At 40.9% G+C, this 214,154-nt stretch overlaps 8 protein-coding genes across 23 annotated transcripts; 3 read left to right on the forward strand and 5 right to left on the reverse strand.

Moving 5' to 3' along the window:
- Window positions 1-157: 157 nt before the first annotated feature.
- On the reverse strand, window positions 158-15,569 carry lonrf2 (LON peptidase N-terminal domain and ring finger 2). 2 transcript variants are annotated; one of them, XM_037109634.1, is made up of 12 exons: window positions 13,843-15,569; window positions 10,300-10,418; window positions 9,265-9,387; window positions 8,643-8,804; window positions 7,666-7,891; window positions 6,723-6,822; window positions 6,484-6,598; window positions 6,126-6,247; window positions 4,819-5,005; window positions 4,568-4,706; window positions 4,099-4,244; window positions 158-3,044 (listed from the first exon to the last, which is right to left on the reverse strand). In XM_037109634.1, the coding sequence occupies exons 1-12, from the start codon at window positions 14,585-14,587 to the stop codon at window positions 2,886-2,888; spliced, it is 2,343 nt and encodes a 780-aa protein (XP_036965529.1). In that variant the 5' UTR covers window positions 14,588-15,569; the 3' UTR covers window positions 158-2,885. The 2 variants fall into 2 exon arrangements, with proteins under 2 accessions (XP_036965529.1, XP_036965528.1); XM_037109633.1 differs by having other exon boundaries at window positions 4,099-4,248; window positions 4,572-4,706; window positions 13,843-15,568.
- Window positions 15,570-26,303: 10,734 nt separating this feature from the next.
- On the forward strand, window positions 26,304-33,693 carry LOC119026464 (homeodomain-interacting protein kinase 2-like). Of its 9 annotated transcripts, none has more exons than XM_037110891.1 (16): window positions 26,304-26,756; window positions 28,389-28,599; window positions 28,695-28,886; window positions 28,983-29,164; window positions 29,282-29,405; window positions 29,671-29,781; window positions 29,919-29,996; window positions 30,078-30,226; window positions 30,354-30,385; window positions 30,485-30,557; window positions 30,688-30,852; window positions 31,067-31,161; window positions 31,247-31,411; window positions 31,548-31,685; window positions 31,840-31,949; window positions 32,353-33,693. In XM_037110891.1, the coding sequence occupies exons 2-13, from the start codon at window positions 28,405-28,407 to the stop codon at window positions 31,369-31,371; spliced, it is 1,521 nt and encodes a 506-aa protein (XP_036966786.1). In that variant the 5' UTR covers window positions 26,304-26,756; window positions 28,389-28,404; the 3' UTR covers window positions 31,372-31,411; window positions 31,548-31,685; window positions 31,840-31,949; window positions 32,353-33,693. The 9 variants fall into 9 exon arrangements, with proteins under 9 accessions (XP_036966786.1, XP_036966787.1, XP_036966788.1 ...); XM_037110892.1 differs by having other exon boundaries at window positions 30,488-30,557; XM_037110893.1 differs by having other exon boundaries at window positions 30,357-30,385.
- A 15,027-nt stretch (window positions 33,694-48,720) lies between these two features.
- nms (neuromedin S) lies at window positions 48,721-56,376 on the forward strand. 2 transcript variants are annotated; one of them, XM_037110547.1, is made up of 7 exons: window positions 48,721-48,845; window positions 51,197-51,243; window positions 51,440-51,496; window positions 52,886-52,912; window positions 53,018-53,071; window positions 54,265-54,342; window positions 55,578-56,376. In XM_037110547.1, exons 1-7 carry the CDS (start codon window positions 48,773-48,775, stop codon window positions 55,608-55,610), a joined length of 369 nt encoding a protein of 122 aa, XP_036966442.1. In that variant the 5' UTR covers window positions 48,721-48,772; the 3' UTR covers window positions 55,611-56,376. The 2 variants fall into 2 exon arrangements, with proteins under 2 accessions (XP_036966442.1, XP_036966443.1); XM_037110548.1 differs by having other exon boundaries at window positions 54,268-54,342.
- On the reverse strand, window positions 55,928-60,175 carry pdcl3 (phosducin-like 3). Its single transcript, XM_037110545.1, has 6 exons — window positions 60,032-60,175; window positions 59,241-59,358; window positions 58,997-59,087; window positions 58,655-58,798; window positions 57,963-58,171; window positions 55,928-56,527 (listed from the first exon to the last, which is right to left on the reverse strand). Exons 1-6 carry the CDS (start codon window positions 60,146-60,148, stop codon window positions 56,379-56,381), a joined length of 828 nt encoding a protein of 275 aa, XP_036966440.1. The 5' UTR covers window positions 60,149-60,175; the 3' UTR covers window positions 55,928-56,378.
- A 5,039-nt stretch (window positions 60,176-65,214) lies between these two features.
- On the forward strand, window positions 65,215-93,400 carry LOC119026289 (TBC1 domain family member 8). 3 transcript variants are annotated; one of them, XR_005077097.1, is made up of 20 exons: window positions 65,215-65,793; window positions 72,754-72,864; window positions 72,981-73,099; window positions 73,323-73,551; window positions 74,008-74,248; window positions 77,195-77,402; window positions 80,189-80,386; window positions 80,793-80,969; window positions 81,107-81,257; window positions 83,047-83,261; window positions 84,433-84,550; window positions 86,513-86,798; window positions 87,050-87,191; window positions 87,317-87,415; window positions 87,504-87,572; window positions 87,667-87,937; window positions 88,023-88,120; window positions 88,455-88,520; window positions 88,621-88,707; window positions 88,892-88,946. XR_005077097.1 is itself a non-coding variant. In XM_037110542.1 (20 exons), exons 1-20 carry the CDS (start codon window positions 65,667-65,669, stop codon window positions 91,877-91,879), a joined length of 3,438 nt encoding a protein of 1,145 aa, XP_036966437.1. In that variant the 5' UTR covers window positions 65,221-65,666; the 3' UTR covers window positions 91,880-93,400. The 3 variants fall into 3 exon arrangements, 2 of the variants coding, with proteins under 2 accessions (XP_036966437.1, XP_036966438.1); XM_037110542.1 differs by lacking the exon at window positions 88,023-88,120 and adding an exon at window positions 91,466-93,400 and having other exon boundaries at window positions 65,221-65,793; window positions 88,892-89,001; XM_037110543.1 differs by lacking the exon at window positions 88,023-88,120 and adding an exon at window positions 91,466-93,400 and having other exon boundaries at window positions 65,223-65,793; window positions 80,793-80,942; window positions 88,892-89,001.
- A 152-nt stretch (window positions 93,401-93,552) lies between these two features.
- Window positions 93,553-162,007, reverse strand: neb (nebulin). The gene is made up of 145 exons (XM_037110541.1): window positions 161,920-162,007; window positions 158,474-158,651; window positions 158,114-158,152; window positions 157,815-157,899; window positions 156,556-156,656; window positions 156,203-156,283; window positions 153,273-153,329; window positions 152,343-152,450; window positions 151,309-151,416; window positions 150,936-151,040; window positions 150,747-150,851; window positions 150,548-150,652; window positions 149,891-149,995; window positions 148,981-149,085; window positions 148,786-148,893; window positions 148,212-148,328; window positions 147,326-147,427; window positions 147,119-147,226; window positions 146,904-147,008; window positions 146,695-146,793; window positions 146,006-146,110; window positions 145,791-145,898; window positions 145,582-145,695; window positions 145,273-145,470; window positions 145,023-145,130; window positions 144,820-144,918; window positions 144,590-144,694; window positions 144,310-144,417; window positions 143,868-144,179; window positions 143,558-143,764; window positions 143,340-143,444; window positions 143,123-143,230; window positions 142,722-143,033; window positions 142,396-142,602; window positions 142,177-142,281; window positions 141,934-142,041; window positions 141,499-141,810; window positions 141,095-141,301; window positions 140,893-140,997; window positions 140,687-140,794; window positions 140,164-140,475; window positions 139,843-140,049; window positions 139,628-139,732; window positions 139,406-139,513; window positions 138,999-139,310; window positions 138,671-138,877; window positions 138,472-138,576; window positions 137,857-137,964; window positions 137,434-137,745; window positions 137,121-137,324; window positions 136,577-136,681; window positions 136,340-136,447; window positions 134,647-134,958; window positions 134,334-134,537; window positions 134,065-134,169; window positions 133,762-133,869; window positions 133,356-133,667; window positions 133,043-133,246; window positions 132,820-132,924; window positions 132,619-132,726; window positions 131,993-132,304; window positions 131,702-131,905; window positions 131,248-131,352; window positions 130,961-131,068; window positions 130,530-130,841; window positions 130,228-130,431; window positions 130,026-130,130; window positions 129,832-129,939; window positions 129,420-129,731; window positions 129,122-129,325; window positions 128,867-128,971; window positions 128,069-128,176; window positions 127,626-127,937; window positions 127,093-127,296; window positions 126,864-126,968; window positions 126,613-126,720; window positions 126,213-126,524; window positions 126,017-126,121; window positions 125,816-125,914; window positions 125,594-125,695; window positions 125,028-125,135; window positions 124,603-124,914; window positions 124,388-124,492; window positions 124,176-124,280; window positions 123,977-124,081; window positions 123,756-123,863; window positions 123,527-123,637; window positions 123,004-123,201; window positions 122,526-122,630; window positions 122,258-122,362; window positions 122,061-122,165; window positions 121,846-121,953; window positions 121,644-121,757; window positions 120,681-120,878; window positions 120,407-120,511; window positions 120,065-120,169; window positions 119,847-119,954; window positions 119,147-119,254; window positions 118,927-119,034; window positions 118,715-118,819; window positions 118,506-118,610; window positions 118,315-118,413; window positions 118,120-118,224; window positions 117,802-117,906; window positions 117,601-117,705; window positions 117,340-117,444; window positions 116,744-116,848; window positions 116,541-116,645; window positions 116,304-116,408; window positions 115,982-116,086; window positions 115,461-115,562; window positions 113,384-113,485; window positions 113,174-113,281; window positions 112,958-113,062; window positions 112,764-112,868; window positions 112,568-112,672; window positions 112,344-112,448; window positions 111,820-111,930; window positions 111,607-111,717; window positions 111,344-111,445; window positions 110,867-110,971; window positions 110,300-110,389; window positions 108,500-108,613; window positions 108,050-108,154; window positions 107,506-107,610; window positions 106,052-106,156; window positions 105,247-105,357; window positions 104,382-104,492; window positions 102,991-103,104; window positions 102,770-102,874; window positions 102,507-102,611; window positions 102,006-102,110; window positions 101,482-101,574; window positions 100,935-101,027; window positions 100,478-100,570; window positions 99,282-99,374; window positions 98,844-98,936; window positions 98,405-98,497; window positions 97,594-97,686; window positions 97,011-97,118; window positions 96,697-96,883; window positions 96,174-96,266; window positions 95,936-96,076; window positions 95,707-95,810; window positions 93,553-95,436 (listed from the first exon to the last, which is right to left on the reverse strand). Exons 6-145 carry the CDS (start codon window positions 156,260-156,262, stop codon window positions 95,263-95,265), a joined length of 19,182 nt encoding a protein of 6,393 aa, XP_036966436.1. The 5' UTR covers window positions 156,263-156,283; window positions 156,556-156,656; window positions 157,815-157,899; window positions 158,114-158,152; window positions 158,474-158,651; window positions 161,920-162,007; the 3' UTR covers window positions 93,553-95,262.
- Window positions 162,008-162,279: 272 nt separating this feature from the next.
- Window positions 162,280-171,738, reverse strand: arl5a (ADP-ribosylation factor-like 5A). The gene is made up of 6 exons (XM_037110546.1): window positions 171,384-171,738; window positions 165,133-165,193; window positions 164,826-164,973; window positions 164,366-164,449; window positions 163,409-163,560; window positions 162,280-162,886 (listed from the first exon to the last, which is right to left on the reverse strand). The coding sequence occupies exons 1-6, from the start codon at window positions 171,427-171,429 to the stop codon at window positions 162,838-162,840; spliced, it is 540 nt and encodes a 179-aa protein (XP_036966441.1). The 5' UTR covers window positions 171,430-171,738; the 3' UTR covers window positions 162,280-162,837.
- Window positions 171,739-172,163: 425 nt separating this feature from the next.
- On the reverse strand, window positions 172,164-211,652 carry cacnb4a (calcium channel, voltage-dependent, beta 4a subunit). 4 transcript variants are annotated; one of them, XM_037110706.1, is made up of 14 exons: window positions 211,362-211,652; window positions 208,538-208,621; window positions 183,347-183,466; window positions 182,413-182,535; window positions 180,859-180,986; window positions 180,368-180,444; window positions 180,013-180,032; window positions 179,155-179,235; window positions 176,097-176,155; window positions 175,900-176,009; window positions 175,615-175,766; window positions 175,217-175,312; window positions 174,918-175,094; window positions 172,164-174,244 (listed from the first exon to the last, which is right to left on the reverse strand). In XM_037110706.1, exons 1-14 carry the CDS (start codon window positions 211,422-211,424, stop codon window positions 173,981-173,983), a joined length of 1,554 nt encoding a protein of 517 aa, XP_036966601.1. In that variant the 5' UTR covers window positions 211,425-211,652; the 3' UTR covers window positions 172,164-173,980. The 4 variants fall into 4 exon arrangements, with proteins under 4 accessions (XP_036966601.1, XP_036966600.1, XP_036966602.1 ...); XM_037110705.1 differs by having other exon boundaries at window positions 180,368-180,447; XM_037110707.1 differs by lacking the exon at window positions 180,368-180,444 and having other exon boundaries at window positions 180,013-180,031.
- Window positions 211,653-214,154: the final 2,502 nt, after the last annotated feature.

The following is a 214,154-nucleotide window of genomic DNA, read 5'->3' on the forward strand; positions in this document are numbered from 1 at the left end:
AAAGTGTGAGGAGGGCTGTCAGAGAGGTAAACGAGGATGCTGCTGCTGTTCGGGATGTTCTCGTGCCTCACCTCCAGAGGACATTGCATTAAACATTATACTATTCCTTCTCCCTGGTGTGAAGCAGCTGATAGGAGACAACATGCAGAGACGGAACTGAATGTGTTTTTCTTTATTTGAAATAAAAAATAGGTACAAGAACTCCCTTTACAAATATACCAGGGAATTGCAGCATGTTGTAAACCCCTCCCCCTTACAGAGAGCAAGAAACTGCAGTGGAGTCACACACATTTGGAAGGACAGAATTATACAGAGAAATGGTGCATTAACATGCATGCCAAGAATGCAATTACAGCAACAACTTTACCAAGACTAAAACTGAGACTGCTCTTTGCTCTTCAGACTGTAGCTCTCAAAAACTTGATTTGAAGACTTCGAGAGATCAACACTTCCTCCACTGCTCATCCTTCCCATCACTGTACAATGTTAAAAGTTAGTGTGAATTTCCACTCAGTGTTTCTCAGCATATCAAACTGAACCCTCATAACAGCATTCGCAGAGTTGATCAGCTAGCCATCATCTTCTGCTTCACTACATGTTTCTTTCGTTCTTTTAACATGTTGCCTCTACTGGCTGTGTATCGGTGGAACAGTTTGAAAAAGTCAGAAAGAACCAGTGGTCAAAAACTCTACACACACCCCAATACAAGGAACCACGAAAGTCTGGGTTATTATTGTGCAGCATTTAACCAATTTTTTGAATACCTTGTAAAGTTTTTGACCACTAGTAGCTATATGAGACAGCACATCTCTGTTTAAAGCTTTCAAAGTAATCAACTGTTGGTGATGCGTCGTGCCAAGAGATGTGGCATTATGCCAGTAAAGACGGGGAAGACAGAAATCAGTTGGCATATGCTTTATGAGGATGGAACCTTTCTCAACACGTTTGTCAGGCCACACGTATACATACAATGTGTTTTATTGAGAATATTGACTAGATGTATATTCATCTTTTACAAAACTCCAATGGGCCACCTGAAGCATTGTAATTGCATTAGTGTGCATGTAAATGTACTGAGAGAAAATGCAACGGAGATAGAAAGAGAGAGATAGAGAGGTGAAACGTCCTTAAATAAATCAATACAAAGGCCTCCGAGTTACATTGATATACATATAAATCACCCAACTTAAGATTTCACCATACACATACACTTGAGGGCATAGCAGAGAGAGAAACAAAAAACAAGAAATTACGCAATCAACCCCTAAAACTAAGTCTGTATTTTGAAGTCCCAGAGATATGCTACAACAGGACACAATGTTCCAGATTGACTGTATCTGGGAGGATGCATTTGTATCTGCAATTTCCTATATGCAACTAAAACTTAGCCTGACAATTAAATCTTACTTAGGGTGCACTCACACTTGGCCCAGTTGCCTTGCCAAAGCATGACTGACCCTCCTCCCCAGTCCCCCGCTGTGCTGCATTGCTCTGGTCGCGGTTACTTCTTGTACATACGTCACCATATTGTAGTGCTGTCGCAGCACAATGGAAAGAAACACAGAGAACATGACTGACTTTACTGACTTTTTTGTGGCTTATTTGTATAGTTTTGGTCATAGATGGCCCACTCACATTCCTGGATTTCTTCATCATGTGAGGTGGTGTAATACGTATGATTATACTTCATGTCCACGTTGAGCAGCTGTGCTCGTGCATGAGCCTTCATTCTGTGCTGGTGGAACACACCTTCTTCCAACCATGCCAGGGCCAAGAAAGCGCTCCGTACTGTGCTCACACGGTACGGAGCGCTCACACTTGTCAAACAAACTGGATTTTGGGGGTCAAACGTGCTTGGGCGCAGTAAGGATTGCCTAATGTGAGTGCGCCCTTAAATCTCTTATCAAAACAGGTGGAGCATGTTATGTGGATTTGTTCTCATACACTGTCTGGATTTTTTAGCACTAGCATGGGCACAATCACAATCCTATCTTGATGCAAGGACTCACATAGTGCCCATGACTTCCTATCAGACGGCTGAGGTACACACTCACCAGTGGGTGAGGCATTGTAAGCTCCAGGTTTTTGCACATGAATTTCAGCTCAGTCAGTAAGACTTGAGCAAAGCAGCTGTTGCGCGTGCCACATGCAGGAATCTGACCTCATGTGCAACTCGCCAAACGGATTCTGTAAATGTAGTAGAGAGTAAAAACAAAAACATCCACATACTACAGCCAGACCAGTACATTCACTTTGTGTTGCCACCACGCGTTTCTGTTTCAGCTTCATATTTCAGAGAGTGAGTTTGTGTTTTGACTGAACCTGTACAAACTGTCACGGTCATGGATGTGCGGGGTCACATGGCTCTGTGGCAGGCCAAGTTCTGTTTCTGCTTGTAGTTCCTTCATGACAGACAGTTGGGTAAATTACCCAGAAGTGACCTAAACCAAGTAAAACAGCTTGGCCTGTCTGCTTTTACCTCCGTCTCAACAGAGAACAAGAGGTGAGAGGTCATTCGTTTAGAGGTCACTCGTTTAGAGATGTGTTGTAGTTCATCCAAGATGAATTGATTATAGAGGGCTGTTGGTTGGGGGGAGGGGACAAGGAAAGCCTTCGTGGCTGCCCTCCCACCCACCTGCCACTCTCAACAGAACAGACAGGTGCTCAGAGAGGCTGCATGATGCGTGAAGGCATACATGAGCCTCTAAGAGAATGAACTGATGCAAGAGTGGGCAAGTAAATGAATGAGCAAACATGTGTTATTGAATCAGTCAGTCTATGAGTGACCAGATGAACAAATGAATGGCCAAACAAATGAATAAATGAATCGCTGAACTGCATAGAAGCCCAAGAGGTTCCAGTCTGTACCCCGAGTGGCCGGCCAGTCACCGCGGCCTCTTGCGTGTAACGAAGATGAGAACTCTGCGGATGGCAATGAGGCGGTCCTTGAGGGAGGTCATGGCCAGGATGGTGAGCTGAGCTCGATTCTCCAATGGAAGGACAGCAAGCAGCCACCAACACCAGGCGGGACCACAGGGACTGGCCTGCAGGAGATAAAATATACATACGGTGTTAGAAAACAGGGCTTTAAGAGGGCTGGATGTCCTTCAGGAATCTTTTTAGAGCATCTTCATATTTTTGGTTTTACAGTGTTTATGGCAAGATGTTTCTTTTGTAGCATTAGAGTAATTTTAGAGACTGTCTGGAACTGCTGACTGCAAAGACCATGTCCACGCTGAATCAGATGACGTTGGGTCACGAAAACCAAATTGGTCATAGATTATTCTCAGAAATTTGTGGAAACAAAACCAGAGCAATAAGGACTGCGGAAAGTCACACGTTCAAATAATGTTTAAAAAAAAAAAATCACGATTGCAATTGATCACAATTAAGCTCTGGGACCTCTCATTTCTCCCTCTTTCACATTGGCTCTTATTTTTAAACACAAATATGACACACACTCCTTCTGTGTGGGTGTGACTGATAAATTTCCAAACTTAAGAAGGTACTCAAATATTTTCCTGAAGAGGTTTTTGTTTCAGTCATATCCAAAGCATCCATGGAGCATCCAACTCTGAATAACTGCACATTCAAACACAAAATTAGTGTCAGCTTCAGGACCAATATGTGTCTGCTCACCTCACCACTGCATTTGCTACCTACAGCTGATTTTCTCTTGGGGTGAGCAGAGAATAACAAAGTAGAAAACCAGGAGCAGCTGACAGATCGTCTTACCTTTCCTCACTGCTCTATCAAAATACCTATCCTGTTTAGGCCTCTGATTGCCAAGCAGGACATTGGCTGGACACAAAATGTTCCAACTAATATCTTAGGCATATGGTGTTTATATTCATACTGTTTAATCAAAGTAAAGTCTTTTTCTTTTCTTTCTAAAAATTCTCCCAACTCTGTTGAGAATGATCTCATTAAACAATCAAGTATATTGTTCCACAGATGCAACCTTAACCAACCTAAAATTAATCTGAATCTTGTGGATTGTTATCGTATCGTAACGTAATCTGGCATCTGATTTCTTAATGTATTTCTCTTTACATCTATATTGAACATGGTGTAAGCAGTCAAAGTATGTCTGCTGACCTGTGGGTCGGGGTCTTTGCTGGGGAAGTGTCCGAAGTGACTGAGGATCTGGCTCTTCATGTTGTCTTTCAGGGAGGTGAACCAGCTGTCGGCCTGCTCGTACACGGAGTCGTGCAGCTTCAGAAGCTCCACCAGCTCCTCTGCCTCCACCTGATTAGACAGAGAGACTGTTTTTTCAAAAGCACCACTGACCAGAGGAAAGATGACAGAAGCTCTTTGTCTCATTACAAAACCTTCCACCTGACTGACCAAGAATAATTTAAGTACATAATTATATACATCAGCAAATCCATCTGTTTATTGTGGCAGAAAGAATGAATTTCCCTCCTGTGACACAGTGACGGGAGTTGATTCAGGCCCCCTTCTGCTCACTTGTCAGCATTCTACCTTGTGTGACAGCAGCATGATGGAAAGTGTCTAAAATGACATGCTCGAACAGGCAACACACTCACACGGACTTCCTCTGAACCCACCTTCTTATCTACCAGATACTCTATCTTGGCGGTGTTGTAGCCATCCCTCTGGCCGTGACTGAGGACCTTAAACCGCGATACACCGATGGTGTCAACCACTGAACGACCGTCAGGAAAAAACTTCACGTCTCGCACCTGAAAGACAGATTATGTTGTCCTTAACTGATAGTCTCTGTTAATTAGAGTGAGGTGAGAAAGTGTATTAGATGAAAATAATCCTGTTACAGCTCTAGGTCCACACACTCACCTGCAGCATGCAGCCGTAGTCAGCAAAACCTTTGAGATCATCGGCTATGCACATGCCGAACTGCTTGGTGCCCGTCTCCATGGAGCGGCGGATCATGAGGCGGTAGCGTGGCTCGAACACATGCAGTGGGCAGGGGATGGTGGGGAAGGCCATGGTGCACACAAAGATGGGCACTTCCTGGTTCAGGCTACAACAGACACAATGAAGACTTTATTGAGACGTTGGCATTTGTGTGTTTGTGGAAGAATAAAAAACAAAACAAAACAAATATTCAAATACTTGTAATGCTTTTCAAGGGCAACAAGCAAATTAAACTTAATGGTCAGGGTTTTTTGTCAATGAAAGAAATCCTGTTTAATCTATCTTACAATGTAAAGCTTAACTGATTTCATTATTTTTATTTTAAATAGTACTTTTTCACTATCATAAAAATTTCGTGCAAGGGTTTGACCAACATGGCTTTTTCAGGGCTGATTATAAAAAAAATCAAGTAGACCGATAACCAATATTTGGAATCTGTTAGATTTTAGAGCAACCAGTGATGAAATGAACCTTAGAACAACGTACTCAAGTACTGTTCTTCAGTACACGGAAATATGTAAGGTACATGTTTGCTCAAATTTTACTTTTTTCCAATGTATATAATTTTGTTGCTAGTTATTGTGCCGATTCATATTACTTTATTTATAAGTTCACATTCGGTTCTGATACCTGAAATCCGTACCAGTACTCAATGCTACCTTTTTATGGTACTTTACTCCCCCTATAATAATTAAGAAAATATAAATAAAAAAACTTAACCCCTTGAGATTGCTGTATTATGCTGTGCACAATGTTGAAGATACATCAGCAGACTGAGTTAATTATGTGATGTCAGCAATTACAGATTAATTCCCAAAGCATATTAGATACTGTAAATATGACCACAGTTATCATTTTTATGTTCAGTATTTAAATTGAAACGTATCGCTTGTATATAAACTTTACAAGTTTACAAAAAGCAATGTTACCCCCGTTAGTGTTTTCACTGGAATTCCCATTATGTGTTTGCACTGAGCTAACGGGCTGAGTGCTTCTTATATTAGATCTTTTTGGGGATCAAAGACTGCATGCTATAATAGTTACTCGTATACAGTATGCAGCTGACATAATATTGGTTTTATACAAGGTTTGAGTCATAATAATATAATAGAATAAAAGGTTGTATAATGCAGGATGTATGGTTTAGGGCTTTACTGTTACTATAAACCCATCTGAACATTTATTTTTGAACCAGTGACATGTTGATTCAGACGTAAATAACTCACTTTGACAGCTCCTTCATCTCCTCTTCATGGATTTTCTTCCTCTCTGCCAGCTCATCTCCTAGGTAACGCTGCAGCACTTCTTCCATCAGCAGGGTCTTGTTGTAGCCCCTGGTGGCCAGATACTGCAAAGACAACACACCCAAACACAATAAATTAGCCATTTGTTACATACCAAGTCTATAAAAAAACATTGTTTTCATAATCATTTAATCAGTCACGATTTACATGATTAATCTACTCATCCTTTGACCTATCAAATGAAGAATAAGGAGAACATTAACTTTTAAATTAAGTTGTAAAGCCCTGTTTTGATCAAAGTGTATTTGGATATTTGACAGTGCATGAAGTATGCGTGTACCTCAGACAGATTCTCCTTGCACAGAGGACAGTTGGGGTTGTGGTCCAGGCAGCGCTCCAGACATTTGAGGCAGAAGGTGTGACCGCAGGGAGTGGCCACCGGCTCATAGAACAATCTGGAGGACAAAAAAAAAGCACACAAATTTTACATTACATTACATTACATTACATTACATTAGCTACTGATACTAGCATACTGTTGCTGTGTGCACTCTGGAACTTTTGTCTGTGTGCAGTCACCTCATGCAAAGAGAACACTCCATGTCTCCACTGTCCAATAAATCAGCATGAACTGTCCTCCCTCCACACAATGTAGTGGCCTGGAAGCTGCTCAGCTTATCTGTTAAAAAAAAAAAAAAAAAAAAAGACACCTTCAGCATACATATTTTCATGTGTTTAGGTTATCAATATTATTATCTAATTCACTGTTAAAAAAACAAAACAAAAAACATATTATAATATTACAGCAGAGAGGGCAGACTTCTTTATGCTGTGAAGTCAAAAAACAAAAATGAAAACCCGACCACACTGATGGGGAGTGTTTTGTTTTTTCCATCTCTGGCTCGTGACAAAAAAAAACACACACACTTACAGGAAACAATAAAGTTGTATCACATGGCAAGTGTTCTGCTTTGTTTTGTTGGAGAGAAGATAGACTCTGTGATACAAGTATCACTCCATTACATTACATTTAATAACTAACAAAGTAGTCACTGTAGTTTTAATATGGGACAAAGTTCTTTGAACAGTAATTTGATCCTGTGATATGTTGTAAACAACAGTGAACCATAAACACTGGCACAACAATCTCTTCTCTGACGGGAAAAGTGTTTTTGTTTTCTATTGCTGCTGGTCTCTGAGGGTTTACCAAACATAATTTCATTGTATGCCTATCTTATCTTGTCTAAGTAGCTTAACTGGCTCAGAGCAGAGATGCAGACAGCAGGATGATGCAGCATTGACAGAATCAGGGCAACTCCATTAACTTTATAACAGAAGAAAGCAATTACTTGTGCTGTACTTCCTTGGTTTTACTTGGTTATCAGTAAATGCTTTTGAACGATGAGAAAATTTTTAAATTGGAAAGAAAATACAGAGCTCAATATTAAGTAATAATTGTTGTGGTACTTTCATGTGAATCAGTGAAAAATCGAATTTTGGAATAAAAATCAGATTCTCCTACCAGGTCTGAGCTGTTTGGATGGAGGGTTGAAGACTGCTGAGGGTCCGTCTCCGCTGTGTTTCCTCTTGAGGCCACCAGGGGGGGCTGGCAGTGTAGCTAGAACACTGGCCAGGCTGTTAGCGCTGTCCTTCACAGCAGCGGAGTCCGATTTACAAGGACATGGACCAGACAGTCTGGAGGACGAGTCGTCTGCTGGAGCACTTTTACTCACACTAAACTCTGAGTCCTGGACAGACAGACCGACAGACAGATTAGTGAGCTGGATGATTGTGAAGAAATCATTTACAGACAGATTTCGCTCCAGTGCGCATTCATCCAAAATGTCAACACAAAATGGTGTGAAGGTGCAGTCCAGATGACTGCTCCTGAACCTAAAACAGACTATGTGTATATTTGGATCTACTTAGTAAAGGAACGTAGGGTTATGACTGTTGGCCTTACTCTGGGAGACAAATGCATTTATTTTTTTTTCCTGCATCTGTTGTGGTCGTTTCTATGTTGGCTGATCCAAAATTTGAAAAATAAGACTGCAACTCAACATAGTTATCTTTCAAGACCTAGTGTGTGTCCATGTGTCAATAAAAAATAATCCATCTCCCTGACATTAACCTGCTTACAAACCCACAATCAGTGGAAGGAAAACAAAGTGCTTTCAGATCCCTGGACATACAGGATTTGAAATAATGTTTTTATACAGGTAAAGAACTGGCATCAGCAGTGTAAATACACTGTATAGGACTGTGCTCATATAAGTTAATGTATCTGACAGATATTCCAAAAATGTTTTAAATTAAGTAAAACTACAAATAAACCAATGAGGTTGGAGAAGAACAAGACATACAGTCGTGTAGGGATGGGCAATATTTCAAGATATAATACAATCCATAATATTTTGGATTTATCTTGATAAAGATTAAATTTCCTTATTACACATATTTCCTTTGGTCTGTTTGGTCTGTTTGTTTGTGTGCATTAACCTGTGAGGAGGATCCGGGTCTCTGGGTCTGTGTGAGTGGCCTCAGGGACCTAAGCAAGGCGGGGGGTTTGATGTGCCGGGTGGTCAGCCCCCCCTGCAGTGGGTGCAGCGGCGTTGGCATGTCCTCATTTTCAAACACAGAGGAGAACACCTCGCTAAGGACCTGCAGGAGGAAACAAAACAAGGCACTTGATCAACGTTCACATCATATTTGAAGAGATGAGCAGAAGTAGGTGAGGACACTTGTTTTTCCCTGTATTCTACTTTAACGAGATGTTTCTCATTCACACTTGTCTACCCCACATTGGGTGGGATCTGTTCTCCAAATCAGAAATAGCAATAGTCACATTTTGCATTATTAAAATATACCTGAACATCCGCATTCACTACTTGCACAACAGAGACTGGAGAATGTTACTCATGAGGGCACAATGACCTTAGTTTGACTGAAATAAATACATGCAGTTTTCCCCCCAAGAATGTGTTTCGCTATTTTTTTCCTTCAAAATGTATCAGAAAAACTGAGTTTAGGTGAATGACATTTCATAGGCATATCATACATTTTATGAAAAAAAAAAAAGAAGTTAGAAGCATTTTTTAATTCTAAGGGGGGCTTTGCTTACCTTCTGAGCCTCCAGTTTGACTTTGGTCCAGTCAGGCTTTAGCGCTATACACATGAAGTATTCCTGCAAGGCCTCATCATTTTGACCTGCTTCACTCAGGGCCGTGGCTTTCAAACAGTGAGCCTGCAAAAACAAAGAAGGATTATACAGTTTTGACAGGACATGCATTGTGTTTCCCAGTGAGTGTCTCGCAACTACTGCAAGACTTTTGTTGACAGCATGTCAGTGTGAAATATTACAGGGAATAGTTTTATACAGTCTGGGAGACCAAGAAGGAGCAGCATCACAGAGCTACAGGCGACAGGCTGCACACCTTCAAACTTTCAGTGAGGTCACCAACTCCCTTTCCATCACTAATGTTAGCACTGTTTTGAAATCTGAAATATTGCAATTAAGGAGCTTTTGCTTTAGCTACATGTTTTCCATCATCCCTTTCAGGGTCAACTCTATTTAAGTTAAATCTGCCGCAGACTACTCTGTCCTGCTGCAGTTGTTCAGACACCTTCAGTTTACAATTGTGCCATTCATCCGAATGTTAAATAAGTAAATCAATTACGTAGTAATGTAATGTACTCGAAGTATGCCCTGACACTGTATAACACATAAAACCACAGCAAGCCTATTCCACTGACACCAAATATTCAATATTTTTAAATATTCAAAAGCACTATCACGTTTAATATCACAACTATTAAATGAAAACTATAAGCAGATACTGGAGTTTTGGAGCCAATACAGATATTAAGGTATAAAAAAATTATCATCATTATTATTATGCTGGCTACAAACACAGAACATATACATACATAACAGGTCAACAGGTGTCAGGTGTGCAAATGTTGTCTGGCAGAAACAACAATTTCTGACGCTTATGATCATGAGATCTGAGTGAATACTTGTTTCTGTTTCTTAAAAAAAGACTCACGATGATGCAGTTTTAACTTTTGATTTCTTTCGCTGTGCCAGGTTGGGCATTATCATTATTCAGACATATTTCATTTTGCCCTTCAGATCCTTTTCAAACTTGTGTCTCACCTTTTCCCAGAGAGGTTTTATCCTACAGAGGCTGTCGGCGTCCTGCACTGCCTGACTGAAGTTCCTCATCTCCATGTGCAACTCAGCCCGCTGGCACAGCAGTCTGCCTGAAGAGGGCACTGTACACCACAGGGAAACACACACACACACACACACACACACACACAGCATGAGGTCAGTGGACAGGCCTTCAGGGGATGGACAGTTTTTTCTAGGTCTAGCAGAAGTAGGGCAACAATGTAACGTGACTGCAGACCTATTTCCTGCATAAGAATGCTATGTAACTTATGTGGTGATAAAAAAAAAAGTAGAGTCGGAGGCCAATTCACAGCCTGCTTTTGTTTGTCAGCAGTCACTTCATGGCCACATTATTATACAGGTTTTCTCCAAATCACACACCTTACTAATTTTTATTGATACGAGTACTTTTTACACCCGAGGCTGACTTTTAGCGCCTTTTTTTCATATTTACAATTTAAATGCGTGCAACCACCATAAACAGATGCGCATATGATTGTTGAACACTAAGGCTGCACAGAAGCAGGAGGGTTCTGAGGAGGTTAACATGACTGTTATTGCAATAGACATATGTAAATATCAGGGTGACAGGGTGATTACACATCATTGACAATGTTTCAGACCCAATCCAGTACAGTGTTACTATGGTTTCTGTTCCAGCTTGCCAAGCTGGTGACGCTTGGCAAGCTGATTACCCACAAAAAACGTCACTGGCCATTGCCTTTGGCAAATTTTGAGTGGAACTTTGGCTTCTGAGACCATTTGGCAAGTTATCTGAGAGACCAAATCATCTCTTATCTTCACAAAAACTGAACAGAGGGTAAAAAGGCTGACTGAGCTGAGTCAGCTGAGACTCAGGCATAAAACACCGACAGCTCAATTAACAGACAATATTTACATGGGCCAGAAATAGTGGGCTAGTATCAGGCCCCTCTAGACGTGTACAGCAGATTTCCTATAACAAAGCAGCACTTTACAATCATAAATAACACCTATAGATAATTATGATTTCCTGTAGCATTGTGTGAGATAGACAACTGAAAAACCATCACCTGGACGGACACCTGAAATGTAAGAGTGAATGTGCTGCTAAGTATTTCAGGGCAGGGTTAGCTGATGATGAAGTTCACAGTGAAATGTTGTGATGGATGCTGATGTTATTGTTGAGTGGGGGTTTGGGGTTTGTGTGTATCTGAGGTACTGTGTCCACTCAGAGTTGCCAGAGCTCCTGGGAAAGTGCTATTTGAAAGTGTAACAAAAAGTCTGTCCCACAACAGAAATGACAACTTGCTGAGGTGAGTAGGGAGATTGCTCACCATCTAACCAATGTAGTCCCCACCACTTCCTACTGTCACTGAGGTTAACCTCAAACTGTCTTTTGACTTTCAGCAGCAGCTTTTGATTTTCCCTCTCACATGTCACAAAGACCAACAACTGTTGCCTTATGTTAACACTGAGGGAACGCACTACCATAAAATATACTTGTGTAGCCTCCCCATGCCTGGCTTACATGTCTGGTAATGCTTTGAATTGTGGGCTGACATTAGCCTGATAATACTTATGTTGGAGGCATGTCAGAGGGTGGCAGAGGTCATCTGCAAGTGATAAAATAAACACTCTACAAATATTATTTTAAATGGACATCTCAGCGCAGATGTTCAATTATATGAACTTGCTGTGAAGCATGAGCTGGACGACGCTTCTGCCTCACAACAATTACTAATCACGTTAGCTATTTTCACCTGAAGCTAATGTCTGCAGTCATAAATAATAACTGTTAGAGCAAGCCCAGCTAAGCAGCCAAGATCTGAGGAGGCGTCGTCAGAGCGGTGTGTGCAGAAAAGTCAGTAAATGCCTCATTTAAAAGCTGTTATGTGAGAACAATATGAGTGTAGCTAACAACAAATGTGACCTAACATGACAATGTCAGAGACCTTGGATTTATTCTCCATTTCAGAGAATTTCAGAGATTTGTTTGGGAAGAGGGTTAAATGAATTTTTTTGAAAAAATCAAATCAGCTGATGACCCTAAAATCTAAAGTCAAATCAAATCGTGAATTTAAAATAAATAGTGACATCTCTTAATTGTGTTATCCTGTAATTTCTTCATATCTTCAAATAAAAGGAATGATCAACAATCAGCTGTGGCATTGCCTCAGATGTGTCACAGTGCAAAACATACTACAATCTCTACCTCAGTACACACTACTGCAAGTGTCCATTTTGCGCTCTCTCACAAACACAGCTTGCACATCATCATATAAATGTCATTGTGCAAATTTAATGTATTAAAACATGCAGCACAGACAACCACCAAGTGGAGAAAAAAATGCCTACAAGACACAAGATGGGCAACAGCTGTACTTCCGCTGACATCATGAGCTCATTATGCTCATCCTGCATCACTGATACCAGATGGCCTCCTGCTGCATTTGTTGGGGAAACACTGAATGGCAGTGTGAAAGCTGTGAAGGCACTCTGTCCTCCTATCAACCCAGAGTCCTTCACAAGACAGAAGGCATGAATCAATATTGATCTGGGGAGAGAAATGTCGGAAAAATGCCATCTGATGGCTAAAATGACAAAAAGAGACATAATACATTCCCTCTGCTCCACAATTTCATGTCTGATCAATTTCTTACACCAACTTGAGTGTGAACATCTGAGATACCCAGCAGTTCCGGCGCCTTGTTTCACCAATAAAGCTACTCCAGGAAGACAGGAAATGGATTTTTAATGTGCTTCTAATATGTAGGACAGAGGTGGAGAGAGGGTGTTTCAGCCTTCTGTGAGGATCCAACCTTTGCAACATGAGACTTGCCCTTGCCCACAATTAATGAATCTACACTGGCACTCTCTATGTAACAAGCCAAAGGAAAAGAACATTCAGTTTGTTGGCTCAGATGGTTCAGGAAGACAGCTGCTTAACTTGACAACAATCCCAAATATGAGGCATAGGAAAGAGTAGCTTTGAGTAGTTGAGTAAGTTGTTATTTCTCTTATGTAGTATAGCAACAGTTAGTTTATCACTGCGACTCTTCCCTAAATGTTACCAAACAGCATAACCTGCCAACTTATGAAACACCAGCAGCAGTGGGAGGGGTTAGGGCCTTAGTCCAACTCAGTCTGAACCACTGAACCATGTATTCATACAGTATGTGAGTATTATGCAAAGATACACAATATCTAAGATATAAAACGAAGTGGGCTGTCGTGTACAAACCGCTACTCTGGGGATTCAGTGCAGAGAAAAAATAGAAAACGGTATAAATGTGTCACTGGGAAGCATCAGATCAGTATGTGTGCTACTTAGGTAACGAGGAACCGTGCATCATATAACGCCTGACCTCAGTGCTGTCTGGATGGGTAGAAGTGGCGCCCCTTATCGGTGACACTGTGTAGCTATGCTGAAAAAGTAGGTCACCTACACAAAACTCTAATTTTGATGAGAATGTACCACATTTAGCACAAAAGGGGGTAAATGAATAACACTGCATTACACAAATGAAGGCTGTGCGCTCTTACCCAGATCCACTGCTTCGTTGTACTTCTCCAAGGCCTCAGACAGCTCCTGGTTTTTCCACAGGACCTCTCCTTCTTTCCAGATTTTCCTGGCTTTGCTCTCAGTTGCAAACAGTTTGTCCAGCAGGCCACTGAGTACAACATTTAATCTCCTGCCGTTTGGCAGTCCGTCTTTTTTGTTCAACTTTTGTTTGCAATGTACACAGTCTTTGACACAGTCGTCCTCTATGCAGCGTTTGCAGAAAGTGTGTCCACAATCCACGGTTGTAGGCTCGTGAAGCAGACACTTGCACAGGCGACAAGAAAACATGTCCAGTGCTTCATCCTCTGCACACTCCCCGTCACTTTCAACCCCGTCTTCCCCGTTACTGCTTTTGCCATGTCCGTTTACCGTCCCGGGGAGGCCCAGCTCCTTCTCACGGAGAGTCCGGGCGATGGTTTCCACCAGGAGGCTGAGCTCCTCCGTCCGCAGTTTGCCCAGGCTGGCAGCCGTGCAGTACGAGTCCAGCGCCTCAGATATCCGCCCGGCGCGGGCCAGAGAGTCAGCCTTCCTCAGACACAAGCCCCTGTCCGGCTGCTGGAGGTCAGCGAGCTGGGAGCTGTAGATCTCCACGGCCAGGTTAAAGTCCCCAGCTCGGCTGGCCTCCTCTGCCACCTCCAGCATTTCAGGGCAGATGCCCGCAGCCCCTGGGTTGGAGAGCTGGTGGACGAACATCTCGCCCTGGTGAGGCCGTACTCCCGTCTCCATCTTCGACTTCCAAAGGGAAAGTCAGATACTTGAACAGCGAAGAGGTTCACGGACAGTCTGGCAAACGCAGACCTGTCTCCCCACGCTGATCAGAAATCATACCCCAAACTTAAACTATCATTTAACGTCTTGCTGTCAAACCAAACCCACGACCGTCTATTATTGTTCGCCATTGGAAGTAGTTAAGGACTCATTCAGCCTCATAAGCCATCAACATATGATGAATTATTACTAGTCCTGTCTAAGTTCCACAAACAGTAAACAATGGCCTCTACGCCAATGAAGCCACCACGGGACGCAGCTTCCTTGTAAACACTGGCTCAGGCTGAGGTAGGGTAACGGTGTGACTTACTAAGCTTCACAGCACTGACGCTGTCTCAAACTGACAATAAAGGAAACTTCACAAACACTGTCGCTTCGAAGATAACACGGATATGGCTTTACACTACGTTTCTATAAACTGAGAGCCACTGGTTAAAGTCCTCCGTGCTTAGCAAGTAAGAAGCTTAATTTTCTGACTCGTCGTTAAGATAACGTTACTGTACAAACCCAACAAAGGCCAAATGAAGGTTTTAGAGTTGACAGTACATTGAAGTTGAGAATGAATTGAATAGGTCTAAGCTACATACCGACGAGCCCGTCTTTGCTCCAGTGGACCGCAACTGATCGGACGTTGTTTTTATGCACTTCGAGCCCAGGGCTAACGTTAGCTAACGTTAACAGCGGGTTAAATAACAGCTAATGCAGATAGCTCCTTCGCCGCTCGTCGGAGTCCACAAACGAACTCTTTTCAACCCAATGTCCCAGAACCCATGCATTTGGACGAATCCGGGTGTCATGTCCTCTTCTTTAAAACGAGAATAACCTGATAAAAATAAAGCTGACAGTGGGATAGTCCAACCTGGTCGCTTGCCAGCTAGCCTCGGCAGCTAGAGGTTGTTGCTTCTCCGGATTTCATGAACAGTTCGCCGTAGCGAGCGGAGGGCGTCACGTGACGCACGAGGAGCGCTGCTATTGGCACTCTATGTGGCTCACTTATATAACGCAATGATATTGTATAACTTCTCAGACAGCAGTGGGTAACTGAGATCCTCCAAAACAAGCGCACATTTGTTGGTTTTATCGAGTTTTCACACGTGATATCACAATAAGATCCCTTCAGGTGAAATTAAGATAACAATCGTCTTCTGTTTGATTTGAATTATCACTTTGTCGCTGCTCAACTCTTAGTTCTGGCTGTGGGATTGATTCATTGTTTTATGTAATGCTTTATATAAGCAGTGGATCGCGTCTGTGTTTGGCGTTGCTGAATAAATGCTGAGCAGCCTACATATTGTGGTTCAGCCTTATGATAAGGAGCCAAAGTATGCAGGGAAAAGCAGAAAAGAAGCAGGTTCTACGCTGTTGTACATGAACCAAGTATGTGATTGTGGAGCCATTCGAAAACTGCATATGACCCAATTCTGGGATTTGGATCTCCACAGGACCAGACCCAAAAACTGGATGACTTTTAGAGGAACTGGAGAGGTTGGGCTGATCCTGCACCCAGGGGCGGACTCAATCATCTAACTGCATGGGGCACAGGACATACTTTGATGTCCGACATAGTCAACAGAATTGTGTCCCTTTTCTTATTTATGTACTGCATACCTTGGAGTATATGATGTGACCATGAAAAAAACACATGAAAACCACAAAGTAATATCATCCATGGCAATCAAAATCATCCTCGGCTTAGCAGCATTCTCAGGTAGGAAAAGGATGAGAATACAAAGGACAAAAGAGGACTGGGTGTTTCTCAAGGCCTGCATTCAAATCCGCCTTCCAAAAGTAGGCAGTCCAGTAGTCGTAGGCCCTGTACCCTGCTTAGATGACATGTCACTTTTCTGAATGCGGTTAACTCAATTTGCTTGCTTATGAGTTTGCTGTTGAATGACACAGCAGAGCCTGTCACAGCTGGAAACAAATTCAACAAAATGTCCAGGAACATAAAAGAGTACCAAAAATGTTTAAAAAACTGGATTTTCTCTGTTTGTCGTTTGGTTTACATGTTGAGTAAGTGACATTCTGATTGAGTCCTAAGTGAAGTTTGAGTGACTCCTGAGTAGGGTGTAAGATTGAAGGAATGTTTAAGATGGCCACTTTTTATGGGAAATAACAGGAATCAAATGAAAATATAGGGGCTGTGCTACATTGGATGCAGATAAGAACAAACATTTTATATGCAGATATGATTGTAAACCCTTCTATTAAAAAAAGAAATCATCCATTTTGTTGAGTTGAACTTTAAAAAATGAAATGATTCATTTAATTTTGTATTGACCTTTCATTGACAACATAAAAACATTCCCCATCAGATCCACAAAGTCTTCCCCCAGGTGGCAGACGAGGTACATGCATTCTGTGAAGCACTTTTAACCTGCCAGTGTTCTTAATCTCAGTTTCATTCTCATGTATTCTGTGAAGTTTATTTTCACCTGTATTTTATATGAAGCACCTTGTAACCTTGCATAGAGAAGTACTATATAAATCATTTTATAATTATTATTTTATTTGTTATGGGGCGGCTGTAGCTCAGCGGGTAGAGCAGGTCGACTAGTGATCAGAAGGTCACTGGTTCAAATCCCAGCTCCGGGCAGGGCTGAGCTGCATGTCGAAGTGTCCTTGAGCGAGACACTGAACCCCACATTGCTCACTAGTGAGGGCCCTGTGATGAGCTGGCGACCCATCCAGGGAGTACCCTGCCCTCGCCCTGACACAAGGCTGGGATTGGCTCCAGCAGCAACACCCTGCAACCCCATGGAAAGGGATAAGCGGTTCGGACAATGACATGACATTTTATTTGTTAGATTTGTATGTCGAAATTGCGCTACAAAGTTCCATTTAAAAATATACGGGAAATAAATAACCCTGTCCAGCCCTAATTCTATGAATGTCTTGTTTGATCTTTTGTTGGAATTAGGTGAACAAGGACACGTTTCGAAACGGAAATTGGCAACTTCACAACTGAGGACGAACACTCCATTTAACAGCTTTTTCGACTGACTGTGGATGATCAATTCGTAGATAATCCAATCAGAGTTCTCTCCAAAAACCACTATAGGGAAAATGTTCCCTCAAATTGAAAAGTTAGAATCCCCTTTATGGTGCAATAGAGGATTCAGGATAAAGATTGCTGACCAGGTCGTCAATTATCAACAACATTGATGCTTGATGACTTGAGAATGAGGCTCAACAATCAACAGTTTTACACAATGAGCCTTCGAATTCCTTCACCAACATTTTTTTTTTCTTTGTTGAAATATCAACATGGCATCTTCAGTGACTGAGGACACGTCGGCACATCTTAGAAGAATGAATTAATTGCTGCTCTGGGTCATCCTGCATGGATTTTGTAGACAAAGTACTGAGTCTTGCAAGAGTTGTAAACGCTAATCAGTTAAGACCCTTTACACAAAACCAGAGTGAGTAGAAGTCCTGACATCTTCTTGAGGTCAACATATGGTGTCATGTGGTCTCATATTTATCATTCTTTCAGCCTCTGGTTGAGTTAACAACATTTCAATTCCTTTAGGATTTAATCAATCCAATCAATCTCTTTTTAATTACATTTGACCTCAGTACAACACTTGTGTACCATATTGCATTTTTTCCAGAAACAGTTTCTACTTAGTTTGCATAATCTGCAGTAATCTGTTCATTTTTATAGTATTTTATGGTAAGTAGGTGGTAACAAGAAAGCAACACATTTAACATTCCAAATTACTGACATAAAAAAAAAGATTCCAACATGATTTGATAATAATATTGCTATGCTATTTTCCAACAAGCAGCTAATAATAGCTGGTCATTTCATGTTTCCACCTTCTAAATGGATTCTTCTTCTGCTGATTGAACCATTTTAACTTCCAGCTTCTGTCTAACTTACACTCAGCAGGCCGCTAAACTAACGTGAGTTGTTGTAGCGTAATTTCCAACTAGTGTCTGCCCAACTTATGTTTTCACCAATTTAACAGTCAACAATCAACACCAATTGCAGAGTTGCTAACTATAAAAATAAATCAGTGAACATCTTTGAAATACATTTTAAACATATCACTTGGTGATACACACCTACTTATGTGCAGACTTGTAAAATGTAGAGTGAAAATCCAGAGTAACTGAGACACTCTTTCTGGAAATGTGTCTTTCAATTGTGATTTTTATTATTATTATTATTATTATTATTATCATTATTATTATTATTATTATTATTATTATTATTATTATTATTATTATTATTATTATGTTGTGAGCAGCACAAACTGGATCCCATTCTTCTTGGTTGTATTTGAGGGCAGGCTGAGTCATACATGTTTCTACTAAGATTTCACAACTGACACTAAAATGCGTTCATCTTTATCACTCGATAAATCTGCAGCGATGAACCATTTTGGTGCCTTAGGTGAGATGATGATTTATTACTTCATATAAAGTAGGCGCTGTACAAATAAGCTTTATTCAATTTGATTAAGACCTGCATTTCAGTAGTAACAAGGTTAAACTGTAACATTCAGTAAAAATAAAAATAATAATAACAACATTACAAATAATAACAACACAGCAGTGTATCAACACACATGACCAACAACTTGGGAAATTATTTGTCCACATTGGTCAGAGAATTTCAGCACCATGTCAAACGCTGTAGGTAGCAGTTAGCCAAATAAGCTAATAGACTTGACATTCTCACGATTCATAAACATCTTCAGCAGCTAACATAGCTTCATTATCTAGCATTACTAGCAAGTTTTGCTCTATTTTGATGTAATAATAGAGACCTGTAAGCTTCCTCATGACATCGGTCAGTCAGGCCTGCTGCCACCTCCCCACTTTCAGCTCAGTCAGTGCATGTGACACAGCCACCCTAAATGCAGGCAGGGTCAAATGATGAGGAACAACAGGGAGGCAGAGTTTGTTATTCTTTCTTTCTTTTTGTTCATTTATTATAATTATTTTAATTTGCACTGCCCCTCCAGCATGTGCCAAAAGCCGGCCCTGCGTTCCTCTTAGGTATATTCATAGTTGTGAAGTTGTATAAGGATGACACAGGCCTCTGTAAGTCAGTTCCCGGAAGCAGGCGATTGTGAAACCACTGCTGTCCTATCTGTTCAACACGCCCTGCAGGAAGTGTGCGTGTGATAGGGAGGGTCATCTCTAACAAGATGAATCTCTTGATAAGGTTTGGTGGAGGAGTACAACCTGTGCTCTAACACATGTTAAGACATGTGCAGACAGATGTAGGCCACCCGTGCACACTCCTGCATTATTATATATTAATACACACCTCATGGAATGACAGTGAGCGTGTGGTGGTGAGTGTTACAGTCCATTTTAACAGACAGAACTTGCATTGATCTCTACCTCAGCTCATTAGCTGGCCTGAGTGACCCACATTCTGAACATTTATTCAGGTGTTTTTTTTTTAATTCACTGACACAGATGTGACATTTGAAATAGAAATGTGACGCTTCATTCCAAAGCCTGTCAGTTATATCAGTAAAGTGTGTCAGCATATGATGCGACGAGAATGAATCACTCTCTGTCTGACACGCAATCATGCTTGAGACGAAATTACACCCACAGATTATGACTTCAATTAGACATCAACTTTTCAGGGTGAATGTAGAAGGATGCGATGAAGGATGCCTTCTCAGTGCATAAAAATGCGGAGGTGCTAGTTACACCAGCCGCAGCTATATATATATATATATATATATATATATATATATATATATATATATATATATATATATATATATATATATATATATATATATATATATATATATATATATATATATATATCTTGTTGTTTGTTTTGTTGATTTTATTGGCTTCACAATTCATACAGAAACAAACATTTGCAGATTATTTTTCCGTCTCCGACATGACATTTTTCGGAGACGGTTTCTTTTTAATGTTTAGTTGTAGCGTGTTCAGTGATGATCAGATGCCATGCACTGCCTTGCAGCCAACGCCTCATGTCTTAATCCCTGTGGTAATCCTGAAATTCACCTTCCTCTGTTGGATTGTAATTCATTAGGATTACCCTAACAGTTCCCAACTCACGGCAAAACAAAAAAACAAAAAAAAAACAGCATATCACTTTGATACAGCTGACTGATGAGCTACTCTATATGTGAGCATGACGCAGTATGAAAACATCCTGACATGCACAGTCATGACGCTCAAGCTGTTTTCATTTCCTTATATTTAGAGTGACCAGCGTCTGTGGTGTTTCACTGAGTCACGGTGTTCACAGAGGAAATGTTTTGCTAATTTATAAGATCACATGACCTGGTTCCTTTAAGAAGGAGTCAAAGGCCAGATGGATTGATGGTTAAACACATCGGAGTGGACTTTACTCCCAAAGTCTGACCTAAATCTTAAGTCATAAGGCACCTTATGGAAGACAGGCCCATATTAATATCATTCAGATGAGGACTATTGAGAGTGTGAAAATAGAATTTGTATTTTGTCACTACAGGTGGTTATTTGGTTTGTCTCGTGTGGGTCTCACAAGCAGGAAGCAAAAGGACAGACCTAGATTTATGTACACTTTTGAAAATAGATGAACTACCTCCTCTGTACAAAGGCTTTGCCTAATAATTTGCTCAGGTGTTTGGAGAAAAGCTGCTTCAATAAAAGAGGTAGTTATATCTAAAAAAAAAAAAAAGAAGAAGGGGGGGGGTCAGGGTGCTTGGTCACCAAACTGAAGCAAAAGCACCTCCCTCCAACCTCACTAATGAGGAAAGGAAAGCATCTTGCAGAGGAACAAAGGGTGATGAACTGTAGTGCTAAAAACAGCGGACTGTAACACCAAAGTCACTGATCTGCTTAGTGATACTAACACCTAAGAGACAGTAAGTCGAGATCCTACCGGTAGCTACAAAAAGGTTATAGAGAATCTGCAAAAGCTGGAAAAGGACAAAGACAGGGGAAGCCATCCCGTTTATGTATGGACTCCCTAAGATACACAAGAAATGGGCACCGCTCAGTCACATCAGCAGCAGCATCAACTCAGTTACCTACAACATATCCAAGCACTTAGCCAGTGTCCCGGCCCCTTTGGTCTGTAACTCTCTTCACCACATAAAAAAGCTCACAGGATTTAACTATCCAAGTGAGAGAAATAACACTGCACTGAGATGAAACAATGGTTTCTTATGATGTCGCCTTACTTTTTACATGCATTCCCACTCAAGAAGCGATTATGGTGGTGAGGAAACGCCTGCTTACAGGACAGCACTTCGCCGGGAACTGCTCCTAGCCACTGGTTCAGGTATGTGGACGACACCCGGGTCTCATCTGGATGCCTGAGAATCTTCAATACAGATAAATTGTTTTGATATTGATAACTTTATTTATCTAACTCTGCACTAGATGTTAATAACAAAGGACAGATTGTGAATAAGCGTGATGGAACAAACCAGTAGATCACTGGATAAGGAATGACATGTCACCGTCTGAATATTTTCCTGCTTTCTTATCTGTCGATCACACACCTGTGTGAGTGTTACGCAGTGTCCCCCTCAAATCATACATCATTTTGTAACAGAAGTTTAATAATGGTCGTCACTGAAGTAGCTTTGTTCAGCAGTTTGATTAAAAGGAAAAGGGTTTTCTGGTTGTTTCTGGAGAACAGAATAACACCCTCTGTGTTTTAGCAAGTCCTCACATTTAAGAAGCTGAAAACAACAAATGTTTGTTATTATGTCATATTCACAAAGTGACCCCAATTTTTATGAAACTAAGAAAGGTTTTCCATTTAGTTCAAAGTGCAAAATGTTTCTTTTAGCTGCGGGGAAGGTGTATCACTACTTCAGAGAATCTGATTGATTTGGATTTCTGAATATCTATGGATAAACATGAATTCATTCAAAGAACAGACAGTATGCAAAGTTTTTCCACAATAAAACTTTTCAGCCATATGGTTCCAAAAAACAAATGGATTTTTTTTTGTTTTTTTTTTGCTGATTTTCTAAATGTCTGTGTTTAGAGGCTGTAAATAGTTCCACCACCACAGTAAGTGTAATGTTTCATGAAACAAGTCTTGCACTTGTTTGTCATCCCTTTCCATCTGCTGACACAATTTGAAACCACTTCTAGCCAAACACAGCTGAAACTCAAACAAGTCGTCTTTTCATGTCACATAGGGAACAATCACTATAGGACATTTGTACGAAATTATTATCAGCGACTTCTTCATCGATTTGTTTGGTTTGTTTGAAAAAGAAGAAGAACACAGAGTTTTACACTAGTTGGTCAGGTTATCTATCTTGTGATTGTCCAGACAGCAACACGTGAGAGCTTGCTCTACTGTCCTTGTTGATGGCCAGATGGTCTGCTGTCACTTGCAAGGTTGTGCTGAGTCTCAATAGTTACTTTAAGGCCACTGTGTCCCAGCGTTTTCAGTGCTTTATTGTCCTGCATGTGTGCTTTTGCCTGACACGCACAATTCAGTCAGAGCCACTCCAACAGACACAAAAGCAATTCTCTTGATAGCGATTTCCAGTTCCAATGGCAATTCAAGTTGCTTTAAAAATCATGAAAAAGATGTAAAACAGATTAAATGTGATAAAAAAAAAAAAATCATACCAGTTCTTTTTAAAAAAAAAAAAAAATGAAAGAAATACAAAGAAAACATGACTTTTTACAAGATTTCAACAGAATTTCGGAAAAGACTTCTAACTGGAGGGCCAGCGAGTACTCAGTTAAAACCTGTGTGAGTGTAAGCACATCTATCAAATATACAGATCATTCAATTATCATATAGTTTGATAAGTAATATGATCAGATATTATTATTTATTTATCATTATACAATCATATTAATCACACAGCTTTGTTTGTGGATGAACACACCTTGAGCTCAGTGCAAGGAAACCTATTTGTTAACAGATGGAGAGCAGTGATTGGAGCGTTATCGTGACAATCGCAGGACCAGTAGTGCCTGGCAACTGCTTGGTGAGAAAGTTGCCTTCCAGGTTATTTGCCAGTTTGTTTGTTAAAGACACATGGACCGCTAGCAGCTAGCATGCAAATAAAGTTAGCTTTATAAAAACGGCCTCATCTTTTCACTTGAATAGAGCTTTATAACTTTCATCAGTATGTTAGCTATTTGGTTTACGCTAACTTCCTGTGGACTTGTGGTTGACTAAACGGATGTGACTTCAGGTAATGGTGTTCTGCTTTATCCATACTTTTCACAAAACATACAGTGTTACATGTCATGTAACAAACTGATGTTTATCAAGCACACACACACACGCACTGACAGATGTGATGTGAATGTGCGTAACAAGCCCCGCCATGCTGCTGTTAAAAACAAACAAATGAACAAATGAAAATCTCTTTCCTGTCTTCACAGAGTGGATCCTTGTTTTATCAGTTCATTTCTGGGTTTTCACTCAGTGCTCCTTCTCTGCAATTAATATCGAATAACAAATGGTTGTGTAACTGAAACTCGTGCACAGTGTTCCCATCACCTGCACGTGGCTCCAAAGCCATTCAGTAAAAACACGTTCGCCTCGGCTGCAGACAGACACATGCACACACACACACACACACACACACACACACACACACACACACACACACACACACACACACACACACACACACACTTACTCACACACAGCAGCAGCACCTGTACTCCAGCTCCAGCCTGTAACATTGAGCGTGTGTGGAGTCAGTGGGAGTGAACAATGAGAGCGGTCAGCAGCGACATGTGAACACCACTCCTGCTGGCTCTCACACATGCAGCAGGGAGGGGGGCCAGAGGAGGGGGTGCCATGGTTGCCACACACACGCACTTCCTCTACAGAGGCAAAGTGAAATAAAATAACTGTTTTGACAACATCCTTGAACAGTTTGAAGTAACACACTGAAATGCTCCAGCCTACACTGATGATGTTCCCCATCTTACTTGGGCTCACTAAGGGCTGTCAGTCTTCTTATCAGCCCCAGGGCCCCTAACACTGGTTCTGCCGCCTAGGTGAAGCCTTTAGCAGGCTCCCCATGCCGGACCAGCTCTTAACTGTTCCTTAACAATAACTTCTAATTAGAAAGCCTGGCTAGCTCACGTACAGTTAGTTACTGTCAGTGTTGGGGAGACTTAAACTACATGTAGTTGAACTACATAGCTTAATTTACAATTTGCTGTAACTTGCTGGTACTACATTCATATCTTGTGCTGCGTCAAGTATTTCAACTACTTTTTGGGTAATTTTTTTTGTAGTTTAACTGCTCAATTTGCAAACTACAATTTTGGCCAATGACATGAAATGTTAAAAAAGACCTAAATAATATACATTTTATTTTATTTTTCTTTGAAAAAAGGCATGAAAGATGTCATGACATGCTAAGCCAACACTGCCTCTGATTAGCTTGCCCTGGCAGCTCTCAAATGCCTCACAGATTAGGTGGGTCTTTGTGCCAAGGAGGGCAGAGCTCATATAGCACGAGCACATCATGGACAACCTTCCTGCTACCCCTGATGTGCCAGCTCAATCATGGCCATATGTGAGCATGCACATGTTGGATATAGATGCATCTACAGACATGACCTACATGTTCACGTGTTTGTGCCTAAGTGCCTCTGAAGTTCCTGTGATGTTGACCAAAAATGTCAGCTTTTGTTCTTTAAAAAATAAAGCTTGAGTTGAGAGGCATATTTCTGCTGTCATGTGAAGTTTCTGTAGGCTATTATATATATTTTTTCATATATACCATATATTGATTTATTTAATGCTGAGTTAAATGAGTATAATGAGTATAAGTAGTTGCTAAAGCTACTTTTGTAGCAGTAGTTTTACAAACTACATTTCTACATTTTCTACCCTTGCAAAGTAGCTATCCCAACACGGGCAGTAACAGAGCACAAGTGGTTTCTGCTGTCTGGATATTTCAAAATATTTTAAATCAGATTTTATGTATATGTGACAGTCACATCTGATGTCAGGATAGACTAGTATATCACCATGTGTCATATATCAACAGGATCAACTGGTCTGTTAACAACAGAGACTATATAATAGGAAATGAACAGAAATGACAAGAAAACCACTAGAGTGCATATTAGCCACTTTTATTATACTGATTAAAGGCACAAAACTGAAAACTTGCCTTCATGCTGTTTCTCTACAGGGCATTTTGGCAAGTGAACATGTGGCTAGTTAGCAGTGTTGGGCTCCACTTCTGGATGCAAACCTGTACACAATAATTATTCATTTTAATACAACACAAACAGTATAATGTTTAGGTGCTCTGTTCTCTAGAGGGTGGATAGGTATTTAATTTGACATGTCTACGACGTGATTCTTAATCTCATTATTTAAATACTTTCATCTCAATTTTTTTGCCTCATTTTCTGGTTTTCATCTTCTCTTCAACTGGTGGAAACGGAAAAGCCTCTCTCCCTCCTTCTCTCTCCTTTATAATTTATCACCTGATCTCTGCCACTAACGTTAATTATTTTAGACCCCCACAAAGTAGTGAAGATTAGAAGTCCCACAGTTTACATCAATCAATTCAAATCAACTTTATTGGCATGAATGAAGTTACACTTCTGACACATTTAAATGGCATATTATTGAGGGACGACATTTTACACAAGAAAACGAAAAACATTAATTTGCGGCGCAGAACCTGCACGATCACGCACATGCACGTACGTACGCAGGCACGCACGCGCGTCACTGAAGGCCATGGAAACAGAACGTTGACCAAAGCTATAAAAGCTGCAGGCCTCATTTATTTCTCATTCGCACATTAAACTTTGACAAGTTGACCTACTGCGGATTTATTGTTGGAAAGTTGCAATCTGGGAAACCCGATCGACTGGAAAACTTTTACTCAACACACATTTTGGATTATACCTGTTCACCTGGAAGACTTCATCTCAGACAAACCTTTTTTGGATTAAATCTGATCACTTGAAGACTTCATCTCTGACAAACCTCTTTTGGATTATACCTGACCACCTGTAAAATTCTTTGGAAACAAACCTTTTGGATTACTTTGCTCCAGGACAGCTACTGCCAGAAGTAGACCATCTCTAACTGCTGGAGAAGTGGCCTCCAGTTGACCCCCTCTGGCGAGGCACTTGCTGTCCTGACTCTCTGCAGGTAGGACATCTTTTATTATCACACCAAATGTATTTATTCATCTTCTTAAACGTGTAGAGGTGTGTTTCGGTTGGCAATGTGCGTATACTCTTGGGAAATTATTGAATTTACAGATAAGCTATTAATAGCATTTTAGCTAGCCTCTCATGGAAAGTCAGTTTTGGGTCATACTCCACATTTTCACGGTGTAAAATTATTTTTAGAGGTTAAGAATGTGCCGAAAGTCCCGCGAAAGGTGAGGAATGTGTTAATGGTTGTGTAGTGGTTTTTAAAAACTGATATTTTTGTTTGGGGCATTACATGTTTAGATATTTAAGGTGGAACATTTAAGGGGAAAGGTGGCGACCAGGCTTCTTTGTTGTTGTTGTTTTTTTTGAAAAACAACAGTTTTGTCTCGTGCACCATGGAGACGATGGAACGTTAGGAGATGAGAACGTGCAGGTGTAACTTAAACGCACCAGGGCCCGTCTATCTGTGTACAGCTGAGATAGCTGCTGTAATTGTTGAAACTGAATTTCAAGTGTAACTGGTTATGTTGTAGGAGAGAGAGAGAGCGCTCAGAACTTCTACTTGACGTGTTGGTATTGTAAAGTTTGGGCAGAGATGACAGTGGCATCCTGCGTCCACCCCACCGTCTCCTCCATGACGCATGACTTGCGACTAATAGAAAACATATTGGCTTTATCAGTTTTCGCTGCCGTGAAGAACAGATTATTGTGTGTGCTTATATTGGAGAAGTCCACTGCGTGCTTTGTAATGAAGGTACGGACGTGTTCTGTGCACAGCAATATATATTTGGCGGATAGACAGTATATAAATAGGACAGTGGGCAAATGGTTGTGCTCTTGCAGGATAAGCCTACTTACTTTACTTGAGAGACTGTTATAATAAACAAATCAACTGGTATCCATAACTGTAACACTGCATCACATTTTATGAGCTAAGGACAGGTTTTAGATGTAAAATCCTCGTCTGTAATGTAACTTGTAAGGAGTATCTGAATGAACTATTTCTGTCCATTCAAGGATTGTTGGAGAGTCTTTACTTCACCATTTCCTAGTTGTTGTTTTTTTTTACTAGCTGCTAGTAGTATTTGTAGTAAATATCAGGCCATTTTTTTTGTTTGTTTGTTTTTTCATCTTAGTTGGTACATTTCCCACATAAATTACAGTGACATCAAAATCAAGATCTGATCTCTGTTACTACACTCCCTTTCTGCCTCTGAAGACCCTGGTGTAGTTTAGGCTTTGTTTTTTGAGTTTATAAGCTTGAATTTGGACATTTATCACTGCATTACCCTCCTCTGAGGTTTTATCTGTTTATATATAAATCTCATATTTGTAGATACCTGTAGAAATGATCAACATTTAGTGGGAATTCCCCTGATTTTGCTCAGACCTCAGACGATCAGATGATCACTGAAATGTGGAATTTGAAAGGAATACACAATTGTCTTTGTAACGACCTGAAGCGGCAGTTCAACAAGTTTTGTGTCATCTAATCGTTGACGGGGTTGAAACCATAGAATGGTAGCAAGATTATATATACTCAATATCTGAAACATTGTCATGGTCCTTCAAAGGGAATGAAAGTAACGTCTCATTTTTCTTGTTTTCACCTGTTTTGTTTCAGTATTCTGAGAGACAGCATGGGATCCAGTGTTTCTAAGGCATCAACCTCATCTTCCGAGATGAACCCCGTCCAACTCCCCAGAGGATATGAGGTCCTGAAAGTTCTGGGAGAGGGCTACTTTGGAACGGTGTTGAAATGTTGGAAAAAGGACATCAAGCAGATGGTGGCTGTGAAGATACCTAAATGCTTCGAGAATGACACCGTCAATGAGGTGAGAGCTGTTGATTTTAAGCTGTTGACTTCACATGTTAACACATTAACTGACTGTAAAAAACTAATCGTGTCAAACTTGCCGTGTGTCTCCAGGTTTCCATGCTGAGACGGTTCAAGCGTCTGAAACTCCACCAACACAACATCGTTGAGTTCATCGACTCCTTTCGAACCAAACATGGAAAGGCAATCGTGCTGGAGCTGTTGGATATCACCCTAGGCGACTACCTTGGTTTGACAAGTTTTGCGCCTATGCTTCTGAGTGACATCAGAAGCATCATCCAGCAGGTATGACCTCCATCAGCACCACAGATGGAAAGCAAAGCACTGAGCACTCTGTCACTTGTAGGCTTTGGTACATTCCTGCTGACCTTGTACTTTCAGATGGGGACAGCATTGGAGGCGCTGAAGGGGATCGGGGTGATCCATGCTGACCTGCACCTCCACAATGTCATGATAGAGAATCACCAAACACGACCCTTCAGAGTGAAGCTCATTGACTTTGGTGTTGCCATGTCCAGATCAGAAGCCAGCCAGGGCAAGCACCTGCAACCAATGGCATTCAGGTAGGCTTCATTATTTTTATTATTACACTGGAGTGAGTTAGAAGTTTACCATTTATTGCTCCCTTCCCAAGTCTGACAGTGTAAACATCCTGTGTAATGTTTCTCCTCCACATTCAGGTCTCCAGAAATCCTGTTGGGCTGTCCATTTTCTGAGGCCATTGACATGTGGTCTCTGGGCTGTCTGATGTTCGTAATGATCTGTGGCAAACTACCGTTCAGTGGACGCTCCGAGTATGAAATTGTAAGTCCCTTAATTTATTCAGTTTGTCAGTCACTCATACTTGTGTGTCCTCACTTGTGCTTGCAGTTTTGCTCTTCTTAGTGCTCCATGTACAATAATGAGTTGTCTAAAGCTGGGAATCGATTGGAAATTTAGATAAAAGAAAGGATGACCTGCCCTACTTTGCCTCTGATTGGCCAACTCAATCCTCGTGCTTAAACCGAACCCACCGATGATAACTGGCTATTCAGAACAATACTGAAGTAATGCTGTGTTTAATCTCCAGCTGCGGAGCATCATTGATCTCCTGGGTCAGCCAGAAGACCTTGTTCTCAGTAGTGGTCTACAGACAAAGAAGTACTTTAACTGCACTGAGTCCAACAGCTGGGAGTTCAAGGTACCACAGTGAACCTTCTTTGGCATTTAATCTTATTTAATCTTTTATTTCTTATTAACATTTCCCAACATTTCACAGTCGATCATTGAAAACGATTCTGAGGATCATTGATACAAACCCTTTGAACCTTCTTTCAGACATCTCTTGAGTATTTCAGATGTCACCTCAGCAGTGTCAAGAACCACAAGCTCCAGTCTCTGGACGATCTCAAAAAAGTAAGTGTGAAGTAACTTTCCTTGTCACTATGACCGATTGACTTTCATGATGGTGGAAATGACCGTTGTTTCCTCAACTAGGTGCGTCTTGAGGAAAATAATGAAGCCGAGGCCGCAGAGCGAGAGCAGTGCATCGAGCTCCTGAAAGCCATACTGAAGACGAGTGAGGATGAGAGGATCACTCCCCGTGAAGTCCTCACTCATCCATTTACCACCAAAGACTACCCAAAGTAAGTGTGCGTGTGACATGTGAGTCCTGTAGATGGTGCTTTGTTACTTAGGGATGATTTGTCATTTGATCAGTGTCCTGTTGTGTTTCCGGGACATCAGTGTAACAGCGAGTATGTCTTTTTGTAGCAGTGGGGCAGAGAAGTCTGAGACGAGCCGTGGTAAGATGATGAGACCAAAGGCGGATGTCATGAGTAAAAGACGCCCTGCTTGTTCTGCGACAGCGCCACCTTCCACTCTTACATCTCACATTCCACCAGCAGGTGTGATCCTGGTTCGGCCTGCGACGGCTGAGAACACACTGCTGCTGGAAGGTCAGGGGAGCAAAGTCAGGTGAGATGTCTTCCTCTAGTCACGACACCCATGTGTCAGATGAGAAAATGGTTCAGATCGCCAGAAATAATAGCAGAGACATAATTCTTGAAGATGTCATGACAATAACAGGATAATTGTGCGTGTTCAGTGGCAGGTCTTACATTGACAAGACCTCAGGATGTTCAGCCTTCACTTCCCCGTTCTCAAGTGAGGACTGCACTCCATCTTCCACATATCTACCATCAGGTGTGATCCTGGTTCGGCCTGCGACAGCCCAGCGCACGGTGCTGGGAGATCAGGAGAGTGCAGTCAGGTGAGATGATGAAAAATAGTATCAGAACCTTTTGCCTTTGTTTTTCAGTCACTTCCACATCAAATCCACAAAAAGCAAGATCAAGATCTTTACCTCAGGAGGTTTGGTCCGCAGGAGCTTCAGAAACAACAAAAATTAAAAGTTCCTCATTGCAGCATTACGATGTGATGACAATAACAGGAATGACAGTCTAACGTTTTTGTTGTGTTTTCAGCTCTCAGTCTGGCCGATACGAGGCGTCAGTGTCCTTAGAGACAGACATTGAAAGTGGCATGGAGTCATCGATATGTGAGGACTCGGGCTCATGTGGTAAGTAACAGTCACCTCTACTTGTGTCTGAACTGTTGTGCATTTTGGAGTACGGCTGAGGACTTTAATGTACTTTTATTTTCAGAGAACACAGGGGCAAAGAACGAGCCAGGGAAGAAGAAGAAATTCCTCCGACGTGTCCTCTCCTGGATGAGAAAGACACTCAGGCCATGTGTTCCCTCTGTTGATGGTCCGGCCTGCGACAGCTGAGAACATGCTGCTGCTGGAAGGTGGAGGGGGACAAACTCAGGTGAGATGTCTTCCTCTGGTCACAGCACCTATTTCTCAGACGAAAAAAGTAGTTCATCTCACCAAAACTAATAACAGATACATGATTCATGACAATAACAGGACAATTGTGTGTGTGTTTGTGGTTTCATGTTCAGTGGCAGGACTTACATTAACAAGACCTCAGGAAGTTCAGATTTCACTTCATCCAATAAGGACTGTGACTGTGAGCCTGATCCCGGGTCAGTCTGCGGCGGCTGAGAGCATGCCACTGTTGGAAGGTCCTGGGACAGAGAGTAAGTGTGACAGTCAGTGTTATCAACTTGATCAGTGCTTGGAAAAAAATGTTTACAGTGATTGATACCATCAATTATTATTTGTGTCTGTAGGCAGTGTGTCTGCGTGTGTGTGCTAACAAACAGTGTGTTGTCCATCTGTCCACATTGGAAGTCACTGTCAGCAGAGGAGCAGGCCATATATTACCAATAGGCCGGCAGAGAGAGAGAGAGAGAGAGAGAGAGCCCCAGAGACACTCCGACTGCTCTGTCAGCCAAAACTATGTAAGTACACTCTGCTCACACACAACTCGTACATGTTTATGTCACCACATACATCACTGGAGAAGAGTAGAGAAGTGTTTGTTTTTGTGTAGGGCAAAAGCTCCTAAAGATGAGGACTGTCATGTGAAATGCTATAAACTACAAGATGTTTGATTGTTAAATTACATACATTTTTCAAACAAGAAAATGTAGTAGATTTAACTTTAATGACGTTGATCAACTTCACCACTGTGAACAATAACGCTAAGGTACAATGGTTCCTGGTACAAGATCTTTAAAAGGACACTATTTTTAATCAGAAGAGAAAGATCTTCACCAACTGATTTTTTTTTATGCTTACAAACTAAATAAACAAACAAAGTTTTGGAAGATTGATCTGTGTTTTCGTTTGTTGGTGTAGCAGCATCAGTGGTGGCTTCCTCCTCACGGGCAGCTGTGATGGAGGCCTCGACCTCACAGAGAGCTGTAGAGGAACCTCGTCCCCCGCAGACAGTCCCGGTCCTGTCACAGCACACATCAGCAGACAGCCGTGGTGCAGCTGTCACACACACAAACTCCTCTGCATGTTCTTGAAACAGCCGTCACATCTCTGTCCTCCTCTGCAGAGTCCAGCCAATCAGAGGATGTGGAGCTTCACCTGGTGATGGAGCAGCTTGATCCTCCACCAAGTCCATCCAGTGCAGAGCATCAGCTGCCCTCCTTTCCTCATGGTGGACTTCTGTGATGTCATGCAAATGGATCAGTGGATGTGTAAATAGATGTACAGATAGATGTTTAGATAAATATATAGATTGATGTTCAGATAGATGTATAGATAGACACATAGATAGATTTAGAGATATATGTTTAGATTGATTTTTAGATAGATGTAAAAAAAATATGTCTAGAGCGATGTAGAGATATATGTACATATTGATGTATAGATATATATATATAGATTGATGTTTAGATTGATGTATAGATGTATGTTTAGATATATTTATAGATTGATGTTTCGGTTGATGTATAAATTCATGTTTAGATAAATGTATACACATATGTTTAGATTGATGTATGGATATTTGTATGGATTGATGTTTAGATATATGTAGAGATAGATGTAGAGATATATGTATAGATAAGATTTTTTTACAGTAAAACTTTTTAAACTGTATTATCCAGCTCAATATGATTCAGTTTGTGCAATTACATGATAAATACACCTAAACCTTTGAGCATCACACTGACTTATTTTATAGTTTTTTTCAAAATTCTTATTTTTTCACAGTAGATTTCAATTAATGGGTAACTAGAAGATACATAAAGCTGTGTTTAACATAATTGCTGTAATGAATAACTTGATACATGAGACAGACATAAGAGCCAAAGCTCAATACACATCAAGTGTCAGAAACGACAGCAGGCTTTTAAGCCAATAACTGCAGTGGTTCACCAGTGGGAAATGTTCCTTATACAAGGTAAACAAACAAAACAACAACACAAGCAAACAACATGTCAGGGTGCTACTTCTAGTAAATATGAATAGGGTGTGGTAGCCACAACTCCGCAAAAAGCTGTTTTTCAGGTTTTAGTGCTTCGTCTACACTCATTTGTATTTCTAGGCAGCCAGACACGCTCGGGTTGTGTCGTTGCCTCCTGCTGTCCTCAGTTTGAACAAAAGCAAGTGTCTCTGAAGTTCCTGTGATGTTGACCAAAATGTCAGCTTTTGTTCTTTAAAAAAATACAATTTTAGTTGAGAGGCTTATTTCTGCTGTCATGTGAAGTTTTTGTAGGCTATTATATTTTGTTTCATTTATACCATATGTTGATTTATTTCATGCCGAGTTAAATGAGTATAATGAGTATAAGTAGCTGCTAAAGCTACCGCGCAATGTTATGTGTTCTTACTGACATCCACCTGGATGGTCATAAAGCCTGCTACTTTCACAGAGTGACTGTAATGAATGCAACCATCTATCACTGCAGTATTTTAAAGACGCCAATACTGTCAATGTGAATTTCTTGAAACAGTTTCATTCTCACCGTTCTCTTGACCCACCTGGCCTCTCTCTCTCTCCCCTTTCCCTGATGTGGAGTTTACATGTGTTCTTTTTCTTTCATTGTGAGTTTACTAAATACTCTTATTTTAATTCTAGAAGAGGAAGTATCAGATGAATCTAGCATATCTGACCTCACCTCTGCTTTCTGTCTCTCAGAGCACCAAGGTCCATACAGCCTTTTGTCTCAGCTTATGCGAGTACAAAATAAGCCATTATCTCTCCGTTCACCTAAACACTATTTAAACTATACCTTAACTAATCCCTGCTCTCTTTCTTTCCTTTGTCTGCCTGTCTCTGCATCTCTCTCTCTATCTTTCTTTCTCTCATTCTCTCTCTGTTTTTCATACTTTAAGGTGCCACTTTGGTGAGGAGCTCTGTATTTTACATGGATATGTGGTCTTACAGTGGTCATAATTGTGTATTTTTATACACAGTGTATTTCAATAAACACTGAAAAGACATCTCTAGCAGTGTTTATTTGACATCCACTTTCACTTCATGATGGGGATTGTGACACTGTGGCCATCTCTCCCAAGATGAAAGTCTCTGTGAGTAGTGAAAGAGCGCATCATTTTTTTAAACATGGTTTTAAACATGCTGTCTTCCATGTAGGCTACTGCGCTTTATTTTAAGCGGCTGCTGCTGCTAGTGATGGGCAGCGACTGCTGGTGGTCATTTGGTTCTTCATGGTTGCAGTATCATGGATCACCTGCCCCTGGTTTTTGTTTGTCTTGTTCACACACACGCATACACTCACACACACACACACACACACACACACACACACACACACACACACACACACTCTTGTTGTCTGTCATTGTTCAATAAAAAATACTTTCTTCATTTTTAGATATTACAATCAAAGTTTCATGTTGTGTTAAGCTTTCTTAGTCCTTTAGAAATAGTGATTTTGATGCTATGGTAAAAGTGCCTGTAGCGTAACACTCCCACTGAAAGTGAATTTGACCCAAAAACGAAAATACTGTAAATCTTAAAAGTGCCTCTTTCATCATAATTATGCTTTTACACAATGGTTTGACTCGGGTGCTTCAGTCATGGTGCAACCTCCTTGTATTAACAGTTCGAATGGATGTTTTTCACCCCAACTGTCATTTATTCTGAAGCAGAACTCTGCAGTTTTGTTGAAGAAAAATAATAATGAAAAGAGAAAGAGCTTTCTCTTCGTTGATTTTTCAGCCTAAACAAGCTTAATAAACAAACTGACTACATCCTGTTTTTACTTTGTTGGTATATATGATGGACCCTGCCACCTTTCTAGCTTCAAACAGTTCTGGGATCTTATATTCCTCTGATAACAGCTTGTTTATTAACCTATGGAAAATGCATCTGGGGGCTGCTGCTCAGCCCTTCCACCAAAAAGGCTTGTCATCTATGATGCTCGGTGGACGAGCAGTAGTACACACCCACACACACATGCACAAAATTACCCAGCCACCACAGTTAAGGGGCTGTAGATTTTGGTTCATACAAACATGATAAGGTGTCAAGAGGCTGCATTGTTATCTTGGCAGTGACCACTGGGTGGTGTTAGACACTTCACATAACTTGTGCTTCCTTGCTCCAGCCTGAGGGGATGATGGAAATTTGCATGGCAAATAAAAGAACACAGAGTGTGAGTAGGTTTCAAACATTATACAGCTTGATTTCAGCAGTACCAGCACAGCCAAGTGTCACAGAGGACTTACTTTCAAAGTAGGATTTATTTTGCTTCAGAGGGAGAACAAGGCCAACACAACAAACAAAAGAATCTGTTACCCTACCTTCCAGCCTCTGATTTTAAAATCCTAGAATCAGAATAAACAGGAGAAAAGTGTTATCAAAGAAAAAGGCTTCTCCCTCCGACTATGCTACTAATCTCTGTCTATTTACAAATTGTCACAGATAATCAGATTTTACTTCACCTGAGCTGTTCACAACTAGTTTCTCTATCACTAACAAAACACTAGTCAGACTAGACACGGGTCCCTGTTGAACTGGAAGATCGGTGGAGAGGGAGATTGCAGTCGGTCAGTGGTTCAAAAATGGCTTGTCTCCTCCTCTGACCAATCCCGTATGCACTGTAGAGTAAAATACACATCATTGTCACTTTCCACAATGCAAAGTGGGTTAGGGTCTCAGTCAGAACATTTTACAACAGCATCTACATTATCCTGGATAATGGTTTGCTGAGACATTTTTAGATTTACAGGAGGACACACTCTACAAAACCCCAGAGATCTAAACATTGTGATGTGTACCGTCACGCCACTTTTGGCTACTTGGGTTAAGTTCAGGAGGACCTGGCTCGGCGTTTGCTCTGACCCTGTGAGGCTTAGACGCAGGACCCTTAGGAGTGTCTGGCACAGTTACACCAGGACGTGCCAGGGCGGGTCTTTGGATATCAAAACGGTTTGATCCGTGGAGGCCTAACTATCTCAAATTGAATTAATAAATCTAATGAATAAAGATTTATGTTCACAGATAAAAATTTCATTAACTGAAGTGACACCTTGGTGGATTCATCAGTTCAGGTGATCAGTTACAGAACAGGCATATTTTCAACCCTTCCAGCGAAATCATTGAATTAATCCCAACAATTTTGTTGGGATTAATTTAATTAAAAGTCATTTTTTAATTAAAAGTCATTTTTTTCCCTTTTAATATGATATGATATGAGAGGAATTATACCACTAGTCCTTATCATTTCATTAAAGTAACGGCTATAACACTTTACACATCATGCAAGCAGGTGAGTGCACCACAAGATGGCAGTCTGAAGTCTGGAGACGCCTCTGGATTATAGACGCAGCTGTTAGAGGCCAAGTCCTGTCAGATTCATGTGGTTTGTCAGATGAACTTAGGGGAAAAAAATATTAAGGAGAGATAGGAAGAAACCAGTAAAAGCTACTTTTCTATTGAAATTATTTGTGTTATATGCTTTATAATATGAAGTTATCCCAGTCTGTGTACTGTCATTTCCCCGTGTGGGATCAATACATTTAATCTGTAATGTATATTGACTTGTAAAAGAATCTGCCTGTAAAAGAACCTCTGCAGCTTCCACTGACGTGTATGGATCAGCAGTGGATAGTATCATCCCACTGCCAATAAGCTCCTGCAGACAAATCAATTCTGAGCAGAGATATACTCACAACACAGCTGGGCCTTATTCTGGGAAAGTGTTGCTACAAATGAGGTTGTAAACACAGGTTTGATCAGTCCTGCCGTGAGTCACTGAATGACTGTGTACATCGGCAGAACTCAAACATACAGCGTGTGACATAGCATGCCCAGTGTGCAGGCGATAAAAGAAGATGAAGCAGCGTAGACGATCAGGAGTGACTGAGGTGGAGGTGTGGGGGGACCCGTGGGCCATGATGGTGTTGGTGACGTTTGTAGTCCACTGAGCCATTTCACACAAAACTAGATGATATTTCACCTCAATTACAACAAACTGAGACTTTGTTGGAGTGGAAAATGATCTTTTTTTCTTTTTTTTTAATTGACAAACATCATATCTGTGATTCATGGCACAATTCAAACACAGATCAATGAATTATTTGTCTTTCATCATTTGTCAAATGAGGTCCCATGGGGGCCACTTTTTTTTTTTTTTTTAAACAGACACTGTTATATTGTCATAGAGGAAACAGCCAGTAGTAGAGGGAACCTTATCTTTGTCTTTGTTGTGGACAATGAATGGGGCCTGGATCAGAGCGACCCATTAAAGCTAAAGTAGTTGAGTGTGAACAGGCGGGCGAGTTTTCTGAATGACCTTTGCATCAAGACAGCGCGCGGCGGTGACACACCACAGTTAATGCTCCTACGTGTCACCAATCAACACTCCCAAATGATGTATGTCAGCGCCCAGATTCTCTATTCCTTCACCTGACTCGCCTCTGACTCACCTGACAGTGAGCTCAATTAGGCTCCGTGTGACACCAGGTGGTGAAATGAACTTTACAACAGGTCGAACCCAGAACAGAGTGGATGTGTCAACAGTGCTGCCCACTCTGCTTGTTCATGCACATTTACGGATGCCCAAGTGTTCTAGTGATGCACTTTCATTAAAGGTGCGGGGATTGTGAGGGCTGGGTTGAAACTGTCCGCTGACGTATCCAGTATTTCAATCATTCACATCCCGCACCGCAACTTTGTGGTGTCTATTGTACAATTTCAAATGTCAGCCCAGCTCGTCAGTAGCTAAACACAAACTGATCTTCGGACAGATGTCACAGAGAAACATAGAATTTTTTCCTCCAGTATTTCTTTTACGGATTATCCTCCACCACTCAGGTTTGCTTTGACACCAATGATAAAACTGCGTTTACTGAAACTGTGGGCTAGATGAAACATTTAATCAGGCAGGGGCCGATATTGCGTTTGTGTGTTGTTAACGTTTACTGCTCGACTAAGCGGGCTCCAAAGATTTGTTTATTGAAAGTGCAAATCACACAGCGGGTTGATGAAGATTTTATGATCGCTTGCATCTAACGAGTCTGTCACACTGAAAACAAACGTCCTCCCTCGTGCCCTGAAACAAAGCTGTCCGTTTCAGGGATGACGTTGCCACGGGAACGCATGTGCAGATCCAAATTAGGTATATGAAAATGGGCAGGATATGGGAAAATGAAGAAAAGATGCAAATACATCACACTGCTACACTACAATTTAAAGCTCCTTTTTTTGGAAGGAGATAAGCGCATTAAACCATCTTGATGTTGTTGTTAACTTCCTGTTGGTTGACTGTGACATTTGGATGTTGGACAGAAGACATTCAGAGGTAGAAACTGAGAACATGTTGGTCCATTGCTGTTGAGAGCTGACTCTCTGAGGGGGCGGTGGTAAGAATGGTGGTAAGAATGAAAAAAAATAGCATCTGTATTATGTGAAGTAGTAGGGCTCATATAAGACTGATGGATGCACTTTTGATGTGTGAAATGAAAATCAGAAAAAGCCAAATGTGACTTTGAAATACGTATAAAAACATTTCAGCTTTGAAAATATGCAAGAAATTCAGCGTTAAAATGTCTAAAAGGTTGTCTGACGCCTCCTCGGGGATAGGGAAGTCTCCCCTGAACGAGACGATGCTTATCGCAAATAAACCTTTAAAACATGACCGCATTTGTGAACATTTGTGCCAGAATCACATCAGAGGTGTTCATCAGCAGTGCCGGTTGTTTAATGGAGTACACATCAACAGTCAACAAAGTCTGACGGCAGGAACATTTGTGTTTTAGTCATGCATCAGTTCACTTTGCTGCACACTGGCTGTTAGTTAATGTTATTAGGCAACGGAACACAGCTAGAACGTGTGTGTCTGTGTGAGTAAACACCTCCAGGTGAAATAAATAAGTATGTGCTCCATGGCTGCTGGACCCTCTGCCCTGCTACTTCACAATCAACAACAACACTGTTTGACTGTATATTAAATAATAAACTGATATTTTACTGAGAAGCAGGAGCACTGCTGTTTCCCTTTGTGTGCGCTGATCTCAGTCCCTGGATCAGACGGGACGGGTCATCAAAATTACCATCCTGATCAATAACAGGTGGGATGAGAGGGGGGAAATACATCTTTAATGAGGAAAATATTGATGACATCACCTGCAGTGGAAACCACATATGTATCTGTACTTTAACATGCACATTAGTGCACAAGGAACAGATGATAAACTTCATTGATTATTTAAAACTCCTGACTCACCGACAGGGTCGGTTAGTGTTTCATGTTAATTAATGTTCTGTGGTTCTACAGCCTTTATTTTAGATTAAATGTGCCCCAGTATTTGTTACAGTGACAGTACAGGGTTCATGAGTGTATGAACAGTGTGAACCCACCTGTGTAGACACATCTTACTGTCTGAATAATGCACTTTAAACATGAGGAGACTGTGCCTTTGACTTCATACCATTTTTTTGTTGGTCTTCTGCAGCCTCAAGATATCAATCCTCCATCAATGCACCTTACCTCACTTTAAGACCAATGCACCTGGGGACACACAGGTGCGCACCGGGTCATTTGCTATTTACACAATGAGGGTGCCGGGCATGAAAATGACATCTTTGTCAGTCTGAAACTAACTGTGTGACAAGCTTAACATAGAGCCCCAGGTGTTTTTTTTCTCCAGAGGATCTGGCTCTTACCCTGAATCTGTGTATCTATGGCTGTAACCAGCTGCTGTGAGCCAGTTAGCTCAGCTCTTGTGATCCTACAAAGTGGTGTTAAGCGTGAGGAAGTATTAGGGCATACGTGGAATTCCGTGGGGGACTTAAGGTCTGGAACCCCCAATCTCGAAAAAAAACAGACAATTGCAATTGCTCTTGTGAAAATGTCCTGTTTGTTGTACCCCCAAATAGTCAAGTGAGGTATCTGCCCCTGGGCTGGGGCTAGCTCATTAGCATGCTAACTTCAGCAGACATCTGTGCGACACAGCACATAGACGTCTGTGACAGATCATCAACACTGTTGTTCATAATGTCAGTTCATTCTATAACTATATTGTTTTATATATTGCCCCTTTGAAAAGAATTATTGGTTAACTTTGATTACAAATCCTATGAAAAGACCAACAAAACACATATTATGACAGACTAGAAATGGAAAGTGTTTATTAGATTATTCAGTGTGAAAACTAGGTTGCATCAGAACAAAGGGTTTCTGTGGAGCAGGGTCTGTGATTCACAGATTGACCTCTGAACTTGGCAAATGCTCACACATGCAGGAGTATGATAATGAATACAGAATTAAAGCTGTAGTCTGTAACTTTTTTTACTATATTTGCTAAAATTGTCATCATGATCTGACAGTAGAATAAGCTACAGGTCCGCTGTGTAAAAATCAACTGTCTGTGGCTCCAGCCAGTGGCTGTAATTTGATTGGCAAGAATCCACCGCTCCCAGCTTAATACAACCAATCAGAGCCAAGGAGAGTGTGTGATAAGTATCGATCACTCTCCTGCATATGCTGCTGGCAGCCCCCACTTCCGCTTGCAGTGCAAACTGGGTAGTCTGCCGTGGTCTTAGTTATCTGGCATCCTCTGTTACCATGGTTACAAGCCTGCTGGTGCTTTGGGGGGGCTCTGAAGGCAGGGCTGCAGGCAGCAGAGAGGAAGGAGGGACCTGGGAGCTATATCATTCAAATTTTCTGACTAAGTCCACTTGATTTTTTCTCAAAACTGCAGCTTTAAATCATCATAGCATCTTCACAAACAGTTGGCTTGATTTTATCAAACCAAACCTTTTTTTTTTAATCATTCCTCAAGAAAAAAAAAAAAAAAAAGTTCGAAAGGATGATCAGTTTACTTTCATTAACTGTGTGTTTCCGGATATTTTGTCTTTTTGTGTTCCAGCCCACATATACGATGACATCATACAGTGTTGGCACATGGGAGATGATCGGAAAACGTCTCATCTTCTTTCATGTTGCTTTGTTCTTTCATCCACCTGCAGCGTATGAGCCACGGTCCTCTGTGCTCACTTGTTTACGCCTTCCCACTGTAGAGGAGGCTGCTGCTGTCCTCTGACTCACGCTGACTGAGCCACGCTGGTCACTGTGTGTTCATTGAAGGCATCTGTCCCTCGCAGTATGTTCGACCTACTGCTGAACAATACGCTCCAACTGTGACCGGCTCCACCATGACGGTTATGAGAGACACAACAGCAAACATGTTGTGCGATCCAATGCGCCTACACTCACAGTCTCCTGGTAAAGGAGGTTCATTCGTTTTGTTTTGTTTTAATGAGGTACTGACATTAATTAAACACATCTGATGCCTTGTAGCACGAGAGCATGTGTGTGAGGCGCTGGGCCTCCTGACGTGTTTGTTGTTTTCAGCCTTATATCTTTTTTACCCTGTACAGTGACCTCACATTTTTATCAGAGGGATTGGTAGAATTGTGCCCCAACCAATGTCTTCTCCTCTGCATTAACAAGCAGAATAAGGTAGAGGAAAAGGGAAAATTTGAAATTGCCACTCCTGAGTGAACTCAGCAGTTGTGCACTTTCTTCAGTGAAGACATTATTTGATCACAAATCACGCCCATCGAAAAGTGTTGAGCAATGCCCTTTGAATTGTGTGTGCTTTAACGGTCCCTGTGCTGCAGTTGAGCTGCATCGACCCTGTGAGAGGCGACAGTCTGGGTCATTTTAAAGGTGAGGTCTGCTGGCAGGTGGACCTGAGTTATGGGGTTAATAAGGGGAAGAGCATTGATGTGCCTCAACCACAAAGTGATACGGACTCGCTCATTAACGCTAGAGCGTGATAAACACTCTGACAAAAGAAGCAATGAAGAAACTGGAAGGGAGAGGGAGAGCGCAGACCTCTACCAGGGCCAGCAGCCTACTCTTCTATGATATGCAGATCTCCCAGCACAACCACTCTGTGTGTGTGGATATATTCCTTTAAGTATTCGAAAAACAGTATGACTTAATATGGTTGTGCACAGCTGGAGCCTCTTCATCTTAGCTGAGCATTTACTGTGTGCCTTTGAAATTGGAATTGACATATTTAACATCTGTGAAAAAACAGAAAAAACGAATGAACATGTTTCAAACAGTGTTAAGTTGGTTACACTTTACCACATTTTGCTGAATGAACAAGTTGGCCTACATAGTTAAGGAGGCGTTGGAGACAGAGTTTCACAAAGTTCATACAGTTCAGCACGTCTCAAAATAGAGCATTTTTTTAGGGGAGTCTGGTGACTGTCTCTACTTTCTTCTGTCTCTGAAGAAGTGACAGGCTTTTACAGCGATGTGTCGCCAAAGTTACATCTGACAAGAAAAGAGGTATCTTAATGTGTTATTGTAATGTATTATGTATTTGTACCAAATGCCAAAGGGGGCACCGACGAGGTGGGGCAGCTGTAGCTGAGCAGGTAAAGCATGATGACTAGCCATTGGAAGGTTGCTGGTTCAAATCCCAGCTCTCCCGGGCTGAGCTAAGCTGCATGTCGAAGTGTCCTTGAGCAAGATACTGAACCCCAAATCGCTCCTGGTGTGCAGTTGGCACCTTGCATGGCACTTTGCAGCCTCTGCCATCAGTGAAGGGCCCTGCGATGAGTAAAGGAGTCTAGGATATAGCTGTTACTAGCAACTAGGTGGTCCAAGTCCACAACTTTCACACACACACACACACACACACACACACACACACACACACACACACACACACACACACACACACACACACACACACCAACAACAATAATTTACAACAGCCCAGAGAGAGAGACTTAATGTATGTGATCACTGTCAGTCTCGTTCAGAGAGACCATGGTGCGTATTTCCTCTGGAAGACATGTTTCTTTTAACATTATTATTTATATCATTAATGTTACAATACTCATTACATTAAGTTACATTTGTCAGAATAACAGCTGTTGGTAATGTATTGGTGACCCCACAGATCTATGATTTTATGGCTTTCATGGTAGCTGAGCTCCCGTTGGCTCCCACCCAACTGGAACCTTAAATATTAAATGTTTAGACAGAAATAATATTATTCCTGGCAGCTTGTTATGAGAAGCAGTTGTTAGAAAGTTGTTTTTCACTTGGAAAATGTCATCTAAATTTGCATACAGAAAATGAAGCTCATTAGTGTAGAGGCCCCTGTACCCATAATGTTTCTTTCTAGCAGAAATTCACTGGCAGAGCACTTGCGAGTGCTGGGTTGAAACACATGTAAGCTTTATTTTTTGATTAGCTAATTAGCTAATGCTATGGTAACAGACAGGTGACTGCAAAGCTAACAACAGGCTTATATTGTGTAGGCTGATAAAAGCACAACACTAATCTGCAACATTTGGTGTATTGACGATCTGCTTCTAAAAATTGAATTTACTCAGTTGTAATTGTTCTGTTAAGTCATGAATAGGTTCTGTCAGAATGAGCCAGTTAACAGTTGTTATATGGACTTGCTAGTCTGATGTGTTTGTATTTACCTTTCATAGCCACACTTTGAGAAAAAATAATGTGTTTAAAATGTTCCAATTTTACTGGTTCCACAATGTCCCGCTGTCCCCGAGTGCTTCAAAACGACCACGTTCTACACTAAATTTAAGCAGCTACATGTTATTTGTTAATATTGTTAGATGTTAAAAACAAATGGCCAGTGGTGCAGCTGATGCAGCGACCTGAGCTGAAATTACCCCAGTAAGCACAAAACCACGACTGGCTGTCACAGCTTTCCCTGTTTGTGGTACTCCAGCCCATCGATTCCTTAAGAATGTGTATATTTTTGTTAATGGCCTCTAGATATATGGTAAGAGGTAAAGTCATTTTTACAAATAATCTGGACACCCTAATACATATTTGGCCCTTGCTGCGAAGTGTGTGTGTCTTGCAGCAGTGTGACAGTGTGTGTGGAATAGAGCCAAGATCAAGTGCAGTGTGTGTATGTTCATGGTAAAGAAGGAACCTGTGCGACACTGTGGCTCAAAACAGCTGATCTCTGTGGCACATTAGCCAGTCTTATCCTTTAACCAGTCCAACATACTGGACACAGATGCAGAGGATGTGTCTGTGCTCTTCTTGCTTGTTTTAAGTCTGTGGCACAATGAAGGAGAACATTGTGTTTATTTGCACAATCATATGCAATCAGACAGCAACACTTTCACACTTTAGGAGGATGCAGCCGCAAATCAAACACACTTACAGAGGCAGCAATCAGGGAATATCCAGCATCAGAACATCCGAAAAACCACAAAACATTCACAGTGATGAAGCAGCTGCTTCAACAAACCAATCAACCGAAAAGGCTGTGCTGGAAGCCACCAGACTGCAGGACGTTTTACCATAATGCTCTATTGCTTGTGAGTGCATCCCACAGCTAGCAGCTGCAAAGTTACACATCTGTCTGAATAGAAAACATAAGAGCTGATTTGTTCAATTCTCACCTAGAGTTGGAAAAAAAACAAGATCCCTAACGAACATCAGCTAACCACTAGCTAACGTAAGAGAAGCCTGTAATTCAGCGCAGCGGAAATGAAGACTGTTCATGATCATATATTTGTTTTTACTGTGTTGTGTGGTATGTCTTGACACCACATCCAACCCATGCTGATGTCCCCTCTCCCCCTCAGACGAGCCTGTGTTGCAATAACTCAGCTCATGTCTGTGCAGGAAAACTTGACAGACAGGCGTTTTGTAGCGTGCTCACAACAACTGAATCTCTGTAGTTTGAGATTTAGTCCCTCTCCAGTGTCCATGTTTGTACTTTCAGACATCTGCTCTTTTTAGCTGTGTTCAGCTGTTTCAGTAGTAGATCAAAATTTAAAAGATAAGTATGATCTGAGCAAGGGGTGAAACAATGGGAGGTGGCCCCTTCACACTTCAGGCCCGTGGCCCACATTCAAGTTACAAAACTTGACAGCCATGTACCTGACTTGGGTGTGGTCCGTCCCGAGAGTACTGAATACTCCTCTACATGTAATAATGTAGAAACCACTACAGAGTACTCATGCCTCCAAACGTCAACATGTTCAGTGATCCCATTTCAAAATGGTCCCTAGTTTACTTATTTTTTTTTTTATTTCTTAATGTTTTTGATTTTGCCATTCTCAGGTCTTGCTTCTCAGAGGCAGATTAAATGCTTCTATATATTTATTATTTAGGGCTGAATTTATGAAAATGTAACTTAGTCTTGGCTGCTCTTCATTACTGAACAACCTTCTTAACTCTGACAAAAGGAACATGTTGGACACCTGGAGAAATAAAGCTCAAACTCACTCGCCATCACCGTCACTGACCGCCTGACTCAACATGTTATTTGCCACGTGGTGTTTCTCCAGTGCAGCACAAGAAACACATGAATGTGTAAATGCATGTGACAGTATATAGACAAACAAAACTGACGGTAAAACTGCTGTTTTAGTTATTTCAATGTACAATATGTTTCTCAGATCGGGGCCATCACTGTCCATCTTTCAAAATGAGAAAGTGAATAAGAGGCTATTTTACTTCTTCTTCTTCTCTGTGACTCGAGTGTTCTATTTCCTTTGTTTTTGTGTGCCGGCCAATCATACAAGATGGCTTGTGATTACCAGATCATCAAATGTGCTGCACACTGGGAAGATTCAAGAGTCAACATGTTTGAGTTTATTGCTCTTTCTTTTTTTTTTGTTATCTCTGCCACAAGACAGGGAAAGTGCCTCAATCAGCCTGAGTAGGTCTGTTTAGGTTACAGATGTGATTTACGTTATGTAGATTCAAAATCCATTTGATTTGTTTACAGAAAAGTGTACAAGGTACAAGCTTTTATTCAGAATATCTTTTTGTTGCCTCAAATGAGTTAGCAATCAGTTATTTACACATCCAGAGGGCACGGAGCAGCATTAACATTTATGTTAAATGTCCCATCTTCTTCACCAGCATGTCGTACTGTGTTGTAAAAATCTCTCTCTCTCTCAAACAGTGAAAGTGCATTTATGGTATTTACTGCTTTTAAACCTGCTTTATAGATTATAAAAAAACACAAAGTCTGATAATGGACAGACACAGGAGAAGAAGTGCTACATGTTCTAAGCAAAACAACAGTCGAAATGGTGGGAAAAGGAAAATAAGGCCAAAGATCAGACATACCTACCCTAGAATATAAATCAAAATCTTTTACAAAACCTTGTTAGTCACTCTTATATTCCCTGCAGTTAGCAGCCTGTCATAAAGCCAAGCTGGGTGACCTTTACTCTTCATAGGAAGTTCAGACTTTGGTGTCAGTGGTACCCTGGTTTAATGCATCAAGGTGAATAAATGCATCTCAGAGTCCAGTCCACCTGATCTGAGCAGTTAATCCCTGAACAGCAGCATACAGAACAGTGTCCACAGTGTCAGTGCACAGCCTGACATCAGGTCTGTCACCTGCTCAGTTCAGTACAACAGCACCACTGGATCAGGCTGTCTGACTCACTCATATATTTATTAATGTATCAGAGGCAATGCACACTCATTAATATTGTTATAATGGAAATGTAACACATTTTGTCAAATTGCTCATTTAGCCTGGGCAGGTAATGCTAGAAGTTAGAATAAATTGCATGAGGCAACAAAAAGCGCTGTCGAATCGTCAGTTTCACTCCAATCAATCCACATGAAATTCCATGGCTGTGGTGGCTGCTCAGAGCTGTGTCCAGAAGTTCATCTCGAGGCTCAATAAAGAGTCATCTGGAGGAGAGAGGTAGAAGCTGGTCAGCAGCTTAGAGGGTCAGAAGAGAAAAAAATAAGTTCTAGTTTGCCTCAGACATGTTCTGGAAAACCATCAGATGACTCAGGAAGTGGAGCCGGGAGCCTGACAAGGCTGTCCAGCAGTGAAGAGCCCATCTTGACTGGAAATAAAATGTAGCTGCAGATGGAGCGCTCCAGGAAAACCATACCAATCTCCCTCCCAGAAATAAGTGAGGGTAAGCATGGCGCCAGGTGTAGATGAGATACTCAGTGAGATGCTATGAGCACTGGGTTGTCGCACAGGTGAGAACAAGTGAAGGACCCAGACACAGATTGTCTAGGCAGACAGGAAGGGTTCAGTGAGCATTTCCAAACAGGTTTAACTGAGAGTACACGTATTCAGTGTTCTGGTGGCTGGATAGCAAGTGTATAAGTGACACTGTAAGTTTGACAGTCTGGCAGGAAACTAGTGGTCTGGCTCACCAGATGTAGACTGGTGGTACGAGCCTATTCAGCTGGCGTTCACCATCATTGTAATCCCTTGACCGTCAAGACATTGGGGTAGACCTAAAGTTCCCTGTGTTCTCATGTTTGGTTCAGGAGATATGGTGCAAAATACACAGTTCAGTTATGGCGGAAAGTAAAATGGCTGCCATGGCGTTTTCTTTTTTTTTTTTTTTTGTGAAGGCTCCATCTCTGAAAATGTGAACAACTGACCTCATATTTGTCGCATATCTTCCGGCCTATGTGGAGAGCTGATGGTCATCTACTGCAGGTAACACGCTGACTTGGGCAAAGTTCTTCATACAACCCCGCGTCAAAAGACGCAAGCAACCTATTTGAGTAAACTGTGGTGCTCAAAGCTGGGAATCATCCTTGCTTCGCTCTTACTCCCACTGCATTACTATAAACCAGTCACATCATGGCAGTCAGTCTGCATACAATTCCTATAAAACCTGGCCACGTCACTGTGACTCACTGTTTGCTTTATTATTTATGTGTTTATTTTTATTTATTTTTTATTTATGTACAACTGCCCTGACCACATGTATAAGACATGAGGAATACCTTTACAGTGTTGTCTTCTTCATAAATAATTCACACAGAACTTTCTCTCTCCTGCCCTCTGCTGATAAAATCCTCAAAGTGTTTTTTGATAGCCATACACCAGAAGGCCAGTGGAAATGAGGGACGCTTCACTGTGAATATCTGCAGCCCTTAAATCATCATATAATGTGCAGTAAAACACAAACAGCACCTCATTTCTTCACCTCACAACAAAGCATGTTCTCTTCTTCAGATTCCTAAAAACAAAGATTTTACAGCAAGAGTCTCTATAAAACCGTTCCCTCCCTGACAGTTAATGTAGTTCATTAGCTGCTTCTCATCAGGGGTATCATCCATTTCCTTTCCAGAGTGAGTAAGAGATAGAGAGACGGAGAGAGGGAGAGAGGTGGGGGTGGAGGGTGCGGCTCTGTCGGCGACCGGGTCGGCGTGATTGGTCATCAGAGGATGCCTGTCAGCCCACAAGGTTGTGAGCTTTTAAACTGCTGCGTGCAGAGGGCACGGCGTTCAGACCACACAGCAGCCTGGAGAGGAATTAAGGGAGGAAACAAGGAGACATGACTCTGCCAACGGTGCAACAACTTTTTCTTTTATGTTTGTTCGGGTTTCTTGGACCTTGGAGCACAACAGGTGGGTGATCTTATTGAAACTGATGGGAAGGTTGTTTTTTTTTGTTTTGTTTTGTTTTTTGACTTGAAACTGAATATTGGTTTGTTTGTAAATGCAACTTATAAACAGATTTATTTATTTATTTATTTTTATTAGTTTTTTGAGGAAATTGTCAGGTCGTATATGAATGTGGTCTACCTGGAAATGATGTTGTCACAAATTACATATTGGCCCTTTAATGTGGGTTTTGTCTCCTTGTTTCTGGCTTGAGTTCACTCTGTGTTAGAAAACAGAAAACAACAAACATGCGGGAAATTACAGCTCGTCGTGGACAAACATTATTTAATCTATCATCTAGTTTAAATGAAGTACGGTCAAGTTGAGTCTAAGTAAAAACCTTACACTGAGACTCTGTATAGCAAGAAAAGCTTAGAAATATCTTTAGAATCTCTCAAATCACACATATGTTTAAAGTATATTTTAAGATTCAGGGGTTGTATGAATGTAGAACCATGGGCATGAGTCCTAGACTGTTGTTGGATACATCAGGATCTCCTCTCTTTGTCTCCTCCCTTCATTTTCCGCCTACATTAAGATGAACATTTAACAGTGTTAAAAGGACTGATGTGTTTACAGTCTAACAAGGCACACAGCACTGTTACTGATGTCTTCATTAGTTACTATTAGATCAATTATTATTATTTCATGGATCAGTAATAAGCAGTTAATAAGGAGAACACTTGGGTTGCCAGGTTGTGAGAGCCTGGTTGGTGTAAATGGTCTTTGGGGACACGGTGTGTTTGCTTTGGCAGTCGACTGGAAATGAGCTGCAGAGAATCTGTGAAATCAATTACAGCGTGTTAACATTGTTACAACCGAACACTCAATGGGTCATTTAAAGGAGGAACGTCTTATGAATGCATTATCATATTATGCTGAACAACTGAAGTTGCCTCTGTGGTTGAAAAATGCTGTTGAACTACGCCACACCATGTCTGCCATAAAGTACAGCAGATTCAGGGAAGATTACAAATGATAAACTGAAAACAAATGATTTTCTAATATGCCACCAAGTCAGCTGTTACATGGTATTTAGGAAGTGATTCATCTTACAGAAAGCCACCCTGTCTGGAGATGTCTATTTTAGTGACAGTTACTGTAATTTACTTTTCATCTGGATGGTCTGCTGTTGGTTTTCAGAGAGTGAACGGTACAGCTGTACTGCTCCTTGGACGAATTAAAGGAAATGTAATGTTACGCCAGGAGAGGATTTACATTTACTATAAGATATCCTTGTTAGTTTATTACTGGCATGTAAAGCACTGAAAAGTATTTGATAATCATTACAATATATAAACCTTTTATAATATAGGCCTAGTTAGAGAGGAAAGCAGTGGCAGAAGATGTATTCTGGATGCTTCTGTTATTGTACTACATCATTATATACAGTATGATGTCTAAACAGCATTTTCATGTAGTAGTAAATGCAAGTGGAGATAATGTCAATGACTTCATATACTCACTTTCAGTAACTGTTACAGCAGCATTGTATTTTTTAGGTTAATCACTGTTTTGTGTAGTTAGTAGCTTTATTCATCAAGTGGGGGAAACAACACACTTCACACAAAAATGAAATTCAACAAATATTGAAATTCTGAAATTCAAATCTCTGAAAATGAGATTCTATTATTAGACCGCTCTGACAGCAACAGTGATGTCAGGAACACTGAACACATCTGGGCTGCACATCAGCATCACTGCATCTAGATGAGAAACAACCACTGGAGGTCACCAAGAACAACACTTTCAGCTGGTCACACTCTTTAGGTCTGAATATTACCTGCGAGTGCACATCAACACGCTTTAAAGACAGTAAATCAATCATACACTATCATGTTGATCAAAATTCACTTTGCTATGGCCAGTTGTTACATATTGACCTAGCTGCTTATATAGGCTGATTCTTAAAGTCAGTATATATATTTTGTATTGAACCAATTCTATACTGTCAGTTCTAAAGAGACTGAAAAAAAAAAAAAACGTATTACACTATATGAGGTTATGAGTTGCTATGTCACTATTGTGGACACCTCCTGTCCTTAACAGCTGTTATAGTGTTATTGTAGTCCAAATATATATATATATATATATATATATATATATATATATATATATATATATATATATATATATATATATATATATATATAGAGAGAGAGAGAGAGAGAGAGAGAGAGAGAGAGAGAGATATAGATATATAGATATAGATATATTTATATAGATATTATCATGATGTTTGTATAGAATAAAAGAGATATAGCACACATTTTCAGTATGTCTGATTATATTCCTCACTTGTGCTCCTCACTCAGATGCCAGTCCTTTGGATCAGTGGGAAGATGGGATAGTGTTAAGAAAGGTAAGGAAGTTATGTTTATAGTCTCCCTTGTCGGGACACATGTCCATATGTGATGTTTGAGCCAATGAATAATGTACTATTTTTATTTTGTGAGTAAAAACAGATTTGTTCAAATAGAGCTGGAAAGAAAAAAGTGCTGTCAGTAGAGGTGTGGCACCATTATCAATTCATAATGAGGAGTGTTGTTCGTCTACAGGTGCGAGGCGTCCAAAGTGAGGATTTTAATGATGTTTCGTGGAGAGACCAGAATGAGGTGGGTGGAGAACAAACACCAAAAACACTGAAACAGTCACTTTAATATATATATATATATATATATATATATATATATATATATATATATATATATATATATATATATATATATATATATATATATATATATATATATATATATATATATATATATATATATATATATAATATTATATTAAGCATACAGAATTACTTAACATTCGCACACCATTTCACTGCCTAAATAAACAGCGCCATCTTAATAATGCAATGACTGTAAACACAAGGCAATTGTGCCACTATCATTCGAGTTCCAGAGGACTGATGTACATTTCCCATCAGCCCTGTGCTTGTTCAGTGATGGTCTGGTTGTTTACAGTGATTAATGTGCAGATTATCTGCAGTGTTGTTAATCAGAGTGATTAGAAGCAATTCCATGTTTTTAAAAGAAATGCAGATTTTTATTTATTTTTTTTTTTTTAAGAAATCTGTGTCTTGATTCTACTATTCAAGGCAGAGGTTGGACTTGTCCATCCATCCAGGTGGAACTATAGGAGGCTGGGTACAACAGGCTGAGTTTTGTGATTGGTATAGCAAACTAAATAAATATGAAATATGTGTTGTTTTTCACATATGGAGAGGGAGCGAGCAGGTGAGAAAACAGCTGAGAGAGCGAGCGCAGAGGCCTCTCCTTTCACAGCAGTGTGGCACAGTGATTTATAACGAGAGAGAGAGAGCAGATAATGATTTGTCCCAGTTTGACTTGGACCTATGAAATTTTATTTCTCAACTGAGAGAAAAAAACAAAAAACATTAAATATCTAACAAATCAACTACGTATTGAACTGTTTTCAATGTTAAAAGCATTTGCAATGACAGCGAGGATAAAGTTGTTTTTAAAAGCATAACAGTTTGAAAAAAAGGAAGAAATATAAACAGCGAAAGCTACACGAAGTAGAAACTGTGATGAGGAGAGTAACGTGTGTGCTGTGTGTGTCAATGGGAAAGGACAGAGAAGAATGAAGAGTGTGTGGGTAGAATCGTTCTGTACGTCTCATTTTGAAAGTTCAGGCAGAACTTAGTGCAGGTGACAGACCAAACAACAGCAACACACTATAACACAGCACCTCTGTTAGCTGTGACTTCAGAGAGTTCAATCAACATGTCCATAACAAAGCAATTGGTTTCCAATTTTCTTCTCTGAGAGAATAATTCTTGATGTTACGCAGGAGTTGCTGTTGTGTCCACGTCGTGACAATAATGAATGTTAATTATAACAGTTCTGCAGTGAGAGGGACTGTAAATAGAAACTGCTGTGGTGCAGCCATCAGGAATATCCACACCAGAAAAACCAACCATGAGATATTAAAATGTGATCTACTTAAACTGAATTTATGTTTCCCCACAGGAGCAAGTCCAGAATGTTTTCAAAAGAGTAAGTACTTGAATCTAGTTCTGTCTATTTGTGTTTCCGCTTCTAATATTTCCCCCAGCAGCTCAATGACATCCTGACTTTCTGACTTTTCTTTCTTTTTTTCAGTTCCTGTTTCATTACTCTAAAGCACGCAACTCTGTTGGAGCTGTACAGCATGAGGTGAGCAGAGGGACAGACACGCCACCGCTGGTGTCATCGTCCTAATTCATTCAGCCTTTTTCTAGAGGTTTTAAGTTGATGTCACTGATCTCACCAAGTTTTTGCTTCATTTATGTTGACTTGATCCGAGGAGATCAACTCTCTGAAAAATGGAAAAAACTAACCTAGACTAAATATCTTTGTTTAAACAACAACAACAACAACAACAACAACAACACTTCTTGAGTGTTATAAAAAGTATTGAAAAATTCAATATTTTAAATGATCTCTCTTCTATTGCATCGCGGAGCCAGAAACTGAATAATCACATCAGAATACTTTAATCCCTTGGCTTTGGAACAGGTGTGACTCTGTTCATTTCATGTGTAAAATTTGTGATTAAAATGACAATAAAATAAGTTTTAAATTGCTAATGATATATAAGGATGTGCGCCCTGGTTGGGGAGCAATCTGTTGTTTCAAGTCATTAAGCTTATTGTAAAAAAATTGAAATATCTCACATTTCTCTTGCGAGGCATTGATAAAAGGACCAAGGCAGGGAGCGGTGACTGAGTCTAAAACTTTAAATAAATCTCCAGGGTTAGAATGGTTTGATAAAAATTAATTAGAATAAAAACATGCTCTTGCTCCTTTCACTGCCTTTTGATAATTCTGCATTGCGTCTCTCCAGATCGCATAAAATAATATAATCCAGTCTTTTTCATTCTTGTGTAGCTTGGCTTAGCCGGGGCTGTTTGACCCTGTAGGCGGCAGCAGAGTCTCAGCTAGTCTGACAGGCGTGATGAAAAAGTGAGACCGGCTCCTCAGTGTTGAAGTAGGAATTTAAAGAGATGAAAGAAATGTCTTGCTAGCAGATGTACATTTAAAAAACCCAGTGGTGGACTGGTGATCTGTGTAAAAGTGGTACAACCACACTGAAAAGAAACAGTTTGTGATCAGACACACAGATGTTCTTAAGACAAGGGTGTGTGGCCCTTTGATTGTGTGGGCACTTTTAAAGCCTGAGAGGTTAAAAGAATCTATAACCTCCATTAGATCTGTGACAAGAGACTGACAAGGGCAGCAGACCTCTGTGTTAAATGGCCTAAAAGAAGAATCTTGTACTTGGACATAAAATGACACACTGAATAAAAAAGGTGGGTCATCACTTCTGCTTTAATTCCTCTCTAAGTTATTTCTCCCCTTTACTCCAGCAGACTCACTCAGTTCATCCTCTGATGCGACTTCTCCCCAAGCTCTCCCAGAGGAGGAATAAGAAGGTGCTACTACTGGTGAGAACACTTCAGCTGTCAGCTATGTGTTTAAATGTTTCAGAGATATTGTGAGTGTATACGCAGAGGATGAGACAGGGCAGAGAGCAGCCTGGGTAACGCAGAAATCACGCAAAAACATGTCGGCCCACAAATAGATGTGTGTCGAAACCGTAAGCACTAGAAGAAAATAAGGGCCACATCTCAAACCAAGCACACCTGCCACTAAAACCAGAACTTTGTTGTCTGCTTTTCTACTGAACTCTTAAGACTCGTGAAGGAAGACAAATCAGTAACGGCTGTTTTTCAGCCATCATCATCATCACGCATCATCGTCAGCCCAACTGTCGTAGCCATTCTTCTGTAGCTCCATGTTGATGTGCCAAAGGACAATGAACAGAAAACAAACTGGTTTACTCAGCTACTCCTAAAGTTCCTGTACTTCTGGAAAGTTCTACCCTGGAGCAGGGACTTTTTCAGGGGTTAACATTAATGTCCGTGTGCTTCATGCAGAGCCAGGCGCCTGCAGTGGAAACACAACTTAAGGCAACATTTCATACTCGAGATTTACAAGCCTGTCTCATTTATTGACGACACAAAGAAAATTTCCTTCTGAGATGTCCTGTTTTTCTTTTGGTTTTGTGTTAGGCACAGGATAAATACATCAATATGCCAAGAGGAAGTTATCTCTAAATGGCAATAAAAATGTAAGCTACGCAGCAACTTGTATGTATGTATGTATGGGGTGTCTATCAAAGGAAACTCAACATGATTTTAAGAACTATAATCACGGAAATCACACAAAGCAATTTCATGAAACCAATTATAACACACACCTTTTTGTAACCGTGTTGTGTCCTTGTGAAACTAAGCGTACAGCCCTGCATGTGAATGACTGTTAGAGGCTTAAAAAGGTCAAATGATCCTGTTTTTAAATAACAAATATCACAGATTAGCGATAACTTGCCTCCATTTGCATAGCAGACCATTATCTTTCAGCCTCATCTTAAAACCTATTAGACATGTCCCAACCAAAGGTCACTTGGTAGGAAATTCAGGATGATGTTGAAACACCTCAGGGAGGAACAACAGACAAACTCAAAGAAACTTCCACTCCTTCTCTGCAACCTTTGCGGGAGGAAAAGAAGTAGTGAACCAGTAATTAGGGGAGACGGTGCAAATCACATTAGATGGCATCGCTGTTCATGGGGGGATTTACTGCTGACACTGACCTCTCTTTCTCTCTAATGAAACAGAAGATTCGAGGGCTGCCGGAGGGGATGCTGTAGAAGAAAGATGTACAAGAACACAACAGGAAATCAGAATCAACAGAAGAGCAGCAGCCGGCACCCGACCGGCCCAGCGGCACACAGCATCTCTGACATGTCTCCCTACCCAGAAACATGGTATTTTGTGAACAGAAAATAAATTATTGTACAGATGAAAAAAGATATTGAAATGCACTGCCATGGCTGCTGTGTGTCTTCCTGCTTCCGAATATCAATCAGTGTATAGTCTGTGAACTGATCCAGAGCACTTATCTGGCACGTTGCGCTGTTACATCAGACACGAGTGTCACAAAATACAAACACAACATACAATTATCTTTTATGAAAGTTCTTTATAATCAACAGTGACACGGATTCCAAAAAAATGAGAATATGAGAAAAAAACAACAGGCACCAATCACTGGAGCAAAAGATTTAAATGTACATGTACATTTTGTGACATAATTATCATTAAACGTGATAAAAAAAAGTTTGTCGTTGATGTTTCTGTATAGACTCAGTCGGATGTTCAGAGATGTAAAGGACGCTGGGTGATTCAACAACAGGGCCAAAGGTTAGATTCTCTGCAGCCAAGTGTCCCGTCCAAGAGCCCCTAAACTGGACTGAGCCCTGTATGAAAGCACAGAACATGATGCCTGTATATTGATAGAGATGCCGTTCCCTTTTCCCTGCTCAAATCATTGTCAGATACATCAAGGTCCTTTGAGTGTTTCTCATGTGGCGCCATCACAGCCTTTCTGGTTGGCAGTGACATACGTTTTTTTTTCTCTAATAGTCCTCATCTTCAGAGTCACTGTCCTTTCCTGCAGGAAGCGAACATCTGATCGATGACATTAGCTTGTCTTCGATTTGTTTCTTGGGGTTTTCTTCCAGGTCCGTCTTCACCGCCCCACTCTCTGATAACCTCCACTCCAGCTCTGGATGGGACAGACAGGACAAATACAAAAAACACTCAGCTTACAAAATATGAGCAAATGAACAGGATGCGACTGCTATGCTGTTGGTGGTGTACAGATAATCAATACACCTCAAACTACAGCTTGAAGATGAGTCAACACCTCACTACAACACTGAATTTTAACCCTGAAAGGTAGAAAATTAATGCCACACATATCAACATTTCTACAATACGTGTCACATCACATTACATGTAAATGAGTTCACTTCCATGTAGGGTGGTGGAGCTGATGATGTTTCTGCATTTGTAAGTGCGAATCCACTGGATATTTTTAATGAGACACTGGGACATCTTACAGTCATGTGAGTGCAACAAAAGCAGATGTTTCTAAAGAGACATCAGGAGATTTCTACTGTGTCTGTGACAACAGAACCAGATATTTTAGAAGAGACACTGGGAGATTTTCCAGCTGTGTCTGTGAACAGAACTAGGTAAGACAAAAAATGATCTTTCCCCAATCCTAACCAAGTCGTTTTTATGCCTAAACCAAACCAGACCATAAGCACAGCATTGTCACAACATAAAATTGAAAACTGAACCTAAAAGAAAAAGTTGCAACATATCTGTGATTTTCAGAAACTACATTGTCAATATTATTCTGACCATTGGGTTGAAGGTAGAATGATATTCAGGGCTGTTTTATTAGACTGCATTCATTTGAGCTAAGTGTGTCTGATAATCTGTCAACTGAGCATGAAATGATACAATATACTGACACCATTGAGACCGTGTTGATACAGTCACTGGTTTAAGGATCTGTTCATTTGGTTCTGATTTATAAGAATATTCACTGAATTATTTCCATCTTTCTGAATATTACTATGTTAACAAATGCATTGTTAAACCTGCAGTGCAGGAGTTTTAGGGAATAAACAAACATCTCTTACATTAAAGCCAAATTAGGGCACACCATGTTGACTAAGCTTATTACCACCAGATGAATCCCTTGTATCTCACAGGAGAACAGGGTTTCTAAATCTGGAGACTGAGGTGATTGTTCCACCCTGGTGCAACGGCAGTGATGCGTTTTACATCGACCAGTAAAGTCTAAAGCACAAATGTGTTTGTCTTAAGCTCACAGATAATATTTATGAAATGGTATAACTTGCAAAAAGACTTTGACTTAATTGTCTGACTAAAATGTGCCACTTAAATTGCAAATCAAACACCAAACGTAACACTTTAATACGTATATACATCTTCATCTGCTGAGACAACAATTTTAAGAAACCATAAATGTCCATTATTTCAGTCACACTTGGATTAAACAACTCCTTAAAAAAACATAACTTTTGTTATCAGAGCAGCATTACTGTCTTTCAATAGACTATGATGGCGCTGAAGACTTCAAGTGCATGTCCAAAGTCTTTTTCTGAATAAAAGCCACAACTTACCATCAACTTTGAGGTTCATTCCTCCGAATACCAGTGGGCCAATGAACTGCGCCTTCATCTCTCCCTCAAAGTAGACGAAGATGGTGGGCAGGTTTCGGTCTGGGTAGTTTGGGATGCAGGTGGTGGAGATGGACTTGAGGAACTTGGTCTGAGGGAACTTCTTGGCCAGTACAGTCAGGTGTTGGTTGATGAGGGCACACAGAGGGATGCTGGGAAAAGAGATGAAGAGAAGTAAACAATGAACATTAGACAGACCAGTCACTGCTGCACTTTGTGCTTGGAATGAATCAGCAGGGTAAAGATGCTGTGATGTCTTCAAATTGCCTATTTTGTCCGAACAACAGATTTGTGAATAACTGATAATGAAAGTTGTTGCTTTTTGTTATTAAACTAAACCATTAATTGACTGATATTTTTCAGAGGACAAATAGGTGAATTCATCCTGCCAGGGTTTGGCTTTTTAAGGTCAGAAAGGGCAATAAAAAATCATGGATGGCTGGATGGATGGATAACTTTCTTAATCCCTGAGGGGAAATTAGGTTATCATAGCAGCGGGTATGGTACAGATCTATGCAAACTTAACTTATTTACATAAATGGTCCATCTGACACAAAAACTCAACTCAAACATTTCCTGTTCTTTTAGATATTAGCTTCTTTTTCCCAACTACTCCATTTGTTTGGACGACCTACCCCTGTTTGTAGAGGGACAGCACCACCCAGATGCCGTCTCCAGCCTTGTTGACCTCTTTGATGTAGTCCTGCCCCGAGATTTCAGCAACCTCCCCGAACACATTCTTCAGCTGAGTCGCCTTCCACTCAGCAATACGCTGCTTTCTGCAAGGAGATGCATCACACATCAGTTTACAGTCAGTGTGAAGGAGTTTCAGTTAGACTTGAACTACTGAAATCTTGATTGTCTGTCAGAGCTTCACAGATTCCAATTCACTTGGAGAACTTTTGTAACCAGAAAAGTACACATGACTGGGAATTGCTCATTTGCACCACACTCATCGATAGATCCCCTTCACTGACCTGTACATCTCAATTGCAGCCTCATCTTCTTCACCAAACTCATCTTCATTCTCATCCAGTTCTTCCAGTGTCATGTCCTCATATGTTTTAACTTTTCAGAGACACAGTCATATCAAATGATTTGCGTGTTCTGCAAATCAGTCTAAACTTTCAGAAATATCATATTAGATATTTGATTTATTTTATGTCAGGTACATTGATTCGAGTGTCACAAGGAATATTATTCTGAAACTGTCTCTCTTACCAACAGACTGCTGTTGGAGGGCCAGCTCCTCCTCCTCATCATCTTTAGGTTCCTCTTTGGGAGGAAGAATACCTTTCTTCCTCAGGATGTCATTCCACTCAGTGTCTTCATTTGGGTCCTGGAGAGAACACAAAGCAGACATACTGTACTGTCACTGTGGGTATCGTTTAGCTCTTCTATGCAATGTTTACCATTTTGTAAATGGAAGACTGAAAAAACATTTCACATCTGATGTTTAGATTTGATTATTTGTATAACATGTAAATCTACACGTGAAGTTTAAGTTTAAAGTTCAGAGCCCCCCCCGAGCATCTGCCTTAACCACTATGTGGCTAATATAAAGAAGGCATTAATCCAGCTAAATGAGTTTTGGTATAAACGTCTGACAGGACGTGACGTTACGGAGTTCTGTTTCTTTTCTTTTTTTCTTTTAATCATGTGGGGCTTATTAAAAAGCTGTACAGCATTACGAACCGTTTCTAATTAGCAAACGTTTGACATATTGTCAACACTTACATTTCTAAATTCAAACTGTTTCAGCTCTGGTATGGGGTAGTCTCATGTCAACGTTGTCTCTTTGACACGTTTCTGGGGCTGAACACTTGGCTAGCTAACAGCAGAGCTACATTTAACTTCTCTGTTGATACGCCCAGCTCCGCACTGTTAGCTTCGTCTCACAGCTCCCCTCTGAAATTATCTCAACACACAAGACCGACATCAACTGATTGTAAGTCGACTCATTCATCATGGCTAATTCACAGCGATTAAAAGTATAATAAAGCTTTACCGACCTGCATTTTGATAGATGAAAAGCTTCCTCGAAAATCACACCACTGCTCTCCTCCCAGACACGGAAACAGAAGGACCGCAGGCGGATCGACTCCGACAGAAACAAATAGCCGGAACATTCTAAAAATAAGCACACAATGCGACCAGGGTTAAAATAAAATCCTTTTAAAGAGGCATATCGTAAGTCGGGTATTTTTGTATTTTTATATGGTGCCACAGCTCGGTAAATCATTGTAAAAAGATGAGGCATATGAGTGTTTCGAGTGGGACAATAATAAAAGTGACACCAACTTCCCATTGAGGCGCAATATGACCGTAATAGGAGCGTGAGCGGAGCGTTCCATTTGAGGCTGACCAAACAGGTGCTGCTGCTCAGTCACACACACACACACACACACACACACACACACACACACACACACACACACACACACACACACACACGAAAACATGTATGTATTGAAAACATTTGTTGGAAACGATGTGGACTAAAAAGTTTTAACGTATTGTAAAATAGACCGCATTTTATCATTATTGTATTAACAGACTTTATGTTAACTACTATCTGAAATTTCTGCAACTTGGCATATTTACTGTGTATCATTACTTCGTATCATTAGTTTGTCTAAGCAAGCCCATTGTTGAAAAAAACATCCGTATACTAAATGGCAGAGGATTTTACAAAAATATATCATTAACAGCCTGAGATATGTGATTAACATTAACGGTAATTACATTGCATTATTATTTTTTTGTGCAGTGTCAGATTTTCAAACTCGACTGAGTATATTAAAGTTCCTTTTTCCTAAAACAGCTCTGGAAATATTATATCTTCCAATTATTTTTCACTTTCACTGAGTTACAGTTTTTAACCAATATAAGTTCTGGTCGTAAGGATAATAATTTTAACACTTTGAATATGAGTTTTTGATATGATGCTACTTAGGTCGATATATGTATGATTATTTTTTAATGCAATGTCAGATTAAAGTAAAGAATCTTAACAAACGTTTAACATTCTTAACTTCTTATATCTATCAAATAATATTTGTTTTGAGATATAAAGCAATACAAGTTCACTTTGAACGAAATGTATTTGCATTTAAAAGAACAGTCAGAACCAAAACAGTTTATGTGAATATTCATGTAGAGTCAGAGAAATAGAGAGAGGGAGGGATTGAGTTAGTGTGTGTGTGTGTGTGTGTGTGTGTGTGTGTGTGTGTGTGTGTGTGTGTGTGTGTGTGCCCACGTGAAAGAGAGGGTTTAGCACCAGGAGTTGCAGATGAGGCGTGCTGCTTGCACAGATCCTTGCTACACTTGGCACACAGCAGGTTGTGGTTGTTAGCTTTAGCCTTTTTCACCCAGTGACTGTCGCAAAGACGGCTTGCCTTTATATGCCTTTGTTTGTTCACACTGAAACAAGTGTGAGTTTTCATATAACATGCCAGAGCTGCAGAACCAACAGAGGTGTGATGGTACACATCAATACATTGAGAACTGTGTGTGTGTGTTTTAAATGTGTTTCCCCTCAGTTTCTCACCTGTAAACCTAAAAGTGTCTCTGCAACTGTTTATAATAATATGGATTCTGTTATGAAGTGTTGTGGTAGAGATGATTACCCACCATGCATCGTGGAAAGTGACAAAGAGAAGTTTTTTGCTCTACATGACATCACGTAGTCGCCATCAGTAAATAGCAGACCCTGTCCGGCTCTCACTCCGGGAGAGGGATGCTGTTGTCTGGGGCAGAAGTTCACTGAAGACTCATTAGATTTTGCATTTTCTTTTTATATAATTTGCCAGCGATAGTTACTACAACAACACAATAGTGTAGAGTTTAAGTTTTTTACTTGTTAACACCAGTAAACAGCAGCGAGAGCCAGGAAGCTGCCGGGACAGATGTTGTTTTCCAGCCAGAAATATGACAAAGAGACAGCAGGACAGACAGAATGGACGTTTTCACATATGCATTTGTTGTTCTGTTTTTTGAAAACACCACCTGCTACCACATTGCTGTTGTTTGGTCTTGTAACTCTGCTATGTGGGTTGACGGGTGGGAGATGTTCTATCTTATCTAATGAGTGAAGGATCTGTTTAGTCAGACTGTGAATATCATCAGGCTGACAAACCCCTGATCCACTCTGCTGCTGGCGTCTCCATTCACACAGCTGACTCTCCACTGGCAGATAAGGAGCTCAATTAAACCATCCCACCATTCTACCTCTGCATTAAATCTGAAGTCATCAGAACCTTAAAAAACTACCTCAGCATTTAGCTCTATGTGCAGTTACATGTTAAATTTTTCAGTAGTGGAAACTTTAAGCAACTCATAATTTACTCAAATACTATCCTAACAAGTTACTTTTCAGTTACTTGTATTTTACACAAGTATTTTATTTACTAGTTTACTTTGCAGATTCTGTGCCAGTACCACTGTCTACGAGAAAATAACTCTAATGGTGTCACCATCTCAGGGAAACTAGATCAATAAAGCATTGAAACTGAAAATGTTGTTTAAATGTTTTGTTGTAACCACTGACTGTAAAGTCTAAGTGAATAAATGCTAAATAAATGTACGTTCTTCCTATAATGATTATTATCACCATCTAATTATGATCATCATTGATAACAATAACAATTCTCTGTCATTTGCTGATTGGTTAGGCGGGCTGTGAACTAAACCACAGTCATTCAAGCCGGAGCTGCCATCACATCAGTTGATTTTTGTCTGCTGGGAACATCAGCCATCAGCCTGTTCGATCATTTCGTAGCTCTTCAGTATCACACCTGATACAGTGAGGAGGAGCACGTTTCTCCCCGCTGGGGAGGTGTGCCGGTGTACAACCTGCTCTGGTCAACAGCAGGGGGGGCGATGACACAGGACAGGCGAGCCTCGCCGAGGACAAGTATGTAAAGATGAAATCTACTTCATTTGTTCACAACTTAAGTGATTCTCCTCAACGAGCCTGAACAATGTGGCCTGATGACCACGCCAGCTGGAAAGTTAGGGGATCAAAAAATGACAACAGGTCGCGAAAAGCAACTCATTTATGATAATAATAATTATTAATATTATTTAATTTTAAAAATTATTTAATTTGATTTTAATTATTTTCCACAATAAAGTACTGGATCAGTACAGCTGTATATATCAGTCACCAAAATCATTTTGCTCAAATTCAATCTTTGCTATTTTAAACGGACCTAATGTGACGTGATCTGGAAGAGATCATTTAAATAAAACCCACGTTGAGCACACTGTCCTCATCTGTGAAACGGTGTGAACAGAGCAGCAGCCGGATGTGCCGCCTCAGTACAGAAAGGTGTGACTCTTATTTATTTATTTAGCTACGACAGCACGATGCATGCAGAGACACAACAGTTGCACGTTTCACTGAGCAATGTGTGCACAATCAACTTGTCCCTGGGTGGATTCGAACCTACAACCTTATTCATCCGTACTGCAGTTTTTGCCCTTCCCTTCCTCAAGAGTATTTATGTCAGGAATTCCACGGTTAGCCCATCCCTAAAGACGACTGTTAGAAATGACCATAAGTTGTTTTTAGTTGCCTTCTTTACTGGAATTTAGTTTTAACAGTAATTATAAGGTCACTAATTTAAAAAAACAATCTTTGCAGTGTCAGAAGTAATAGACTTGGTGGAAAATGAACCGGCAGTCTATATTTGGAGCCACCAAGCAGTGTCTTTTTGTTAAGATGAATGGACTGAGTTCATACAAAAAGCCTTTGTGTGACAATATCATACTGAGCACCTGAACACTGTGTCAGCTGGACAGCCAATCACAGGAGGGCCAGCGGCTCTCTACCGGAACTTGCGGAAGGGAAAGTTGGTGAAATGCGGAAGAGGAGTAAAACAAAACGAAGAGGTTCCACTCTGTGCCGTGTTTCAGGACCCACAAACCTCATCGGTGAGATTTATTTTTGCGAGAGAGAAGATTTGCTCCATAATGTTGTGGTTGATATGTAATTAGTATTTATTAAATTTGAGTTTACAGTTATTTACAAAATGAAATAGCTGTCCTGTGCTAACGCCTGCATAAGCTGCTTCTGTATTTGATAAAGAGGTTAGTTTTGTTAGTTACTTTGTTGGCTTATCATTTTTGCACTTCAGTTTTTTAACATTGACTTTATATTTAGCCTATAGCTTGTTCAATACTACTACCATCCCCATCGCCATTATATTAACAACAATAATAATAATAATAATAATAATAATAATAATAATAATAATACATCGTTATTATTATTATTATTATTATTATTATTATTGTTTTGTTGTTGTTTTGTTATTATTAGTATTATTATTAGTAGTATTATTATTAGTAGTATTATTATTAATGTTATAATTGTTGTTGTTATATTAATAGTCATATGGAAGATGCTTTGAAAATGTGATGAATAATTTTCTTCGACACGGGCTGTTGTTCTTTCATAAGTGTGTTCATGCAAAATCTTCATGAGACTGATCAAAAAGTTAAGAAAACTGAATCATGGCAGGTTGTTGCAGATATTTCTATCTAAAATTAAACAGAATTGTGTTTTTTGTTTGTCTGTTTTTTGTTTGACAGGGACAGTTGGTGAATTTATTATGACTGATTTAAAGCTTCTGTCTCTATACTTCTCATTTGAGTGTAGCATCTTTTAAATTGTTTTATTTTTTTTTCTTTACTTATAGTTACATAATGATGAATGAGGGGCTTTAGTTATGCTGCATTACTTTCAATGTATCTTCCTTATTCATGGTAAGAGTGAATGAGGGTAAAACTTTAGAAAACCATAATCATTAAATGGTCTGTTTTTAATTAAATAAACTTTACTAAAAAAATATCGCTAACAATAGTAAAATGCTTCATAAACTGTTTATTAAGTAAAAGTTGATCGTAAAGTTTGAAACTGATGTTTGTGATTCTTTACAGTTGCTTAATAAATGTTTTTTTTTTTAAAGCATTCCATTGTTTGTTAACAGTGAAATGACTATTAATTACAGTTTAATGATACGTTTATCAATTATTAATGATGGTTAATATAACATTTGGCCTGTACAGAATGTTTGAAGCAGCTCATGGTCAGCTTTTTTGTGCGGATATTTTATTCCTCAAATTGATCATTACTGCACATATTTATCATCATCAGATCATTACTGAAAGCCTTTTGTGCCAAAATAGATACCGATAAAAAAATTTTTAAAAAAATTAAAAAAAAAAAAAAAAAAAAAAAGCCTGTGATATTTCGTGATTCCAGGACCGAAAACTAAGTTGCTGTGTGACTGAAACATTTTTGTTTATCATGGTCCTCGGAGGTTTTTCTTTACTCATGGAAAATAAATCCTCTCCACTCAGAAAAACTCCCGGAACCCGATGCGACTGCAGAGTGAGTCATCCTCCCAACTAGACGATCTTGTACAGTGTGTACAGCTGCTGTAAATCGGGCGTGAGGGAGCAGACGAGAGGCGAGGAAGCCCGAGCCCTGCAGCTGTCGGGAGCGCAGGATAAGCATGGACAGACCCGAGAACCCGCCGCTGTAGGAGCGAGCACGGGCAGAGGAAACTTTACACACCCCCGCTGAACGGACCGAGGCGACGGAGGGCTTCCTCCGGTCCCTCCCCCTGCTGGAAGATAATGTGGCTAAACCCAGAGGAAGTTCTGCTGAAAAACGCCCTGAAGCTCTGGGTGACCGAGAGGAGCAACGACTTCTTCCTCCTGCAGAGGAGAAGAGGCCACGGAGAGCCCACAGGAAGGATCACAGGTAAAGAGACAAAGTACTTAAAACACGAGCAGAGCAGAGGCCACACAGCCAGCACAGGTAAACACTGACGACACGGGAGGAGCCACCGTCAGTCAGCTGGGAGGAAATAACACACACGAGAAAGGCACAAACAACAGGAACAGAGACCACGAAGGGCAGCGAGGGTCCGTGTCCGTGTTCCCCAGAAGAGTTAAAGAGTTAACTCGGTCAGGAAAGCCCCTGCTCCTCCACATACCGACCTTAACTACGGCCTCTGTGTGTTACTATGGCAACTGATGCCCTGAAATAAACCTCATAATTACATGTCAGGTTAACTCGATCTTAACCACTGGCCTTAAGACAGGGTTCAGGCTCCAGGCTCAAGTATGGTTCTGGACTGTGGTGGAAGTTCTGTGACCGGACCAGAGACAACATCAGTGGTTATGTGTCAACAGAGTGGTCTCACTTTCTATACAGACACACGGGTCTCAGAGCCAAGACGGCAGGCTGAGAGGGGCTTTCTGAGCCTGGGGAAGGAAGAGCGATACTGAGGGGTCAAACATTAGCGGTGTGGGAGACAGCAAAGGCTGAAAGAAAACAGGAAGACTTATCTTGACTTGACTTCATACTGATTTAATTAATTGCACACTTGACTTCTCTACAGTTTGAGTGGATGTGATGTGTGTTTTGCGTCCAGTCAGTGAATTAATGTTGCACTTTTAGATTTATTGTTACTGCTTAAACAAGGCCAGAGTTGGCCGACTGTGTCAGCTTCAGGATTTATGGACTCACTTAAATCTGAATCGACTTTTCGGTTGAGTGAAGTAGGTCCGGGCACTCTCTGATTTTGGATGTTGTTATGTGGCGGTGTTGTCTTCTCTTGGTTTTAAAGGCTGCCTTACTGTAAAGTGATGTCATTCTCTGAACTTACCAGGCATAGTCATTATATCCACATTACTGATGATCATTGATCATACATCTCATTGTGTTTGCATTCTGTGAAAGCACCAGTGGTCATATTTACAATGTTGTTCAGAAGTATTGTGGTCTCTGATCTTATCATTCTGTTGTCGCATTTATGAAGCACTTTAAGGAGATTTCAAATCTGTGATCCAGCCTCAAAATGTAGCAACATTAGTTTAAAGACCATATCACACTGCTGTAAAAGTCAGACTTGTGACGAGATGCTTCAGCTTTTCTTAGCTTCCTTTTTGAAACCCCTTTCTGTTGATATCTCTGTTTTTTTACTCTGTAAATTGAGTATATTTGAGTCTTGGACTGTTAACCATATAAAATGAACAATTTCCAGTGTTAAAGGTGCAGTATGTAAGAAGTTTTTAGTTTAAAACGTTCAAAAACAACAACAAATATGAGCAGAAGTTACTCAAGATTTTTTTGACGCTATGTCGAAAACATTCATGTATTGTGTTGCATGGACATCTAGTCGTGTTACTGAAAACCTTTTTTGTCCCAGCGGTCCAAAGGACCTGTGCCAGTGGTGTAAACACTAATACTGTTGCTAGTTGCACAGCTAACTGAGCTAACAAGCTAACAGTCATAAACAGAGCAAGAAAAACAGCAGGTAGCAACTCTGATGATACCTTCTTAAATATGCATATTTCTGTGGTTCATAATATTATTCCTGCTGATATGTTTTATAGTGGATACATAACTTGGTTAAAATCTTTAACAGAGCACTGTTTAGGTACTCCTTCCCCCTTCATTTCTCATACAATAATCATCATGTTCGATAGATATGATAAGATCACTGTTGGCCTGAAGAATCCACCCACAGCAGTCAGTTTAATATGCTCTGTCCATATCAAACTGATCTCAGTGTGACTTCCTGTGGGAGGACAAAGGGTTGTCATTCTGTGGCGTTCTGTTGTATTAGATGTTGAAGGTGGCAAAAAACGCTTTAAATAGTTCACCCTGCAGAGCAGGTTCTGTCCTTGTATAGTGATTATTATCCAAATTCGTGACCTCATGCTTGTTGCAGCTGTAGCCTGTCCGAACGCTTCCCACTGCTGTGAGTTATAGCTTGCTCCATGTTTGCCGCTTCCTCTGTCTCGCTTCCTCTCTGTGTTTTGTATCTGTGCAACAGGCTCAAACTACAGGCCGCCAGTCGTCTGTACAGCAGAGTTACGTGATGAGTGACACCTCATACCATTAAACCAGACAACCAGTTCATATAGTGTCGTCTTTATGCTCTTCCCTCTTCCCCGCGCAGGAACCCGGCCACCTCTCTTCTCATTAAACAAAATAGCGGGAACTTCCAGGCCAGCGTATGTGTGTGTGTGTTTGTTCCTGCTGTTCCCATAGCAAGCGGGGGTGAAGGGTCAAGTCCTGTTGTCACATCGTTCAACATTAACTAATTAAACGACCTTCGCTTTGGCATGACTGCCACACGGGCTGGGGGGGGGCGGGCAGCACAGCACAGTTGTGTGTTTTATGGCTCTGAGTGGATGGACTGTGTTTCCAGTTATAAACATGAGAACAGAAACTGAAAATCAGTGTGGTCTCCAAAACACTCTTCAGCTGCTATCACACCGGTGATGACGCAGGATTTATGAGAAGGGCTTGGCAGCTGAACATCTGCAGCTCATCATTCCCTTCATACCAGTATGGGTTATTTTTTTAATATTTCTAACCAAATACTTTCCTTTACGGAGCCAGTGCACACCCCAAAAAACTTTCACATGTGTTTAAAGGATAAGTTCACCCAAAACTGACAATTCAGCCCCATGCTGATGGAAAGTCAGGTGTAGTTTCATACAGCTGATGTGGCTGGGGACTCATTAAAAAAAAAAAGTACAAATGACCAAAAAACAATTAAAATGGCTCCATACAGCTCATTTGGTGAGTTCCGATTTCTGGTGGTACTGAGATCCCAAATTTATATGAAAGGATCTGATTCCCATCATTTTTAAAACCAAAATCTTCACTGTGGCCGCGTAGCTACAAACTGTCGCTGTGCACAAGCTTAACAGTGCGTGTCAAGGTAGTAAATAACATCTTTTCAAATCAAATCGGGATCTCAGGAATGTTTTGTGGACTACGAATCTTTCACTTGACCGTCCATCAGCGTGGGGCCGAATTGTCAATTTTTGCTGAACTGTGCCTTTAATGTTTCAGTATTTGACCAGTCGGCCTTGATTTAACCACTTACACGAAGCATAAACACAAGAAAAAGAAAGTTCGATGCATTCAAGAGCAAACAGACATCATAGTCTTGTAAAAGGCAGATCTCTGTTTGGCTCCTCTCCCAGACTCATAAAGGTTGTCTGTAGCCATCATGTCTCCACAGCAGTATTCCCTCACAATGTGACCATTAGCAGAGAAAGGCTGATGATTCATGTTGTTTCCCTTTTCGGGAGAGTTTACCAGCATAAATCCGTTGTCTGCTTTGTGGTGACAGACGGATGGTTTTGTGTTGCCAGGATGCAGGGTTCACAGCTACAGGCAGGTTGACTTTGACTCTAAGATGTGGTTTACATCTGGCCGCAAGCCAGAGCTGTCTACTCGAGCAGGCTTTATATACTCTTCCACCTGCTTTGGGCTCCACAAACATATGGTTTTTGAAGGCTATAATACGTCTGGATTAAGGCTTGTGACAGAGGATACTATACATTGATGTTTCCTTTGATACATACCCAGACTTTAATGACTCTAAAATTAACAAAAGGCATACATTCCAAGAATGGGGAACAGCATTTTGACCCTCAAGAGACTCCAAAAGACTCCAATAAATGTCATTCTGATGAATTAGTTTAGTTTTCGAAGCTCTTCTTGGCAGAGCGAGGTAGTTTCACCACCATGAAGCTGTCAAGTTAAGACTTGGGAGACAGTGACAGTGAACCAGATTTGCACCCAATGTCAGAATAGGCCCTGGGAAAGTGATTTAGATGAGAGATTGGTATGATTACCTTTTTGTTGTACAGTTCAACAGTTTCAGGTTCCAAGTGAAAACCTGTAAATTGGAGAATGTTTATGTAGATACTTGGGCAACGATATTTTAGCTAATCATTAATTGATAACATTTTTATTGAATTATTAAGTCAGTTATCATGTTATTCACAAATATACTGTGTTGGTACTTTGTGTCAAAAGGAGGGGAATATGGGAATTGAACAGTCAATCCCCACAGAAGTTGTGGGGAAGTCAGATCAGAGTCAGCTGACAGTCACCCTCTTAGGTGCCATTAAAGAGCCATTGTACTGAGGAAGACATGGGCAGCACTTGAATGTGTGACTGAAGGGCTGAAACTGCTGTTCTCTTTTACCTGATGGTATATTTGTCAAGAGAACACCATGCATAAGACTTCTCTCCATGCCGCGTGTCTTAAAGAGATCGGATTCATCACCAGTGAGAGTTGATTAATTCTACACTTGCTTTGGCCTGCTAGATTTCTTAGGGAACTGTCCAAATAGGATCCCTAATTATTCATAATTATTTGGGAAATCAGTCAGTTAGGGGAAAGTTGTGTTACTAGTCTTATTTTACACGGTATTATACAATATGTTACGATAAGTGTTCGCAGTTAAGTTTTGGTTTTGGCCCCCCCCACGCCCACCCCCCCGGTATGAATGCACATCTTTTTCCCTTGTGTACCAGATCAGAGAGGACGGTGCTGAACAAAGAGATAGAGATCTGTCTGCCCTCATCTTGTTCAGTCATGAGTTTGAAATGCAGGGTTGTACTTTGCTGTTGCAGGTTGGGTTGATCCAGCTGATAATGCTGCTTTTAGAAAGCCAAAAATCTTCAGCAGTTCAAAGAAAAAGCTGGAGTAAAGACCGTAAAGGACCAGAGGAATCAGCGGTTAAGTAAGAGAGTGTTTAGGTTTTATCAACTTGTCATCACACATTTCAAACGAACACGAAGGCACTTATTATACATGTATCATATGTTTATTTTACACAGAGCAGCTTCATGCATATTGACCCAAGTCTGTATGTGGGGTGAAAGTATTCCTGGGTGCATTTGAGAGCAGGAACATAATGGTGAGCTGTGCCAGAAAACAACAACCAAAAACCTGCCCCGCCCAGTCATGTGCCACCACATTGTCATGAATTCCTTCTATATTCATTCAAAACAAGGTTGTGTGAAACATGATGAGCAATTTTAAACATGGCCCCTCAGTTCCCATCTCCTAAGGCAGAATACTGGCCGCCTCGGCATGTGTTTTTTCACACAGGAAATAGAGAATTAAAGCACTAGAAAGAGAGCTGTTATTGGGGGAGCATGATGCAGATTAGTCATGCTTTACATAGATGCAGACATGATCCTCAGACACAGCTTCAGCCTGATCACAAAGTGGTCTGTGTGGTTTCGCTCTGTCTATATTTGACTACTGGTTCAAGTGAAAGAAGTCACTCAACATGGTTGGTTCTTTGGATCAGTTCTATTCTTCTGAACATCTGTGGACTGATTGCAGCTGTAGAGATGACTGATCTGATTAAACTCATCAGTGAGTTTAATCACATCGACAGTGAGTTTAATCAGAGCAGTAATTACATCAGGTCACATTTTGTTGGACTTTGGAGATGAACTTTGAAACAGATATCAAATAAGGAAACAAGAAGAGCAACATAAAACACATATAAATGCAATTTGAACACAGTCATGAAAAAGCACCATAACAACTTCAAATGCTGCAGTAAAAGGATAAGTAACAACAGACTGACTCTGGGTCCTCCTCCTGGGCCTCCAGTCAACATGTCTCTGCCTTCTTCAGACCTGTTGGTGTATTTCTGTCATGTAGCTGTGAAATATGTATGAACGCCTCCCCTCTGAGCCAAACAGAGAGAGCGCCCAAAAAATGACATTAGTGGTGTGAGGGTTCAGTATTTGTTTAGGAGGTGACAATTTCACAAAATGCTATCATGTTATAGTGAATTAGTAAAAAGTGCAGGCAGCATGTATGGATGCTGTTTTTTTTTTTTTTTGTTTTTGTTTTGTTTTTTTACCTCTGCTGACATCTTTTCACGTGACTTGCTGTGTTGATGTTTTAAATGTTAATGTTACCTTGTAAAACCTGTGCGGAGACCAGTGTTGGTGGGGGGACCCAAAAAGGGGTGTAGTGCTCAGAGACTGGTTCAAAGGGGACGAAGCTCTGCTCTGCAATAAAGTTGGACCATGCTCAACTGTAGAAAACATGAAAATAAATGCTTCAATTAGCACAACACACTTCTCAAAACAGTGTTAGAGGTGGAGCTCTGTTCATCCCTATGAAAGCTGCTCAGTGGCACGTGAAGCGACTTCACGTATATAAAAATAGCCAGATCTTCCGTGTTGTGGGGCCCATAGAGCGGGTGCACGAGAGACTTCTTAGCGCTCATCTAACTTGAATGTGGATTAATGATTAAGTTGTGCAGCTTTCCAAATTTTGTAGGATTGAATGGCTCAAATTATGACAGTCAATCGACTCATTTGGCGTGGTTTGTCGCACTCAAAAAAATGTATCCTGCATTTAACAGATGCTTCTTTCGCAGTGTTAGCTAATGGGAAAAAAGTCTTGATGGACTGCAGTGCATCGCATGACGATGTAATTAAAAAGTTTGGCCACTACAATGTTGACTTCAAAGTCTGGCTCTCCTCTGGCAGGCTTGGTGCTAACATATTGGTTCTTGTGGCTCTGCTCACACAGGTTTTTACAAATTCAGTCTATGGCTGCATTGTTTACTCTCTCTCTCTCTGCAGTGGGGATTTAAGAGGCCCAATAAATGTATTCATATCTGAAAAGTTAGACATTCCTTTTTTCAGGATCTTGTTCACTGGTTTTCTGTTGCATTGTTGTCTAGCTTGAGGTCACTGTCCCTGGGGTAAGATGTAATAGGCCCAATTCTCTTTAAAGAATCCAGACAGCACTACAAGCAGTGGATACCTCACGATGAGTTTGGACACCAATAAAATGATCACTGTTGCTTCAGGTCCGTCTCTAGAATATGTTCCCATCTGATTCTGTGTCATGTTGCTTCGCAGGTCTCCTGGTGGGGGCTCTGGACACTGTGCTGGACTCCAATGCCAGGGTCACACCCTTCCGCATCCTCCTCCAGGTTCCCAGCTCCCAGATCAGCTGGGTGATCGCCAGCGGTGAGCACAACCATCAAGTCTCCTTCCTCTATATGTTTTTCTGTATCCTCAACTGACTCATTAGACCGGCCGCAGCTGTTAAACTCCCTCCTGGGTTTTGTCTTGTTGTGTGATAGGAGCTGCCATAGAGGAGGTGAACAAGCACTGGGACTGGCTGGTCCACAACCTGCTTCACTCACTGTCTGTGTTTGAGAATAAGGAGGATGTTGCCAGCTTCGTCAAAGGAAAAGTCAAGGTGTGAAACCTGCTGAGCGGCATGAACCCAGAAGGAGGATCATTTTCAGTTTAGAGATGTGTTGACAAAGCTTTTTCTGTGGATTTAAAAGGATTTACGGCATTTGTTGAATCAATGTACAGTATCCGCCTTGGATTGTAGGATGATGATGGAAACATAAATCCTTGTACCGAGTCAGTGTAGAGGGCTCTGAGGTAATGGGTGTAACCTTCCTCCTGTGTAGGGCCTTATTGCAGAGGAGCTTCGGGGTCGACAGGCCGCCCAGGAGGAGGACCCGGAAAAGTTCAGGGAGGCGCTGCTGAAGTTCGAGCTGCACTTTGGCCTCCCCTCGTCAGAGAAACTGGTGACGTACTACTCCTGCTGCTGCTGGAAGGGCCGGGTGCCTCGACAGGGATTCCTCTACCTCAGCATCAACCATATGTCCTTCTACTCCTTCCTGCTGGGGAAGGAAGGTCTGTACACCAAAGTGAGGCCTCTGATAATCAGGGAGTCACTCCCCACTATTTATTGATCCATGCTGTCAATGTAAATGTCTTGAAAAAGATTTTCAACACTTTTTTTTTTAATCTGGCAAATACTCAAAAATGCAAACCCACCCACACGCTTTTACTCTATTTCAGGAAGCTATGAAATTATGAAAATAGATAAAGAAAGGGAGCATTGCAAGAAATATGTGATTTAAAGTTTGCAAGCTGGAGGCTCATCGCTGCTCAGTTTTGTTTCTTGTAGCCTCTTGACTTGACTTGACTTTTCATTTTCCACAAAATTGGCTGCACTTGACTACAGAATAGAAGCACGACTGCTTTGCTTTGTGAAGTTGTGAGGTTGTGAAGTTGTGAATTTGCTTCACATGTCTAATACTCACTGTGACATGCAGTCAACTATTACCTGTCTGTTTTCTCCCACAGTCAAGTTTGTGATTCCCTGGGCGGAGATGACACGGTTGGAGCGGGTCTCCACCGGTCTGATGACGGAGGCGATCCGGGTCAGCACGCGGCAGCGGCAGAGGGAATTCTCCATGTTCCTCAACCGGGACGAGGCCTTCGGGGTCATAGGTCAGCTGGCTGACATTGCCCTGAGGAAGCTGCTGGACAATGAGGGCCTGGAGCTGGACCGAGTCCTGCAGCAGCCCACACGCATCACCAAGAGGTCAGTCAAATCGTGTCGTGGATGTGGAGAATTGTGACACCCCCAGCAAACAGCGCGTCTAATTTACTGATGCATCAGTAGCAAGAGAGAGCTGCAGAGAGCAGTTTGAGCCCTGGCTGCTTTCTCTTTACAGCACAGCAGGCCAGTGATGGTGTGAGCTGGGTGTGACTGTGAGATTGTCGGTTTCAACGGGACACAGCTCCCCTTAATCTGGTGTCGGAAAGACGTGTGGGGCATGGAATCTCCGAAGCTGTCAGACAATTTGACAAGCAATTCTGACGAAACGTACCAGCAGCGGAAGCGTGGGCTAACTTAGAACTAACCCAAGATGTATTTGATGAATGTCAAGTTGTAGTAATGACAGCATAACCCATGTGAAGAGAGACAAAAACATCATACTCAGCTGTCAACATAACATAACATAGTCTTAAGACATTATTGTAGTCCTGAACAGATGAGTGATAAGATTCACACGTTTGATACACTGAAGTGTCTTTAACTTTATTATTTTCATCATGTGTTTTTCTACATGTATCGTGCACTCTGTGTCTGTAAAGCACTGTACAACAAACCGCACCTTGACTGCACAAACAACATTTTGTGCCACTCAGATGCCTGCTGTGATGTACCCATCACTTATTTCTATCTAAATGTAAAAACCTCACTGCCGCAAAAGGAAGTCGAATTAAAACCGAAACTGCCCGAGATGCAGTACAGATGTCTGACTGCGTGGCAGTACCTGTGAATAGCACACATATTTTTGTCTTTACAGTTGATGGGCATGCATACATCAAAGGATGTAGAAGTGAAAAAAGGAAGAAGAAATAGAAAGGACACAGACCGGACACAGGAACTACAGAGACTCCAGAGTGGAGAGAAAAAGAAAAAGTGGGAAAACACCATGCATGTAAAACTGGCTGCTGGGGAAATCACAAGAGGTAGCACTTTTAAAAAGGCAATAAAACACAGAAGTAAAGAAATGGCAGTTCCCTCAGTAACAATCAATAAAGCCATTTACTTATTCACTGAAAGTTTCAATCCTCAAAATGGTCCTGAAATGGTGTATAGTCGGCAGTGGAATGGTGCAGTTGCACTCTTCTTTCCTGATGTAAAAACGTAGCATGTCACATTCTGCTGTCACTTTCCATGCAGCACATGACAAGATGACATCCAACTGTAAATACAGCATATGTTTAATCAACATCAGATGCTTATTGCACTTCATTGAGGAACAGGTGATGCGATTGGGTTGATTCTGGTGATGAATGAATATCATGTGATGGATAAAAATGGAGAGGCTTGTGTTGATTTAATAACCTGAAGTCATGGTCGGCCAAGAGAAGTTCATATCTGTATTTATGCAACCTCCCACAAAATGTTCAAGGACATTGCACAATTTCCATAACTGAAAAGTGAGCCCACCTCCTCAAGGCTCAAACCAGACTTTGGCTTCAAGCCAACTAGGGCAGTAGGCTGCCTCTCATGTCAGCCTGAAGGCAGAGCTTCTGCTCCAAACCCGCCCCATATCCATCCACACATACACAGTTGGCTGGTGTGTTGTAATTTACACTAACTACAATAAAATTGAAGACCTCTCATCGTAATGTTGGCAAGGAACTACCTCAAACAGTCCGTGCATTTCTTTGCAGAACAGCAGAACAACTCAAAAGTGGATTGTTTGTTTCAGCAAAGGCTCATGCAGTGCGAGCTTCCTTGACTGCAGCACTGAGGTCTGTTTAACTGAGAGTTAGAGGGGCGACTGTATGTGAAGGGAAGTGAAAAGTGTAAGTGTAAGAGGTCTAGACTGGAAACACATGTTGTGAAGATGGCCGGTACAAATTAAAAGATCAGCTGCACATGGTGATACTGTGTAAGAACAGAGGGTTTGCATCGGCAGAGACAGCTGGGCCACTCTGTCGCTCTCTATGAGGAGTCACGTGATTTTGTCAAGTGAACCAGACCATTGTGTTCAAGATGAAATTATAGAGGGGAAGTACTATCCTTTACTGTTGCCTCCTGGCCTTCATGTGACATTGCCACAGTCTTCAATGCTGGATTTTGTTTCAGACATCAACATTTCCTAAATGGAGTTTAACATTTGTTCAGTTCATGTTTGCATTAGCTGATGAGCATCAACTGCTTCATTCATGCTTCACCACCAGCTGCTCATTCTAGTCAGCTGGTAGGTTCTTGGCTACCAGTGGACTAATAACATCCAGTCATGATGATATAGATGCCCACTGCTGATTTGCTGCCACAGCCCCCTCCGACACACCCACATCCTCCTCATGTGCAAAGGTTTTGGTATTGTTTTATTTAAAGGAGATCTATTCTTCTGTGTTCATTTTTTCTTCTCTTCAGAGTGTTACATGATCTTGAGCATGTAAATGATCTTGAAAGTTAAAAAGGTCAAAGTCCACACCCACAGGAGCTCCTCTGTCCCACAGAAAACACTGTTCCTGAAACGCCTCATCAGCAGTCCCGCCTTTAATTCTGTGACTTTGTGACATCACACTAAGTCACCATGTCACACGTATGCAAGATTTATGGCTAGCGGCTAGTTTTGCACATAAGAATTAGTTTAGCACAGCTGTTTCCATCGGCAGTGCTGGGTCAGGCATGTGTGTACCGACCAATCTGAGTGACGGCGTATTTGATGGATGGGGATCTTAAAGAGACAGAAGCTAAAACAGCATTTCACACTGAGGGGGAATACAGAGCTGCAGCCTTTGACGGTTTGAGAACACTGATGTGTTTCTGAGCATTAAAGCATGTAAACCTGTTCTAGTAGTAACCCAAAATAAAATGATGAACCTGAAAATGAGCATAACATGTCTCCTTTAACTAAGATTTAATGTTTATGTTTTTATTAATAAGTTTCTTCAGCTAAGTCTGAAAGTGTTTAACCTTGTTTTGACTAACTTCCCCTCATCGTCTCTTTCCCAGGATCCTGGAGGAACAGGCAATAAGGGAGTACGTCCTGGCTCTGTTTCGGCTCCCTCGTGCCGAAAAGCTCCATGAGGTGGCCTCTTGTTCTTTATGGACACCCCATTCACGCAGCCACACAGCCGGGACTCTCTACACCACTGACAGCTACCTGTGTTTCTCCAGCCGAGAGGAAGGCAGCTGCATCCTGATCATACCGCTGTCAGAGGTACAGTACCTGCATCACAGCCTCACTGAGGTTACCTGTTCATCAGGAAAACAGTGCAGTGTTTGTGTTGTTTATATATGTTTTTTTTTTTTTTACCATTTTACGACATCCATGTGTCATAAAAATATGAGGCTGTGTACACTATGGTGGTATGCTATTTCTGACCTTATGAAACAAAAGCCTTGTTGGCTCTACCTGCCTATCCCCCAATATGTTTAAAAGCAGAAGTAAACAAGGACAGGTTCCATAAGGCGTGACTTTATGCACAATGAACCAGGTTAACTGTAAGTTCAGCCCTAAAAATGTTATTTCCCCCATAGTAATGTGAATAAATTACTGTGAAGGGCAGTAGTCAGTGAGAAACAAAAGTCTAAGAAAATAAGTTTATCGATCTACTAATAGTGATAGTGATACGCAATTACAAATGGATGGGTCCTGCAGCTTGCATTTTGATTGCCTCCATAACCTGTTTTTTTTCTTTTACGCATTTTTCTACCATGATGTGGTTAAATTTTATTTCTAGCCGACACAATTCAACTTGAGAACCCTTGTGGGCTGGGTGGATTGTGGGTTTGGGCAGCCCTCAAGTCCTGTGGACTCGCAAAAGTGTCTGCAAAGTCTGTGAGTGCTGTGAAGCCATTTGGATGCAGCCAGATGGGCTTTTCATGAGGAGAGCTTTAAAGAGACAGAAGCTGAAATGTCTCAGTTTTTGGGGATTTTTTACATTAAAGCATGTAAACATTGTCTAGTATACATCCAGAACAAAAATATAAACTTGGAAATAATCATGATATGGGTCCTTTTGAGAGTGTGTGATATGGATGTTGGGATGCTGAAAACCGGTGAAAGATAAACCACCATCTCCCCAAAATTCAGCAGAAGATGTCAAGAGTCTTATTTTACCAAAGCCCCTCCACCAGAGTGCAACTTTCTCCTCAATGTTTTCACCTGACTTTTTTAAGCCTGGTGAATGAAACTAGTGACTAAACAGTTACAAGACTCTTTGTACTGAGTGATGTTGTTCCAGGCCCTTTATCTGAGAGTCTCTGTGGCAGGCTCTCGGTGACGGTCACACATTTTTAGTCGAGTTTGTTAAACAGTGTGTGTTGACTCTGCCAGCTGCTGGTTAAAGAGTAACACATGGACTGGTTCCATGTGGCTGATCGTGTTTACACACTAACACATTATAATGCAGAGGGGAATGTCATTTAAAGGACAAGTTCTGCATTTTTGAAATTCCGAAGAGGAAATGACCACTGAGGGATTTGTCATCTCAGTTATATAATATGAAGCTCCAACATCACATCAAAAACAGTACACGTTCCTTCTGCATTTGACGTTTCCCTTTCTTTTTGAATGACTTGATTGTGACATAGTTGCTTATGCGGTTGTTAAAGTTGCAGATTTAGTGCTGATCCTGTTCAGTTCAGTAATGCACTGTCAGTGTGAGCGTGTAGGTGTATATAATGACAGAAACACAGGGTTATTACATGTTTTCAGCTTCTAGATGGGAATAAATTATTTCCAGATGTATTTGCATGTGTAAATTAAACTGCATATGTGAAGCTCTTTTTTTTTTTTTACACAATTGTACAAATTATTGTGGCCTGTTTGAGTTTGGTTCAGCTCTTCGTGTGAAAAGCAGAGATTAGCAGGCAGAAGCCCGGTCTGTTCATGAACAATGTGAGGAGTCATGCCTTCTGTCTTCCCCCCACGGCTGCTGCTTTTAATCTTCTGTTATTTCCTCTGTTTTCTGTTGAGGCATTGTCTTTAGAAAAGTATGATTGCTTTCACCCACCTAATCCGTTACTGTGAATAATCCCCCTTCTGTTCCTCCAGATTCCCTTTAACCTCTGTGGTCTCTCTCTAAGTCATGCACATGTCCTGTTGAGCTTGGCTTTAACGTTTTTGTTTTTCTCGTCGTGAAGACTGTGTTACAGTTAGCACGAGTGGTACACTTGTTTGTTTGAGCTACAGCGAGAGACATTAACTGTGGATGCATCTGCTCCTCGCTGATTGAAAACATCATGTCAGGAAGAGACGGTTAAATTATTAATACTGCGGTGTTAAGTCAAATAATTTGGATAACAGAAGTTGGCATTATTACACAAATTCAGTAGTAAGTTGTTTACTTTTACTTTTTCTAAAATAATAATACATATTCTTTATATATGTTCATGAAATAAGTAGTAAATAAGTACTAAAATGTAAATTCATAGTATGATTATTTATTTCAGACCTTCTTATATACATCATTTAACACAAAAAAATTAATTAAGTATTTCAGAACACCCTTTAAAGGTGCAATATGTAAGAAGCTGCCTGTTGGTCATCGGATTACCAGTTAACTGCCTTATCTTTTTATGTCCATGACTGTCGCTGTCATTAGCTAGTTAGCTCAGTTAGCTGTGCAGTTAGCTGGACCACCAAGGAAATGTTGTTGTTTACGGTGGTGGCACAGAAGCTTTAGACCACCAGGAAGAAGAGGTTTTTGGATTATTCTGAGACGTGACATGCTGGGGCACGCTGGTTAAGCATGCTAACTTCAGTGGGTGTATGATGTTGAACCTGTTATTTCCTTACACTCTGTTGATCATTTTTAATCGGTTTTGAATGTTCTCAACTAAAATTCTTACATTGCACCCCCAATTCCAGTTGTTCCCAGTTTCTCCTCCACAGATTCCAACACAATTACATGGGACCCAGCCTCTCTACGTTCATCCCCATGACACATAAGGAAACAATGATTGTCTTCTGATGCCCCATTTCCTCTATTTCCTCATCAGGTGTTGTCCATAGAAAAAGCGGAGAGCACCAGCCTGCTTCCCAACCCCGTCATAGTGAGTGTTCGGACTAAGAAGGCCTTCCAGCTGATCGAGCTGCAGGACAGAAACGAGCTGGTGGAGAGCCTGAACTCCAGACTGCGATCTATACAGTGGAAACAGTCCATGTTCCGCAGCAGGAAAGACGGCAAGAGGAGTATGGTGCGTGTGATGCGAGAGCGCTGTTTTTATTTGATTTATTTGATAGGCCGCTTCATGATCATTTTACGGGTTTATGGGAGTTTTTTTATGGAAGTTCAGAAAAAGTTTACTCATGACTCATACCAGCACACTGATTGAGCAAAGAAGTGGGTTGGACCTCTTATGGTATGTAAAGACATCGAAATCACCATCAAAATTTAAAGCTGACCAGTCACAAAAATGAACAACAAGGTGAACTGCTGCTGTACTGTTTCAGACTTCATTTAGGAAATATCGGTAGATCGACATACTGTAGTGCAATTTGAACATGAGCTGCTTCAATGAGAGAATATTGAAAATATGAGATATATAATAATTCCTGCAAGAATCATATGATGTTTCTGTTCGTATCTTCTATTTTCCCCAGAGCGCCCCGACACCCTACTACACCTTTTACTATGACACTGGATTCTCTGATGAAGAGGAGAAAGAGGAGCAGGTGCTGCGTAACACCGTGAACAGCGAGGCTCTGATGACAGCCTTCCACCAAAGCCAGCCGGGAGCCAATGGCAACAAGGTGGAGGAGTCTGACAGTTCAGCTCAAGTAAAACTCCCATTTGAGGAAAAAGTCGCCGCAAACATAAACTTCAACTAGTTTACAGTGCACAAATCTGAGCTAGTGTCTGAATACCTCATCACACTCAACAAGCATGTTAATCTGTGTGTGTGTGTGTGTGTCAGAGCATGGAGCAGGTGAAGGAGCAGCTGTGGGAGGATCACTTCTTGGAGTTTGGCCGTGGCGTCCACATGTTCCGCACAGAGAAGATTCAGAGACTGGTTGCCATGGGGATACCAGAGTCGCTGCGAGGAGAGCTGTGGATGACACTCTCAGGTAAAATTAGGACAAAAGGTGTGAACGTGCATCAAGAACAGACATTTGATAAAGAACTGTCACAGGTCAGGATTTAGATTTAGTTTTAAGGGCTAGGAATGGAACGATCTCTGATGAAACGCCCTGCAGATTGAGTACAAAATAAATTCTAAATGAGTAGGGACTTGAGATTGTAAGTGAACAGTTTCAATTAGACTTATGTTCATTTCTTTGGATGTTTCATTGAGATCAATGTTCAAATGACTTTGTTATACTGTCCATCTCAGAGTGAACTGTGTCAGTGAGAACAACTGTAGGAGGTTACACAAGCTGGTGATGGTGATATGGCGGACAGACACAGGGACATGTGGGTTTGGACACATCTCAGGCTTCACATCCTCTTTTCTTCGTCCACTGCACCTCCACATGTTCCAGACGACACATTTTCAGTCAAAATCAAACTGCCAGCTTGTTTTGGCTTGCTGTCGGTTCCTCCGTGCAGCCACCCTGAGAAAGAATCAGTTTCTGAACTGAAACAGTTGAACGGAACTGAAACCACACCTGGAATAAAAAAAGAACAACAAAACTCCTGAGCACCAAGACAAACTGAAACTATTGATATTTCTTTACAGTATCTTCCTATTATTTTATTATGCCTGTATCCAGCTTGTGCTTTCTGTCTATTCTATGTCGTTATCACATTTATCTGTGAGCACATTACCACATCAGAAAAGAAGAAGGGTCATCTCTGTTTACCCCAGAATAAGAATAGAAGACAAAGAAAATTCCTGACACGACAGCTTGTATTCAATTATGAGAAGCAGTTTCATTCCCACATATATTTTCCCACGGCTAAATGCAAAGTATTCACCCTCGGGGGCGGTGTGTGTGTGTGTGTGTGTGTGTGTGTGTGTTACTGTATGTATGATCTGTATGATGATACAGAATGTTCTGTCCTTTATGTCCTAAGTTCCAACTTCCTCTATTTTTTTTTGTCACGGAGAGTCACTTTGGAGGAAACAGGGGGCTGTGGTTGGAGCGTTATCTTGGTCTTAATAAAAAAGCTTGTCTACTGTGCAGGGTTCAGTTGACTCAGTTTATAAAGGTTGATGTAGACTGAATTTATTCATTCGATTAATCAACTAGAGATTCTTCCGTTCAGAATAATCAGACCCTAAGGAAACAGTCACGTTCTGTATGCTTGCTGAAACCTAACCAATGAAATATAAAGTACCTGTTTTTGTCAGAGCACTCAGAGGATGAGAATTGAGAGAAGGGGCTGTTTTGAAGATGTTTGTGAGAAGGAAGTCTTTTCATGCTTTACTCATCCATCTATCCATCCATCCATCCATCCATCTATTTATTCATTAATTTATTCATTCATTCATTTACCATCCATCCGCTTATCCAAGGTCGGGTTCCAGAGGCAGCAGGCTTAGATCGGTATTCCAGACCTCCTTCTCTGCAGCAACACTTTCCAGCTCCTCCTGGGGGATCCTGAAGCGTTCCCAGGCCAGATGGCATATATGATCCCTGCAGTAGGATCTGGGTCTGGCCCCAGGTCCCACCCAGTTTGTCATGCCTGGTAAACCTCCAAGGGGAGGCATTCTAACCAGATGCCCAAACCAGCTCAGCTGGCTCCTTTTGACGCAAAGGGGCAGCAGCTCTAGTCCGAGCTCGCCACAGTCTGAACTACTAAACCTGTCTCTAAGACTGAGCCCAGACACCCTACGGCGGAACCTCATTTCGTCCACTTGTATCCACTCACTTGTTTACTTATTTAAAGCATCTCTATCTCTGTTTTGTGCAGATGCGTCCTCCGAGCTGGAGTCTCATCAGGGCTATTACACCAGCCTGGTGCAGAAGTCGATGGGTCAGAGCAGCCTGGCCACAGAGGAGATTGAGCGAGACCTTCACCGCTCTCTGCCGGACCATCCCGCCTTTCAAAACCCCACCGGCATCGCTGCACTGAGACGTGTCCTCACTGCGTACGCTCACCGCAACCCCAAGATCGGATACTGTCAGGTAAGGACCTGTTGATGTAATGGTGACATCAGTGCAGAGTTGATGCGAATATGTGCGAATATTACAGCAATGAAGTGTGAAGTGTATGAATGTTTCCTGCATTGAAATATTTAATCCACTCCACCTGCTAATAGGAACCTTTCACTGTTGTCTGTGATAGATAAATGTTGGATTTGTGCGTGTACTGAAATGAACACTCACCTTGTGACATCTGCATGTCAAGAGTACATAGTTTAAACCGTTTAAAGATAATTCAGTGAGTAAATCAAACTGTGAAGTTTAATAAAAAGAAGCTGTTTAAAAATGATTTAGAAATTTTATTTTGACATTTTTTATTTTATTTTTTTATTATAATTAAATCATCACTCAAAGACAGCATATAGAAATAAAAATAATTTTTTGCTAATTTAATAATCCTGATCTTTTTTAGCGTATTCCTTTTTTAATGCACAGTTTAATTTTTTAGGTTTTCGCCTATTTCGTTTCAGCTTCTTTCAGGCTAGTGGAAGGAAAACCTCCAAAATACACATTTTATTTTAGGTCAGCTATTCTGGGAACTTATGCAAATCTCCACTTCAGTAGAACTTACATACACTTATACATACACTTTCCATTGTTATTCCTCTTTACATTCTGAGGGCTTTTCAGAAAGCGTTAATCTAATATGTCATCATTCACATATTCAAACATAACATTTCTGAAAATTGGTTACACAAAAATAGCTGTCATGGTGTCTGTTTGTTATTATTATTATTCTGTGTTTGCCCTGTGCACCTGTGGCGTCTCACCAAAGGAAATTTAAGGTTTTTCTTTGTGCTACCGATTTTAACTCCAAGCTGCATCCACCAGGATCCATATTGTACGTCTTTCATAAAAACAAACATAGATTGCCAATTATTTAAAAGTGCCCTTTTGTAAGAAAAGTTTATGTTTGAGTCTCATTCCCAACTTGTACCAGTGCTTTGTGATTGTAGGCCATAGATTTGTAGATTATAGGTTAGACTGGCCGCCATCCCAAAGCTTCAGTGTTTGACGAGTTTGGAATGAGTCTCAAAAATCACCTTTTGTTGCAAATAGCACCGGGAACATAATTGTAATCTGGCATAATAAATTGGCTGTAATTAAAAGACTGTTCCTGCATCTTCCTCCTCTCTGATCTCCCTCTGTTCAGTCTATGAACATCTTGGCATCGGTGCTGCTGCTCTATGCTAAAGAAGAAGAAGCTTTCTGGCTGCTGGTGGCTGTGTGTGAGAGGATGCTGCCTGACTACTTCAACCGCAGAGTCATAGGTAAGATCTGAAAGGTCGAAGACAAAGAGACGGTTTTAATTAAAGCCCCTCACTAGTGTATTTTATATATTTGTGTGAGTCCTTTCCTGACTATGCTGATGAGCCACGCTGCCAAATATATATATATTTTCTCATCTGGTATAATGATGTATGACTCGGGTCGTGTGTCATCCTCCTACCTTGGTTTATAGATGCAATCACCTGAAAGACAACCTGTCACTTCCGGATAGAAAACTGACCGTTGGTGTGCAGTGTGGGGATAAGTGAAATCGTCTTCAAACTTGTATATTTGTTTTGCCATTTTTAGCCATAACTGTATCATTTACAGATTTCTAGTATAACTCAGTGCTGCAATCTATTTTATGTTTCTGCAGTGCTTACTTTATGTACGATGTTGCTTTGTTAGCGTCTTTGATATCTTCTCAACAGCACATCTCTGACTAACTGCTAGTTTTGTTAAACTTAAACTGTCATTTTCTTTAGTATGTGGCTCAGCAGGTAAAGTCAAACAAACTGGAACTCAAAGCAACAAAGTACATAAATTAGTTACTTTTATCAACCACTCAAAACAAGTCAGGGATATATCAGCACTTGATATTTTAAACTTGATTTTTATTCTGTGACATATCTGCATTTTTATTTTGTGTTTTGTGAATGTTTTTGGTCCTTAAAAGTAATGTGACACATTTAATTTCACTCTAATTACATATCCTGTATTCAACACTCGACACATGGCACACTCTTGATAATAAGCACAAAGTCAATGTGCATCGATGACAGCTTAACTTCTTTGGCTCATGCTCCTCACGAGACGTTGGAGACTGTTTTGCGTTATTGCCTGGGCCCCTACACACGACCATGACTCTTTTAAATGGCCATAATGCACACTCACTCCAGTGCCTTTTACAGTTCCCAAGCAGAAAAATGTCCTTGATAACAACTCATTTGTGTGAGTTTCGAGTTTGAGCCGTCATCAACAAACAAACAAAACCATTTCCATAACTCAGATACACCTGATTACATGAGTAAAACATCTGCAGCAACAAATATACTGTTGGGCAAAATATATGCATCCATATCCTGATTTATTGTTTATTATTAGTGTAGTATTATTATAATAATGCATCATTAATGAATTATTATGAAAGCTAAAATATTTTAATATAAATCAGTTTTTATCAGGAAGCAAAAAGTGTGTGGAGGACTGTGAGCATCTCTGAAGCCGCCGCTCGTTTTAAAGCACATACGCTTTAATCATTCACATACAAGCTGCATGTGTTGGACCACCGAGGGGCTTATACCTTCAAACTGTCTCACATTGTGTCTTGTTTTGTCTGCGCTGCTGCTTGTCAGACACAAACAACCCAAAGACTTATTTTTGTCCTCTACATGGGGCTTATTTCCTGTGTTTATCAGGCTGTTTGTTTTTGACATGCAAGGTGCATTTGAAGCAATTTCCTCTCTCTGTGAATGTCCAGATGTTTGTGGGTGCAGCAGTAAGTGTCTTCTAAGAATGTGTATGGGGAACATAGACCTCACTTAAAAGATGATGCTGTATCTTTGATGTAATATATTTGTATTAGTGTTAACAATGTTCCTAACCCAGGAAAACAAAAACACCAATTCATTCAGCCTGGGAACAGCGTTAGTCTGTTGGGTCACTTTTGTCTTAACAGGACATGTTTATCACTCTTTGAATAAAAGCGAAATCATTCATCATCATCAGCGCAGTTCTAAAATAATAGTTGAATTAAATTTTTCCTGCAGCACGCTGTAGCGAGTTGAACAACAAAGAAAAATACATTGTGTACATAAGGGGGAGTAACAGCACATTTGCTGCCATCTAGTGGTGGAAATCATGAACAACAGCCCAAACGTACACACGAGAACAAGGATATGAGTCAGACACACACACACACACACACACACACGAACCCACTTCTCCATGTTTGACTCCCGCAGGAGCTCAGGTGGACCAGTCTGTGTTTGAGGAGCTGATCAGGGAGCGTCTGCCTGAGCTGGCTGAACATGTTCCAGACCTGTCCTCCCTGTCCTCCGTCTCCCTCTCTTGGTTCCTCACCCTCTTCCTCAGCGTGCTGCCCTTCCACAGCGCCGTCTGCGTGGTCGACTGTTTCTTCTTCCACGGCATCAAAGCCATCTTCCAGCTGGGTCTGGCTGCGCTGGAGGCCAACGCTGCACAGCTCTCTGCCAGCACTGATGACGGACAGGCCCTGATGATTCTCACAAGGTACTTCTGTGATTCAGATTTTTTGTTTTTGATATTGATTGACTGCGTCGTTTAAAAGAAATCTAAATCTTTCTCAGTAGTTGTACATTGGAAACAGGGACTGCCAGTCAGAGAGGCGCCTGTTTCACACTTTCAACAAAACCCCAATCAGCACTTTGATGCCAAACTCAACATTTGCGAATGGAGGGTTTAGGGGTTGCTTTTGTATTTTGAGAGCACATGAAATGACTCCTCTGATCTGTGCTTTGGAGTTTTCTGGACCAGGTTGGAAGTGAAGAGTCGTCTTGTGTTCCATCCTCGCCGCCCGCTGCACCGGAGACGAGCAGCAGCGACGCTGATGTTCCCGCTGTGGGCCACACAAACATCACCGACCTCATCAACCAGTCCTACGAGGTGAGACGCGCACACATCTCATCGCTGAGACTGATTTTGATTTTGAACGTGTTGATTTTTTGCACATTTTATGCAATGATTTTATGTTCCGCTGACCCTGCATACGATCCGTGTGTCTTTGTCAGAAATTCGGAGACCTGAGTGTGAGGCATATTGAGAGGCTTCGCTGTCGACACAGAATCCAAGTGCTGCAGGCTCATGAAGACACCGCCAAAGAAAACGCTGTGAGCAGACAGAGAATGTACATGTGGTGCTGTCATACAGTCCGACTGTGAAAACAAGTTAAACGCCTCCCTCTGTGTGTCTGTGCAGCTGAGAGTGGTGACTCCGGATGTTTCCATGTCTCCAGAGAACTTGGCTGACGTCTACGACCTCTTCAAGGTATCTTCTTATCCATCTTTCCACTAGCTTGTTTCCTTCATCAGTAAAATGATCATCTTCACTTCCCACCCTGTCGCTCCTCACCACCCCCCAGACGGAGCACTTCATCAGTCTGTACTGGGGTGACAGCAGCTCTGTGGCAGCGGCGGAGGCGGCGGCGTGGCATCACGGCGACTCTGGTTGCTCCTACATTGAGAGGCAGTACCGACTGGACCGGCCCCAGTTCAAGAGCCTGTACGGGCTGCTGGTTCCGTGGCCCGGGGGCTCAAACCAGCACGCTGACACACTGGCAAACCGCACCTTCGCGCTTTTAGACCAGGACCGCAAGAACCTGGTCACCTTCAGAGAGTTTGCTGGTTGGCTGGGTAGGTAAAGACAGTCAGGAAGAATGAAGGCACATTTAGACCGTCCTCTGTGATCATCCTGCTTCTTTGTGTATTGTTTCCACAGACATTCAGCTTGCACTGGATTCAAAATTGAAACAGTCAGACAGCCTGTCAGACTCCAGAAAAGTCACACACAGTAGGAAATTCCCAAAGAGTAGACAGGTAAAATCTGGTTCTTTAGAAAACCATAAAAATGCATCCATAAGCACAGGAAGGTAAAGTAAGGTGTAAGTTGGCAGGTTTTGGAGACAGGAAGCCCATCTGCTCATGAGAGAGAGGCTAACTAAGCTAGTTAAGCTGGTTTATGTGAGGGCTCGGGACTCCCCCACAACTTTTTGTGTGAGTGTTTTGTGCCTGATGTGTTTTCTCGTCAACTTGCAATGGGTGTCTCATCAAACACACTCTTGTCCCATGCAAAACCAAAAAATGAACACTGGCTTATTAATTTAAATCCATCTCTCCCTCTCTCCCTCCCTCCTTCCTTCCCTCTCTTCAGACACTTTGTACTGTGAAGAGCTGAATGAGAAGATCAGGTTGCTGTACCGTCTGCACATCCCACCAGGTGACTCATTCTGCTCACACCTTAACAGCCTCGAGGGCTTTCAGGCTGCAGTCAGGACTGGAGGTGTCTGACCGACTTCACTGTGTGTTTGTGTCTGCAGCTCTGACAGAAAGTGAAGACGACCCCTCTCTGATGAAAAGCCCCCTGATGTCCACAAACAGACCCCTCTACGTCAATCTGCCCTCTGGTTCGTCCAAACTCACTGCGATCATCATCAGCTGTTGATTTTCTTAGCTCAAGAGGAAAACTCACTACAGCTAAAGCAAACACAGAAAAAAAACAGGCAATCTGCAATATTAAGATGTGTAACTCAGAGGTTTCAGGGGTCTGACTGAAGAATATCTGCCTCTGTGTGCTGACCGTTGTTCCAGATGTTGAAGGCGAGGTGAAAGACTACCAGGAGCAGCTGAAGCAGATGCTGCAGGATCTGGCCAAAGAGAAGGAGAAAGATGTGGAGAAGCCTCTGCCGCTCATGAACCAGGTACTGAGAACCTGCTGTACTGCTGTCTCACTCCACAGTACAGTTCACTGGCCCTCAGTCAAATCTTGTCTTCTAGTGGCTCCTACCTGATTTAATCTATAAAATCACATTTACCAAAGGCCACTATATATTGAATTTGAATATTTCTAACTCATAACATTCTACAAAAAAATATGCCTGTTAAACTAGTGCAGCTAGACCAGTTAGAAAGTCATCTGTTTTGTGTCAGTCGCACTAAGAAGGTGAAAAGAGACTGTTCAGTTGTCTCTGTCACAGTTCTTCTATCTTCTTCTTCTATGGAATATATATCTGAAATTCATTCCTGTGATCTCAAACATGCATTCAATCCGTCACTCTCCGTATGTTGTGCTGCTGCAGCCTCGACGTTCAGCACACAGCGTTCAGTTCAGATCTGTGCCGTGTTGAAAGAGGTGCGAAAATGCACGACAGCATTTTGCTGCCACACTAGAAAAAGACAGACACAACATGAAATGTATGTAGTAACAACGTACAAACATATCGCGTTATTACAAGTCATTTGTATTTTTATTTTTAGTCTGAGCAGAATCTGAGATTTGTACAGACAACTAATGACTCATCTCCTGATGGATTATGACCATGTGAGCTGAGCTCATCATGTGCAGTGAAGGAGCTCTGCCTGAGCAGTGCTCCAGCAATGATGGAATCAAAGAAATATAAGACAGAATTGGACCCGCTGTCCCTTAAATGGCTTAAATCTGAGTTCACGGAACACAGCAGAGCCTCCAGGATAAACGTAGAGTCCAGCACAGAGCGGCTGCGTGAATGTGGCCTGGACTGTGTGGAGGAGAGTCACATGGTCAGAGACGCTGTAGAAGGACAGAAAACCTGACCTGTGATCCAGGTACACGCCAACTCTAGAGGACCATGGAACAGAGACAGGAGTACGGACACTGTTGGAATAAAAGTTGCAACTGTTGTGTAAAAACTGGTTGTGATCCTCTCTGTGTGAGAGCTTCTTCAGCTCAGTGATCTCCTGCTCCAGCCTCTCCTGAAGCTCTTTGACTCTACTCACTTCACATCAGAGCGTCCTTTCTCCATGAGACGGATCAGCTGGGTGAAGATCTTCTCACTGTCCTCCACTGATTTATCAGCAGAGACCTCCACCTCCTGTTGAAGCAGCTTCACATCTTCCTCTCTGTCTCCCAGATTCTCTGCTGGACGTTGTGTCGACTCCCCTCCAGCTCTCTCTGCCTCTCAGTCCTCTCTGCTGCAGCTGACACTGTGTCATGGCCTTTATGTTCATCTTCAGATCAGAGAGTACAGATCCACAGCTGATCAGTACGGCAGAACATCTTCATCACCTCATCATGATGAGAGCAGATGTTCTCCTGGAGCTTCTCAGGCTGCTCCACCAGCCTGTGCTTCTTTAAAGGGGCCACATCTAAATGAGGCTGGAGGTGTTTCTCACAGTAAGAGACACATCTTCAGGTCCAGCATAGCAGAGATCAGCAGTAGCATCTTGGAGTCCAGCCTTCTGCAGCTCCTCCACTAAACCTGCTAACATGGTGCTTTTCAGAAGCTCAGGCCTCGGTATGAAGCTCTTCCTGCACTGAGGGCAGCTGTGGATGCCCTTCTCATCCCAGTGGGTTTCAGTGCAGTTCATGCAGTAGCTGCATCCACAGGGAGCAGTCACCAGATCCTTCAGTAGATCCAAACAGATCGAACAAGAGAAAGCTTCCTGGTCCAGCTGAACTCCTTCCTGCGCCATTTCACCTGCTGATACTTCTCCTGCTCTTCCTCAGATTCTGTTCAGATTTCTTTTCCTGGTTAAAAAACAGTTTACTGACAGTCAAGAGTTTTTAAACTAGACTCTCATAAAAGATTCAAATTGATGTTTCCCCACACAGTTAATGATCTACTTGGAAGCAACAGTTCAGTGTCAGAAATATCATCCCGAGTCAAACCAGTGCAACACACAAATATCACACAAGTTATTAGTTAACAGTGAATCCAGAAAGATGAGAACGAACCAGATCAGCTGCTTCTGCTGCCAGTTTGGGGATTAGAATCAGTGTGTAGAATTGATCCACTGTGGTTGTTTTTTTGAATTTGAATAGTTTTTCCACAACTTCTCAAAGCTTATCCAAAAGCGAGGGAGTGGGTCGGCTCACTTTCTCTTTTGGCTCAGTTCTTTTCTTTTCACTGTTGATTCATTTGTCATTGATATACAGTGTCAGGAAAAGCTGAAAGAGAGAGACAATCCAAAGTTTCTGAAGTTCTTGTTTTGTTTCTGACCAGAATAGAACATTTACATAGATAGTGAATGATTAAACAGAGTTGCTGTTTTTGATATTTTTACTTAAAAAAATGACTATTTTGATGAAAACTGCCCATCAGTCTACTAATCACTGCTGGCTCACTGATCAGAAGAAGTCTCATGTGACGAAACACTGATACAACCGCCTCTCTCTTTATCACACAGCGGGAGTTCATCCAGTTCTGTAAAACACTCTATGGCATGTTTCACGGCGACCCAGAGGAGAACGAGCTCTTCCAGGCCATCGCTACGGTAACCAGTCTTGTGCTGCAGATCGGCGAGGTCGGTCATCGTGGACACAGCTCGGGGTCAGAGGTCACCAGCCAAGAGGAGGAGGCGAGAGAAGCCGACCTCGTGCAGGTGGCCGCTGACGACGGCAGCGGAGGCGGCGCGAGTTCGGCGGCAGAGAGCGAGTGGACGGTCAGCTACGCTCAGATCCTGGCGTCCCTGCTCACTGAACAGGCGCTGGTGCAGTTCTTTGAGAAGCCGCTGGATCTGTCCGCAAAGATCGCAGAGGCCAAAGAGAAGCAGTATCACCAGCGGGCGGGTTTGCTCACACTGCAGCAAAGGACCAGCTGACTCCAATGTGAACAGAGCACTGTGGGCCATGACACAAGACAAGCATCTTTATGAAGAAAACCACAGTATCAGTATCATGCAACACAATGTGACAGAATGCAGCGGCTTCAAATCCAGAAGCTAGCCAGGAAACTAAAGAGCCTTAAAGTAGTCTGTGACATTTATACTTCAGTAGTACGACTGTAGGAACTGCAACCACACTGACACCACTCCCTGACCTGCTGTGTCCTGTAGCTGGAGGGAGGTTTTTGTTTTGAGCCAAAAAGACAGTTTACAAGCTCCAGATCACAGCAGCAGGCCTTGTGATGGTGATGGTGGACTCACCGGTATCAGCCACTAACATCAGTAATGACATGGTCGTTTTGTGCTACAGGCCTGCACCAATTCTAACTCTTGCCTTCTTCTGTCACCATTAAGATGCCTACAGTTCAACTGTTTAGTGGACATATAATCTAATAAGGCACCCTCTATAGAATATTTGTAAGTTGTGACTGATTATTTTACTCATGGTTAAAGGTGCAATATGTAAGAACGTTTCCGTGTCAGTGCTGCTCTCCACATGCATTCCCCACCTGCCCCCCCCGTCCATCCTCCTTCTGGGGGTCCGGACCACTAGCTGCACGGCTAACTGAGGCTTAGCCAATGGGCCACAGTCAGCAGAAGTTAGTGGTTTCTCTGATGATATGCTGCCTCCTCTTTGTTTGGTGGATGAGTTTACAAAAGACAGTTGTTACATATTGCACCTTTTTAATTAATTATTCATTTACTATTTTTTGCAGATCAGTTCTAAGCAGTTGATTACATTAACTTCTGGCTTGTCAAGTAATGAAACATCATTTATAGCCAAGTCATTGAACAATGGAATTAATAGTGTCTCTCTTTCTAATAAGCCATTACTGGATGTCAGTAAAGCATTAATAATGTTGCACACATTTTTACTTTACACTTAGCCAACAAGCCAAAGTTAGCAGTTAGTATGTTAGCTTTATTCTCCTGAAGTGTAAAAGTTGCTATAAATGAATTATGATCCAGACTCTCACATTTCCAGGATGTCAGAGGTCAAACAGTCCATCTAAGTGAGTGTGATGACGGTAACAAGTGTCCTGCTGGAGGAGGATGAATTATCAGAGATGTGTTTAAAACCCGGCATCCCAAAACCTGTCCCTATTAATACTTATGACTGATCTGTAAAGCACTTGTAAATGATGAAGCACTAATAAGCCATTCAGTTGTTGTATGAAACCCTTTCTAAAGACTGCTCGATTAGAAAGGTGTACCGATGATCTTTAATAATGCAGCACTAAGGACAAATCTAGCATTCAGTGTTCTTTTTATTGATTTTATAACTTCTGTTTCTTCAATATGAAGTGTTTTCACCTGCACGCACCTGGAAATAAATATATTTTTTAAACTTTTCCAAATTGCTGGAAAATAATCTACCGTGATCTGAAACAGTTGCAGAAAGCAGAAAAAAAACACACTGTTGGTCTCGTCCTTTGAATAAAAGACACTGTATAAAGACGTCACTTCTCTCTTCTCTTCGACCCTTTTTAATAATAAACCAGAGATAACCTCCCACTTGGCAGCTATATGCATTTTATAGCAATAAAATATTTGCCTTCTTTTGAAGGTTTCCAGTCTCCCTACAACAGAGATGATGATAGCAAATAGTGCCTCTAGATTATGACAGTATCAGATAACATGGCTTAGTTGAAATTAAACACGCCAAGTTCCTAAGCCAAAGTTGTCTCAATAGAAACGGACCATCTTTCCTACATTGATTTTAAGGTCCTCTGTTTTCTAGAGAAAAGCAATCAAAATTCAAAATCTAAATTTTACACCATAAAAATAACTATGTTGCGAGACTGTGTGTAAGACTCCTCAAAATGAAGACTGGACTACAGTCTACAGGGTGGAAGAGGATGAGTAAGTGTGACAGGGTGCAAATGTCTTGGAATGATGATTGACACATGAGTGACACATGTCAGGCACTTGCAGGGTCGTTTGGTTTGGTTGCCAGATACCAAGACACACATCCAACACTCCCAGTTACAGTCGTGGTTAAAAGTTTACATCCAGATTGTGTAATAAATCTAGATTATATGATTATATGTTTCACTTTTTGAATTAATTCACAGAAAAAGATGAACTTTTCCATGATATTCAACATGTTTGAGATGCACATTTGATTGCACATGTTCTTTTCAAGTGGATGTAAACTTTTGACCACGACTGTATGTATATTCTCCTGTCTCCTGTTCATTTATGGTGGGCCCGCAGTACAAGTGGGCGGGCCCAGGCCTGTGTGGGCCACCCACAATGCTGTGCCTGCTGTAGGTGTTAACATAAATACTGTGAAGTATCAAAACACTCCAAGTGGAAATGCAAGCAGCCTGTATTGCGACCTGTAAAAGCTCACCGATCATAACAGACTGGGCTTTTATGGATGGGGCCCTTAAAGAGACAGACACAAAAACAGAGCGTTCAGACAGAGGGTGAAAACAGGCGCTGCAGCAATGGACAATATGAGAAAAGTAATGTGTTTTTTGAACATTAAAGCATGTAAACCTGAATGATAACACAAAAGCGTAATGTGGGAGCTTTAAAGGCTCTGAGATGGGAGATGATGTTGAGAAGTGGAGAATGAAAAGAATGAGGCAGAGAGTTGCAGGAGCTGGGTGTGCTTTATTAGCTACTGATTAAAGGACGCGCCTTACTCTTTAATAATCGGAAGAAACAAAACACACAATCTACTAGTGGCCAGCCGTCAGTATAAAGGAGGGAAGACTGAGGCTCGTCTCATACAACTCTTCAGGAGTGGTTTATTCTTTGAGGAGGTAGATGGTATCTTGACTCCTTCTAAGTTTCATTATTTTAATCACTTCTTTTTCTCTCCTAAGTATTTCCATTAAAGGCATAATTGGAACTATTTGAGCCCACTGTTTTCATGAGAAAATCTCTGTCAGTGGGACTCAGACAAAAAGTGTTTTATATATTAAATATTTTTGAAATTTACAATATAATGGGCCAGGACGTATGTGATGTCATGTAATCTCTAGCTTTTTCCAACACAGTGTCGGAGAACACTTTCAGCAATCTAATACAGTCTGTCATTCATAGTATAGTATTTATAATCAGAAATATTTATATGTGTCATATCATGATGCTTATGTCACATCCACAGGCAACGGGGGCAGCAGCATATGAATGAAAACAGACTCATTAATGAGAATTACAACACAATCAAAATACAGTGACAGACCTACGAGAAACTCAAAGCTACACATTGCACTAAGCCACGGTCGTGATCACAGGAAGACCAATCAGTTTGCCCTGTGGATGTGTCTCGCCCACTCTGGAGGGATGGTGGGCGGGCTTTGTCTTTAAACTGCCTCAACGTAGTTGGCTGGCAGCATGCCGGTCTTGCCGGTGCGCTGCACGGTGCCGTACATCCACCCCTCGTCGATGGACTGCACGTTAACGATCACATCACCATCCTTGAAGGACACCTCGTCGTTGTCAGCTGCGCTGTAATCATACATGGCGCGCACAGTTTTCTGCAGAGAGTGAAGAAAAAGAAGGCGATGAGAGTCGGTGTGTGAAGTATGTGAGCTGGTGTGACTGCTTGTTGCTGAAAAAGAGTGACAAAGGATAAATAGGTCTGTAACACAAAGCAGTTACAATGACTTGATAAGAATCTGAGTGGAGAGAGGAGGAGGTTTAGTAGGGTGTGTGTCTAATGTATGTTTGTGCATGTTTGTCCTGTCATGTTACACTTTAAGCTTCCCATGCTGTCAGTGTGTGTCAAGTGACTGTGTGTTACTGACCCCAGTGGTAGAGGGGTGTGAGGGGACAGAGGAGACTGTGGTCTGCTGGGTGGCCACTGATGAGGACCTCTGCTGCACCTCCACAGTCTTAGCATGCTGGTAACCTGCAGGAGTTAAAAACATACAGGAAACCACACATGAGGCACAGTCTGGCACATCACCTGTTGTGTCTGGTAAAATACACTGACATGTCTATATAACACATGATACAGTGATTGTGGATCATTACCGATAGAGGAGGCCATGAAGCCGTTGCTGTAGAGGGACATGTGGTGGTCGGCGTCCTGGGACACCTCAGACTTCTCATCAGCCAGGCCGCTCAGGGCGCTGGTGGAGCGGGAGTGCTCCTTGCTGCGACGCTGAGCTTGCACTGCAAGTGTTAGACAGTGTTAGATCATGAAATTTGATTAACTAAATCATACTTATACTCTCCCTATGTAGTGATCCTTTCAAATGTCTCATCTCACCTGACATCATGTGCAGACTCCTGGACTGGATGTTGTCCTCAGCGGGGTCGTAGTCAAACACAGAGCCGGGGTTTGTGCGCCACACACGCAGATCTGAGGCCAAATACAGGATCAGGCAAACAAGTCCAACAAACAACTAGTCTCAGTCTGTGTTTAACATTTCAGCAGGGTGTGCCTCTCATGTAGTACCATTACATTTGAGTTTTAGAGTAGAGTATCCAACAGACAATTTGTTGAGGATCTTTGAAAAACAGTTACAAAGGTATTTCTAGGATCCTCAAAAGCTCCTCCTTTTATCCAGTGAAATATATTTTGTCCACTGCACAATTAAGATTTTGACAATTTCTTAAATCAAGCCAAAATGGCACCATAAAAGAATCCTTTCATTTTCTTACAGATGGTTTGAAAAGTCTTTGAATGATCTGTAAATATCTTTAAGAAACCCACGTAAGCATGAAATTCTGGTAAAATGACCAGGATCTTTCAGAGAGATAACTGACGGCTGTGTGCAATCTAACTGTACCGGTGATGGTCTCCTGGTCGTGCTCGATGGCACGCCTCCTCTCCATCTCCACCACGCGCCTCTGGATGCCACGGTAGTTGATGTCGCTGAAGTCCTGGGTGTTCCTCTTCACGCGCTCTGTCACCAGGTCAGAGGTGGTAGGAGTGAAGCTGCCCTTGCTCTTCTCGAAGTCCTCATGGTATCTCACCTGGAAAGTGAGCGCAGTTTATACATATATCTATGGATCAATCTACACATGTAGGAAAAGATAACTAGCTGGAGTAGAAATAAAACTTCAGCTGCATTCATTAAAACCAATCATCACAATGTCTTACTCCAGAGATGATGCGCTGGGTCTCCCTGACGCGCCTCATCTCAGGTGTGTCCAGAACGAAGGCGGCCTTGCCCTGCACCTGCTTGCGGAAACTGTCGGAGTACAGCACCTGATGGAAGGTGGGGTCAGGATGGTAGAGAACAGAAGACACGCAGTGAGCGTCTGAAATGTGGCAGACCTGAATCAATCATACAGCAGCTGTTAGCATCCACAGCACAAAGGGCTCGGCAAAGAGGAAACACACAGCTTCTGACAGAAGGAGCTGGGGCATTACTGGGATTTGAGACAAATGAATTAGCAGACGCTGAAGTATTATAGGAAACAAGATTACGTCCCACTCTTCAGTTGGAGAACAACAGGGGAACAAGATGAAGTGGAGTAGTTTGAACAACAGGAGAGGTTAGCAGTGATAATGGGAACAGACACACCTCAGCTGGTGGTATTAACACAGTGAAAAAAGAGAGCGCAGTGGGGAGAATTAATACAATTAACTTGAGCCGGGACACAAGTCAGTTAGAAAAGGGTTAACGTGGGGAAGAACATTTCTCCAGTGGAACATGTTCTTGCGTCGGTTCTGAAGGTACCGAGCTAATGTTTTCTTGGTTCCTTTTGACACGCTCCATCTCTGGAGTGAACACCACCGGAGTTCCCTTGGCTGAACCGTCTTTATACAACACCTACAGGACAGAAGCACAGTCAGACACTGAACCATACACGGGCCACACACCTATAGGACTGCTTTCATAGACGCGGATTGGCCTCAAACTCTTAGAAGACACTGATAAAGTTCAGGAAATTTCCAAGATTAATAATATCAGAGAAGACACTCCTCTGAATTGAAGAAACATTTGTTGCTTTGGGGAATGTATTTAAGCGATGTCTGAGAAATTGGTCCTATAGAGTGACTCATCCTGACGGCTGCTGTCAAACAGCCAGGATCTCTGTTGTAGAAAGAAACAAACTCCTAACGCTTCAACAGGACATTTAGCTCATTTGCTGTGAAGTGGACATTAATTTAGGAGCAAAAAAAAAAAGCTGGACTGCAGGTTAGAATAGTGTCTACGGGAGAGGGATCACAGGCCAAAGAGTAGGGTTTCACTCAGCTGAAAGGGGTTTGATGGTTGAAGATTAAAGATGACTGGATGGAGCAAGAGGAGAAAAGAACAAGAAGGAAATGAAAACTAAGGCTACATGAGGGTCAGAGGGGTGGTAATGGCAGGGCTGGAGCTCAGGAAACTGCAGTCTGTGCCTTGATGATGAGGATGGATGAGACGAGCAGGAGGTGATGAGAGTGTGAGATGATGACAGGAGGGAGGGAAAGTAGCATTACTGATGGACACTACCATCCACTCTCAACAGTTAGGAGCACACGTGCTTCGGCTTTTGTTCCACTACCGAGCTGATGTGCTTCTGGGTTTCTCTGACCCGCTTCACCTCAGGGAGGTCCGGTATAGCTGTGCCACGACCCACAGAGTCCTTGTATTTTATCTACCCAAGACACAGTATTGGTTTCATACAAAGAGAAGTAAAGAGCAGGTCAGTCTGAGACAGTAACAGGAAGACAGAGACACAGCACAGCACCAAAACGCACAGCAGACATTAAACATGGAATTAAACACACATTTTTCCTGCGAAATGAAGAAGCAGGTTATGTTAGAGACACAGTGGCTCATCATTGGTGTTATATCTGCACGGTGGGTTTTGATGTTGCAAGCATCTAAAACGAGCGGTGATGACTCAGGAGGGCTGTTATGACGTTGTGTTTGAAAGAGATGAAGAGTGAGGTAGAGGCAAATGGATGTAGAGGAGGTTACAGGGTCACTCTGTGGAGTACCGTGCTAATATTCTGCTGATTGCGTTTAACTCTCTCCATCTCTGGGGTCTCTGATATTGACGTGCCTTGACCCACTCCTCCTTTGTACTGAAGCTTCAAAACGAAACAGCAGAAAACAGTCAAATATGGCGGCAACACACTCAAAGACAGATTACTGTTCAATTCGGGAGGGAAGGAAATGCCAGAAATAAGGAGTTAAAATATGAGTTCCAGGGAAATGTTGAGTAATTTGGGGAAAAAAAAATGGAGGGGGATTACATTTGATATTTTATGAAAATGTGAATTCATAATAAAACCCGGTCTGGTAAAAGGAATGATTTATGAGACTTAGTTAGGATGGAGGAGGGAAAACCAGGACTGAGAACAAGAGAGGCAGCTATGTTGGGAGGTGATTATAAGGGGGATGAAATAAGGGGTCACTGCAGCCTGTTCCTCTACCAAGCTGATATTCTTCTGGGTTTCTCGGACCCGCTTCACCTCAGGGAGATCTGGTATGGATGTGCCTTGACCCACAGAATCCTTGTACTGTATCTGCCCATCAAATAATAATAATGACAATACACAGGTACAGAGTGAGACAGAGACAAACATGAGCACAGTATGTAGTGTAGACACAGACACGTCCATCCATTCATAACATACAACATACACTTAGGAACAACTGACATAACATGTTACTTTCAACAGATTTTCACATCTTTAGTTGGATATGTTGTCAATAAGTAAGGATGTGAAATACGTACGTTCTGCTTTAAAATGGATGGTACTTCATTAAATGTATGACTTCGGGGTTTAGATGTATTGAATTATCATGATGTAGAGAGAAACACTGCAGAAGCCTCAAACTCCTCATAGATGATGAAGGTGTTAACTTACAGTGGAGATAAGAACCGCTACACTATAGTGCCAAAAGTATGTGGACACCCAAAGCTCACTCGCGAACATTGTTGAATATTTAAAGCCTCTTTTTTTGTAGCGTCAATTAACTAATTGAAACCAAACTTAACATAAACATGGACACCTAAACTTACATCAGTGCAATAAAATGACAGAAATTATCTTTGGAGAAGAGTTTTTAGTTTGGCCCTTGTTCTATCTGCTAACATGGAGGCAGCAGGATTTATAACCAATACTGCACGCAGCCACCGGAAAGTGATCAAGATGTTCTGGCCTCAATTTTGCAAAGCTGTCATGTCATCCATCTTTATATACAGTCAGTGAGTCCAACACTGAAGTTTGGTGATAAGGTCTGGCCCACATTCTATCCCAAAATTGTTGGATGAGGGTAAAGTTACTTTACAGAAAACTTGATAAACCACTTCTTCATGGACTTGCCAGTGGTGTCCATATACCCTTGGTCATCTGATGTATTTATAAAAAAACAAGCTATTATTTTGCAGAAATGAAGTTGGGCGACAAAGTGTCTAGGCCTTTGGGGCTGCTTCAAACCATATAATTAGTCTAAGTAAAAGTGTATGAATGACATGAAAACATTTCTATAAAGAGATGGATTGAAATGGTCATTTGAAGAAATGACATGTGAGGACAGGTCTGGTTATATTCTGAGGAGGGAATATGGAGGGAAGACGTGTTGAGGAGTAGATGAAGGAGGGCAGGGTCACTCTGTGGAGTACCGTGCTAATATTCTGCTGGTTGCGTTTAACTCTCTCCATCTCTGGGGTCTCTGATATTGACGTACCGTGGCCCACTCCTTCTTTGTACTGACACTTTAAATGAAATAGAAAAATGAAGTAAAACATGGTGGCAACACACTCAAAGACAGATGGTCAGTTAAGGAGGGAAGGAAGTACCAAAAATAAGAAATTAAAATGAAAACTCTGGGGAAGTGCTGACCGATTTGGGGGAAAATGGGATGAAAACTATGTTTTTGTAGATAAATAAGTTCATAATCAAGTTGTTAACCAAGGCAGGAAAAAAAGGTGTGATTTATGAGACTTAGTCAGGATGGAGGAGGGAAAACCAGAGATAAAAACATGGAAGGTAAAGTTTTCTAGATGTCAGAGGGTATGTGGGGAAATAATTTAAGGGGCATTAAAAAAAAGGGGGGGTCACTGCAGCCTGTTCCTCTACCAAGCTGATATTCTTCTGGGTTTCTCGGACCCGCTTCACCTCAGGGAGATCTGGTATGGATGTGCCTTGACCCACAGAATCCTTGTACTGTATCTGCCCATCAAATAATAATAATGACAATACACAGGTACAGAGTGAGACAGAGACAAACATGAGCACAGTATGTAGTGTAGACACAGACACGTCCATCCATTCATAACATACAACATACACTTAGGAACAACTCACAATGCAGATTTATACAGACTTTCACATATTACAGTTGTAGTTAGGCAAAATAAATAAGGTTGTAGAAATCTGTAAGTCCTGCTTTGAACTGGATGATTTTTTAGTCTATTACTTCACGGTTTAGATGAAATTAACTATTAATAAACTAAAAACTAAAAGGATAAGCATGACAAATAATCCCTGTAAAAAGTCAGATAAAACATGGACTTTTAAGGAGATGACGTGTGAGGACAGGTCTGGTTATATTCTGAGGAGGGAATATGGAGGGAAGGTGTGTTGAAGAGGACATGAAGGAGGGCAGGGTCACTCTGTGGAGTACCGTGCTAATATTCTGCTGGTTGCGTTTAACTCTCTCCATCTCTGGGGTCTCGGGCAAAGCTGTTCCTGATCCCAAATCCTCTTTGTACTGAATCTTTATGTGGACAGGGAATAAAAGCAGCGACGAGTGGTTAGCCTGATTTCTACTCTTGGAGGAGGAGGAGGAAAAGCTTCTTGATTTAATTTAACTATACTTGAGCTTTAGCTGTGTTGCACCTTGTGAGCTGAGTCGAGCAGACATCAACAAAAACACACTGAATGAAACAAACATTTCAAAAACAACATTTAAAGGGACATTTCCACAAGAACTTAAACAAATACTTACAAAACAACACACAAGCTCTGCACTAAATGTCACACTAGACAACTCAGTGTCAAAGGTTAGTTGCGTGAATTAAAGAGCTGCAGAGTCTACACAACAAGAAATAAGGGCTGCATATCAGGGTTTGTTAAAGATGAATTGAAAAAATCAAGTATAAGTGTAAAAACGTTAATATAAATGTATATATATTGTTGAGTAGATACCAAGCTGAAATTCTTTGTATTCTCTTTAACACGAAGCATTTCAGGAGTGTCCTTTACAGTAGACACTTTGCCCTTTATGTTTTTAAGGTCAGTCTGGTAGTGATGCTACAAGGAGAAAAACAAAAGTGCAGTTAAAATGTTTCAACATGATAAAAAATCTAAATAGAAAAAGAAAAGAAAGTAACAAAACTGAAGAGAAACTACGTGTTCATTTGAACAAAAAATGTACCTCAGTTTTTGCTCAGGGTGAGTCTGAAAACTATTTTCACTTGTGCGTCTGAGTAAAACATATAACTGACACCAAACACTTAATTTACAATAGATTTAGACAACAACATACAAAGCTAATTCCACTAACAGAACAACTTATCAAGTATTATAGATAATACTTTACAGCGACATGGAGACATACATAGAAGACACTGGAGGAACATCCGACTTCATACTGTAGGCCGTACAGCACTCTAAGACAACCAGACATCGTTGACATTTATTACTTACAGTGCTGAAGTTCTTCTGGTTCTCACGGACTCTCTGCATCTCCGGAGTGTCCAAGACTGGTACATAGTGAGACATGGTCTTCTCAGCTTCCTCTTTGTACTTTTTCTGTTGGACAAAAACAAACAGGAGAAATTTGAAATCAAATAGTCATTGTGATTTAAGACTCATAATTTTGTTGGTTGAGCATCTCTCCAGCCACACAGGGAAGCAACCTAGAGGGAATTTTTTAGAAATAAAACAATTTGAAGATTTCAGTAATCTACCTGGCTTACGATGTTCCTCATCTGCTGGGCATGGATGATGTCGGGGGTGTCGATGACGGACGTGTAGCTGGCCCTGTCCATCTCAGCGGTATGCTTGTACTTAGTCTAAGGAACAGAAAGCCATCAGTCACCTTTCAGACAACTACAACCAAAGGTCCGGATAAAAATACACCATAACGGCAGCTAGAACAAACAATATGAAACCACATTAGGATTCAGACCTGACTGAGGATGTCAGTAGCGTTTCTGGCCCTCATGAAGTCGGGAGTGTCTGTGGCCAAAGCCAACATTCCCTTGCCCTTGATCTCCTGCTCCAGCGACTTCTTATACTCTCTCTGTAAACATTACAGGTGACAAAGTGTTACATAAAATAATTTTGCTTGCTAAAATCAGATATTGCATATTACCATAAACAAGACTTCTACTCATTCATATCATGGGAGGGCTGCAAAACAAAACACCTAGGGGAATGTGTGAATAAAGAAGGTTAGAAGAATTTAGGATTTTTTAAAAATAAATAATTGGACAGCCGATTGGGTGTGAGGCTTCACTCTAAACTGGGAAAAAACAGTAGTTAAAGAAAGTGTGTTAAAGGATAATTAGTCATTTTCAACATAACTACATTTTTTCTTAATCTTCTATTATTTAAATTATTCAAAAGCGCTCCAAACATCAACCTGAAAAGCCTCCCAGAGCACATGAATTAAGAACTACATTGTAAAAAACTAAGCACAAGGATATTTGTGCACAGCTTCTGTTGATAAATGAAGTAACTCATTTAAAAAGTTCATAAAATACATTAATAAGTACTAATCTTTTACAAATTTGTCCTTGCCTGCCTCTACCCACATCTGGTCTCAAAAAATATCAATGAATACAATAAAATACAAATAAATATAATAATATACTCTTCTGTAACATAGTGGTTTTTAAATGAGCACTTAATTTGTTCTTTAATGTCTTTGATTTAACCTACTAATCAAAGGGCCCCAAAGAGACTCAAATTTCTAAACCACCCCATCAAGTAGTATGTTTCTCCTGATCTTCTTCAGGTTTAATGGCATCATGAGGTCTTTGGGCCATCAAGAAGCTTTGGGGGACCAAGACAATGGACAACCTTAAGTTGTAAGTAGCAGATTGAGCCTGGTATTTGCCCACAGCTTTTTGCATTTCTCTTGTTTCTTCTACATTGCAGGTGGGTCATGGATGCCTGTCTACATGTGTTATAATATAATCAACTACAAACTAGAATCAAAGAATAAAATACATAATTACATGTTTCATTAAAATAATAAAACAAAATATGCTTTCAGTACATCTGAGGTTGATTTTTGGAAACTTTGTATAAGAGTATAAGATAACTCATCCAGTAAATCCAGAAGGGTCAAGGTGAAGTTTTGCTTAAAAAAACATTTTATGGACATCGGAGGAAAGAGAGCGCTGGAAAATTAGTGATGTCACAAAGCGGGGTCACACTCAGCAGAGGCAATTTTAGTGTGATGATGAAGCTCAGTTAAGGGGACACGACTCAGCAGATGATGCACCAAGAGCGGGAAGGCACTCAGTTGAGGGTGAAACACTGTTGCCTCTTTCACCTCTCAGTCAGGCATACCTCACACAGGATTTGAGTGGCATTCCTTGCTCTCAAAAGCTCCGGAGTTTCCTCCAGTAAAGTTAGCCCTTTACCCTTCACTCCCTCCTCTAGATCCTTCCTGTACTCTTTCTACAGGATGGAAGAAGAACAGAGAGACTGCAGAAAAGAGCACACAGGCAGGCCAGGCCAAGGCATACATATAGACGGACGGTACAGTACAGTGGACAAGCTGTCACTTGTCTTTTGAGCTCAAAGTCACCACGCCTCCTCAATAGACTTTAGGTTTAATACATCACAAAACTGTGAAGATTGTTTAAGACTTATTTTCACAGAGAGAGCTGAGACAGTGGGGACTTTGGCAAGAATCCTGATAAAAAGACAAAAAGAACCACATTTAATCATATAGAGCATGGAAACAAAAAAGAACAAGGCAGTAACTCAAGTCAGAATTTAAGCATTAAAACATCGCTGCATCGTTCAAATGATGGCAAGCATGCATACATGCAGACTATTCAACATGAAGCAGCTGGCCGTCTCCTGATTGTGAAATTAGAAGTCAAAGATGTCAGTTGATACACAAATATAAATAATACTGACAACTCTACTACACTTCACACGAAGGATAAAAAGCAAGCAGATGGATGAATGAATGGTGCATTATTGTTAGTTTATAGCTGCTATGTTGTGAATCATGCAAACTATCTTACAGTTAACTACTTAGGTGGACCTATAAGGAGTCAAGAGAAGGAAACACTTGTGAGATTTAAAGGTAAAGTGGTAAAAAGAAAGAGGGACCTTGGTTGTGATGTAGACTTAGTATGATTATAGAGCATGGGTGAGGTAAACAGGGGAGGTTGTCAGGAATAAATGATCCTTTAGTTACCTCACTGGCTATTTTGGTGGCGTGTCTGACATGTAACATGGCGGGGGTGACCTCCAAGCCTGAGAGGTTCTTGCCCCTCATGTGCTCCTCATAGTCCTTCTTATAGTCTTTCTATTGGCCGCAGGGACAAGACAGGGGACAGACAGAGCTCAGATAACCACATGCAAGCAGCACTCAGTCACAGTGCAGTTACCTCATCCAGGTTTCCACCAGTCTCCTTATAATGATCTGTGTCATTTCTGTGCCTACAGTCTTCAGTATTTGTAAGTATTTGGAGGAATGTTTATTGCGACTGCAACTGAACTGTAACTATAACTAAACACTGTAACATTAACGGAAATGCTCAGACTGAAATGAGCATACTGTTGACTTTACCTTTGTCATTCCTGATCATGACAGATTAAGCAGTCTGAATTTATAATATACACTATTAGAGAGCAACAACGTACAAGGCATTGGTACATTTTATTTCAACACATTTTACACTGCCTTCAACCAGTTTTTTAATCTGAGCAGAGCTAGTTAAGAGTAGAATATGGGGAATAAGTAAAATGACAGTAATCACAAAACATGGTCTTGAATTAATAAACTGGAATTCAAGGCACTGCAAAAGTGTAATTCTCATATAAACAATAGCATGACATCCAACAAGCTGAAGCATATCAATACATAACAACGGGCATACAGTACAGGTTAATATATAGCAGGCACTGAAGAGTCTTTGGGCTGACAGAGAGGATGGTAAAAGACAGTGTGTTGCTTTTGTAGTCATTTGAACCACAGAGTAGACAGACAGGGTGTTTACCTGGCTCTGCATGTGCTGGGCCTCCTTAGCAGTCACATATGTGGGTGTCTCGAAGTCTAGCATAGGCTTGCCCTTCTCCCTCTCATACTTCTCCTTGTATTTCACCTGCAACAGCAAACACATGTATAATGAGTGTGTTTTCAACAGATTAGACACATTATATAATGGTTTTGATTTATTTCAGGTCCCTGAAGGTGAAATTGTAACACATGTTTCAGTTGTGTCAGAGGGGCCATCAAGACTACATTAATTTTTATCAAAGTTGATTTACTATTATGTGTTTATGCTAATGTAATTACAGATAGATCTCATAAGGATAATACTTAAAAAATGTTCTTGATGTTCACTGTGAGCGATAACACAACTTGGTTCTGTTTCAGTGCTTTAGAATAGCTGATTCTTATATTGTGAATATCACCAATGGAAACTAATGGTTGCCTGGAGATACATTTAATAAATTGTTAACAAAATCTAAAACACAATGAAATGCAAATTGGGTAACAGTAAGTGTAAACACATTTTTAAGATCCCTTATTTTGTCCTTTAAATAATCAATTAACATTTCTGGATGATTCCGCCTGTTAATTCTTATTCATCTCCTTTACTGATAAATACAATCACAATTCCAAAAAAGTCCTCATCCTCATTTGCTGAATGACTGAGTTGAGTACAAATAAAAAAAAATAGCAAACTATTACATTCTATTTTTATTTCTATCATGTTACATTGTCCAAAACATAAAATCCAAATTATGTGGCTCAAAAGAGAGGGAATGAAACAAGGAGTGGTGTCCTGTCTATGAAATTATTTGTCTGTTGCAGGCTGCATGGTGAGCATAGACGCTCCTGACTGGTCAAATCAGGAGTCAATCAATAGTTCAGAGGTTGGGAGCCATCTGAGGTATCTCTGTGTTGCTGTTTAATGGAGTTAATGGACAGGTGAAAGCATGGAAAAGCTTTTCCAATTGCTTTTGGTTGCTACTTTGTATGTATGGAATACCTGTGTTTTGGAGTACTTCACTGCAAATAGATCTACTGACATTATAATGGAATAACAGATGACAGTTTATATTGGATTTTAAAATGCCACCGAAGCACCAAGACATATCATTGGTGAGTTGCCAAAAGGTTGTACCCGCTTGTTTGATGTCTGGTTTGCTTTATTGTTTGTTGATTGTGTCATTCTGCTGTGGATTTAACTTGAAATGGTTTGAATGACCCAAATCATGATAATGTAAGCTTTCAAACGATGTATGGCATGACTACATTTACATTCAGCCGTTAGAATGACACCTAGCCGTGTGTGTTATCTGGCGAACTAGTTGACATGAAACACCACCCAAAAAGGAAGATCTAAGATGCAGAGATCACATACAAATCTGTTCAGTAAAAAATATGTTGATTGTTGAGACCCAGAGCAGTGATTTGTTAACTCTCAGAGTATGTACCACTTACGTTGCTCTGAAGTTCAGAAGCCTCCTTGAGATGAAGCTGTTCTGGTGTGTCAGGAATCATATGGTAGTGACCCTTACTCTCCTCAAATTTCTTCTTGTAGCAGTACTAGGGGGGAATTCCCAGTCAAGTAAGACAGCTCGGTATAGCAAAAAAAGTGAAGGTGGGAGTTTTGTATTAAATGATCAATGGTGAAATACTAGTTTTAGTTTTATACAAACTACAGGTGGAAATAAATCAAAGTGAAAGAGTGAAGGAGTAGAGGTTATAGTGGGTTGATAGTATGTGAAGGTAAAAGGTCAGCAAGGTCAAGGGTGAGAAGGGTAAGGGTCACCACCAGATGAGGTCACAGAGTAATGGATGTTTGGATGATAGAGTTTAGTGTATAAATCCATGAGATGATAATCTGCATCATTGTTACTGCAGTGTGTGAGGTGACAGAAACACCGAGTTCAGACACATTTCAGAGGGTTCTCTGAAACTGAACTGACTCTCAGTAGCTTCCTGAGTGGGAGCATGGGAGGGTTACAGGCTGGTGAGGTCTTACTTGGCTGGACAGCTTGCTGGTGCTCAGGTTGTGCTGCATGGACAGAGACTCTGCCATGTCAGTCACAGGCTTGTGGATCTTCTTCAGGTCACCCTTGTACTTCACCTGCACAGTGTTAGCAGACACACTCAAGTGTTACAAAATGAACATACCTGTATCTCACAGTCGGTGATCTTTGTAGTTGGTACACGGTTTCCTGAGATTATTAACAAGGTTATATGGTACATTTGCAAAAGAATTCTAGCTCCATGATGAAGACTAAACCTGTTTATTGAATGTGTCCAGTAAATAAATATTCAATAGATAAAACAAACTAAGTAGAAATTTAAAAGCTTTAGAAAAATTTAATTATACACACTACTATAAACTCATCGCCAAATGTGTCACTTCACAGGCGGCTGACTGAATGAGTCTTAGTTGTGAAATGATGCCAGTCATGTGAGCACCTACCTCACTAGCCAGTGCACTGGCGTCCTTCAAAGTCTTGTAAATCTTACTCTCCTTCAGGTCATATTGTGGTTTCTTTCCTTTCATCTCTTTGTCAAACTTCTCTTTGTACTTCACCTATTGAGGTTGGGATATATTTGAGAGTTAGCGTAAGAAGTATCTGCTGGGGAGAGAATAATAGTGGAAGACTGACAGACTCCATACAGTATTTAAAGATCGACATAAGGCTTTTTTATAGTGTATAAAAAGGGATGATTCAGATTCCATACTCTGTGTAGACACTGAAGATATGCTGAGTGCCGTATGCTTCTCAACATGGGTTTGTTTCCCTTGTTATACACAATAACAACTGTATGTCCGCTGATGTTATTCATGCATCAGTTCATTTTCTCCTTTTCATTCAGCAATCACAGTGCTAATTGAAGGTCTGTAAGGGTGCATTCACACGTGCACACATCCTTTCCGGCCAGGATAGTCCTGTAAAAGTGCATATTTAAGCATTTGAATTCACATTACACAACCCTGTGGCTGGTCGAGATTTCTTTTATAAATACAAACCAGCTGAACTGTTTTTTTAAGATGTTGTTTGGCTTAAAGTTGCAGTTTAATCTGGTGGCATTTTTGGCTGTTGTAACAAACCACATTAATAAAGCCAACACATGAATGTTTTTCTTAAACAAACCAAACAGTTCAGCTGTAGAGACGCCCTCTGATGCTGTTTAGACCGAGTGCCTGGATGTGCCTGAAGTGGATTTCAGTTCACACTTGACCTCAGAATGCATCTCAAATGAGTCAACGGGACAATTTGTGTCTCTTGTTGGATTTCATCTGGTGGAAATCACTGCTCAGCTGTGACAACTGTGGATACACTGTTCGTTACCATGTGTTGTTAAAGTCTGCTAGGTGGGCCTTCAGTGCACCTTTCAAACATGCTCAAATCACACTATATGGTAACAGTTTGTGCGGTGTAATCTCACCCCCTCTGTTCTTTATCTATTTCAGATGCAACAAAAAACCTGTTTAGAGCTTCCAGCCTCTGATCTGACCATCCGAGATGCATTTTGATGCCAATTGTACACAGAGCCAAATACAGAAGTCTGTGATCCACATAAACACAACATAGACTTCATATATAATAAAGTATATATGGAAGAGGGAGGGCATATTTCACAGGGAATCCGGGATGTTCAGTCAATCTGCAGATCGGTCAGCTTTAGAGAGAAAGTGAGACAAAGCAATATCCTAACACAGTGTCTGGAACAAACATGCGTAAATCCAGCATTAATAATAAATTAATCTGCATTTAACACATTTGTCAAGTAATATTAACATTTAAAACTCTCTATGCCCACCGCCCTGTAGTGTTCACATCACAAAGGAAGTAACCAAGCCGAGTTAACCACTGCATATACACATGTATTGCAACAGACACACTGAGTGAGTGAGTTGGGAGAAAAGTGGGACAATTAAAATGATTTTAAAATAAACTAAAAGGATTCATTAACATACAACATCTGCACCATTGTAATAAATGCAGTGATGCAGCAACACATGTCTATGCTTAGCAACAAGCAACAGTTTGTCAGGAGCAAAGGGTGCACACAATGCTTAACTGCAAGAAGGGGAGGTTGCAAGGTGACTCAAAAATAATAACCTTGTAAGATTTGATCATCTGAATTAAATCTTTGATTCAGTGAACCTTCGCAGTAAAATCACAAATCGATTGATACGAAGGGAGCAGAATAACAGAGAAGACAGACAAATAGTAGCAGCCCTTTAGTTTCAGGGCATGAACCTCCTTACATCACTAGTCAGGGCACTCATTTTCTTAATGTGGCGCATCTGGGGGGTATCATAGGAAGCTGTTCCATGGAGGGAGGTCTTGGCCTCCACCTACAAAGCGCAGTGAGATGGAGGGATGAGAACACACACACAGACTAGGGCATTATGGAAGGAGAGAGATGAGGAATAAGGAGAGTAAAATATAGAAGAATGGAGGAAGAGGAGCAGAGGACAGGGTGAAGGATGGGGTGGGACATGTATAATGATATGAGCAGTTAAACATGTAAAATGTTCTTTCATGGAGTCACAATGGCAGCTTAAGCATGGATTATAATGCAGGATGGCAGTGGAAGCGCTATGGAAGAGCTGCTAGTACTATCGTTAGGCCTACAGGACTGCTGCTAAGCATCTACCACAGTGATACCAGTCAGCAAATATTAGCTCATGGAAGCTGATCTGAGTGTCAGGGTGGTGTAAAAATGGCTTCCAGTGACTGATTCCAGCCATCTTGAATGTAAAATAAGTAAAGGAAACATTTTCTAGCAGGTGATAACTGTAGGGACAGATGGTTGATATGGTCCTCTGTACCTGGCTGGTCAGCCCGGACACCTTAGTGGCCAGAGCAATGTCTGGGCGGTGGGCCAGAGAGCCTCCACGGCTGGCCTCTTCACGGGCCTTCTCACGGTAGCCAATCTGATGAAGGTGAGACCAGACAGAAATCAGTTGACCTTGTACAAACTGCACTGATGGTCCTGACTGTTTTTTGTTATTTTATCAGTCATTAAGTAGTGATGGTACTGCATCTTTTAAACAGTTAAATGTAGCTTCATAGAACTTACACTAGTGTATTGGGGGACCATGCCAATGACAAACATTTGTATTTCTTCTTTGCCATTTCCCTCATTAAAAGGTCTTATAACTTTTAAGTAGCAGTTCAGCAGTCGACTTACTGTGTAGGTGAAAACCAGGCTTGTACGCACTAACATTCTGCATATTTGTGCTTTGTGAAAACAGTTTTTTTTTTATCTTTTACCACCACATTTTATAACTGTACTGTATCATTACCTCACTGATAAGTTTGGCAGCCTGGGTAGCCTTCTTTATGTCAGGACGATCAACTACACTTGTGTAGTGCAGGTTGGCTTTGGCATCCTTCTTGTAGGAAACCTGTGGTATAGAGCAGAAGAGCAGACAGAATACAGTATAAGGTAATAACTGTCAGAAGAGAAACAGAAGAAGCTGTGAAACTATCCACAATGTAGGTGAAAGAATTCTGGAAATTACAATCAATACAATGTTATATCAGCACAGCTGTGAAGATGACTTACATTGCTCTGAGTTTTGGCCACTGACATGGCGTGCTGAACATCAGGTGGAACAACCATGTTGTTGTACACTGACTTGCCCTTCTCCTTCTCAAACTTGGCTTTGTACAATTTCTGTGGGGGGAGAAATAATTGTCAAGGCCAGCTGCACAGAAAAAGTCCAAGATAAGGAGATGGTTGAGCTCATTTTGTTGAATAAGTGTGAGATGACTGTACCCCGCTGACGAGCTTGTTGACATTCTTGCTGTGGGCAGTGTCACGAGTCTCAGACAGGGTTGTGAATGAGCCGGACTGCATGTCCTTTTTACTGGCCTCCTTATATTTGCTCTGTGGATGAAAATCAAAAATTTAGAAGACATGTCTTATTAGGGATTCACTTTATTGTCCCATATTGTTTGAATTTGTAGCGGCCTCCACCCCTTCGCTGCATCCATAAAAAGAGATCCACATTCTTTTAAATGCAGTCAAAGACAGGGTAAGACAAATAAAGTCTATCACTAATGAAAGAATGAATCATCAATAAACTGTTAACTAGTAAAACAAAATTCTGTTGTTTTTCATGACGATTACACTCCTATTTCATCTTCCACCAATTAAGATGGGGGGGAGATAAGGAGGGATAAAAAAGTTTTTAAATTTAGTCAAATGACAGCATCATTGACTGATCATGTTTTATTCTTAAACTGTACAATATTCGTAAGTGTAAAAACAATGGTGCAAAAACACTGAATGCTACTAACCTCTGATGCAAGTGTGCGCACAGCCTTGGCATGGAGGATTTGAGGAGTGTCCATGACGGGCACGTAGTGGCCCTTTGCCTTTTCATACTTCTCTTTGTACTTCAACTGGAGGACGGCATGTTAAACATTTAATTCTGCAGTAGTCTTGTTGTTTAAAATAACTCCAGATCCCTTTTGGAATCAATTCATCACAGAGATGCTAATAAAGAGGTGGAAAGACTTACAGTGCTGGCCATTTCATTATTCTTCATAGCCAGGAGAGTTAACTTGTCATCAACCACAGGGATCACACAGCCCTTCATCATCTCTTTGTCATACTTGTACTCAACCTGTGGGGGCAAAATAAGAGCAGCACTGTTGGATGTTGTCAAAATAAACAATGTGAATCACACATATAGTAAAGATGAAGCACCAACTCACATCACTCTGCTGCAGGGAGTTCTTTGCAGCATTGAGGAAGTCTGGTCTGTCTGCTGTCCAGATCCACTTGTTCTTGGTGGCTTCATATTTCTTCTTGTAGTCAAGCTAAAATGAAAAAGGTATGTTGAGTTAATCTCAAAATCAGTAATGAACAGAAAGTGGTATTTCCTGATGCCTCCAGTATAGACCCTTACATTGGTGATGTTCTTGTAGGCCTCCTTGGCAGCACGGATCTCATGAGCCTCAGGGTCCATGTTGATCTGGGCCTTGCTCTTCTCATACACTTCTCGGTACTTCAGCTGCAACATGCATGGAAAACACGACATCAAACACAAAACTGTATTTCATATTTCGACTTCATGTGCCTCCGCAAACTCTTTTTTTTAAATTCAAAAATGTGTGAGACTTACATTGCTGGTGATTTCCTTGACCTTCTTCATGTGCTGCTGGTGTGGAGTGTCATAAGGCAAGGTGTATCCCTTAGCCTTGGTCTTGTTGTACTCCATCTTGTAAATGATCTATGGAATATCATCATCACATAGTCAGGAGCATTTCAAAAGACACCAAAACAAATAATAATAATTTTTTGGCACTTTTTGACTTGATGGACCGTAACTTACATCGCTGATCTTCTTGCTGCGTTTGTGGGCCTCATACTCGGGAGTTTCAAGAATGGAGGTGAACTTGTCCTTGGCACGCTCATACTGCTCCCTGTACCTCCACTGATGGAGGACAATAACGTGTAAACACAAGACAGTTAGTACCACTCAAAGTCAATTTGACATTGTAATCGTTTGCTTTTATTTATGTGTATTATGACAACTTGTCTTGCTTCTGAAGTGTGCAGCTAAAGAAAACAACTGTCCAAGAAAAAAGGTGAGAGATATTGTTTAAAGAGACACTGGGATGCTCTACAAAAGTCTGTTCAAACAATTTCAGGATGAGAGACAATGATGGACAGGCGTAGAAGGATTTCATTCTCAGAGTACAGACAGATGAAGATCAGTTGACTAAAAGCAATCACTATCTTTTATCAAAGCAGCTACAATGAACTCAATTCATCCTCGGCACTCTCTCCCTAAATAATTCTGACCCGGTGACAGGCAGTAAGAACACCTATACAGAAATATCTTCTCACTGATGGTCTTGTTTGCTTATTGTGGCCATATAAAGACATCAGCAGTACATTTAAATAGATTTTTCAAAATGTATCTACTGTTGTTTTTCTTGGACAGTTCTCAAACAGTATAAGAACAAGTTGACTAGCATGTATTATATAACCTTTGACTGACAAAAAAATAAATAAAACACATGATAAGTTATAATGAATGTGATGCCATGCATGGGATTATAAAAACATGCTTTATGAAACATGCACAAATATAGAGACAGATGTGTTATCAATATTCAGTCATGAAGTCTGCAGTGCCCACATAGGTGACTTGTATCCCCAAGTTTCCTTGGGGAGGTCAATGGGTAAACGATTATGGGTGATTCTTCCGGTGCTCTTCAGATCTAGCCTCAGTAGCTAATGCTTCTAAGGGGGCTATACATTAATAAATGTATCATTTGGTTTTAACTTGATAATGTAAAAAACCTAGACCTTCATGAATGGTCATACGCCATACAAATTGCTGTAAGAAAGCACCAGAAGTCAAACCCATAATTTGTGCAAGGTATCAAGGGTAGGAATACGGTATATAGATGAAAGTTATGATCTGTCTTTGCAGATGCTACACTATGCTGCATTTCTGACTCTAGATGTTTTCTATCTGCTGCAACTACTGCACTGCATTTTAGGGCATGTTCAAGGTTCAGTAATCAATGACGTGAACATGTGATGGAGGGATTAGAGCATGAAAGAGAAGGGTGGAGAAGTGTGACAGTTAAAACCTCTTACAGGGTTAAAGTAAGATTGAATAAAGGGAAGGAGTATGGGTGAGTCTACGATGTGATGAGACATTGTCCAGAAACAGCAGAGAGAATGAAAGCAACGTGATTACTTTCATCTAGGCCTAGAAGAGTTTCAACTCCACAGGTCTTATTTTCTGCTTGTTTGTAGACAGGAATCAGAGTTACCATGGTTACCACTCTGTGGCTGTTTACCTTACTGCCCATAGTGGACTGGTAAAGGGCTGTGAGGATGTCAGGACGGAGTAGCTCATTGCAGCCACTCTTTAGCAGATCCTTTGCTTTGGATTTATACCTTGCCTGTTCACACACGACAACATACACACACACACAGCATGCCATAGTTGAGGACAAATGAAAAACAGCAGTTACACTGGGAGGACTGGAGAAGTACTCCGGAGATCCAAGTGTGACAAAGGAGCTGTTTGTCCTCATCTGTGCCTCCAGAGTGACAGAAATCATCATCTTCAGTTTGATGATGGCTTATTTTTTAATCTTAACTAAATCATCATTCAGTGAGATTGAATTGTCTCTCTGATGGCACAGATAAAGGAGAGTCCTGCTCACTCAAGATAGCATTCCTACTGCTGTTTGAGTGGCGCTGTTAACAATAACCTTCCTGGGACAAAAAGAAGAGAGAAGAGCGAGCAGAGACTGATAGAGAAGAGAGGGAATTGGATCCTGTATCATAGCCATGCGACGACGACCTCATGCACCAGTGTCAGAGGTCTGGAGTAGCGAACCGGAGGAGGGAGGACGACTGTACAACACGACCAGGACGTTTACCTGGCTCATCTTCCTGTTCTCCCTGGCCAGCTGGTATCTAGGATCATCTGTAGTTATGGTGAACTTATCCTTGTTCTTCTCATAACTAGCTCTGTAGGATCTCTGCTCAGAATGTCAGAAGGTGGTTAAATACAAAGGTCCAGAAAACAATAAGCACTGTCATGTGATGAGACTTTCCAGGGGACAAAGGAAGGTTAAAACAAGTTAATACAAGGAATAAAGGACATATTTTAAACGACCAGTATTATGGTTTCACAGAAATTACGGCAGGTTGTAAACATTCATGGCAATGTTTAAATTATACTATAAAGTCATACTCTTTTACCTCCAAACTGACAGTCCCAAAGAGATACACGAAACACAGAGAAATGTGATTAACAAAAAAAGTGCATATTTCACAAATGGATTGAACAAAGTAATTCTAATTCTGGTCATACTAAAAACACAGAAAACTGGCAGCGATTTACACAAAAAATCTATTTTTCAATTACTGTATTGGGTTTAAGAATGAAAGGACTCACATCATTGATGAGAACAGAGGCATTCCTGGCAGCTGCGAAGAACGGAGTGTCGGAGGTATACTTGAAGTTGCCTCTGTTTTTCTCAAAGGAAGCTTTGTACAGTCTCTGTTAGAATTCAAGAAATCAAACTGTTATTAGAACAGGCAGGAAAATATCCAACTGCATTAAAGATCAAATCACATACTACCATAAAAAGCATACTAGTCATGAATTTAAGACATCATAAGTAGTATATGTATGAATTTTATTTATTTTTTTTTACAATATCTTATGAAATTACTGACATTTCAGATGGTAAATTATGAGCTTAATAGATCCTCACCTCACTGTACAGCGTCTTGTTCTTTTCAGCCTGAACCAGCTCAGGTGTGTCCCACACAAAGCAACCAATACCCCTCAGCCATTCCAGGTCCTCCTTGTACTTGACCTACAGGGGGACATAAAAGGGAATTAATTCAGAGATTTCATAATATATAAAAGATATTATATGTCCTTCAACCTACTGTGGGTAAATATTTTAAAACAGCATAATTTTGAAATGTAAATTAACAACACTCACAGTGCTGACGTTTTCATTGGCAATTCTGCTGAAGAAGAACTCAGGACGGTCAGGGATGGACTTCCATGTACCCAGAGAGTTGATGTACTTCTCCCTGTATTTAACCTGGGGTGGAGAGTAAGAACATTCAGGTCAAAGTTTTATTATTTTTTTAAATACATATTATCAGACAGCTAATCAAACAGCTATTTTTAATCGCTGACCTCGCTGATGTCATCAGTGACTCTGCGGTGGTAGGTGATATCCAGAGCATCCTTGACTGTGTGGTAGTGGCCCTTGGAGAGCTCAAAGGTCTCTTTGTAACGCAGCTGAAGACATGAAGAACAAAATGTGTCAGCTATTCCTCACAGACAATTACATCATTCATATATCATATCATATTATATCATTTTTATAGTCTCTTTTCTTTATCAGTCATCATTATTCAAAGTGAAATTCCTAATTTTGCACTGCTTTGTACAGATAGTATTTTGTGGTAAAGTTCAAGAAAAATGTTGTTATTATTGTACATGACAAAAAAAATCTCCATTAATTTACTCAAATGTTAAGCTTCATTAGTAGCTTAGTATGTATAATGTCTAGGTTTACATATTACTATTTTGAAATCAGGTGAGCAACAATGAATTCCAGACTTTTACTAAAAGTCTAATCTCTGCATGATACATCTCAAGATTCAAACATGGGTTTACAGCTTTATGGAGGGTTGAGCAGAAGAGCTAGAATGGGAACTACAAATAATAAGAAAAATGATACCTCCTTCGTGGTAGTGATAAAATTGTTTGTTATGAAGCACACTCACATCACTGGACTGGAAGTAGGATTTCTTGGCTCGGATCAGGAGAGGTGTATCAGCAATGGCCGTGTATCTGTGCTTCATCTTCTCATACTGCTCTTTGTATTTGTTCTAAGGGAAGAAATAATTCATGCAATGCATTGGAAACAGAAATACATAGAAATACAAACACTATTAAGATATTGTATTTATGTCATATGGAGGTAAGTTATGAAGATGCAAGGATCACACAAAAATACAGACGAAATGAGGAAGGGGAACACTTACATCACTGCACACCACTTTCATCTTTCTGGCATGGCCCATCTGTGGAGTTTCAGACTCTGGAGTGAAATGAGCTCTTTCCTTAGCAGCCAAATCTGTGTACAGGTACTGTGGAGAAACAAAGAAAACATGATTATATTATCAGAAAAGACAAGAATCCATGTAAAACAACTCATCCAGTGATTAACGGCTGTCTGAACTTGCCTTGTTGGTCAGCTGTTGGGCCCATTTGACTCTCTGGATTTCCACAGCATCTGCTGTGGTGGTGACTTTAGCCATTTCCTCCTTGCTCTGGGCTTTGTAGATAATCTGAAAACAGCGGAGCAGAAAATGTCAAGTCAAAAGTTCACTGAAATCTGTTTGAAATCTTATTTTTTCCACTGAATAGAATTATTATTTTTTAACTACATTTTTTAAAGCTATTTAAGTACAAGGACATGTATTTTATTTGGAGGCCCAACAGTAAAGTAGTAAAGTATAAAAATGTTTGTATAACGTGGGCATTTGGGAAAAACAACTCACGTTGCTCATGTGGCTCTTAAGCTCAGTCACACGAGTATATTCTGGTGTGTCCAGGACCACTGAGAAGTTGGCAAGGTTCTTCTTTGCATCCACTGGATAGTTCACCTTTAAAAGTGAAAAACAAGCCACACAAAAGACCATGAAACCACTGCAAGATGCTGACTCTGAAATGAAAGTGAATGTTCAATCACATACTCTTTGCTTGGTGATGTTGCGCACGTGGACCATCTCTGGAGTATCATACAAGAAGCAGCCAAGGCCTCTCAGCCACAACAGGTCCTCTTTGTATTTCAGCTACAAAAAAAAATATTTTCAACAAAAGTTTTAAAGTACATTTTTTGACAGTGTGATAATGTGCATCAAATGTATTCCTCTTTTTAACATACGTCGCTGGTGATCTCATTGACATGGTAGCAGTGCATCAGCTGGGGTGTGATGGGCATAGAAATCAGCTGGCCTTTGGTGCTGTTGTATTTCTCTTTGTACCACAACTATAATGAGAAGGGAACACAGAGATGGCATGAATAAAAAATACTGCATTATGAATAAAAATGGGAAGATGATTGACATAAACTGTGTGAAAACAGGTCCATACATCACTGAGGTGTTCCTGATTCATCTTGACTTGTCTGATATCAGGGGTGTCGTAGGTTGTGTGGATCTTGTCCTTTTGTTTGTGGTAAGTCTCCCGATACAGACGCTGGGGAGGAGGAGGAAGGAAAAAATATGTTTTATCAAGTAGTCATGTATATCTCCATCAACACTAACGTGTCTGGTGTAAACAATAGCAGCAGTGTCTCATCTTACTTCGTTGGAGATCTTGTTAGCCTTCCTTGAGTTGACAAAGTTGACACCCTCTGGATGAAGAGTGTAGGCTTTAGCCTTCGTCATCTCATAAGCCTCCTTGTACTTCACCTGCACAAATAAAGGTAAAAAGGCAACATCAGAAATTCATGAGCAAAAAGGTTTGATTGCAGTCAATAAAGAATGGCATGACTGGATGACTGACGACAGTAACAGCACTTACATTGCTGGTGACAACACTGTTCTTCTTAGCCTGCTTGATGAGCGGGGTATCGTTTGGCAGGGAGTAACCAGTGGGCATGAAGTTCTTGTTGGCCTCCTTGTACCAGTTCTGAGAGAGGCCAAGACAACACAGTGAGACATTCAGCTTGAACCGAAACACGCATACTGACTGAACAGTTTTAACACGTAACACAATAATGTTTGTTTATTTGTTTTGTATTTGGTTCATTTCTGCAGATATTCGTCTGCTTTTTCACCCAATTTGGAATACCCATATTCTCTATGCTCTTGCAGTGTTTCAAAGATTTACTCTTTAACCAAATCTTTTATTTCTTTTGTTTTATATTTAAAAAGACAAGAGATTTATCTTTAATCGTCCAATATTTTATACCTACAATGGTGCACTATGTTTACTTTCTTATATTTCTCATTGTAAAATTCATACTCATATTCATATTAAAGTACAAGGCCCACAATGAAAGGAAACACATAATGAATTAACTGCTGTAAGGTCTTAATAGTGATGATTGTCAATGTGTGTGAAATCTCAAACACACACACTGTTGTGTAAGTAGTATATACAACAGTGCGTGTTGAGCATATTTAAAAAAAAATACTCATCAATATACACAACGTACATATTTCAGTTGGTAATTTCTAAACAAGTAAGCTTAATATAATGTAATATTATCATCACTCACATCGCTCTGGATGTAGTTGGCCAGGCGTGCCCTTTCTGTATCAATAGTAACAGCAGGAGCAGTGTTGGTACCCTTGACATTGGTGTTATAGTCATAACGGTAGTGCAGCTGGAAACAGAGAAGAATGAAAAAAAATTAGAATTATGGTCATGATTTTTTTATGTGTTGACAAACATTCATGAGTCGACATTGTTAGAAACATTTATAGAGCCCCTTACATCGCTCAGGTTCTCAGCATTCTGCTTGGCCGTCTCATACACGGGAGTGTCGGTCACCACTGAGTATTCCTTGAAAGCCTCAACTCCTTTGGCTCTGTACTTGTTCTGGAATAAAAACACAAGAATGTGGCTGTCAGCATCAGCTCTGGATAAACAATAGGCAGTATGAAAAGTAAAATGGAGGATTTACAGTAGGGGAAAAAAATTAAAGCTGTTTGAGTGCCAAACAGAAGAGGGTTATAAAAAAGAATTGGATAAGATAAGAGACCGCAGGAAACCAAATAACTGAGGAGGATCGGAAATAGAGCAGAGAATTAGAATTAATACAGTGAGTGGGCTAACCTCGCTCTGAAGATCACCAGCATGCTTGACACGAAGAATCTCTGGTGTGTCCCAGGCGTAGCAGCCGATACCCTTCAGCCAGTTCAGGTCATCCTTGTAGAAGATCTGTGAAGAGCACACGACAAAACACACAAGTTAAGTGATTATGACAGACATGTTTGTATATAAATTGGTATAAACCTGACCCTTTTTGTATGCATTCAAGACGTATGGCACTACTAAGGCTACAGTACGCAGTAACAAACAGAATATCAAGTTGAGGGGAGTTACTCACGTCACTGAGCTGCTCGTTGACTTTGCGTGCTTGGACGTACACCTGCATGTCAGGCAAGCATATCCACTGGTGCAGGTACTTGCGGTAGCCGATTTCACTAACAGAGGCCTGGGTGTTGTGGGCAGACAGGATCTCCAGCATGTCTGCGGGGATGTGGTTCTTGGCCTTGGTTTTCTCATAGTTCTCCTTGTACAGGCGCTATAAAAGATGGAGAACAGATGTTCTTCCATTTTTGTTATCAGTTCTGGCATCAAGACGCAAATATTATATTTTTAGACAAATAATATGGACATTTTCCTGTGTATATTGTACTATTTATGTGTCTTTACAAGGTGAACTTATATATGAACCATTTTTAATCGTATTGAAATATGTTTGTGTTGTTACTTGAATTTAGTGATTTGTTATTATTTCATTTTTATTTAACATTTTCATTTGAATTGTTTGTGTATATAACACCTTAGAAATATAGCGACCCTGTGACTCTGTGATTCTGTTTTACTCTGAAGTTTTGCCCTCATGTGTCGTGTGCTGCTTTTCATTCCCTCCCTTTCTGTGAATTACCCGCCCTTTTCTGTGTTCACCTGTGTCTTGTTTATTATTCAGCCCTTGTATGTATATACTCTGTGTGCTACCTGATGTCTTTGTTTTTTTTGTCCATGATTCACCTGAGCCTGTTCACATGTCTTCCTGTGTCACCCTGTATGTCCTTGTGGCATCTTCCTGTTCTTTTGTTCTTAATGTTTTTCCAGATTAGAACTTTGCTTTCTGTTGTACATTGTTTGAGCTTTTTTTGTATCAACTTTAAGTTTACACTTCCTGTTTTGTTTTGTTTTTTTGCATTATACGGTTTTTGGATTTTTTCCGCTGTTCACTAAAGCTCATTTTTAGTTCCAAATCTTGTTACCCTACTGTGTGTTTATGCATTTGGGTCCTCACCACCTACAAATTGCTTTAACTTACATCCAGGACCAGCTTCCCAGCTTTGACGCAGCGAGCAGTGGCGGGATCATCCTCCAGAGACTTGGGCAGACTGTAGAGGGATTTGAACTTCTCATAATCCTCCTTGTACTTCACCTAAAGGGGAAAGGGCATTCATATTGTCTCTTAATGTGAAGAAAATCCCAGCATAGTAGTAACATGGAATGCAATTAACTGAACTCACTTGGCTGAGAATGACTTTCTGGATTTTAGCGTGTTGCATGGCATGGGAGTCATGTGGAATCTGGTAGCTCTTGGCTTTGATTTTGTCCCAGGCCTCACTGTAGTTTTTCTGTTGAGAGAAAAGCCGGAAATTTATCAAAACGTTATTGTGTGTGAGCATGCCTTTTACAGTGATGGTGTCTTGTTAAATGTTTTAATATATCTATATTCACTTACATTACTGAAGAAGTGCTTGAAGTTGTGGCATCTGGCGTAGTCATAGGTATCAAGAACAGTGGTGTACAGGTGCTTCTCCTTATGATAAGCCTCCCTGTAGGTCAGCTGTCAATGACCAGAATTTAATTAATGCACTCAATTATTCATTTGAACTCAATCACTCTCTAGAAATGTTTTTAAAAGTCCAGCTCACTCACCTCACTGGCCCAGGTGTGACCCAGGACAGCAGTCACATAAACTGGGGTGTCCGTCACAATTGAGTAATTGTTGAACTCTTTCTTGGCCTCGTCTCTGTATTTAAGCTACAAGGGAAGGTATTTTGTGGTAAATCATCACCAATGCAAGAATTAAAAAAATTTGTATTTTCTAAGGAAGGTTAAAAAAAACAAACAATGTCAATACACCACAGTGAATCATCAATAACATTTCTGAAAGTCTACTGTGATCTTCCCTGTTCTTACTCACATCACTCTGCAGCTCGTAGGACTTCTTGGCACGGAGGATCTCTGGTGTGTCCCAGACATAGCAACCAATACCCTTCATCCAGTTCAGGTCATCCTTGTAGAAGACCTATTAAACAGCAAAAATCACATTTTTTGATGTTCAATAAGAGAGAGAAAATCTGGATTGTTTTCATACTTTTTTTTTTTGCAATCTATCTATTACTGGATATACTGTTTATCAAGTTGACATCTAAACAAACGTTTGTCTTAGGATAGAGTTGCTTAGTTGCTTTGGAGTGCAAAATAATTGCTTTCACTCAATTATTAAAAACATTAAATATGAGAGCTTTTATTGAAATACTGACATATAAGGATGGTTAACAAGTATAATCCCTGTATATCTACAGTAACATTTTTAAAACAGTTGTCACATGAGTTTGCCCAATCTTCTGCCACGTGATGTTGCACATTAAGCAAACGAGCACTGAACAAGGACCTACATCACTGAGAATCTCATTGGTCTTGCGGGCACGAATGGCATCCTCCTGCTCAGGATGGCAAGTCCACTGGTGTAGGTAGGTGCGATAGAGAACGTCGCTCAGCATGTCCTGGCACCGCTTGGCTACCTGGTTAGCGATGATGTCGGGTGGAAGATGGGTCTTGGTCTTGGTCTGATGGTAGTCCTTCTGGTAGACCCTCTGTAAAAAGACACAACCCATGGAAGGTTACTGGCACTGTCATCAACGATGTGAACCTAAATTAAAGTTAATGTGGATTATAACAAAAGTAAATCATAATCTCTTGTCATTCAAGCCTTCAATTAAATTCATTGAGTAATAAGTAAGTAATTTATCATTTAAAATCAATCTCGTCTCAGTATGTGCAGACCATTTAAGTAATGAAAAAAAGGTGATCTTTCACTTAACTAAATGTTAAACATATTTGTTTTAATGTGCCTTGAAATAAGATCAAAATACTTTGATATGTAGGGCATAAATACACAAACTATTATTGACATCTTACCAGTCCCTTGTTCTTCTCCTGGTCTCCACAGCGCATCACCTCAGGGAAGTCCACCAGGGTAGAAGCCATGTAGTGACCCTTGGCCCTCTCATGGGCATCCTTGTACTTGGCCTTGTAGGATTCGAAACAATGAAGCTCTTAATTTTGTTTTACATACTATAAAACGAAAATGTGAGTCAAAGTGATTTTTGCCTTATTAGCAAAGGATAAGTATAGAGAAGACACTCACATCACTAGCAATATCTCTGCCCTTCTTGCCAGAGACAAGTGGGATGTATTCATGGTCCAGCTGGTAGCCTGTCGCCTTAGAGTCGTCCCAGGCCGATTTGTAGAGTTTCTGAAATCACACAGAGTAGGCAAGGTCTTTTAAAAAAGCTGATGCAATATGTGATATACAAATTAACAAATATCATGTATTAAAGAATAAATTAATGAAGTAGCTTGCATTACCTCACTGATGATCTTGTTGACCTCCCTGCTATGGGCCAGTTGAGGAGTGTCTTCTGAACCAATGTACTGACCCTTTTCTGCATTGAAAGTTTCTTTGTACTTCAGCTAAAGCAGAAAGGAAAAAACAGAATTTCAATTTCTGATGTAACATTTACTTATCGACATGCCACTTGAAATGTTATATGGTATTTTTACTTACGTCACTGAGGTTGGCAGCATTGACCCTCGCCAAGACAAGCTCAGGGCGGTCCACAATCAGGGTGAATTTTCCAAAGCATTCTTTGGCATTCTTCTTGTAGAACCTCTGCAAGTTTAATTACAGCCTCGCAGTGAGACACAATGAAGTGACACAAAAATGTGCTTTAAGAAAATTGCCAAATCAAAAGAGTGAATACAATACACTAAACATACTTCATTGAGTATCTCCTGGGCCCTCTTGACCTTGACATGGTCAACAGAGTCAGCTGCCATCCAGCCACAACCACGGATCCATTCCAAATCAGCCTTGTACATATTCTGAAGACAGAAACCACGTTGCACATTAAGATAGAAGGTTCACTTAAAATAGATTATAATATAAAAAATATAAAATAGATTAGCCCTCAGTTCTTGTGACTAACACTCACATCACTCTGAAGATCATAGGCTTTGCGGGCCTGGATGACGTCATTCTGGTCTGGCAGGCACGTCCACTGGTGGAGGCGCGTTCTGTAGTTGTCATCATTGACTTGAATCTGGCATTTCTTGGCCAGTTCAAACTGCAGCATGTCCACTGGCAGGTTGAACTTGGTCTTGGACTTGTTGAAGTCCTTCTTGTACAGGGCATCACTGGCAATCCTGGCTGAGTTCAGAGCCAGCATGAGCAGAGGGTCGTCCTGGACGCAGCGAGCACCGATGTGGTGGCCGACCTGCTTACGGTATCCCTCAAGGTATTTGTGCTACAGGACAGAGGGAAATCAGTATCTCCATTGTTGTTATGTTGTCAGTTAAATTAAGAATAACTTGTAGTCATTAAGGAAGAAGAAAGATGCAACTTTGCCCCAATACTCACATTACTCTGCACTTTAGTGGTTTGGATGCACTGCTTGATTGGTACAGCATCTCCAGGCATGAAGTAGCCTGTGGCTTTGACCTTATCCCAATCTTTGGTGTACAGTTTCTACAAGAGATGGAAATAGTTGTTATGCTTTATGATTGTACATTGATCTCAAACTGACAATATGACAGGATAAACTGCTAAGTACTGCAACTAACAGTTGATCCACTAATTGTTGCTGTGATAAACCAGTTTATCAATTTGTCCACAGAGATCTCAAAAATTGAGCCCGAAGTGACACCTTCAAATTGCTAATTTGTACTGCCATCAGTCCAAAACCCAAAGAGTCTTCATTTACTGTCATAAGTGATGAAGAAAAGCAGCAAATGCTTACATTAAAAAAGCTGAAACCAGCAAGTTTGACATTTCTGCTTAAAAATGACTTAATTAATTATTTAACAAAAAAATGTAAACAAATAATTTTCTTTTGAATGACTAATCGATTAATCTAATTAGCATTGTAGCTTTAAAACTGGTACAGGACAAAGTCTTGATGATTTTGAACATGTAGCAAATCCTACCGGGTGAATGTTCTTTGCCACCTCTCTGGCTGTGGCAAGGATTGGAGTGTCCACCAGTGAGTACTTGGTCTTGTCCTGGTGCCAGGCTTCACGATAGCTGGCCTGGAAAGTGTGAGAAATTAAAATTTGATTACCAAAAAAACTAAAATTTGCAATTACTACTGTCAGGTAGTAAACCGAAGAAAAAGTCTCAAAATGATCGAAACAGAGTATAATCCTTACCTCATTGAGGACATCAGCAGCATTCTTGGCACAGACCAAGTCGACTCTGTCGGTTGGAACTGTGAATTTCTGTTCATCCAACTTGACACGATAGCCTCTCTGTTATGGTGAGAAAGACATGTGTAATAAGATCACTAACTTTACAAATATATATAAATGTTTGTGATTTTTAACTTCAATTTGAATTGTAGTCCAACTTACATCAGCCAGGATCTTCTGTGCATGCTTCACCTTCACAACATCCACACTCTCATGTGGAATCCATCCACATCCTCGAATCCACTCCAAATCAGCTTTGTACACAGCCTGAGGAAATAGAACAGGACAGCTGTTTTTGTATTTCCATTACATTCAAAATGTATGTAGACAATTACCATGAGCACTCTGATCAACCTACGTCGCTCTGCAGGTCGTAAGCCTTCCTCGCCTGGACAACATCATTAGAATCTGGCAGGCAGGTCCACTGGTGCAGGCGGGTGATGTAGTTGGCGTGGTTGACTTGAATCTGGCATTTCTTGGCCAGCTCAAGATTCAGCATGTCCACTGGCAGGTTGAACTTCGTCTTGGACTTGTTGAAGTCCTTCTTGTACAGGGCATCACTGGCAATCTTGGCTGAGTTCATAGCCAGCATGATCAGAGGGTCGTCCTGGACGCAGCGAGCACCGATGTGGTGGCCGACCTGCTTGCGGTATCCTGTATGATACTTGTACTAAAATAGAGGGGATAAAATGTGAATGAAACGTCAGACAGTATCTCAATGATCAAACTGTTGTTTTTTATCCATATTTTCCTCTTACATCACTGATGATATCTCTGGAAGCTTTAGCCTTCAACACAGAGATGGCATCCTCCTTGATATGGTAGCCTTTGGCCTTCTCGTCATCCCAAGCTTTTGAGTACAGTTTCTACACAAAACAAGAAGTACGTTTAAAAACACTATAAGACATAGTTTCAGCACGTCAACATCAAGATATGTTCAAATTGATACTGTTTTCAGCAATACAACATAAGCAGATCTGGTAAATTGATTGTAGAAACACAAACTTACATTGCTGATGTTGACAGCATTGGCCTTGGACAGCTCAAAGGTGGGGGTGTCAGGTGGCAGGTGAATACTGAGCTTGTCTTTGTCCCAGACTTCTCTATATTTCCTCTGTCACAAAGAAAACAACAAGAACATAAACTTCTTCATGGAGTCACCCTTATTTATACAGATAATTGCACACAATAGTCATTGCTAGAAAGCATTTAGTGTGCAGAAAGATGACATTACTTACATCACTGATGTTGTCAGCATTTTGCTTAGACAAGACAATAGCTGGGAGGTCGACTACACTGGTGAACTTGACGGTGCTTGGGGGCTGTCGGTACAGCCTGTCATTGAGAATAGTCTGGGCATTTCTAGCTTTGATGACATCCACTGAGTCCTGAGGCGACCAGCCGCATCCTCTCAGCCATTCCAGATCAGCTTTGTACACGGCCTACAAAACAAATATCAAATTTAATCCCACCAAATACCATTTTAAGTTTTTCATTATTGTAGGTTATGTATATTTCTAACTGCTGAATGACTCAAAATATGGGCAGAGGGATTTTCAGTGAATTTGTTGGATGCAGCTCTAGTTAAAAAAATTTATGGGAGTGATCTGAACATCCATGAAACTAACTAACATACAGACTCCAACAAAGAAAACATAACTGAAAGCAGCTTTAGTTTATGGTAATGATGCTTTTTGGTATGACAGTAAGAGGAGTATATGAGCAAAAAACAAACTCCAAAAACTCCTCTCCCAATTCATCATGTACTTACATCACTCTGTAAGTCGTAGACCTTCCTCGCCTGAACGACATCACTGGAGTCTGGCAGGCAGGTCCACTGGTGTAGGTGAGTTCTGTAGTTGAAGTCATTCACTTGCTGCTGGCATTTCTTGGCCAGCTCAATTGTCAGCATGTCCACAGGCAGGTGGTACTTGGTCTTGGTCTTGTTGAAGTCTTTCTTATAGACGTTGTCACTGGAAATCTTGGCTACATGAGCGGCCAACAAACACAGCGGGTCATCGTTAACACTGAGGGCACCAATGTGATGGCCACACTGCTTGCGGAAACCAGCCTTGTATTTGTACTGAAAATTGGGAATGGAAAATATTTTGATCAGGTCCACAATACAGACTGCAGTGAGATTAAAAAATGCTGCAAAAAAATATGAAGTGAAGCTAATAGAAAAATGTATAGAGATGAGTGGTGCAGACTTACATCACTGATGATGTCTCGGGAGGTCTTGGCTGCCAAAACAGAAATTGCATCTTTGGGAAGGAAGTAGCCTTTGTTAATGGTGTCCATATAGCCTTCACGGTAATATTTCTGGGGAAACAACAATTATGCTGTTAGGGTCTCTGACACAGTGTACTCTGGACTATAATAAAATATACAGAACCTTTGGACAATTTCTTTGACGCTGGATATGATTTTTATTGAACACCTAAATGACAATGTCCTTCGTTCTTTAAAAGTCCCATATAATGCCTAGTTTCAGGTTCATACTTTTATTTTGGGAGTCTTCTAGACAATGTTTATGTTTAATGGCAATTATTTTTTCTCATACTGTCCATTGCTGCAGCACCTCTATACACTGTCTGTCTGAACGGCCAGTCTGCTCTGATTAGTCAGCTCACACAGACATAAATAGGCACCGCTCTATCTGTTTCCGCCTAAGCTTATTTATAACCATTGCTGTGCTAGGCTCATGGCTGAGAGCGGTAACTGTATAGTTGTGACATCACAACATTACAGGACCACATTTATAGGCACAGTTAATGAATACAGACTGTGTGCATTTTTTCATGGACATTTTTAACTTTCAAAGTATTCATACAGCACCTAAACCTGCTTTATGATAAAAAAAAAAGACATGAACACTTTCTATAGTATGGGACATTAAACTTAAGCACATTTAACTGATTGAAAAAGTAAACAAGTTAACAATTACTGGTATGATAACAATCTGCAATGTTGGAATTGATCATACAATCACATGCAGAAACACTGCATTACCAGACTGGTGTTGAGTTTATTCTGCTTAGCCAGTACGATCTCTGGGGTGTCAGGCATGACGTGAAGGTTGATCTTATCATTCTCCCAGGCAGAAACATACGCTTTCTGTAAACAGCAAATTGACATGGTTTAGTGAGATATTTTTTATCTGAGTCATAGTAGTACAAAGACCAACAACATACCCCCCAAAGAAAATGAAAAAAAAAACCAATAATTTATAGTGAAATAACATTCAATAAGGTGTTTTATCTCTACCTTGTCCATGATCTGAGCATTGGCCTGAGCAAGGGCATATGGCATGTCGCTTGTTTTGGCAGTGAATTTGAAGTTGCTTGGATGCTGACGGTACTTAATGTCACTTAGGATCTCTCCTGCTTTCTTGACTTTCTCCACATCAACTGAACCAATTGGCACCCAACCTGTTCCCTTGATCCATTCCATGTCTGCCTTGTACACAGCCTACAAGTCACAGGTAGGGGAAAAAGGGGAGTCACAGGGAGTAACATTCTTGCAATGTAAAGGAAACACATTATGACACTTTCTTATTACTCACATCGCTCTGCAGGTCATAGGCCTTTCTTGCCTGGACCACGTCGTTGGAGTCAGGCAGGCAGGTCCAGTTGTGCAGATGAGTTCTATAGTTGAAGTCATTGACCTGAATCTGGCATTTCTTAGCAAGCTCAAGATTCAGCATGTCCACTGGCAGGTGGAACTTGGTCTTGGACTTGTTGAAGTCCTTCTTGTACAGGAAATCACTGGCAATCTTGGCTGAGTTCAGAGCCAGCACGATCAGAGGGTCGTCCTGGCAGCTGAGGGCTCCGATGTGGTGGCCGACCTGCTTACGGTATCCTGTCTTGTACTTGTACTGCATAGAGAGAAAGCGTGAAGTCATGAGAAACAGAATGCTGCACAAATAAGCACATGTCACTGTCAGAGAGAAAAACTCTCATAAACATGTTACGTACATCACTGATGATCTCTCTTCCACGTTTGGCAGCAACAACAGATATAGCATCAGGCTTCATATCATAGCCCTTCTTGAAGATCTCCTCAACACCTTCCCTGTACATTTTCTGAAAGAGAGATGAAAATAGTTTTTACGATGCCACCTAGCAGTGATATTTAATTCTAGCATAAGTTAAAGCAAACCAATCCATACCCTGCTGATGTTGTAAGCATTGGCTTTAGAAAGCAAAAGCTCTGGTAGGTCAGCGGACACGTGATTCTTTATCTTGTCAGCCTCCCAAGCAGCAATGTAGTTCTTCTGTAATGAGAAACAGAAAAAACACACCATTGTAATCTGAAGGGTAAGATAGAACAGGTATGCAAAAATCTTAAGAGAGGAACAGGATAGTCTTTACCTTGTTGATTATGTCAGCATTTGATTTGGCTAAGACCATGGACATAGAGGTCATGTCTGTTGTATATTTCAGTTTGTCTTGTGGCTGCCTGTACAGACGGTCGCTGAGAATTTTTGAAGCGTTCTTGGCCTTCATCACATCAAGTGAACCAATGGGGACCCATCCTACACCTATAACCTCATCCATGTCAGCTTTGTATACAGCCTGTTGGAATAGCGTTTAGGTTAACATTAAAACACATATGCACAGTCAACATGGTATAATATATTGAGGTATGCAGTGAATGTCACAGAAGGGCTTACATCACTCTGCAGATCATAGGCTTTCCTTGCCTGGACCACATCATTAGAATCTGGCAGGCAGGTCCACTGGTGCAGGCGGGTGATGTAGTTGGCGTGGTTGACTTGAATCTGACATTTCTTAGCGAGCTCAAGATTCAGCATGTCCACTGGCAGGTTGAACTTGGTCTTGGACTTGTTGAAGTCCTTCTTGTACAGGGCATCACTGGCAATCTTGGCTGAGTTCAGAGCCAGCATGATCAGAGGGTCGTCCTGGACGCAGCGAGCACCGATGTGGTGGCCGACCTGCTTACGGTATCCTGTCTTGTACTTGTACTGGTGATATAAGCAGCAAAAAAACATTTTGTTTTACGACTAGAAAATCTCTCTAATTATGTTTAAAACCAGTGCACCAATTATATTAACTGATATGAGATGCATTATGAGTGACTTACATCACTGATGATTTCCCTGGAACCCTTGGCAGCCTTGACAGAGATTGAATCAGGAGGGAGGAAATAGCCTTTCTTGATGGTTTCCTCAAAGCCTTGTCTGTAAAGTTTCTGTGAAGCAAAATATATATGAATATTTCTGTTAACTGTTTTGACAACTAAGGTCTAACTGTGGCACTTGATTTTGGAAAGTTTCAGGAGCATGTGGATTTTAATCAGAATCCACTTCAAGAATCTCATCCGGTTTCTAATTCAATTCAGATAATAATAGTAGGTTTGATTGTACTCACCCTGCTCATGTTGATAGCATTCTGCTGAGAGAGGATTATCTCAGGAGTGTCAGGTTTGATGTGCAGGCTGGTCTTATCCTTCTCCCATGCCTCTGTGTAGAGACGCTGAGAGAAAGCACAAAATAATCCAGTGTAAATTGATGGCATTAAGACTTTCCATTGCATATTAAAGCAATCATTACGCACTAGTGATGTGTTTCTTTCACTCTCTCTCCGGAACATAAACAACAATTTCTTCACATCTTAACTGTGAACTATTACAAAATACTAGCCTTATGGGTAGGCCTACTCTGCAGTGTTTTACCCTCATACTTGGCTGCACAGTGTAAATAAAATAACTGAGTCCACAGTTCCGGGTTTTAACCTATTTCATAACTGCATCACTATAATGTTCTAAGAGCCCTTTCACACAAAAACAAATCTGCATTATACCAAAAATAATTCTGAATTCTACCTTGTTCATAGTCAAAGCGTTATTCTTTGCCAGTACAATGTTCATGGCATCTGTGGTACTGGTGAAGGGAACAGTGCTGGGGTGCTGGCGGTACTTTCTATCAGTCAAAATTTCTCCAGCCTTCTTGGCCTTCTCCACGTCAAGTGAGCCAATGGGAACCCAGCCCAAACCCTGGAGCCACTTCAGGTCAGCTTTGTAGACAGCCTGTGAAGCATAGTAATGCAAAATTCAATTTCTGACATATTTGGTAGCATGAACATGAACACAAATTGTTAGGGAGATGAAACTCACATCACTCTGGAGGTCGTATGCCTGTCTGGCCTGACGGACGTCATTGGAGTCTGGCAGGCAGGTCCAGTTGTGGAGGCGGGTGATGTAGTTGGCGTGGTTGACCTGAATCTGGTTCTTCTTGGCCAGTTCAAAGGAAAGCATGTCCACTGGCAGGTGGAACTTGGTCTTGGACTTGTTGAAGTCCTTCTTGTACAGGGCATCACTGGCAATCTTGGCTGAGTTCAGAGCCAGCATGAGCAGAGGGTCGTCCTGGACGCAGCGAGCACCGATGTGGTGGCCGACCTGCTTACGGTATCCTGTATGATACTTGTACTGCAAATGAGAAACCAAACAAATGATCATAACATCTTACATAGTGAAAAGCAACAATATTAATAACAATATTGTTGTTGTTTGAACTGAAAAATGTCAAACATCAGAGTGAAACAATATACTCTATCACAACTTAAAACCAGTAACACTTATTTGAAGAATGCACAGAAGACTGACATTACAACTATCATGAATATGCATATTATTGTAAGCTTCTATGTTATAAATAGTTGCCTACTGTAAAATTAATTTTGCATTTAAAATAATGATGACAACTTTACTTTTAAATCTAATTACTAAAGTAAAACACTTACATCACTGGCAATGTCCCTGGAAGCCCTGGCTGCGATGATGGAAATGGCATCATTACGAAGGTCGTAACCCTTCTTCTTGGCATCTTCATTTGCCTGCTTGTACATTTTCTGTAAACAAACAAGATCATCCCAGAGATGTTAAGTATATAACTTTTCCAGTTAAAATGCTGCACCACCAAAAGTATTTATTTTTCCACTTACCAAGCTGTAGTTGACATTGTTTGCTTTGGCAAGAAGAACATCCATAGAATCAGGCATGATATGGATCTTCGTCTTCTCTTTCTCCCAGGCCTCAATGTAAGCACTCTATAGTCACAAACAACAACAACATGACAATTTACATACATTAAGAGGTCTTCAAGTTAACATTTCCATGATGAAATAAGTTCATCATCATATCCATATGTAGTTGTTGATTTCATACCTTGTTCATAACCCGAGCGTTTTCCTTGGCCAAAGCAATGGGCATGTCTTCTGTGGTCATTTTAAATTTGAAGTTGCTTGGGTGCTGACGATACTTTCTTTCACTCAGAATCTCACCAGCTGTCTTTGACCTCTCAACATCCAGTGAACCTATAGGCACCCATCCAATTCCCTGCAGCATCTTTAAGTCCTCCTTGTACACAGCCTGGACAGAAAAAGAGTTCGTTATGGTGACAAATATTCCAAAACTTTAAATCTATACATACGTAAACATTATGGCTTTCAATTGTATAAATTCAAGGATTCATACTCACATCACTCTGGAGGTCATATGCATGTCTGGCCTGACGGACGTCACTGGAGTCTGGCAGACAGGTCCAGTTGTGGAGGCGGGTGATGTAGTTGGCGTGGTTGACCTGAATCTGGTTCTTCTTGGCCAGTTCAAAGGAAAGCATGTCCACTGGAAGGTTGAACTTGGTCTTGGACTTCATGAAGTCCTTCTTGTACAGGGCATCACTGGCAATCTTGGCTGAGTTCAGAGCCAGCATGAGCAGAGGGTCGTCCTGGATGCAGCGAGCACCGATGTGGTGGCCGACCTGCTTACGGTATCCTGTTTTATACTTGTACTGACAAAGAAAATGACAAACAAAGTTTCATGGTCACATGAACTGTGAGACATGTGTAGTATTTGTTTATCATTGTTAAAATCCAACAGCTTACGTCACTGGCAATGTCCCTGGAAGCCCTGGCTGCAATGATGGAAATGGCATCATTGCGCATATCGTAACCCTTCTTCTTGGCATCTTCATGTGCCTGTGTGTACTTTTTCTGTAAACAAACACAAGCATCGCACAGACATAAGTCTATATATTTTTAATTATTTGTGTGATTGAGTAATTAGAGATATAAATGTACTGATAACAGAAACAGATCTTAATTAATGTACCAAATCTTTTTGCCTTCATTTAAAGTAGTCAATATGTGAGATTTGCTTTAACCTAATATGTTTAATTTATCACTTACCAAGCTGTAGTTGACATTGTTTGCTTTGGCTAGAAGAACATCCATAGCATCAGGCATGATGTGGATCTTCGTCTTCTCTTTCTCCCAGGCCTCAATGTAGGCACTCTGCAGTTATAAAAAACAGTATGAGAGCACATCATATCACAAACTCTGCAAGTATGCATTTGTTTCAAAAAAGAATTTCTTGATTCTATCAATGTAAGTAGTTCAACTGCTTAATGTTGAGTTCTTTATACATAACTGCACTTTGAGGAGTGATGATTTCATACCTTGTTCATAACCCGAGCGTTTTCCTTGGCCAAAGCAATGGGCATGTCTTCTGTGGTCATTTTAAATTTGAAGTTGCTTGGGTGCTGACGATACTTATGATCACTCAGAATCTCACCAGCTGTCTTTGACCTCTCAACATCCAGTGAACCTATAGGCACCCATCCAATTCCCTGCAGCATCTTTAAGTCCTCCTTGTATACAGCCTGGACAGAAAAAGAGTTTGTCATGGTGACAAATGTTCCAAAACTTTAAATCTATACATACGTAAACATTATAGCTTTCAATTGTATAAATTCAAGGATTCATACTCACATCACTCTGGAGGTCATATGCATGTCTGGCCTGACGGACGTCACTGGAGTCTGGCAGACAGGTCCAGTTGTGGAGGCGGGTGATGTAGTTGGCGTGGTTGACCTGAATCTGGTTCTTCTTGGCCAGTTCAAAGGAAATCATGTCCACTGGAAGGTTGAACTTAGTCTTGGACTTCATGAAGTCTTTCTTGTACAGGGCATCACTGGCAATCTTGGCTGAGTTCAGAGCCAGCATGAGCAGAGGGTCGTCCTGGATGCAGCGAGCACCGATGTGGTGGCCGACCTGCTTACGGTATCCTGTTTTATACTTGTACTGCAAACGAGAAACCAAACAAATGATCATAACATCATGAATATTGAAAAGCAACAATATCAGTAACAAAACTGTTTTTTAACTTTGTTGAATGAATGTGAAATGTCAGAATGAAACAGTATACTACAATGAAAAAACAACAAACTTAAAACAATATCTAGATTTATGTGATGCCATTACATTATACATTATAATTGTGTCAAGAAATAATATGTTAATGTTCTCAGTTTGGATTTGTCATTAAAATGTCAATGAGTCTTATTACACTGTCAGATGCTTTAATGACAGTGTCATGAACAGGACAGCGCCAGACGCTGTGTTTGGTCCCAGTGTCCCGTCTAGTAAGCACACTGAACATGCCTGATGACAGGGATTAACAGTATGAAGGTCGTTTTCTTGCCATTTTAGGCTTCTGGCATCCTGGGCTGAATCAGCTAATGGCAGTGCTAGCTCCACAGCTAACTAAGCTAGCTAGCTAACATCACATAGCTACAGTTAGCAGCAGTTAGCTTACTTTAGAAACAATTATGACCCCCTAAATCACCTTGGTATGTTGTTCCTATTTTCAAACTGGTCTTGTCACATATAATGATGATGTAAAGGTGTGATATGTAAGAACTGACCATCTGTCAAATTCATACTCTAAAAAACTCCAAACTGCTGCTAACGGTGGCTAACACACCGCTAGCTTGTCATCAGCTATTAAGCGTAGTAAACTGTGCAGCTTGCAGTCATTCTAGTTACTTGGGCTGGGAGCTCAGACCTTGGGAGGACTATTGGGTTTACTAATTCTCTTACAATCACTTCTTGAGGTACAAAATTGCAAAGGACTGGCCGGTTAGTATGCTAATTTCAATAGATAACGATGCACCACAGTACATAGATATATTTGGCATAAAGTCAACACTGCTGTTTCTTCAAATTTCATTGATAATTTAATTTTCGAATGTTTTAAACAAGATACTTACATAAAACATAAAGCAGATGGTTAGATTTAAGTTTGATTATCAGGCCTGCTATGTGTTTATGACATGCTATTGTATGTAATCTAGGTTGATGTCAAGTTTTCATACTGTAAAAAAGACATCTAAAACTGTCAATTTTGCAGCAAAAGTTACAGACAAGGCCCAATGCCACTTAATGACAAGGGTAATAAACATTCTAAAGACTCCTTCATGTTCCTGTCGGTGTCATGTCACCTTATGTAAACCCTTATAAATAAAGTGTTGAAAATAAAAAAACCTATTAGACTATAATTTGACTAAGATACACTGCTGAAATAATAATACAATGATATCAAGGCTTCATGACATGCTTTTAAAATGTGCTGACTGAATATAATGATCGTTTATTTTGAATAGTAAATATTAAATCATCTTACATCGCTGGCAATATCTCTGGAAGCCCTGGCTGCAATAATGGAAATGGCATCATTACGAAGGTCGTATCCCTTCTTCTTGGCATCTTCATTAGCCTGCTTGTACGTTTTCTGTGTAAAAGAAAAAACAAACCAAAAAACCTTCAAGCATCTTCTGAGAAATGGTTGTTTATTATGAAAAATGTTTTTTCAAAAGCTATGACAACTTAACTTTATTGAGAATGTTTGAGAAGTACTCACCACACTGTAGTTGACTTTGTTTGCTTTGGCCAGTAGAATATCCATGGCATCAGGCATGACGTGAATGCTAGTCTTGTCTTTATCCCAGGCTTCAGTGTAAGCTTTCTGCAAAGACAGTTTGTTTAGTTTAGTTTTCATGCAAACAACATTAATAAAAAGATTTTATGGGCATGCATTCATAATTAAATCAATGCTGACAGTCCTGATTGCGACGGATTATGCTGAACCTGGTCAAGCAAAGAAGATTTTTGCCAGAGTAGGCTTTAAATTATTCAGAGTTCAGTACACATTCAATATGGGTCCAAATTATAGTGGATGGATAAATAAAATGTATCATAAAGCCCTGAGGGTATCATGGGAGTGTCATCTTCAGGTTACATTTCTTTACGCCCAAAACCAGGTTGTCCTTACCACTGTTGCTGTGTACATTCACTGAACCTTTCACTTTAAGTGCAAGAGACAACACAAAGCTGGTTTTGTTATGTGTTATTTGTCCTAGTAAAAACACAATATAATGTTTGGGTAGTAACTGCAAAAGAATTACCTTGTTCATAACCCGAGCGTTTTCCTTGGCCAAAGCAATGGGCATGTCTTCTGTGGTCATTTTAAATTTGAAGTTGCTTGGGTGCTGACGATACTTATGATCACTCAGAATCTCACCAGCTGTCTTTGACCTCTCAACATCCAGTGAACCTATAGGCACCCATCCAATTCCCTGCAGCATCTTTAAGTCCTCCTTGTACACAGCCTGGACAGAAAAAGAGTTTGTTATGGTGACAAATGTTCCAAAACTTTAAAACTATACATTCATAAACATTATAACTTTCAATAGTATAAATTCAAGGATTCATACTCACATCACTCTGGAGGTCATATGCATGTCTGGCCTGACGGACATCATTGGAGTCTGGCAGGCAGGTCCAGTTGTGGAGGCGGGTGATGTAGTTGGCGTGGTTGACCTGAATCTGGTTCTTCTTGGCCAGTTCAAAGGAAAGCATGTCCACTGGAAGGTTGAACTTAGTCTTGGACTTCATAAAGTCCTTCTTGTACAGGGCATCACTGGCAATCTTGGCTGAGTTCAGAGCCAGCATGAGCAGAGGGTCGTCCTGGAGGCAGCGAGCACCGATGTGGTGGCCGACCTGCTTACGGTATCCTGTTTTATACTTGTACTGACAAAGCAAAAGTGAGAGTTTTAGTGACCAAACTCTGGTTGGGGAAAATATGAAATAATATATTTACAATAGATAGCACATTATTGCTATAACTACACAGATACTTACATCACTAGCAATAGCAGTGGAGGCTTTGGCAGCCTGGACAGAAATGGCGTCACCACGAAGATTGTGACCCTTCTTCTTGGATAGCTCATTGTCCAGTTTGTACAGTTTCTGAAGAGAGAGAGAATATACATTTTTATAGAAGAAAGCATGTCTACCTTCATATTAATATGCTACAAACCTGTAGTAATGTAATGTTTCATTTTCCTGTCTGTCAAAAAGCATCATATCTGTGTTGTAGTTACTGTGGTACAACAGCCTATTGCTGCCAGGCCAGAAAAATAAAAATGGATCAGTATCATGCTATAACTTTAAAACATACAAACGTATCTTGTTATAATATAATAGCTTATTATTAAAAGATGCAACATTTAATCTATAACTTGATAATATAACATGAATACATCTAGTTACAACATAAAGTATCTTTTTTTTAACAATAATATTGTTGTCTTATAACACAACTAATAACAATACTAAACAACAACCAAACCACAGCAATTAATTTTTTAATTATTCTGGTATGGCAGCAACACATTTCTGTATCATGGTCAATTTTATTTTTATTACAAATCTGGACAGACCTGTGTAGAAATATCCCATTGTATCAGACTGTACCTCACTGACGTTCTTCTTGTTTCCTCTGGCAAGGACAATGTCCATTGCATCAGGCATGATGTGGATCGTAGTCTTGTCTGTTTCCCAGGCTTTGTTGTAGGATTGCTGAAAAATCAAAATGTAGGTGTTGGATCGATATCTAGACATTCATAGCTTTAGAGAAGAGATATTTGTGTTTACAGGATATCCTATCCAGTACCTTATCCATAATCTGATTGTTGGCAGTGGCCAGTGCCAGATCCATGGAGTGCATGTCCTTGGTGAATGTGAAGTTGCTAGGATGCTGACGGTAACGGGACTCACTGAGAATCTGGCCAGCTGTTTTGGCTTTCTCAACATCCAGCGATCCAATAGGAACCCATCCTATTCCTTTGATAAAGCTTTCATATTCACTCTTGTACTGGTTCTGAGGAAGAATATCAACAGAAATGGCATTCCGTCACAATACAGCCCAGCTATTGGTGACATTATTTAATTTTTTTTTATAATATCGATCTCAAGGAGATTAAGTCAAACTTTCTACATACGTCACTGGCAATGATCTGCATGTTCCGAGCTAGTTGCAGGTTCATGGCATCAGGCAGGACAGTGTAGTGGGAGATTCTCTGCTTGTATCCAGCCATAGTCTGAACAGCAGAGGCCTGCTTGGCATGGACCACACTTATCATGTCAACTGGGGAGTGATACTTCAGCTTGGACTTGTGGTAATCCTTCTTGTAATTCTTGTCACTCTGCAATCTGGCCAACTCCATATAGTGAACCAGCAGAGGATCATCCTTGATGCTGCGGAAGCCGACATGGTGTCCTTTGGCCTTCTCGTACGCCAGCTTGTACTTATACTGCATCAACAAACACATTCTTTGTCATAAACAGACACTGTCCTTTTTTATATTATGAATTTCTGGCAGATTTAATTCTGTTTGCAACAACTTACATCACTGGCAATGGTGGTACCAGACTTGGCAGCCAGAATTGGGATGGCATCTGCTTTTAGGTTGTGGCCCTTCTTGGCCATCTCCACAAGACCGGCTTTGTAAAGTTTCTTTAAAAGACATAAAAGTAAGATAACAGTGTAATAACAGTGTTGGCATTCTCAAACTGATCACCATCAACCATAGACAGTATTAACTATTATAGTTTTATGGATTCCCCTTACATTGCTCATGTTGATAGCATTCGCCTTGGCCAGAACAATCTCAGGAGCATCTGGCATGATGTGGACTGTCAGTTTGTCCTTTTCCCAAGCTGCAGTGTATGCTTGCTGTAAATAAAGACAGCAGGAAAAACAAATGCATTTTGAAGGTCAAGACTAGGTTTATTAACAACTTTTTTGTGGCCTTGCACTTTAGGGAACAGTTAAACATGCTGCACCTTGTTCATGATCTTGTTGTTGGCAGTAGCCAGAGCTACATCCATGGAGTCCATCAGTTTGCTGAATTTGAAGTTGGATGGATGAGTGCGATACTTCTTCTCACTCTGAATATCATTGCCAACTTTAGCAGTCTCAACTGCAAGAGAGCCAATAGGTACCCATCCAATACCTCTGATACAGTTGTTCCACTCAGATTTGTAGTCACACTGAAAAGAAATGTAAGGCCTCATGAATCAAGGGATTGTACTACAATTATTGTGTCGGCCTTTGTAAAGGGATAATAACAAATCACAGCATGTATTTTAACATTTACAACTTACATCACTAGACTGGATATTCATTGTGCGAGCCAGCACGAAGTTCATGGCATCAGGGAGGAGGGCATTACTGTGCTGGATCTGTCTATATCCAGCCATTGTCTGAACAGAAGAGGCCTGCTTTGCATGGACCACACTCATCATGTCAACTGGTGTGTGATACTTCAGCTTTGCCTTGTGGTAGTCCTTCTTGTAGTTCTTGTCACTCTGCATCTTAGCCACCTCCATGTAGTGAACCAGCAGGGGATCGTCCTGGAGGCTGCGGAAGCCAACGTGGTGGCCCTTTGCCTTCTCATAAGCCTTCTTATACTGGACCTAGAGGTTAAAGGGTGTATAGCATATTCAAATATCATTCAAAGACTTGACCATTACAGGATTACATAGTGGCCAATATGCTGGCCTCCGCCCTTCTCATTGGCCAACATGTACTTGTACCGTAACAGTAAATAAATACTTGTTTTCCAAAGATGGTGGGTTATAGTGGATAAATATCTTGATTTGGTAAAGGATTTTATTTCTAACTTACATTACTAGCAATGGTGGTACCAGACTTGGCAGCCAGAATTGGGATGGCATCTGCTTTGAGGTTGTGGCCCTTATTGGCCATCTCCACAAGACCAGCTTTGTAAAGTTTCTGTAAAAGACGTACATTCATATGAGTAAAATGAAATGAAATAAACAAAATTGGTAAAAAAGATTTTTTTTAAATCATAATGTAACCCATTGCCTTACATTGCTCATGTTGAGAGCGTTAGCCTTGGCTAGGACAATCTCAGGGGCATCTGGCATGATGTGGACTGTCAGTTTGTCCTTCTCCCAAGCTGCAGTGTATGCTTGCTGTAAATAAAAGGCACCAGAAAAATATATTCATTTGATGAATAACATCATTATTTATATTTTATGGCACTGCACTATATACTTGAACATGCTGCACCTTGTCCATGATCTTGTTGTTGGCAGTAGCCAGAGCTACATCCATGGAGTCCATCAGTTTGCTGAACTTGAAGTTGGATGGATGAGTGCGATACTTCTTCTCACTCTGAATATCATTGCCAACTTTAGCAGTCTCAACGGCAAGAGAGCCAATAGGTACCCATCCCATACCTCTGATACAGTTGTTCCATTCAGATTTGTAGTCACACTGAAAAAAGTGGACAGTTATGATACATACTATTTCTGATGTCAAGATCAATGACATTTATTCCAGAAACTTCTTGTATACATGCAAATAAAGTTCATAATGTTGATTACATTTGTGCTTTTTTTTAATGTGGCATTTAAAAAATGGTTTTGCTACTAAAGGCACAATTCACTGATAGAACTGACACTGCCACTCACATCACTTGACTGAGTATTCATGGTGCGACAGCGCTGTAGGTGCAGGTTGTCAGGCAGAAGGAAGTAGTTGTGAGGGATCTTTCTGTAACCAGCATATGTCTGAACAGCAGAGGCCTGCTTAGCATGGGCCATGCTCATCATGTCCACTGGTGTGTGATACTTCAGCTTTGCCTTGTGGTAGTCCTTCTTGTAGTTCTTGTCACTCTGCAATCTGGCTACCTCCATGTAGTGAACCAGCAGGGGATCATCCTGGAGGCTGCGGAAACCAACGTGGTGGCCCTTTGCCTTCTCATAGTCTTTTTTGTATTGGACCTGAAAGAAAAAGGAAAGTTAGGCACCTGATGGAGACTCTTTCAGTTGCAAAGAAAAAAATGCTGAATATGCTCAGTAATATTAACAAACTCAGTTTGTTAGGTAAATTTAAGATTTACATACATTGCTGGCAATATGTCTGCCTTGCTTGGCATGCAGGATAGGAATAGCATCAGGCCTCATGTCGTATCCCTTGGCGATATCTTCCAGCCACTTTTGCTTGTAGTGACTCTGTGGATAGGAGGCAACATGTTAGGACAATATTTTGTGCACAGTCGATGCAGGCAGGTCATATGCCTTTCACTTGAATATTTCGCTGATAAGACAGCTTCTAACTGATTTTCAGTTAATATATCGTTCTCTTACCTCGCTAACAGTCTGGGCGTTGAATTTAGCCTGAAGGAACTCAGGGCTGTCAGCTGGCAGATTATAGGTATGCATGAACTTCTCCCCAGAAGCTCTGTATGCAGCCTAGAGAGAAGGAAGAAGAACAGTAAAACCTGTGAATTCTTAGAAGGATTTTGTATAAATATTTGAACATCTCTTAAGTGCATTGCATCTTCTATAAAGAGAAGACATTCTTACATTGTCCATAGTCTTGGTGTTGCCCATAGCCAGAACCATGTTCATCGCATCGGTCTTGCTTGTGAATTTCAAAGAACTGGGATGCTGGCGGTAGCCTCTCTCATCCAGTGCATTTTTAGCAGCTTTGGCCTTCTCAACATCCAGAGAACCAATAGGAACCCACCCTAAGCCTTTAGAGCAGTTGTTGTATTCTGACTTGTAGACGTTCTGTAGGAAGACAGAGTAAAGCACGTTCTTATCTCAAATCGTATCATACTTACTTATACATGCATCAGTAATACTGGCATTGCACTGTTCTAACATAAATTTGAAAAGTCAAAGCATACATCACTCTGAATTTCCATCATGTTGCGACAGAGCTGTAGGTGCAGGTTGTCAGGCAGTAGGAAGTAGTTGTGAGGGATCTTTCTGTAACCAGCATACGTCTGAACAGCAGATGCTTGCTTAGCATGGGCCATGCTCATCATGTCAACTGGTGTGTGATACTTCAGCTTGGCCTTGTGGTAGTCCTTCTTGTAGTTCTTGTCACTCTGCAGCTTAGCCACCTCCATGTAGTGAACCAGCAGGGGATCGTCCTGGAGGCTGCGGAAGCCAACGTGGTGGCCCTTTGCCTTCTCGTAAGCCAGCTTGTACTTGTACTGTTTAAAAGAAAAACATTAGTGATGAGTTGAATTATTGAACTGGGTAACATTTTGGTGGAGTTATTATGAAAATATTTATAACTTACATTACTGGCAATGTCTCTGGAGGACTTTGCTGCAACAATGGGAATAGCATCTTCCTTCACATGATGTCCTTTGAGCAGATCTTGACGATGATCGTAGGTGTAGTAATTCTGAATAAAATAATCATCAGTGTTATGTTACAAATACAATAACAATTTCTCTATACAGTTTATATTTGCACAAAGATAGGAAAATACCAGACAATAATTCACAACTAACCTGGCTGATGTTTACAGCATTATATCTGGCTTGCATCAGTTCAGGAGCATCAGCAGGGAGATGGTAAGTGTGCATGAACTTCTCTCCACTGGCCTTATACTCTTTCTGCATAATTACAAGGAAGAGACTTAGTTAGGACAAAAAAAGAAGGAAAAAAGAAACTGAGGACTAAAATCATGAGAGCAAATCAGGCAATCATTCAGTTTACTCCCTCTCACCACATTCATGATCTTGGCATTGGCTTTGGCCAGTTCCATGCTCATGGAGTCAATAGTACTGGTGAATTTGAGGGTGTCAGGGTGCTGACGGTATTTCTTCTCATCCAAAGCCTTTGCTGCTGCCTTGGCTTTTTCCACCTCCAGAGAGCCAATGGGAACCCAACCAGTTCCCTTGACTGAGTTCTCATAATCCAGTTTATAGTTAAACTGAAAGTTAAAAGAGGCAAGTGATTAACTAATGTGTCAGCCATATAGAAACAACACAACTACATTGTGACACAAAAGACAGTGAAAGGAAAATTAAACTTACATCACTGGCATTTTGGTTCATGGTGCGAGCAAGGCCCAGGCTCATGGAGTCAGGCAGAAGACTGTAATTGTGATGGTGCTGCTTGTAGCCCGCGAACGTCTGCACTGTAGAGGCATGTTTAGCGTGAGCAAGACTCATCATGTCAACTGGTGTGTGATACTTCAGCTTTGCCTTGTGGTAGTCCTTCTTGTAGTTCTTGTCACTCTGCATCTTAGCCACCTCCATGTAGTGAACCAGCAGGGGATCGTCCTGGAGGCTGCGGAAGCCAACATGGTGGCCCTTTGCCTTCTCATAAGCCTTCTTATACTGGACCTAGAGGTTAGAGGGCATAACTCAGCTATAATAATTTAGAATTTAAATAATTGTTATGACTATATGCAGTGTTTGGTGCAGGGCATGAGCATAACTCTGAGAAGCTGGCTCAGTCTTTCAGGTAACTTACATCACTGACAGCATGTCTGGCAGCTTTGGCAGCGATAACAGAGATGGCATCAGGCTTCATGTCATAACCTTTAGCAATCCTCTCCTGCCAGGCAAGTTTGTAGTATTTCTAGAATGACAGAATACAGATGTAAGCAACTAAAAACAATAGGAACACTCATAAGTTTGGCATGAAATACATATTTAAGTATACTCATACACACTTTTGCACCCACCGTTTAAAAATTGTGTCACTAGAAAATGTTTGATTTATACATCACAAAAAACATGTTTTGGCTTACGTTGCTGATGTTGTAGGCATTGCACTTGGCCTGGAGGAACTCAGGGACATCAGGAGGCAGAGAGTACTTCTGATGAACCTCCTCCAGACCTCTCTTGTAGAACAGCTGTAAGGCAAGAGAGCAATTACAACAGAAGTCACATGTGTAGTGCTTATATCAAAGATAAATACAATCTTCTCAAAAGTGAAAACTTCTTTCTGCAGAATTAAATGTGAAAGGGACAGACTCACATCACTCCTCTGGAGCTGGTTGACCTTGGCCTGCATCATGATGGGGTGGTCGTCAATGGATGTGAAGGGGATGGTGTCTGGGTGCTGTCTGTATTTTTTCTGCAGGAAACAAGTAAATTCACATATTTTACATAAGCCACTAACTATAAAACACTGTTTGCTTCTACAGAGGGGGAAGTCATTCAGTGCTGGAGCACACATACCTCACTAAGGATCTCTGCAGCTTTCTTATTCTTTTCCACATCCATGGAGCCAAAGGGGATCCACGGGGTACCTTTGGTGAAGTTGTTGTAGTCAGCCTTGTATTCATTCTGTGATGTAGAAAAACAAAACAAATTCAAACGGTGTCATGAACATATAATCATCTGATAATAATCATTCAAGTAAAGTTTTATTGTATGATTTCAACCAAATTTTTCACTATAACATGCTGTAAAGTCTGTCTATACTTACGTCACTCTGGATGATGTTGGCTTTCTTGGCCAAATCCAAAAGCACGGCATCAGGGGGAAGGAAGAAGTTGGTGCTGATGCTCCTGTACCCTGCCATGCTGCTAATTGCCTGGGATTTCTTGGCCAGGGTGACTGACATCATATCCAGTGGTGTGTGGTACTTGGTCTTAATCTTTTCATAGTCCTTTTTATATTCACGCTGTAGAGATATCAGTAAAAGATTCTTCAAAAGTGCTCTTTTATCTCAGCTCTAATAAATTAATATTCCGGGTTGTAAGTAACTTAGGCTTTTGGGAAACTGATGACTTACATCACTCTGGATTTTGGCCACATGAACAGAGTGTAAGATCTTGGGATCGTCATTGATGCTGAGGGCTCCAACCATGTGTCCTTTGTTCTTCTCATACTCCTTCTTGTATTTAACCTGCAAAGAAGGGCAAAATGTGATCAATCACCAAATTAATAAAAATCAAGTGAAAAGCACTGAAATAGAATAGACTGATATTGTAGCATACTTACATCACTGGCAATGTTTGTGTGAGCACGGGCAGCGAGGATCGAAATTGCATCACCCTTGATCTCAAACTTTTTTGCCTTAGCTTTCTCCCAGTCATACTTATAACAGTTCTGCAAAGAGAGAATAATGCTGTTCAGGAAGCTGGAAGAAATTAAAATTTAATGATTGCTCTAAATCAAGTGTACAGTGTTTAAACAAAAAAAAAACAGGTACTTACATCACTGAGGTTAAAAGCATTTACTCTGGACTGGATGAAGAAGGGATAGTCTGGGGGCAGGTGAGACTCGGTCTTCGTTTGCTCATACTTTGCCTTGTAGTTCAGCTGCCATAAGAACAAAATATAAAATGATGATTTAATATTTTTTTAAATGAATCTCTGAATTTCTGCTCACAGGGCACAACTCATTGCACACATAGTGTAATATTAAGATGAGACAGAAATCTAGGTATCTATTTATCTATTCATCAGTTTCTGTCACTGGAGGGCAGCAGTGTATTAGCTGGAATCTCTTGGAGACCCAGTGACTGTCCCTTTCCCTGCCTCCCCAGCCCCTCCACATCACAGGGTTTATTCTGGGCCAACTGAATGCTTGTTGCTATTTATACTTCAGAGAGATGGCTCTCCAGTTTCCATGGTGCCCACAGAAAGACAGCTGGGCTATGTGGATGATAGGGCACATTTTAAGGTGATCTGCAGATCTAGGAGAATTTGAGCTCAAGCGTGAGCTGGTAATTGTAGAAATTTCAGTCAATAAATGGACGATATAAAAAAATGTGTTAACAAAAAACATATTTGATATATGAGAACAACCATACAGTAAGAGGGAATTTGAATGATGCTGATCCAACAGGAGTTTATGAAATTCTAATGTATTTTGTGTGAGTACAAAGAGGAGTCATACATACATCACTTAGCTGTTTGGCGTTGATGGCGGCTTGAACCATAACTGGTGAATCCTCCACTTGTGTAAATTTCACTTTGTCTGGATGTTGCCGGTAAACTTTCTGCAAACCATGAGACAAAGACGTTTTGTGATATACAGTACACAAGTATACCAAAACAAGAGAAATCTTATGTACTGCGAAGAAGTATTTTATGAGCCAGTTCTACTCACATCATTACACTGCTGAAGCTTCTTAGTAGCCTCATATTCAGGCGTCAGTGTTTGAGGGTAGAAGCATCTTGTCTTTATGTCTTCATATTCAGCTTTGTACAATTGCTACACGATAAAATATGCAATATGGAGAAAGATGTAATGAAGCATATCATAAATTCTTACAATACTGATTTGGTTTAGAGAAATTGGAAGGAAAATGCTCAGCTGTTTACCTCATTCTTCATTTCCTCAACTTTCTGGCAGTGAAGCATATAGAGATCTTCATAGCTGCCAATGTAATGGCCCTTCACTTCGTTTTCATACTTATCTTTGTAATGTGCCTAAAAAAAGAATGAAATGCATGTGTTTACACAGAAATCAAACAATAATGTCATTAGTTAACAATAAACGAAATATTTTAACTCATAGATTATTCTTACATCATTGAACTGTTTAAGTACGGAGTCCATCTGAAACTTGGGCGTGTCACAATAGTTGATGCTGAAACCTTTGGATTTCTCATAGTTGGCCTTATACACTTTCTGCAAAGAAGAAACAAAACAAATGATGAACAGAAAAAAAACACATTATGATCAATACAGTAAGTCTTGTCATTGTTTGGCTTTTAGGTTCATTTATTTCCTGTTTTATTTTGTGGGTTTTACTATCCACTTCCTATCTGTGTCTGTTTGCCCACATCAGTCCTGCATCTCCTCTGTTCACTGTTCTCTGGTTATGTTTGCTCCATCTGTCCCTGCCAGTGTTCCCAGCACTTCAATGGTTTGTACTTTTTTAGTTTTTGTATTTTTTTTTTATTTACTTCTAAGCAGTAATTTCTGTTTGCCAGTGTTGTTCTTTGTAATACAGCTGACTCCATTAAAGCCCACCTTTGTTTCTCTATGAGCTTGGTGTTTTTGCCTTAAACTCCTGTTTTGTCAAACTTTACAATTCCAATAAGCAAATCAAAGTGGATGTCAAACTCACTGGCTAACTGCAAAGAACTCCATTCAATTAAATCATTTTGGACATCAACCAACTTACTGTACACAAGAGGGCACTGAAAGTGACCTCAGATGTTTTTTATGTAGCGCCACTAATATGACAATCCACTTGGAGGAGCTTTATGTCAGACGGTCTGAATAACACCCACAACCACCTCAATCATTTATCAGTCAACTCATTTCTAAGTTAGCTATCTAACAAGAGTCAAATTCATGCAAGCAATGTTTCTATCTACAGAAGAAACAGTCATGAAGAATCGTAATGCTTGATTGTTGGAGTACATCCATCATTTTTCATTGATTAGAAATTATTTTCTACACCTACATCACTCAGGATGGTGCCAGCATATCTGAGCTGTCTGAGGAGAGGATTCTCTGTGGCGGGGAGCGTGTTGTAGTCAGACTGCGCTTTATTCTTCTCGTATTCCTTCTTGTATTGGACCTGAAATAAACATAAAGTAGTTTGAGTAAGAAGAAAACAGTATGTTAGTGAACGTTTATTCACATGGTTGACACATGTAACATAACATTGTTACAGTCAGTCATGGTGGGAAAAAAATAGTGTTTTTATTGTTAAAATGACACGTTTGCATGTGTGTGAATGCGTAGGTGGTTATGAGGTATGCAGTAACTGAGAAGCCTCTTCATATAGTCTATATTTTTACTAGGGGATCATGAAAAAACACACTCAGTTTGTGCAGTGGATTGAACCAAAAGTAGATCTCTCAGTCATGCAGTGGATGTGTGGGCACAAAACATTGTGATCCCTGTGTCAGAGTGGACTCAGTGTGTTGACTCACACTCTGCTCTGAGACACAGGTCAACTCTCTGTCATGTCTTCCACATGAGGTAGGACCGATAAAAATACTCTCATACTTTTGTGTGGTGTGTGGACTTACCTCACTGGCAGCAATACGAGCTTTCTTGTTCGTGTCATAAACGGGCGTGTCCGTTTGCATGAAATAAATTTGGTCTTTGATGTCTTCAAAATCTTGCGTGTATCTTCTCTGAAAAGAGAAACGAAGAACAGTTATAAACTGAAAAATGAGACATACCATTGAAAAAATTCTCCTTAAGTAGTAGTAAGCTCTTACGTTGCTGAGGTTTTCCATCGCCACCCTGGCAGTGGCCACGTCAAAGTATGGTGTCTCGCACCATTGACCCTTCACATTTTTATTGTAATCTTCCTTGTACTTGAGCTGTGGAAAACAAATGACAATTAGCATTAGAAGTTGTATTTTACATACGAAAGATCATGTTGTCGAGTATCATTTTACGACAGCGCAACTTATTAGATATCTTCACATTGTGTTTAAAAAAGTGCATTGGGAATGACTGGAATCCCTGCAACTCCAGCCTATTGTTGGACTCTCCCTTCCAGCTTAGTGTAGCCAGTAATATCAGAGAGCAGCTGGTTGGTTATTCCTAGCAATAGCTTAGGGTTGGTTGGTCTCTGGTGGGCCTGTTTCCATGTAGGTTCTCTGTGCAAAGTACAAATTTGAGCCTGTACAATTTTCCTGAGAAGGAATGACGATTATTATTGTGAGGTTTATCAGACTCCACTGCCCACAGTGTTGTGAAGTGTTGTGACAACATGAGTGGCAGAATATTAGCTGACCCTTAAGAGAAGATCTTCTGAGCTCTTGTCTCTGAAGTCAAACTGACTAACTAGGAGTTCAGAGGATTTCTGATTGGCAATAACATATCTTCTCCTAACAATCTCCAAAAACCCCACAGACAATGTATGACCAAGGATTAAAGTGTGATGTAGTCAATGTTACATTTAAACATTGGCTGTAGGGGAACAAGACATCTACAGCCAACATAATACCAAAGTCTGATGCCACTGCAAATATCTCTTCATATCTTGCAATGAATATTGCCTTTAGTTGATGTGGTATGCATAAAGCTTTCGAAAACGGGCAAATGTCTCACTTTGTCTACCTCTATACTCCTCTGTCTCTTTTAATTCTTTCATACTTAAGTTTAGATGGTTTTGCTTACATCACTGCGCTGATTGGCCACTCTCTTGGCCAGCTCCACTTCAGGAGGATCCGCCAAGGAGGTGTACTTGGCCTTACGCTCATCATGACCCTTCTTGTAATGAATCTGCACACACACACACACACACACACACACACACACACACACACACACACACACACACACACACACACAAATTGATGCTCAAATTAATAATAAATAAAAAACAAAGGCAGAGAAAAGGTGCCTATGTGGATTGACACTGAATGGCAAGCCAGTTACAATTAAAAGCTAATGTAAATAAAAAGAGTGCTCTCATGACTGTCTTACCTCAATCCAAACAGGTTGCCAAATAGCTAAAAGTTACAGCTTACCTCTTTGTCCGGAATAAATGATGAGTCAGAACACTACAGTGGCTCCAAACAGCTATCTTTGACAGAATAACTTGTGTGATGAGGATAAAATCCTATAATGTATATATGTTACAATATCAATATATGTTGTGATAGAATATCTACTGGAGATTCAGTTTAAACAACTGTTACATGCACAGGAAAGGTTGAGCAAGTACTCTGGTGACGATAATGCGCCTTGTACCTTTAGTTTTGCAAGGTGCTATAGATATAAAGTTTATTGTTATCATTTTATAACCAGCAGTTGTCAGTCATCTCAACTTACATCACTGAGGACCTCCTGAGCCTTGGCCACCCTGCGCAGCTCAGGGCTGTCGCTGTACGGGTAGAACATGGTTTTCTCTGCATCCCAGTCCTCAGTGTAAAGTTTCTAGACAAAGTATAAAAGGTGAAAAATGATTTCATGCATTCGAAATGTTTCTAGGCAAAACATACGGAATGAATGAATGCCAAGTTGTGCTTACTTTGCTGAAGTTAGCAGCATTCTTCACAGCCTGGACCAGCTCAGGAGCATCAGGAGGCAGCAGGTACCGGTCCTTACACTCATCCCACTTCTGCCTGTACAGAACCTATATGAGATACCCAACACCATAAATGTTAAACACTCAAATTATTTTTTAACAGATCTTGGTATCTTATAAGATATAGCTTACCTTGCTCATCAGTTCAGACACACGTTTGACATGCTGGACCTCTTTGGCCTCACCATCATACAAGCTTGTTGTCCGAGCCTTATTTCCCTCCATGCGGTATTTAACCTGATAATGATATGTGTCATATTTTATCATGAATAGTCAGGTCAAATCAAGTCAAGTTTTTTACACCAGAAGACTCGAAGAGAAAAGCACAATGAATTAGTTCTGATATCTGCTCCACATTAAAACTTTCAAACTCAATTTAACACCAGAAACAGATTTGAACATATAAGTCATTAACAAATGGGATTCAAAAAAAGCAATCGACCTTTCCAGTAACCTTCAAACCTCATCCTTAAACTTTGGAGAACACTGTTGTCCTCAGTAGTACCTCACTAAGCTGCTCCTGGGCCTTCCTGATGCGAATCATTTCAGGGGTATCCGTGGCCAAAGCAGGAGGAGTTCCTCTGGACAGGTCATACGCTTGCCGGTACTTGTTCTGACAGGAAGTACAATAGTCATCATGAATACTGCAATGAAGTACTGAAAAATCATCCATGCAGTAAAATTTAAACTTAAAGGTCCAGCGTAAAGGATTTAATGGCATTTAGCGTTGCTATTTTAGATTGCAATCAACTGAACACCGTTGGCCTCACCCTCGTCTACATTACCCACTAAAAGGAGGAAAATCGCCAAAGGTCCTTTCTAGAGACAAGGTTTAGTTTGACCAAGTCTTGATTTCAGGTGGTTATACACTAATGAAAAACCTAATTATTAATATTGTCTTCCATTTCTTCCAATAAATCCCCCTAAATCCTACACACTGGACCTTTAAATATAGGAATTTACAAAAATATGGAGCCAGATGGGGTTCATTACAAAGTTTTTTTCACACGCAAGGAATTTACCCTCTTATATTAGTAAATTGCTATCAACTATTTACAGAATATGACAAAGCAAAAATAGGAAAAAAAAATTAAACATAAATACATGAAAAATATCATAAAATCAATATGTAAAATCTGATTGTTTGTTTAAATTATGATGATGAAATGGGTTTATCCAGTTTTTCAAATACTAATACTCCCCACTGGCATTTCCAAGGGGTTTTATTGTTAGAGCTACTTTTGAAAAGTTCATTTCTGTGTTCCTCAGAGTTGCAAATAACAACAACAAAGAGCAAAACGTAAGTTTAGCCAGTCATTTAGTCTTTAACAGAAATGGATTGCCAATTAACCTTACTTTTCCAAAGAAACTGTATCATAATAGCAAGGTTTATAGGGAACCAATGCACATGTGGATGGTGACATCCGTCTATATCCATGAGACTGTGTAATCAACATTTATTTCATAATGATACATTGAAGAAGAACATGTGTCCACTGCCAGTTAAAATTTGATTCAAAATACAAACTTGTTGCTTACATGGCTGAACTGATCCAACATTTTTTGGCTGTGGGCCAGGTATGGAGTCATGAACTTTGAAGTGTCCACCTTGACCCTCTTCCTGACTTTCCTGGTGGGCAAGCCAGGCTGGAGGAGGGCAGAGGGAAATACAGTTAACCATTCGACTGACAGATGGGCCTCTGCTCCTCATTACAGGAAACATATTGGCCAGGAGGTAAAACTACATTCATTTACAACCATTAAAAAAGCGAGAGAAAGACATTTAAACAAAATAAATTATCAAGTGTAGTTTGCAACTGTAGTGCAATGACAATTACATATCTGATCTTGGTGAAAGAAGAGAAAAGAGTAAACTTTTCACCAAACTGAAATAATTTGCATAGTCTGATAACTCACCTTGAATGATTTATTCAATTCAAGAATTAAATCAGCAAAAGATTATACATGGTAGTTAAGATAATGGTATGATCATGTACTACACTGGAAGAAGGGTGACTGAAGAACAAACAAAACCAACACAAGAAAAAGGGAAGCGCTGCATATACATGTACAGTGACAACGACAGTATCTATGAGCATCTCGCACCACATGCAATGCATGACTCAGCAACATGTATACATGAGGGTTACAGCATCTCATCTGCTGAGATGTAAAGCGACAGGGAACTGAATTGAAAGAAGCCTCAAAAGCAGCCTTTTGTTCTTGGAGGTCACATAAAAATGCAGGATTGGCAAAAAACTGAAGTAGCAGTACATTTCGGAGAGTTAAATTTTCATGCAGACTTTTAAATGAGTTGCTCACTTTAACATAAAAACCTGCAGAATAAGCCTTCAATTAGAAAACCAGACAGCAATACCCATACAGGCATGCAGACAAGGAGGGGGATGCAACATTGCCAATAGCTGTACTGTTTGACAGACTGCTGTCCCTTGGAAGGAGGTGCTTTACCTGAGAGAACTGACTCTTTTGCTCAGTGACAGTCGACGTTGTAATCTCCTCATAATACTACAAATATAGGACACACTCTGAGGTTTTAAAACTGCCAGCACAAGTTATAGGAGAAACAGCACAGTAATTTTATTGGATCAAGGGTGATTTTTCCACAGCTCTGGTGCTCATCAATTACTGTCAGTAACAAAGCAGAGAAAACTATCATCAGGGATCTTTGTCTAATCTAATATGTAATAAACGGATTCCTTCTCTGCTCAAATAGGGTCAAAGACATCCTCAGGGGTGAATATACTGTAATTGTGACAGCAGTCTAATTAAGCCTGTTCTCTATAGAGAAAAGAGGAGCATTAATACCCTCTGTGTTGTGATAGCCTGACTGCTCGTAGTTTTATTTTATTTGTAGTTTTACTACTTTTACTACTAATTAATTATTAATCCAATTGTATGTTTTTTTCTAATTGTAGTATTAACAGTCTACAAGCAAAATTTCTTCTTGCACAGTGATGTTGAAAAATTATAAACGTATCTTGTTTCTTGTATCATTTTTATTTTAGGTTTCACAACATGGAAGAACGGCACTTTTAAAAACTCAACAGCGACTTGAATTTCTAAAAACAACATCCTTGTTACAATGAATAATACAGAGAACACACTGTAAACAATTGTTTTAGGGATCTTTTCTGAGGAAGCAGTCTCATTAAAGCTACTGCTGGTAAGGTAGTTGATTTTTGCATCTCATTATCAACTAATCTAATGCTGATGCTTTTGAATGGCGGCTGACCTGACCTAAAATCCCACAGCCTCAATATTTGACAGTATTTGACCCAAAGCCAAGGTATTTCTATCTTATCTTACTTTTTGAGAAAACGTTCTTTTCCCATCAAGTATCTCAGCACTCCCAAACACAGGATACTGATCCATGAATAGCTAACTTACAGCCTGCCGGAATTATACTTCTCTATACTTCGGAAATGAAACATTTACAGTCACATAAGGTTGAACATTCTGAGACAGGAGTCTTTAACAAATATTCAAATCTACCTGGAATCTAGGACTAATAACCAGAGCTGAGAGAAAGAACATCTCAATCGTTTTATCAACATTCGTAAGAGGCTTCAGTATCTGCATCTATCAGACAGGAGAGAACCATAGGTGTAGATGAAACCACAACATTATACATCCTGAAAAACAACTGCTCTACACCCCTCACACAATTTTTCCACCTCTCCTAAGCAAATTTTTAGCACAGTGACGTTAACACGCTCTGGGTCATCAGTGTGATTTACAGCACAGTGGCTTGTCTCATTTGCTCTCTCTCTCTCTCTCTCTCTCTCTCTCTCTCTCTCGCTCTCCCCCTTTCCTTCTCCCTCTACTCCATCTCTCTGCCAATGTGCCGTAGATGTCCACTTCTAAATTTGTCTGAATGCCAGACAGAGAACTCTACACTCCACCCCTCAATGACCTGAGAAGTGAAGTCATTTTTTAAAGATGATATGAAGAAAATACCAATGATAAGAACCGTTTATGAGGGAAATCATTATTGAATAAATTTCTACAAAAAAAGAACTACTAAAAAACTACACTTAACTATATAGATTTTTTCATATATGATCTGAACAGCACTATGTTTCTCCCCATTCTGTAGATCAAATAAGAAGCCGTCTTACCATTTACTCAAAACAATGCAATTTTTCTCCACAGTGTAGATGAAAGTGCTCGTGAAATCAGAGTGTATTGAACTTGTAGGTATCTGTCTGTCCCGCCTCACAAATGATTTACATCCTTGCAGTAAAGATGTTCAATCCATTGCAAGCAGTTGATATGTTATATGGGAGTTAAATGATAACAAATGGTTTCTTGGTGTGGTTACACAACGGAAAAGAAAACAATCATTCAGACTCCCCTATAAGATATCCGCAACATAATGTATGGACATATACAAGGCAAACTTTAATCCTATTTCACCAGGAAATATGGGATTAATGTGTAAGCCTTCTGTTTTCACTCTTCCATTGGACACTGACACAGAGACCTTCAACAACACAATACTTCATACACAGGATGAGCTCTGAATGCATCACAAAAACATTGTGAAATCTTGGGGACATGAGGTTTAATCACATAATCTGGAGAAAATGTGACTAGAGACTAGTGATGAACACCAAATTGTATGATCAGGTAAATTTGATGAAAATTTCAACATGTCATCTTGAAAGAAAAGACAAAACGGCAGCTTCCAGAAAGTGACACGGCCCCAAATTGTGTGTAATCCAATCTCGCACTATCTATGCTATACAGGAAGGATGCCATCATAATTCAAGCACCATTATAGCATGGCAGTGTTCATCCATAGGTTAGATATGTTGGAGACTGCTACTGGCCCGCTATAAAATCACATTAATATTTTTAAGTAATCTGCTGGAATTCAAAATAGATGACACTGTCCTGTGGTTACTTCACTAGACTGCATTTATGATGTGTGGCTGTCTATAATAAGGCAAAGCTTTCAGTAAAGGTGTCTCTACCTTTATAGGACAACAGAAAATGTCTCTGTAGAATATTTTAACGACACTTTGGAATAGTTATGATTTATAGTTAGCTGTTAGAGTCAATTCAGGATTTAGAGCCCATCAGAAGGCGTCTGTCTGAAACAGGATCCCCCCTGCAGACATGGCTGACTGGTTCCATGAACTGCTGACTGGATGGGGTCACTAACTTAACTATTCATAGGGCCTGCCACTGGACCTGCAGCTCCAACAGATAATCTCAATGTACTCAAACAAATGAAATCATATCTAGGTTTTCAAACAAATGTAAGCTTGAAACAACAAAAACTAATGATGTACAGTAAGGAAAATAAAGAAAAATTTGCATTTTAGGATAAATGCAGATAATAGATAATAGGTAGACAATAGATGTCCACTTACCTCTTCCTCAATCTCCTCCTCCTCCTCAAATTCCTCATATTCCTCAACAATTTCCGTCATTTTGGGACGGGTTTAGACGTTCTACACAAAACACAGAAAGCACACAGGTATTCATTTTTTATACACTGAATTCAATGAAAAATCTTATGGGGAAGCATACAACATGTAGCAGAGATAAATTAAATGTTCTGTCAGTACTGCCAAATCACAATTTCCAAGCAAATACTGAGTCTTAGACAGGAGACCAAATGACAACTGCAACCAGCAACATTTTACGATAATCCTATTCAAAAACAGGACAAATAAAAAGCGAAAACATTCTTGAAAAGCATAACCCAAAGTGCATGTCATACCAGCAAAAGATTTCTGCAGTATTTCCTGACAGTACAGATGCCTCACTTGCCATCCACTAGGGTCTCAAAATGGTAGTCCAACTTTGTGATTTGCCCCAGTCCTGAACAAAGTGATAAAAATGTGTGAATACCCCAAACACTGTGCAACAAGTGTACATCAATTATTACACTGGGAGAATAGCAGATTAGGAAGGTGACACACTGCGTGGATTAAAACAGGCCTCTGAATGTGTGACAGTGGCACCTCCTCCCTTGCTTGCCACAACACGGCCCAAAGAACTGTGCCTCTTAGCTGATGGCTGGCGACAGCTGCCCAACAGTGCTTCAGCTATTTGACATGTAAGCTAATGCCACAGCCTGATTGGTTGACTCTGTTTAGCAAACGGACATGCAATGCCTTCTGAGGCTGCAGGTTAAATATAGGATGGCATACTAACTACCTTTTTTTAGCACTTGATTGCCCTCTTTAAATTAAAATCTAGTTTTCTGTGTAAAACAACAAAAGGAATAGGTGGAGCTGCTGATGTAGAAGGACAAAATAGTCAGACAAGCGCTGAGATTTTGGAAAGAAGACAAAACGACCAGACTGCTGCTGAATTTTCAGCTACATCCAAAGGTAGGCCTGGTCTGATCTTGCTTGAGTCTTGCCATTCTGAATTGTTTCGTTACTCCTTCAAAGTGCAGCAGAGGCATCACACTCCTTATTCCTCAATCAGCTGTCTTGCTGGATCCAGATGGCAGCACAGGTTGGAAATGATGGAAGTCCGAGCAGATGGAAAGCCATGCAGAGTGGAGAAAACATTGAAATTTGTGGTCCTTTCCTCCCTTTTTTTTTGCTTACCAGTTATATTACAGTTTAATGGTCTCCCAAGCCGCCAAAGGCTCCCCAGCTTCCCTCCAGAGAAACCCAGGGCGACAGCACACAGCTGAGGTTTCTACCCAGGTTATCATGTGGCTGACACAGCCAATCACAGCCCAGCGCTCTCAGGTTTCAAAATCTAAATATACCTTAGTGATCCTTTCAGAAGAGAGCACCTGTTGAGGCCAATGCATCAGCGGTACAGTTATGAGGAAGGCAGTGGGGCACGGGTTGTGGGTGGTGTTCTCAAGAAAACAAGAGCAAACCTCAGCTGCAAGTAAACGAATCTGAATGCGTGTGTGTTGGTTGTGATGATGACAAATGCAGCTGTTTGTTGGAAATAGGTCTGACCAAGGGCAAGGTAAGTATATCAGTATGAGTCTGTGAGGGGAAGACTAACTGAAGGCCTCGGAGGAGAGTGAGTGCCAGGTCATCTGTTAGCTGACCCTGAGCTAGCTACGACCTGTCAAGAATCAACTGAGGACCTGTGAGACAGAAAACAAGAAACAGAGATATGAGCCACACATTATGAGCTTATAATTTTCAAATGTTACTGTCTGCAAAAAATAAACACCTATTGCCCCCTGGATTAGGACAAAGCCTGTTAGAGAATAATGAGTAACCCTTTGCTTTGGGCTAAAGACTGACATCTGAAATGAGGAGAGTGGTCTTAAATGTACTGATGTAGTGGGCTTTCACCTGTGAACTTTTTAGCTTCAGGACAATTTGTTCCCTTGCCTGTTAAAAAAAACATGAAAGAATACGATTTTTATTTATTTTTTTTACTACATGCTAATCAATGTTTTAGTGCTGGGTTGGTACTCAAATATCACACTATCTGGGTGCTAAAACAGTATTTGAGATTTTAAAATATATCAAGAAATATCTCTAGATAGCATATACTTCAAAATTGAGGTCCACTGGAAGCTAAGATTTAGATTTATGAATAAAATCAATATTTAAATGGCATAAACTTACATACTGAGGTGGTGACACAAGACTAGAGACAAAGAATAAAAAATGTACCATATGTACATTTCCTCTCTTTATATGATGTACCTCTATCCTCTCTGATATGTCATATCTCTGTGCCAGCAGCAGGGTGCTACCCAGGGACCAAGATGGACAGCAGCAGCTGAGGGTCTCTCTATCTGGAGAGGTAATGGCCTTCCATTCTGTGATGCACTGGATGACTGCTGCTTGGTCCTCATTAGCAACATCACTGCCATCTGCCAAACTGAAGATGTTACCATGTTTTAGTGAGGGTGAGTTGTCCGAAATGACAATAGAATATGATTTAAAAGTGGATTTTTTTTTTTTTTTTTTACAGTCCATTGACCTTTTTTAAAAACAGACTTCCAGTGTCTTACGTTAAAAGAACACTTCACCCAAAAATACAATTTCAGTCATTATCTCACTCTCATGCTGATGGACAGACTTTCTAAACGCACAGGAGTGAGTACATAAAAACTGCTTTTTATGTTTGGGTAAACTGTTTCTTTATAGTTTCTGTATTATGTGTCTAAGTTTTGAGCCTTCACCCAAATGTAATGGAGAGGAGTGATATTTTGTTTGCCGCAGCATTGAAAAAAAATGACAGATGGTCATGGTCTCTCTGGATAATCCAGAGCTCACTGTCAAACGTTTTCATTGGAACTACTGTCTAATAAAGAAATAGTCTTTTTGACTTTGAGTCACTTAAGTGCCTAAGAAGTTGTTGTGGGCTGTTTCTGCAAAATTTACAATGCCACAAATTCATTTGTACTTTTCTCTTTTCTACTGAAGAAGTATCTGAAAGGATTTTTCTCAGGTAATGGAAACATTGTGTGCAATACATATCAAGTTCAAACTGGGTATCATAGACTTTTAATGATTCTAGCAGTCAAAGAATTACTTCCCAGTGCCAAAGACGAGGGAGAGGGGGCTACATGATGCTTAGTCACTGGAAAAAATGACTGATGACCTGTGAGTCCAGAACACAACAGCTGCAGGATTGACAACCACCACATCAACGCTGCCAAGTGTCATTCTTAACCCATGGACACTTTAGAAACTTAACAATGAATTCTACTGAGGTAAGAGTCCTAAAATGAAACTGATTAGTCAGTCATAGGATGAATTGCAAAACAGGATAGGTTGTTTATCTGCTCTGACCCTTCTGGCTCCGTAAGATGTACTTTATGTCTTTGGTTAGTTAAAGCTGGACTGTTTGCTTAAGTAATCAATCAAGTCAATTTTTGTGATCACCTCTGGATTTTAACAGATTAAGTATCGTTACACATACTTTTATTAGACTCAACATAAATCAGACCTTTGTAAACAGCATGTCAATTAAAGGTCTCATCTCTTCAGTCATATCTTTGTGTCTGACACTCGCCCGCCCTGCTTTGTGCATTGGTAGCAAATGGATACAACATGTACAGTCTTTCAGTTAAATATCATAAACATAAACCTATTGCATGTCAGTTCTGGCATTGACCGGGTACAATTTTGGTTTGACTTACCTTCGACAATACCTTAAATGTTTGCTCAACTACACAGAAACACAATTTTGACTCGTAGCTGATGATGATGTCAGTGTGTAAATCACAGCTGTAAAGCCACAACTCCAGCGTGATGATGTTTCAGTTCAATATGCAGCATCATCTGACCAAATAGTGAGAGCTTGACTGGAACTGGTTGAAATCATTCTGATTTGAGAGTACAACTAAACTGTTAACCAGACACTGAGTAGTGATCTGATACGATGTCTCAAAGCATCTAATCAGAATGTAACTTTTGGTCATGCACAAAGTGGTTATGTCTGCTGTGAAGCATCTAATCTGCTAATTGACCACTTTGTCGCCAAAATAACGATTACTTGAAAGCATTTTTAAATTTTATAAGAGGTCCACCAGCTGGAGCATCAATATTTTTTGTAAAAGCTGATATTCTAAAACAATGTTACAATACATTTTCCATGAGATTTTGTTTGTAACATCAATTTATCATTTATTTATCATCATCAATTTATGAGAAAGGCAAACTTTTTTTCACTGCCCATGGGACTGTCCCAAATTTCAATGGTACTGGTCAACTGTTGTCAGACTATATCTGAGATTGTTGGTCTGTAGGTGCCCTACCTAGTAAAAATATGTGAATCAAGTATATATCCTTTGATTGACTTTGAACTCTTGAAGGCCAGGAGCATGATTGCTTTATACTGGAGAGAACTGGATATACCTTGGATACAGGAGATGGCATCTTAAATCAAATTGGAGAGGCCAGAAAACATAACAAGGGGAAGAGCAGGAACATTTGAAATGTTCTGGAAGCCTTGGGCATCATGTGCATGGCCATTTTGATATTGTTGTTGAGTATTTGCATTTCTTTTTTCCTGATGTGTTTGAATAGGTGAAGTGTTTAAAATGTTTCTTTTTCTCTAACTGAGGAAAAGGGTTTTCTTGCTTATTTTTTTTGTCAATGTGTATGTGTTATACCTGTAAAGTGAATACAACACTTTTGAAAAAGAAAATGGTAAGAAGTGTTTAGGCAACAACCAGCAAACAGATTATGAGTTTACATTTTCTTGGTGTTATGAAACTCCATTTCAGTGATGTACACTTAACTCATTTACAGAAGACAGCCTACAGTGAAACTTTTCTGTTTCTGACCCTCTCAGAAACTCATTCATATCACCTAATGTAGCCTAAATGTTTTAAAACATACATAAACCATGTTATTAGCTGTGGCTGGGTGAGAAGGTCTGTGTAAACCTTGGTTAATACATGAAATGAGAAAATATTAATGCCTAATAACCATGTAAAGGCTTTACTGGATCATTTCTGATTGCCATTGATATGTTCTTTCAGCACGTTTGCACCATATGGGGGTACTACGTAGTGCAAACAACCTGACCGCAGCAACTAACATAATTTCCATTAGTTTCAACATTTAGGCTACATGGTTGTATTGTTCTGATTGACCAATGGAGTTTGCTCAACTGTCACTGACATAATCTCCACATACTAAGAGTTTACTAAAAATATTTAAGTGTTGGTGTTCATTAAATAAAGCTCTCTGAAGAGCTGTAGATTTGGCTGATAATTCCCTGTGGGTTCATGTGACCCCTTATACATATATGATATAGTCACATGATTCAAATGGAAATGGCTGCTCAAGCTTAAAAGGAGTTCAAAGAATAATCATAATAAGAACAGGGCCAAAATTCAGTTTTGCAGTTATCAGAGTCAAAAAAGCAGAAAGTACAGTAGTAATTCATGATGAGATAATCACAGTTCCATAGCATGTGAGAAAGAATGTGTAATAGTATAATGGTGGTTTCTACACCATTAATTACATATTTAAGGATAATAATAGGGATGTTTTTGGATAGATCTGAGAAGTCAAAGGACTCCAGCCTATCAGCAGTGAAGGCACCATGAATGAGTAGAACAGTCTGGCTTTAGATTGAAATAGTCTGACTTAATTTAAACTTAATTTTTGACCTACAATGCAGTTCTTACTATTCTGCTGTTGTCTTCTTCTCTTATCCACTCACTGCTCATATGTTGGACCTGGTATCCTCATTTCTCAGTGCTGTCTTACTCTCTGGCTCTCTCTCCTCTACTCCTGTGGCTGCTCATCATGCTCTCTGAAAAGCATCAGGGACCATGAGCTCATGTAACACATTCTCCTCCCTAAAGGACTAAAAAAAGAATAACTGAAATTACAAAAATAAAACTCAGTTCAATCTTATCCCCAGAGAAAGGTAAATCAAACAGAAGAAAATCAATCTAGTGATTCACCTGAAAGAAACACTCATTTGTGACACTTTTCAATTCACCTGAAACAGATAAAAACACTTTATTTCACTGATTATTCATAGAGACTGAAATGAAGAGGGCATATTGTGATTTTACTCTCCTTTCAGCATGTTTCAGTCTCCATCAACCATCATTGCTTGAACATTCTGCTGCAGGCACCACGTTAAAAGAAAATACTGGACTGTACACACAGGGGGGCAATAAAAACCACCACAGCCAGTCCGGCAATACTGCAAGGCCACCATGGGCTAGACTCACACACAGCTGAAGAATAAGTCCAGTACTGTTCATGTACTGTTCCGTCAGACACTTTGCTGACCTCTGTGTTTTGCTGAAAGGAAAACCGTGCAGAAAATTCAGTTTAAATAATTTGAGTCTTTCATGTAGTCCGATGTCCTTCTGAAAAGGTCACGTTCTTTTTGTTCCAAGTTCACGTCTTTTGTAAAATAAATTATCACAGGAGATAATATAAAGTCCTGGCAGAGGTCTGCCCATGTCAGCATCACAGGAAAGAGGAGAGGGCCATCCGTCAAACAACCTCACCCCCATCCTCATTTCAAGCTCGTGTTTGGAGGCAGAAACAACAAAGAGTAAGGGCACACTCTTAATCAAAGATCATCATCTCACACGCAGCCGTGACATCATCCACTCAAGACCCTGGCACAACCTGGAGGTAAATGAGACATTTGGAGGGATGTAGAGGAAGGGGGATATGGAAGAGAGAGGGACAGAAATGAAGATGGAGAGCCATTAATACAAAAGATCATAATATATACTGTATTAGAATTTGAAAAAAAAAAAAAAAATAATTTTGAAAGCACAACTGTGTGAGTGCACACATATTTGTAAGGGTGCAGTCACACATAAGCAAATGTGCATTGCCTGCCATAGCTGATTGTAGGCAGTGCAGGATGTGAGGCAAATGTATTTCACACCTTTGTAGACCATTTGTGAGGTCAAGCTCACACGTCTTTGCAATCGGTTGTTGCTGGGACTTTGCCGATCAAATTGAACCCAAGATGTAAAGCCTAGATGTAAACTTTCTTTGCCAGCGCAAGTGAAGGTTTAATTTGCCTCTCTACTTGTGCTGAATCGAAGTGAACAGGAGGTGAACATTCACTTTGTTGATTTTGCCCATGTGTGACTGTGCCCTCATTTAACAAGTAGCAGTACTAAATGCAGTTCTCACCCCTCCCCAGTGAGGGCGCAGCAGGCCTGGATGTGCCACTGGTGGTCTTTGACAGAGGTAAGCTGGAGGCTCTGAGAGATCTCGGCCACAGACATGCAACCTTTTACATCCTGCTTGTTGGCAAAGATCAACAGCCCTGCTTTCCTTAAATCCTGGAGGAGAGATAAGAGACATCAAAAGAGGAGAAAGACATTTAACATACTTCCAGTGACACGTATTATAAATAAGGGGTACACAAAATCACATTGACTGTTCATGGAAAATTACTTTGGCTCACATTCACATAATTCAGCACATAGTTTTAGTCATAGATGAATGATCTCAACAGTGTAAATTTCAAAAAATCAATAATTCTGTTACTATTTTAAATCTTTTTATGCTTTTCTCTAAACAATGTATTGGTTTAAAGTGTTATATATAAGGCTGAGATACACTGAGATACAATTGGAATACATTAATATCTCAGATGTACTAGTTCATCAACTGGAGAGGTACAGGGAGTTTACATCCTGTGTTTGAATCCTTTGAAATTTGGCTACTTCTTTTCTATTTTAACATGACAGACTGTGACTTAAACTTTGAAATAGTGATAATGATAAGAGTGTTCATTTTGAACACTGCTGACTGTGCATTCGATACTGTATTCTGAAATACCACTGGGGAATGTACTCCTAAAGATGATTTGAGGTTTGGGATAGTTAATAGCTCTGTTTGTGATCTTACATTGTTTTGAAACTGCTTATTAGTGCATAATCATTTTCCATAAGGTGTCGAAATTACATGACATTTGTCTACAACCCAGAACCTCCAACATGTATATTAATCAAAAACAATGAACTGGTGTATGGAGAATCTGCTGTTGAAACGAATTAGTGAGGTGAACAATGGGTGTTTATATCAATATCTACAAGAAAATTGCCTTGAAAGAACCCATCAACCATTTTTCACAATACTCACTTCATGTGCTAGCATTCTGTACAGTTCCTCTTTGGTCACAGAGATCCTTTCCCTGTCTGTGCTGTCCACTACCACGATGACAAACTACTCAGAAAAGATGGAGAGAAATAACGGACCATTAATGAAAGAATACTATATCTCAGCAAGATTATATAGGCACACTACACTACTCTCATATATTTAGAAATTTACAGTTGAAAAATCGGGCACGGTATGTGGAGAAGCAATCTCTTTGCGCTGAAATTTTGAAAAAGTTCAGTTTTAAAAGTCTGATTAAAAAAAAAAAAAACTGAATGTAAACAGAAAAAGTGTATGTGCCCTATCTTTCGTGACCAAGATGCATTTTACAGAACAACTCTGGATGAACACTCCAGGTAACGGTGGCACTGTTTCTACAGTAAATTAAATCAAACCTAACATAACCAACTATCGGCAGTCAGCCAATATAACCTGCCATTACCTCTGTGTTTGTGTAGTATGTATTCCACGATGACCTAAGGGACTCCTGGCCCCCAATGTCCCACATCAGAAAATGGGTGTTGTTGACCACAATCTCTTCCACGTTGCTCCCAATTGTAGGAGAGGTGTGTACCACCTCATTCATTGAACTGTAACATAAAAAGTTAGGGAAAAAAACCTTTAGATTGCAAGTGGCTATGACACACTTAAAAATTTACAAAAATGTTCACATTATCCATTCATGGTTGGATAAAAGCTGTAGCAACACGTAAAGAAGTGTAAATAAAGTGCTACGTTTAGATACTTACAACTGGTAAAGAATTGTAGTCTTGCCAGCATTGTCCAGGCCCACAATAATAACTTTGTGCTCTGAAAGGCAATGAAAACACTTACAATAAATTCAAACAGCCAACACTGACATCAATATGTGGGCTAGTGACTGACTGGTGTATGACTCTTATGTGAAGCCAGCAGCATAATCTGTTTTTAAAGCTGTCTTTTGATGTGGATTCAAACAACAGCCGTTTTGTGCTCAGAGTTATCCTTCAGTACCAAATTGTATTGCTTCACACATCTAGCATAGCTGAGACATTGTGGTGCAGCGAACAGTGCACTTTCACAGCTACAGATGAGTTAGTGGGTTGTCGTAAGGAAGTTAGTACAACCAGGCTGAACTAAGTAGCAGCTGTGGAGATGGCAAATAAAAAAATAAACAAAGGCAACATGTGAAAACTGGGATGAATTGCTATCTTGTTGTAATAAACCAAAATGACAAGACATTAGTAAGATGTCCTATATGTGCAAGGACAGGATAAAGTGATGAGGGATCAAAGTGTGGGTTGCCTTTCTATAAATCTAGTATGACACATTGCCAGCTTCAAACATCAACAGTGGAAAAGGCTCCTGTCAAATCTACAGTGCCATTTTCCTTATCCTGTGACAACACTGAAGACTGTATTACTAGTTATGGCTAAATGGGTAATCAAGAGAAACTAGAGCATGACCAAAAGAGATCAAGCCTACACTCTGCCTTCACTGTGCTGTTCCAATACATGTTAACAATACGGCTTAACAGGCATATCTTTGGGTCTACAGAAAAGCCCAGCATCTCACAACAAACACATAAAGCATCCACACTGGGGATGCATTTCGTCTCCTGCTGATAAGAGCTTACAAGACTGTGACTCTGAAACTGACTTTTTGGGTGGATTGTATAAAACACAATCAAATGCATCTGAAGAGATGTAGTTTTGATAAGTGGGTAGTCAAGGGATTTCAAACACATTTTTGGCAGTGTTTTTAAGCTTCTAAATGGCATTTCAAAGTGCATAGTCTTAGCCAAGGTCTAGGCTAAGAACTGACCCTGAGATACTTAAGCCCCTTGTCACACATAAAAAGTTAATCCAGAGTTCCAGTGTATAATTAATTATCAATTATAAGGTAAGTATGACTTAGTAAGACAATGACACAGTGATTAAGTAGTTAGCAGTCTACAGGGTTTCTGCAGATTTGAACAAGTCAAATTTAAGACTTTTTAAGACCATTTTGAACTTAAGACCTACAAGGAGTACAAAAAAGTAAGCAGAAGTGCGGTCCCAGAATTACTTTCAAAAATAACCAACGTGTTGCCAAAATGTTCAGCAGTGGTGTTCAAAATCCAAAGCACCTCAAGGTTGGAGTTGAGCCAAAGATGGTTTGAATGTTGCTTGAATGTGGGACGGCAGAGGAAGCGCAGAGTTTGGGTCGAGCAGAACTGGATGAACTTAGACTGGTAACTGGTGACAAATGTGACTTCAGTGGAGACTTTCAGAAGCTAGCTGGTGTTTTTCCAATTTTGTGTGTGACACCAGCGCTTTCACACCATGTGTGCCCACGTTGAGGGTCCTCTTGCACAGCGCACACTTCCCTTCAGATTCATTATTGGGTATGGGTTTCAACCAACTGAATTCTGGTTACTCAAGCAAACACTAGTTAACTTTTCGCTTTCCCGTAGATGCAGCAGATTTTGCTGTCAAAGTCTTTCTGGAACTGGCGAAATGTGCGGTGATAAATTCCGACTGGGCTGTTGGCAAAATGCCACTTACATTCCTGATACTTCAGAGAGAAGTACAACACACGGAACTAACTGTGAATCTCACCAACACATTTCCCCAAAACAAAACAAAAATAAGGTGACAATGGAAGCGGTAAATGAACGTACATATTCAAGGCCTGACTACATGTAGTTTAAGACCTTTATGCAAAATATGGACATATTTAAGACTTTTAAAGGCCTAAAATTGAAATTGCCAAATTTTAAACTTTTTAAGACCCCGCAGAAACCCTTATGTCTGTGGTGAACTTTCATCAGCATCACCATCGATTTAGTGTAATCGTGGGCTGATTCCAACATTTTCCAACATTTCTGTTGTGAGGCCTAAGACCGAACTAGTTATTCAGAAATAATCGCTATGCACTATGACTATGACCTGACTACGCACACAAGGCAGGTGCCATCAGTTGAAGTTTAATCGGGATTTATTAAATCACAGGTGCATAAGGGAATCCTAGAAACTGCCTAAACAAGATTCTTTTACGTTCAGCATCTTGTATGAATAGAACATAATCACTCAATGGAAAATATCTTGAGAGATAGTGAAAGTATGAATCTATTAACTTTAATATGTGGCTTATGGCCTGCAAGCTCTGGGACAAATCTGTGATCAGCCCACTTTGGAATGCGCACAACTGTGTCAGTGTGAATGCTTTATTATCCTGGGGAATGTGCAGTTTGAAAACCCCTCAAGTGGTAAATCTTGTTCAGCCAGGCAAACTTAATTCTTATAAGGTATTGTTAGTCTGTTATTTATTCTACTGACTGCCCTGGCATAGTTCCCTGCACCTGCTTCTGCAAACCTATGCACCTATGTTCCCTGGCATCTGAAGAATGACATACTACCCAATATGACAAAGCATCAGCCTGCAGAGTGAGACTGGTTTTAAGCTATACACTCCCACATAAGAAATGTGTTTGAAATTTTGCAAACAAATCAGCTCAGGTATCAGTCCATCTTAGATCGGTCACACAATTCCTGCGTGTCCAATACACTGCAAGACCAAAAAAAAAGATTCACAATGATCTGGACACTGTGGTGACCAATCCATTGGCTTTTTCACACAGAGATTCTGCATTATCACTGCCACGCAGGCTCGCCTTTTACGCTGCCTTTGTTTGTTCACACTGAATCAAGCAGCGCCAGATTAAAGCCACGCCAGTGTGTTACTGCATGCACGTGTTGCGGAACCAAAAAAGGTGTGACTATCCACATCATGACTTTGAGATTTGTGTTTTTTTGTTTTTTTTTAACATGTTTCCCCTGATTTCTGTTAATCTAAACATGTATCGGCCAACTGTTGATAATCATATTGATGCAGTTATGACATGTTGCGACTGAGACCCTGATCCACCATGCATTATGGAAAGTGACAAAGTTACATTTATTGCTCTAAACTACATTATATAGTCACCATCAGTAAACAGCATACACTGTCTGTCTCTCAGGGAAAGTTCACTGAAGTCCTTGTTGATAGTGTGAATGGGGCTCATGTGAAAATTATGTCTAATGCCCCCCTAACCACTCAGTCACAGTTTGAGCCCGATGAATCGTGGCATTATCATCTTGGAATACGCCCGTGTCATCAGGGAAGAAAAAATCTATTGATGGAAAAACCTGGTCATTAAGTTATTCGGGTAGTCAGCGGACCTCGTTTTTTTGGGCACATAATGTTGCATAACCGAGACCTGACAAACAACCCCAGCAACCCAGATCATAACACTGCCCCCACAGGTATGTACGGTAGGCATGAGGCATGATGGGTGCATCACTTCATCTGCCTCTCTTCTTACCCTGACGTGTCCATTACTCTGGGACAGGGTAAATCTGGACTCATCAGACCACAGACCACTGATCGAGAAAATAATCAACTGACTGATGACTTAGCACCCAGTTAAAAACATAGGTGACTGAGTATTTTCAGTTGTTAGCCTTCAATTGTGGAATAGTTTGCCAAATTACATCTTCCCCCTCCATGCCTTTAAAACTTGTCTAAAGTCCCATCTGTTTCTTTAGCCTCTTAATTATGACGAGGGAAACAAGCCTGAACAGACTCTTGTCTTCATTATTTATTTAAATACTTGTATTTATTTACGCCACATAGTGATGAGAAAGCTTCAAAAAATATTTCCATGTTAATAAAACAAAATTTCCTATTTTTTGCCTGGTAACAGTTTGAATTTACATAGTGTACATGCAGTTAGGATGCAGCTGTCACAAGAAAAACTAACACCTCGCTAAAGTTGAGAAGTGAGAGTAGTGCAGAATTGCAGAAGGTCAAAATGTGGGCCTTATCTACGCAACTCTACCATGTTGAACCTACACAAAACAAAAACAGCAGTGAAGTCGAGGACTAGTGTCATTTCAGTTAAAACAGCTTTAGCAAACAAAACAGACTGTGCACATAGACATAACACACAGCTTAGCTGTGGACATTGTCTTCAGTCCTTGGGGCAAAACATTTTGTCTCGAATAATAAAGGCCATGCAGGTGCCAAACAGCCTGCTTGCATACAGTCAATCTAAAGAACCTGTAAACATGTTAAAATGTGGGCAGCGCAGTTCCTCTCACAGTACAAAGTAGGCCAGTAACTAATGACTCTTTTCTTTTATGATTATTCTGCCATTTATCATGTATGTATCAACTGTTTGGTTTCAAAAAATGGCTAGAATGGCAAGAAATTCGATTTTTTTTTCTGTTTAAAAATAATCTAAAATTGTGATTATCAAAATGTATACAGATTACAGTTTGTCTAACAGTTGATTGATAAATAGGGTATTATAACAATTTAAATTGTAATCCAAAAATGATAATGTCAACCTAAAAACTCTTAATCGTCTTTTCTGTTAGTATACATCTCAGGGTGTACCAACCCATACCCATCATAACAGGCTGGATTTAGAAATGATGTCCCATTACGGCCGAGATGTAACTACAGTTCTGTTTGAGTATGCATTTAACCATATTTTATATCGTTAAGCACCACATAAAACATGATCTATACATCTATCTATCTATCTATCTATCTATCTATCTATCTATCTATATCTACATCTATTTATCTATATATCTATATATCTATATATATATATATAGATATATAGATAGATAGATAGATAGATAGATATACATATAGTCTCCATAGATTTTAGAAAATGGAGAAAAATTGGAATCAAACGTAAGATCATGTGGAAGCCCTCAGCAAGTCTGTGTGACCATAATGTTGATTTTACTCCTAAAGCCTTTTAACATTAAACTTTATGGGACTATAGATAACCAAGTTTGTAATCACATGTCCTCTCTGTGTGAATTAACTTCTGTTGTTCCACTGGGTTGAATCCATCAGCAATGCTAAGACTTCCTGAGACTTTGAAAGTGCAGCTGGGGCTAGATCCAGGGGTCACAATACAAGCCTTACAGCCCCCAGTGACATGATGGATGGCAGAAAAATGCAGAAGAGCTCAGAGATGACTGGAGAAAGGTGCTATCTGATAACAAGATGGGCAGTGATGGCAATGGCATATAATTACAATTGTTGCAAGTGTTTCCAGCATGAAAGCTAAAGGATGTCTTTCAGGCATGTTAAAGGAATCTAAATTTCAGGTAGACCCAGAAATGACAGTTATTTAGATTTTTGCTGAATTTATCAATTTCATTTTTGACAAATCTGTAATTGTTTATGCTGCAAGTCCTCAGCAAATTATTAAACAGGCAGAAGTCACTGCCAGAAGAATTGGAAGATGTGAAGGGTATATCAATGATAGTTAATATCATTCTTCTGACAGCCTACATGCAGTGTTTCGAATCATGAGCAATTGAGTGAAAATTTTAGTTGATCCTGGGAGAAGCTAAGCCAAGTGCAAATAGTTTTGTTTTGTTTTTTTGCCAACCTGTGCGCCTGACGTTACACTGTTAAGGTGTGACTACCGTGGCAGGACAAAGTCAATGTGATTCAAGTCATTCATTGATCCTTTCTGCTGATGTGGCTGACTTCTGCGTGCCCTGCTGGTGTAGCCATCTCCACGCATGATACTGGGCTGAACGCCGGACCATGCATCGCGACTCCTGTTACAGAGGTTTCGCAACGACTGTTTACTGATTCAAGATTCTTATCCAGAGATCCACTTGGTTTCCCCTAACCATCGCTCAAGCCCCAGGGAGCATAAATAATCTAACACTAGGTTAGTGCAGAAACAGAGTAGAGTTGGTAGAATACGACATTCTTCACCAGTCGATAAGGTAACAATGTCATTTACGAGGGTTAGTGCAGTGGTAAAACGAATATACATATAACGCTGAGGAACGACAGTATAAGAGCAGAATAAGTCTTATAAACACTCGTGTGTAGAAAACTGTTTCCACGAACGGACCGGACCTGTCTTTTATAGTGGGCCTTTTCTAACCACCAAGCCCATTTAGCCATGTCTTCGACAGTTTCATGATAAATGTCACGGTACCATTCTTACCTTGGTGATTAAAAAGCCTCCATAGCTTAGTGAATAGTATTCCCATGGCTGACGATAAGGTATTTGATGCCGAATCCGCTGTAACTTAGCTAGCTAGCGTTGATGCTATTCAGTGCTATCAACTTTACCTAGCTAGCTAGCTAGCTAACTACATAGACGAAGAGCTGTAAAAGCGTTTAAGTACAACCGCCATAGTTGTACGAATTAACCTCAATTATGTATCTCCCATAGGGTGTACATTTGAGTCGTGACAGTTCATGTATCGACGAAAACAAAAGCAAAACGTTAGCCACTGTGGCTAGCTGGAAGATGTCAGCTGGCTGTAGAGAGGTGCGCTGCGCTAGTTAGCTGTCAATCCTGCGCATGCGTAGTTGCGCTGTGAAGCTGGTACATAGTACAAAACAAAAACAGAGTGAATATAATGAAATCAGAGCAAAAACATCTACATAGAATAATGAGACTGTCATGTTCTTCATGTTTGAAACAACTTTGCAAATAGATGATACCTAATAATATTCAGTAAAATAATAATCAATCAAAATCTCAATGAAGATACTCAGTGAAGATTTTTCTTCCACAAAAATGCTAGTAAATGGATTATTTGAGTTTTAGAGTGTTTGATTTTTCATATTTTCTGAAATCTTATAAACCAAATGATTACGTGATTCATTGAGATGCTATATTCTATGTTAAGTGTTAAATATATAAAGACACATGAAGAAATAAAAACAAACAATAGGTGTGTGTATGTTTTGGACAAAAACCAGTGCTATCCAACAGCATAAGGGCAGTTTATTTCATTACAATTGTAAAATGACAGTGCACACAGACTTTGAAACAATGCATCATTCTCTCACAGGCAGTATTCAAATCTCTTAAATTGTTGCTCCAGAGTTTTGAAACAACACCAATAAAAGCTACTGTATATGGCAGATAAGAACAGAAGTCTCCTTGACACTTTTCCTTTTCCAGAGTCTCTGAAACATGACGAGATTTCTGGCCTATTAGCTGGGAAAAAAAGTGCCTTGAGACTTCCAACAAATATTAAATTACAATATACAAGGGTATGTCATTAAAAGATGATATATGAATCCTGTATCAACTGGCAGCATACAAGTGAATTCATCTCATTAATAAAAATACAGGGAACTGCTCTACATTTCCGAGAAAGTAGCACATAAAACTAAAGACAATGTGACAAATACAGCGCAGTCCCGCCCGAGTGCTTTCAGATGCTTCCCTCATAAGGAGTCTTTAATGAAACATAAATTGAAGACAATGAAAACAATCAAGCTGGAAATATGGAAATTGCTACTCAATGAAAATGTGTCAATACTATAAAACCTTAAATAATAAAAATGAGATGCAGCAAATGTTTTTAATTAGATGTTGGAAGGCCTATTCAAGGCCTCAATAACAAGAAATGAATGGAAATGAAATGAATGTACTGTAAGTGAAACCTTAAATAAATTAAGCTTTTCTTTTCTTCAATTATTTTGTCTGTATTTACATAAGGAAGTCCTCAGTGTAAGTCACTCATTAATATCCTGTTCTATTAATTCCAAGTGATGTCTTGCCCGACACATGACAGACAACAGCAGCTGATAAATGCATGGCATATGAAAAACATGCTGGCGTGAGCATTCTAGTGACTCCTGTCGTGGAAGTGCTCCCTCCTCATATAAATAGCTTTTTTTTCTCTAACAACTACATCATAGAATCTCTTAACGATCTAACATAATGCTCAGAATCGAATCCCCATCAGATGGGAAAGAACATGAACGCTACATCTGTCAGCACACTTCTAGGTCTAAATGACCTCTCATTCCTGAGGTTCAGAGCTTTGAAATGTTGTAGTATCTGCATGATTTTTAGATTTCTGTCCGAATATGGTTAATGACAAAATTGGCATTAAGAAATAACAAAGAGGGGGGCTACTGTATGAACCTTGAAGAGAAAGACCACAACACCTACCATGTCACCTCAAAAACAAAACTCCGGATTTGGGAACAGGCTTCCACAGGGTTTATTACACTCACATCGAGGACAGTGGCATACAAACTTGAGGAGCATTAAAGATGCATTATACTCTGCTTCTACCAGCTCCTGGACGCGTGCAAACAGGTTCTGTGCTGATCATCACCACTGGATGCTCATGCTATCTGGCTTGTGGCAGGTAGTGACCTGTAGCTACAGTCCTACCTGCATGCTACAGTAACAGCTGAGATGGCGGGGAGGGTCCCGAAGAGCCTACGTCGCACACTATCATCTGCTAGAACACTTCACTCAGATCAGGTCCGGCTTTAGCTCTCCCTTAAAACATAACTTTTTTGCTCTTGTGCTACTTTCCTATCCAGTCCCTTCCCTTGCTCACACAACAGCAAGAGCAGGATTCTGAATTATCTAGGTTCAAATGCTCATTTGGCAGGAGCCAAGGCCAAAGGGAAAATGAGGTACTACACATTGATACGAGGTTGTTACAGTCCAAATGAGTGTAGTAGTTTCTTCATGTTACAGCAAAGCCACCTCAACTCTTAAGTCCGTGGTGGTCGGTTAGAGAAAGACGAGCCTTCACTTTGATTACAGTAGGCCAGCGCTCAAAGCCGGTGCCTGGAGTCCTGGCTGTAGCCTCCCGGGGACCCTCGGTTGCGATGAGGCTTGTAAGAATCCTGGTAGGGGTCCTGGTAGTCCTCCTCCACCAGAGGCGAGTGGTCCCGGCTGTGCTGTGAGCCAGAGGACAGACGGTTGCGATTTTTCCTCGCCCGTTCGTTATGGTAGTTCTCGTCGGCCGGCATCAGGCTGCGACGTTCGACTGGTGAATGGTCTGTTGTTGTGTGGTTGCTGTTGCGGTTTCTTTGGGCCTGTTTGACACAGAAAATACTCAGTTCTGTGCAGTGTTTTACCTTTTAGTTAATGTAAAATAATGACAGGATCGTCCTTGTCTCTGTGCCTCTCTCCATGCTGCGAACAGGGGGCAACAGTAGCTAATATTAATTTAGACCTGGAGACTGCTATCAAAAGTTCTTCTCTGATTGGTTGGCCCTCACAGGCCTGAGAGGACATGGGCCACCATGTGTCTGCATCAGCTGTGCTTTTGTTTTTACAACCACGGCTGTGCTGGTGGCGAGGCCAAGGGCTGTTATTATACAGTTGTACTCTGTTGGATTGGCTGTTTTGATACTCATATTTCTAGGCTCCTACCCCTGCTTTAACACTTAACAAACACAGCAATCTCACCTTCAACTGGATCTTTAAAATGTCTGGAACATACTGAGGACTCTGATGGATGCAGTCACAGACAACTATAGTACAAGACAATTACCTATCTAATCTGTATAAGCAATTTTTTTCCAGCAGTGAAAATGTTTAACCATTAGAAACCCTTTGTTATTGACTGAATTCAAGACATCCCCTACGGATGAACTCAAGGGCCTCATTTAGGGATCTGCAAACATTTTACAATTTAAAGACTGTAGCAGAGGATCGCTACATTGCTATAACTTTGAATTTTTTTCCTCTACTCGACGTGCTCACCTGAATGGCGGCAGGATACGGGGAGAGAGCTGTGGAGCCCAGATTGCGTCCCAGCAGGGGGTTGAGTGGCGTGCTAAGTGAAGTGTGTGTAGCACGCCAGTATGCCTCCAAGTACTCTGCCAGGTGTTCACACGCATCCTCCAGCTGGTTCTCATCCAGAATAATATCAAACATCTCCTGGGGTGGGAAAGGAAAGAGAGGAGAGTGTAGCTGCTGCTGCTGCTGCATATGGATTTCTTTTCAAAGTTCACCATTAGAGTGAAGTAGTTATTGCTTGAATAGTTTGAAGAGTGACTCACAGAAGGACACTGTGCTAGTTTTTCTGCCGCAACAAGCTGCACATTCAGGTGTTTGCTTTGAGATTTTCCTCTCGATTTGATCAGCCTCTGGAGGACCTGGGGGGAGCACACATACAGGAGGAAAACACAAGGAAAGATCTCCAATTAAACATCAACTATGAGTTTCCTCGCATTTCACTTTGAAGTGTAAATAACAAGGATATTAAACTGAAATCATTTCTGAGATTCTGTTTGACATAATATATTACACAAGTTGTTATTTTTCTTCATCACCTCTTCATAATGTTAATCTTCAAAAGCTTTAAGAGTGTACAGTATCCTGCTAGGAGTGGGCAGCAAATGTGAAAATCAACAGTTTTATTGGATGCCTCCCCGTCTATCTACACCTTCAATCTTACCTTAGGTGAGGACACTTTAACGTGGACGATAATGGGCGCTAATGAGGTCTTGATGAGCTGTGCTGGATGGTTAATGGTGTCTGCATCCAATATTACCAGCTGTAGAGACCTGGCCAGCTCAAAGATCCTTTCTATTTCACTCTGGACCTCGGCTACAAGACGACAACAACATATAGCAGAACAGCTCTGAGCATGAAGAATTGTGAAGATCATTACCAAACATTCCCAGTGTCAACACCTACAAGACATGCACATCATTGAGTGAAACAGTTCCTGTAGCTTTACCAAGGCTGGAGCGGGTGTTGGATCTCTCAATGATGGCCCTCTTACTGGGGTTGTTTAGTACTGACCTCTTGGCCAACGATATGTCAGCTGTTACCCTTGTGATGGATATCCTGAAACCGCGGGAAAACACACACGTCACACAGAGCAAACTGGCAGCAGGATGATGCACTGTAGGCTGCATCGCTTCGACTGCTTACCTTCCGTCAAACCTGTGCTTCAGGAAGTCAAACAGCGCCTTCTGCATCATGTCTGTCACCTTCATGGATGAATCAGTGGAGAGCACAAGATGAAAAGGGGAGAGGACGAAGGAGAAAATCAGATCATTCAAGAGAGATTAGGCACGGAGCGAACATAATGTCAGGCCTAAAACATCATCACCCCTGCACATTAACTGAATACTCTACAGAGAGGCAAACACGTGGAAGTGGACCATTGATATTTATTCTGTCCATTCAGGCTGCTGCCGAGCCAGGCCTGTGAATTACACACTCCACTGAGCGATTTTGTTGACAGTCTCTGTCCTCCGGGCTCTCTGCTGAACCAACATGGGCCACATCAAATAAAGAAATTAACACCTACAATGAAAAGTGTCACAAAGACCAATGTACATGCTATGAATTGGATCGATCACAAAGTGCAGCCGCGAATATAGCTTTGACTGATGAGTATAAATGCCAGGCCGAGGCCTGAAATTGAAACAGGTATTCGAGAAGAAGTAGTTCTGCTGCTGTGGACGGTGTCCTCTCAGGGGGACACAGTCTTCGTATTAGTCTGAGGTGCTTGACTCATGGCAACGAATACACACTGAATTAAAACAGGCGAAGATTTGTTTGGCCACACGAGTTGTCACTCTGATTTGTTTAAATGACAGTGACAGTGACAGAGGGTTGACAGGGGCTGCCTGTCATTTCAGCTGAGACATGGAGCAGTTGTCAGATTGTATTTAGTGCTGTTAAAATGTGCGATGACTCTGTGGATCAATTTTCCGACTGTACAATGGTGGAACATTGTAGATTCACTCTGTTTTATTGTACTTGTACTTGGCAGTTTATCTTCTAAGCAACTTTTTAACTTCCATGATATTCGTCTGAAAGTTCTAATTACATGAAGGTGCCTTAATTTAAGTTTAAATGACCCAACATATGAATCAGCTATTACAGTAGCTAGAACAGCTCAACCAGCTGCAGCAATAAGATGCTGCTTACATACATGATTATTCCAAAAGTATCAGCATTGAGCAAGTACAATATCTAGTATCTAGTACAGATAATGTATGTATATGGTAATGAGTATCGTCTGAATAAAATGTGTAAATATCTTTCCTTATGATGAAGAAAAATCTTCATTGGGAATCTGATTGAAGTTGACTAATCTAGTTAAACTTTAAACTATAAATAGTTCTGAACGTCACTTCTGATGCTGTTCTGTAAATAGTTGTATAATAAATAGTAAAAATGGCAACTTTTGATCCTCCTGATGACCAACTTTGTGCGTCCGTCCCACATTCACACACTGAGTACAGATACGGACACAGACCATTTAGTTGGTTGAACAGACAGATACTGATGATGCAGTATTTGCTCATCCTTAAACAGTATCAATAGCTTCATTCAGCTGCATGAGGATTAGTTTTATCATGAATATATTTTTCTCACAATACTTTTGTACCGTTACTTAAAGGTTAAATATACGCGATTCAGAACATTGCTATAGAAAGCAAGTAGATATTTTCTTTTCAAAGATACAGTGCAGTGATGGCGTCTTGAGACACCACACTCCCTGTGTGTGTGGTGTGGTCTGAGCCCCTTTGTTCTTTGTTTTAGTAGCCGGGACAGCCAGTGAATGTTGGTGCATGCGAGTCTCATAAGCAACATTTTCAGATGCTGCTTTCTTTTTTCCAACTTTATTAATTGAAAGAATCAACATGTAAGAATATTTGTTTAATTAAAACATCAAAAGCCGATAGAAACGCATAGGCAGAATTAGCTAACTGAGCAGAGAAACCTAGCCAACCGCAGCTACGGCTGGCAACAGTTAGTGGTTATTCTGGTTGCACTCCATTTGGTTGGAGTACCAATTTTCGACAGGTGGCCACTTCTTAGATATTGCACCTTTAATTGAACAACACACGCATTCGTTTTGGTCAGAGATGCTGGTGCCCTGCTGTGATATCTAGTGGCAGTGAATGTAGTATAATTTTTAATGTATAGCTTTTACCTGTATTGGTATTATTGCTATAATCTGAATACTTATTCCACCAGTACCACTGTAGCACCTGTCACACAAGCTTCACACTGTGCATTCTGTTATGAAGCACCCTGTAATGAATACAAGTAACTACATCTTCACTCAGTGCACTTGGGAGAAAGAATAGTGCTGCTAACAAACATATCTTAAACCATGAGCTGTATTTGCAGAGCCAAAAACTTTTTTCTGCTAATGATTCACGAGAAAGGAACAATAAACCAAAAAGTGTCTGATGTGACTGATAGCTACAATCACTGCTTCTTATAGAAACATGAAAAGCCTTTCAGTCACTCATCCTATTCCAAAACCTCAGTGCAGTACATTATTCTCCGTCTCTAATTTCAAACCATGCTCCACTTTTTCAGACTGATGCAGTTTACCCAGAGGGTTGTTGCCATGGCAACACCAGAATGGGAGGCGAAGACTGTGACTCCATGACAACTGACTCCCACCTCCCACCACCTCCTTGGCCTCCTTTATTGTTTGCCCTGTGGTTCCAGTGGTAACTGTAAATCAATGAGCAGTTTCACTTTTAATGCTATGTCTCCGGGAATTTCTACTTTAGAGGGAAAGAGGAGGACCTGCGACACGATGCAGCATCAGGTCTAAACCATCTTGGCCCATAAGGGGCTCACTCTGAGGAAAGAAGAAACATGGCAGTTATCCCAGCTAAATCAGTGCTGAATTAAGAATCTAACTGTCACATGTGTTTTTTAGTAAACCGTAGTATAAATCTTTTTCCCATCAACTGTCACTCGTTTCATCATGCTAGCGATCACTGTATCGAGGTTTCACTGTAAAAATACACTTCCTGCCCTCACACAGTAAAACAGAAAATATATTTATGAACTACGACCTATATATAATAACGCTACCTAGACTATAGGGTATCTATGTATATCTTTATGCAACACAGTTGGCTAAGTAATGTCAGGATTAAGAGATTTCCGTTGTGGCTGTGAGAAAGCGGCTGACTCAGGATGCTGGAGGAGCAGCAGTGCGTCCTACCTCGTAACCTTTCAGGGACGGTCCCACCAGGACAACCGGCCTCATGGAGGGAACCACGTCATACGGAGGGATGTGCTCAGCCTAGAGGGGTCAGTGCACACACATACAGTCAAGAATCAATATGTGCAAGTGTCTCTCTGAGGAAAGCAAGCATTTTTCAACACAATACAACAGAGTGATGCTTTCACGGAGCACTCCATTTCCACGTAAATAAAAAAAGTTTGCATGATTCTCAGTCAGCGGTGAGGAGCAAAGATACAAGATGATGATTTGAAGAATGAATAGTCCCCAGAGCAGAATCTGAATCAGACGAAGCAACCAATTAATTTAATATAACCCGCTGTCTTTGACTGGACTAAAAATACAGAGGCTAGCTCTAAATGATATAACACTCTGCTAATCTATGTCTACAGAGGAATCACATGAAATTAACTTTATCGAGTAATGCAGTGTCACCAGACTTCAGGGCAGCTCTTCCCCTCAGCTCATCTTCCGCCCTCAAACTTAAAAATGTGGTTCTTTTTTTGGAGTAGCATTAATTGACTACAACATGCACGAACCTTGTACTTTGAAGAATCTGTGCAAGCTGATTATATTCAGGTTTGTTAGTGACATATAGCTACTGTACAGTCTTATCTATTTTGATTCAGTATAATTCACTAACCACATTCATTCACATAATTCATATCTTATCACATGTAAAAGCTGTTAGTTTACCATTAACAGTGTGAGTCATTATTTCAAAAGACAAAGCTGAGCAGAGTTTTTTTTTTAAATTATCACTTACATCAGCCTAATTTCATTTCTCACGTTTAAAAAAGCAGATGAATAAATGAATATGTTGATAGCCATACTCACCACTTTCTGCTTCTGCTTCCCTGAAAAGGAAGGGAAAGGTACGGTAAATAAGTGCATCCTGGACTGAGAATATATGAAGACTATATCACCTGATTACAGAAAAGTTGGTTCTCTGTGTAAAACATGAATGAAAAGAAAAAAATGTTTTGTAAATCCTTGAATACAGTGCAAAGACAAGTTACTGAATGTTCAAACTGATAAACTCTGTACTGTGTAAATATTCACTTATTCTGGATTTGATGCCTGCAACAAACAAAGTGAGAAAAAAATCGGACTTTTTTGTAATCAGGGTCGTATGTGTGGAATCATTGTGGAAACCGAGAAAACCATTCCCTCTGTGAATGGGACGACCAACCTGCAGAGTTGGGGTTTGGCTTGAATGTGCCCGACACCATCTCTCCAAGGCTGGAGGATGAATTCCCACTCGACTTACTGCTATGACGATAACAGCAAATAGAAAGAGAAGCGTTAATGTGAAATCCAGCAAGCAGGCAGGTCTTTATTTCTCTCACTGTTGCAACTGAGGAAAGATGAAGCGGCTCTCATCGCCTCGGTGGCTGAAACGCACCCCCCCCCATCTGATGGAAAATTCTGCCGTGGCCTCAATCCAGGCGCACCTCTGAGACGTTGGACCACACAACACAGCTTGGCTTTCATCCACCTCACTTCCTCCCTATCTGCCAGCTCAACTGCCAGGCTTAACTTATCCCTGAAGTGACTCTCTCCTCAACACATCTCCAAACCCTCCATCTCTCTCTAGCCCACCTGATACATGTGTCTTTGTTACAATATCTGTAGCTGCTTATTCTTCCACCTCCTGGACCCTCACGTCTCAATCCTCCTCACCCGTGGAAGCGTCCTCTCTTCTGTTCCTGCTGGAGTCGGATGTTTTCCAGCTTCAGAGGGCTCGGGATGAAGCCAATGTCGCAGCCTTCTTTCACCAGGCGGCCGATCCACCAGTCATTGTTGAACTTCTGTAGATTGTAGAGTAAAGATAGAGAGAGCCTAAGATTACTCTTTAGAATCTCTCACTGACAATATGTACATTTAGTTAGAACAATCAGATCCAGCAAATCAGACTAAAAACATAGTTCCCCACTCATTAACTCGATAACTCATTTTATCAGTGATTGTCAAATGCCAAAACTGATGGGTTATAGTTCCTGCTGAAACTTAACTAATGATGTTTCCTGATATTATTTTCAATAATGGAGAACGTGGAGGAAAAACACACTGTGCCCTTTACTCTGTTGAACCATTGTGTGTGAAAGTGCACCAGCTGTCCGAAAAGACACAGCAGGATGATTTAAAGCTCCAAAGCTGCTGAGGCTGCGCTTTTCCCAAAGTCAAGAAGTTACTCAAACTTATTGCGCGGAACTTTTGTCTCCAACGTCCTGATTGAAAACGAACCCAAATCTACACTTGGTAACATTCTTCCAATTCAGAGTTTCTTTTTTAGCTTGAACATCAAACAACCTACTGAGCATCAGTGTCTGCACAGAGCCCAAAGGATACTAAAAGACAAAACCCAGCCCAGCCGCAGTCTGTTCACCCCGCTGCTGTCTGACAAAAGGTACAGAAGTACCAGCTGCTGTGCCACCAGACTACAGAGCAGCCTCACTCCTCAGACTGTAGGACTGCTCAACTTCTCCTCAACACTCCACTCTATGAAATAGTTGGTCTGTTTTTCTGTGACGTGACATAAAGGGACTCAAACTTGGTTTTGGTTTGCAACCCTGGTGTTGTACAAATAACATATGAAATAACCTTCACACCCTTAAACCAAAAAAACCTCTGAAACCTTGCTATGTTTTCCCTAGTATAGGCTTGTCCATGCTCAAGTCTACTCTGTCACTACAGCTGCTGGCAAACCAAACATGGCTAGTTGATGTAAAGCACATCACTTATTGATGGTAAAGCATGAGAAAGTCCCTACTGACACCAGAATTAAAAAAAACAAACTCTTATTGACTCTTAGTAGAAGCTTACAATTCCATTACAGCAGGGCAAACTCCATCTGCTGAGGAAAATAATGTGATATGATCAAAAGGTGATCGCTGGTGACACAGTTTTCTCAAGACAGGATGTGTTTCTAGAGTCTGGTTGTGACCAGTTTTTGTCAGGTTTGTTTGAACAGTGATGACATTCCATGAAACTAAATGGTGCTGCAGCTACCTGTAGTATGAGATACCTAACTGATTCAAACCGTTGGCAGCTGTCAGCCAATCAGAAAAGAGTATTTTCTTCATCCATAGTAGTGTAAAAAACAGATTGCTCACGTTTTACCATCAAATTAATAGATTAGTAGAACAGACAACTATGAACAGTACAAAACCAGGCCGGCTCAGTGGACTGAAACCAGTCCTTCACACGGTTTACTAGATATTGTCTGTATTTCACCTCTTTGATGTGGAGGAAGTCCTTGGCATCAAAGGAGACACCAGTCCCGGCCACAGGGACGTCTTCATCCAGAGCACCACAGTAGCTGACATTGGTCCTCACAGCAAAGGCCACTGCTTTAGTCTGTAAGAGAGCAGGGAATAAAGAGTCATCACAGCACAGATAGGTGGCAACAGGAATATGGAAAAGATAACATAACAGCATAAAACATAACAGCAGTGGTGATCAAACCACATCCACAGCCACAGCAGGACAAGATCTCACTCAAGGAGCCTAAAAGTCTGAATAATCTATAAAGATGGCTCCTTCAGACACGTCCGACCTTTTTTTTTGGAACCATTATTTTCTGTTCAATCAATACATCGCAGGTGAAATGGTGTCTTTTCTGGGTGTTAAACGTTGCATAGCGGAGAAGTATTCAACAGCACCGCAGCCAGATTTTATCATCACTATTATTCTCACTTTACATTGTTTTCGCTTGTTACTTGGTTTATGGTCCACGGTGCCTACTGTATGTGATGAGAGGGTTTGGTTTGTGTGAGTCCACCGAACCAAATTTACGGTGAAATTGTGTTGAATTTTCAGTAAAGTATAGAATCTTTGAATCTTTGATTCTGAGGGGAAAACAACCAAACCAAACATTTGTGCACCAATTTGTAAACATTTTTGGATTTTGGCTATTGAACAGCGATTGAACTTCACTGTCTTAAAACAAAACCAGAATACTGTTATCACAACAGTGTTTATGTAGGAATTAATCCCAACAGACCTCCTCCACCCGCTATACCCCATCCCAGGAGCAGTGAAGTGAGTGAAACTTAACCATGTGTCTTATGTTTGTGAGCTGATATAACTTGTGTTACATGTGAGATAGAATACAGTACAGTGTGTATCTAAGCATGTTATCTTGCAAATAGCTCCCAGCGCAACTGACCTTTGCCCTCTCGAGCTGGACGGTGGCCTGCTGCTCCCTCTCCTGCCGGCCGCCCTCCTTCTCCTCCTCCAGGGACACATCCGAGTCAGATGGTCGGCTTGTGTAGGAATCAGCTGAGCCCTGGAGAACAACAGGACACAGGAGAAGGGAGTAGCACATTACAAGGAGAGGTGGAAGTACCAGTGTTGGTGAAATAACTACAGGGTGCCTATTTTATCTACGTGACACAGATCATCACTGACATGCAAGGCGCTAAATCCAATAACAACTGTAATGTGTACTTTGATATGTCCTATTCAAGACATTTGAATGCAAAACAGTGCAAATAGATGCAGGACATAATGAGAGCGTGTTGCTTAAAACCACAGGGACTGGGTGGGATGTTACAGACACCCAGGTGTGTGTGTGTGTGTGTGTGTGTGTGTGTGTGTGTGTGTGTGTGTGTGTGTGTGTGTGCGTGCGTGTGTGCGTGTGTGTGTGTGTGGGTGGATGTCTCACAAGACTGTTTGTACTCCTCCTCATAAACGATCAAAGGCTGACAGATTAAAGATGATGAAGTGACTGGGAGGGAAGGTTCAGGACGATGTTTTTATTTTTCAGAGGTACAATCAGAAACACAGAGAACAGACACGATACTCACAGTACAAATTAGGCAAGGACACCCTGTCTTATTTGTATTGTGACCAAGGTCATTTTGGTGAATATGGACGTGAACTTCTAAATGAAACACTCTTTTGTCTGCAATCCAAGAGAAGAGGGTCCACGTTCAAATGCAATGTTTGACTGACCTCTGTGGGTTCTGTTGCACCCCTGACAACAGCTGACATCACAGGATCATAGCTTCAGCAACATGTTCTGATGAAAATATCGAGCAAGTTTCGTAGCAGTAAGTCTTGTGATAACACTTCATTTGAGTGGTGGTTAGATAATTACTATTTCATCATAAAGAGCTGATGATGGAAGTAGACATCTCGCTTCTCTCTCATCCCTGTTGGGAGCAGAACTAATGCACTGACTGGCAACAGTCCAAAACATTCATAAAGATCCTTCATGATCATGACAGATGTCTTGTCATGGTTGTTCCAGCGTCATGTCAGTCTTACACACACCTTTGAATAAGACGTTATGGGATATTTTGACATTTTGATTTGAACATGTGCGGCCATCCCTTCAAATGGTTTTGTGTTATGTCTTTTCATTTCTTTTCTTTTTGCTGTGTTTGATATTTTTTCTTTACTAACTATAATAATGGTGTGTGCAGACTGGTAGACTACCTTGCCACAAATCATTTTCATTGGAAACCAGCAATATGAAGCTATAAGCTGACGCCCAACACTTGTCGCTGAGCTAGCCTCAACTTTAAATGGCGACTTGGCGACGATGTAGATCTGGCCATGTATTGCTCCTTTTTGTAACTTTGACGCTATGTGAACATCACATTAGTGTCCAGACTTTTTGTGTCCTTCGTCATCAGTGAGTATTTACATTAAACACCCCAGTAAAAAATCTGAAAATGACATTAATGGAAGCTAAAGAAGAACTTGCTTCTTTGAAATGATGTTTTTTTTTTTCTTTCAAACAGCCGTGAAATATGGAAATTTGTTCATTGCATGTCCAGATGGGTGACAACTTAAAGGAAAAAGAGCAACACAGTGGGTTTTTGGCAAGGTGCTGTTTCACCACTCACCGCCCTCAGAGCAGCTTCAGTGCTCCTTGGCTGAAAGTCTACTGAAGGGATAAACACCATTCTTCCAAACAATCCTCCGTAATTTAACATTTAAGGTGTAGAGTGTCATTTCTGAATCTGCCGTAAGTGCCCAGCTGGGAAGCGATCTGGTGACTGTGAAGACCATAATGCTTGAGTGCAGTGACCCGCGCCTCTAGTGGAAAAGCGAAACCTAGTTACTCCAGGAGAATGTCAACCATCATGTGGAGATGTTTTCGTTTGGATATTAACAGCGCTTCAAATCAGAATTTAGAGGTTATTTAAGTCATTTGAATAGTATTTATTTTTACATATTATCATATATATATTTATTATGATTATCATTGTTTTATCAGATTAGACTGACTATGGTTACTGTACAGTATGTTTCTAAGTATTCCTCTGGAATTCCTCTGAGTGGCTTGACCGAAGCCCCGCCACCATAAGCCTGCCTCGGGCTGGAGATCAGTCTCATACCATCACTATCAATGGAGTCATCTCCTTCCTTCACTAACTCACCCACTCCCTCACGCCTTGTCCTTATTAGCTACAAGTCAAAGGCTGCTGGGTAAACGGAGCAGTAAAAACGCCCACCCACTTATTTCAGGCAGAGGGAGAGAGTGAAAGAGAGAGAACTAAAGAGACAGCGGGATTATGACGGACTAGCTGAGGAAGATGTGCAAACATAAACAGAAGCAACAGTGGGTGCACAGAGACTCCGGCATCACATGTGAGCCTGCAGTGAGGGGCGGGCGCTGCCGAGGATGCTATTTCAGACCTCCTGACGAACACATCACCAGGGATGATCACACTACATCCACAGCACGCAGCAGGTGCAGATCTCAATCAGAGGACACCATCAAAGATGCAAAAAGATGGCTCCTTGGCGTTGAGCTTTGTTCTCTTATATTATACAATATATCTTCTTCTTTTGCTAAATCTTATCTCCCTAGTACACACTGCAGGGTTGATGTGTTGGACTGGAGCAATTCTATTACGGGTACCTATTCAAATGGCATACCATACCATTGTATTGATCTATATTGATGTAGGGTTACTTAGTCAAAAGTAAAATTTGCAAACACAGTGGCTCAGTGAATGTATCAGCATGTCACCTGCTCCTGAAAGTGAAACGAAAAGCAGGCACTTTACACACCCGAGCGGGGCCCTGTGAGCGGATCGCTGGCTGACGGACTCCTGCTATAAATCCATCCATCATCAAAGATTGCTAAATCTACTTCACACGACACACAGCGATGACGCATGTGCATCCAGGGCGTCCTGGCTCGAGGACATCACCTTTGGCTGAACGTCACTGGAGCTGTTGTACTCCCAGGTGGGAGGTCTGGCTCTGGTCCCGTTAGCTACAACTGCACTGTGTAATAACAGCTCTACATGTTACCACAGTGGAGCTGGAGCATTTGTTTGCTTTTCTACAATTCACCAAAGTAATGTACAGCTAAAGAATGACAGCGCCGGTGCAACTGTTCCCCCTGAGCTTGGAGAAGCAGACGTGGTTGTCGTGTCACAAGTGATTCCTTTGACTTATTCAGTGATCACTCAGTGTTGGGCTGTAAATACAGCATGAGTCACATCACGATTTGTTTTTGACTGTTTAAAAATTATGCATGGCGTGCAAAAGTTCAAATTTGCATGATTTTGATCCAAACTACCTCACGTCATGTCTCGCCACACTGAGGTCCCTCATTCTTTCAGTTCTGTTTCCTTGTTTATTTTGGTGTCTGACTGTCCTCTTGTTTCAGATCCCCTTCCTGCCCTCGTGTGTTGTCTGCTGTGGTGATTGTCTGCCCCTCCCTGAAGTGTCTCACCTGTGTGTAATTAATCAGTCCGCGTGCTCCCTCTCTCCTCTGCCAGCTTGTCTTTGCCAGTCGTCGCAAGTGTTCCACCATTCTCTCTCGTGTGTGTTTTTTGACCCTGCTTTTAGACCCGACTTTGCCTCTGCCTAGACTCTTTGTGTGTTTGCTACGCTGACTGATTTGTTGCCTTCAGTAAAGACTGCCTTCTTTTTGGAAACTGTCTCTGAGATGTGCATTTGGGTTTTCATCTAGTGTCATATTCACACCACTCCGAATTATCTTTACTGTTAGTTTGGGAAAATAAAAATATTGAAATAGAAAATGAGCCTTCTGGTGATATAACTTCCTATAGACCCGGTTCACAGCAGACATGTTGACCTGTAAAGGCAGCAAAAGCAAAGGTGCAAATGATAACATCAGCAATGGCTCTTTCCATTAAATGTCAACTGACTGCTGTGGAAAGGGTTTGTTAGCCTACAGCCTGTAGGTCAGAGCAAATCATGGTGTGGTTCGGTGTGAATAAGCTTGTTATACACATGTGATCACGTGATCAAACTTGGCTTTGCTGTTGCTGAACGCTCCATTAAACCACAATTGGTGATTTAAATCTGTCTGACCTGACTCAGGCACAAATATTCACAGACATTTTTTTTTTTTTTTTAGCTTTTTTCATATTGTGTTAGCGACAGCTGATGGGATAATGTAGGTACACAACTCAACAGCATTTATAACAAAGGTCTATTTAGGGAATTTTATGCAGAATTCTTAAATATTAGATCTGCAAGAAAAGGATCTGAACACAGTGGCAGACTCAGGGTAAGAAAGTGTGCAGTGAACTGGCTGGATAATCAACCTGAAGGCAATTCTTTGCCTTTCTTTCAGGTGAACAGAGCTTACTGACTCTTGATGGACTGTTCTTGTGCTAACAGTGCGTCTCGTAGTATAAACAATGACTTCATACATATATAACAAATGATATAACTTATGAACATCACATCCCAGCAGTGTTTTCACTCTCTCTCTCTCTGTCTCTGGTCCAGTTGGTCGTTCTATCTCTGTGACGGAGCGAGATGTTACCACAAATCTGTACTTCACACTACACCACAGCTGAGTAATCACTATATTAGCATACGCACTGGACGCCTGCCCCATAGGCAAGGCACAGCGAGTGCAGCGCACAGACTCTCTGGGGTCTACCAGCTAATTACTGCTCATCATCGCTCTCCAGCACAGGTACGGGAAAACACTGAGCGCGGTCGCTGCTGGCCGCCGGACACACCGGGTCAGGAGCCTGTTATTCCTCTTGTCAACAGCAATTAAATGAAAGGAGGGACTGAAAGAAGAGAATATGGCTGCTGCTACTACAGTTGCCACCACTGACAATATCCTCCATGATTCACTGGGCCCGCGGTGACTATAACCCACATGTCTACACTCGCTGGAACCCTCTTTGTTTGACTTTATCTGCCATTTAGTCCAAACGGGCCTTTGTCTGTCAGTTCCTCTTCCTTTCTATTTATAGACGCATGCCGTCTCTATAGAAATGCAGTGTTGTTGCAGATGTCGGCCAGCTCACATCCAACATATACTCATTGGCTTGAACTGGCAACTGCAGCATGCAACATTCGGGGGCCAAAGTATTACGTAACATGTCAAATCTATTATGCTATGGACCGTGTTGCATGATGCAACGCTGTACACCGCGTAGTGCAATGACCATGACATGCACCGTGGCATAATACGAGAGCATGTTCATGAATTTTAATGATTTCTTTACTTTCATGTGGTACAATCAAAGGGGCTCATCCTTCACTGGGTGACACACAACAGCAGCTCTCAGTATCTCAGCATCCACCTTCAAACGACGGAGAACAAAGGAACAAATCAATCATTAGTGTCTATACAAATAATCTGTATTATACAGTTTCTCTTGACTGTATATATTTAGTTAGAGCCCACAAGCTGTCAGGGTTAAACAGTCAAACAATGTTTTTCTTGGTGCATCAAGGAAAAAAGTAATAATTTTACTCTTAAAGCACACACAAGACACACTTCATTCACTATTCATCTCATGACATATCACTTGAGCGGCAACAATTCAACGATTAATCAGTTTTCAACTATAAATCAATCACCACCTATTTTGATAATCAGTCCATCAGTTTGAGTCATTCTTGAGAAAAGGAAAGAAGATTAATTCCTCTGATTCCAGCTTCTTCAATGTGATTATTTCCTGGTTTCTTTCCTTCTCTGAGACAGTAAACTGAATATTTTTGGGTTGTGGGCAAAAAAGACATCTTTGTGGACATCTTTGGAAAAACACTGATCGGCATTTCTTTACCATTTCCTGACTTTTTATTGCCCAAACAACTAATCAGCTAATCAGGAAAATGAATTCAGATAATCTAACATAAGAATTACTAAAAGTTGTAGGGGAAGAAAAAGCAGCATCTGACATCGATGTTGTTCCACAGCTAACAAGAAAATCTTTTTTTATTATTAAATCAAACTGTGTGTTCTGATCTTTGTCATCTTCCATATTAACATTGACATTAATTCATGTTTTCTTCCTCTTTCACAATATATTTTCATGACATAAAATCCTTTTACCAAAGTCAACAAACACAGAACAGACAAAAGTTCTTTACAAGGTTCCTATTTCAAGCAGCACAACATAATAACGTCATGTTGACAGTGAGGCAGGTGATGCATCGTCTTCTCTGTGTCGTCCCTCCTGAACAGTGCGGTACACTCATCATGTTACTGAGTGCTCCATAGATGCATTTCTGTGTAAACACTCTGATATCGGTCTCTCACAGCCCTCAGTCTCTAATATTCCAACTCTTTTCTGTCAGCCTTTATCTCCAGAACAACTCTGGCATCGGAAAATGCAACCGGCAGGGAACAGAACAGCTGAGAAGTCAAACCATGGCCTGCACACATTGGGACAAAACAGATCAGACACATATTATGTATAATTTACCTCAGACGGAAAGGATGCAAATAGATTTGGAATAATTTAAGAGTCGGGCTGAGGTGGACAAAGAATTAATGTCAGTATTCTAGAGATTTCTGTTATCCTCTAATTAGTTTAAATTTCAATCAGGAAACTGAAATGTGGCTCAAGTTGCAAGATTCATTAGTCTGAGTGATTTTTCCAAAACTGAACATTGTGTGCACTTCACTTTTTCTGGTTCAGTGATAAAAACGTCAAAGGCTACAAGACTACAGACAGTTTAAATATGAGTCCCAGAGAGAAATTGGAGGCCATTATCCGTATACAAGTTTTATAATCTCTAATTATTTGTGCTGATTTTGAGGTGAAATTTCTTTCCCAAGGACCTACAGGCTACAATATGAAAGCTAACCTCAGTTAAATCACCATAATGACATCATTTAACCTTCACAGGTTATTCATTCAAGTTTGATTACACATCTATATATATCTGCATGATCTTGGTTGACGAGAGTACATCTTGTGTCTCTCTGTCCAAGTGTCTGCTGTGGGATGCAGCATGTCACCACTTGGCTGTTGAAGCGTGAAGACCATGGCTGACTACGCTTGTGCGCTTGAATCTGGACCGTCAGGCCACATTTGTTAAGCCCGTGGCCATCCCACAGACAGCAGTAGTGTGAAGTCGATTGCTGCTTCCAAGTTGTAGATGTCCTCTTTTGGTTTTGTTTCAGATTTTGCTATTACTAGTCAGGTGGAGAACTTTTGTTTCCACTTCAGGAGCAAAAAGAAAAACAGGCGTATTTTTAGCTCCGGACTCCGTGTATCTGAGTTAATTCAGTGTTATTTCCAAGAGCCAAAGATTCCACCTATTTATCAATGGATGAAGTAGCTACTGTATTTCATCCTTCATCCTCATGATATTGTTGGATTAACATGCTTGTCTAGTAGAGTCTTTAAGGGTATCTCCAGAGGAAGCTACATGTCATCTGGCAAATCTTCTCCAGTGATGTCACTCAGTGGCCAAGCTGTGTTATGGGTAATGTAGACCAACAGGTTTTGTATGGGAAGAATAATATGTGAAATCAAAAGATGATATTTCTGTCCAAGTGTCCATAATGAGCCCAACAGTGCTGACAGAGTAGATCGCTGGACCAGTGTGAACTGATTTTGAAAACATGGCACCTGTGTTACCCACAATGCAACTTAACAACTGGAATCACTGGAGGTATAGTAACGTCATAGTAACAAACATCAGCACTGAGTCATTTCAATATGTAGGGTTCTGTCTCTTTCAAAATATATCATGTTCTGAGATCTGCATTTGTGTATGAGCACAATCAACCCAATAAACCATCTTTATCAATGAACTGTTCATTCCAGCACGGACATGCTTTGAGCTGTACGTCTCCAGCTCGTCAGGTCGGGTGGATCTGATTTCCGCTCTGCTGGACAGCCAGCTGGTGGACGTTTGGAGTCCTGCAGACTCGGCCAAAGGGGGCGAAAAACTGGGCCCCGGCACAAATGTTGACCTAACAGATGACGGCACAGTCTGTTGCCCCTGTGGAAGCTGCCTGCCACATATCATGTTCAACACAACCCATGAACAGCACCCAGCCACAGAGGAGAGGAGGGTTACAGTACAGACAGATACTGTATGCTGTGGTAGAAACAGAGCGCCTGTGATTTTATCTGAACATTTCACAAGAGCTGAAAATGTGAGATTCTGTGTCTTTAAATAGCCAACAGAATCTTCTTCTTGTGTTCATGAACAATTCTCACATACATATTAATGAATCAAGCAAGTACAAACGAACTATTAATAATTCAGTAGTTTATCAAGGATAAATGTCAAACATTTGTGCATTCCATGTTCTCAAATTTGCTGCTTTTCTCTGTTTAACTTTGATTGTAACTGAATATATTGAGTTTTTGAATGCTGGTCCTCCAAAACAATTGCCTCAGATGAGATGAATGAATGATGAAAGACATGACTCGACTGTGCTCTCAGAAATTGTAATGTTTCAATATTTTCATGACCATCAATTGATGATTTAAAAAGAATGATGGATTAATCAATCAAGAAATGATTTGTTAAATCTCTACATTATGGAAACACTTTTGAAAATACACTGTAAATGTATTTACCTAATTACAATATGAACGTTGGAAAGCTTTACAAGAAGGTAATAATACTATGTACACTATCTGGTCTTTATAGACACTAATAATGTGTATAATTTAGAAATATGTAGAGGCAGCTATAAAAACTGTACACATTGCATGTGCCAACACACACACACACACACACACGAACACAATGGTGTAAAGCTCCTGGGAGCAGGGAACATGCTTACAAAGGCTTGCTTGACGTGAGGACTAAGGCATGATGCATTGCTTTAAATTCTGCGACGTTCATCAATTTCTTCTCCTGCAACAGCGCCTGCTTCCTCCACAAGCATCTCATCCAATTACCATCCTCAGCCACTTTCACAGCACAACACATGCTTTGCATGATTGCATTCTTGGTTGCCATCAGCTGTTCACATGTCACAATGAGAGAGTCAGAGGGGCAGTATGTTCCTGGTAAACTCTCTATTATCATTATGACGTGGTATGTATGTGTCTCACTGTATAGATGTGTCCTGCAGGCCTACAAGCAGTGAGCAAATTACATGCTGATGGCAGTTACATACAGTAAACGTGTTATAGTGATTTCATCCTTTCAGCCATTGTCCCTAAATGGCAGCATTTTCCATGTGAAACAGACGACCAGAAGAGTTAAACAGGATGAGAAGAAGAGCTGCTCTGGTCCTGAACGTGGAGGTGTTGTTGAGAGCTAACTTTGTGGACTCAGTGAAAGGATATGACAATTACATATCAATAATTGAATGAAAATAAATTGCCAGATGTGCAACCGAGTATTTATACTGCAGTAAGTCTTTGAAATCAACCTGCCACGCTGGACGCAGAGGATTAATGCCTTTGTCCAGGGCTTCCAGGCGCCTCTGCTAATGATCCATTCAGAGCCATGGGAGTCTTTCCTTGATACAAACAACTGTTATTTACAGCCTCCTTATAAATGAAATCTATAACCAGAGGACTGGAGAGAAAGGAAAATAAAATCCCCACACTACTGACCATTATAGACAAGCACCTGCTTTATGTTTCACTATTGGGAATAATAAACTGACTCCCTGCAAACAGACGACACATTTTTACCTCTGAAGCTTGGTATGAATTCCATTCTGCATCACTGCTTGTTTGTAGGTCATGCTTCTAATTCTTATCTTAATTAGAGATTTTCCAATAGGTTAATTGGTTATTTCAAAAAATGTGAAGAACAGCAGAGAATGTCAAAACTGATCAGCACGGATCAGATCAGCTTTGAGGAAATTTTGATAGGTAAGTTTTGTGCCAAGAGTAAACTTAAAACTCACTATTTATAGGCGCCATTAGTGCCACCATGAGGACATATATAGAGCACAAACACAGATGATACTCTGCTTTATTTCCCAGGAAATGCATGGCCACATGCATGGCCACATGCATTTCCTGGCACAGAGTTAGCATCGCTGTCATTCATCAAAAATGCTTCTACAGTGCAACACAGCGCTCATTTGTGGCATTTGTTGACAGCAGATCAGTTTTTAAATATGCCCAGCACTAGTTTATTACGTTTGCCAAATTTGATACATGATTGATGCAATAAAGAAACAAAATGGCTCAGACATATGAATACTTTTTTCTAACTGGTTGCCCTATTCTTTTAGCTTAGTCTGTTTGAAATGAATTGCCACAGGTCTCAAACAAATAGTGCACGCCAACCAAGACTGTCATGACGGGTGCAGACAGACATGACATACTCAGGTACAAAAATGTAAATATGTTGTATGCACTGCAGTTTCATGTGCTGAGACATGACTGCATTGAATTCCGATGACTTCTTTGAAACCACGAAGTAAATAAAAGTTAAACCACTGAGCTACTTCATCGCTGGCCCCTTCCTGAAACTGATTAGGAGGGGATGACAAAGAGGAGCATTCAGCTCATTTGACTGGAAAGGTACAGAAAGCACGAGGCATGTGCACAGACACAAGCAACCACTCTGCCAACAAACCTCTTCCACTCTTCTCATTATACAGTATCTGCTGTCTCTGCCCACACACTCACACACACGCACGCACACACACACAGACAATGAGTTGTTTGTGAGGTTATTATCTAGGAGTGTCAAGTGGCCAGTCTTGAGTCCATCGTGCCACACTCAAGCCTTATCTGCTCCGACGCCAGAGTCCGGTCTGTTCTCCCATCTCCATCTTCCTTCCTCCCTTGACCTCCGTTCCTATCAGACGCAAGATAAAAGGCTAAAAGCATTCTCGCTTCATTATGTCCACCTCCGACAGGGTTTGAGAAGTGGAAACACGCCTCTGGGCCTCTTTAAAACAACTGAGCCCAAATAAGGGACTGATGCATCGCTATAAACTAAACTGATTCTCCTTAAACATCCTTACGATAGTATAATGACTTATCAACAACTCCTGGGCTTTGTATTTTATGTAACAGCTCTTATAAATGTGAGTCATACATTAAACACTGTTTAGAACTGTAGTAAGTGGGTTACATCATTCAAGCTAAGGAGGTAAATTTTCTCTGCAATGCTATGCTTTGCTTTCACCTCCGAACAATGTAGAATCAGACGTCAAGTTTTAAACCGAATGAATAAATGGTTCAAGCCCCCAAAATGGAAATTAGCATAAGCACACTATATGAACTAATGTTTGTTGGACATGTGTGTATTGGTGGTATGTCTTCTTGTTTCCAAAGTTACTTTCTGACTGGAATGGCACTAGAGTGCTGGTAGTGGAGCGCATACCTCTGCCAAGGTTCAACAGTCCCCTTTACTTCAACCAAGCCTAACCCAGTACCAATCTCTATGGCCCTGTAACACACTGAACCCGCCCACAACTGCTGTAACATAATTTCAGCTCATCAGGTCAGTGTCTACCTCATGGTCCTACAGGTTTATGTAAATGACTTAATTTAGTTAATTTCCTGATTTACATGAAAGGTTTACCCTCATGTGTCATGTCGTGCTTTCCACTTCCTGTCTTTATCTTTTTCACCTTTTCTGTGTTTTTCTTTTCATTTATTCATTAGCAGTGTTTGGGGGTGACGTGTTACAAAATAAACCGTTTAAGTGCTTATTTGTTGCAAAACATAATGGATTAATTCTGCAATTCAAGTTATCCTTTATTTAGTTACTTTTTGATAAATGTAATTGTTACTAGAAAAAAAATGCTGTCTCTTCCTTTTGTTGCCAAAAAAAAAAAAAAAAAATACAAGCCCTGAAGCATTGTCTGTGTTTGTTTTTCTGTCCTGCTGCTCAGCAGGTGGCTGCTGAAGGTAAACCTGCAGCTGTGTCAGTGCACATGGTTAGCTAGACAATCCAACGCAGCAAGATGGCAGAGAGGACAGCATTAACTGAGCATAAGCACAAGGTATCAGCTAACTTTGGTTTTACATATAAATTCACACAATTAGTCTTGACTAACATTTTCAGGGGCCAATTGTCAGAGGCTGATAAAGTGTTTAACTTTATGAAGATGAAGCATGACCGGAAAGAACAAGCATTATGAATCAAAAGTCTACAGCAGGTAGGTGACGTGATCATCAACATGACGTGATCATCGTGCCAATCATTTGGAAAAGAGTCAGACAAGAGAGCCTGCAGGTCACTACAGGTCGGGGATGCAACAAATCTTTCAGCTTCCCTGCCTGGTGCCTCAGAAGTCCCAGGACAAAGTCTCACTTCCGAAAAATCCAGACACCCAGGAGATACTGACAAGTGCTGATAGCAAACCACAGTGACACAAGAGCCCCAGAGTTGTCTTCTGTAGTGCTGCCAACTCCGCCCTAAACATGGTACAACGTAGAAGTCAGCAGCGCCAGTGTTGCATGAGCAGGTTCAGCAGTGACCCACATCCCTGCTGTGTGGACTGAAACATGACTGGAGTCATTGTTTGATTGCAACTAGAAAAGGTCAATGAAAATGACTGCAAACAATGTAGTTCAGTTATTAGTAATGAAGTAATGAATGAATCCAGTTATACAGAATTTGAATAGGCTGGATGAGACAGTCTTGGGGGGATATCAGGTTTTTACAGAGAATCCATTTACTGAAGAGTCTGAGGTGGAAGTGAATAGTCTCCAGCCTCATCAGTTAGTCAGAGCCACAATGATCAAAACAGCTGAACCCACAAGAAAGAGTTGGTATTTCTGGAGGATGACGTACAGAGTGACAAATCTGAGGGAATGTTTTTCGGCATCCAGGTTTCTGTCAGCAAGAGTCCAGTTTATTTTGTGCATTGAGTGTTGGGTGACTGGCAGAGCACTTCCCAGGCTGGGTGGCAATGAAAGTCGCCTGGTTGAATCATCAATACAAAAAATATGTGTTATAAAATATCTGTTTGCTCAATAAAAAGTCAAATGAACAAAAATGTGATGAAGTGAAAGTTGTCACTGACAGTCATGAACTCACAGAGGATATCACAAAAATCTGCAACTCTTCACTCTTCACTCTCACCGCTCTTATAGCGCAATGGTCAATCATGAAAGGCAGCTGTTCTCAGCCAAAAAGCTCTACAAACCCACTGCACACTGCCTGCTCAGCACTGAACAGAAAACAAACACAGTAAGCAACTAGCTGGAGAACACAATTTAATATTGAGCAGGTAAAGAGGCAGATATCTCCCCCTGAAGCTGGCAGAGGCCAGACCAAATACACACACACACACACACACACACACACACACACAATCTGTGAACTTGTAGAAACATTCAGCAGATGTTGCAGAATGTGTTTAGATTCTGTGGTGGTTCTGGACTGAACTACTGTGAAAATGTTTCATTCCAATGTCAACTTTAAAGCATCGTCAATTTGCTACAGCTCAGTTTTGTGCTGGGATTTCAGCGTTGACTTTTGGTTGAAACCAGAATGTTTTCTGGGGTAACGCCGTGTTCAGACCAAACACAACGCAGTTTATGTGTGCATCTAGAGTTCATGCAAGCCAGTGATAAGACAGGAATAGATGTGAATGAAGTGAAGATGCGAAAAATCGCATCAAACGTGCATTCATGTGAGTTGAAAATGTTGTACTCAAGCACATTTTGACATGAAGCTATCACCAACCTCACTGATGTCCAGAGACTGAACATGAACAGCAATGGAGGAGGGCATGATCACTATTCAAAGCTGTTTGAGGACACCCAGATGTATGATAACACATCTACTCGTACTGACAAAGGACAAAAACGAGCTGCTGAAAGTGAGTGGGTAAGTTGTATTGTTGAAGGTGTTCTACACAAAAAGGTGATCTTAGTCTTTGATTTTTCATGTAAAACATCATTGATATTGAACTGCATAGGCTGTGAGCTGCCAACAGAAGGTGGCCAGGACTTCGTAATGGGAGCACTTTTGTAGAATAATGTAAAATATGATGCTTAGTGCCGTGTTTAGTACTTTGAGTGTGACAGCTTTGACTACTCCACACTATGAGTTGTGGGGCGAACTTCACAGGATGAAGAAACAAATCATCCATCTTTATCAACAGTGTCTGTGTTGTCATGTTTCTTACTGCTTTAAACACAACTTATATGATCTATAAGGCGCATAAAAGATATATATCATCATTTTGGAGCCTGATTAAAACAAATCCTATCTAAATTTCTCAGTTCAAAGCCAGCATTGTAAATTCCAGTGAAATATAATCTAAACTTGAACCAACGTCCTCCAGTAAATGGTAAAAATGTTCACTGAACAGTTAGTATAGGGTACACAGACTGGGACATAACTGGTTCCTTGTTGGTGGGCTGGATGGCCAGGTTCAAAATTGGTGGAAAGCCTGAAATCAGAACAGTGGGTGCTGTTAACCCAGCAGATTAATGCCCATCAGGTTGGACTGACAAGCTGAATCACATATGGGTGCAATAAGTATCTGTCCACATACTTCTGGCCATATATTTAGCTCTTCAGATGAGATAACCACCTCTACAGAAAAGCACAAACTTGAGTGATGAAAAAGAGCTCATTCTTCAAAACAAGATAATAAAAAAAAAAAAAATCCCTTCCTACACCTGCTCTGTAGATGGGAGACAATGTGTGAAAAACTCCCCCCCCGCCTTTAATCTCCACGAAGCAGCCAGGATGTCAGCTGGAGTTATAGAAAGGTCTTGACAGGTTCTGGCTCAGTGGGATTCCCTCCGCCCCTCCACCCCGCAGCAGCTCCTGCATTTATTGCCTTTGTAAGCATTTTTCCGCTGCTCCGCCACATTTCTTTCTCGTGGATGCCCACTCAATAACACTGCTGGCCTCTCACTATCGAAGGCAGTGTGTGTGGACCTATCTGTGCGTGCCATCACCTGTGTGTGTGTGTGTACTTAAAAGCAAATCCATGTTTGAAAAGGGAGTGTGTCTCATTTTATCTGCCGTGCATGCATTCGTGTCTTGTGTGGAAGGCGCCGCAGTTGGATGCAACAGCGCATCAGTATGATTCAGGTGGCCACGGTGTGTGATCTTTTCTGTAAACCTCGATGATGTGCAGTGGGATGTGATGAGGGAGAGCGACAAACAAGTGAGAACGACACGAATGAAGCCTCTCTCCAGCATGCACACGGGCTAATCGTCCATATGGAGAGGTGGGAAAGAACCGCCGCTTAGATCTGCAGACGCTCAGTCCAGACAGGAGGAGAGCCATCATCTGGCGAGAAAACTGCGCCGTTGCTTGGAGGAGCCCTCAGACACACGCTCTCTCAAACACACACACACACACACCCCGGCAAACACACACACACACACCTCATGCACACCCTTCCCCCAACCTCCCCCGAGAAGAGTGCGCGCTCAGCCCGCTGAAGTCTCAACGCATTCCGTGGGTGTTCAGGAAAGGGATCGACCGGCCACGACACAACACAGAAGCATGGTGCACAAGTGTCAGACGCCCATCCACTCACCGCCTCCGAGTCTTCAAATCCATGAAGGTACAAGTTATCGTACATGGAGGAGAGAGATTCCAAAAAGCAGCTCTTCGGTGCAAAATCGACAGTGAGGGTTCAACCTGTTCCAGAGAGGACGGACGATGAGCACAGGGGAGTGACAGAGCCCACCAGCAGCGCTCTCTTTCTCCACATGAAGGTAGACCACAGAGCAGCAGACAGAACAGAAAAAAAACAACCCAAAAAAGGTGCAGCCCTCTGTTTTCCTGAACTGAACTGGATGTTATTGCCCCTGAGCCGAGCGAGTGTTGGTTCCCATTATAAGGCAGCCTGCTTGTCCCCAGAGGCAGAGCAGACCTGGCATTTCATCTGCCTTCCAAGCTCAGATCACACAAGCCAATCCCTTCCTCCAGCACTGGCTGATGACAGGAGAGGGATGCAGCCTGCTGATTGGCTGTTGGGGGCTCCAGTCGATAATACTGAACAAGGAAGAGGCAGAGAGGGAGGTGGTGGTGGTCTGGTCTGCAGCCTGTGAGCAGCGTTAACCAGAGGGGCTGCGTGTATTCCGTGCATGGATGTGTGCATTGTGGTGATCTCCTCACCTCAACACCCGTCCACAAAGACTGACATGTAATTTACACACACAGGATCCGAGCAACGTTATAGACAGCTTCATGAAGGCACCGGGGCCATAACATCAATCCACACACGTCGGTGCAAGGACACTGATCATGAAGGGGATCAGTGAAGAAGACAGAGTCTGAGGTTTGAGTGTCAGTCTGAGGTCTGACACCCTTTTATAAATAGTAGGTGATAAAGCATTCACTGAAAGATGTTGGAATGGAAGAGCTGTTCCCTGATGACACATTGCTGCACACTTTAAAACAGACACATCAGGGAGTCTAAGGTAGAGGGAGAAATACAGATAAACTCTGCCACTTTCTCAACAGAGGAAGGCAGTGGGATACAGTTAAAAGCTCACTCATTAATTGAACCTTGAGTTTAGAATTTTTACTACCGATACTTAGCTTTTTTTCTGATTATCAGTATCTGTTTGTTTTTTTTGTGTCTCATTGCTGATGACATAAATGAATTGTGCTGCTCTGGCTCTGATGCAGCGTCCTCTGTCACGCCGGTCTCACTCAGTGTCCCGCCTAGAGCACTGTCTGATTGGTTACATGTCACAAGTGATAGCCTACAAACACTAAATAATCCAAACCTGTAACTGTAACTGGTAAGTTATCAATACATGTAGTGAAGCAGAAGTATAACGTGGACAAAAATGGAAATAATCAAGTAAAGTAGCTGAAATAGAGCCGTGACGATATCACATTTTCTTTACACAATAATCATGGTCAAACAAAAGATACGATCGCAATATCTATAAGAATTTGAAAACAAATGCTAGGAATCAAATCAAATCGATCTGTAACTTTGTTCACTGTGTTTGATCGCTACCAAAGAAGTAATATGATATAATCATATATTATATTATTATATATTGTTCTCATATTGTATTTTCAAAAGCACCTCGTAAATGTTTGGACTAGGTGACAAAATCAGACATCACAAAATGTTTGACCCACTTTAATAACTTTAAAAAGTCACATTATTGTACTTGACTATGACTAATACATAAATATTAACATAATAGAATTTTGATCATTAATTGTCATAAATGTGGATATTATGAATGAGTAAGAACAAGTAGAGCAGTCTGGTAAGTTCAGAAAATGACATCACTTGGCTGTAATGCAGCCTTTAAAACACGTCATATCACAACACAACAGCATCCAAAAAGACCACATATAGTCTCATATCACAACTGATACACTGACAGACCTCTGACAAACACACTTGCTCAGTTTTTCATTTTGCTAAATCTGTTCTCTAGATACGTTATTTTTTTTCCTTCTTAAGCAGGAGAAGGAAGTGTCACGGCTGAAAACTCAATAATGAAGTGAATCTTGGGTTTACAGTTTTTATCAGTACATGTTTCTGAGGTCAAGAAGGATGAAGAGACAAAAAAAACATTCAGAATGACTAACAGACACAACTCACAACAGTGTGATGTGTTTTAAAACTTGTATGTTGAAGTGAACATGTGTGTGACGCTGTGATCCCACCCTCTCTCTGAAGATACAAACAGCAGAAACAAGTGACAGAGACGCCGCTCGCCCTGATACAAGACACTGCACCATCAACATGAGTCTGAAGCTGATATCTGAGGGGCAGAAAGCTGCTTAAATCAAAAGCAAAGTATTATAATTAAACAAAAGTAACATCACATAATAACCATCATTAATATGAAAAAAGTTAAATCAAAGTTAAACTTTAAGTGTACGGCTGCTGTTTATCGTTATGAATGCTTTATAACCATTTACTGGGCAGTGGTTGATACTTGATACAAGTTGCTACAGTTGTTAAAAACACTTTGTAAATGGTTAATAAATACTGTATCATCGATCATCGATAAGTATTATGTGGATGACTGTTATAAAGCTGAAACTGTTGGTTTGTTGTTTGTCAACAGTCAAATAACTAATAAGGTTTAATCAACATACATTTACCAGTTGTTAATAATTATAAGTGTTGTAGTAAAGTGTTACCCAAAACAAAATGCTGCAGTAAAAGCTCTCTAGATGTAAATCTGATATTAGTATTATACTCATGTTTATCTACAACGTGCTGTACAAGACAAAAAGTCCATCATCCCTGTTAAATTAACCAACAAATCAATACTTAAGTAACTGAATAAATTAATTACATTGACAACACACCTGTTTTTATCTAATACAGGGTAAACAAGAAAACACTTATTTGTCTGCTCCAGCTTCTATTCTGACAGAGCAACAGCGCCCTCTGCTGCCACACTGTGCTACAGCAGATACACCTGCTCCCATCAGCTGACGCAGCTTCATCCACTTTGCCACTGAAGCAGTTTTCAGTTTTTCCCTTCCTCTGAACAAGCATCTCTCCAAACGGCTGATGGCTTCATACAAGCCCATCAGTTACTCTATTGGGAGAAGAGATGTGACGCATCGAAGAAGCTCTCAGATTAAAAAAAAAAAAAGAAATACGCTGCAACACTCAGTTTTATGTTCCACTAGACAAGAGTGCCACAAAGAGAGCTGATTTTGAAGACAGAGAACCTGCTGAGAGACTGACTCAGACTCAGCAGGTTGAGCGGGTCAGCCAGGGATCGGAAAGGTCGCTGGTTCAAATCCCAGATCCGGGCTGTGTTGCATGTTGAAGTGTCTCTGCCATCATACTGTGTTCTTGATGTTAGGGTTAGGCAGCTTAAACTTGTGGATTAGTTCATTTTCACTCTAATGTCATTGTAGAAAAGCAAATGCTTTTGGACTGTTTGACTGTGATTTTTGACATTTTTCACAATTCATCTGTGAGTGTCTCTACCAACGAAGGTTTTCCTGAGCCCATGTAGAAATCCCCTTTATACAGTCATGTGTTTGACAAAGAGCTGAACCTCCTTTCAGTCATGATACTGTCACCTGTTACCACCGAGCCTGTTCACCTGTGGAACGTTCCAAACAGGTGTTTGAAGAGCGTTGCTGCCATCAGATTCAGAATAAATGGATATTAGCAACAATGAATGAATGAACTCTATTGCCTTTGCGCTGTTTACTATTGAGTATGTGTCAAAAAAGATTAACATGTTTATGTTTGACACAGCGTCAGCTCGTATATTTACTCATTTGAAACCTTAACTGACTGTGAAAATAATCTTTAGCTGCAGCCTGAGCTTGTATGCACGAGTGAGTTTTATTTATTTGCTGCTTCACTGTTGTAACATTCAGTAGTTTTTGCTGTTAAAGCCAAAACAGGTGAGGAGAGAATTGGGAAGCAATGGTAAAAAAACACAAATTTACCCAATAATAAGTTTTACAGTTATTTTAATCTTGTCAGATGGTCTCCAGGGTACAGGCAGGCGAGTAGAGGGCCAGCGTGGAGCGATGAGAGCAGCGGCCGGGCAACATCAAGTAATTCACAAATGAAAGGCTGCTGAGTTGAGCCATGTGACCTACATAAGAGGGATTAACGGGTTGAAGAAGTCCCTTTCTTATCGCTTTGCAGGCTGCAAGCTGGAAAATTAGGTTAAAAGGAAGTCTTTTCAAATGTATTGTGATCCAGAAATGAAATTTAATTTCAGGGCCAAAGCTGTGGCATCACAAGCTCTGCCATCCCGAAATGAGACTTTATTCAAATCTGCAGGCAATCCTTACATTCACACCCTGCCCCTCAGACAGGAGGGAATTAAACAGGCTGACCCGTGATGTGAATATGGTCCGAGACGTCAATTCAACATTTTTTGAGAAGAGGCAGCGACGAGGTCAGCAGTTCACAGCCAAATTTCTGTCCCCACGGAGATGTAAATTTCCAGTCGGCCTCAGCTGAACTCATTACAGCGTGAGACTCAACTGGCACTGCCTGAAAAGATGAAAAATGCTGTTTGCACATGTTGGATGTGTTTTCCTACCTGTCTACTCTTTAGTGTTCACCTAGCTGGGCAAACACAGGGCTTGTGTTTGCTTATTCTGAAACGCTTATACACCCTTTCTGATGTCGATATGTGGGGGTGCACAGTGTAACTTAAAGCTGCAGTGATGATGATGAACTGTTTCAGTCAGTTTTTCAATTATAAACGTTTTGACATAAGGATCTGCTGTTATTCTTTTGCATTTATGTCTTTGGGTTTTGGACTGTAGGTTGGACAAAAGTAGCAATCTGAATATCATCAATATATATTAGACTAAAACAATTAGTCAGTTAATCATGAAAATAATCAGCAGATGAATCCATGATGGGAATAATCATAAGTTACAGCCCTATAACCGCTGAACAAGCTCACTCATTTATAGGATCTAAACCACATGACGTCACTGTCATTCAGTAGAGTCGGGTGTGCCGCTCCATCAGTTGCATTTGCTATTTGTTTTGAATGTTACTTTGTCACCATTAATGACGAACGACTGCATTTACTGTGGGATCTGAGGAAAAGCCATTTTTGTGAGAGGGGTTGCTGTGGAAACTGTGCAAGACACATGGCTGATTTCACGCTTTTAAAAAAAGAGACGAAAGAAAATAAATCACAAAATTGTGCTTAAACGTTTATTTGACTGTTGTGAAAAACTTGGACCGACTCTGCAAAATGTCAGCGAATGTGTGCTCAGCTCAGCTCTGCTCTTATTTTAAGTGCTGTAGAGGAAGATATAAAATTCCACTGTGGACATTAATGAGGGACACACATATGAATGTTGCGCACACATAATCTGAAGAACATGGCTGTAGCAGTTCTCCGCTTTACATGACTGTAAATATCAACAACAAGAAAAGTTCCTCGGAATGGAAATTATTTTTGTTGTTAGTCAGCTTGAAGATTTGCATCGCCTTTTGATTCGACAACGGCAGAAAAAAAATGACTGTTGGTCTCTGAAGTAGTGTTTCTCTTGTCATGCTGTCAAAAACATTTCGAGAAGTTCCTGTGTAACTTTCCCGTCCGACTTGCTTTGACATTTTAAGGACCTGATCGCCCTGAAGCTGTCTTTCTCTTTTTTTACCGGCTCATTGCCCATTACCTCAACCCACTGTTACTATCACATGTGTATGTCAAATTAGGACACGTGTCTAAACTGTGCCCTTTCTAGTCCTTTCAGGATCATGATAAATGTACTTATTACCAAACACTGAACACAGTGAACATGATGCAAAAAAACAAACAAACAAAAAAAAAACCACTTCTGCTGCTTGGCAGATAAAGACCACATGGTGCCTATCTAATATGGAATATCTACCTTGAGAGTTAAAGATGAATCTGCAGCTGACCTTATCTCACACACTGATCACTGCCTCACACTGCTCATGGGATTCACTGCATCATGCAGACTCACTGAGATCATTTCTGAGAAAATGCGCACAGCCAGCCCTCTGATGCAGGACATGTGTGCTAGCCACAATGTGCCGTACACCGCACCGGCACATATGTACCTTATATTAACATGAGGAGCTGCTCTGGATTATATTCCGGAGAGCATCTGCTGAGCCCTGGACATCCTCTTATGATGGCGCTCAGAGGTCGTCCCGGAAACGCTTCAGACATCCGCTCACCGACCACGCAGAGAAACATCTGTCCACGTGAGCGCCGCATGTACATTTTGGGCACGCCGTCTGTCAGAATCAGCTTTCTACCTGCAGCTCTCTGTGACAGATCCAGTGATATGAGTTTATCATGCAGTGACTCAGACTGATCAAATCCTTCCTCTTTGATAACATGCTGTCCTCCTCCTCCGACATCAACTGAACGCAAGGAACACACTGCCACTGTATATACATGTATATTTTAAAGTCTGCTCTTTTTGAATTCCTCCTTCCTTAAATGGACTCATCTGTGTGAGCTCATCGGGCCGTCGCCTGACAGTACGCCACGCTCATCCTCCCTGAACCCGCACATTTAGAGTCAATCCTCAGTGAGATCACCCTCTGGAAAACTCCAATTTAAGGTCCTGAAAACAGATGTATTCAATAAGCTTCTTTCCCTGAGTGATGGACTCAGCATGAGCACACAAAGGAGATTTCCTGTATAAGTGATTTTGTCTGTGCTCTCCTCACTGGTCTGATGACAGATTTTGTTTCATCATTTGTTGGGAAACAATGTGAAGCTTCAGAAATGTTTGTGGACTACAGAACCTTCCATCGGCATCAAGGAGAGCAGATAAAGACTGAATTTTCATTCTTTGGAGAAACTATCATTAACTTATACTAACAAATGTCTACCGGTGCACCAGCGTGGGAGTATCGCCACTGACTCCAGAATCAAAAACTCCATTATACTGTGAAATACAGAGAGATTTGACGGGCTGTGTTCAGCATTGTTTGAACTCGTCTGACAAGGGCTTGGATGTAACGGAAATTCAATTCTATGTATAAATCCAGCTTTAACACACTTTCGTACTCCCAAACCCAATTCTGTGACAAAAGCCAGATTTCAAGGCACAGAGACGAGATGAGGATATGAAGGATGGGGAGCTGGTAAAAAGCTAACAGGACTCATTTCAAACGATTTAGGGTAAAAAATCCAAATGTTCTGGAGGCGCATCAGTCCTATGGAACTCTTAGGGACGCATCCTTCTCTGTGTTTCCTTCTTTCATGCCAATAGTTACTTTATATCGATGGAGTTCTGAATGGAGGAAGGAGGAGCAGCCATTTCCTGCTAATCAACCCTCTGCACTTGACTCCTGTTGTCGAAGGGCGGCGGTTACTATGGATACACGAGGGAATCAAAGACGGCCCTCCGCTCCTCTTCTCACCTGATGACAGTCACACCGGTGATGACACGAATTACAGCGGGGGCGTTAAATAGATCTGTGAGCGCGTATCGAGGAACAGGAGCGAGCACTTCTCTGTCCTTGATATCCACTCTCTCTTTTGTTTCCGTCATGTTTGTTTCGTTCGTGTATGTCTTGCTTTTCTTGCTGCCTCATAATCACTTTCACGCAGCAGGCACTCAATAATTAATGAGATAATGTCAACAGGTGCAACACTGGTGCCTGCACCCGTGTTATCCTGAGAGAACATCATCAGCCGGTGTTCTGCTCAGTAGTTCTGCCATCAGTGCTGAACAGGTCTACAGTAATAACCAAAAAGCTAGAACAAAATAATACGTGTGACCTGCATCGCTTTTGGGCTCAAACATGAAAATCTCACATGTACGTAGTGACCTACATGTAGCTGAACTGCAGCAGCCACAGATGTGAGCGCCCGACACGATCATAAATCACACCTGGCTATTAGATTGGACATCTCGTCGTGCGCTTTTGGGAGCACGTCAAGCCGAAAAAGCCTCTGACCCGATTCTTTAGTCACTTGAGACAAAGACCAGCCCGGGATGGAAGAGTTCATGGTCAGGTATGGAGGAATGAAAAAGCGTAGAAGAAAGAGGGGGAGGGGTTTGGCCGTGTTGCTAACGACGGCGCGTGGCAGCATCCTCCGTTCCCTTGGTAACTTGTTAGCATGACATCCAAGTCCAGGGTTACTCCCTTCACTATTATGAATTACAGAAGGGACTTCATAAAGGAAACCAATTTGAATTTGTTTTACAGTGGCACATATAAAGGAGGCGGCAGCGGCTGCATTCAAACAGCCCTGCCGACCTCGTCCTCATGAATTATACATGGTTGGTAGACGGCTCCTAAGCAGCTGAGCGGCCCGGATCCACGGGCTGATGCAAATCGAGGCCATCGATTCCTAAAACTACAGTCGAGGCAAAAAGCTACAGTTCTGGCAACACGCAGTCGAGTTGTTCACTTTTCACTTGACGTTAGAGTCGACCTTTAATGAGTGAAACTAAAAGCGTGACAGGACTGCTGTCGGGGACCAGCAGCGGCACGCAGACCACTCACTCTGTCAAAACGATGGAGAGGACTTTCAACAAGAGCTTCTTCAAGCACCAAATCCCCAGCGTGCTCATCCTTCGCCGTCAGTGCTGGGATCACACATTGGTCCATCACAGCCTATATTTTATTTATAGGAGGACCATGAGGCCTGCAGTTGGCACGACCAACATCATGAGCTATCTAGGTACATCAGAATCCAGAGTCAGACCAGGCCCTTTAAATATAAGAAAATGCATCAAACTAGCAAAGACAGAAATATTAAATGTCCATTATCAAAATCGCTAAAACATTAAACTGCCAGCTGTTGAAAAAGCCAACATGTTTTGACCACTGGGTCAGCTGCGGCTCAGAGGGTCGTCCACTAATCTGAAGGTCGGCGGTTTGATTTCTGGACCCCTGCAGCTTACGTGTCGCAGTGTCCTTGGGCAAGAGACTGAACTCCAAATTGCTCCTGGTGTCTCTTCTATCGGCATGTGAGTGTGTGTGTGTGTGTGGATGGTCATCGCTCCCGATGGACATGAGGCGTAGCTGCCTCTGCCTGCTGTGTGTGAATGTGTGTGAATGCTGACTTTGAGTGGTCTGACTCTATAAATACAGTCCATCTACGGAGCTCTCGCTTGGTCTTCATCAGGGCTCCAGACAGTAATGAACAACACAATTTCATCTCATGCCAGGTGACTGAAAGTGCCGGTATTAAAATAATAAAAAAATAAAACGCACATAGGCTTGTTCTCAAACAAGACTCCGAGAATGAGTTACTTTTTAACCAGTGACATTTAATACATTATCAATGGCCATTCAAAATTGTTCTCTGTCCTCAATTGTCCACCCGTGCAAAAGACAAAGGCTGATTTAACCACTCAGCAGTGATCAGCAACATCATTACCTGAGCCCACACCCATCTCGGCCTTTGTGTTCATCTTAACAACACACCTGTACAGTTCACTGACAGCGTGACCACGTATGTCCCGACGACACAGAACCACACGCAGACTCACCAGGTGAAAACATCACCGGCCGATGCTGTCACAGCTAGTGATGACCCCACTGAAGTGACCTCTATCCAAGTGTTGGTTGACATTTTTTGTTTAAGACAAACTTCCATATGCTATCAAGTTAAGTTACCTAACGTATTGATAATGTGATTACTATTTAGTTAGCATGTAACATTGAAGGCTTATAACATTAGTTCATGTGTGAATGTGCCCTGTCTAAAATCAGACGGACAGGCTTTCCGTTATTTTCTCTGATTCACCATGTTGAGAGACCATCAAGTAGACTGATGTGGGTGATGCAGCTGAGTGCCCTACCTGTCTGAGGATGAAGGAGGTGGAGGTGGTGCTGCCATCAGACCTCTTCAGCCGGCTGCGTCTGGAGTACGTCCCTCTGTTAGCCTGGGGAGGACGGAACACACACAAACAAAACCCCTCCTTTTAATTTTCTCTACGTCTTTGTAGTATCTTAACTCTTGACTCTTTCTTCCACACTGACTTCAAGGGCACCCTCCCCCCAGCAGCCCCATCAGACCCAGCCTCTCAGGCCCCGGGGGGCTGACGGGATCCTTCCAGATGCCTCTTGTCCTCTGTCATGACCTGATTGTGTGAAGCCACTCCATAACTGCTCCTTACCAAAAAAAAAAAAAAATCCACAACACATTTCTTTTTGCATGGACACAACTAAGCCACACTGATTTCCTTTGTATGACCCACTTTCGTACGCAGCCTGTTTGTTTCAATGCTTGAGGAGCCAATGAGGCAACACTGCACCTGAGATGCAAAAGGAAGGAGGAGGGGGCGAAATATGATGAACGACCTCTCAGCTTCTCAAACGCGGCATGCGTGGAATCTTACCCTCCTGTGACACTGCAGAGCATCTGAAGCAACTGGAGGCTTCCAACCCCCCCGAAAAACCCCAGAGAACACACTGCTGCGGATTTAATTATCTATTTAACTTCATTTATGTACAAAATTAAAAGTGGCCATTTGATGCAATGTACCAGAGAGAGCCTATAGCTGATTTACATCTGCAGTCTTGGCAGCTCATAATTAAAACTTCACACAGTTATAGGACATCACAGAAAAAAAGAAAAAAAAACCTACAACAAACATAACACAAACACACACACACACACACACACACACACACACTTGGGCTGCATTTGTTTATCACAATCATCTTGGCAAGTCTTCTTTTTTTGGATTAATCTGCTGATTAATTTCTATGAAATTGGAATATTATGAAATATGCTAATCATAATGAGATAATATCTTCAAATGCTTATTTTGTTCAACCAACGCCACAAAAACAAAAAGATATCCAGTTGACTGGACAGGCTTAAGTTCCACTTGCACCACTGTTTCTGGAGCTTTCAGCTGTAAAACGTGGTCCTCATCATCAGCTTAAATCTGCTCAGTTGCAGATATTAACTAACCACTAGAATGACACTCAGTCACCTTCAGTTCAATAACGACTAATCCAATTAAAAATTAAACAGATTTAAATCTACCAGATTAAGATTTTTTTTTCATCCCCATCAAACTGAACTCACTGTTAGATATCAGCCACCTTAATACACCTGCTTTGTTTCATCAAGATCTATGATCTACCCCCGCAGAAATAAAGAAATATGTAATAAATTAATCAAAGTGAGAAAAGAAATCCCTGGATCTGTCCCTTAATGCAGAGCCACACCAAAAGTTAATGTGGTCTGTTCTGGGCCGAGACACATCCTCCATCCAAGTTCCATGAAAATCTGTTCAGTATTTTTTGTGTAATCCTGCCGACAAACCAACCAAACACCAACTAATAGACACAGGCAATAAGACAGGCACATAACCTCCTTGGCAGAGGGAATTCCACAGAAGAAATCAACGAAGTCAGAATTGATGAGAAACTCTGAAACATGGATACCAATGATTACCTGCTTCTCATGGAGGACACTGGTAACCAACAACAATTTGAGATTGTTGTATTTTAAAAATAGGTTTATAAGCTGCAGATGATTCACCTCTGAGGGTAAAAAGGCTCAGATGCAGCAGGAGAAGATGGATGATTTATCGTTCACAGCTCTCATAACATTTATTATGTTAAACTCTTTCTCCCTCCTCTATGAACACCTGTGGAACACATATTGTAAATTACATACTCTTGTCTACGTTGCGTGGCTCTACACAGGTGCAGCAGCTCTGTTGATCTTCTCCTTCTCAGTTTCACAGGCGGCTGGCACACCAACTTTAAAGGAGCATACCGCCACATACTGGGTGAAAATTCTGCACTTGCTAGGTCAACTAAAGTGATTTGGCTTTGTATTATCGGTTATAACCTTGCAATTTGCAGTTAACAGATCATGTAAATTTTCCATTAACCGGCCGATCACTTTATCTGTCTGATTTATAAGGTGCATCCCTAATTTTCTGTCATAATCAACGGTGAACATAATCATTAGTTGTAGCCCGAGCAGTCAATATTCACATCAGACAAGCTGGAACTAATGCTCAGTGTTTATGTTTAACATGGAAATAAATCAATTATCAAAACACTGCTGTTGCACATCAATTTTCTGTGGAACAGCTGATTAATTATTGACTAGCTCCATCAGCTTTCACTATCATATACATTTCTCTCTCTGTGTGTGTGTGTGTGTGTGTGTGTGTGTGTGTGTGTGTGTGTGTGTGTGTGTGTGTGTGTGTGTAGCAGATGCTGCCTGAGTGCTGAGGATGAGTTCCCTCTGTCGGACCACCTCGTGCATCATGAGCAGAGTCCCATCAGAACATTCTTAATAATTAAGGAGCCCATTTCATGCCGGTTCTGAATAAATCTAATCACCGGCACACTGCAGGAGCAGAGCCGCGTGTGATGGATGACACCCCAGAGGCTCATTAGAGCTGATGAGAGATGTGTCCTGTGTGAAACGGAGAGCCGTATAATGAGTTGAGCAGGTCTGTGGGGATCGCTGCTCAGTCTTTACAATCAATTTCCAATGTTCATGTTGGACTATCAGGAGTGTAGCTATTGTTCTCCTTGATTATTTCTTTTCTTTTTCTTTTTTATCAGAGAAGAAGAAGAAGAAGAAGAAGAAGAAGAAGAAGAAGAAGAAGAACCTCTGTAATTTCATGCCTGTCTGCATCTTCCTACCTGGAACACGGGCTTCTGCAGCCCGTCTCCTATCCCGTGTCGGGTGTAGATGTGCCGGGACATCTCAGCCAGCTCATCGGTCCAGGGCGGAGGCTGCCGCTCCGTGCCGCTCCACTGGAACTGCTGCTCCGGTGGCGGACAGTGCACCGCCGGCTCCAGCTTGGCTCCGGTTCCGCTTCAGCCTACAGAGGAGAGAGGAGCGCGTCTGTGCTGGGTCCCGCTCCGCAGTGGCTGATCGCGGATGAAGCGTCAGTACCAGAGCCGGCACGGACCCTGACCCTCCCCCTCCTCTGCATCACGAGGGGGGCTTCAGCAGTGCTGCGTTCAGGGACGACGCAGAAATTCAGAATTACAACTTGTGATGCACATTATGGAGGACTGAAAGTGCCATAATTACATAAATAAATAAATACACCATTAAATAATGAATTAAATGTGTCATTAATTCACTGAAATACCAGTTCATTTTATGTAAAAACAAACAAACAAACAAAAAACATATAATTTTTTCACTATTTAATTGTGGGCGGATCCTAACACCTGATTGGTTACCCTGCACATCAAGTCAAGGAAAATTGATTCCAGATAATGGATTGATGCAGTCAAACAAAACTTTACTGGCAAAGCTAAAAATCAGGTGGAAGGCTCGGTCCCCTGCTAGCCCCACTGTTGATACAGCGTGCTGAACAAAATGTCAAAAACTTGCCCTTACTAGAAAGTTCATGGGGATACCATAGACATAATAAACGTAGACACCTCATAGACTGACGTTGCCTATTGGAGCTGACGTATCAGCACGGCCACCATCTTGGATGGGTCTCCAATGCGACTCCCCCCCCTGCATTTGTTTCTACTGAGGAAGGTATATCCCCAACTACAATAATCATTTACTGGATTTTCACATGGTTACAAATGGCAGAGATTTAGTCATGATACAGGGCGATGTCGCAAAGATTATCAAAAAATATATTAAAAAACTCTCACTTGTGAAACAAAACGCCGCACGATCTGGTAACAACACTGCACTGGTTATTGCAGCCATAAACTGAACAAAATACGGTCATAGTTGCTCGCTCTCCGTTGATTCCGATTGACTGCTTGCTAGCCTAGAGTTAGGAGACCCAACCAAGATGGCGGCAACGTGGGATTACTTTCCAGCACGCCATGAGGCATCTACATATATTATGTCTATGGGGGATCCTCCATCAACGTAGCCGCCATGTTTTGAAAGACTTCTTCTTCTCCTTTCGGTTTCAACACTTCAGACCAAAGCAATGGATGTTTGCCCCGCCCACTGACTTTGATGGGGAGTTTGTCAGATAAACTAAATTCATGAAGCACTGCAGCACACGACTATGAAATAACTGATTAAATAATGAAATAATTATATACTTTTTTTTTTTACATAAAATACAAAGGTACGTGACTGAACTAATGAATACATCCATGTAGCACACAGACATCATTGCCATACCCAGTACTGAGGGATTTTTTTTCCAAGTACCCATGATAAAGTTGTCCAATAATTACCTAAATTTAACTCTGACTGAAAGATGCAAAATAATTTTACCACGCTAAAATAATGGATTTTATCATCTGACCAGCAGTACCAGAATAACCCACCTGAGGGCAAGAACGAGAGAGGAAAACAATAACACGTCAGTACCAGTGATGTGTTATTGACACCAGAGTGTGTGCATTTTGAATAAGTCAGTCCAGCTGGCCTCAGGTCAGTGTGTTGGCCAAAGGAAAGGCAGAGACGTGCTTATTAAGACCAGGAAGACCAGTGTTTATACAGCATCAGTCAAAACTGGTATGGCCATAAAGTTACAAAAAGTAACGCACATTACTGACTGTGACAACGAGTGGTCTAACAATGGGTTGGTGTGTTTTTTTCATCCTTGGATTTTGTCACTCTCCATCCAGCAGCCAGCCTTGGTATTTTCATGACTTCGTTCTAGCAGACTGTGGTAACATGTAAACAGCCTATGAGACAAAGAGACAGAGAGGTGACAGAAGTGAGAGAAAGAGACAAAGAGGTGACGGAGGTGAGAGAAAGAGGAAGTGAGGTGAGGGAGGTGAGAGAAAGAAAGGGCCAAAATTTCTAGTTCCTTCTACTACATAGCAGGTTTTTAAGTTTACACTCACCTGTGTTATTTTGTTCATCCTGTAAAATGTTTACTTTCTCATTTTCTCACAGATTCTCACTGCTTGTATCTTCTGAAACAAAGACATCTATAAAGATGGCCTCTGAGTGTTTGACTTCACACAGCACTGTGTGTGTTGAGAGACCAGCTGGCTCAACAGCACATCGGACAACATTTAAGAACTCTTGCTGCCTCAGTTTGTATCACAAACAAATGAAATAGAGGTCACGTAAAATACAAAGCAAGGTATGAGTTTTGTGGACATGATGATATTTATTCTGTTGACGATAAAAATGATCCAAAATCTAAACATTATCTTCCTTAATTTTCTCGCACCCTGCAGCGTACTCTGTATCTCAGATTGCACGATGTTGATTGTTGAGATTTGCAGAGCCTGAATCAACTGAATAAACAAACTGACCTTAAAGGATAACACAGTTTATACTGTTTTACTTTGTTTATATGTGGCGGACCCTGCCAAACAGCGTTCTGGGACCTTATTTTCCTCTGAGAACATCTCATTTGTTCACACATGGTAAAAGTTTGTATTATCACCTCATTTATCTTGTTAACATCCAAATTCTGAGACTGAACTTCTTCTCTAAAACTACAGAGTGCCCCTTCAATGTTAACAAATTAATGTAAA

Source organism: Acanthopagrus latus, chromosome 9 (assembly GCF_904848185.1).
Source record: "Acanthopagrus latus isolate v.2019 chromosome 9, fAcaLat1.1, whole genome shotgun sequence".
Lineage (NCBI taxonomy): Eukaryota > Metazoa > Chordata > Actinopteri > Spariformes > Sparidae > Acanthopagrus > Acanthopagrus latus.

What these genes read in the sequence shown, in the direction of transcription:
- pdcl3 (XM_037110545.1), bottom strand. Translation starts at nt 60,148, where the DNA reads ATGTTCCGGCTATTTGTTTCTGTCGGAGTCGATCCGCCTGCGGTCCTT. An exon ending in TTTCATCTATCAAAATGCAG is followed by an intron (nt 59,359 to 60,031) that starts GTCGGTAAAGCT and finishes TGTTCTCTCCAG; the next exon opens with GACCCAAATGAAGACACTGA. An exon ending in CCTCCAACAGCAGTCTGTTG is followed by an intron (nt 59,088 to 59,240) that starts GTAAGAGAGACA and finishes GTCTCTGAAAAG; the next exon opens with TTAAAACATATGAGGACATG.
- cacnb4a (XM_037110705.1), bottom strand. Translation starts at nt 211,424, where the DNA reads ATGTCCCGGCACATCTACACCCGACACGGGATAGGAGACGGGCTGCAG. An exon ending in AAGAGAGGACGCTTCCACGG is followed by an intron (nt 180,448 to 180,858) that starts GTGAGGAGGATT and finishes TTATCGTCATAG; the next exon opens with CAGTAAGTCGAGTGGGAATT. An exon ending in GGAAGCAGAAGCAGAAAGTG is followed by an intron (nt 179,236 to 180,012) that starts GTGAGTATGGCT and finishes TGACCCCTCTAG; the next exon opens with GCTGAGCACATCCCTCCGTA.
- lonrf2 (XM_037109634.1), bottom strand. Translation starts at nt 14,587, where the DNA reads ATGGAGACGGGAGTACGGCCTCACCAGGGCGAGATGTTCGTCCACCAG. An exon ending in TCAAACTGGAGGCTCAGAAG is followed by an intron (nt 8,805 to 9,264) that starts GTAAGCAAAGCC and finishes TTCCTCCTGCAG; the next exon opens with GTCCTTAGCGAGGTGTTCTC. An exon ending in GCAAAGACCCCGACCCACAG is followed by an intron (nt 3,045 to 4,098) that starts GTCAGCAGACAT and finishes TATCTCCTGCAG; the next exon opens with GCCAGTCCCTGTGGTCCCGC.
- arl5a (XM_037110546.1), bottom strand. Translation starts at nt 171,429, where the DNA reads ATGGGAATACTATTCACTAAGCTATGGAGGCTTTTTAATCACCAAG. An exon ending in GAGGCTTTTTAATCACCAAG is followed by an intron (nt 165,194 to 171,383) that starts GTAAGAATGGTA and finishes ATTGCCTTTCAG; the next exon opens with AGCACAAAGTTATTATTGTG. An exon ending in ACTACAATTCTTTACCAGTT is followed by an intron (nt 164,974 to 165,132) that starts GTAAGTATCTAA and finishes TTTATGTTACAG; the next exon opens with TTCAATGAATGAGGTGGTAC.
- LOC119026289 (XM_037110542.1), top strand. Translation starts at nt 65,667, where the DNA reads ATGTGGCTAAACCCAGAGGAAGTTCTGCTGAAAAACGCCCTGAAGCTC. An exon ending in TGATCATACCGCTGTCAGAG is followed by an intron (nt 77,403 to 80,188) that starts GTACAGTACCTG and finishes TTTCCTCATCAG; the next exon opens with GTGTTGTCCATAGAAAAAGC. An exon ending in AGTCTGACAGTTCAGCTCAA is followed by an intron (nt 80,970 to 81,106) that starts GTAAAACTCCCA and finishes TGTGTGTGTCAG; the next exon opens with AGCATGGAGCAGGTGAAGGA.
- LOC119026464 (XM_037110889.1), top strand. Translation starts at nt 28,405, where the DNA reads ATGGGATCCAGTGTTTCTAAGGCATCAACCTCATCTTCCGAGATGAAC. An exon ending in CTGCAACCAATGGCATTCAG is followed by an intron (nt 29,165 to 29,281) that starts GTAGGCTTCATT and finishes CTCCACATTCAG; the next exon opens with GTCTCCAGAAATCCTGTTGG. An exon ending in CTCTGGACGATCTCAAAAAA is followed by an intron (nt 29,997 to 30,077) that starts GTAAGTGTGAAG and finishes TTCCTCAACTAG; the next exon opens with GTGCGTCTTGAGGAAAATAA.
- neb (XM_037110541.1), bottom strand. Translation starts at nt 156,262, where the DNA reads ATGACGGAAATTGTTGAGGAATATGAGGAATTTGAGGAGGAGGAGGAG. An exon ending in AGCTTCAGCAGTGTAATGAT is followed by an intron (nt 146,794 to 146,903) that starts GTGAGTAGAACT and finishes CATGGTTTGCAG; the next exon opens with AAAGTTTACCGGCAACATCC. An exon ending in ACAACAAGATCATGGACAAG is followed by an intron (nt 140,998 to 141,094) that starts GTGCAGCATGTT and finishes TTTTATTTACAG; the next exon opens with CAAGCATACACTGCAGCTTG.
- nms (XM_037110547.1), top strand. Translation starts at nt 48,773, where the DNA reads ATGACTCTGCCAACGGTGCAACAACTTTTTCTTTTATGTTTGTTCGGG. An exon ending in TGGACCTTGGAGCACAACAG is followed by an intron (nt 48,846 to 51,196) that starts GTGGGTGATCTT and finishes CTCCTCACTCAG; the next exon opens with ATGCCAGTCCTTTGGATCAG. An exon ending in TCCAGAATGTTTTCAAAAGA is followed by an intron (nt 52,913 to 53,017) that starts GTAAGTACTTGA and finishes TCTTTTTTTCAG; the next exon opens with TTCCTGTTTCATTACTCTAA.